Below are 288,358 nucleotides of genomic sequence, written 5' to 3'. Positions count from 1 at the left end.
TGTGAGCCTTGGGTGCCAACTTCCCTATTAACAAGTTTGGTTGACGTCAGTAAAGGCACACGGTCGTAAAACTCCTGCACAAACAGATCCGCATAGGTGGAACATTTTTCATGTAAATATGTATATATTAGTTTCAGTTGTTCTTAGCATTTGGCAGGGAGGATCGTAATCTTTTGTGGTGAGAACCAGTGTGTCTGGCCTGCCAACGGGGTGCTAAGGATTTCATTGGAAAAGTTATCAGTTACATACGTTAATGTAATTTCATTTTACATACCTGTAAATCAAAAATCACAATATCAATGCGGGGTGTTGTCGTAGTGTGTAGTTGTCCAGTCAGATGACTACAGTTCAACACAATATCAATGCTGTGTTGTGTCGTAGTGTGTAGTTGTCCAATCAGACGACTACAGTTCAACACAATATCAATGCTGTGTTATGTCGTAGTGTGTAGTTGTCCAGTCAGATGACTACAGTTCAACACAATATCAATGCTGTGTTGTGTCGTAGTGTGTAGTTGTCCAGTCAGATGACTACAGTTCAACACAATATCAATGCTGTGTTATGTCGTAGTGTGTAGTTGTCCAATCAGACGACTACAGTTCAACACAATATTAATGCGGGGTGTTGTCGTAGTGTGTAGTTGTCCAGTCAGACGGCTACAGTTCAACACAATATTAATGCTGTGTTGTGTCGTAGTGTGTAGTTGTCCAATCAGACGACTACAGTTCAACACAATATCAATGCTGTGTTATGTCGTAGTGTGTAGTTGTCCAGTCAGATGACTACAGTTCAACACAATATCAATGCTGTGTTGTGTCGTAGTGTGTAGTTGTCCAGTCAGATGACTACAGTTCAACACAATATCAATGCTGTGTTATGTCGTAGTGTGTAGTTGTCTAATCAGACGACTACAGTTCAACACAATATTAATGCGGGGTGTTGTCGTAGTGTGTAGTTGCACAGTCAGACGACTACAGTTCAACACAATATCAATTCTGTGTTGTGTCATAGTGTGTAGTTGTCCAGTCAGACGACTACAGTTCAACACAATATTAATGCGGGGTGTTGTCGTAGTGTGTAGTTGTCCAGTCAGACGACTACAGTTCAACACAATATTAATGCTGTGTTGTGTCGTAGTGTGTAGTTGTCCAGTCAGATGACTGCAGTTCAACACAATATCAATGCTGTGTTATGTCGTAGTGTGTAGTTGTCTAGTCAGACGACTACAGTTCAACACAATATCAATGCTGTGCTATGTCGAAGTGTGTAGTTGTCCAGTTAGATGACTACAGTTCAACACAATATCAATGCTGTGTTGTGTCGTAGTGTGTAGTTGTCCAGTCAGACGACTACAGTTCAACACAATATTAATGCGGGGTGTTGTCGTAGTGTGTAGTTGTCCAGTCAGACGACTACAGTTCAACACAATATTAATGCTGTGTTGTGTCGTAGTGTGTAGTTGTCCAGTCAGACGACTACAGTTCAACACAATATCAATGCTGTGCTGTGTCGTAGTGTGTAGTTGTCCAATCAGACGACTACAGTTCAACACAATATCAATGCGGAGTGTTGTCGTAGTGTGTAGTTGTCCAATCAGACGACTACAGTTCAACACAATATCAATGCTGTGTTGTGTCGTAATGTGTAGTTGTACAGTCAGACGACTACAGTTCAACACAATATCAATGCTGTGTTGTGTCGTAGTGTGTAGTTGTCCAATCAGACGACTACAGTTCAACACAATATCAATGCGGGGTGTTGTCGTAGTGTGTAGTTGTACAGTCAGACGACTACAGTTCAACACAATATCAATGCTGTGTTGTGTCATAGTGTGTAGTTGTCCAGTCAGACGACTACAGTTCAACACAATAATAATGCGGGGTGTTGTCGTAGTGCGTAGTTGTCCAGTCAGACGACTACAGTTCAACACAATATCAATGCTGTGTTGTGTCGTAGTGTGTAGTTGTCCAATCAGACGACTACAGTTCATTACAATATCAATGCGGGGTGTTGTCGTAGTGTGTAGTTGTCCAATCAGACGACTACAGTTCAACACAATATCAATGCTGTGTTGTGTCATAGTGTGTAGTTGTACAGTCAGACGACTACAGTTCAACACAATATCAATGCTGTGTTGTGTCGTAGTGTGTAGTTGTCCAGTCAGACGACTACAGTTCAACACAATATCAATGCGGTGTTGTGTCGTAGTGTGTAGTTGTCCAGTCAGATGACTACAGTTCAACACAATATCAATGCTGTGTTGTGTCGTAGTGTGTAGTTGTCCAGTCAGACTACAGTTCAACACAATATCAATGCTGTGTTGTGTCGTAGTGTGTAGTTGTCCAGTCAGACGACTACAGTTCAACACAATATCTATGCGGTGTTATGTCGTAGTGTGTAGTTGTCCAGTCAGACGACTACAGTTCAACACAATATCAATGCGGTGTTATGTCGTAGTGTGTAGTTGTCCAGTCAGACGACTACAGTTCAACACAATATCAATTCGGGGTGTTGTCGTAGTGTGTAGTTGTCCAATCAGACGACTACAGTTCAACACAATATCAATGCTGTGTTGTGTCGTAGTGTGTAGTTGTACAGTCAGACGACTACAGTTCAACACAATATCAATGCTGTGTTGTGTCGTAGTGTGTAGTTGTCCAATCAGACGACTACAGTTCAACACAATATCAATGCGGGGTGTTGTCGTAGTGTGTAGTTGTCCAGTCAGACGATTACAGTTCAACACAATATCAATGCGGGGTGTTGTCGTAGTGTGTAGTTGTCCAATCAGACGACTACAGTTCAACACAATATCAATGCTGTGTTGTGTCGTAGTGTGTAGTTGCACAGTCAGACGACTACAGTTCAACACAATATCAATTCTGTGTCGTGTCGTAGTGCGTAGTTGTCCAGTCAGACGACTACAGTTCAACACAATATCAATGCGGGGTGTTGTCGTAGTGTGTAGTTGTCAAAATCAGACGACTACAGTTCAACACAATATCAATGCTGTGTTGTGTCGTAGTGTGTAGTTGTACAGTCAGACGACAACAGTTCAACACAATATCAATGCTGTGTTGTGTCGTAGTGTGTAGTTGTCCAGTCAGACGACTACAGTTCAACACAATATCAATGATGTGTTGTGTCGTAGTGTGTAGTTGTCCAGTCAGACGACTACAGTTCAACACAATATCAATGCTGTGTTGTGTCATAGTGTGTAGTTGTACAGTCAGACGACTACAGTTCAACACAATATCAATGCTGTGTTGTGTCGTAGTGTGTAGTTGTCCAGTCAGACGACTACAGTTCAACACAATATCAATGCGGTGTTGTGTCGTAGTGTGTAGTTGTCCAGTCAGATGACTACAGTTCAACACAATATCAATGCTGTGTTGTGTCGTAGTGTGTAGTTGTCCAGTCAGACTACAGTTCAACACAATATCAATGCTGTGTTGTGTCGTAGTGTGTAGTTGTCCAGTCAGACGACTACAGTTCAACACAATATCTATGCGGTGTTATGTCGTAGTGTGTAGTTGTCCAGTCAGACGACTACAGTTCAACACAATATCAATGCGGTGTTATGTCGTAGTGTGTAGTTGTCCAGTCAGACGACTACAGTTCAACACAATATCAATTCGGGGTGTTGTCGTAGTGTGTAGTTGTCCAATCAGACGACTACAGTTCAACACAATATCAATGCTGTGTTGTGTCGTAGTGTGTAGTTGTACAGTCAGACGACTACAGTTCAACACAATATCAATGCTGTGTTGTGTCGTAGTGTGTAGTTGTCCAATCAGACGACTACAGTTCAACACAATATCAATGCGGGGTGTTGTCGTAGTGTGTAGTTGTCCAGTCAGACGATTACAGTTCAACACAATATCAATGCGGGGTGTTGTCGTAGTGTGTAGTTGTCCAATCAGACGACTACAGTTCAACACAATATCAATGCTGTGTTGTGTCGTAGTGTGTAGTTGCACAGTCAGACGACTACAGTTCAACACAATATCAATTCTGTGTCGTGTCGTAGTGCGTAGTTGTCCAGTCAGACGACTACAGTTCAACACAATATCAATGCGGGGTGTTGTCGTAGTGTGTAGTTGTCAAAATCAGACGACTACAGTTCAACACAATATCAATGCTGTGTTGTGTCGTAGTGTGTAGTTGTACAGTCAGACGACAACAGTTCAACACAATATCAATGCTGTGTTGTGTCGTAGTGTGTAGTTGTCCAGTCAGACGACTACAGTTCAACACAATATCAATGATGTGTTGTGTCGTAGTGTGTAGTTGTCCAGTCAGACGACTACAGTTCAACACAATATCAATGCGGTGTTGTGTCGTAGTGCGTAGCTGTCCAGTCAGACGACTACAGTTCAACACAATATCAATGCTGTGTTGTGTCGTAGTGTGTAGTTGTTCAGTCAGACGACTACAGTTCAACACAATATCAATGCTGTGTTGTGTCGTAGTGTGTAGTTGTCCAGTCAGACGACTACAGTTCAACACAATATCAATGCTGTGTTGTGTCGTAGTGCGTAGTTGCCTAGTCAGACGTCTACAGTTCAACGCAATATCAATGCTGTGTTGTGTCGTAGTGGGTAGTTGTCCAGTCAGACGACTACAGTTCAACACAATATCAATGCGGTGTTGTGTCGTAGTGCGTAGCTGTTCAATCAGACGACTACAGTTCAACACAATATTAATGCTGTGTTGTGTCGTAGTGTGTAGTTGTCCAGTCAGACGACTACAGTTCAACACAATATCAATGCGGGGTGTTGTCGTAGTGTGTAGTTGTCCAGTCAGACGACTACAGTTCGACACAATATCAATGCGGGGTGTTGTCGTAGTGTGTAGTTGTCCAATCAGACGACTACAGTTCAACACAATATCAATGCTGTGTTGTGTCGTAGTGTGTAGTTGTCCAATCAGACGACTACAGTTCAACACAATATCAATGCTGTGTTGTGTCGTAGTGTGTAGTTGTCCAGTCAGACGAGTACAGTTCAACACAATATCAATGCGGTGTTGTGTCCATAATAACATTTATTGACGTCACAAAATCTCTTTTTCAAAAGAGGGTTCAACACATATTGTGTGTAATAATAACAATATTTAAATCACTTTGTAGATGATGAGCAGTGTTGGTAGCATGACAGATGCCACTTGTGACAATCCAGAAAAACTAACTTTGAACTGTCCAGACAATGCAGTAGATGGTGATTCTGACAGGGTAACAAACAACGATCAGCTGAAATTTATATAGTGTGTGCAATACAGGTTGGAATTACATCAAACAAAGAAAGCAGAAAATAGCGAAACTCTGCATGTGTGTATGGTTAACAGAAAGTGTAAATATACCGTTGTTAATTTATCCTATTACAACGAGTTTGAAGAATTGATATGATATTGTAATTATCTTACATGTGAATCAATTATAACCGTTGTATTAATAGGACGATATTGTATGTTATGAATATTAAATTTGTTATTTCAAACACACATTTAAGATATCTCATAATCAACTATACAAATTCATTAAAGGGGTGTAGTAATTGTCCTTTGTCTCGAGCAAATAAATCTATTACGCGAGTTTATAAACCCCATTAATGCAGGGTCATGAATTTGTTATCCTGTTTATCCCCTGTATGCTTTTCGCATCTACTAAAGGCTGAAAACCTAACGCAGTGATGGTAGTTTTTGATAGCGTTCTGGCTTATTTGCATAAAGGATCGCTGTTGGTTCACCTTATTGCGACAAAATTTACGATTTGTGAAATTCATTTATAAAGTCTTCTTTCACGGTCCAATCACATTGTCAGGATTATTACACTGCGTTACTACATTGAACTGCCATGATATAAAGGAATACAAGTCATTAGTATAAAAATAAATAAATAAACACACACATATATTAACCGATATATCCTGCACAGACACAGGTACCTATACAAAGTATAATAGAAAATAGACAAACTATAACTGTGACAGCACATTGGGAAATCAATGGGAAATTACCATACAGTATATGTGTTATAATAGAAGTTATGTGTCTGAATAGGTGTAGGTGACCTATAGAGGTACAAGAGTACAGTGATTCAACATGGAATTGTAGTCAGAGTTCCGAGTACAGTGATTTAACATAGAATTGTAGTCAGAGGTCCGAGTACAGTGATTCAACATAGAATTGTAGTCAGAGGTCCGAGTACAGTGATTCAACATGGAATTGTAGTCAGAGGTCCGAGTACAGTGATTTAACATAGAATTGTAGTCAGAGGTCCGAGTACAGTGATTCAACATGGAATTGTAGTCAGAGGTCCAAGTACAGTGATTCAACACAGAATTGTAGTCAGAGGTCCGAGTACAGTGATTCAACATAGAATTGTAGTCAGAGGTCCGAGTTCAGTGATTCAACATAGAATTGTAGTCAGAGGTCCAAGTACAGTGATTCAACATAGAATTGTAGTCAGAGGTCCAAGTACAGTGATTCAACATAGAATTGTAGTCAGAGGTCCGAGTACAGTGATTCAACATGGAATTGTAGTCAGAGGTCCGAGTTCAGTGATTCAACATAGAATTGTAGTCAGAGGTCCAAGTACAGTGATTCAACATAGAATTGTAGTCAGAGGTCCAAGTACAGTGATTCAACATGGAATTGTAGTCAGAGGTCCGAGTACAGTGATTCAACATAGAATTGTAGTCAGAGGTCCGAGTTCAGTGATTCAACATAGAATTGTAGTCAGAGGTCCGAGTACAGTGATTCAACATGGAATTGTAGTCAGAGGTCCAAGTACAGTGATTCAACATAGAATTGTAGTCAGAGGTCCGAGTACAGTGATTCAACATAGAATTGTAGTCAGAGGTCCGAGTACAGTGATTCAACATGGAATTGTAGTCAGAGGTCCGAGTACAGTGATTTAACATAGAATTGTAGTCAGAGGTCCGAGTACAGTGATTCAACATGGAATTGTAGTCAGAGGTCCGAGTACAGTGATTCAACATGGAATTGTAGTCAGAGGTCCGAGTTCAGTGATTCAACATAGAATTGTAGTCAGAGGTCCAAGTACAGTGATTCAACATAGAATTGTAGTCAGAGGTCCAAGTACAGTGATTCAACATGGAATTGTAGTCAGAGGTCCGAGTACAGTGATTCAACATAGAATTGTAGTCAGAGGTCCAAGTACAGTGATTCAACATAGAATTGTAGTCAGAGGTCCGAGTACAGTGATTCAACATAGAATTGTAGTCAGAGGTCCAAGTACAGTGACTCAACATAGAATTGTAGTCAGAGGTCCAAGTACAGTGATTCAACATAGAATTGTAGTCAAAGGTCCAAGTACAGTGATTCAACATAGAATTGTAGTCAGAGGTCCGAGTACAGTGATTCAACATAGAATTGTAGTCAGAGGTCCGAGTACAGTGATTCAACATAGAATTGTAGTCAGAGGTCCGAGTACAGTGATTCAACATAGAATTGTAGTCAGAGGTCCGAGTACAGTGATTCAACATAGAATTGTAGTCAGAGGTCCAAGTACAGTGATTTAACATAGAATTGTAGTCAGAGGTCCAAGTACAGTGACTCAACACTAAATTGAAATTAGAGGTCCGAGTACAGTGACTCGACACTGAATTGTAGTCAGAGGTCCGAGTACAGTGACTCAACACTGAATTGTAGTCAGAGGCCCGAGTACAGTGACTCAACATAGAATTGTAGTCAGAGGTCCAAGTACAGTGATTCAACATGGAATTGTAGTCAGAGGTCCGAGTACAGTGATTCAACATGGAATTGTAGTCAGAGGTCCGAGTACAGTGACTCAACACTGAATTGTAGTCAGAGGTCCGAGTACAGTGATTCAACATAGAATTGTAGTCAGAGGTCCAAGTACAGTGATTCAACATGGAATTGTAGTCAGAGGTCCGAGTACAGTGACTCAACATGGAATTGTAGTCATAGGTCCGAGTACAGTGATTCAACATGGAATTGTAGTCAGAGGTCCGAGTACAGTGATTCAACATGGAATTGTATTCAGATGTCCGAGTACAGTGATTCAACATGGAATTGTAGTCAGAGGTCCGAGTACAGTGATTCAACATAGAATTGTAGTCAGAGGTCCGAGTACAGTGATTCAACATGGAATTGTAGTCAGAGGTCTGAGTACAGTGATTTAACATAGAATTGTAGTCAGAGGTCCGAGTACAGTGACTCAACATGGAATTGTAGTCAGAGGTCCGAGTACAGTGATTCAACATGGAATTGTAGTCAGAGGTCCGAGTACAGTGATTCAACATGGAATTGTATTCAGATGTCCGAGTACAGTGATTCAACATGGAATTGTAGTCAGAGGTCCGAGTACAGTGATTCAACATAGAATTTTAGTCAGAGGTCCGAGTACAGTGATTCAACATAGAATTGTAGTCAGAGGTCCGAGTAAAGTGATTCCACATAGAATTGTAGTCAGAGGTCCAAGTACAGTGATTCAACATGGAATTGTAGTCAGAGGTCCGAGTAAAGTGATTCAACATAGAATTGTAGTCAGAAGTCCAAGTACAGTGATTCAACATGGAATTGTAGTCAGAGGTCCGAGTACAGTGATTCAACATGGAATTGTAGTCAGAGGTCCGAGTACAGTGATTCAACATGGAATTGTAGTCAGAGGTCCAAGTACAGTGATTCAACATGGAATTGTAGTCAGAGGTCCGAGTACAGTGATTCAACATGGAATTGTAGTCAGAGGTCCGAGTACAGTGATTCAACATGGAATTGTAGTCAGAGGTCCGAGTACAGTGATTCAACATGGAATTGTAGTCAGAGGTCCGAGTACAGTGATTCAACATGGAATTGTAGTCAGAGGTCCGAGTACAGTGATTCAACATGGAATTGTAGTCAGAGGTCAGAGTACAGTGATTCAACATAGAATTGTAGTCAGAGGTCCAAGTACAGTGATTCAACACTGAATTGTAGTCAGAGGTCCGAGTTCAGTGACTCAACACTGAATTGAAATTAGACATACGAGTACAGTAACTCAACACTGAATTGTAGTCAGAGGTCCGAGTTCAGTGATTCAACATAGAATTGTAGTCAGAGGTCCGAGTTCAGTGACTCGACACTGAATTGAAATTAGACATACGAGTACAGTAACTCAACATAGAATTGTAGTCAGAGGTCCAAGTACAGTGATTCAACATAGAATTGTAGTCAGAGGTCCGAGTACAGTGATCCAACATAGAATTGTAGTCAGAGGTCCGAGTACAGTGATTAAACATAGAATTGTAGTCAGAGGTCCAAGTACAGTGATCCAACATAGAATTGTAGTCAGAGGTCCGAGTACAGTGATTCAACATACATGTAGAATTGTAGTCAGAGGTCCAAGTACAGTGATTATATAGATCCGAGTTCAGTGATTCAACATGGAATTGTAGTCAGAGGTCCTAGTACAGTGATTCAACATGGAATTGTAGTCAGAGGTCAGAGTACAGTGACTCAACACTGAATTGAAATTAGAGATCCGAGTACAGTGACTCAACACTGAATTGAAATTAGACATACGAGTACAGTAACTCAACACTGAATTGTAGTCAGAGGTCCGAGTTCAGTGATTCAACATAGAATTGTAGTCAGAGGTCCGAGTTCAGTGACTCGACACTGAATTGAAATTAGACATACGAGTACAGTAACTCAACATAGAATTGTAGTCAGAGGTCCAAGTACAGTGATTCAACATAGAATTGTAGTCAGAGGTCCGAGTACAGTGATCCAACATAGAATTGTAGTCAGAGGTCCGAGTACAGTGATTAAACATAGAATTGTAGTCAGAGGTCCAAGTACAGTGATCCAACATAGAATTGTAGTCAGAGGTCCGAGTACAGTGATTCAACATACATGTAGAATTGTAGTCAGAGGTCCAAGTACAGTGATTATATAGATCCGAGTTCAGTGATTCAACATGGAATTGTAGTCAGAGGTCCTAGTACAGTGATTCAACATGGAATTGTAGTCAGAGGTCAGAGTACAGTGACTCAACACTGAATTGAAATTAGAGATCCGAGTACAGTGACTCAACACTGAATTGAAATTAGAGGTCCGAGTACAGTGACTCAACACTGAATTGAAATTAGAGGTCCGAGTTCAGTGACTCAACACTGAATTGAAATTAGAGATCCGAGTACAGTGACTCAACACTGAATTGAAATTAGAGGTCCGAGTACAGTGACTCGACACTGAATTGTAGTCAGAGGTCCGAGTTCAGTAACTCAACACTGAATTGTAGTCAGAGGTCCGAGTTCAGTGACTCAACACTGAATTGAAATTAGAGATCCGAGTACAGTGACTCAACACTGAATTGAAATTAGAGGTCCGAGTACAGTGACTCGACACCGAATTGTAGTCAGAGGTCCGAGTTCAGTGACTCGACAATGAATTGAAATTAGAGGTCCGAGTTCAGTGACTCAACACTGAATTGAAATTAGAGATCCGAGTACAGTGACTCAACACTGAATTGAAATTAGAGGTCCGAGTACAGTGACTCGACACTGAATTGTAGTCAGAGGTCCGAGTTCAGTAACTCAACACTGAATTGTAGTCAGAGGTCCGAGTTCAGTGACTCGACACTGAATTGAAATTGCAATGTTATATCTCATTTGAGGAATTGAGATTAAATGTTTTATAGTTTGGTATATGTCAATGCGTGGTATCATGATGATGATGATGTATTTTATAAAAAATAATTAAGAATATGTTTACAATTGCTTTGTGATATTTGTATTTAAAACAAATGTATATTTACTATGTATGTAATTCATTTGAATATATTATGGTGATAGCCACTACCAGTATTTACTACTTCATTGTGATTTATATCCCCGGCTTCCATTCAACCTTCCTGAAAACACTAAATAGCTATAAATAATGACATCTAGCAAATGCATACATAAATGATTTGTGTTTAATCCGTTGTTATTTAGATCGTTATTTTATTGCTTATGTAACTAGTTGCGAACGAGGATGAACAAGACGAGATAAATTGATGACGTACTCGAACAGCATTATCACGTGACACTGACACTCGCAAATACTGTATTTTGCGGTAAGATGATGTATACTTTATATGTATTTACTAATAATTATATATTAACATTCATGACATGTAAATATGGTTGCGTTTAGTTGAATAAATCATGTGTTAAATCAGTGCTCATATTGTATAAGGAAGATGTGTAGAGTGGTAAATAGTAAAATATACAGTGACCTGGCAGTAATGGGTCTCCAATAATTATATTAGAGGTTACCAAGTTTTAATTAGATATTTTTGGATGTTTGCAAAGTATCGAAGGACTCGCCGGCGGTAATTAGTGCATGTAGCGTCAGGGCAAAACTCGTACTAGTGACTCGGCAATTATATTAGACCTTTGAACTCTATAATTATTCCAGTTTATGAGTTGACGTGTTGGTGCAACGTTAATTTATTTTGAACCATATGAACATAATTTCTCATGGGTCACAAAAATGAAGAAAATTAGTAAAATTGGATGAATGTTTATTTTTAAGTTGAATTGCGATAAAAGCTGCTGTTTAAATGGCAAATGTTTTATTTGAATGTTTCTAGTTATTTCAAAATATGAATGCATAAACTCGTTACTTGTTCGTTAAAATTGACATTTAGTAAACAAAATGCATAACTTTCTAATCTAAAAGGGAAAATAATGTGCAATATGCAGGTCATTAGCCTTTTAACGATGGCTGATTAAATGATATAAGGGTTTTAAATCTTTTTTATTTTTATTGTTTCAGCGCTATGTAGTAGTCTGTTACAACAAACAATGTCTAAATATCCATATGACATCATACATAATATTTTATAAAATAATAACCAGTTTGTTTATGAATAAATTGAGTGCATTATACAAATTATCCGTTACGTCTCCCAATTGTATGTTCAGCTGTTTAGGGAGTTTATATATGGTTCCCTCATACTCCACATGTAACTGTTGTTTTTGAGAGCAGTTTATGTCCATCATAGTTGCGGCACACACAAGTAAGCGGTATGACTAATATTGTATCCGTTGTCAATTTTAGCTGTTTTAAAGAAAAATGTGCCAACTATCAATTCACCTATCGATTGTTTTATTGATAATACGAATTTTGGTAATTTGGGGAACACAACCTGTTTCTTAGTTTTCATTATAAAAACAAATCTCACCCACCTATTCTCACATTGTTTCCACATTGTTGAAACTCATTGGAAATTGCTTTAATTTCGCATGTGAATTGACATATTCACTTTTCTGTCTGGTCGGAGTATTCAAGTATTTTAATCACGCATCTGTCACAGTGATTACGTATACGTCGTCTTGTAGGAGCTATTCAAGTATTTTATTCACGTTTCTGTGACAGTGAGTACGTTGTCTGCGGGTAGGAGCTATTCGAGTTGTTTTAATAGCTTAGTCACGAAATATGTACGTGCGAGCTTTGCGATATTAATTCAATTGAAATCGAGTTCTGTATTTCCAATATTACATTTTCACCAAACCGAATGTAAATACATTTCTTGAATTACTCCAAACTAAAAATGATGTATTTGTACAACGTTTAGTTGTGTTTGTATTCAGTGGAGGAAACACTGACATATTATAAATAATTTAAAATATTTGTATTTACTGTTTTAGGCTAAAATAGATCCTACAGACTAAAAAGGACACAAACAAGTTATTTATGTTAAAATGAAACATTTGGATATACATATATGCTTCGCTGTCATGATAGAAACAATAGATCGTTAAAAGCGATAACATGTATATCTCAGATCATATACTGTAAATTTTTAGCTCGAATTAATTTTCGCTGGAAAGATTTTGTGAGTGTTTTGTTTGAAATTTATTTTCACTGATTTTTGATAAGTTGAAAGTAAAATATAAGAAAAAAGGTATATTCACTGGATTTTATTTTCACTGAATTCATCCCTTCAGCGAAAATAGCGAAAATAAATTTCAAGTTAAATTAAATAATTTATAGTACATAAAATAGAAACGTTACAAATAAAGATAACTTCTCGTTCTCATGAATACAAACATATCTTCTCAATGAAAAATAAAGAAGAGCGCCCTCGTGCGTCACATTGTCGGTACGTTTGAAATAGCTTTGAGCTTATCTTATATAACCTGTAGAGAGATTGGTCAGCTTCTTAATCCTGAGGGGTGGAGGATAAGAAGAGATCACCTTGTTTTTGACTTCGCTACTAAAAACAAAAACATAACAAACATCAGTGTAATTGTTATATCTACCTTTGAAACAAGATGAATAGAAAAATTTGAAGAAAGTGAAAATTACAAAATTATTCATTTGAAACGGCATCAGTGTTTCAGTATTTAGTCTTATTTTCGCCAAAATTGTCTACGTCATGTCATATATCTGAAGGAAATTTGGCTTTCTGAGAATCCTTTCTTTAAATATATAACCAGTCAGTTTAATTGCCGTAGAATTAAGGTTGCAGAATAATTTGTGGAAGAGATTTACTCTCCATTTACGGTCACTTAACTTGAATTTCTATTGTGCAGATTAGGCTTTTTATTAAAAATAACTCATTAGTAATTAGATATTTTTTATTATCAACATTATTTTAATATTATCCAGATTTAGCACTTTGGTTAGTGTAATTAGCATACAAATACGCAGTACTGAGGTGTATTAATTAATATATAATTAGGCCAACAAATTAATTACATGTAGTAGCGCATCGAATTCAAATTTTGACTGTCGAAAATACTACCTCATGGTACACATAGTAAATCCTCTCTCTCAATTTTTCAATATTTACAACAATATAACCTTGTCAGTGACAATATATCATGTTTTCAGTTCATGTCACCAGCCGAGTTTGTTGGATCTGATGGAAAACGTATTACACAGAAAACAGTGCAACAACCACAGTAACTGGCAAAAGTGACATTTTGTGGGCTTTGCCTTGTTTTGGCTGGTGCCGCATATTTTTTTGACCTAATTTTTTTGCTTTGGCTGGTGACCCCATATTTTTTTGACTTCCTCATTTTTTTCTTTACTTTGGCTGACGACCCCATATTTTGTTCTTGCCTTGTTTTGGCTGGTGCCGAATATTTTTTTGACTTCCTCATTTTTTTTGCTTTGGCTGGTGACCCCATATTTTCTTGACTTCCTCATTTTTTTCTTTATATTGGCTGATGACCCCATATTTTGTTGGACTTCCATAGTTCCTTGCTTTGACTTGTGTTTATCTAACACTACAATTGACAGTGAGTCATTGTAATGATGTTCGGTGACTAACTACGACAGTATCTGTGTATAATATCAAATAACATAATAAAGGGAACGAAACAACAGCTGGTAACGATTAAACACATTATTCCACCATAGAATGATGGCAGTTTTGTCATAAAATGTCAATAAAATGTCAATGAAAATACATTTATATAATACTTCCAAAATTTCCTTATTTTTTTTGCCCTCAATATTTCACGAAAATATTCCTGAAATCTACAACCTTGCAAAAAATATGGCCTGCACGTGGAAAATCGGCAGTGTTGATAACTTCGCGGCAGTGTCGAACACCGTCTCCCCTCACTCGACTATTCAATGATTATTTTAATTTCCTGTGTCAAGTGCTTATGATATGCCGTGTTTGCTTTTGGGCCTTTGCACACAGGAGCCAAAAATAAATCTTTTACCAAAATAAACACTCAATTTGACTGAATTTTTGTATACAATGTATTTTACAACTTATATAAAAATAAAACCAGACGTTTCGGCTATTGTACTTATCATTAATTAATCTGGCCTCCCCTCGGTATCGAGCAAGACGCGGCGACGACAACCGCCCCTAGTTAAACTGTGCATGTAAACAATACAGCGAGCGATTGACACAATACAACGCATGTTATTATTTCCCATAACAATATGTTTTTATTCCGGTGGCCGGCATACATCCTCTCACTAGAGGCGGTGTAAACCGGTGTCTATTGATGGATCGATTAGAGCCTCTAACTACGACTGACTCTAATTAGATTGCTTAGGGGTACATATTTAGAAATTCGGGGTTTCAAATAGAATAATGAATCCTGCCATGGGAAAAATGGAACAAATTATGGCAAAAAATAAATATAAATCAGCCTGACCCTCTAAGCTGATTATTACAAGCTCCAATACTATTGTATTGTAATTCATCGGCAGGGGGCGCTGTTTAGAAGACAGGTGTACTTTAGGGTTCATACCACTAATTGAAACTCTATAGACGACAATGTTAACCTATGACGAGATTGCTATATGAAAATAATGAACAAAGTTGAAAACATGGCTCAAAAATGGTAAATCAACATACCAGTAAACAACCTACTGGATTGCACCTAGAGAAATCACTGGAAAACACCAGGATTAGAACATCCAAATACACACAGAATAAACCCACAGGTACACAGCCACTAGTAGTAAACAAACGACAAGTTGGTTTCACCTTTGACCCAGGTAATCACGCCCTTCAAACAGGGAGCACCTGAAAAAAAATATTTAAAAAAAATGTCATTGGTTCTTGCAAGGCATTTAAATTACGAGCAGCAATTGGTTGATTAGTGGCATGAGACTTTTAGGAAGGTCCAGTATAAATGATGATAAAACTGTCTTTTGAAGGGCGGTAGTTGTCGCGTCGCGCATGTGTGACATTTTTGTTGATAAACATTGATCTTCCCACAATCCAGTGCGCTTTTCTAATGAAATCACGAGTACGAGTTTTGCCCCGATCGCTACTTGCACTAATTACCGCCGGCGAGTCCTTCGATACTTTGCAAACACCAAGAAAATACCTAATTAAAACTTAGGAACCTCTCAAAATCACCGGCTTTGTTTATATAAGCCCATATCTCGCGCATGCGCGGCGCGACGACTACCGCCCTTTAATGTAATGTTCGGTTTTTGGATCAGTTACTATCGAATGACACATAACTGCATATGAATATACACACCAACAATATGCTGTTTTTAAAAATCTCAATAGTAATAGGGGGAATCATTGGAAAAAGGAAATATATAGGAAATATATTAAATATGATGATTTGGAAATCACATCTATGCATTAAAAGTCTCTGTAGTTCTGGGGCAGATTTTTTTTCTTCGATGAATCTTCTGTATTCTTTCACCAAGCAGATTTTCTTTGTTATTTTCTTTCCAACATTAATATGTTTTTATTCCGGTGGCCGACGTACATCCTCTCACTAGAGGCGGTGTAAACCGGTGTCTATCGATGGATCGATTATAGCCTCTAGCTACGTGACGACTGACTCTAATTAGATTGCTTAGGGGTACATTATTAGAAATTCGGAGTTTTAAATAGAATAACCCTGCCAACGGAAAAAATGGAACAAATTATGGCAAAAAATGAAAATAAATCAGCCTCAAGCTGATTATTACAAGCACCAATACTATTGTATTGTAGGAACCTGTTGACAGGTGCTTTTCATAATTTGTCGGTAGAGGGCGCTGTGTATTTAACGGACGTATTGTATAAATGGTTATAAAACCTTTCTTCTCATTTTCATTTCAGGAGGAATCATTACAAAATGACGGAAATATATCAAATATGATAATTTGGAAATCACATCGATGCATTCAAACACTCTGTAGTTCTGGGGAGATTTTGCTTTGATTGGTTGTCTGTATTTCTTTCACCAGGCAGATTTTCTTTGTTATTTTATCTCAGTGTAATATGTTTTATTCTGATGGTTGGCGTCCATCATCGTAGGTGGTGGTGGTGTACATCGGTGTCTATTGATTCATTAGAGATTCTAGCAAAAGAGTGGAACAAATCTTGGTGGAAAAATTAATACTAAATCACGTCTATCTCTGAGGTATTATGCGTTATCATTATGTGTATATGTGACTGCAGTTACAAACGCCATAATTCAACACCAATTTAATTAGCGATCTTAATATTGTGGGAAAAGTTGTTTTTTGTTGTATGCTGCCCAAAAAATCTCATTTTCTTTTATTTGAACACAATTCGTGTAAATGAAGGGTTGTACTCGTCGCACGTCCCCATATCAAACGCAACTCATAGACGGAATGCGACGAATGTGGAGCATTAAGACGCATGTGAGTGAATAGGGCCAGTCTTAGTGCACTTCAATTGCCATTGTCTCCAACGGCAAGAAAACATCTTAAAATTGTCTGAATTGTGGTCGTTGACAGAAGTAATCTTATTAGAGAATTCTTCAGTTCAATTCATAGCAAAACTCGGAGGGGGGGCTACTTGCATAGAGTGCAATACGGGTATGTGCCGCCCGACTGGGGTGTTATTTCACGTTATTTTGTTTAGAAGTGGGTGGTTTGGTTTAGAAGTGTGTAGCATTTACTCACTTTTTCACAGGTCCTTATATTCAAAGCCAAATACCGGAAAAGGCTGAATAAAATGCATCACCCGGATGCCCCGCTCACTGGTTGCTAAAGTTGTGAGCTGGGCGTTTTTTTGTTTTTTTTGTTTTGTATTTTGCTGAAAACACTTGTATTTAGAAGTGGCCAGTTGGTAAATAGAAAAAAAAATGTTTAGAAGTGAGTAGGTTTACGAGAGGTGGGCTGCACACCCTTACCCACTTAATGTGGAAGTAGCCCCCCCCCCCCCGTATGCTCTTAATTGATGCCGAAGTAAGTAATTATATATATATAAATTCCGTTCAGACATCACATTGCCTTACACGTGCGATAATAAAATGCAAAATTGTCGAGACTTGTTATAGCGCCACCAATAGTTAAAGCAAACAAGATGGCGGCCCGTTTGATATTGCAATGTGATTGGAGCGATGCCCTCAAGTAGGATATGATTGTTGTTTTTATTTAGCGTTTACACGTGTTGAGTGATTTCTTGTTATTGAAATAATATTCTAATGTCTGGTCGTTACATTTTATAGGGAGGCAGAGGGTCGTGCCTGGATCTCTTGCAGTAAAATCGGTGAGTTCTGTCGTGAACCGGCCCCTGGGGGACCGGCACTCCGACACAATTGCAACTGTCAACAACAGTACATTTATATATTTCTTTCATTGTATTCACATTGTTCGTTTTTTTTGTTGTTTTTTTGTTTCACAGTTGAATTTGACTTAAAAACGTGAAAAGCAGAGCTATTTTACACATAGAGCCTATAAGTAAAGTGACCAAAATTTTAAAAATTAAAAAGAGTGATTTGTGTAATTTTTAGAACTGAATGGTAAACAGCATCATCAACAGATGTTGAAAGTTTAAAAGGTGAAGTCGATTCAACTTTAATATCATAAAAGTTGACCCTGCTGAATACTCTTTATAAATGTCAGTCCACCATTCCAAGGCTTGCCTGTTCTTGTATTCTCTAAGACAAGCCTACGTCACAAACTGGTCAAAATCCCCTAAACATTGTCAGCAACCAATCACAGACTAGCTTAAACAATAGCTTTCCCTGACGATAATACTTAGCAACGTTATTTCCCCCACGCTAACTTGAAAAATCTTTTGTTTTTGTCTCGTTTCCGTTTCCGGTCTGTCTTAGAGAATCATATTAAATGAAAGTTGCGATCCGGTCCTAGCAAAAAAGTTGTTCGATACAGGATTAAATTTGGGTGCCCATGTGAACCTTAATACACCGTAACTGTAGTGTGAAACCTATATTATAGTTAATGGTGTAATTAGCTACTGGTTTTATAAATGTGGTACACCAAGCACAGTCATTTTGGTAGTCTTGCTTATTTTGAACTCTAGAATTAACTTGTCTTATAAGATTACTGTATTTACTTTATTAGAAGTACATTCATTCACGTAAATAGTAGAGGTACATTTGTATGTGTCTGGTCAAAATAGATCATATTTTAATAATCCAGTTTACGAAAAAATAGAATTCTTGATTAATACCGTAAAGATAAAGACTTTTTTTTGGTTAACAAGTTAATAAAGTTTTTACATAGTTGAGTGATCATAAAACAATATGTAAGAAAATGGCATATGTAGTTTATAACATATTCCTTATATAAGCAATTGTTGGCAGCTATTGGAGATGCACTTTTAACAGAGTGAATACCTTGTATGTACATTGTGTTTTTTTTGTATAACAAAAAAATTTGTCACCATGTAACAAAACGCTTATTATATATGGGACTACGTTTCAGTGAGTCAGGGATTTAATTACATGTATGTTGACACTGTCGGCAGCAGCTGATCAATGACTGACTACCTTAAGGTACTTGTCATTAATTAAATCTTATAACCAAATTTTCTTGGCTTTATTTTATAGTATTGCTCACAAAATCCTGTTAAAAAATGGTGATTTTTGAGCTATTTGTTTTGGCTATGCATTTTGTTTGGGTACATATGACGAAAGAATCACATGTAGTTAAGCTTGGTACTCATTATTGGTCCAACTTAAGATGGATTCTTATGAAAAATAATTCCTATAAAAAATTGTGTTAAATTTGTTTATTATGTTGAATGCCTGTTTTAAAGGCCTGAGTCAGTCATCCTGGTGGATATTCTTTGATATTGGTGGTACACGTGCATTACCTATTTGTCTGATTGATTTTGTTTGCAAAATCCCCACACGTATACAATTTATATTTGTAATTATGGCATAGAATCACTGCTGTAATATTTACAGTCAAATCTATCCAATTTAAGGCTATGTAGTAACCTAAAACAAATTGACAAGGATTTGGGGAAGCTGTTACTAACAGCTTCATGTAGACTTGAATTAATCTCCATTTTTGGTGGTCATTATAAACCATACATTGGTATTTGGAAGGAAAGTCCACAATTGAAAAGTTGTATTTACATTCTGAAAATATGTTGATCTGAAACTTGCACTACACGTACCTAACAAAGCCCAGCTAAATATTGCACATCTCATGACACATCTCACTTTTTACATTTTACTAACTGTTTTGAAAAAACAAAAGCATGCTGATGTCATTTGCATCCAGAAACACAGAGTGATGATGTCACTTACATCCAGACACACAGAATGATGATGTCACTTTCATCCAGACACACAGAATAATGATGTTATTTTCATCCAGACGCACAGAATTATGTCACTTGCATCCAGACACACAGAATGATGACATCACTTTGTACTGAGACACAGCATGATGACATCACTTTGTACTGAAACACAGAATGATGACATCACTTTGTACTGAAACACAGAATGATGACATCACTTTCTACTGAAACACAGAATGATGACATCACTTTGTACTGAGACACAGACTGATGACATCACTTTGTACTGAGACACAGAATGATGATATCACTTGCACACAGACACAGAATGATGACATCACTTTGTACTGAGGCACAGAATGATGACATCACTTTGTACTGAGACACAGAATGATGATATCACTTGCACACAGATACAGAATGATGACATCACTTTGTACTGAGACACAGAATGATGACATCACTTTGTATTGAGACACAGAATGGCAAATGTTGTGCCTCTGTTTATATTTTTAGGATATACAAATAATTGAGCATATGTTGCTTAGGAGATAAATAACATATTAATTTTTTTACTAGTAACACAATACCACTCTGCTTTTTTAGATTGTCCCACAGTTCATGGTGAATTGAAATCACATGGGTTGAACAGTAATGGTATTCCACATGTAGTACCCACAGAAGGATTTACAGTTGACAAGATTACAAAGGTACTTCATTTATTTACCCATGGCAATCATTGCCTATCACACCATAAACAAGGTATTTCTGTACCGCTAAATCACATGACTCAACTAAAGTTTCAGGTTTTACCAAAATCACAGAAGTGATGAAAGAATCAATGGTTGTATATTGGGTATGCTATTTGAACTATTCAATCATCTACAACTTGTCTCCGTTTCCATGCCGATCACTTCATATGTACTCATGCGTGTTTTGTGAGCAGATCAATATGGCCAGCTGACAGCCATTCTGTTTTATGAAAAAACCTGTACATGTATGTTGTGCAGAATCTAAAAGACATGTACCGATGCAGCAGATTTGATTGAAGTGTGTTTCACATGAAAAGGTGCAGCAAAAAGAGTTAAATTTCAACAAAATAAGAAAAAACTTTAGTTAAAACAAAAAAGAAAAAACAATTTAGTGACTGCCATTTTGCATTTATAACTTAACATTATAGCAACACCTTTGAAGATGTCTATATAATTTGGTGATGTTATATATTTTATGTGACATTTTTAAGAGATTTTATATAAGTATTGAACTTTTATTTATTGAATTCTTAGCAGTGATATTTGCAAATCAAATGTAAATATTTTATTGTTTACAGAGGTCAATAACAGTTTCCTATCCAGATGCTAATATCACTACTAAGTTTGTGATGCCGTTAACAGCATTTTCTGCAATCCACAAAAAAAGTGTAAGTCCTAAATTACTTGTCACATATCCCCACAATACATGTCTATCTCCAAGGGTAGATTGTTGATAGCGTATGATATCTGGCCTGGATTTATATAAACTATTTATTGGTATTCACTCCCATTCTGATATCGGAGTTAAGCATACATTGTTTTCTGTATTGAAATATTTGTATTAATTAGATTGATGTAGCCACTGGCTTGTTGAATGATTAATAAGTAATATATTTGTGTCGCATACGACTCATTTACCACTTGCGTGTCACTGAGAATGTTCTAGAACCGTACTGTGTCTGGGTGGAATATTCTAGATTTTTTTTTAGAAACTGGTTGAATAGGTAATAGAACACTGTAGGAGGCAATAGAAGGTAATGGAACATTCTAGAAATTTATAGTAAATTCCAGACTCATTATGTATGCTGATGTAATGGTCTATTTATAGACAGTGTGGGTATATATAGGGGAGTTGTTCAGCACTGAGTTCAGATCGGAGATCTCTTTGAATTGTATTGGAGTTTAAGTATCTAGTTATTGGAGTAGTGGAGTTTTACCGCGTTATTGTACTTGATGTTTGCAGAGTATAATAATACCAGTACCAGTTGAAACCTCATCTGTTGGCTCCGTGTTTGTATTTTATCATCGCCGCCAGGGAAGTCTTTTTGTTACTGTTGCCATTTTGGTATTTGAACCATCACACCTGTACTATACCAATTACGGTAATATTACGTTGCGTGTGACAATTTGAGATCGGGATGGTCCAATCCTAATTCGTGTGCATGTTGCTTAGAAAATATTTCCAGTACATTGTATGGTATGAACCATCAAAACTTTTTATTCGGTACAAAATTGCAAATATTTCTTCTTTTGTAAATGTTATGTATTTGAAAAAAAACAATTGATATACCGTATTTATCCGTGTAAGAGCCCAGGGTTCTGAACATGGAAAATTGAGAAAAAATAGGGGTGGGTGTATGCCTGGACATCCCCTGCAAGAAAAAAAATACCCCCGGGGCGTATGCCCAGATATGACCTCAATTTCTTTATTGTATAAATTTGAATACTTTTTTTTCAGTAGATGAGTTCATGATTTTTATACTACTGTTTTAGCTCTCACTTGGCCAACAAATCCGATCATAAGAAACAATAATCTGAAAAACAAACAAAAATAATTGTTGTTTAAATATGAAATAACACTTTATTTTTCTTCTTTCTTTGCAAAAACAGTGAATGACGGGCTAGTTGGCCTGTTTTTTTTGTTTCGAAGACAAATAAATTCTTCACATCTATTCATTCACAATAGAGACATATAACCTACCAATCACAATAGAGACATATAACCTACCAATCACAATAGAGACATATAACCTACCAATCAAACACTATTGCAGTGCTGTCAGGCAACCTGATACCTCATATTTTGGTGAATTATTTAGACTGCTTGGCAGTACTGTCACTGCTTCCCATCAGCTGCTTTATTATCTAAATCTTTGTTCACACTGGTCTCTCTCCTCTTCAGATTACCAGTATGGATATCTCATCTGGAGGAGCACTTGGTGTGTCAGCTGCAATGGATGGACAGCTCCTTATATGGCAGACAAGTGATGGATCTATAAGGGTATGTACATGCATGTAATGTCAAAGGTCATTCTAACCTTGCTGACAAAACATGTTAACTCACACATAGACCAACAAAATGCGTTCTAGGTTTTATCTCTACATCCCATGATATAAATGCATTTAATAGCAGGCCATCATCCTGTAACAACAGACGAAATATAAAATAAAAAGGCTCTCGGCAGTGCAAAGCACTGGAGCGAGACCGACCTTGGGTGGTCAGGGGTGATAGTAGACGGCCAGTTTGGGCTTCTAGCAGGCCATATGGCTGGCAGCCGGCTCTTAACGAAACCCCTGTAAATGTGTAGCCAAAAAATTGTTCATTTTGTTTGCATATGCATTAAGCAAGTATAAAACATTTTTGAAAAAATACTACTGTTAAAGGCACAACATTGGTACATGGACCATTATTGTATAGCGTTGTTGTCGGTTATTTTAAGAATTATAAACAATGATAATTATTTTAACTTTCATTAGAAGTGTTATTAGCCATCTTGCTACAGCAGATTTCTTTTGAAAGAAAACATTTTACACCACAATTTCAACATATTTCAAATTTTCATAAATACAACTATAGATCACCATGCTTCAGTCTCTCATAAATAACAAGAATTGGTGAAATCACAGAAGAAACTATGTGATCCTCACTTGAAGCTAATCTTTAAGCATTCAAATGGATTACCTAAAATGCTCATTATATAGAGCAGTTGTGTGTTTCATACATGGGACGTGGAAACAAGTTAAATATGACCTGTACATTATATAGAGCAGTTGTGTGTTTCATACATGGGACGTGGAAACAAGTTAAATATGACCTGTACATTATATAGAGCAGTTGTGTGTTTCATACATGGGACGTGGAAACAAGTTAAATATGACCTGTACATTATATAGAGCAGTTGTGTGTTTCATACATGGGACGTGGAAACAAGTTAAATATGACCTGTACAATTAAAAAAGAAAGATAATGAAACAATGTCAGGAAATATATAATTCAAAAATAAAAAAGAGGATACTGACATATTTTTGAAGAAGAAAAGGTTTACATACTTAGTAATTTGTTGTATGGTAATACATGGTGGATGAAATGTGTTTGCATGTTGAATTGAAAAGAGATTGGAACCTTTTAGTTTCTGTAGAGATTACGTGAATTAATAAAGGGCAATATAAACATAATTGTTAATTTTTTAACAATGAACTTTCCAAATTGGATTAGGGTGAAATGGAAAATTACTTGTGTACATAACTTTGTGTTGATCAAACTCAATATTTGTTTCCTAAATTTATGCATTTTTGTTTTCTAGAAATGAACAATAACAACTGTGTCCTATAATGAATTTGACATCTGTTTTATTCTCTGATTTTGATGAGAAAGTAGCCCATTTTTGCCATAGAGGGCGTACTTTTAACTAAAGTATGAATACAAAAGGTTGTTGATGCACTGTAATTTTTGCTGACATATACAAAAACATGAATTTTTGATGTAATTAATCATTTACATGAATGTGTGCATTTTCAGAGAGATCTGAAGGGTCACCTTGGTGACGTCAACTGTTGTCGATTTTTCCCATCTGGTGTGGTCGTACTCAGTGGTGGATCTGATATGATGTTAAAAATCTGGTCAGCTGAAGACGGCAAATGTCCAGTTACGCTGAAAGGACATAAAGGAGGTACCAATGATTAACTCTGTTTTATCACTTCAAACTTCAATCACGAGATGTACATCATTTTCTCAAAAAGATTCCTATCACTTGTCATTATGCACCATACATGTTTTACAATATGCCCACTAGAGGGCACTACACAGCCAAATACTACTTGTGATTATTATATGTATTCACAATACAAAGACATGGACTAGACTAATGTGAAATACAGTATGATACCTTGACTCATTTTGTTTCACATTATTTTTTATCAGGTTCAATAAATTATGGTGTTTACAATGATTTCTTAATCTTTTAAATAATCTTAAAATTTTAAAAAGAACTGATCATTTAAAAGATAAAGATGAAAAATACTTTATTCCAATCATTTAGAAAAAAATTACATTTCTAATTTAGTTATATCAAAAATAATATAATAAAATAATCAGAATTCTATGTCACAAGGTGTATTTTTAACCTTATTTTGCCACTAGGGGGCGCTATACATTGAAACTACTACTCTACTGCTCCTTGTGATCAAATGTATCGGAGGAATAAGCTTATCTAGTGTGAACTACTGGGTTTATGTTTTTCCAAAATCACAGGGCAGCATAGATAATACTATAAAGGATGCATTATATATTGTTTTATTAGCACTACATCGAAAAACCCAAATGATGGGAAAAAATGCTAATTATTAAAACAAATAATTGATCCATAATATAGGCCATATCACATTGTGTGACTTTTATGATATCCCGACCCTTTTTTCAAAATGTTCAATCAAGAATGTAGGCAGCTGAATTATATACTTTGACATACAGTATGTTAGGACACAAGTAGCCTATGACCACATTTGTGGAAAACCTTGAAGCCTGCAATACACACTTGCAAGATGTTTACGGCAATAACACATTGACACATTTTAGTCATTATCTCCAATGGCTGTCAATATATTAATATTGTAAATGAACAAATGACAGATGTTGGCATCTCTTTTCTTGCCAATATTCTACCACAATTACTGTGCTGTGACAAATGGTTGTGAAAAAACACCCTGCCTGCACCCACATCTGCTTTTCTATAATATAGGTATTACAGACACTGCTATGGTGGACAGAGGGAGGAATGTTGTATCCTGCAGTCGTGATGGTACCGCTAAATTATGGGACTGTGGTCAGTCTAAATGTCTTGCTACCATAGAGTGTGGATGTATAGTAAATAGCTGTGATTTAGGTGAAGCCAATAATGCAGTCAGTCTTGGCACAGTACAGGGTATCGCAAGTAAGTTTAAACCATTGGTACAGCTAAGTTGTAGGACTGTGGTCAGTCTAAATGTCTTGCTACTATAGAGTGTGGATCTATAGTAAATGGCTGTGATTTAGGTGAAGCCAATAATGCAGTCAGTTTTGGCACAGTACAGGGTATCACAAGTAAGTTTAAACCATTGGTACAGCTAAGTTGTAGGACTGTGGTCAGTCTAAATGTCTTGCTACCATAGAGTGTGGATGTATAGTAAATAGCTGTGATTTAGGTGAAGCCAATAATGCAGTCAGTTTTGGCACAGTACAGGGTATCGCAAGTAAGTTTAAACCATTGGTACAGCTAAGTTGTAGGACTGTGGTCAGTCTAAATGTCTTGCTACCATAGAGTGTGGATGTATAGTAAATAGCTGTGATTTGGGTGAAGCCAATAATGCAGTCAGTCTTGGCACAGTACAGGGTATCACAAGTAAGTTTAAACCATTGGTACAGCTAACCTGTGGGACTGTGGTCAGTCTAAATGTCTTGCTACCATAGAGTGTGGACGTACACTGATTCACTGAGTGTCTTGGGTAACTTATATTGTTAAACCATTATAATTTTGTATATTATACTGTTTGCTTTTAGATGAAAGAGAAGTCGGCACAGAAGGTAAATTATTATTATTAGCACGAGAGGATGGTATTCTTCAAGGCGTTGGGTTACAATCTAGACAAAGTGTGAGTACATTGAAGCATAATTTTTCTCTAAGTCGGGACAGTTGTTCCTATATTAAGAGTTTGGGTATTCACAAGATATGTTTAAGTCTTCATGCATAGTGCTAACAATTGTTGAGCTTTTCCGGAGATAACTTTGTTTTGCATATCTTAGGGCATCGCAGAATGCCTAAAGAATTTTCTGATCAATAATTTGATGATTACTGTATTAAAAAATCTAAATTATATGTGAAGCAATTCCCATCAAGATCGGTCTAAGATACACACCAGATTTGCAATTTATAGGATGATTCTTTTACCCATCTTGTTGTTGTACGTGTCCTAGTGAAATTCAAACATTCTGTTCTTTCTTAACATGTACACAAGTCAGAATTTCAACAATCAACACATGATGGTTCTGAAAACAAAATTAATGTTGAGTTACTCTAACTTTAAAGGGCTACAAAACATTGATGATACATTTTTAGTCCCCGTTCGGACGCAGTCCGAAAACGGGGACTTATGTTTTGACCTCCGTGTGTCCGCGTGTGCGTGTGTGTGTGCGTGCGTGCGTGTGTCTGTGCGTGCGTCCGGACCTGTATATTAGAAATGCCTGGACCAATCACAATCAAATTTCACACATACATCATACATGATATTATACATATGCACGTCAATTTGTTTCACAATCTGATTCAAGATGGCCGAATGGCGGCCATTTTTGTGCTAAAATCATCAAAATCAAGCATTTCTCAGCTGTTTGCAGATGGATTTTGTTCAGACTTGGTATATACATTAGACATTATAGGACCTTGATGCACATCATTTTGTTTTACGATCTGATTCAAGATGGCCGAATGGCGGCCATTTTTGTTCTAAAAAATCCTAAAAATCAACAATTTCTCGGCTGTTTACAGATGGATTTTGTTGAAACTTATATATATACATTAGACATTATGGGACCTTGATGCAAATAATTTGGTTTTCAGATAAGATTCAAAATGGCCGACTGTATTAATAAATGTGGTTCTCGTGCCATATCTCTGACTTGCTTTCACTGATTATGTTCAAATTTTAAATATTCGCTATACATCATGTTTACAGTTATATATATATACATGTATTCAAAATGGCTGATTTTGAATGCTGTTCCAGAGCAATTTCTCTCAATATGGACAAGTACTTGTCAGATACAAATGTCAATCATTTTAATGTTAAAAAAATCATATTTCTGACATGGTTATATTCCAGCTATATTACTATAAACAAAACTATATATCTTAAATTTGATAACTAACGGGGACTGTGCCATGCATGGCTTGTAATTTTTATTATCTGCTAATTTTAGTTAAAATATTTAGACTGGCCCAGTCTTTGCATTTTTATTGTTTATGATGTTCTGTTTTTGGTTCAAGTGATCTATTTTATGACGCATTCATTGCTAGTAATTATTCATTATGTGCAGTCACGTTATGAAACCCAGGAGTGGAATGCTTACAAAACAGGAAAGTAAGTGTGAGGGGTTAGTAAGTCATGTTTTTCAGAACTCATTGTTCAGAGACAACCTAAAATCTTAATATGCAATGATATGTTTGGAGGCCTGCTTTTCAAAAAATGTTCAATGCATCTAACCTAAGAAGTATGAAATATTTCATGTTCTAAATTTGCTTGGACACAATTGCAACAGATGTCATTTACAATTTAGAAGAAAATGGTCTATAATGCAGAGGTTCATCACACACAATCCTATGGGCAGTGTTTCACAATGAGATTGGATTTATTAAGAAGACCATACTTGAATAATCTGCTGATTTGGCAATGATTTAGCAACTGTGTTTGCAAACAACTTCTGGATACAAATATATTGTGAATTATACAATTGTTGCAGAAGGCTGGGAAAGTCACCAATCAGCTGCTGACTTTTTAAAAAGTTTTTTTATTAAAAAATTGAATGATAGTTAGGTGTCACTCTGAATAACAGTATCTGAATATAATAACCAAATCAATGTATTACATTTATTTTCCAATTTTTGTGGAAAAAATATAAAACTTGCTGAACTTAATTCTAAATATATGCTTCTGTGGAGTGGTTGTAGATTGTCAAGAAATTTCATTTGCAGGGCATAGAAAATTTGAGCAAAAATCATAGTTTTCCTTCTGTCAGGTGAAATTTTATAAGTCTACAAAAACAAAACATCAATAAACTAAACATGTCAAAACAAGCACAGACAAAAAATTAATGGAATATGTGTAATAGACTTGGTGAAAACAAACTAAGACTATTGACCTTGTTTGATTTCCAAACAAATTTTGATGAATTTTGAAACATTGAAGCAAACTTGCAGCTTTTTACTGGAAAGTTATTTCTTGAATTCTGAATTTGATGATTTGTTAATGATATTGTGGATGTGAGAGGCAGCTATTTGCTGTGATCCTGGTATTTATTGCATTTCATGAGAAAGTTCTGTCATTCAAGGGTGTTATTTTGTGTTGTCACTCAGGTAAAATTTGGAAAGGCCAATCTGAAATCTCATATTTTTAAGCTTCATAGGCTTTCGTGCAGAAATAGTTCAAAATTAATGTAAATATTTATTCATAAATGTGAACAAGAATAATATTAATAATTTTCCAATTACATTTATTTATTATGTTTTACAGTGCATTTCTTATACAATAATAGAGTTTCATAGCATCTCAAGTTTATGTATTTTATAAGAAATATATAACACTAGGAGATGTATTGGGTGCAGAATAAAGAAAACTGATAGTAAATATTCCGTAGTGCACTCATGTAACGAAGAATGGCACTTACTATATCATTAATATACAACTAATTTTGACTAAACTCACTTCTGACATTTACTTTTTAAGTATATGCATTGCTAATATACATTCTACAAAAATTAAATATAGTATACCATGCATATGTGCTATTCTATTTATTGTCTTTTGATTATCTTAAGAATTATTGTTTTTATCCTCATTTTCTGGTTACTTTAGATATTTGAAATACCGGGTACAGACTCATTTAACTGTTGTTGTATGTTGTCAACAAGTCAGGTGATTGGTGGAACACAAGATGGTCGTATTTACATCATTGACATTCGGAATACAAGGTATTTAATAATCTGTGTTTATTTATAAGATGCATTAGTCAAAATGAAATCTATTTTTTAAGAAATGGTATAATTAAGTCCTGAAACTTCTTCCATATTGTAATATAAATTTTATTTTCCAAAAATAAGTTTTATGAACAAAGTGTGTGTGACAAATTTCCTTGTGCTGAAGTAAGGGAGTTTTAATTCTCCTCATTTGTTGGTAAATTCATTTTTATTTTTCTCAGATTTCTACAATGAATTAATTCAAATAAAATAATATATTTGTACAACTCTGTCATAATAGATATTTTCTAGATTTAACTTGATTTATTACACTGCCTTAGTCTATTGTTAACACAGGTCATTACTATTTACTGGTACTCAAGTACCTGTGTATAATTTGTGCTGCCAAGAACATGCAGATACCACACTGCATGTTTTCCTGTTTTCCGGAATATTTGTACAAGTTGCCCCCAATAATGTTGGCTAAGTAAACTGAGTGTTTTATTGGCTTCTGTACCAGTCTGTGCAGTGCATCGTACAATAAGATACAAACTAATAAAACCCATGCAGACGTGAAAAACTCAAGGCCAGCTAGAAATATGACAAGTGTCTTTTTCTTGTCACGTTTTCATTTAGTTTATCCAATCCAGGGGGGGCATATGTATACATAATGTTCCATCACACGATATTAAACACGTACGCAACGCCTCGAAGTGAACATCTCGTATCTGATCCTCTTTTTCAATAAATAAATTGAATGATTCCGTACTGAAAATGCTATTGCTAGTTTTTTGGTCAGTTATGTTCCTTGTCCAGACAACGCATACATGTTGTTCATGATTCAGAAAACCTAACTTATTCTGTTTTGACAGAGCTTACTAATTCACAGTATATTTTAGAAGAGACTAGATGAGGTGGAAAGATGATTCAACAGTGGTCATAGAACAGCTTAGCACTGGTGGTGTAAGAGTTGTTGGCTAGGGTAGGGGCGTGAGATTTTTTCTGCAAAGTCCTTGTAAACAAAAAGTAATTTGTAGTTCATATTCAATAGAGTACATTATGACATTGACTTCTGCTGTATGAGGTTGACCAGCAAAAAAGTTTTTTTTTAAATGCATTAAATTTTATCAAATAACTCCTTTTTCCTGTCAAACATGTGAGTCTCACACGTACCTAGCCAGGTAAAATCAGACAAATTGCATTGAAGATGTTGCTGCAAAAGATTGCAAAAGTTCATATTGGATTTTTGACATTTGTTGTTATTACAACAAGTTTCAACAGTGTTTTGGGGATACAGGACTATTTTTATTAATTGATACAATACTACAACATGAAAGATACATGAAGACAGTTTCATTGAAGACCTCTGCCTTTTTTTATAAAACAGCTGAAACATTGCACTTAATGGGGTTATTATTAATCAAATAGGAGCAAGTACTATCCATGCCACAAGTCCTTGACCTGAATATTAAGTCTGAGGGCAAGGTCTCTGCTTTTTGATTGATGAAGTATTTCTTGCCAATTTCTACCATTTCTCTAGTCTGCCACTGCTGGCGCTTTTCAGAAAATAACCATTTTGGAGCAGATGTTTGTCTTGAATGTATAACTTAAATTAAACATTGATGATTGGAAAACTATATGTTTTAAAATATCTTTTATGCTCACTCAAACATAAACATTCTAAAACTTAGCATGTATCTTCTAGTATTGTCTTTATTTTGCTTTTCAATAAAATTTAATTATTAATTATCTAAATTATGGCTTTTTAAGGTAGCGAGAAGGGTTTTGTGACGTTTTCGAATAAATCATTCTCTGTCTGTTGTCTTGTTCAGAAGAGTAATTTAGCTTATATATTTCAAAAGACTAAGTATAGAGGTACAAGTTCGCACAAACTGGACAGTCATTGTTTACATAATTATCACGTGACATCAAAAATGGCGAATCTTGTAAAAATGACTAAGTCCTCAATTGCAAGAGCACACTGCGGAATTTCCTGGTGAAATTTACGTCATGCATTGTCCGTAATCAAGTTCATTGAAATGTGTCTCCGATAATCAAAAGACCTATTATTCCGATTTCTATGCAGGTTTGTTTTTTTGTTCTCAAATTATTTCATACTTGGCACCTTTAACAGACTATTATTCTGTGACAAAGCATTTTCTTTAAAAACCCAGACATATTTCGCACCATCATTATCTTTTGAACGATAACTGCGAGTTTGAATGTCCTAGTTCGAACGCACTTGATTTGGCCGCGGTCCCAATGAGTCGTACTCAATCGAAACTTCAATTCGAGAAAAACGCGAAAACAGTCTAGGTTAATAAAACACTGTAGATTTGCTGCATTATTATAAATATTCACTAAAAATGGCCAAACATATTAACCACTGATATCATAGAGCTCATAAAGAGTGTCAGATAATGAATAATTTCAAGCTCGAGCGTGAAAAATGAAGAAAACTGCTGGCATTTGAGTCCCCACTCCAGGAACGTTCGGGTTTCCATTGTTATGCAAACGAACAACAAGGGATAATCCTCTGACAAACATTACTGTCCCACTGTACACGCTGACAGTTTACAAACAAGCTAATCCTTCAAGTGTCTCTGATAAGTGATCTAATAAAACGGTTTTCATGGTGAAACAAAATGGCCGATGTTTGAAAAACAAAAATTGCTGTGTCAGAGTGCGACACTGAGTGGCAGATTTTTCTTTGCCTCATCTGTCAACGCTTTCTTTCTTTTCTTCGCCATTGCGTTAGAAAACATGGTATTAGTAAAATAGAATATTGACTTGGAAAATAAAACGATTTAAAAGAAAGTTGCGCAAATTTACAGTACTCATTTCGCACTACCTCCCTGCCACTCCCGCTTTCCAATCACCTTTTTTAGCTCCGCTGTCGACTTTGTCGAGCGGAGCTTATCATATGAGTGATTGTCCGTCGTCTATCGTCCGGTGTCCGGCGTCCGTCGTCCGTGTCAATGTTTTACTTTTTCGACTTCTTCTTGAAAACTACAAGCCTGAATGCTTTGATACTTGGTGTATATGTACATTGGGTAGACCTCTCTCAGATTTGTTCATTTCATGATCATATCTTCAATTCTCTAATTTTGGTGAATATTTTTGTCATCTTTGGTAAAAAGTGATATTTTCGACTTCTCGTTAAAAACCTCAAGTCCAATTACTTTGATACTACATATATAGGTACTACATGTGGATCTCTCTCAGATTTGTTCATTTTGTAATGATATCTTTAGTTCTCTAATTTTGGTGAATATTTTTGTCATTTTTGGTAAAAAGTGATATTTTCAACTTCTTGTTAAAAACCACAAGTCCAATTGCTTTGATATTACATATATAGGTACTACATGTAGACCTCTTTCAGATATCGCAGTTTTTCGCCGATAAAAAATAACTAATGCAAAAACTCACGGCATTTTTGTAATAAAGACATTATTTTCTGTCAATTATCCGTCCAAAATATGAACATTTCTACTAATGCTTGTGTTTTTTCAACGTTTTTCGAAAAACCTGCGATTAGGCTGCGAAAGTAGAACATTCCGGAGGGGGTGAAGAGCATCGCCAGGCGATGGACGCGGGGTTCTTTGGCAACGACCGCAAACGTTTTCGTATCCAGCCATTGGTTGGCCACACAGAGGTCAAAATACGCGTTCTATTTTTATGCGTTAAGTTTGGCTCTTCCGTTTCACCACCTCCGGAATGTTCTACTTTCGCAACCGTGTGAATCTTGAGTTTCGAAATTGTTCATCGACAGGCCACCAAATATTTATGGCTATAACTAAATTTTTAAGCCCAATAAATTATTCATACATGTCAAGCTCTGTTCGATTTTTTCAGGGCATGTGGCCGTTTTTAGTCGAAAATATTTTTGTGGGAACAATTTTACGTATACGGTTTAGACCGAAGTCATTCAATGATCGTGACTTAATTTTAAAAATTGAACGTCAAATTTTACCAGACATGGACCGACAGGGATTCGGTATCGTTATTTTTGGAATTAATCATTAACATTTCCTCGTTTCTCTGCTCTGTCAAAATGAGTTACCTATGTTTTTTTCACGTATCTGTCTCATTAACATATTACAAGCACCCAAAACACGTAACAAGAGGTCCCAGTTCAGTTGCTTTCACGATACAAGTGTCATACAACTATTAGATTTGAAGTGCCGTTCAGAATTTAATAATAGTTAATACTAGTTAGTTGTATGTTCACACTTTACTATCAAAACCACCATTTCGACCACTCCTGCGCTAGTGATCAGTGTTTGGACAAGCGGTCAGTGTTTTCAATGAGCGAGCGAGCCCCCCCCCAAAAAAAACGCGATTAAAATGCGGTCGGTTTCCGGTAGGACAAGACCGCATGGTTGGAAATTAAGCGCTAAGCGGTCGATGTAAAAGCGGAAAGTTGGGCGAAATGGGTGCTGTATGACCATGTTTCTCCGACTAAGTCTGGACTGACAATAATGCTGACAATGAACGTTAGATAAACATGCATTGTTTGCGACTGGAAGCTTATCACCCGTTATATCAGAATCGTCAACAACAGAGTATACAGATAAGATGTTATCATTTAAACCCTTTCAAAGATAAACAATGTGCAAATATCCACGAAACGCCAGTTGTAGTCTTTTCTGCTAGCGTTTTAAAACACTGATTTGAGCGACGTTATCTCGCAATTTCGATCTTTTGTAAACCTGGGATGATGTATCAAGGTCTAAAGTGAACGTTTTATAAATTTTTGAAAAATCAAGAAAAAAGTGAAAATTTCCCTTCTTGCTACCTTAAACACATAAAAAAGTCATTAAATTCAGTGATGATATAGGAAAACAGATAAATATCATTTTAAATTGTATGCATTATATACTGTGCATGTAATATGAGAAGGGTGTCTCCATTAGTTGTTATTTCTTTGTTTGGTGCTGGTCATTATCAAACCTGATCTAAGCCTCCCATTTCCTCCACATCTGTTGAGCTATTCTGTCTGTTCTTTCAGTGTAGCAAGGACAAAAGGCATACATATATTATAAACATAACTGATATTTAACGTTTATATTCAGCTTCACTGTCGACTTTGTTGAGTGGAGCTTTTTATATGAGTGATTGTGATATCCTCAATTCTCTAATTTTGATGAATATTTTTGTCATTTTTAGTAAAAAGTAATATTTTGGGCTTCTTGTTGAAACCGCAAAGTCCAACTGCTTTGGTATTGTACATATAGGTACCACAGGCACCTTGATTTTCTAATTTAGATGAATATTTTTGTAATTATTTGTAAATAGTTATATTTTTGACTTCTTGTTAAAAACGACAAGTCTGATTGCTTTCAAATTGATATTATACATATAGGTACTACATGTGGACCTCACTCAGATTTGTTCATTTCACGATGATATCTTCAATTCTCTAAATTTTGATGAATATTTTTGTCATTTTTGGTAAAGTGATATTTTCGACTTCTTGTTAAAAACCTCAAGTCCAATTGCTTTGATATTACATATATAGGTACTACATGTGGACCTCCCTCAGATTTGTTCATCTTCTAATGATATCTTCAATTCTCTAATTGAAATGTACATTGTTAACAGCAGCGCTATCTCAGCTGAGAAGAAGCTTTTCTTACATGTTGTGGTCATTCAACAATGATCTACACATACACTGTACTAGTAAATAATTCCCATATTTTCACATTGCCACTCTTAAATGGCTACTAGTATGTAGCAAACAATAATTAGTAATTGAGACGTTTCAAAAAGACAGTTTAGGCAAGCATGGCCCTTCTTCTGTAGCATATGTAACTAGTATAACATATGGACATACATGACTACAAAATGGAGTCTTATTTGCTATCAGTGACAATGTATGACAGTTTTCTGCATGTACAATGTGACACGCACAACTCTTTGACACCAATGAAATATCATCTCTGGGTATTCAGGGTGCTACTGAGTATGGTATATTGAATGGGGGGACATTCCCAGGTGTTCATGGTGCCATCGAGTCTGTTGGGCTGGTGGGTTCATCTTGGGTATTCATGGCGCCATTGAGTCTGTATGGGGTGTTCATTCCCAGATATTCATGGTGCATTGAGTCTGTATGGGTGTTCATTCCCAGATATTCATGGTGCCATTGAGTCTGTATGGATGTTCATTCCCAGATATTCATGGTGCATTGAGTCTGTAGGGGTGTTCATTCTCAGATATTTATGGTGCCATTGAGTCTGTAGGGGTGTTCATTCCCAGATATTTATGGTGCCATTGAGTCTGTAGGGGTGTTCATTCCCAGATATTCATGGTGCATTGAGTCTGTAGGGGTGTTCATTCTCAGATATTTATGGTGCCATTGAGTCTGTAGGGGTGTTCATTCTCAGGTATTCATGGTGCCATTGAGTCTGTAGGGGTGTTCATTCCCAGATATTCATGGTGCCATTGAGTCTGTATGGATGTTCATTCCCAGATATTCATGGTGCATTGAGTCTGTAGGGGTGTTCATTCTCAGATATTTATGGTGCCATTGAGTCTGTAGGGGTGTTCATTCCCAGATATTTATGGTGCCATTGAGTCTGTAGGGGTGTTCATTCTCAGATATTCATGGTGCATTGAGTCTGTAGGGGTGTTCATTCCCAGATATTCATGGTGCATTGAGTCTGTAGGGGTGTTCATTCCCAGATATTCATGGTGCATTGAGTCTATATGGGTGTTCATTCTCAGATATTTATGGTGCCATTGAGTCTGTAGGGGTGTTCATTCCCAGATATTCATGGTGCATTGAGTCTGTAGGGGTGTTCATTTCCAGATATTTATGGTGCCATTGAGTCTGTAGGGGTGTTCATTCCCAGATATTCATGGTGCATTGAGTCTGTAGGGGTGTTCATTTCCAGATATTTATGGTGCCATTGAGTCTGTAGGGGTGTTCATTCCCAGATATTTATGGTGCCATTGAGTCTGTAGGGGTGTTCATTCTCGGATATTCATGGTGCCATTGAGTCTGTATGGGTGTTCATTCTCAGATATTTATGGTGCCATTGAGTCTGTAGGGGTGTTCATTCCCAGATATTCATGGTGCATTGAGTCTGTAGGGGTGTTCATTCTCAGATATTTATGGTGCATTAAGTCTTTATGGGTGTTCATTCTCAGATATTTATGGTGCATTGAGTCTGTAGGGGTATTCATTCCCAGATATTCATGGTGCCATTGAGTCTGTAGGGGTGTTCATTCCCGGATATTCATGGTGCATTGAGTCTTTATGGGTGTTCATTCTCAGATATTCATGGTGCATTGAGTCTGTAGGGGTGTTCATTCTCAGATATTAATGGTGCATTGAGTCTGTAGGGGTGTTCATTCCCGGATATTCATGGTGCATTGAGTCTTTATGGGTGTTCATTCTCAGATATTCATGGTGCATTGAGTCTGTAGGGGTGTTCATTCTCAGATATTCATGGTGCCATTGAGTCTGTAGGGGTGTTCATTCTCAGATATTCATGGTGCCATTGAGTCTGTAGGGGTGTTCATTCCCGGATATTCATGGTGCATTGAGTCTTTATGGGTGTTCATTCTCAGATATTCATGGTGCATTGAGTCTGTAGGGGTGTTCATTCTCAGATATTTATGGTGCATCGAGTCTGTAGGGGTGTTCATTCTCAGATATGTATGGTGCATTGAGTCTGTAGGGGTGTTCATTCTCAGATATTCATGGTGCCATTGAGTCTGTAGGGGTGTTCATTCTCAGATATTCATGGTGCCATTGAGTCTGTAGGGGTGTTCATTCCCGGATATTCATGGTGCATTGAGTCTTTATGGGTGTTCATTCTCAGATATTCATGGTGCATTGAGTCTGTAGGGGTGTTCATTCTCAGATATTCATGGTGCCATTGAGTCTGTAGGGGTGTTCATTCTCAGATATTTATGGTGCATCGAGTCTGTAGGGGTGTTCATTCTCAGATATGTATGGTGCATTGAGTCTGTTGGGGTGTTCATTCCCAGATATTCATGGTGCATTGAGTCTGTAGGGGTGTTCATTCTCAGATATTCATGGTGCCATTGAGTCTGTAGGGGTGTTCATTCTCAGATATTTATGGTGCCATTGAGTCTGTAGGGGTGTTCATTTCCAGATATTCATGGTGCCATTGAGTCTGTAGGGGTGTTCATTTCCAGATATTCATGGTGCCATTGAGTCTGTTGGGGTGTTCATTCCCAGATATTCATGGTGCATTGAGTCTGTAGGGGTGTTCATTTCCAGATATTCATGGTGCCATTGAGTCTGTTGGGGTGTTCATTCCCAGATATTCATGGTGCATTGAGTCTGTAGGGGTATTCATTCCCAGATATTCATGGTGCATTGAGTCTGTAGGGGGTATTCATTCCCAGATATTCATGGTGCCATTGAGTCTGTTGGGGTGTTCATTTCCAGATATTCATGGTGCCATTGAGTCTGTTGGGGTGTTCATTCCCAGATATTCATGGTGCCATTGAGTCTGTTGGGGTGTTCATTTCCAGATATTCATGGTGCCATTGAGTCTGTTGGGGTGTTCATTCCCAGATATTCATGGTACATTGAGTCTGTAGGGGTGTTCATTTCCAGATATTCATGGTGCCATTGAGTCTGTTGGGGTGTTCATTCCCAGATATTCATGGTGCATTGAGTCTGTAGGGGTATTCATTCCCAGATATTCATGGTGCCATTGAGTCTATATGGGTGTTCATTCTCAGATATTTATGGTGCCATTGAGTCTGTAGGGGTGTTCATTCCCAGATATTCATGGTGCATTGAGTCTGTAGGGGTGTTCATTTCCAGATATTTATGGTGCCATTGAGTCTGTAGGGGTGTTCATTCCCAGATATTCATGGTGCATTGAGTCTGTAGGGGTGTTCATTTCCAGATATTTATGGTGCCATTGAGTCTGTAGGGGTGTTCATTCCCAGATATTTATGGTGCCATTGAGTCTGTAGGGGTGTTCATTCTCGGATATTCATGGTGCCATTGAGTCTGTATGGGTGTTCATTCTCAGATATTTATGGTGCCATTGAGTCTGTAGGGGTGTTCATTCCCAGATATTCATGGTGCATTGAGTCTGTAGGGGTGTTCATTCTCAGATATTTATGGTGCATTAAGTCTTTATGGGTGTTCATTCTCAGATATTTATGGTGCATTGAGTCTGTAGGGGTATTCATTCCCAGATATTCATGGTGCATTGAGTCTGTAGGGGTGTTCATTTCCAGATATTTATGGTGCCATTGAGTCTGTAGGGGTGTTCATTCCCAGATATTTATGGTGCCATTGAGTCTGTAGGGGTGTTCATTCTCGGATATTCATGGTGCCATTGAGTCTGTATGGGTGTTCATTCTCAGATATTTATGGTGCCATTGAGTCTGTAGGGGTGTTCATTCCCAGATATTCATGGTGCATTGAGTCTGTAGGGGTGTTCATTCTCAGATATTTATGGTGCATTAAGTCTTTATGGGTGTTCATTCTCAGATATTTATGGTGCATTGAGTCTGTAGGGGTATTCATTCCCAGATATTCATGGTGCCATTGAGTCTGTAGGGGTGTTCATTCCCGGATATTCATGGTGCATTGAGTCTTTATGGGTGTTCATTCTCAGATATTCATGGTGCATTGAGTCTGTAGGGGTGTTCATTCTCAGATATTAATGGTGCATTGAGTCTGTAGGGGTGTTCATTCCCGGATATTCATGGTGCATTGAGTCTTTATGGGTGTTCATTCTCAGATATTCATGGTGCATTGAGTCTGTAGGGGTGTTCATTCTCAGATATTCATGGTGCCATTGAGTCTGTAGGGGTGTTCATTCTCAGATATTCATGGTGCCATTGAGTCTGTAGGGGTGTTCATTCCCGGATATTCATGGTGCATTGAGTCTTTATGGGTGTTCATTCTCAGATATTCATGGTGCATTGAGTCTGTAGGGGTGTTCATTCTCAGATATTTATGGTGCCATTGAGTCTGTAGGGGTGTTCATTCTCAGATATTTATGGTGCATCGAGTCTGTAGGGGTGTTCATTCTCAGATATGTATGGTGCATTGAGTCTGTAGGGGTGTTCATTCCCAGATATTCATGGTGCATTGAGTCTGTAGGGGTGTTCATTCTCAGATATTCATGGTGCCATTGAGTCTGTAGGGGTGTTCATTCTCAGATATTTATGGTGCCATTGAGTCTGTAGGGGTGTTCATTTCCAGATATTCATGGTGCCATTGAGTCTGTAGGGGTGTTCATTTCCAGATATTCATGGTGCCATTGAGTCTGTTGGGGTGTTCATTCCCAGATATTCATGGTGCATTGAGTCTGTAGGGGTGTTCATTTCCAGATATTCATGGTGCCATTGAGTCTGTTGGGGTGTTCATTCCCAGATATTCATGGTGCATTGAGTCTGTAGGGGTATTCATTCCCAGATATTCATGGTGCATTGAGTCTGTAGGGGGTATTCATTCCCAGATATTCATGGTGCCATTGAGTCTGTTGGGGTGTTCATTTCCAGATATTCATGGTGCCATTGAGTCTGTTGGGGTGTTCATTCCCAGATATTCATGGTGCCATTGAGTCTGTTGGGGTGTTCATTTCCAGATATTCATGGTGCCATTGAGTCTGTTGGGGTGTTCATTCCCAGATATTCATGGTACATTGAGTCTGTAGGGGTGTTCATTTCCAGATATTCATGGTGCCATTGAGTCTGTTGGGGTGTTCATTCCCAGATATTCATGGTGCATTGAGTCTGTAGGGGTATTCATTCCCAGATATTCATGGTGCCATTGAGTCTATATGGGTGTTCATTCTCAGATATTTATGGTGCCATTGAGTCTGTAGGGGTGTTCATTCCCAGATATTCATGGTGCATTGAGTCTGTAGGGGTGTTCATTTCCAGATATTTATGGTGCCATTGAGTCTGTAGGGGTGTTCATTCCCAGATATTCATGGTGCATTGAGTCTGTAGGGGTGTTCATTTCCAGATATTTATGGTGCCATTGAGTCTGTAGGGGTGTTCATTCCCAGATATTTATGGTGCCATTGAGTCTGTAGGGGTGTTCATTCTCGGATATTCATGGTGCCATTGAGTCTGTATGGGTGTTCATTCTCAGATATTTATGGTGCCATTGAGTCTGTAGGGGTGTTCATTCCCAGATATTCATGGTGCATTGAGTCTGTAGGGGTGTTCATTCTCAGATATTTATGGTGCATTAAGTCTTTATGGGTGTTCATTCTCAGATATTTATGGTGCATTGAGTCTGTAGGGGTATTCATTCCCAGATATTCATGGTGCCATTGAGTCTGTAGGGGTGTTCATTCCCGGATATTCATGGTGCATTGAGTCTTTATGGGTGTTCATTCTCAGATATTCATGGTGCATTGAGTCTGTAGGGGTGTTCATTCTCAGATATTAATGGTGCATTGAGTCTGTAGGGGTGTTCATTCCCGGATATTCATGGTGCATTGAGTCTTTATGGGTGTTCATTCTCAGATATTCATGGTGCATTGAGTCTGTAGGGGTGTTCATTCTCAGATATTCATGGTGCCATTGAGTCTGTAGGGGTGTTCATTCTCAGATATTTATGGTGCATCGAGTCTGTAGGGGTGTTCATTCTCAGATATGTATGGTGCATTGAGTCTGTAGGGGTGTTCATTCTTAGATATTCATGGTGCCATTGAGTCTGTAGGGGTGTTCATTCTCAGATATTCATGGTGCCATTGAGTCTGTAGGGGTGTTCATTCCCGGATATTCATGGTGCATTGAGTCTTTATGGGTGTTCATTCTCGGATATTCATGGTGCATTGAGTCTGTAGGGGTGTTCATTCTCAGATATTCATGGTGCCATTGAGTCTGTAGGGGTGTTCATTCTCAGATATTTATGGTGCATCGAGTCTGTAGGGGTGTTCATTCTCAGATATGTATGGTGCATTGAGTCTGTAGGGGTGTTCATTCCCAGATATTCATGGTGCATTGAGTCTGTAGGGGTGTTCATTCTCAGATATTCATGGTGCCATTGAGTCTGTAGGGGTGTTCATTCTCAGATATTTATGGTGCCATTGAGTCTGTAGGGGTGTTCATTTCCAGATATTCATGGTGCCATTGAGTCTGTAGGGGTGTTCATTTCCAGATATTCATGGTGCCATTGAGTCTGTTGGGGTGTTCATTCCCAGATATTCATGGTGCATTGAGTCTGTAGGGGTGTTCATTTCCAGATATTCATGGTGCCATTGAGTCTGTTGGGGTGTTCATTCCCAGATATTCATGGTGCATTGAGTCTGTAGGGGTATTCATTCCCAGATATTCATGGTGCATTGAGTCTGTAGGGGGTATTCATTCCCAGATATTCATGGTGCCATTGAGTCTGTTGGGGTGTTCATTTCCAGATATTCATGGTGCCATTGAGTCTGTTGGGGTGTTCATTCCCAGATATTCATGGTGCCATTGAGTCTGTTGGGGTGTTCATTTCCAGATATTCATGGTGCCATTGAGTCTGTTGGGGTGTTCATTCCCAGATATTCATGGTACATTGAGTCTGTAGGGGTGTTCATTTCCAGATATTCATGGTGCCATTGAGTCTGTTGGGGTGTTCATTCCCAGATATTCATGGTGCATTGAGTCTGTAGGGGTATTCATTCCCAGATATTCATGGTGCCATTGAGTCTGTAGGGGTGTTCATTCTCAGATATTTATGGTGCATTGAGTCTGTAGGGGTGTTCATTCCCAGATATTTATGGTGCCATTGAGTCTGTAGGGGTGTTCATTCCCAGATATTTATGGTGCATTGAGTCTGTAGGGGTGTTCATTCTCAGATATTTATGGTGCATTGAGTCTGTAGGGGTGTTCATTTCCAGATATTCATGGTGCCATTGAGTCTGTTGGGGTGTTCATTCCCAGATATTCATGGTGCCATTGAGTCTGTTGGGGTGTTCATTCCCAGATATTCATGGTGCATTGAGTCTGTAGGGGTATTCACTCCCAGATATTCATGGTGCCATTGAGTCTGTAGGGGTGTTCATTCTCAGATATTCATGGTGCATTGAGTCTGTAGGGGTGTTCATTCTCAGATATTCATGGTGCCATTGAGTCTGTAGGGGTGTTCATTCTCAGATATTTATGGTGCATTGAGTCTGTAGGGGTGTTCATTCCCAGATATTCATGGTGCATTGAGTCTGTAGGGGTGTTCATTCTCAGATATTTATGGTGCCATTGAGTCTGTAGGGGTGTTCATTTCCAGATATTTATGGTGCATTGAGTCTGTAGGGGTGTTCATTCTCAGATATTTATGGTGCATTGAGTCTGTAGGGGTGTTCATTCTCAGATATTTATGGTGCATTGAGTCTGTAGGGGTGTTCATTCCCAGATATTCATGGTGCATTGAGTCTGTATGGGTGTTCATTTCCAGATATTTATGGTGCATTGAGTCTTTATGGGTGTTCATTCCCAGATATTCATGGTGCATTGAGTCTGTAGGGGTGTTCATTCTCAGATATTTATGGTGCCATTGAGTCTGTAGGGGTGTTCATTTCCAGATATTTATGGTGCATTGAGTCTGTAGGGGTGTTCATTCTCAGATATTCATGGTGCATTGAGTCTGTAGGGGTGTTCATTTCCAGATATTCATGGTGCCATTGAGTCTGTAGGGGTGTTCATTCTCAGATATTTATGGTGCATTGAGTCTGTAGGGGTGTTCATTCTCAGATATTAATGGTGCATTGAGTCTGTAGGGGTGTTCATTCTCAGATATTTATGGTGCCATTGAGTCTGTAGGGGTGTTCATTCTCAGATATTTATGGTGCATTGAGTCTGTAGGGGTGTTCATTCCCAGATATTCATGGTGCATTGAGTCTGTAGGGGTGTTCATTCTCAGATATTTATGGTGCATTGAGTCTGTAGGGGTGTTCATTCTCAGATATTTATGGTGCCATTGAGTCTGTAGGGGTGTTCATCCCCAGTTATTAATGGTGCATTGAGTCTGTAGGGGTGTTCATTCTCAGATATTCACGGTGCCACTGAGTCTGTAGGTATGTTCATTCCCAGATTATCATGGTGCCATTGAGTCTGTAGGGGTGTTCATCCCCAGGTAGAATTTGAACTCCCATCAGGTGTTCATGGTGCCATCGAGTCTGTTGGGTTGGTGGATTCATTGCTTGGTATTTGTGGTGCTATTGAGTCTGTATGGGGTGTTCATTCCCAGACATTCCTGGTGCCATTGAGTCTGTTGGGGTGTTCATTCCCAGATATTCATGGTGCATTGAGTCTGTATTTTTTGTCATGAAAAGTAATGGTTAAACTAATATCTCTTAAAATCATGTAGCATATGATTTTATGTTCCGATTGAATAAGTTGTCATGTGATTGGTAGATGTATGTCATGGTTGCCATGGTTGCCAGTGTGGCACAGACAAGTCTATTTGTAATCTCATTTATTTGCCATGCCATATTGATACATATTTGTTTTAATTTTTACGATTTTTTTTACGATTAACAGTGTTCTGACGTTACGATGATAATCTGTATTGTTGCTCTCCCAATAAATCAAAAAATCGCTGTCTATAAATCATTGATATGCCCACATAACAGAAAATGAAAGCACTGTAAAATAGAAACTCGTTAATTATAGAACAAAACTGCGCATGTATACCAAATATTACAATGCTTCCCACATATATCTTTACCGAAATGTGTGTGTTGGGAGTGGTCTGTTGCATATAAATAGTGGAAACCATTCATATATATGTATGTCATTACAGCTCTGTCTGCAGTTTATATTATGTGATACATTGACCATAAACTGAATATTTTAAAGAAAAAAGGGTTTGGCATTATTAGTCCCCGCTTGGACACAGTCCGAAAACAGGGACTCATGGATTGATCTCTGATCTGTGTGAGTGCATACGTCCAAAATTAAATCTTGGACATGCCTGGACTGATTACAGTCAATTGTACATCACACATGATATTATACGTATGCACTACAATTTTTTTCACAACCTAATTCAAGATGGCCGTATGGCGGCCAATTTTGTGTTGAAAAATCATTAAAGTCTAGCATTTCTGGCATTCTGAAACCGGATTTTGGCTGTTTTCTGATGGATTTTGTTCAAACATGGTATATACATTGGACATTATAAGACCTTAATGCACAAAATGGCCGACTGGTGGCCATTTTGTTTTAATGAACGCGGTTCTAGTGCCATATCTCTGACATTCTTTGACTGATTATTTTTAAATTTCATATTTTCATTATACATTATGTCATAGTTATACAAATTTATTGGTTTGACAATCTGATTCAAAATGGCCGAAGAAATCATCAAAAATAGAGCATCACTGGCATTCCAGAACCGAATCTTGCTCATTTATGAATGGATTTCATACAAACTGGATACATACATCATGCATTATAGGTCATTGATGCACGTAAATTCTTCTGTTCTCCAATTTGGATTCAAAATGGCCAAGTGGTGGCCATTTTGTTTTAATTATTGTTGTTCCAGAGCAAATCTTGCAATATGGAGTACTCATTTGATACAAGATGACTGAATATTAATCATTTTAATGTTAAAAAATCATCACAATCAAGCATCAGCTTCTGAATTCATGTTTATGTTCAAACTATATTACTATAAACAAAACTATATATCTTAAATTTGATAACTAATGATTGTGCCATGGCTTGTAATTCAAATTCAGGTGTACCAGAATTTACTACAAGTCAAAACTATTGATTTGTCTATTCAAAATGTCACTAAGCAAAATATGAGATAAAAATGAGATCAGCAAGAATTCCATTCCTGGAAAATGCAACATTTTCAGTTATTGTAGTTTGAATTATCGATATACTCTGAGACTCCTAAATTGGGGACTGTGAGACTTGCATAAAGGTACCTGGACCTGATTGTACCATTGTTTCAAGTAAAGTAGGTTACTGGCTTGTCAAAGAAATGGTTACCACCTGTTGCATTGTATCAGGTGAAATTAAAACAGTTCGAATTCAAATTTTACACTACTGAGCATTTTACTGCACATATTTGCAATGCATTATGGGAAATAGCCTCCCATTCTATACACAGTAATGTAAAACTATTATCACGCTGGAAACTCACCAAATTACTTGTCATTTTTTAAAAATGTTTTCACAATATTAAGATTTATGTCAATAAAAAATATATTATTTTTTCAGTTCATTCATCAAAATTTTGAGGTACTAAGAAATAATCTCACACTAGAGATCAATGTAAAAACGCCAGTTTAGACTATTTTTTATGATATTTTGGATGCATGTATCTCAAACATTTATCTGGTGATTTGTCTGTCTTTATTTTCTGATGATATGAATCCATAAAAAAAACAGTTTGACAAACAAGACAATTTTCAATTCTGCTAGAACCTTCTTAAAGTGAATAAAAACCGAATAAACTGTCATTTGTTTTTTCAGTGAACCTTTGATGATAATACACCGATCTAAATCACCGGTTTTACAGATATCAAAACACCAGAATGGTTTCCTGGCAAGTACAAGTAAGTCTTGTATACTGTATTATGGAATGTGTCTGATCCTTATCTTCTGTCCTCTCTATGAAGGGCGTTTATATGCTAATCCAACCAGTCTTTTTTTAGTCCCTGTTCAGACGCAGTCCGAAAAGGGGGACTTATGGATTGCCTCTGTACATCCGTGTGTGCATTCGTGTGTTGGGACCTGTATCTTAGACATGCCTGTACCAATTACATTCAAACTTCACACGTACATCATATATAATATTATACATATGCACATCAATTTGTTTCACGATCTGATTCAAGATGGCCAAATGGTGGCCATTTTTGTGCTAAAAAATCATCAAAATCAAGCATTTATGGATGGATTTTGTTTAAACTTGATACATACGTTGGACATTTTGTCCCCACCAAAGCCATGGGATTGTCACAGAATTTTGTCCCCACCAATGCCATGTGATTGTCAGGGAATTTTGTCCCCACCAATGCCATGTGATTGTCAGGGAATTTTGTCCCCACCAATGCCATGTGATTGTCAGGGAATTTTGTCCCCACCAATGCCATGTGACTGTCAAGGAATTTTGTCCCCACCAATGCCATGTGACTGTCAGGGAATTTTGTCCCCACCAATGCCATGTGATTGTCAGGGAATTTTGTCCCCACCAATGCCATGTGATTGTCAGGGAATTTTGTCCCCACCAATGCCATGTGATTGTCAGGGAATTTTGTCCCCACCAATGCCATGGGACTGTCAGGGAATTTTGTCCCCACCAATGCCATGTGACTGTCAAGGAATTTTGTCCCCACCAATGCCATGTGATTGTCAAGGAATTTTGTCCCCACCAATGCCATGTGATTGTCAGGGAATTTTGTCCCCACCAATGCCATGTGACTGTCAGGGAATTTTGTCCCCACCAATGCCATGTGATTTTCAGGGAATTTTGTCTCCGCCAATGCCATAGGACTGTCAGGGAATTTTGTCCCCACCAATGCCATGTGACTGTCAAGGAATTTTGTCCCCACCAATGCCATGGGATTGTCAGGGAATTTTGTCCCCACCAATGCCATGTGATTGTCAGGGAATTTTGTCCCCACCAATGCCATGTGATTGTCAGGGAATTTTGTCCCCACCAATGCCATGTGATTGTCAGGGAATTTTGTCCCCACCAATGCCATGTGATTGTCAGGGAATTTTGTCCCCACCAATGCCATAGGATTGTCAGGGAATTTTGTCCCCACCAATGCCATGTGACTGTCAGGGAATTTTGTCCCCACCAATGCCATGTGACTGTCAGGGAATTTTGTCCCCACCAATGCCATGTGATTGTCAGGGAATTTTGTCCCCACCAATGCCATGTGATTGTCAGGGAATTTTGTCCCCACCAATGCCATGTGATTGTCAGGGAATTTTGTCCCCACCAATGCCATGTGATTGTCAGGGAATTTTGTCCCCACCAATGCCATGTGACTGTCAAGGAATTTTGTCCCCACCAATGCCATGTGACTGTCAGGGAATTTTGTCCCCACCAATGCCATGTGATTGTCAGGGAATTTTGTCCCCACCAATGCCATGTGATTTTCAGGGAATTTTGTCTCCGCCAATGCCATAGGATTGTCAGGGAATTTTGTCCCCACCAATGCCATGTGATTGTCAAGGAATTTTGTCCCCACCAATGCCATGTGACTGTCAAGGAATTTTGTCCCCACCAATGCCATGGGATTGTCAGGAAATTTTGTCCCCACCAGTGCCATGTGATTGTCAGGGAATTTTGTCCCCACCAATGCCATGTGATTGTCAGGGAATTTTGTCCCCACCAATGCCATGTGATTGTCAGGGAATTTTGTCCCCACCAATGCCATGTGATTGTCAGGGAATTTTGTCCCCACCAATGCCATGTGATTGTCAGGGAATTTTGTCCCCACCAATGCCATGTGATTGTCAGGGAATTTTGTCCCCACCAATGCCATGGGACTGTCAGGGGAATTTTGGCTCCACCATTGCTATAAAATTATCATATTTACAAAATTGTTAGAGACCATATTGTTGACAGTATACATCACCTATCAGTTGTTTTATCCAATAAGTACAGTGCATGTGAACTTAACATATCACATTGCATGGGTAGTGATAGTTCATTACTTTTTGTTATGGGTGTGATTTTGTTTTCAAAATACTGTTCCATAGTGTCATATCTAACATGCCTAGTTCAGTACATTCAAATTTCACACGTATTACATGGCATAAGATGTGTCATGAATTTGACTTGTTACAATGTACATCTAGAAATGATGTACCAGATGTAGGTTCAGTACCAAATAGGAAATATGTGACATTTCAAATAAAAATACATTCCTATTTCAATGTCATTTTCTAGTATATAGTTCAGTACCCACATTTTTAGTGGATTAATTTTATGTTATAGATGAAGGCATGTTGACTAAGTATTAACAGATTGTATTTGGCCTTGTGATATTTTTATATATCTCTTAATATGATTATTAACGTAGATTAACAGAATTTACGGTAATTGTGCTGCTATTTTATCCTGACTCACTGGTCAAGGCTACCAAGATGGCGGCATGTAAATCATAGCCTTCGATCAGTGCATTATACATTCTGTAATTTTTACTGTTACATTAATTTTCAATCTGACCTTGGTGAAATTATCGTTTGATAAAAATTATGAAAACAAATCTGTGATTAGTGATGCATGGTGATTTCATTGTCATCATTTCTGCTGTATTTCTGCAATCAGTTTGTCACCATGTCCTGTCTGCACCAAACTTCACAAATATATATATACCTTTTCATATTCAAGATGGTCGGATGGCAGCCTTTTTAGTGCTAAAAATTTATCAGAATCAAGTCTGTTTGCCACTTGAATAAAAATCAAAATACATGTACATTATACATCTTAAATATAGATTTTCATTTATTTCAAGTTCTGGTGCATAATATTTACCACACGTCCTGTAATTAATATTTACTGTATCATGGTACATACAGACAACATCATAACAAAAAAAAGTGTAAAACTAGAAACTACTACATACCCTACTTCCCGGAGCATAAGCCCCTCCCCGAGAATAAGCCCACCCTCTGTTTTTAGACATTTAACAGGTTGAGGGTATCCCCCAGTATAGGCCCAGGGTGTTTTTACTGGGCGTCAACAACATTTATTACAAATATGCATGTAAAAAGTGTATTTCATTGAATAATAATCGTGATTGGTACGTTAGTTTGGTTTCTGCTTTTACGAGAAAACTCGCATTAATTTCAGAGTGCATGACCGGCGAACGTATGGAACATGGTTCGGACCTTTTCTATTCTGTTATTTACTCAGGATGAACCCCGATGTTGCAATTCTGAAGCAATCTATATTTCTTTTGAGTAGTAGTTTTAGAAAAGCCAAAAATGTGATCGTCAAGTCGTGAAACCTGATCATTGAACATCATTTTACTTTTCTGAATAATCGTGTCCATTGAGACTATCGTGAATGGGATGTGAACGAGCAAACTATTCTTTGACATGACTTGTTGGCGACCGTGAAAAGTTTAAATACTTCCTCCACCCTCAGTTTACCTTTCGAAAATTGAGAATCAACAGCTTTAGGGGAAAAATCAACGTTTTTTGTCGAAATCAGATCGCATTTTAACATCACTTCCGCATTGTGTTGAAAAGATGACTTCGTCAATAATCGGAAACCTTTGTCTGTGCGACACAGCATTTTGATTGGTTAACGAAAGACGTGACCTGTTAGGTCAAAGGAAGTTGTTCAGGTCAAATCATGATGAAAAACACCATGGCATTGTATCAAGAGTTTGCGTATAATCGAAAACATTCCACAACGAAGATATTAATGATAAAGTTTTGCCTTCGACTGTTTTCCCACAGACCCTACCCATTTTCGCACTGTAAATTCAGACAGTATGTAAACTGTATTGTAATCAAATGTGTGTATTTTTATGAACATGTTTGTTGAAAAATGTAATTTGGATAATTTTTCGTGGTTGGGGAGATGGTTACAATTTTAAACCCCCCAAAAAATGTTCTTTTCTGAGGTGGTCCTCGAGTATAAGCCCACCCCCTAATTTTCCCGATTTTACATGTTCAGACCCCTGGGCTTATACTTGGGGAAGTACGGTACATGTAGATCTTTGGGGGCTAGTGGGCTAGACATATTCTTGTCACTACTGAGAGGCAGCTGACCACAATCTGTCACTGGATTTTACCCACAATGCCCTGGTGTTAAGCAGACATACTAAGCATTACACCAGACATCAGGTTGCAATTTGTTTTGCTACTGCAGATAATAAAGATATTTTGTCATTACCATTAATAAAGTTATGCATTAGATTTATGCCTGGATGTGTCCAATTATAAACATGCTCTCATTTATTTCCAAGAAATGGATTCTTTGTGACTATTTGTGTAAGCTGCTTTATTTTTCATGGAAAACTGAAATTTTGCAGCAATAAACAATCTGGGATCTTTAAAACAGCAAGTCAAAGTGACTGACTATTATGAAATGCTGAGATGTACATCAATATCCATTTGAGAGAAAAAGATTACAAAATGCTTATTGATAATTATTATACATCTGTCACTGTAACGCCATAAGTTACAGCGTGCCGTAATTTTACGTGGTATTTTCATCCTACCATATTAGGAAATGCGAATTCCCAATATGGAATGATTACGCGCGTAATAATAATAAAAACAAACATGGCTGCAACCAGAGTTTGACCGGACTCCACACAAAGAAGTTTGCTGATTCTGATCTAAACATTTTGGATTTCGACATTCCCATGATGTATCCTTGGAATGAAAAGATGTATAATAATAAGGTTATTACGAGAATACCTAGAAGTATGCACTCAGACAGTACGCCGTGCATCGCCCTTCGCTGCGCATCAGTCAATACTGGTGCATACTTTGAGGTATCCTTGTAATAACCTCATATTATAATAAACTTTTTTTAACTCATAGCCTTGTATGTACAGTTTGTATGGTGATTCATGGGTGGGATCGGTGTGCAAGTGCGCATTGGGGAGAAGAATCAAGATTCAATTTTGTTTAGCTGAGTGGATTTATTGAGATGTGAAAGAGGAAAATGGAGGTTGTGCGGCTGCATCTGTACATGGTTGTGGAATGGCTGCTGCATCTCATTTGTACATAATTGTGGGATGGCTGCTGCATCGCATCTGTACATGGTTGTGGAATGGCTGCTGCATCTCATCTGTACATAATTGTGGAATGGCTGCTGCATCTCATCTGTACATGGTTGTGGAATGGCTGCTGCATCTCATTTGTACATAATTGTGGGATGGCTGCTGCATCTCATCTGTACATAATTGTGGAATGGCTGCTGCATCTCATCTGTACATGGTTGTGGAATGACTGCTGCATCGCATCTGTACATGGTTGTGGGAAAGCTGCTGCACCTCATCTGTACATGGTTGTGGGAAAGCTGCTGCATCTCATCTGTACATGGTTGTGGAATGGCTGCTGCATCTCATCAGTACATGGTTGTGGAATGGCTGCTGCATCTCATTTGTACATAATTGTGGGATGGCTGCTGCATCTCATCTGTACATGGTTGTGGGATGACTGCTGCATCTCATCTGTACATAATTGTGGGATGGCTGCTGCATCTCATCTGTACATAATTGTGGAATGGCTGCTGCATCTCATCTGTACATGGTTGTGGGATGACTGCTGCATCTCATCTGTACATAATTGTGGGATGGCTGCTGCATCTCATCTGTACATAATTGTGGAATGACTGCTGCATCGCATCTGTGCATGGTTGTGGGAAAGCTGCTGCACCTCATCTGTACATGGTTGTGGGAAAGCTGCTGCATCTCATCTGTACATGGTTGTGTAATGGCTGCTGCATCTCATCTGTACATGGTTGTGGAATGGCTGCTGCATCTCATCTGTACATGGTTGTGGAATGGCTGCTGCATCTCATTTGTACATAATTGTGGGATGGCTGCTGCATCTCATCTGTACATAATTGTGGAATGGCTGCTGCATCTCATCTGTACATGGTTGTGGGATGACTGCTGCATCTCATCTGTACATAATTGTGGGATGGCTGCTGCATCTCATCTGTACATAATTGTGGGATGGCTGCTGCATCTCATCTGTACATAATTGTGGAATGACTGCTGCATCGCATCTGTACATGGTTGTGGGAAAGCTGCTGCACCTCATCTGTACATGGTTGTGGGAAAGCTGCTGCATCTCATCTGTACATAGTTGTGGGATGGCTGTTGCATCTCATCTGTACATGGTTGTGTAATGGCTGCTGCATCTCATCTGTACATGGTTGTGGGAAAGCTCCTGCATCTCATCTGTACATGGTTGTGGGATGGCTGCTGCATCTCATCTGTACATGGTTGTGGGATGGCTTTTCCATCTCATCTGTACATAATTGTGGAATGGCTGCTGCATCTCATCTGTACATGGTTGTGGGAAAGCTCCTGCATCTCATCTGTACATGGTTGTGGGATGGCTGCTGCATCTCATCTGTACATAATTGTGGAATGACTGCTGCATCGCATCTGTACATGGTTGTGGGAAAGCTGCTGCACCTCATCTGTACATGGTTGTGGGAAAGCTCCTGCATCTCATCTGTACATAGTTGTGGGATGGCTGCTGCATCTCATCTGTACATGGTTGTGTGAAAGCTGCTGCATCTCATCTGTACATGGTTGTGGGAAAGCTCCTGCATCTCATCTGTACATGGTTGTGTAATGGCTGCTGCATCTCATCTGTACATGGTTGTGGAATAGCTGATGCACCTCATCTGTACATGGTTGTGGGATGGCTTTTGCATCTCATTTGTACATGGTTGTGGGAAAGCTGCTGCATCTCATCTGTACATGGTTGTGGGAAAGCTCCTGCATCTCATCTGTACATGGTTGTGTAATGGCTGCTGCATCTCATCTGTACATGGTTGTGGAATAGCTGATGCACCTCATCTGTACATGGTTGTGGGATGGCTTTTGCATCTCATTTGTACATGGTTGTGGGATGGCTGCTGCATCTCATCAGTACATGGTTGTGGAATGGCTGCTGCATCTCATCTGTACATGGTTGTGGAATGGCTGCTGCATCTCATCTGTACATGGTTGTGGAATAGCTGATGCACCTCATCTGTACATGGTTGTGGGATGGCTTTTGCATCTCATTTGTACATGGTTGTGGGATGGCTGCTGCATCTCATCTGTACATAATTGTGGAATGGCTGCTGCATCTCATCTGTACATGGTTGTGGGATGGCTGCTGCATCTCATCTGTACATGGTTGTGTAATGGCTGCTGCATCTCATCTGTACATGGTTGTGGAATAGCTGATGCATCTCATCTGTACATGGTTGTGGGATGGCTGCTGCATCTCATCTGTACATGGTTGTGGGATGGCTTTTCCATCTCATCTGTACATAATTGTGGAAAGGCTGCTGCATCTCATCTGTACATGGTTGTGGGAAAGCTCCTGCATCTCATCTGTACATGGTTGTGGAATGGCTGCTGCATCTCATTTGTACATGGTTGTGGGATGACTGCTGCATCTCATCTGTACATAATTGTGGAATGGCTGCTGCATCTCATCTGTACATAATTGTGGAATGACTGCTGCATCGCATCTGTACATGGTTGTGGGAAAGCTGCTGCACCTCATCTGTACATGGTTGTGGGAAAGCTCCTGCATCTCATCTGTACATAGTTGTAGGATGGCTGCTGCATCTCATCTGTACATGGTTGTGTAATGGCTGCTGCATCTCATCTGTACATGGTTGTGGGAAAGCTCCTGCATCTCATCTGTACATGGTTGTGGGATGGCTGCTGCATCTCATCTGTACATGGTTGTGGGATGGCTTTTCCATCTCATCTGTACATAATTGTGGAATGGCTGCTGCATCTCATCTGTACATGGTTGTGGGAAAGCTCCTGCATCTCATCTGTACATGGTTGTGGGATGGCTGCTGCATCTCATCTGTACATAATTGTGGAATGACTGCTGCATCGCATCTGTACATGGTTGTGGGAAAGCTGCTGCACCTCATCTGTACATGGTTGTGGGAAAGCTCCTGCATCTCATCTGTACATAGTTGTGGGATGGCTGCTGCATCTCATCTGTACATGGTTGTGGGAAAGCTGCTGCATCTCATCTGTACATGGTTGTGGGAAAGCTCCTGCATCTCATCTGTACATGGTTGTGTAATGGCTGCTGCATCTCATCTGTACATGGTTGTGGAATAGCTGATGCACCTCATCTGTACATGGTTGTGGTATGGCGTTTGCATCTCATTTGTACATGGTTGTGGGAAAGCTGCTGCATCTCATCTGTACATGGTTGTGGGATGGCTGCTGCATCTCATCTGTACATGGTTGTGTAATGGCTGCTGCATCTCATCTGTACATGGTTGTGGAATAGCTGATGCACCTCATCTGTACATGGTTGTGGGATGGCTTTTGCATCTCATTTGTACATGGTTGTGGGATGGCTGCTGCATCTCATCTGTACATGGTTGTGGAATGGCTGCTGCATCTCATCTGTACATGGTTGTGGAATGGCTGCTGTATCTCATCTGTACATGGTTGTGGAATAGCTGATGCACCTCATCTGTACATGGTTGTGGGATGGCTTTTGCATCTCATTTGTACATGGTTGTGGGATGGCTGCTGCATCTCATCTGTACATGGTTGTGGGATGGCTGCTGCATCTCATTTGTACATGGTTGTGGAATGGCTGCTGCACCTCATCTGTACGTGGTTGTGGGATGGCTGCTGCATCTCATCTGTACATGGTTGTGGGATGGCTGCTGCATCTCATCTGTACATGGTTGTGGAATGGCTGCTGCACCTCATCTGTACATGGTTGTGTAATGGCTGCTGCATCTCATCTGTACATGGTTGTGGGATGGCTGCTGCATCTCATCTGTACATGGTTGTGGGATGGCTGCTGCATCTCATCTGTACATGGTTGTGTAATGGCTGCTGCATCTCATCTGTACATGGTTGTGGAATAGCTGATGCACCTCATCTGTACATGGTTGTGGGATGGCTTTTGCATCTTATTTGTACATGGTTGTGGGATGGCTGCTGCATCTCATCTGTACATGGTTGTGGAATGGCTGCTGCATCTCATCTGTACATGGTTGTGGAATGGCTGCTGCATCTCATCTGTACATGGTTGTGGAATGGCTGCTGTATCTCATCTGTACATGGTTGTGGAATAGCTGATGCACCTCATCTGTACATGGTTGTGGGATGGCTTTTGCATCTCATTTGTACATGGTTGTGGGATGGCTGCTGCATCTCATCTGTACATGGTTGTGGGATGGCTGCTGCATCTCATTTGTACATGGTTGTGGAATGGCTGCTGCACCTCATCTGTACATGGTTGTGGGATGGCTGCTGCATCTCATCTGTACATGGTTGTGGAATGGCTGCTGCACCTCATCTGTTTATGGTTGTGGAATGGCTGCTGCATCTCATCTGTACATAGTTGTGGAATGGCTGCTGCACCTCATCTGTATATGGTTGTGGAATGGCTGCTGCATCTCATCTGTACATGGTTGTGGAATGGCTGTTGTATCTCATCTGTACATGGTTGTGGAATGGCTGCTGCATCTCATCTGTACATGGTTGTGGGATGGCTGCTGCATCTCATCTGTACATGGTTGTGGGATGGCTGCTGCATCTCATCTGTACATAGTTGTGGAATTGCTGCATCTCATCTGTACATAGTTGTGGAATTGCTGCATCTCATCTGTACATGGTTGTGGGATGGCTTTTGCATCTCATCTGTACATAGTTGTGTAATGGCTGCTGCATCTCATCTGTACATGGTTGTGGGATGGCTGCTGCATCTCGTCTGTACATGGTTGTGGGATGGCTGCTGCATCTCATCTGTACATGGTTGGGCAATGAGTGCTGCATCTCATCTGTACATCGATATCATGAGATGGCTGCTGCATCTCATCTGTACATGGTTGTGGGATGGCTGCTGCATCTCATCTGTACATGGTTGTGGGATGGCTTTTGCATCTCATCTGTACATGGTTGTGGGATGGCTGCTGCATCTCATCTGTACATGGTTGGAGAATGAGTGCTGCATCTCATCTGTACGTGGTTGTGGGATGGCTGCTGCATCTCATCTGTACATGGTTGTGGAATGACTGCTGCATCTCATCTGTACATGGTTGGGGAATGAGTGCTGCATCTTATCTGTACATGGTTGTGGGATGGCTGCTGCATCTCATCTGTAAATGGTTGTGGAATGACTGCTGCATCTCATCTGTATGTGGTTGTCTGATGGCTGCTGTATCTCATCTGTACATGGTTAGGGAATAAGTGCTGCATCTCATCTGTACGTGGTTGTGGGATGGCTGCTGCATCTCATCTGTACATGGTTGTGGGATGGCTGCTGCATCTCATCTGTACATGGTTGGGGAATGAGTGCTGCATCTCATCTGTACATGGTTGTGGGATGGCTGCTGCATCTCATCTGTACATGGTTGTGGGATGGCTGCTGCATCTCATCTGTACATGGTTGTGGGATGGCTTTTGCATCTCATCTGTACATGGTTGTGGGATGGCTGCTGCATCTCATCTGTACATGGTTGGAGAATGAGTGCTGCATCTCATCTGTACGTGGTTGTGGGATGGCTGCTGCATCTCATCTGTACATGGTTGTGGAATGACTGCTGCATCTCATCTGTACATGGTTGGGGAATGAGTGCTGCATCTTATCTGTACATGGTTGTGGGATGGCTGCTGCATCTCATCTGTAAATGGTTGTGGAATGACTGCTGCATCTCATCTGTATGTGGTTGTCTGATGGCTGCTGTATCTCATCTGTACATGGTTAGGGAATAAGTGCTGCATCTCATCTGTACGTGGTTGTGGGATGGCTGCTGCATCTCATCTGTACATGGTTGTGGGATGGCTGCTGCATCTCATCTGTACATGGTTGGGGAATGAGTGCTGCATCTCATCTGTACATGGTTGTGGGATGGCTGCTGCATCTCATCTGTACATGGTTGTGGAATGACTGCTGCATCTCGTCTGCACATGGTTGTGGAATGGCTGCTGCATCTCATCTGTACATGGTTGTGGGATGGCTGCTGCATCTCATTTGTACATGGTTGTGGGATGGCTGCTGCATCTCATCTGTACATGGTTGTGGGATGGCTGCTGCATCTCATTTGTACATGGTTGTGGAATGGCTGCTGCACCTCATCTGTACGTGGTTGTGGGATGGCTGCTGCATCTCATCTGTACATGGTTGTGGGATGGCTGCTGCATCTCATCTGTACATGGTTGTGGAATGGCTGCTGCACCTCATCTGTACATGGTTGTGTAATGGCTGCTGCATCTCATCTGTACATGGTTGTGGGATGGCTGCTGCATCTCATCTGTACATGGTTGTGTAATGGCTGCTGCATCTCATCTGTACATGGTTGTGGAATAGCTGATGCACCTCATCTGTACATGGTTGTGGGATGGCTTTTGCATCTCATTTGTACATGGTTGTGGGATGGCTGCTGCATCTCATCTGTACATGGTTGTGGAATGGCTGCTGCATCTCATCTGTACATGGTTGTGGAATGGCTGCTGTATCTCATCTGTACATGGTTGTGGAATAGCTGATGCACCTCATCTGTACATGGTTGTGGGATGGCTTTTGCATCTCATTTGTACATGGTTGTGGGATGGCTGCTGCATCTCATCTGTACATGGTTGTGGGATGGCTGCTGCATCTCATTTGTACATGGTTGTGGAATGGCTGCTGCACCTCATCTGTACATGGTTGTGGGATGGCTGCTGCATCTCATCTGTACATGGTTGTGGAATGGCTGCTGCACCTCATCTGTTTATGGTTGTGGAATGGCTGCTGCATCTCATCTGTACATAGTTGTGGAATGGCTGCTGCACCTCATCTGTATATGGTTGTGGAATGGCTGCTGCATCTCATCTGTACATGGTTGTGGAATGGCTGCTGTATCTCATCTGTACATGGTTGTGGAATGGCTGCTGCATCTCATCTGTACATGGTTGTGGGATGGCTGCTGCATCTCATCTGTACATAGTTGTGGAATTGCTGCATCTCATCTGTACATGGTTGTGGGATGGCTTTTGCATCTCATCTGTACATAGTTGTGTAATGGCTGCTGCATCTCATCTGTACATGGTTGTGGGATGGCTGCTGCATCTCGTCTGTACATGGTTGTGGGATGGCTGCTGCATCTCATCTGTACATGGTTGGGCAATGAGTGCTGCATCTCATCTGTACATCGATATCATGAGATGGCTTTTGCATCTCATCTGTACATGGTTGTGGGATGGCTGCTGCATCTCATCTGTACATGGTTGTGGGATGGCTTTTGCATCTCATCTGTACATGGTTGTGGGATGGCTGCTGCATCTCATCTGTACATGGTTGGAGAATGAGTGCTGCATCTCATCTGTACGTGGTTGTGGGATGGCTGCTGCATCTCATCTGTACATGGTTGTGGAATGACTGCTGCATCTCATCTGTACATGGTTGGGGAATGAGTGCTGCATCTTATCTGTACATGGTTGTGGGATGGCTGCTGCATCTCATCTGTAAATGGTTGTGGAATGACTGCTGCATCTCATCTGTATGTGGTTGTCTGATGGCTGCTGTATCTCATCTGTACATGGTTAGGGAATAAGTGCTGCATCTCATCTGTACGTGGTTGTGGGATGGCTGCTGCATCTCATCTGTACATGGTTGTGGGATGGCTGCTGCATCTCATCTGTACATGGTTGGGGAATGAGTGCTGCATCTCATCTGTACATGGTTGTGGGATGGCTGCTGCATCTCATCTGTACATGGTTGTGGGATGGCTGCTGCATCTCATCTGTACATGGTTGTGGGATGGCTTTTGCATCTCATCTGTACATGGTTGTGGGATGGCTGCTGCATCTCATCTGTACATGGTTGGAGAATGAGTGCTGCATCTCATCTGTACGTGGTTGTGGGATGGCTGCTGCATCTCATCTGTACATGGTTGTGGAATGACTGCTGCATCTCATCTGTACATGGTTGGGGAATGAGTGCTGCATCTTATCTGTACATGGTTGTGGGATGGCTGCTGCATCTCATCTGTAAATGGTTGTGGAATGACTGCTGCATCTCATCTGTATGTGGTTGTCTGATGGCTGCTGTATCTCATCTGTACATGGTTAGGGAATAAGTGCTGCATCTCATCTGTACGTGGTTGTGGGATGGCTGCTGCATCTCATCTGTACATGGTTGTGGGATGGCTGCTGCATCTCATCTGTACATGGTTGGGGAATGAGTGCTGCATCTCATCTGTACATGGTTGTGGGATGGCTGCTGCATCTCATCTGTACATGGTTGTGGAATGACTGCTGCATCTCGTCTGCACATGGTTGTGGAATGGCTGCTGCATCTCATCTGTACATGGTTGTGGGATGGCTGCTGCATCTCATCTGTACATGGTTGTGGAATGACTGCTGCATCTCATCTGTACGTGGTTGTGGGATGGCTGCTGCATCTCATCTGTACATGGTTGGGGAATGAGTGCTGCATCTCATCTGTACATGGTTGTGGGATGGCTGCTGCATCTCATCTGTACATGGTTGGGGAGTGAGTGCTGCATCTCATCTGAACATGGTTGTGGGATGGCTGCTGCATCTCATCTGTACATGGTTGTGGGATGGCTGCTGCATCTCATCTGTACATGGTTGTGGGATGGCTGCTGCATCTCATCTGTACATGGTTGGGGAATGAGTGCTGCATCTCATCTGAACATGGTTGTGGGATGGCTCCTGCATCTCATCTGTACATGGTTGTGGGATGGCTGCTGCATCTCATCTGTACATGGTTGTGGAATGGCTGCTGCACCTCATCTGTTTATGGTTGTGGAATGGCTGCTGCATCTCATCTGTACATAGTTGTGGAATGGCTGCTGCATCTCATCTGTACATGGTTGTGGGATGGCTTCTGCATCTTATCTGTACATGGTTGTGGAATGACTGCTGCATCTCATCTGTACATGGTTGGGGAGTGAGTGCTGCATCTCATCTGAACATGGTTGTGGGATGGCTGCTGCATCTCATCTGTACATGGTTGGGGAATGAGTGCTGCATCTCATCTGTACATGGTTGTGGGATAGCTGCTGCATCTCATCTGTACATGGTTGTGGGATGGCTGCTGCATCTCATCTGTACATGGTTGCAGAATGAGTGCTGCATCTCATCTGTACATGGTTGTGGGATGGCTGCTGCATCTCGTCTGTACATGGTTGTGGGATGGCTACTGCATCTCATCTGTACATGGTTGGGGAATGAGTGCTGCATCTCATCTGTACATCGATATCGTTGTGAGATGGCTGCTGCATCTCATCTGTACATGGTTGACGGAAAGCTGCTGCCTTTTATCTGTACATGACTACTGCCTCTTATCTGTATATTATTGCCACTAAAATACATTATTTAAATGTTCAAGTATTATTTCATCATGTCAAAAGTTAGCTGAATTTCATACTTCTATATAATTTATAATGGCTGTTTCAGTAAATGAAAATTGAAAAATTATATCCTTTATGGAAGCTGCAAGTCAGGGTTAAATTTTGAGTGCTGTTGCGTTCTGGATCATTGTCATTTTCAATTGGTATGATGCTTGCTTTGATGTGAAATGTTTCTCTGCTGACAACAGAATTAGAGACAAAATATTGTAATGTCTGTCAAGCTAAATTTGCTGGTATATGCAGTAAAATACTTCTAAAATATTTTAACTGGAATTAATTGTAATACCGTTTCTTCAGCGAAGACATGAAAATAAAATATTTTACAGTTTATTCCTCTCCACTGACATCAACTACTATTACAAATAAACTATTTGTTTTGGCTTGTTTCAAGAATGAGTCTTTTACATGGAGTGCAATGAATTTATTACTCTTGGATAGAAAATTGTACTTCTCACTATGCACATTAATAAATGGATCACCTGTGGATTATTCTACATGATTAAGTTCATCACTCTATTGTTGGTTTCTTTCACCTTTCCTAGCATAAGGAAATCATCTGGGGTTTATTAGCATTGTTATTGGCAACTTGTATCTTATTTCTTATATCGTGGCATATTTCAATTGCAACTCAATTGGAGCACAAGTAATTAAATTTAAATTTCTTCACCAATTATTAAACAATTTAATTTCCTTTCTAAATTATATGTATGTATGTTATTGATATTATTATCGGTCTGGTTTGGGATGATAGGGAATTCTGGGATACCTGATTAGAAGGTCAGTTGAGGTCAAGGAATCCACCGCTAGGTTACAGTGACATCATTGACCTGTACTATTTAAAATCATTGCAAAGTCTGCCCCCTTTCAAGGTTGCTGGGTGATTCCATTTTACTTGAAGGGGTGTTCTCATCTTGAGATACAAAACCAAATTATCTCAGGATTACACTAGTTTTGTCTATTGATCAGTTGGATTGTTATTGATTCCTTTTTGTGAAATGGTTGCAGCCATTGACTTGCAGCATAATATATCAAATTTAAAATGAGTACATACTACACAATTGATGTTCGTCTTTACTCAATATAATGTTCTATGATCTGATTGGAGACTGAACTAAATTAAATTACCCACATATAACCATAGTAGCATAGACACGAATAAATTAACCATATTTGGTTATGATTTAAATATTGCATAAATTAACCATATTTGGTTCCTTACTCTGCACTGAACTAATGCTTACGTCATGACTATTACAAGCAATAAAATTACTTTCATGTAGATGTAGTAACATGAACTGATACATTTACCATATTTGGTTATGATTTGAATATACTTGAATAAATTTACCATATAAGGTTATGATTTGAATATTGAATAAATTAACCATATTTGGTTCCTTATTCTGCACTGAATTAATGCTTACGTCATGACTATTACAAGCAATAAAATTACTTTCATGTAGATGTAGTAACATGAACTGATACATTTACCATATTTGGTTATGATTTGAATATACTTGAATAAATTTACCATATTTGGTTCTAATTTGAATATACCTGAAAACGTTTGTCATAGTTGGCTGTCCTGTGTTGGTTTATTAATCTTTCTTTCCCTGTCTGTGAATAATTAACCTATATTTACATCTTTATGCTGATTAATACTGATTCTGAACAGATTGCCATCATCCTTTGCATTTAATCTGTTTATTGGAGTAGACAGGATTAAACTAATTTCACTTAATTGAAAGAGCTCTTCTCTCATAATAAAATCACTCTTCAACAATAAGCAAGCATACAAGATATCAGTCTATTATCTGGGGCTTTGTAATACATCACTAAAGTACAACTGATATTTCCGTATCTCTCAACTAGACAGGTACATCAAGGTATTGGATGATAATGATAAACTCATGTTATAAACTAATTATAACAAATACATTACACAAGATACCTCCAATGACGCAGAGAAAATTATGCGAGACAGTGAGGTAAACAAACTTGTTTCTATGGCCACAATGTCTTTGTGATTTCCCCACTATTTTTTCTTTAGAATTTTAAATTGCATTTACAGGGATAATATATCTAAAACACAAGTAATTTCTTCTCAGAGTATGTCAGCCATGTTCATATCAGCCATGTTCATTCTTGAATGAAAATAAAGGTAGTTGATTTTTGTCACATGTCACACCCATACTACCATTTTGAACACCACATGTCACACCCATACGACCATTTTGAACACCACATGTCACACCCATACAACCATTTTGAATACCACATGTCACACCCATACAACCATTTTGAAATCCACATGTCACACCCATACTTCCATTTTGAACACCACATGTCACACCCATACGACCATTTTGAACACCACATGTCACACCCATACAACCATTTTGAATACCACATGTCACACCCATACAACCATTTTGAATACCACATGTCACACCCATACAACCATTTTGAATACCACATGTCACACCCATACAACCATTTTGAATACCACATGTCACACCCATACTACCATTTTGAACACTGCATGTCACACCCATACTACCATTTTGAAATCCACATGTCACACCCATACTTCCATTTTGAACACCACATGTCACACCCATACGACCATTTTGAACACCACATGTCACACCCATACAACCATTTTGAATACCACATGTCATACCCATACTACCATTTTGAACACCACATGTCATAACCATACTACCATTTTGAAATCCACATGTCACACCCATTCTACCATTTTGAAATCCACATGTCACACCCATACTACCATTTTGAAATCCACATGTCACACCCATACTTCCATTTTGAACACCACATGTCACACCCATACTACCATTTTGAACACCACATGTCACACCCATACAACCATTTTGAACACCACATGTCACACCCATACTACCATTTTGAAATCCACATGTCACACCCATACTTCCATTTTGAACACCACATGTCACACCCATACTACCATTTTGAACACCACATGTCACACCCATACAACCATTTTGAACACCACATGTCACACCCATACTACCATTTTGAAATCCACATGTCACACCCATACTTCCATTTTGAACACCACATGTCACACCCATACAACCATTTTGAACACCACATGTCTCACCCATACTACCATTTTGAAATCCACATGTCACACCCATACTTCCATTTTGAACACCACATGTCACACCCATACTACCATTTTGAACACCACATGTCACACCCATACTACCATTTTGAACACCACATGTCACACCCATTAACTACCATTTTGAATACCACATGTCATACCCATACAACCATTTTGAACACTACATGTCACACCCATACTACCATTTTGAACACTACATGTCACACCCATACTACCATTTTGAATACCACATGTCACACCCATACTACCATTTTGAACACCACATGTCACACCCATACTACCATTTTGAACACCACATGTCACACCCATACTACCATTTTGAACACTGCATGTCACACCAATACTACCATTTTGAACACTGCATGTCACACCCATACTACCATTTTGAACTCCACATGTCACACCCATACTACCATTTTGAACTCCACATGTCACACCCATACTTCCATTTTGAACACTGCATGTCACACCAATACTACCATTTTGAACACTGCATGTCACACCCATACTACCATTTTGAAATCCACGTCACACCCATACTACCATTTTGAACACCACATGTCACACCCATACTACCATTTTGAACACCACATGTCGCACCCATACAACCATTTTGAATACCACATGTCACACCCATACAACCATTTTGAATACCACATGTCACACCCATACAACCATTTTGAATACCACATGTCACACCCATACAACCATTTTGAATACCACATGACACACCCATACTACCATTTTGAATACCACATGTCACACCCATACTACCATTTTGAAATCCACATGTCACACCCATACTACCATTTTGAACACCACATGTCACACCCATACTACCATTTTGAATACCACATGTCACACCCATACTACCATTTTGAACACCACATGTCACACCCATACTACCATTTTGAATACCACATGTCACACCAATACTACCATTTTGAACACTGCATGTCACACCCATACTACCATTTTGAAATCCACATGTCACACCCATACTTCCATTTTGAACACCACATGTCACACCCATACTACCATTTTGAACACCACATATCACACCCATACTACCATTTTGAAATCCACATGTCACACCCATACTACCATTTTGAAATCCACATGTCGCACCCATACTACCATTTTGAACACCACATGTCACACCCATACTACCATTTTGAACACCACACGTCACACCCATACTACCATTTTGAACACCACATGTCACACCCATACTACCATTTTGAACACCACATGTCATACCCATACTACCATTTTGAATACCACATGTCACACCCATACTACCATTTTGAACACCACATGTCACACCCATATACTACCATTTTGAACACTATGTGTCACATCCATACTACCATTTTGAACACCACATGTCACACCCTTAGTACCATTTTGAATACCACATGTCACACCCATACTACCATTTTGAAATCCACATGTCACACCCATACTTCCATTTTGAACACCACATGTCACACCCATACAACCATTTTGAATACCACATGTCACACCCATACTACCATTTTGAAATCCACATGTCACACCCATACTACCATTTTGAACACCACATGTCACACTCGTACTACCATTTTGAACACCACATGTCACACCCTTAGTACCATTTTGAATACCACATGTCACACCCATACTACCATTTTGAAATCCACATGTCACACCCATACTTCCATTTTGAACACCACATGTCACACCCATACTACCATTTTGAACACCACATGTCACACCCATACTACCATTTTGAACACCACATGTCACACCCATACTACCATTTTGAACACCACATGTCACACCCATACTACCATTTTGAACACCACATGTCATACCCATACAACCATTTTGAACACCACATGTCACACCCATTAACTACCATTTTGAACACCATGTGTCACATCCATACTACCATTTTGAACACCACATGTCACACCCATACTACCATTTTGAACACTGCATGTCACACCCATACTACCATTTTGAAATCCACATGTCACACCCATACTTCCATTTTGAACACCACATGTCACACCCATACTACCATTTTGAACACCACATGTCACACCCATACTACCATTTTGAACACTGCATGTCACACCCATACAACCATTTTGAATACCACATGTCATACCCATACAACCATTTTGAACACCACATGTCACACCCATACTACCATTTTCCACACCACATGTCACACCCATACAACCATTTTGAATACCACATGTCATACCCATACAACCATTTTGAACACCACATGTCACACCCATACTACCATTTTGAATACCACATGTCATACCCATACTACCATTTTGAAATCCACATGTCACACCCATACTTCCATTTTGAACACCACATGTCACACCCATACTACCATTTTGAACACCACATGTCACACCCATACTACCATTTTGAATACCACATGTCACACCCATACTACCATTTTGAACACCACATGTCACACCCATATACTACCATTTTGAACATCATGTGTCACATCCATACTACCATTTTGGACACCACATGTCATACCCATATTACCAATTCGAACAATACCCCATTCCAGACACTTGGCTCAAAAAGGAGACCCCATCTGAGGGGCACATACATTTTTGTACCTATAAATCTTTACAATGGAAGTTTGGAATTTGATTCATTGTTGTTTTTATTGTTATTTGTCCTTTACCATTTCTTGGGTATACAGTACATGTACATGTACCTTGGAATTACTATGATGTTGGTGCAAAGACAGGGCATAATGGTTTAGATACGTACCTGAATTTGTTTTTCATTTCAGTGACCGTTTAAACATGTCACCAACCATTTCCTAGGCATGATTTTATTTAAACTTGATATATAGTTCATACTTGATGCACATCAGTTTGTTTTCCGATTTGACTCAAAATGACTGGCGGCCATTCTGTTATTGTGTTCATACTTGATGCACATCAGTTTGTTTTCCGATTTGATTCAAAATGACTGGCGGCCATTCTGTTATTGTGTTCATACTTGATGCACATCAGTTTGTTTTCCGATTTGATTCAAAATGACTGGCGGCCATTCTGTTATTGTGTTTATACTTGATGCACATCAGTTTGTTTTCCGATTTGATTCAAAATGACTGGCGGCCATTCTGTTATTGTGTTCATACTTGATGCACATCAGTTTGTTTTCCGATTTGATTCAAAATGACTGGCGGCCATTCTGTTAATGTGTTCATGTGTCCCACCAATTTCTCAGCTCCACTTCCAAATTTTTTTATAGTTCCTATTGTGTCCTCAAATAATTTCAATTTAATTTATTTAATGGCATTAAAGATGAGTTTTGAAATGTCATTTTTTGATTGATAATGATCTCCTATTTCTACTTGATACCATATGTGCCTGATAAATGAGATGAATAAACACTGAGCCCTTCATTTATTGAGACCAAGACTAAGGGATAGACCAATTAATTGAGGGGAGGGGCTTTATGACCTTAATACACCGGGGGTGGTTTAACACACTGGACGTGGTAGTCTGATGAGCAGTGTGCAGCAATATGGGGGTCAATGACGATCAAGTCACAGAAATGGGCAACATGCATGTATTATGCTTTAAAGCATAAAAAAAAATTGGGTTATCTTGTAATTTGACTTGTATTATTTCACATTTCATGTGAGGAAACAATGTGTAGCTAATGTCACATGGGAATCATGGTGAAAATATTACCCTAAATATTGCCTCTTCTTTATTTTATGGTATACTCCTTAATTATTTATTGCTGCTATAGGTGTTAAATTCATATTTCCACAAAAAGTTGATTACCTTCATTAAAATATGACGAGTCTTGCTGCAAAGCTAACTGTTTATCTAGCATATAGGCAATCAATTGGAAATTATTTTCATTATTGTCATGTTAGTTAAAATGCTAGTCGTATTGTGTTTAATATAGGGCCCATGCGATGCAAGTAAATACTTTGTTTGCTGTATCCCAAAACTTAGCATGCTGCATGATGAATATGATGCTACTTAAAAATAAAATTAATGTCGTTTTTTTTTTTATTTTATTAATGACATTAAGAACGAAAAAAAAAAAATTAAAATATGGGAAAGAAATATCTCCAAATTGTTTTTGGAGGTAATTGACATACATTTACATATTGCTATACAGGATTGTTGTATTGACAACGTTTTTTATAGTGTTTCAATGGCAGAGTTTATTTTGATTGTGATTTACAAAAACTGCTGTTAAAATGTCATATATCATTTAACACATTAATTCTAAAAATAGGTTTACACTGAAAACATACTAAAAATAATTATTTAGAAATCTTCACATTCAAAATTTTAGAATAACTTATTTTGACACAAATATTGTCACTACTATATGCATACATTTTTTGTAATTTATAATATTTTTGTACCAGGCGACAGTACCCGACATTAAATGTCACTGTTTCTCCTGACTTTTTTATGTACAAACTGCAAATACTGAATACTCCATTCAATTATTGTGACATACATTTACAGATTCTCATAAAATTTGAATCTGTTCTTCAAAGTGCATAATTTATATAATAATGAGTTTTCATAAAGAATCGATATTCAACGAAAACAAGTGTTCATTGATTAAAATGGAAGAATCTCTTGATACCTGAGAATCAAACATTGATGATTTTTTTTCTGCCCTAGCCAGAATGAGAGTTCTAGTACCAGTATTCAATAAACACCATTTTTCTGTTCAGCATTCAATTTGTTATCAACATTGTGTATTGTCAAATATTTGGTACCTTTGAGCATTAGGTGTCAACAAGTTTTCAATAAGTAATAATCATTATTATACATCTGTCGCCGTAACGGCTTAAGTTACAGTGTGCCGTAATTTTGCAGTATTATACGGGAGATTTTCATCCTACCATATTAGGAAATTTGAGTTCCAAATATAGATTGTGTGTGAGCGTCCTCTAAGAATAAAAACAATCATGGCTGCCCCCGGGGTTTGACCAGACTCCGCTGCACTGTCTTTGAGGTATCCTCGTAATAACCTCATAGTATTCATAAATGGAAGTGTACTGTAAGTGCCAACACAATTTAGAGAAATATGTATTGATGTCGTATGTTTACACAGTTTTGTTGGCACAGTAAAAGTATTTCATATTTCAGCCACTGAGTCAGTGAAATGTACTGAAATGAGCAGTCATTGGTCAGTGGGATATACTGATTCAGAAATATAAGCAGTCATTCAGTCAGTGGGATGTACTTAAATGAGTAGTCATTGATCAGTCAGTCAGTGGGATGTACTGAAAAGAGCAGTCATTGGTTAGTCAGTCAGTGGGACATATTGAAATAAGCAGTCATTGGTCAGTCAGTCAGTGGGATGTACTGAAATGAGCAGTCATTGCTCAGTCAGTCAGTGGGATATATTGAAATGAGCAGTCATTGGTCAGTCAGTCAGTGGGATATATTGAAATGAGCAGTCATTGGTCAGTCAGTCAGTCAGTCAGTGGGATATATTGAAATGAGCAGTCATTGGTCAGTCAGTCAGTGGGATATATTGAAATGAGCAGTCGTTGGTTAGCCAGTCACTGGGATGTACTGAAATGAGCAGTCATTGGTCAGTCAGTCAGTCAGTCAGTCAGTCAGTCGGATGTACTGTAATTGAGATCTACATAAATGAATCATTGGGCAGTAAGGGAGTGAATCAGTCATTGAGATCTACATAAATGATTCATTGGACAGTAAATGAGTGAATCAGTCATTGTGATCCACATTAATCAATCATTGTACAGTAAATGAGTGATTAAATCAATCATTGTACAGTAAATGAGTGAATAAATCAATCATCGTACAGTAAGTGAGTGAATCAGTCATTCATTGAGATCTACATAAATCAATCATTGGACAGTAAGTGAGTGAGTCATTCATTGAGATCTACATAAATCAATCATTGGACAGTAAATGAGTGAATCAGTCATTGAGATCTACATAAATCAATCATTGGACAGTAAGTGAGTGAATCAGTCATTGAGATCTACATAAATCAATCATTGGACAGTAAGTGAGTGAGTCAGTCATTGAGATCTACATAAATCAATCATTGGACAGTAAATGAGTGAATCAGTCAGTGAGATCTACATAAATCAATCATTGGACAGTGAGTGAGTCAGTCAGTCATTAAGATCTACATAAATCAGTCATTGAACAGTAAGTGAGTGAATCAGTCATTGTGATCCACATAAATCAATCATTGGACAGTAAATGAGTGAATCAGTCATTGCAATCTACATAAATCAATCATTGGACAGTAAGTGAGTGAGTCAGTCATTGAGATCTACATAAATCAATCATTGGACAGTAAGTGAGTGAGTCAGTCATTGAGATTAGCTATCAACAATCAGCCAGTGAGATGAACTGGAATGAACAACCATTGCTCAGTAAGTTGGTCAGTCAATGTAATGTACTAAACTGAGCAATCAATGGTCAGTCAATGAGTGTACTGAAATGAGCGATCATTGAATACCCAGTCAATGAAATGAACAATAATTGTCCATCGGTATATCAGAAATTTGCCAGTATGTCAATGAGATACATGTGTAATGAGATGAAAAATCATTGGTCTGTCTGTCAATGTGATTTACTGATATAAACAATTGTTGGCCAGTCATTCAATGAAAGTACTGAAATTAGTACTTATTGATGGGTCAGTCAATAAAATGCACTGAAATGAGTGCTTATTGATGAGTCAGTCAATGAAATATGTAATTAGTGCTTATTGATGAGTCATTCAATGAAAGTACTGAAATTAGTACTTATTGATGAGTCAGTCAATAAAATGCACTGAAATGAGTGCTTATTGATGAATCAGTCAATGAAATATAATGAAATTAGTGCTTATTGACGAGTAAGTCAATGAAATGTACTGAAAATTGCAATCATTGGTCAGTCAGTCAATGCGATGTACTGAAATGAGCAATCATTGTCAGGTTTGTCAATGAGATGTAATTGTCTCATAGGAAGTGTTTGTTCTATTGTCCTTCCTAGGACTGCATACTTGAAGGAATTTCCTGTGGCTCATTCTATATATCAGAATTAGGCCAAGTGGATTTTTCACTCTATTTCACTTGTTGTATCTTCAAATTAACCATTATTGAATTACAATTGAGTGAATTTGTCTGCTACATATTAGTTCTATCTAATAAATCATATTGTATAAATAGACTCATTAATCACTGCTTAATCCTCCAGGGTAATGTATCTACCTACTTTTAATGAAATTTGAGTTCTTCAAAAAAAAAACTCTGAACAAAGTTTCATCCAATAAATTTGGTGGAAAGACGTTACTAGGTAACCCTACTGGTGTATATTTGTTTGGGATTACTTACCCCCTCAAGTGACTGTATACAGTTTCTGTTAATTTGTGTCCTTATGCGGGATATGATGTCATAGGTAATGCATTGAAAGTAGGGCAGCCAGTGAGGTGAATAGTCGCATGAGGACACTGCCTACTAGCCGACATCATAATGTGGGCCAAGGCCATTATAAGGCGGATATTAGACACAAATTATTTTGTTTTTGCTGCATTTTTAAGAATCCACCTTCATAAATTACTTGATATGTTCTAAAATGATACCCGGTAAGTGGAGCAAGTCGTATGGGTCACTATGTTTAACTGTATTATCAAACGAGTTCCCAGACCTAGCCTGTCAAGGCCAGCCAGTTTTATTCAGCGACAGAGTACGTTGGATATTTTGTCTGTATGCTGACTGTCGCGCCTACCGCAATTAATCGGTACATATGGAGAATTCCTAATGATTTATCCTGTTTGGTTATTTTTAACCTCATTGCCTAGATATCAGGTGCTGACAGACACCATCTGTTGGAAAATAACTAAACTGTTATCCAGAATTATAGAAATTGACAACAGTGATTATTGTTTTAAATATGTGAATTTTATTAAATGTACAGAAAATGATAAGAGGTTGCGTCTGTACCTAGGTGGTATAAGGCAGGAAATTGATACTGCATTTTACAACTGTTACTAACATCATGTCACATTGGGGAACATTTCCCCTGCTGTTTTTTATCAGAACTTTGAAACAATGATATATATATATAAATGGGTAAAACACAGCACTGAGTAGCAAAATGGTGAATGATCATTCTTTGCTATGAGTAAGTCCCAGTCATGCGATATTGAAAATATAAAATATTAGACTTTACACAGCATTACTCATTTTGCAGTCTGCGCATGCCACTGTTCAAGGATTGTTTGGTTACGATTGTTTTCTGTCTGCGTATCTGCTGGTCATTTACACGCCCAGTTTAGACAGAATTGATGTATGAGTTGACGATGTCGGTTAGAGTTACCTGCCTTGAATAGAATATTATCGTATGAGGTCCATAATTTAAGACTTGTGCCAGGGTAACCTGACCTGTATACAGCAATTGACCTTGGACAGTGTAATGTTTCAACTGACTGTGTAGCTCTCTAGGGATACACAATGAAACCACTGCGCAAGGACGAATTTGAAGAGATTGAAACCTAGAAACTAAATGATCTACTTTAAATTTACAAAAAAAAGGTATGCATGTCTTAAACAAAATATTAATCTTATATACAGGTTATGTTTTTCACTATAATTTATTAATATAGCAGTCATAATTCTTTTTTTAAATCTCTATTGTCTACTTGTCAACTAATTTTCTGAAGTTGTTATCATAATGATTAAAATTATAATATTTATAGAAATTGTTTGTGACATTATCAATGGTTACAATATTAGCAGTGAAAGGTCAGTCACATATCCAATACAATGTATTGATGAACTGCAGTCATTCTGTGGTTCAACAGTCACTTTATCCATAAATTAATATCAATAAACTGCAGTCATTCTGTGGTTCAACAGTCACTTTATCCATAAATTAATATCTATAAACTGCAGTCATTCTGTGGTTCAACAGTCACTTTATCCATAAATTAATATCTATAAACTGCAGTCATTCTGTGGTTCAACAGTCACTTTATCCATAAATTAATATCTATAAACTGCAGTCATTCTGTGGTTCAACAGTCACTTTATCCATAAATTAATATCTATAAACTGCAGTCATTCTGTGGTTCAACAGTCACTTTATCCATAAATTAATATCTATAAACTGCAGTCATTCTGTGGTTCAACAGTCACTTTATCCATAAATTAATATCTATAAACTGCAGTCATTCTGTGGTTCAACAGTCACTTTATCCATAAATTAATATCTATAAACTGCAGTCATTCTGTGGTTCAACAGTCACTTTATCCATAAATTAATATCTATAAACTGCAGTCATTCTGTGGTTCAACAGTCACTTTATCCATAAATTAATATCAATAAACTGCAGTCGTTCTGTGATTCAACAGTCACTTTATCCATAAATTAATATCAATAAACTGCAGTCATTCTGTGGTTCAACAGTCACTTTATCCATAAATTAATATCTATAAACTGCAGTCATTCTGTGGTTTCAACAGTCACTTTATCCATAAATTAATATCTATAAACTGCAGTCATTCTGTGGTTCAACAGTCACTTTATCCATAAATTAATATCTATAAACTGCAGTCATTCTGTGGTTCAACAGTCACTTTATCCATAAATTAATATCTATAAACTGCAGTCATTCTGTGGTTCAACAGTCACTTTATCCATAAATTAATATCTATAAACTGCAGTCATTCTGTGGTTCAACAATCACTTTATCCATAAATTAATATCAATAAACTGCAGTCATTCTGTAGTTCAACTGTCACTTTATCCATAAATTAATATCTATAAACTGCAGTCATTCTGTGGTTCAACAGTCACTTTATCCATAAATTAATATCTATAAACTGCAGTCATTCTGTGGTTCAACAGTCACTTTATCCATAAATTAATATCTATAAACTGCAGTCATTCTGTGGTTCAACAGTCACTTTATCCATAAATTGATATCTATAAACTGCAGTCATTCTGTGGTTCAACAGTCACTTTATCCATAAATTAATATCAATAAACTGCAGTCATTCTGTAGTTCAACTGTCACTTTATCCATAAATTAATATCAATAAACTGCAGTCATTCTGTAGTTCAACTGTCACTTTATCCATAAATTAATATCTATAAACTGCAGTCATTCTGTGGTTCAACAGTCACTTTATCCATAAATTAATATCAATAAACTGCAGTCATTCTGTGGTTCAACAGTCACTTTATCCATAAATTAATATCTATAAACTGCAGTCATTCTGTGGTTCAACAGTCACTTTATCCATAAATTAATATCTATAAACTGCAGTCATTCTGTGGTTCAACAGTCACTTTATCCATAAATTAATATCCAATAAACTGCAGTCATTCTGTGGTTCAACAGTCACTTTATCCATAAATTAATATCAATAAACTGCAGTCATTCTGTGGTTCAACAGTCACTTTATCTATAAATTAATATCTATAAACTGCAGTCATTCTGTGGTTCAACAGTCACTTTATCCATAAATTAATATCAATAAACTGCAGTCATTCTGTGGTTCAACAGTCACTTTATCCATAAATTAATATCTATAAACTGCAGTCATTCTGTGGTTCAACTGCCACTTTATCCATAAATTAATATCAATAAACTGCAGTCATTCTGTAGTTCAACTGTCACTTTATCCATAAATTAATATCTATAAACTGCAGTCATTCTGTGGTTCAACTGTCACTTTATCAATGAATTAATATCAATAAACTGCAGTCATTCTGTGGTTCAACAGTCACTTTATCCATAAATTAATATCAATAAACTGCAGTCATTCTGTGGTTCAACAGTCACTTTATCCATAAATTAATATCTATAAACTGCAGTCATTCTGTGGTTCAACAGTCACTTTATCCATAAATTAATATCCAATAAACTGCAGTCATTCTGTGGTTCAACAGTCACTTTATCCATAAATTAATATCCAATAAACTGCAGTCATTCTGTGGTTCAACAGTCACTTTATCCATAAATTAATATCAATAAACTGCAGTCATTCTGTGGTTCAACAGTCACTTTATCCATAAATTAATATCAATAAACTGCAGTCATTCTGTAGTTGAACTGTCACTTTATCCATAAATTAATATCTATAAACTGCAGTCATTCTGTGGTTCAACAGTCACTTTATCCATAAATTAATATCTATAAACTGCAGTCATTCTGTGGTTCAACAGTCACTTTATCCATAAATTAATATCTATAAACTGCAGTCATTCTGTGGTTCAACAGTCACTTTATCCATAAATTAATATCAATAAACTGCAGTCATTCTGTAGTTCAACTGTCACTTTATCCATAAATTAACATCAATAAACTGCAGTCATTCTGTAGTTCAACTGTCACTTTATCCATAAATTAATATCTATAAACTGCAGTCATTCTGTGGTTCAACAGTCACTTTATCCATAAATTAATATCTATAAACTGCAGTCATTCTGTGGTTCAACAGTCACTTTATCCATAAATTAATATCAATAAACTGCAGTCATTCTGTGGTTCAACAGTCACTTTATCCATAAATTAATATCAATAAACTGCAGTCATTCTGTGGTTCAACAGTCACTTTATCCATAAATTAATATCTATAAACTGCAGTCATTCTGTGGTTCAACAGTCACTTTATCCATAAATTAATATCTATAAACTGCAGTCATTCTGTGGTTCAACAGTCACTTTATCCATAAATTAATATCAATAAACTGCAGTCATTCTGTAGTTCAACTGTCACTTTATCCATAAATTAATATCTATAAACTGCAGTCATTCTGTGGTTCAACAGTCACTTTATCCATAAATTAATATCTATAAACTGCAGTCATTCTGTGGTTCAACAGTCACTTTATCCATAAATTAATATCAATAAACTGCAGTCATTCTGTGGTTCAACAGTCACTTTATCCATAAATTAATATCTATAAACAGCAGTCGTTCTGTGGTTCAACTGTCACTTTATCCATAAATTAATATCTATAAACTGCAGTCATTCTGTTGTTCAACAGTCACTTTATCCATAAATTAATATCTATAAACTGCAGTCATTCTGTGGTTCAACAGTCACTTTATCCATAAATTAATATCAATAAACTGCAGTCATTCTGTGGATCAACAGTCACTTTATCAATGAATTAATATCTATAAACTGCAGTCATTCTGTGGTTCAACAGTCACTTTATCCATAAATTAATATCTATAAACTGCAGTCATTCTGTGGATCAACTGTCACTTTATCCATAAATTAATATCTATAAACTGCAGTCATTCTGTGGATCAACTGTCACTTTATCCATAAATTAATATCTATAAACTGCAGTCGTTCTGTGATTCAACAGTCACTTTATCCATAAATTAATATCAATAAACTGCAGTCATTATGTTGTTCAACTGTCACTTTATCCATAAATTAATATCAATAAACTGCAGTCGTTCTGTGGTTCAACAGTCACTTTATCCATAAATTAATATCAATAAACTGCAGTCATTCTGTAGTTCAACTGTCACTTTATCCATAAATTAATATCAATAAACTGCAGTCGTTCTGTGATTCAATAGTCACTTTATCCATAAATTAATATCTATAAACTGCAGTCATTCTGTAGTTCAACAGTCACTTTATCCATAAATTAATATCAATAAACTGCAGTCATTCTGTGGTTCAACAGTCACTTTATCCATGAATTAATATCAATAAACTGCAGTCGTTCTGTGGTTCAACAGTCACTTTATCCATAAATTAATATCTATAAACTGCAGTCATTCTGTGGATCAACTGTCACTTTATCCATAAATTAATATCTATAAACTGCAGTCATTCTGTGGATCAACTGTCACTTTATCCATAAATTAATATCTATAAACTGCAGTCGTTCTGTGATTCAACAGTCACTTTATCCATAAATTAATATCAATAAACTGCAGTCATTATGTTGTTCAACTGTCACTTTATCCATAAATTAATATCAATAAACTGCAGTCGTTCTGTGGTTCAACAGTCACTTTATCCATAAATTAATATCAATAAACTGCAGTCATTCTGTAGTTCAACTGTCACTTTATCCATAAATTAATATCAATAAACTGCAGTCGTTCTGTGATTCAATAGTCACTTTATCCATAAATTAATATCTATAAACTGCAGTCATTCTGTAGTTCAACAGTCACTTTATCCATAAATTAATATCAATAAACTGCAGTCATTCTGTGGTTCAACAGTCACTTTATCCATGAATTAATATCTATAAACTGCAGTCGTTCTGTGATTCAACAGTCACTTTATCCATAAATTAATATCTATAAACTGCAGTCATTCTGTAGTTCAACAGTCACTTTATCCATAAATTAATATCAATAAACTGCAGTCATTCTGTGGTTCAACAGTCACTTTATCCATGAATTAATATCTATAAACTGCAGTCATTCTGTGGTTCAACAGTCACTTTATCCATAAATTAATATCTATAAACTGCAGTCATTCTGTGGTTCAGCAAGTCACTTTATCTATAAATTAATATCTATAAACTGCAGTCATTCTGTGGTTCAACAGTCACTTTATCCATGAATTAATATCTATAAACTGCAGTCATTCTGTGGTTCAACAGTCACTTTATCCATAAATTAATATCTATAAACTGCAGTCGTTCTGTGGTTCAACTGTCACTTTATCCATAAATTAATATCTATAAACTGCAGTCATTCTATTGTTCAACAGTCACTTTATCCATAAATTAATATCTATAAACTGCAGTCATTCTGTGGTTCAACAGTCACTTTATCCATAAATTAATATCTATAAACTGCAGTCATTTTGTGGTTCAACAGTCACTTTATCCATAAATTAATATCAATAAACTGCAGTCATTCTGTGGTTCAACAGTCACTTTATCCATAAATTAATATCAATAAACTGCAGTCATTTTGTGGTTCAACAGTCACTTTATCCATAAATTAATATTGATAAACTCATACTTTGTATCCCTGTCTCAAGTCCCACATGGATAGGTAGTTGTCTCATACTTTGTATCCCTGTCTCAAGTCCCAGATGGATAGGTAATTGTCTCATACTTTGTATCCCTGTCTCAAGTCCCACACAGATAGGTAATTATCTCATACTTTGTATCCCTGTCTCAAGTCCCACATGGATAGGTAATTGTCTCATACTTTGTATCCCTGTCTCAAGTCCCACCTGGATAGGTAGTTGTCTCATACTTTGTATCCTTGTCTCAAGTCCCACATGGATAGGTAATTATCTCATACTTTGTATCCCTGTCTCAATTAAGTCCCACACAGATAGGTAATTATCTCATACTTTGTATCCCTGTCTCAAGTCCCACACAGATAGGTAATTATCTCATACTTTGTATCCTTGTCTCAAGTCCCACATGGATAGGTAATTATCTCATACTTTGTATCCCTGTCTCAAGTCACACCTGGATAGGTAATTATCTCATACTTTGTATCCCTGTCTCAAGTCCCACACAGATAGGTAATTATCTCATACTTTGTGTCCTTGTCTGAAGTCCCACATGGATAGGTAATTGTCTCATACTTTGTACCCCTGTCTCAATTAAGTCCCACACAGATAGGTAATTATCTCATACTTTGTATCCCTGTCTCAATTAAGTCCCACGTGGATAGGTAATTGTCTCATAATTTGTATCCCTGTCTCAATTAAGTCCCACACAGATAGGTAATTATCTCATACTTTGTATCCTTGTCTGAAGTCCCACATGGATAGGTAATTGTCTCATACTTTGTATCCCTGTCTCAATTAAGTCCCACACAGATAGGTAATTGTCACACACTTTGTATCCCTGTCTCAATTAAGTTCTACATAGATAGGTAATTATCTCATATTTTGTATCCCTGTCTCAAGTCCCACATGGATAGGTAATTGTCTCATACTTTGTATCCCTGTCTCAAGTCCCACATGGATAGGTAATTGACTCATACTTTGAATCCCTGTCTCAAGTCCCACATGGATAGGTAATTATCTCATACTTTGTATCCCTGTCTCCAGTCCTACATAGATAGGTAATTGTCGCACACTTTGTATCCCTGTCTCAAGTCCCACATGGATAGGTAATTATCTCATACTTTGTATCCTTGTCTCAAGTCCCACATGGATAGGTAATTATCTCATACTTTGTATCCCTGTCTCAAGTCACACCTGGATAAGTGATTGTCTCATACTTTGTTTCCCTGTCTCAAGTCCTACATAGATAGGTAATTATCTCATACTTTGTATCCCTGTCTCAAGTCCTACATAAATAGATAATTGTCTCATACTTTGTATCCCTGTCTCAATTAAGTCCCACATGGATAGGTAATTGTCTCATACTTTGTATCCCTGTCTCAATTAAGTCCCACACGGATAGGTAATTATCTCATACTTTGTATCCCTGTCTCAAGTCCCACACAGATAGGTAATTGTCTCATACTTTGTATCCCTGTCTCAATTAAGTCCCACATGGATAGGTAATTGTCTCATACTTTGTATCCCTGTCTCCAGTCCTACATAGATAGGTAATTATCTCATACTTTGTATCCCTGTCTCAAGTCCCACATGGATAGGTAATTGTCTCATACTTTGTATCCCTGTCTCCAGTCCTACATAGATAGGTAATTGTCTCATACTTTGTATCCCTGTCTCAATTAAGTCCCACATGGATAGGTAATTGTCTTATACTTTGTATCCCTGTCTCAATTAAGTCCCACACGGATAGGTAATTATCTCATACTTTGTATCCCTGTCTCAAGTCCCACACAGATAGGTAATTGTCTCATACTTTGTATCCCTGTCTCAATTAAGTCCCACATGGATAGGTAATTGTCTCATACTTTGTATCCCTGTCTCCAGTCCCACATGGATAGGTAATTGTCTCATACTTTGTATCCCTGTCTCAATTAAGTCCCACATGGATAGGTAATTGTCTCATACTTTGTATCCCTGTCTCAATTAAGTCCCACACGGATAGGTAATTATCTCATACTTTGTATCCCTGTCTCAAGTCCCACACAGATAGGTAATTATCTCATACTTTGTATCCCTGTCTCAATTAAGTCCTACATAGATAGGTAATTATCTCATATTTTGTATCCCTGTCTCAATTAAGTCCCACACAGATAGGTAATTATCTCATACTTTGTATCCCTGTCTCAAGTCCCACATGGATAGGTAATTGTCTCATACTTTGTATCCCTGTCTCCAGTCCTACATAGATAGGTAATTGTCTCACACTTTGTATCCCTGTCTCAATTAAGTCCCACATGGATAGGTAATTATCTCATACTTTGTATCCCTGTCTCAATTAAGTCCCACATGGATAGGTAATTATCTCATACTTTGTATCCCTGTCTCAATTAAGTCCCACATGGATAGGTAATTGTCTCATACTTTGTATCCCTGTCTCAAGTCCTACTTAGATAGGTAATTGTCTCATACTTTGAATCCCTGTCTCAAGTCCCACATGGATAGGTAGTTGTCTCATACTTTGTATCCCTGTCTCAACTCCCACATGGATAGATAATTATCTCATATTTTGTATCCCTGTCTCAAGTCCCACATGGATAGGTAATTGTCTCATACTTTGTATCCCTGTCTCAAGTCCCACATGGATAGGTAATTGACTCATACTTTGAATCCCTGTCTCAAGTCCCACATGGATAGGTAATTATCTCATACTTTGTATCCCTGTCTCAAGTCCCACATGGATAGGTAATTGTCTCATACTTTGTATCCCTGTCTCAAGTCCCACATGGATAGGTAAATGTCTCATACTTTGTATCCCTGTCTCAATTAAGTCCCACACGGATAGGTAATCCAATCATATTGAATTCTCATTTCCCAACTCAAATATTGGCCAAATGTAATGTGTACAGAACACAGAAAACAAATCTATGGTCTATGGTGTCTTAATTTCCTGTCCATTCAGTGCTTGAACTTGACAAAGCACACATCAACATTACAGTGATGGAAATTATTTAGGTACAGCTGCTTTGTGATGTCACTTAGCAGAGAATTCTGGTGGTAGATAAACAAAAATGATAATACATTCCCACCAGTGATATGACACACAATCTACTCAGTAAAATGACCATTTTTAGCCTCTTCATCACCACTGTATTATATATTATTATTTTGACAAATGTAGTAATGAAAATAAATTCATATCATTACTAAGTAACGAGAAAATGTCAATTCCTTTAGCGCAATATTTAAAAAAACTGTTTTAATACAAGACAGCAGCACCTAAATAAACTAAGCCTTACTGGCTTAGTTCCATGTATACAAATTTATCTTTCTTTTTTTTTAATGCTTTTTTGTTCCCTTACTTTTTATGTAGTTATTTTTCTTTTACTAATATTTGATTTGTAACCCTTTTCATCCCCTCCGGGAGATGTTGTGTGTTAATAAATAAATAAATAAATGTCTTTCAGAAAGTAGTTCCTTATATTTCACTAATAATAGTATCAAAATCTTAATACAGTTATGTTATTCTAGAGATACAGGTGCAAGTAACATTATTAAATATTATTAGAGATTGTACCATTTATCGATGGTTGACATTTTTGTGATGTGAACAAACTATAAGCCTTGATGTATCAACAGCAGGTGATTGAGTTACTTTCTGCAGGATACTGAGATGCTGACACTGCCCCTTGGGCAGCACATCAAATTGGTACAAACGGAATGTTAATAAAATATTAACACTTCCTTCTGTGATTAAAAATAGAAACATGCGTGGTCATCTTCCCACCCACACATACCTCATTGTCACGCAAATCACAGGAAAGGGTCTTTGTTTCTAAAGCTGGTAACATAAACAGAAACTATGACCCTTGATAGCATGAGTTCTTTATGTCATTGTAACTGATATATCCTGCCACAGGATATCCAGATTCCAGGGCCAATTCTGAGAACTTTCTATGTACAGTACAAAGGATCAAACATGTTTAAATACCTCACCCCAGTTTAGATTTGTACAAGTGTCTGCTTGCCCACATACCATAGCATAGTCAAGTTAATGGTCAGATCAAGTAGTTCTGTAATCACATATTACAGAATAAAATGCGTATGGAACCACTTTCATTTCTGTTCAGTGATAATTAATGTATAAACTTTAGGAAGTAGAGAAAGTGATTTTTTTTTTAATGTTTAATTCATTCTGTTTATTTTTTGTATTTTAAGGCAAAAATTACTCTTAATATAGGTCTGATTCCAAAAAAATTGTCGGTTTCCATGAAGAATGTACCCCAAAGCACTTTAAAAATACATCATCTCTATGTGGTCAAACTTTTATCAGTATTGAATGAAATTCTATTTTTAGTTTGACTGTTAATTTGGGTTCTGTCTGTTTCAACTGGAATCATTTCTGAAACAATCTGTGATATTCACCCCTTTCCAACTTGATTCATAGACATGGATGATGCTTACAAATTTACCTCCATGTTTTTGTGTGTGTATCTACCCTTATCTTTGACAAGCCCAGACTGATCATGTCAAACTTTATAATTATATGTTTTATACATCATGTCGTATATATGCGCAATGATTTTGCTGATCCAATTCAAGATGGCCGAATGGCGGATAATTATTTTAAAATTAAAGATTCATCACAATCACATATTTCTTGAACTGAAGCGTGATTGAGTATTGACAGATTTCATTTAGATTTGATGCACATCATTTTGTTTTCAAATCAGAATAAAAATGAGTGTCTTATGGCATGTTTTGACCATTCGTCATCATACTTTATATAGTTTCTTAAATTTGATAACTCATGTCAGTCAGCGATATCTTAATATATTTTGCGATTATAGACAGGTGGTGTCTGTATTATCATAACAAATATAGTCTTGATATTTCACTCCAAAAACAAATCACATCTATTTGTTTTTTTCTTTTCTGCATTAAGGCACAGAAAAAATGTTTCAGGACATATCTGTTAAATACATAACTGCTTTATGTATTGACAATTATAAACTAAAAAATGTACATCTGCATAAATTTGGAAAAAGAAATTTGCACGCTGGGTTGCATGGTGCAATGTCATCATGGAAACGACTTAACGATGGCTTGTTTGGCAGACAAGATACAAGACTCATGTGCGACTCTTAGAAAATACACTGACTAAACAAGCTCATTTTGCCTGGTCAAGTATTCTTTGGATTATTGACATCACTTGAAACCCAACAATCGATACTTTTTTTTTGTGAGGGTGCCTGACCTAATTCTAAAGAAGCAATATAGTTTGTCATGTCTCTTCTGTTCTTAAGGTTTTCTCTGTGGTCATTGCAGTAGTACTTCAAATAGGATACTTGTGGTTTTACACAACAGCTGATAAGATACTTTATTTACCTCATATATATATAGAGCTATCAATCAAACACAATATATATATATATATGTACTATACTATATTTACAGTATTATTGACCAACCACTCCATGCTGAGTATTGAGCATTATATATTTACATATTCAAAACTATTGACCAATCACTCCATGCTAAGTATGGGGCATTATATATTTACACAATAAAAACTATTGACCAATCACCCCATGCTTAGTATAGGGCATTATTTACATATTGAAAACTATTGACCTATCACTCCATGGTGAATGTAGGGCATTATTTATATTCAAAACTATTAACCAACTACTCCATGCTAAGTATAGGTCATTATTAACATATTGAAAACTATTGACCAATCACTCTATGCTGTGTATAGGCATTGTTCACATAATGGAAACTATTGACCTATCACTCCATGGTGAGTGTAGGGCATTATTTACATATTCAGAACTAATGACCAATCACTACTTGCTAAATATAGGGCATTATTTACCTAATGGAAACTATTGACCAATCACTCCATGCTGTGTATAGGACATTATTTATATTCAAAACTATTAACAAATCACTCCATGCTAAGTATAGGGCATTATTTACCTAATTGGAACTATTGACCAATCACTCCATGCTAAGTATAGGGCATTATTTACCTAATTGGAACTATTGACCAATCACTCCATGATTAGGGATATGGGGGGAAATGAAAACAAATTTTGTGCTTAACATACATATATTTGAATTATTAATAAATATGAAAAAATCTAGATATGTAATATTGTACATGGTTCCTACTGATTCTTGAAATGACTTATTTTTATTTTTACATTTTTAAAGCTTTGAAAAAATTTGTTTTGTTTGCAGAGGTCTTAAAATGTCCCTAAAATGAAAAGAATTTCAAAATTGCTCAATAGTGACATACTATCTGCCGACTTCATCATAGAGCTTGACTTTTCTGTCTTTTCAAATGTAGGTCTTAAATTTCCGAAAATATGGTCTTGAAAAGTCTTTAAAAAAGTCTTAAGTTTCATATGCTGAAATCCGGTCTTGTTTTGAACTCTAAGGTAAAATGGCTTCTGTTCAATATCCTGAAATGTGAGTAAACTTGTGCTGCATAACTATAAAATTATTTGGTATGGCCTAGTTTCCGATCGTGACCTCTTTTCTCATGTCTGACCTTGCTCACTTGAACTCACCCACATTTGCTGTGAACTGATCAGTGTAATGTATTATTGCTTCCCAAAGGGCTAGAGATATTTGACAAGAAACAAAGTATTTATAAAGTAGAAAATTCGACCTAATTGTTTGTTTCAATCTAAAAAGCAAGATCAAATTGGTATTACGTAGATTTGGGAGGCTTATACATAATAATTTATTAGAATCATAACACAAAACTGTTTAGAAATAGTACAACTCAACAATTACATTTAGAAATATACTTTTATATTTATTTCATTGGAATGGTCAAAAATTTATACAATGCACAAAAACACATGGCTAAGCCAAAATACAACACCTAATTTTTTAGTCCCCGTTCGGACGAAGTCTGAAAACGGGGACTTATAATTCGGTCTCCGTCCGTCCGTGTGTCTGTGCGTCTGTGCGTCCGTGCGTCCGTCCGGAGTCATATCTCAGAATCCCTTGGACCGATTCCGTTCATTCTTTGCATGTGCCTAGTACTTTATGTGGGACATATGCACATGCAGTGGTTTAGCGATCTGATTCAAAATGGCCGACTGGCAGCCATCTTGTTTTTTGAAAATGTTGTATTTTGGACATGCTTTGTCAGTTTTCATTCAAACTTGGTACATAGATTATACATGTTAGGATACATGTCCATGATGATTTATTTCACAATTGGATCAAAGATGGCCGACTGGCAGCCATCTTGTTTTTTGAAAATGTAATATTTTGGACATGCTTTGTCAGTTTTCATTCAAATTTAGTACATAGATCATACATGTTAGGATACATGTCCCCGACCGTCCGTGAGTTCCTGAGTCTGTCCATCCGTCCGACCGTCCGTGTGTCCGTCTGTTCGTGCGTCAGTCTGTCCGTCATATTTTAGAATCCTGTGGACCGATTCTGTTCATTCTTTGCATGTGCCTAGTACCTTATGTGGGACATATGCACATGCAGTAGTTTAGCGATTCGATTCAAAATGGCCGACTGGCAGCCATCTTGTTTTTTGAAAATGTTGTATTTTGGACATGCTTTGTCAGTTTTCATTCAAACTTGGTACATAGATTATACATGTTAGGATACATGTCCATGATGATTTATTTCACAATTGGATCAAAGATGGCCGACTGGCAGCCATCTTGTTTTTTGAAAATGTAATATTTTGGACATGCTTTGTCAGTTTTCATTCAAATTTAGTACATAGATCATACATGTTAGGATACATGTCCCCGACCGTCCGTGAGTTCCTGAGTCTGTCCATCCGTCCGACCGTCCGTGTGTCCGTCTGTTCGTGCGTCAGTCTGTCCGTCATATTTTAGAATCCTGTGGACCGATTCTGTTCATTCTTTGCATGTGCCTAGTACCTTATGTGGGACATATGCACATGCAGTAGTTTAGCGATTCGATTCAAAATGGCCGACTGGCAGCCATCTTGTTTTTTGAAAATGTTGTATTTTGGACATGCTTTGTCAGTTGTCATTCAAACTTGGTACATAGATTATACATGTTAGGATACATGTCCATGACGATTTATTTCACAATTGGATCAAAGATGGTCGACTGGCAGGCATCTTGTTTTTGTTCTTTTATGCTGTATCTTGGACGTGCTCTGTCAGTTTTCATTCAAATTTGGCACATACATGTACTTTATACATGTTAGGATGCATGTCCTTGACAATTTGTTTCAAAATCTGGTCAAGGATGGCCGATTGACAGCCATCTGACTTTTTGGCCTTACTACTATATTTCCACAATTTATGTACCATTTTCATTCGTATTTGGCACATCATACATATCAGTGTGTTTCATAATCAGATCAAAGATGGCCGAATAACGGCTGTTTTGATTTTAGCCATATTACTATGACACGAAACACGTGTTTTGATGTAAATAAACAATCTGTTGTATACGCCACTTGGAACTCAAGTTTCAAGGACACACTTGCGACAACCCCGCCGCTTTAATATGACGAGCACAAAGAGAACTTAACGGGGACTGTGTCATTTTCAATGACTTGTTATATGATATTTCTTTGTTAGTTTTGGACCAAATGGACTCAACAGGTCTTTAATGCTCAATTTATTGAGAAATTGTAAAAAAAGATTAAATAAGCAATAAATAAACTGAATTATGATGTAAATCAACAACCAATTACCCTATAATTCTTTTTTTGTACTTCTGCAAAATTATGAAAAAGTGGGCTTCATCACCATTTTCACTCGTATTACATTATTATTAAGTATTCTACTATAATATTATCACAGTAAAGCATGTGGTGCTTCCATTCTTGCTGTGTATGCCCCAATGAGTCTGAATAGTTGACTGCAATGTTAACCACCTGTATATGTACACAGTACAAAACACTAGTTGAAACAACTCAAAAGAGCTGCTGAGCCCCTAAAATTACTTTATCTTTTTTTTGCCAAAAATTTGTAAAAAAAAAAAAAGCTAATGAACACTATCAGTTTTCATTTTATTAATATATTGTTTGCATTACCTGTACATGTATTTCCAGTTTGCTTCCATGTGGGGCAATTTAATTATGACTGCTTACTCAGCAGTAACAACCAAAGTACATCAAGACCACCAAACATGCATTCGTTTTGAGATACTGGCAATCTATCAGGATGGGATGATAAAAATGGTCTGCTCTGTACATGCATTCGTTTTGAGATACTGGCAATCTATCAGGATGGGATGATAAAAACGGTCTGCTCTGTACATGCATTCGTTTTGAGATACTGGCAATCTATCAGGATGGGATGATAAAAACGGTCTGCTCTGTACATGCATTCGTTTTGAGATACTGGCAACCTATCAGGATGGGATGATAAAAACGGTCTGCTCTGTACATGCATTCGTTTTGAGATACTGGCAACCTATCAGGATGGGATGATAAAAACGGTCTGCTCTGTACATGCATTCGTTTTGAGATACTGGCAACCTATCAGGATGGGATGATAAAAACGGTCTGCTCTGTACATGCATTCGTTTTGAGATACTGGCAATCTATCAGGATGAGATGATAAAAACGGTCTGCTCTGTACATGCATTCGTTTTGAGATACTGGCAACCTATCAGGATGGGATGATAAAAACGGTCTGCTCTGTACATGCATTCGTTTTGAGATACTGGCAATCTATCAGGATGGGATGATAAAAACGATCTGCTCTGTACATGCATTCGTTTTGAGATACTGGCAACCTATCAGGATGGGATGATAAAAACGGTCTGCTCTGTACATGCATTCGTTTTGAGATACTGGCAACCTATCAGGATGGGATGATAAAAACTGTCTGCTCTGTACATGCATTCGTTTTGAGATACTGGCAACCTATCAGGATGAGATGATAAAAACGGTCTGCTCTGTACATGCATTCGTTTTGAGATACTGGCAACCTATCAGGATGGGATGATAAAAACGGTCTGCTCTGTACATGCATTCGTTTTGAGATACTGGCAACCTATCAGGATGGGATGATAAAAACTGTCTGCTCTGTACATGTCACAGATTCTAGACATTCTCATCCCAAAGTGCAGCAAAGTTTCTGTGATAATTTTCGTAAAAGTAAATAAAAAAAGAATGCATGAAACAGTATCTAGATGAGGAAGGTATAGCAATCCCAAGGCACTGTTTGTGCATTCCTACCACTAATAGAAGAGAATAGCAGTTTCAAGGCACTGTTGGTGCATTCCTACCACTAAGAGAGGGGCTTAACAATCTCAAGGCACTGTTGGTGCAATCCTTCCATGAAGAGAGGGGCATAGCAATCCCAAGGCACTGTTGGTGCATCCCTACCACTAAGAGAAGGGCTTAGCAATCCCAGGGCACTGTTGGCACATTCCTATCACTAGGAGAGGGGCTTAGTAATCTCAAGGCACTGTTGGTGCATTCCTTCTATGAAGAGAGGGGCATAGCAATCCCTAGGCACTGTTGGTGCATCCCTACCACTAAGAGTGGGGCATAGCAATCCCAAGGCACTGTTGGTGCATCCCTACCACTAAGAGGGGGGCTTAGCAATCCCAAGGCACTGTTGGTGCATCCCTACCACTAAGAGAGCGGCTTAACAATATCAAGGCACTGTTGGTGCATTCCTTCCATGAAGAGAGGGGCATAGCAATCCCAAGGCACTGTTGGTGCATCACTACCACTAAGAGAGGGTCTTAACAATCCCAAGGCACTGTTGGTGCATCTCTATCACTAAGAGAGGGGCATAGCAATCCCAAGGCACTGTTGGTGCATCCCTACCACTAAGAGAAGGGCATAGCAATCCCAAGGCACTGTTGGTGCATCCCTACCACTAAGAGAGCGGCTTAACAATATCAAGGCACTGTTGGTGCATTCCTTCCATGAAGAGAGGGGCATAGCAATCCCAAGGCACTGTTGGTGCATCACTACCACTAAGAGAGGGTCTTAACAATCCCAAGGCACTGTTGGTGCATCTCTATCACTAAGAGAGGGGCATAGCAATCCCAAGGCACTGTTGGTGCATCCCTACCACTAAGAGAAGGGCATAGCAATCCCAAGGCACTGTTGGTGCATCCCTACCACTAAGAGAGCGGCTTAACAATATCAAGGCACTGTTGGTGCATTCCTTCCATGAAGAGAGGGGCATAGCAATCCCAAGGCACTGTTGGTGCATCCCTACCACTAAGAGAGGGTCTTAACAATCCCAAGGCACTGTTGGTGCATTCCTTCCATGAAGAGAGGGGCATAGCAATCCCAAGGCACTGATGGTGCATCTCTACCACTAAGAGAGGGTCTTAACAATCCCAAGGCACTGTTGGTGCATTCCTTCCATGAAGAGAGGGGCATAGCAATCCCAAGGCACTGTTGGTGCATCCCTACCACTAAGAGAGGGGCTTAACAATCTCAAGGCACTGTTGGTGCATTCCTTCCATGAAGAGAGGGGCATAGCAATCCCAAGGCACTGATGGTGCATCCCTACCACTAAGAGAGGGGCATAGCAGTTCAAAGGAACTGTTGGTGCATCCCTACCACTAAGAGAGGGGCTTAACAATCCCAAGGCACTGTTGGTGCATTCCTACCACTAAGAGAGAGGCTTAACAATCTCAAGGCACTGTTGGTGCATTCCTTCCATGAAGAGAGGGGCATAGCAATCCCAAGGCACTGATGGTGCATCCCTACCACTAAGAGAGGGGCATAGCAGTTCAAAGGAACTGTTGGTGCATCCCTACTACTAAGAGAGGGGCTTAACAATCTCAAGGCACTGTTGGTGCATTCCTTCCATGAAGAGAGGGGCATAGCAATCCCAAGGCACTGTTGGTGCATCCCTACCACTAAGAGAGGGGCATAGCAGTTCAAAGGCACTGTTGGTGCATCCCTACCACTAAGAGAGAGGCTTAGCAATTTCAAGGCACTGTTGGTGCATTCCTTCCATGAAGAGAGGGGCATAGCAATCCCAAGGCATTGTTGGTGCATCCCTATCACTATAAGAGGGGTATAGCAATCCCAAGGCACTGTTTGTACATCCCTATCACTAAGAGAGGGGCTTAGCAATCTCAAGGCACTGTTGGTGCATTCCCACCATGAAGAAAGAGATAAAGTCATTCCTAGGCACTGTTGGTGCATCCCTACCACTATAAGAGGGGTATAGCAATCCCAGGGCACTGTTGGCACATCCCTATCACTAAGAGAGGGGCTTAGCAATCTCAAGGCACTGTTGGTGCATTCCCACCATGAAGAAAGAGATAAAGTCGTTCCTAGGCACTGTTGGTGCATCCCTACCACTATAAGAGGGGTATAGCAATCCCAGGGCACTGTTGGCACATCCCTATCACTAAGAGAGGGGCTTAGCAATCTCAAGGCACTATTGGTGCATCCCTACCACTATAAGAGGGGCAATCCCAAGGCACTGATGGTGCATCCCTACCACTATAAGAGGGGTATAGCAATCCCAAGGCACTGTTTGTACATCCCTATCACTAAGAGAAGGGCATAGCAATCTCAGGGCACTGTTGGCACATCCCTATCACTAAGAGAGAGGCTTAGCAATCTCAAGGCACTGTTGGTGCATTCCCACCATGAAGAAAGAGATAAAGTCGTTCCTAGGCACTGTTGGTGCATCCCTACCACTATAAGAGGGGTATAGCAATCCCAGGGCACTGTTGGCACATCCCTATCACTAAGAGAGGGGCTTAGCAATCTCAAGGCACTATTGGTGCATCCCTACCACTATAAGAGGGGCAATCCCAAGGCACTGATGGTGCATCCCTACCACTATAAGAGGGGTATAGCAATCCCAAGGCACTGTTTGTACATCCCTATCACTAAGAGAAGGGCATAGCAATCTCAAGGCACTGTTGGTGCATTCCCATCATGAAGAAAGAGATAAAGTCGTTCCTAGGCACTGTTGGTGCATCCCTACCACTATAAGAGGGGTATAGCAATCCCAGGGCACTGTTGGTGCATCCCTACCACTAAGAGAGTGGTATAGCAGTTCAAAGGCACTGTTGGTGCATCCCTACCACTATAAGAGGGGCAATTTCAAGGCATTGTTGGTGCATCCCTACCACTAAGAGAGGGGTATAGCATTTCAAAGGCACTGTTGGTGCATCCCTACCACTATAAGAGGGGCAATTTCAAGGCATTGTTGGTGCATCCCTACCACTAAGAGAGGGGCATAGCAATCCCAAAGCACTGATGGTGCATCCTTACCACTAAGAGAGGGGTATAGCAATCCCAAGTCACTGTTGGTGCATCCTTGCCACTAAGAGAGGGGCATAGCAGTTCAAAGGAACTGTTGGTGCATCCCTACCACTAAGAGAGGGGTATAGCATTTCAAAAGCACTGTTGGTGCATCCCTACCACTATAAGAGGAGCAATTTCAAGGCATTGTTGGTGCATCCCTACCACTAAGAGAGGGGTATAGCATTTCAAAGGCACTGTTGGTGCATCCCTACCACTATAAGAGGGGCAATTTCAAGGCATTGTTGGTGCATCCCTACCACTAAGAGAGGGGCATAGCAATCCCAAAGCACTGATGGTGCATCCTTGCCACTAAGAGAGGGGTATAGCAATCCCAAGTCACTGTTGGTGCATCCTTGCCACTAAGAGAGGGGCATAGCAGTTCAAAGGAACTGTTGGTGCATCCCTACCACTAAGAGAGGGGCATAGCAGTTCAAATGCACTGTTTGTGCAACCCTACCACTAAGAGAGGGGTATAACAATCCCAAGGCACTGTCAAAAGATTGACTGGCAGCCATGTTGGTGTTATTTTCTTGTGTTCTTACATCTTACATGAATTACTGATGCACATGAATTGGTTTTGTGATTTGATCCAAACTGGTTTATGTGTGGATTATACAACTTTGTACAATATGACAAATATCTTGTTACAAGAAGGCATCACTTTGACTGGAAAAAACTTGGAGGAATACTCTTGCAACAGTTGATTATGTACAGTAGACCTATGTACATCTGTCATTGTTCATAATTGACACAGTCACTAAAAAAACTAAACAGAGACTATTTCATTGACAATGACTTCAATCAAAATATAATAGTTGGCAGTTTTGGCCAGGAAAGATGCCTGAATATACATATATAAACTTGTTGGAGACATTGTGCTAATATCTTTTTTACTCTATGTTGGAACTAAGCAGAATGTTTGAAATTTAACCCTGTATTCAGATCAATATGACAATCTAACTGTTTTCAAATCATGACAAGGGTTACATTATGTTTTAGTTGTGCCAATGCTGATACTGATATTCCTGGACATCCACCCATCCATCACCCAGTTAGTCATATCCCTGGACATCCATCCATCCATCATCTAGTTAGGCATATCCCTAGACATCCATCTTCCAGTTAGTCATGTTCCTAGACATCCATCTTCCAGTTAGTCATGTTCCTAGACATCCATCCATCCATCATCCAGTTAGGCATATTCCTAGACATCCATCCATTCAACACCCAGTTAGGCATATTCCTAGACATCCATCTATCCATCTTCCAGTTAGTCATGTTCCTAGACATCCATCCATCCATCCATCATCCAGTTAGGCATATTCCTAGACATCCATCCATTCAACACCCAGTTAGGCATATTCCTAGACATCCATCTATCCATCTTCCAGTTAGTCATATTCTTAGACATCCATCCATTTAACACCCAGTTAGGCATATTTCTGGACATCCATCCAGTGGTATACTGTTCAAACAGACTATTTGTTTCTGATCTGATCTAATTATGGTGCTTCTGGTCGGTCCCTGGATATGGAGGGCATCACTGAACAGGTTGTTGCTGGTCACTCGACAGGGTGTTACTGGTTGCTGGGTAGTTATACTGGTTGGTATAACAGTTTATTATTTCATGTTTGCTTGGTTATTGGACATAATGCTATCGGTCAGTGGACAAAGGAGTCCTTTGTCACTAGACAGGTCTTCTCTGGTCTCTAGACTGGACAAGGGCTACCAGTGCCTTGTACTGATTTGGTTGTTAAGGAACTGGTCACTGTTACTTTTCAGCAGTAACTGATATTGGACTGGTATTGGACAGGTATTACTCATATTGGACAGGTATTACTTGTATTGCACAGGGTGTTACTGGTATTATAGGATTAGACATGGTGTTACTGGTATTGCAAAGAGTTTTACTGGTATTCAACAGGTGTTATTAGGATTGGACAGGATGTTTCTGGTATTTGACAGGTGTTATTAGGATTGGACAGGGTGTTTCTCGTATTGGACAGGTGTTTTTAGGATTGGACAGGGTGTTTCTGGTATTGGACAGGTGTTAATAGGATTGGACCGGGTGTTTCTGGTATTGGCCATAATGTTATTAGGATTGGACAGTGTGTTTCTGGTATTGGACAGGTGTTATTGGGATTGGGCAGGGTGTTTCTGGTATTGGCCATAATGTTGTTAGGATTGAACAGGGTGTTTCTGGTATTGGCCATAATGTTATTAGGATTGGACAGGGTGTTTCTGGTATTGGACAGGTGTTATTGGGATTGGGCAGGGTGTTTCTGGTATTGGACAGGTGTTATTAGGATTTGACAGGGTGTTTCTGGTATTGGACAGGTGTTAATAGGATTGGACCGGGTGTTTCTGGTATTGGACAGGTGTTATTAGGACTGGACAGGGTGTTTCTGGTATTGGACAGGTGTTATTAGGATTGGACAGGGTGTTTCTGGTATTGGACAGGTGTTATTAGGATTTGACGGGGTGTTTCTGGTATTGGACAGGTGTTATTAGGACTGGACAGGGTGTTTCTGGTATTGGACAGGTGTTTTTAGGATTGGACGGGGTGTTTCTGGTATTGGACAGGTGTTATTAGGATTGGACAGGGTGTTTCTGGTATTGGACAGGTGTTATTGGGATTGGGCAGGGTGTTTCTGGTATTAGACAGCTGTTGTTAGGATTGGACAGGGTGTTTCTGGTATTGGACAGGTGTTATTGGGATTGGGCAGGGTGTTTCTGGTATTGGACAGGTGTTGTCAGGATTTGACGGGGTGTTTCTGGTATTGGATAGGTGTTATTAGCACTGGACAGGGTGTTTCTGGTATTGGACAGGTGTTATTGGGATTGGACAGGGTGTTTCTGGTATTGGACAGGTGTTATTAGGATTGGACAGGGTGTTTCTGGTATTGGACAGGTGTTTCTGGTATTGGCCATGGTGTTACTGGTATTGCACAGGGTGGTCTTGGACAGACTTTACCAGGATTGAACAGGGTGTAACTGGTATTGCACAGAGTGTAACTGTCAATAGTTCAGTGTATTGTCTAGATTTGTGCATACTTTACAGTGTACTCACTATAACCCCATATAATATCACACATAATATGTTTACATCAACCTCCACTACACCTGTCAATAGTTCAGTGTATTGTCTAGATTTGTGCATACTTTACAGTGTACTCACTATAACCCCATATAATACCACACACCACATGTTTACATCAACCTCCACCCTCCACCACACCTGTCAATAGTTCAGTGTATTGTCTAGATTTGTGCATACTTTACAGTGTACTCACTATAACCCCATATAATATCACACATAACATGTTTACATCAACCTCCACCACACCTGTCAATAGTTCAGTGCATTGTCTAGCTTTTTGCATACTTTACAGTGTACTCACTATAACCCCATATAATATCACACATAACATGTTTACATCAACCTTCACCACACCTGTCAATAGTTCAGTGTTTTGTCTTTTTGCATACTTTACAGTGTATTTACTATAATCCCATATAATACCACACATCACATGTTTACATCAACCTCCACCACACCTGTCAATAGTTCAGTGTATTGTCTAGCTTTTTGCATACTTTACAGTGTACTCACTATAACCCCATATAATATCACACACCACATGTTTACATCAACCTCCACCCTCCACCACACCTGTCAATAGTTCAGTGTATTGTCTAGCTTTTTGCATACTTTACAGTGTATTCACTATAATCCCATATAATACCACACATCACTTGTTTACATCAACCTCCACCACACCTGTCAATAGTTCAGTGTATTGTCTAGCTTTTTGCATACTTTACAGTGTATTCACTATAATCCCATATAATACCACACATCACATGTTTAGATCAACCTCCACCACACCTGTCAATAGTTCAGTGTATTGTCTAGCTTTTTGCATACTTTACAGTGTACTCACTATAACCCCATATAATACCACACATCACATGTTTACATCAACCTCCACCACACCTGTCAATAGTTCAGTGTATTGTCTAGCTTTTTGCATACTTTACAGTATGCTCACTATAACCCTATATAATACCACACATCACATGTTTACATCAACCTCCACCACACCTGTCAATAGTTCAATGTATTGTCTAGCTTTTTGCATACTTTACAGTGTACTCACTATAACCCCATATAATACCACACATCACATGTTTACATCAACCTCCACCACACCTGTCAATAGTTCAATGTATTGTCTAGCTTTTTGCATACTTTACAGTATGCTCACTATAACCCCATATAATACCACACATCACATGTTTACATCAACCTCCACCACACCTGTCAATAGTTCAGTGTATTGTCTTTTTGCATACTTTACAGTGTACTCACTATAACCCCATATAATACCACACATCACATGTTTAGATCAACCTCCACCACACCTGTCAATAGTTCAGTGTATTGTCTAGCTTTTTGCATACTTTACAGTGTACTCACTATAACCCCATATAATACCACACATCACATGTTTACATCAACCTCCACCACACCTGTCAATAGTTCAGTGTATTGTCTAGCTTTTTGCATACTTTACAGTATGCTCACTATAACCCTATATAATACCACACATCACATGTTTACATCAACCTCCACCACACCTGTCAATAGTTCAGTGTATTGTCTAGCTTTTTGCATACTTTACAGTGTACTCACTATAACCCCATATAATACCACACATCACATGTTTAGATCAACCTCCACCACACCTGTCAATAGTTCAGTGTATTGTCTTTTTGCATACTTTACAGTGTACTCACTATAATCCCATATAATACCACGCATCACATGTTTACATCAACCTCCACCACACCTGTCAATAGTTCAGTGTATTGTCTAGCTTTTTGCATACTTTACAGTGTACTCACTATAACCCTATAAAATACCACACATCACATGTTTACATCAACCTCCACCACACCTGTCAATAGTTCAGTGTATTGTCTAGCTTTTTACATACTTTACAGTGTACTCACTATAACCCTATAAAATACCACACATCACATGTTTACATCAACCTCCACCACACCTGTCAATAGTTCAGTGTATTGTCTAGCTTTTTGCATACTTTACAGTGTACTCACTATAACCCCATATAATACCACACATCACATGTTTACATCAACCTCCACCACACCTGTCAATAGTTCAGTGTATTGTCTAGCTTTTTGCATACTTTACAGTGTACTCACTATAACCCCATATAATACCACACATCACATGTTTACATCAACCTCCACCCTCCACCACACCTGTCAATAGTTCAGTGTATTGTCTAGCTTTTTGCATACTTTACAGTATGCTCACTATAATCCCATATAATACCACACATCACATGTTTACATCAACCTCCACCACACCTGTCAATAGTTCAATGTATTGTCTAGCTTTTTGCATACTTTACAGTGTACTCACTATAACCCTATAAAATACCACACATCACATGTTTACATCAACCTCCACCACACCTGTCAATAGTTCAGTGTATTGTCTTTTTACATACTTTACAGTGTACTCACTATAACCCCATATAATACCACACATCACATGTTTAGATCAACCTCCACCACACCTGTCAATAGTTCAGTGTATTGTCTTTTTACATACTTTACAGTGTACTCACTATAACCCTATATAATACCACGCATCACATGTTTACATCAACCTCCACCACACCTGTCAATAGTTCAGTGTATTGTCTAGCTTTTTGCATACTTTACAGTGTACTCACTATAACCCTATAAAATACCACACATCACATGTTTACATCAACCTCCACCACACCTGTCAATAGTTCAGTGTATTGTCTAGCTTTTTACATACTTTACAGTGTACTCACTATAACCCTATAAAATACCACACATCACATGTTTACATCAACCTCCACCACACCTGTCAATAGTTCAGTGTATTGTCTAGCTTTTTGCATACTTTACAGTGTACTCACTATAACCCCATATAATACCACACATCACATGTTTACATCAACCTCCACCACACCTGTCAATAGTTCAGTGTATTGTCTAGCTTTTTGCATACTTTACAGTGTACTCACTATAACCCTATAAAATACCACACATCACATGTTTACATCAACCTCCACCACACCTGTCAATAGTTCAGTGTATTGTCTAGCTTTTTACATACTTTACAGTGTACTCACTATAATCCCATATAATACCACACATCACATGTTTACATCAACCTCCACCACACCTGTCAATAGTTCAGTGTATTGTCTAGCTTTTTACATACTTTACAGTATGCTCACTATAACCCCATATAATACCACACATCACATGTTTACATCAACCTCCACCACACCTGTCAATAGTTCAGTGTATTGTCTAGCTTTTTACATACTTTACAGTGTACTCACTATAATCCCATATAATACCACACATCACATGTTTACATCAACCTCCACCACACCTGTCAATAGTTCAGTGTATTGTCACAGTCCCTCTATCACCGGTCTCGAAACGCCTATTGTCTTAGGGGGGATTAGCAATAAACATCCAGTGAGTGCGTGTAGCGGTTGTTGGCGTCGCATAGTCACGTGACAGTATAGCGTCGCTTTCCATTTTGGACAACGTATGATCGAGGGCTCCGTATTTTATTCCTTGCTCTTAGCTGTAAAATTTCATATATTTAACAACTTTTTGTTATTACCGAAGCGAAATACCATTAGTTAACAGGTGAGTTATTATCCATTCTTTCATTTCGAATATTTCGTAGTTTTTTCGATCTTGAAAATTTGACCTCGATTTTCTGACCTCCATTTTGTCAAAAAGTTCATCGCTCAAAACATGTCGGTAGTTTTTCGGTTCCCTTTTCTCGCTTGATATGCTAGCAAAATCTTCAACTCGCATCGTTTTGGCGGGTGGAAGTGTATTTGCTTCGAGTGGGAGTGTTTATATCGTATTATTTTTTGTCGAATTCTTGAAAACTGTGTGATCTTGGTTATTCACATACGACCAAACATCCTGAGAATAGTCGATTGTTGCGATAATGGGTCGTGTTTTTTAAATCAGATATTCTTACGTTATGATCACTAAATTCACTATTTTATGTGCTGTTGAAGGTGCCATTCACGGTAAAAGATGTTCTGTGCTGCCAACATTTTTTTTGTGTCCCGAAAAATAGATTTTCTGTGTGTGTTTTTCGAAACTCGTGGTTCAACTCGACGCCATTTTAGATACCGAACTGTGCGTAAATACATCAACGAGAGTTTCTCGTTTCGGTTCCTTTTTTGAGAATAATACAAATCCGGTGTAGATAATAATACCCAATACTGGTTGTTATGAAGATTAACAAATGAGTTGTGGGGTTAAGGTATATTTGGGTATCTGCTGTTTCGTTATATTCGGTGAAATATCTTTGTTTACATTTTTATTTTATTTTTATATTGTCAGACGAGAACGTGCAGCTGTTGAAGCCATACAAGCTCTTGACAACCATGCCTCGTAAGAAGAACAGTTTTCGGAGGCCCAAGAGTTACTACAAGCAATTTGAAAAAAAAGTCCAGTGAATGTGATGACTTTTCACAATCGCATGTTACCATTGCTAATGATGCTACAATGCAACATGTAAGAATTAAATGTGGAAGTTATTATATTCTCAAAGTGCTGGAAATGCTATGTGTCTTAGTAAACAAACGGTTGATGAATTGAAAATGACTGGTGAGTTGAGTCGCACTTATTTTTATTTTATGTGAAATTGTTATTCACTGTAAAGTTTTCCAGAAATTGGTAATATGCTAGTAATTTAAAATTTATCTTACGAGTTATTTTTGTTTTGTTTTTCCCAGTGCATTCTTTTGTAGAAGTATCTAAATACCTACTAAACCATGGAGTGGATTTTATATTGAGTGAGAGGTTCCGTCAAGACCCACTACAAGCCCACTTCAGTAAGCATCGGCACAGAGGAGGAGGAGCAAATAACCACCCAACAGTTATGGCTTTTGGGTATCAAGAGAATGTCATCAGACTTCAAAAATCTTATCACATGCAGTGCATCACAGGCAATACAGGGAGACACAAGAGAAGGCCCTTACAGCATATAGTAGATGATACTCCTCCTCTTCTCTTTCCAAACAGAAGTGTTAGTATTTCTGTTTTTGAAAACAATGTAAAATAGTAAAAAAACAAGATATACTAATATATTGCTGTTTTTTGTATTTATTGTTAGATGTAAATAAGTTATAAATAAATAAATAAATACAAATTTTAATTAATTTTGCTTTTGTGCTTTCATTGCCATTTTCTTTAAGTTGTAGGGAATGTAATCAGCAAAATATCTGAGTGCCTGCTCTTCCTCAATACTTAGTTCACTTGTGCTTGCTGCTTCAACTGTTTCAGACTGGTAGTCCATGGTGTCCCTTCGGGTTCTTGCCAACACTGCAAAGTTAAAAATGCATGTTCTGAACAGTTCATCTATATCTGTGTCACTGGGCCGAAAATCCATAAATACATTAATTATGTCATCTGTGGTTTTTCTGTCTACCCACATATTAAAAAAAGCATGCCAAACCATCTTGTGGTGTAAGGCCTTTGCAACAACAATTTGTTATACACTGCTGGGTCTGGTAAAACCTGAAACGGAAAAACTTAATTATTGCACATGGTAATTGCATTTTTTAAATTACTATATTTTTATTTTAGGATATTACAATGCTCTTCCTTCATGGATACTAGATGGCTAGTAATAATTCATATTCAGTACATTTGAGTTGAAAAAAATATTTATTAAGCTTATCTAAAAAAAATAATCAGGCCCACAAAAAATTCTTTGAGCCTATCTTAAAAAAAATTATAACGTGGCTCTATGGAGATTAAACCTGTAATAAAAAAATGTCTACCTGATCTGCTGTGTTCTTCACTGGACCTTCTTTTCACAGATTGTATATTGCCAGTTTGCTAGTGTTCAGGAACTGAAAACAATGTAATATAACCATGAAGTATACAGATTACCATAGATAGAAACTAAAACTTATAAATAAATATATTCATAATAAATCATTCATATTTTCATATTCGTCAAGACATCGTGAGGATTTTCGGTCAACAATACTCATTCACACTTTCACAAGAGGCGACAAGTTGGTAGTGATGTCGACTTCATGTTATCGTGTCTGCCCAGTTTGATTCATACACGGCGAGTCTGCCGACCCAAATAAAAAGCAATAGGCTCTTTTTCGTATAATTATTGTACTCAAATTTATTGCCTCCTCCTTGCCCAAGATATTGTCACAGGAGCGCCGTGAAACGGAAGTACATGCAATCTCAGACAACTAATAATCGTTGGAGATGCAACCAGCTGCCTGATGCAACTGTGCTAAAAATATGAAAAAAAATTCGAACAACATTTAGACCAAACATTTACTAATTCCCCTCGATCATACAGCAATAGTAACGGACATACCTTTGACGTTTGTATCATGAACATTTTTCATGTGCCCCTTGAAGCCACTTAAACTTTTGTACTGCTTGTCGCAAGTCGGGCAGACGTAGACGAAATTTCTCCGTTTAGCAGATTCGCGTACATGTACTTTCATATCGTCTGGAACATCGGCAGCATTAGAGGGGAAAAAGTCTTCCTGTCCCATCACAAAATCCCATTCGATATCTTCGTCCTCGAAGCCAACAAAATCATTTCCGTACTTCCACGACATGCTGCTCAAAAATCGACTTCCAATGTTTTGATTCTGGTTCTGAAAACTTCTGCGCAACCGCACAATTTTTTTTCGCAAAGCATGTCGGGTAAATCATTAATGGTAATGATATGCGGGTCAACTTGAAGATGACCCCTGACAAGTTGCGTCAACTGCGGATTACGTATAGGTGTCAATGGTTTATTTACCCGCTACGCGCAATAGGACAATAGGACAGCGGCCGTTTCGAGACCGGTGATAGAGGGACTGTGGTATTGTCTAGCTTTTTGCATACTTTACAGTGTACTCACTATAATCCCATATAATACCACACATCACATGTTTACATCAACCTCCACCACACCTGTCAATAGTTCAGTGTATTGTCTTTTTGCATACTTTACAGTGTACTCACTATAACCCCATATAATACCACACATCACATGTTTACATCAACCTCCACCACACCTGTCAATAGTTCAATGTATTGTCTAGCTTTTTGCATACTTTACAGTGTACTCACTATAACCCCATATAATACCACACATCACATGTTTACATCAACCTCCACCACACCTGTCAATAGTTCAGTGTATTGTCTTTTTGCATACTTTACAGTGTACTCACTATAACCCCATATAATATCACACATCACATGTTTACATCAACCTCCACCACACCTGTCAATAGTTCAATGTATTGTCTAGCTTTTTGCATACTTTACAGTGTACTCACTATAACCCCATATAATACCACACATCACATGTTTACATCAACCTCCACTACACCTGTCAATAGTTCAGTGTATTGTCTTTTTGCATACTTTACAGTGTACTCACTATAATCCCATATAATACCACACATCACATGTTTACATCAACCTCCACCACACCTGTCAATAGTTCAGTGTATTGTCTTTTTGCATACTTTACAGTGAACTCACTATAACCCCATATAATACCACACATCACATGTTTACATCAACCTCCACCACACCTGTCAATTATTCCTGACTGCACAAAATAAAATTCCAAATTTTGATAAAGAAAATAGTCAGAATAAATTCATTTTGATTATGGCAAACCATACTCTAGCACCAGCCTTAGCTGTCTTCTTAAAAAACAGCTATGGAACAAAACAGCAACAACTATCAGTGTATTAGGCCACATTTTGTGTTCATTCTATATTCTGTATTCACCATTGGCTGCAAATTGTATTTTTTTGTTTTTGACTTGTTTTATTTTATTTTTTTTAGAAAAGTTTTTATTTTTTGTTTTATTTTTTAGATTGTATTTTTTTTTTTAATTTCTTTCTGTAAGACCCTTTTTATCCTTTCCTAAGGATTTTATGCGTCTAATAAAAAAATAAATAAATTAATAAATAAAATAAATAGTTCAGTGTATTGTCTTTTTGTATACTTTACAGTGTACTCACTATAACCCTATATAATATCACACATCACATGTTTACATCAACCTCCACCACACCTGTCAATAGTTCAGTGTATTGTCTAGCTTTTTGCATACTTTACAGTGTATTCACTATAACCCCATATAATACCACACATGACATGTATACATCAACCTCCACCACACCTGTCAATAGTTCAGTGTATTGTCTAGCTTTTTGCATACTTTACAGTGTACTCACTATAACCCCATATAATACCACACATCACATGTTTACATCAACCTCCACCACACCTGTCAATAGTTCAGTGTATTGTCTAGCTTTTTGCATACTTTACAGTGTACTCACTATAACCCCATATAATACCACACATCACATGTTTACATCAACCTCCACCACACCTGTCAATAGTTCAGTGTATTGTCCAAATTTTTGCATACTTTACAGTGTATTTACTATAATCCCATATAATACCACACATCACATGTTTACATCAACCTCTACCACACCTGTCAATAGTTCAGTGTATTGTCCAAATTTTTGCATACTTTACAGTGTACTCACTATAACCCTATATAATACCACACATCACATGTTTACATCAACCTCTACCACACCTGTCAATAGTTCAGTGTATTGTCTAGATTTTTGCATACTTTACAGTGTACTCACTATAACCCTATAAAATACCACACATCACATGTTTACATCAACCTCTACCACACCTGTCAATAGTTCAGTGTATTGTCTAGATTTTTGCATACTTTACAGTGTACTCACTATAACCCTATATAATACCACACATCACATGTTTACATCAACCTCCACCACACCTGTCAATAGTTCAGTGTAATTTCTCTACCAGTAATTCAGCATCTGGTGTGGATTAAAGTTCACAGAAACCATGATATATTCTGCAATCACTCGTTAGTTGAACATAAAATCTCTGTAATTGATTGAAATGATATATGATTAATTGCTGTCAGTTTCTAGTATTTTTCAGTATATATGTAAAGTTATTAGCATAACTAGCAGGTCTATGTTGATGTCAGTGGAATGCTATTATTTGCTATTATTTGCATAAACAGAAAACGCTCCATTCTGTGCAGATCATGTGACATTGAATATACTATGCAAATGTCTTTATTTGTATACATTATTACTAATTTACATAATTACTTATTGTAAAATATATTAGCTAGAATTAATTTTTGCTGTAAAGACTTTTAGGTGTTTTCTATAGAATTGATTTTCACTGATTTCAGATGAGTTGAATGTAAATTATAGGAAAAAACGTATATTTGCCAAATTTTATTTTTACTGAATCATTCCTTCAGCGAAATTAGCAAAAAATATATATAGTATGTTACAGTAATTCACAAATCAAAACATGTTACTACTATATGCATATGACGAAAAATGGGATGTGCATGGAGGTATAAAATAAACATATGACAAGAACAGTTGGTCACATGTTTAAGAGTTGTAAAAATATATTTAATAATAAGATTCTGTTTCATGTGTTACCCAGAAACAACATCAGTAGGAGCCATGGCAACCACAGAAGTGTCACTCATTACATAATCAACATTGGTTATTACAATGAAGCTAGCAATAAAAATAAACAGACCATGCTTTGTGGTGGCATGATCCACTTATGGTAGTTGTCATGGTTACCATCAAAACTTTCATCATGTATCAAAATTTCATTCAGGGACATAACCAAAAAAATCACATGTAGTTATAATGATGGGTAATAATAGTCCTCCTGAATTATTAGAAATTTCTGACGAATACTTCTGGTATTTATATTTTATGAAATAATTCATTAACATAAGTTCTTATGGAAACAATTTAAAATGACCATTTTTTGAATTTTTCACACAGTTTTTCACTAAAAAACCACAAAAGTTGATTACTAACTGGTTGTCTGAATCACAATTATGTGACACTTTTGAAACAAATGAATGTGATAATTTTTTTTTTTTATTTATTAGGTCTAATACAATGAATGACCTTAAGCCTGTTTTAGCTGTATGCCCGGATAAGATATTCAATTATGAAAACAAATGAATTTATGAAATTGTACTTCTTTAAATGTTACTTCTAACAATAAATTGCAATTGCAGGCAAATCACTTATAGTTTCAATAACAGTACAAGTATCGTTTTTCTCACAAAATATGAAAGACTTTGTCGGGTCTATTCAGTTTCTAGTAAGCTACAAGGCCAGCTCTGAAAACGTTGTTAGTTGTCATAGCAATGTCCCTGACCTATTTACCTGTTCAAAAAAGGACAGATTACCTGTGTGAACGCCTGAAACACAGTTTGACCTTCTGGGTTCAGCAGTAATGTTAGCACTTAGAAAGTAGTGTTAACTGTGTTTTCTGTAAAGCCTCACACAATAACATGAATCATACGGTTGCACAGAACAGAAAAGAATCATACTTGATAACAGAACATCCTTAACATTATAAAATGGATAATGGTTAACAATCCTTGCAGTAGAAGGTCATAAAAGTGTTAATGCTGTTGTCCTAGCTCAGCATCCTTGATCAATCATAACAAGATTGGCAATGATCTTGAACTTGTCTGATTATTCTTAAGATTATGGTAGTAGCCCTGACATGATGAAGTACACATGCTCTAAATGAAGTGTTATTGAATGTGTTATCTATAAATCAGAATGAGTTCCGCTCTTGATATTCCACTTTCTCAAACTCACTTAGAGTGCAAATATATGATGTCTTGTGTTGTGGAATCGATACCTGACCTGTGACTGACTGGATAAATAACTAACTAGTGTTATCCTTAATTCCTTGCAACCATTGCTACTTTCATTCTTTTAATCAATATTAATATAATATCAAGTCCGGCAAATAACATTGAAATTAAAAAGATGAAAACATTAATTACAACTGTAAGGATTAAAAAAGTGAAATGGATTGTGCTCATGTGATGTTAAACACCATTTTTATTCTATCATCATTTTTCTATATTTCTGGTACATTTTTCTATAATTCTGGGACATTTTTCTATATTTCTGGTACATTTTTCTATATTTCTGATACATTTTTCTATATTTCTGGTACATTTTTCTATATTTCTGGTACATTTTTCTATATTTCTGGTACATTTTTCCATTAACTTGGTCTTAACCTTTTCCCCACCAGACTTTCTTGCACAAATTTTTCTTCAATATTTTTGGAAATGAACTAAGACAAAATTTTAGTCAATTTATGGTTTTGACTAAAATAAATTGGTTATTTTTGTCCCAATCTTCTGAAGGAAAGTGCAGGCTACAAAGATGACTATTTTGTGAATTTGTGATGAAAAGAGGGAAGTGGTGGTGTGAGGTTTAAGGTGGGTGACCAGTTACGAACTTATTGTGGATAACCAGTTATGAACTTATTGTGAGTGACCAGTTATGAACTTATTGTGAGTGACCAGTTATGAACTTATTGTGGGTGACCAGTTATGAACTTATTGTGGGTAACCAGTTATGAACTTATTGTGGGTAACCAGTTATGAACTTATTGTGAGTGACCAGTTATGAACTTATTGTGGGTGACCAGTTATGAACTTATTGTGGGTAACCAGTTATGAACTTATTGTGGGTGACCAGTTATGAACTTATTGTGGGTGACCAGTTATGAACTTATTGTGGGTGACCAGTTATGAACTTATTGTGGGTGACCATTTATGAACTTATTGTGAGTAACCAGTTATGAACTTATTGTGGGTAACCAGTTATGAACTTATTGTTGGTAACCAGTTATGAACTTTTTGTGGGTAACCAGTTATGAACTTATTGTGGGTAACCAGTTATGAACTTATTGTGGGTGACCAGTTATGAACTTATTGTGAGTAACCAGTTATGAACTTATTGTGGGTAACCAGTTTTGAACTTATTGTGGGTAACCAGTTATGAACTTATTGTGGGTGGCCAGTTATGAACTTATTGTGAGTGACCAGTTATGAACTTATTGTGGGTGACCAGTTATGAACTTATTGTGGGTGACCAGTTATGAACTTATTGTGGGTGACCAGTTATGAACTTATTGTGGGTGACCAGTTATGAACTTATTGTGGGTGACCAGTTATGAACTTATTGTGGGTGACCAGTTATGAACTTATTGTGGGTGACCAGTTATAAACTTATTGTGAGTGACCAGTTATGAACTTATTGTGGGTGACCAGTTATGAACTTATTGTGGGTGACCAGTTATAAACTTATTGTGAGTGACCAGTTATGAACTTATTGTGGGTGACCAGTTATGAACTTATTGTGGGTGACCAGTTATGAACTTATTGTGGGTGACCAGTTATGAACTTATTGTGGGTGACCAGTTATGAACTTATTGTGGGTAACCAGTTATGAACTTATTGTTGGTAACCAGTTATGAACTTTTTGTGGGTAACCAGTTATGAACTTATTGTGGGTAACCAGTTATGAACTTATTGTGGGTGACCAGTTATGAACTTATTGTGAGTAACCAGTTATGAACTTATTGTGGGTAACCAGTTTTGAACTTATTGTGGGTAACCAGTTATGAACTTATTGTGGGTGGCCAGTTATGAACTTATTGTGAGTGACCAGTTATGAACTTATTGTGGGTGACCAGTTATGAACTTATTGTGAGTGACCAGTTATGAACTCATTGTGAGTGACCAGTTATGAACTTATTGTGAGTGACCAGTTATGAACTTATTGTGGGTGACCAGTTATGAACTTATTGTGGGTAACCAGTTATGAACTTATTGTGAGTGACCAGTTATGAACTTATTGTGAGTGACCAGTTATGAACTTATTGTGAGTGACCAGTTATGAACTTATTGTGAGTGACCAGTTATGAACTTATTGTGGGTGACCAGTTATGAACTTATTGTGGGTGACCAGTTATGAACTTATTGTGGGTGACCAGTTATGAACTTATTGTGGGTGACCAGTTATGAACTTATTGTGGGTGACCAGTTATGAACTTATTGTGGGTGACCAGTTATGAACTTATTGTGGGTGACCAGTTATGAACTTATTGTGGGTGACCAGTTATAAACTTATTGTGAGTGACCAGTTATGAACTTATTGTGGGTGACCAGTTATGAACTTATTGTGGGTGACCAGTTATGAACTTATTGTGGGTGACCAGTTATAAACTTATTGTGAGTGACCAGTTATGAACTTATTGTGGGTGACCAGTTATGAACTTATTGTGGGTGACCAGTTATGAACTTATTGTGGGTGACCAGTTATGAACTTATTGTGGGTGACCAGTTATGAACTTATTGTGGGTGACCAGTTATGAACTTATTGTGGGTGACCAGTTATGAACTTATTGTGGGTGACCAGTTATGAACTTATTGTGGGTGACCAGTTATGAACTTATTGTTGGTGACCAGTTATGAACTTATTGTTGGTGACCAGTTATGAACTTATTGTTGGTGACCAGTTATGAACTTATTGTGGGTAACCAGTTATGAACTTATTGTGGGTGACCAGTTATGAACTTATTGTGGGTGACCAGTTATGAACTTGGTAGGGGTGGGTCAGTCATGAATATGGTAGGAGTAGGCCAGTTATGATCTTGGTAGGGGTGGGCCGTTTATAAACTTGGTAGCAGTGCAAGTAACTAATTTGTGGGTTTGCACAGGTATTGCTTCATTGGAGGGTGTTATATTTTCACTGTGATTACTAGTAAACCTTGCTTATTTTTCTACCTTCATGCTTAATGACTGTATGTTAGTCCATATAATGGGATCGTTATTGTTACTGTTATTTTTGTAACTGAGCAGCCTAGGCATCTAGTATCACTTTAACATACCTACATGTCTAATTTTAGATGTTTTCACTGCCTTGGTACTCATGGTACCTTGATTCTGAATGCACGAAGGTCTTCTTACACTGGTGTGCCAACAATAAAATAAGATGTAGTGTGTATGGGTGTGTGTGTTGTATTTCATGTTTTACTGTACCGAGCACCAGTTTACTCCAAGGTCTCATAAAGCTACTAAATTAGTAACTGTTGAACTCCCACCTGTAATTTTATTGATGTAAGTCTCAATTGAGCATCATTGTTTATTGTTGCATAATTTTCAAGGACAAAATTTCAAGAATGTCAAGGTGTTAAAATTTTTCCGCATTTCATTATTTATTGGTTCTACAAATAGCATAATATGAATTCAATCAATAATATCTAGATAGGTATTTTTTCTGTCTTATTCAGTACAATATGTTGTGTATTTGGAAAACTTATATTTTGTTTTCTGTTTAACGAAAAATTATTTTTAATACTGAAATGTAAATTGTCATAATTCAATAAGATTTGAGCAAGTAACAAAATTGTTATGATTTTCACAGTCATTAATTTTTTCTGATGAGAGGTCAAGGGCCAAATTCTACTGTAGGGCCACTCAGTTTGTCAGATTTAGCTGGTTATATTAATTGATCGTTCTGGCTATTGAGTAATTACTAAATTATGTGTATATACAAATGAATACCTGTAAACTGTTTATGAACCCCATTGTCCACCCAACATCCATTCTTCTATAACGTTTTAATTTGTGTTCCAAATATTTTGTTGTGTCATGCTATTAGTTACAGCTGCATATAATTTCTCCAATTTTCTTATCATAGAAATTTTAATGAAAATTTTTTTCTGGAAGTTTATTAGGTTAAAAGTTATACGTCATCCCATTCATTTGGTTGAAAGCTGATGTGTCATGTGTCACCTTGTTCAACCACATTGGACCCTAAACATGAATACTCTGCCCAACTATAAACCAAAAGTCGTGTGGTGGAATGTCTTCTTGACTCATTCAAGCACAGTGGCCCCTGAACATGAATACTCTGCCCAGCTATATACCAAAAGTGTCTTTTCCTGGTTCATTCAACCACTTTGGACCTGGAACATGAATACACTGCTTAAGTGTACACCAAATATTCATGTAAAACAGTGTCTCCCAGTGGTTCATTTAACCATGGTGGACCCTTAAACATAAATACTCATTCTATAAAAATAAGTATATACACTTTTTCTGTAAATTGTATGCTATTGACTTATGTCATGGCACATTGCTATATGACATCTGAAATAACTATATTGCAAAAAATTCATATATGCCATAATATTAGTTCAACATGACTAGTTCCATTGAATTTTGTACCAATCAGTAATCACTAATGTCTGCTGACTTCAAAGTAACATTGGTGAAATCCTCTATCACATACAGAAGTAGATGATATGATGGAATAACAATATATCACTATTACATTATCATACTGTAAAATACAATATGGATTAGACATATGACAGTCTATCTGGCGACACCTAACAATATGGATTAGACATATTATAGTCCATCTGGCAACACCCAACTATATGGATTAGACATATGACAGTCTATCTGGCGACACCCAATAATATGGATTAGACATATGATAGTCTGGTGACACCCAACTATATGGATTAGACATATGATAGTCCATCTGGCAACACCCAACTATATGGATTAGACATATGGTAGTCTGTCTGGTGACACCCAATAATATGGATTAGACATATGATAGTCTATCTGGTGACACCCAACTATATGGATTAGACATATGATAGTCTGGTGACACCCAACTATATGGATTAGACATATGGTAGTCCATCTGGCAACACCCAACTATATGGATTAGACATATGATAGTCTGTCTGGCGACACCCAATAATATGGATTAGACATATGATAGTCCATCTGGCAACACCCAACTCTATGGATTAGACATATGACAGTCTATCTGGCGACACCCAATAATATGGATTAGACATATGATAGTCTGGTGACACCCAACAATATGGATTAGACATATGATAGTCCATCTGGCAACACCCAACTATATGGATTAGACATATGATAGTCTATCTGGTGACACACAACAATATGGATTAGACATATGATAGTCTATCGGGTAACACCCAACTATATGGATTAGACATATTATAGTCCATCTGGCAACACCCAACTATATGGATTAGACATATGGTAGTCTGTCTGGCGACACCCAATAATATGGATTAGACATATGATAGTCTATCTGGTGACACCCAACTATATGGATTAGACATATGATAGTCCATCTGGCAACACCCAACTATATGGATTAGACATATGATAGTCTATCTGGTGACACACAACAATATGGATTAGACATATGACAGTCTATCTGGCGACACCCAATAATATTGATTAGACATATGATAGTCTATCGGGTGACACCCAACTATATGGATTAGACATATGATAGTCTATCTGGTGACACCCAATAATATGGATTGCATATGATAGTCTATCTGGTAACACCCAACTATATGGATTAGACATATGATAGTCTATCTGGCGACACCCAATAATATGGATTAGACATATGATAGTCTATCTGGTGACACACAATATGGATTAGACATATGATAGTCCATCTGGCAACATCCAACTATATGGATTAGACATATGATAGTCTATCTGGTGACACACAGCAATATGGATTAGACATATGATAGTCTATCTGGTGACACACAGCAATATGGATTAGACATATGATAGTCTATCTGGTGACATCCAACACTATGGATTAGACATATGATAGTCTGTCTGGTGACACCCAACAATATGGATTAGACATATGATAGTCCATCTGGTGACACGCAGCAATATGGATTAGACATATTATAGTCTATCTGGCGACACCCAACAATATGGATTAGACATATGATAGTATATCTGGTGACACCCAACAATATGGATTAGACATATGATAGTCTGTCTGGTAACACCCAACTATATGGATTAGACATATGATAGTTTGTCTGGTGACACACAACTATATGGATTAGACATATGATAGTCTATCTGGTGACACCCAACAATATGGATTAGACATATGATAGTTTGTCTGGTGACACCCAACTATATGGATTAGACATATGATAGTTTGTCTGGTGACACCCAACTATATCGATTAGACATATGATAGTCTATCGGGTGACATCCAACTATATGGATTAGACATATGATAGTCTATCTGGCAACACCCAACTATAATATGGATTAGACATATGATAGTCTATCTGGTGACACACAATATGGATTAGACATATGATAGTCCATCTGGCAACACCCAACTATATGGATCAGACATATGATAGTCTATCTGGCGACACCCAATAATATAGATTAGACATATGATAGTCTGGTGACACACAGCAATATGGATTAGACATATGATAGTCTGTCTGGTGACACACAGCAATATGGATTAGACATATGATAGTCTATCTGGTGACACACAGCAATATGGATTAGACATATGATAGTCTATCTGGTGACACACAGCAATATGGATTAGACATATGATAGTCTGTCTGGTGACACCCAACAATATTGATTAGACATATGATAGTCTGTCTGGTGACACACAGCAATATAGATTAGACATATGATAGTCCATCTGGTGACACGCAGCAATATGGATTAGACATATGATATTCTATCTGGTGACACCCAATAATATGGATTAGACATATGATAGTCTATCTGGCGACACCCAACTATATGGATTAGACATATGATAGTCTGGTGACACCCAACTATATGGATTAGACATATGGTCGTCCATCTGGCAACACCCAACTATATGGATTAGACATATGATAGTCTGTCTGGCGACACCCAATAATATGGATTAGACATATGATAGTCCATCTGGCAACACCCAACTCTATGGATTAGACGTATGACAGTCTATCTGGCGACACCCAATAATATGGATTAGACATATGATAGTCTGGTGACACCCAACAATATGGATTAGACATATGATAGTCCATCTGGCAACACCCAACTATATGGATTAGACATATGATAGTCTATCTGGTGACACACAACAATATGGATTAGACATATGACAGTCTATCTGGCGACACCCAATAATATGGATTAGACATATGATAGTCTATCGGGTGACACCCAACTATACGGATTAGACATATTATATTCCATCTGGCAACACCCAATATATTGATTATACATATGGTAGTCTGTCTGGCGACACCCAATAATATGGATTAGACATATGATAGTCTATCTGGTGACACCCAACTATATGGATTAGACATATGATAGTCCATCTGGCAACACCCAACTATATGGATTAGACATATGATAGTCTATCTGGTGACACACAACAATATGGATTAGACATATGACAGTCTATCTGGCGACACCCAATAATATTGATTAGACATATGATAGTCTATCGGGTGACACCCAACTATATGGATTAGACATATGATAGTCTATCTGGTGACACCCAATAATATGGATTGCATATGGTAGTCTATCTGGTAACACCCAACTATATGGATTAGACATATGATAGTCTATCTGGCGACACCCAATAATATGGATTAGACATATGATAGTCTATCTGGTGACACACAATATGGATTAGACATATGATAGTCCATCTGGCAACACCCAACTATATGGATTAGACATATGATAGTCTATCTGGTGACACACAGCAATATGGATTAGACATATGATAGTCTATCTGGTGACACACAGCAATATGGATTAGACATATGATAGTCTATCTGGTGACATCCAACACTATGGATTAGACATATGATAGTCTGTCTGGTGACACCCAACAATATGGATTAGACATATGATAGTCCATCTGGTGACACGCAGCAATATGGATTAGACATATTATAGTCTATCTGGTGACACCCAACAATATGGATTAGACATATGATAGTATATCTGGTGACACCCAACAATATGGATTAGACATATGATAGTCTGTCTGGTAACACCCAACTATATGGATTAGACATATGATAGTTTGTCTGGTGACACACAACTATATGGATTAGACATATGATAGTCTATCTGGTGACACCCAACAATATGGATTAGACATATGATAGTTTGTCTGGTGACACCCAACTATATGGATTAGACATATGATAGTTTGTCTGGTGACACCCAACTATATCGATTAGACATATGATAGTCTATCGGGTGACATCCAACTATATGGATTAGACATATGATAGTCTATCTGGCAACACCCAACTATAATATGGATTAGACATATGATAGTCTATCTGGTGACACACAATATGGATTAGACATATGATAGTCCATCTGGCAACACCCAACTATATGGATCAGACATATGATAGTCTATCTGGCGACACCCAATAATATAGATTAGACATATGATAGTCTGGTGACACACAGCAATATGGATTAGACATATGATAGTCTGTCTGGTGACACACAGCAATATGGATTAGACATATGATAGTCTATCTGGTGACACACAGCAATATGGATTAGACATATGATAGTCTATCTGGTGACACACAGCAATATGGATTAGACATATGATAGTCTGTCTGGTGACACCCAACAATATGGATTTGACATATGATAGTCTGTCTGGTGACACACAGCAATATAGATTAGACATATGATAGTCCATCTGGTGACACACAGCAATATGGATTAGACATATGATAGTCTATCTGGCGACACCCAATAATATAGATTAGACATATGATAGTCTGGTGACACACAGCAATATGGATTAGACATATGATAGTCTGTCTGGTGACACACAGCAATATGGATTAGACATATGATAGTCTATCTGGTGACACACAGCAATATGGATTAGACATATGATAGTCTATCTGGTGACACACAGCAATATGGATTAGACATATGATAGTCCATCTGGTGACACGCAGCAATATGGATTAGACATATTATAGTCTATCTGGTGACACACAGCAATATGGATTAGACAGATGATAGTCCATCTGGTGACACGCAGCAATATGGATTAGACATATTATAGTCTATCTGGTGACACACAGCAATATGGATTAGACATATGATAGTCTGTCTGGTGACACCCAACAATATGGATTAGACATATGATAGTCCATCTGGTGACACGCAGCAATATGGATTAGACATATTATAGTCTATCTGGTGACACCCAACAATATGGATTAGACATATGATAGTATATCTGGTGACACCCAACAATATGGATTAGACATATGATAGTCTGTCTGGTAACACCCAACTATATGGATTAGACATATGATAGTTTGTCTGGTGACACACAACTATATGGATTAGACATATGATAGTCTATCTGGCGACACCCAACAATATGGATTAGACATATGATAGTCTGTCTGGTAACACCCAACTATATGGATTAGACATATGATAGTTTGTCTGGTGACACCCAACTATATCGATTAGACATATGATAGTCTATCTCGTAACACCCAACTATATGGATTAGACATATGATAGTCTATCTGGCGACACCCAATAATATGGATTAGACATATGATAGTCTATCTGGTGACACACAATATGGATTAGACATATGATAGTCTATCTGGTGACACCCAACTATATGGATTAGACATATGATAGTCCATCTGGCAACACCCAACTATATGGATCAGACATATGATAGTCTATCTGGCGACACCCAATAATATAGATTAGACTTATGATAGTCTGGTGACACACAGCAATATGGATTAGACATATGATAGTCCATCTGGTGACACGCAGCAATATGGATTAGACATATTATAGTCTATCTGGTGACACCCAACAATATGGATTAGACATATGATAGTATATCTGGTGACACCCAACAATATGGATTAGACATATGATAGTCTGTCTGGTAACACCCAACTATATGGATTAGACATATGATAGTTTGTCTGGTGACACACAACTATATGGATTAGACATATGAGAGTCTATCTGGTGACACCCAACAATATGAATTAGACATATGATAGTCTGTCTGGTAACACCCAACTATATGGATTAGACATATGATAGTTTGTCTGGTGACACACAACTATATGGATTAGACATATGATAGTCTATCTGGTGACACCCAACAATATGGATTAGACATATGATAGTCTATCTGGTAACACCCAACTATATGGATTAGACATATGATAGTTTGTCTGGTGACACACAACTATATGGATTAGACATATGATAGTCTATCTAGTGACACCCAACAAAACTTGGCCCAGGTCAATAGTTCTGTAATATAATATAATAAGAATATAAACCCGACAGGGATAGCATATGTGGCTCCTATTGGCTATTCAATTCTGTGCATGGCATTATAATATGCATCTCTTATGTTTTTAGATGATGGGAGTTGTTACTACATGAATCAGGAGAGTAATTATGTTGAAGACTTTACTGGTTCTGATTGTGATCCCATATATGGATTTGGTGTCTATAACAATGTATTATATACAGCATGCAGAGATGCTTACATCAGGAAATATGCAATGTCATAGAATATCACAGAGGTATGTATAGTATGATTGGGTCATAGGATATCACAGAGGTATGTATAGTATGATTGGGTCATAGGATATCACAGAGGTATGTATAGTATGATTGGGTCATTGGATATCACAGAGGTATGTATAGTATGATTGGGTCATAGGATATCACAGAGGTATGTATAGTATGGTTGGGTCATTGGATATCACAGAGGTGTGTATAGTATGGTTGGGTCATTGGATATCACAGAGGTGTGTAGTATATGATTGGGTCATTGGATATCACAGAGGTATGTATAGTATGATTGGGTCATAGGATATCACAGAGGTATGTATAGTATGATTGGGTCATGGGATATCACCGAGGTATGTATAGTATGATTGGGTCATAGGATATCACAGAGGTATGTATAGTATGATTGGGTCATAGGATATCACAGAGGTATGTATAGTATGATTGGGTCATGAGATATCACAGAGGTATGCAGTGTATGGTTCAGTCATTGGATATCACAGAGGTATGACACAGGTGAATTAACTTGGTATGTAAGGGACGATGTTTGCTTTCTATCAAAAGTGCTGGGGAAGATGCTTCATGTTGAGTTAGTCTATGTAAAAAATAAAAAAGAGATTTGATTTTTGGGATTTTTATTTGAAGTCTTTTTTTAGGAGGTTGTATATTTTTGCAATATAAAAAATAGGTCATTATGAGGGACTGTATTTGTTTAAAATTCACCATATACAAGGTCGTCTATTATGTGTCCCATCAACTTGAGTATAGGAGACCCTTGTTGTGTGAAAGGGAAAATACCAGCTCTGAAGTAAAACGTTTCATTGAGGTTTGCCTTCAAGAGCACATCTGTCATTTGATGCAGAACAATCCCCCTCTGATTTCTAAGTGCTTAGACTAATTACAATAAATTACATGTCCCTCAGTCTCTAACCAGTGCAGCACAATATAATACCATTGATATCCTTAACATATAGAGATTGATGTTTTTTGTTGTGTCTGGTGCATTGTATCTATAGTGGGAGGTTTTAGCTTTTTGTCCTTGATAATGTACAGCCTAGCCTAGGTAATTACATAAACGTCCATTTTGGTTTTACCTAATTGTGCAATGACACATTATAGTGATTGGATGATGCAGAGTAGTCAGTGGCATGCATATAATTTGTGTAGTTGAAATGCAACAATTTCATTCAAATCATGAAAATTCATCCAAAATTTAACCCAATTGAATCATGACAATTTCATTCAAAAGATGACATTTTTACGATAATCATGAACATTTCACCCAACTCATGACAATTTCACCCATGTCTTGACAATTTTACCCATGTCTTGACAATTTCACCTATGTCTTAACAATTTCACTCAAGTGATGACAATTTCACCCAAATCATGTCAATTTCACCCATATCTTGACAATTTCACTCAAATCATGCCAATTTCACCCATGTCTTGACAATTTCATACAATGCATGACATTTTCACACAATGCATGACATTTTCACCCATGTCTTGACAATTTCACCCAAATCATGCCAATTTCACCCATGTCTTGACAATTTCACCCATGTTTTGACAATTTCACCCATGTTTTGACATTTTCACCCATGTTTTGACAATTTCACCCAAATCATGACAATTTCACCCATGTTTTGACAATTTCACCCATGTTTTGACAATTTCACCCATGTTTTGACATTTTCACCCATGTCTTGACAATTTCACCCAAATCATGACAATTTCACCCATGTTTTGACAATTTCACCCATGTTTTGACAATTTCACCCATGTTTTGACAATTTCACCCATGTTTTGACAATTGCACCCAAATCATGCCAATTTCACCCAAATCATGACAATTTCACCCATGTCTTGACAATTTCACCCAAATCATGCCAATTTCACCCATGTCTTGACAATTTCACCCAAATCATGACAATTTCACCCAAATCATGTCAATTTCACCCATATCTTGACAATTTCACTCAAATCATGTCAATTTCACCCAAATCATGCCAATTTCACCCATGTCTTGACAATTTCATACAATGCATGACATTTTCACACAATGCATGACATTTTCACCCATGTCTTGACAATTTCACCCAAATCATGACAATTTCACCCATGTTTTGACAATTTCACCCATGTTTTGACAATTTCACCCAAATCATGCCAATTTCACCCATGTCTTGACAATTTCATACAATGCATGACATTTTCACACAATGCATGACATTTTCACCCATGTCTTGACAATTTCACCCAAATCATGACAATTTCACCCATGTTTTGACAATTTCACCCATGTTTTGACAATTTCACCCATGTTTTGACAATTTCACCCATGTTTTGACAATTGCACCCAAATCATGCCAATTTCACCCAAATCATGACAATTTCACCCATGTCTTGACAATTTCACCCAAATCATGCCAATTTCACCCATGTCTTGACAATTTCACCCAAATCATGACAATTTCACCCAAATCATGTCAATTTCACCCATATCTTGACAATTTCACTCAAATCATGTCAATTTCACCCAAATCATGCCAATTTCACCCATGTCTTGACAATTTCATACAATGCATGACATTTTCACACAATGCATGACATTTTCACCCATGTCTTGACAATTTTACCCATGTTTTGACAATTTCACCCAAATCATGACAATTTCACCCATGTTTTGACAATTTCACCCATGTTTTGACAATTTCACCCAAATCATGACAATTTCACCCAAATCATGACAATTTCACCCATGTTTTGACAATTTCACCCATGTTTTGACAATTGCACCCAAATCATGCCAATTTCACCCAAATCATGACAATTTCACCCATGACTTGACAATTTCACCCAAATCATGCCAATTTCACCCATGTCTTGACAATTTCACCCAAATCATGACAATTTCACCCAAATCATGCCAATTTTACCCATGTTTTGACAATTGCACCCAAATCATGCCAATTTCACCCATGTTTTGACAATTTCACCCAAATCATGACAATTTCACTCATGTCTTGACAATTTCACCCATGTTTTGACAATTGCACCCAAATCATGCTAATTTCACCTAAATCATGCCAATTTCACCCAAATCATGACAATTTCACCCATGTCTTGACAATTTCACCTAAATCATGCCAATTTCACCCATGTCTTGACAATTTCACCCAAATCATGCCAATTTCACCCATGTTTTGACAATTGCACCCAAATCATGCCAATTTCACCCAAATCATGACAATTTCACCTAAATCATGCCAATTTCACCCATGTCTTGACAATTTCACCTAAATCATGCCAATTTCACCCATGTATTGACAATTTCACCCATGTTTTAACAATTGCACCCAAATCATGCCAATTTCACTCATGTCTTGACAATTTCACACAAAGCATGACAATTTCACCCATGTCTTGACAATTAGAAATAGTATTTTATTACGACATTTAACAGCTGAATTTAAAGCCACTATAATAACATTTTTATAATAGACTTATGAAATCGCTTAATTAAATTAAATAACTAAAATTCAGAATGCATGCTACAAAGATAATATTTTGTGTTTTTTAAGCAACAAGTTTCTTTTTTATAGTTGAAATTCTATTTTCCTGATGTGTTTTTTTATTCTGTATATTTAAAGCATAATGTGTTGATTTTTTTGAGATGCTGTTGTCTGCTTTTTTTTTTATTTATTGATATATTACAATATTGTAGAGTGTCAAAAAAATTGAATAAATTATTGCTTATCTTATAAAAGATAAATTTTATGGCTGATGTGTATCAGAGATAAGCTAACTTTCTATTCTGCTTTGATATAGATGCTGTCCTTGACATGTGCAGTGTGCTAAATTTGGCTGACCTTACTGAATGCTAGCAGTCACCTTGACATCAAAGTGCAAGCCTGTCCAACTGTGTGTGTAGACCTGGATTGTGCACAGAACAGCAGCCAGCCTGATTAAACTGCATTAACAATCCTCAAAATATTTTTCAGAGAGTCTAACAGAGAGTGCATTTTGTGTTGATTCTTTATGGTGTACAGATTATATTTGCAATAATGTGGAAATGCAACCTATCATATTAACTTTATTATTTTATTCAGTTTTTGAAAAGAACATTATATCATGTTTTGTAAATTCTGAAATTCTGTTTTTGCAAGAATTTTCAGTCTGAACTAAAAAAAATTGCTTATGACAGTGCATAAGCTGTTGTACAGTTATCACTAACAGTCACGTTTCTAGTTTGTCCTCCATGCAAGGGTCAATTATTTAATTCATTTGTGTTCTGGGTCAAGTTCAAGGTCATGGACATGGAACCTGAATTAAATATGACAAATATAAATTTCCTATATGAGATATGCAAATACTTGAAACAAGTCTGTGTAGACGTCTGAAAATTCGGATGTACCAGCATATAAAGGTATAATAGCCTCAGTTTAGACCTTGAGTTACAATGTAGATTTTAAACCTTGAGTTTAGGTCAATTCTTCCAGCTGTCAATACCATATTGTGTACATTTTTCAATGTATTACAAAACAACTGTATTGGATTAATTAAATAAATAAGTTGCCAAATGTTTCATTGATCTTTTTATTACACATTTCAAGGACTTTCATTAATTGAATTTGATGCTATCATCCCCATCTGTTGCAAATCATTAGCATTAAACAGTTTACTGTTTATAGAAGGAGTATGAAGATGTACCTATCTTGCAGGATGTATATTAAGTCATTAGTGACCAAATGAGACATTCATTATGCCATTAGTGACCAAATGAGACATGCATTATGTCATTAGTGACCAAATGAGACCTGCATTCTGCCATTAGTGACCAAATGAGACATGTATTATGTCATTAGTAACCAAATTAGACATGCATTATGCCATTAGTGACCAAATGAGACTTGTATTAAGTCATTAGTGACCAAATGAGACATGCATTATGTCATTAGTGATCAAATGAGACATGTATTAAGTCATTAGTGACCAAATGAGACATGTATTAAGTCATTAGTGACCAAATGAGACATGCATTATGCCATTAGTAACCAAATGAGACATGTATTAAGTCATTAGTGACCAAATTAGACATGCATTATGCCATTAGTGACCAAATGAGACTTGTATTAAGTCATTAGTGACCAAATGAGACATGCATTATGTCATTAGTGATCAAATGAGACATGTATTAAGTCATTAGTGACCAAATGAGACATGTATTAAGTCATTAGTGACCAAATGAGACATGCATTATGCCATTAGTAACCAAATGAGACCTGTATTAAGTCATTAGTGACCAAATGAGACATGCATTATGTCATTAGTGATCAAATGAGACATGTATTAAGTCATTAGTGACCAAATGAGACATGCATTATGCCATTAGTAACCAAATGAGACATGTATTAAGTCATTAGTGACCAAATGAGACATGCATTATGTCATTAGTGATCAAATGAGACATGTATTGGGTCATTAGTGACCAAATGAGACATGTATTATGTCATTAGTAACCAAATGAGACATGTATTAAGTCATTAGTGACCAAATGGGACATGCATTATGCCATTAGTGACCAAATGAGACGTGTATTATGTCATTAGTAACCAAATGAGACATGTATTATGTCATTAGTGATCAAATGAGACATGTATTATGCCATTAGTAACCAAATGAGACATGTATTATGTCATTAGTAACCAAATGAGACATGTATTAAGTCATTGGTGACCAAATAAGACATGTATTATGCCATTAGTGACCAAATGAGACATGTCTTAAGTCATTAGTAATCAAATGAGACATGTCTTAAGTCATTAGTAATCAAATGAGACATGTATTATGCCATTAGTAACCAAATGAAACATGTATTAAGTCATTGGTGACCAAATGAGACATCTCTTAAGTCATTAGTAATCAAATGAGACATGCATTATGTCATTAGTGATAAAATGAGACATGTATTATGTCATTAGTGACCAAATGAGACATGTATTAAGTCATTAGTAATCAAATGAAACATGTATTAAGTCATTAGTGACCAAATGAGACGTGTCTTAAGTCATTAGTAATCAAATGAGACATGTATTATGCCATTAGTAATCAAATGAGACATGTATTAAGTCATGAGAAATGACTTCGAAAGACACCCAATGAGGCATTTATTATGTCACTAATAACAAAATTAGACATACATTATGTCACCAGTAATTAAATGAGACGTAAATCATGTCATTAGTAATCAAATGAAATGTATATTATGTCAATAGTTTACAAAATGAGATATGGCTGGTTTAAAGTCACCCAATGAGACGTATCATATTATTTCACTCGAAATTGGTGTGCCCAATTTCTTCATTATAGGTATACACCCTGAGTGAACCTCTGGCAGATTTGTTTTGTCCGTGATGATAAGTTTAATATCCAAATTGTAGTGAATATTTTTGGTAAAAATGCTATTTTGAACTGTTTAATTTTACAGCTATATCAGCTGACAGATGCTTGTCAGTAACCAATGGCATATGGCATACTTGTATAAAGTAACCCAGTAGGGCGTGTTCATGACCACGGACTGACGTCACACTTCAACTTCGCCGTGGATGTCTCGGGGCGTTCATGTGCGATATAACCCGTGGGAGAAACACATATCACTAATTTATATTAATCTGTGGTAAGATTGTGCATTTAAATATGAGAATAATATCACTGATATTTGTTTCCATAGCTTAGAAAAGTTGTGATTTGAAAATTGTGTGATTTCAGTGAGAATATCAGCATTAACATGTTGTTTAGTTGTCACAAGTAACCCAATGAGATGTAATGAAAACTATTAACCAATTAAGAGACGACTTGTCATTTTTTAACCCAATGAGACGTATATGCTGTCACTTGTAACCCAATGAGGCATGGTTGGTCTGTTATTTAATGAGACGTAACTACTAACCAAGTCTAGTCTGAAAAACCAATTGAGACGCACGTTATTTCACTAGTGACTAAATGACCATTGAGACGTGATTGGTCGTAATACTGTAATATATGCCAAAGGTGAACTGACAGACATAGAGTTGAGTATAATTCGCACATTTTTTTAAATCCTGCTACTGTATGTTACATGTCGGATATGTAAATCAGTGATACAGGTTACTGGTGTTATATTGCAGCGCAATCAAATGATGCATTCTAACCTTAATATGTAAATGCATGGCGCAGTTTTTAGAAAGTTTGGTGAGCGGTTAATACTATCATACTGTGTCCTGCTACCCCTACCTACTTCCAGTATCGCGTGTTGTTTGGTAACGGTCTGTGTTTTGATGACACTTTGGTCAGACGCTGTTCGATGAGCAACCCCGAACATGTTGCAGCTGGTGCGATTTAAGTAATAGGCGGACTATACATCTATGACAGACCTTAACAGATTAACATGGTTAGTCGTTTTTTTATGTTATTATCAATGAGATTTTATCAGTCGTTGAAAAAATGAATAGTGACTAATTTTGAAGAAGATCATTAATTGTTGAGTATAAGTTTAATTATGTCTCGTTGTTTGCGTTCTTTCATATGCAATAAATAAAGCTATAAACTGCGATACAGACCAGAAATTATTTTCTGACAAATAGACAAATATAGTTTTATTAATTATGTATGTTATTTATTTTCTTCAATTTCTTTGAATGCAGGTCACGGATGTTGATAAATGTCCATTTCCCAGTACGTACGTACGTGCGTGTATTATATCTCGAATGCGTTCCTCAGGAATCTTGTAAACGTAGTAATTTATCTACAATATATCAAAAGTATTTATGTGGGGATTAATTAAGTAAGTGGTCAGACTACGAACTATGACATAACACGTGACGAATATACCTAAGACTTGATGGCGTACTCAGAAAAACACGTGACAAATATGCCCAAGACTTGATGACGTACTCCGACAAAACACGTGACTAATATGTCCAACACTTGATGACGTACTCAGACAAAACACGTGACAAATATGCCTAAGACTTGATGACGTACTCAGACAAAATACGTGACGAATATGCCCAAGACTTGATGACACACTCATACAAAACACGTGACGCAAGCAATCACGCATGATTGCGTTCGAGGACGCCAAATATATTCCGAAAATTCAAGTTGTATTTATGTGCGAAAAAGAAATACACGCAATGAAATCAGCCGTATAAATCACTGTTAGTATTTGTGTGTATAAATTGCATTTCAGATTTCACTTTGATATAGGCTGTTCAAGTGATATGACTTAAGTAATTTAACACTAATTAACGATAATATATACATCCAAAGAAACATTTAAACAGAAGATGATTGATTCATACCGTATAATACGGGGGTATGGACAACGTACTATCATGCAGTCAAGACCAGACATTCAAGTTGTCTACTTGTAACTTAGTTTGCCAAATAAGTTTTGTAATGCGGAACATTTGAATGATCGATGATGGCATACTACGAATTCAACACATAACGATTCACGCCTCAAAATTGGTCCAATATTTGTTTATGTACTTTTCTGTAATTATTGTAAAATTTTTACCAAATGAGCTTAATTTTCTATTATCTACAGAGTTTGATTATTTTGTATGTGTTCAAAATTATGACAATTATTGAACAGTTGACTTCAAATAGTTTATGTAATCCTGTGCTGCACACGAAGTTACAGCGTCCTCGTTAGAGGTTCATTGGTGATGTAATTATCATGTCGAGTTCCGAAACTTTTCTATGTGCAGACATAAACTTTAAAGTGAAGCACAATTTGCATACTGAGTTTGAGTAATACTTCATCGTTTATTTACCTCAGTCAGTACATAAAATAAAGTGGCATTATGTAAAAAGGCCAGTTTTTATTTTCATATTGCAATAAATTATGTTGTATTTTAATTATATATGCATTTTTTTTCTTAAAATACTTGATTTAGAACTAAATTATGTTCATTTCAAAATGAATAATATCAATTTAAAGTTTGTTGACCTCTGTTAGTTCGTCCATGAATTTCCATGGTTCATCCAAATATGCACTAGTAATAGAAAGGGAAGAATCAAGACCAATCGTTGATGGACACACGTTTAATGACACGTATACTGAAAGTCAAGGCCGCTTTTAATAAAAATACTAGTTACTGACAAGTTTAAAAGGATATAACTACCCAGTGAATACGGGAAACTGGAAACCGTGGTTCATCGACAGGAACACTGAACCTGTCAATTAACCATCTGTTTGAACATTACCAAGTTCGTGATCGTAACGCATATGAATATGTGGGCGGGTATTTATCAGTAATATTTAATGTGAAATATATGTGATATGCAACAATTGAATATAACCGTTTAAAATATCTGGATTTGAAAATAGTATTCATGATAAGGGCATTTCCTGTGTGTCGTCTTGGATGAGTTCATAGCTCCAATAGTTCTTGCCGCTTAATCGTTTAACCACAACCGGCGCGTGTCAGTCTGCGGTTTGGGAAATCGGCCCATAATGACAAGCAAGTATCCCGCTCCAACCACATGTTTGTTCAATGACAAACTGTGATCAAACGATGGTCAGACCCAGGCAATAGTTTCAAATTCATTTGTAATTCAGCCAAAGTCTCTTCAAATCATCGGAACAGTAATTACAAGAAATCCACGGGTACATGCGTTGCCATCTTGTAGCAGAGTATATGTATATACTCATATAGCTGTACAGTCAGAGACAACATAAAATATGTAGTCTTTTACGAAATAGAAATGTCAGCTGAAATTTCCAGTATACTTCCCGGTACTGCCCAACTATATTACTATTCATGTTATTTGCAAATACACGTTATTTACATGGCACTATTACATAATTATTATATTCGTTGTTTACTTCCGTTATCTAATTTTTAGATTGAAATAGGAATGCGTCCATCTCGTGTGAACAAAATAAAAACGTCAAGCTCAAAATAATCAACAGTTGGCGCAAGTGTTATTTTATTTAGTTATGTCTATGTGCGTCCTGTTGCCTCGTCTTTCTATGTCATTTAATTTTCCTCATGAGTGAATTCTAAATAATAATAATATTAATAACAATAAATAGTTAAATAAATAGGCCGGAAAATATTGTAACATGTATTTAAAGGCCATGTAGGGCACACTGCTCCATTTCTTGGTAGGTGAGTCACTTGAATTCGATGACCGATTTAAAACGGGCCGTGTAATAGTGTACGTGCGCAGTTGCTTGGATATTCAAAAACCTTCATTGAGCAAAACGTATCCAATTATATTTTATTCACTTTGCAGGGCCTGGTGGTAATTCTCCATAAATTTCCAGATCAACCAATCATCGAATAGGGAATAAAATCTGCATACATAACTAACCAATGACACTGTAATGCTAAATTTAGCTTGTACTCAGTGAACTTTTCACCTGCGAGGGAAGTATGTCGCTGTCATTACACTGGAAAATATCCATGTGATAGTTGACAGTGGCTAACAGAATATTTCACCTTATATCGACCGCTCTTTCATACGGTATAGTTACCGGTATTTTGGTTTATACAGTCGAGCTTGGAGGAGGACTCGGCACTTTGCCGCCTATTTTTATTTTCCCGGAGTCCAGTCTAAGGTAACTTAAAGAAGCCGGCATGTAAAACTGTACTTATGTATGGGGGTATGGGATAGTGATATTTTGTTACTTTATATATATTCGTAGTGGTGTCATAATCTCCTAATAGTGTCGAATTCAAGGTAACACATTGGTTAAGGACGTAATTTCCAACTTTGTAGTATGAAAAGTGATCCTAACTCCGATTTGATCGGCGGTTTTCACACGACTGTCTCGTTCTTGTGTTGTGTTGTTGGAATACTGATTGCGTGAATTCGTTCATACTACGTAAGTACGGTCATAAGATACGCCTTTATGCGTTGACCGTTATTCAACCTCAAGGTCGACGGTACTATGCGGCGTATACCGAGCATTGACCGAAAGAGAACTCACGGTGGCCTCTAAGATGTTCGTTTTTCGCGCACTTCATATTGGCAAAGAGTAGTAGTGCACCAAGTTGTCCATGTACTTATGAATGGACGAAATTGTTTACACGTCCATCAATTACATGGCATTCTTTAACGTCTAAGGAGAAACCGCAAATGGCGATGAATGGTATTTATAACTTTGTATCGGTGTTCCTTTAAACGTCGTAAATTGAACTGCCATTTTCTCGATTTCTTTTTAGAAAAGTGGCCGATACCGATGGATTGCAAGCGGTTACAGTGTCAAGGTTGTATTCCGAGCCGGCAAAACGAACGCAGTATACTTTATAATCTTCTGGCTGCTCCTCCATCCTCAGTAACTATGGAAACTGACGGTACCTTCATCCAAACAGCTGAAAATTCCTCGTCCCGAGTGTCTACCCACCATCATTACTGTCACCATTATCTTCAACATACGAAGGCTTTGCTGAAATATCCAGATATTGTCCAACAAGAGGCTGCTCAATTACTGTTAAAAACAATTGACTTTACAAAAAATCTACCGATTTACTGGGATCTGGACCACAACGATCGGGTCCAGTTGTACCTTCATGGGTGGGCTGAAATGCTCGTTCTAACCATGGCACAATATAAGTTTGATTTTGAAATAACCGAACAATCATATGAAAGTCATGAACAATCTACTCCACATGCAGCTCAGGACAGGGTCAAATTTGACACATCTCAACAAGGTATTCCAGTGTGGGGAGATGTCAAGAAAATCAACAATTTCTTACAGAGGTGTCATCACTTGCAGATAGATGATAAGGAATATGCGTATTTGAAATCAACCATTTTGTTCAATGCAGGTGAGTCTTTTTTTTTCTGTCTTAAAATACTTTTATTTTCAAAACTATTTTTGTAAAAGCTGTATCAGTAATATTGAATTATCAAATATCAGCTAGGACAGTCAAATGCCAGCTAAACCGGGATGGCAATAGTCCTAACCCTAAGTTCAGTAAATATGATTTTTTTTTATTTGAAACTGAGCTCATCCCTGGTTGATTTGTTGTGTGTGTGTTGTATTCTTGAATTTTTCCTGATAGTATTACCATGTATTTTCCATGATGTATGTTTATCGAGAGCACAGCCTCACCAAATGTATTTAATATATCACACTTTTTTTGATGTAAAAGAAAAATAAACAATGCTTTGTTCAGAAATATCCAAGTATTTTTCATGTTATTTTTGTGTTTATACGCAAATGGTCAGTTTGTATGCAGGTGTAGGCAACATGATTACAGTGCAGACATGCAAATTTCTAAACCATGCGCCATTTGTATGCTGTTTTTATTACCACATTATGTAATGTAATTAGCATAACAATGTATACACTTAAAGTTACCTAAGGACACTCACTGTCCTTATCTGTCACCTAGGGAGTCAAACCCATTTCTAGGCTCTTCCATAATCCCCCCTGTCTGCATTTACAATCATCATTATTTATACAATAATCTGTTGTAAGTGGAAATTTTTATATATTTGTTAACATTTTTACACCACTAACAGTTACAACGTACAGTTTGATTGAACTCGCTGATTCAATCTGTTGCGCTACAAAATACTTTGTTTGATTAAAACAAATATTTTACTCTATGTGTACCATCCTAAATTCAAAGTATGATTGTTTTTCTAAAATTATCTCAAATATATATGCAACTTTGAATGTGAGACATCTTGTCCTTCATTAGCCGCTGGTGCACTTTATCGATGAGTCATCATACTCTCCAGTATTGTCAGGGGTCAAAAGTCCTCGTCCATACTGTCTATATTCACTTTAAAACGCTACTTTTCAGACGTGTATTATTTTGTGGTCAGCAGTACATTATGCTAATTCACTTATTGCTTTTATGACAAATTGCAACTATATCATTGTTATTGTGGCTTGGGAATCAAAACAGAAAACACTCCCACCTAAGTTACTTAAAAATTACGATCAATTGTTTTACAATTATTAAAAATTTTATTTCAACATGCTGGCTCTTATTATATCTCCTGCCACCCGCCATACATCCCCCTCCCGCACCACCACCACCACCTGCCTGTAAATTAGTAATGTTGATTTCTTAGAAAAATTTAACAATAATATAAAAATTAATATAATATTTAGGGTTTTATTGATGTGTTAGTGAAAGTTTGAAAGGAAGTGCCCTGGATGTCAAGGCCTATGTATTAGCACGGATGTATGATTCACTGTATATGTATCTTGAATCGTGATGAGTGTAATGTTGATGTGATTCTACATTGCAAAAATTGATTCCCAAGTTATTCATATAAATTGTTATAAATGACTGTTATTGAACACATTTTAAATTATTTTTCATAATACAAATTAAGTTGGAATTTTTGAAATTGTTGTAAATCGTAAAATTCATAGAAATATTTATGGTCATTTCTTTTTTCCTAATTCAGTGACTGTGATGTGTTCATGTATTCAGTCACTGCATGCCCACATTTAAATTTTACACACGTGTAATATGTGGTCATAAGACCCCCATGTGTTGCAAGAAACCAATGTTATGTTGCATTGGGCCCATATAATGTTGCATGAAACCCATATTATGTTGCGTTGGGCCCATATAATGTTGCATGGAACCCATATAATGTTGCGTTGGGCCCATATAATGTTGCATGGAACCCATATAATGTTGCATGGAACCCATACAATGTTGCATGGAACCCATATAATGTTGCATGAAACCCATATTATGTTGCGTTGGGCCCATATAATGTTGCATGGAACCCATATAATGTTGCGTTGGGCCCATATAATGTTGCATGGAACCCATATAATGTTGCATGAAACCCACATAATGGTCCGTTGGGCCCATATAATGTTGCATGGAACCCATATAATGTTGCGTTGGGCCAATATAATGTTGCATGGAATCCATATAATGTTGCGTTGGGCCCATACAATGTTGCATGGAACCCATATAATGTTGCATGGAACCCATATAATGTTGCGTTGGGCCCATATAATGTTGCATGAAACCCATATTATGTTGCGTTGGGCCCACATAGTGTTGCATGGAACCCATATAATGTTGCGTTGGGCCCATATAATGTTGCATGGAACCCATATAATGTTGCGTTGGGCCCATATAATGTTGCATGAAACCCATATTATGTTGCGTTGGGCCCATATAATGTTGCATGGAACCCATATAATGTTGCGTTGGGCCCATATAAAGTTGCATGAAACCTGTATAATGTTGTGTTGGACCCATATAATGTTGTATGGAACCCATATTGTGTTGCGTTGGGCCCATATAATGTTGCATGGAACCCATATAATGTTGCATGAAACATAAATTAACACTACTAGCGCTTAAACTAATATATAAATTTTCCCATTTTCAATGACTCACAAATATACCTTTAAATTTTTAATTCTGGCATTTGTTGACATATTCGGTTGAGAATATGATAAGAATCTATCTATTATTTAGGAATCTCTACATAACTTTACTTTATGAACATTATTCATTTTGAAATGAACAAGTTCATGCAACAATTTGTAGAACAGAAAAAAGGAAATGATTCTAAAACTACATAAAATGGTAAACAACACATCAAGTGTGAAATGCATCCAGGAAGCTATATTGTCTAACATATATCCCTTGGTTGTTTGGAAATGTCATCTACATAACCCATTCCAGCAGTTAAAATTGCAAATTTGCACTAAACCTACCACTGTAGTTAGCAAAGCGGTTTAAAAATACAAAGTTTCTAGGCTAATAATAGAAGTTCAAAAATGCAAAATAATATGTGAATGGAGTCTGAGTGAACCCTATATACACAGAAATAATGTAGTAGATTCACTTCATGTCAGGGGTAGTGACTTAATTTTGTATGAAGCATTTTGTGATTGGATAATATTTATAAACAAGGTGTTTAACAGAATAATTATTTTTGTCATAACAATTAACACACTGTTGACACAACAATCCCAATCTCTTGATTTTTATAAAGAATTAAAAGTTATGCAATTCAAACTGAAATGAGAGGGATCTATTGGCTGATGGAATAACATCTGAATATTTTCAAAAGACTATTGACATTGTTGATTTTCTACTTGGATTAAATATTTTCAGATGAATTTATTGAATTTGTTGGTTACTACTACAGCCCTCTCTCAGATTTGTTCTTTTCGTGGTGATATCTTTAATTCTCTAATTTTGATGAATATTTTTGGTAAAAAGTGATATTTTCGACTTCTTGTTGAAAACCACAAGTCCAATTACTTTGATATTATATATATATATAGATACTACATGTGAACTTCTCTCAGATTTGTTCATTTTGTGATGATATCTTCAAATCTCTAATTTTGATGAATATTTTTGGTAAAAGTGATATTTTCAAATTCTTGTCCAATTGCTTTGATATTATACATATTTATCTTTTTCTAGTGATATCTTCAGTTCTTTAATTGAAATGTACTTTGCTAACAGCGGAGCTATCTCAGCTGAGAGGTTGCTTATTATGAAAGCGCCTCTGCCCTCTATCATTGATAGACTGATGCATCATGGGTTGCTGTAATCAGAATATTCATAAATTAGTCGACAGATTCTAAATATATTCTATATGTGAAGTAGTGAAGATTTCTCACAGTGTTTCAGAACAGTAGCGACTCACTGGGATTCTAATATACACAGGTTTTTGATTGAAAATAGTTTGTAACCAAATGTCTTTGTATTATAAGTTTCCATCACCATTTTTAGAGACAAAAAACAAATATTAATATCAGTTAAATTAGTTTCCTATCAAGATATTCATGATGACAAATGTATTCTTGATTATATTTATATATACTATATCCTAACCAAATCCTTCATGAAGTAGGGGTAACTACCAATACAAAAGTTATGCTTTGAACCCAGCTTAGTTGACTTTTTCAATAATTGAGAATTAACTTGCATCTAAAACATCAAAGTTCAGCCAGCTTTGTCTGTAATATGAATACTTTTATATTCCTTGACTCAAAGATCAGAAATGCCTGGCACTAATGTGTAGGAATTAACAATCTACATGGGCACAAACCAAAAGTTGTAACTAATATGCATATGAAACAACTATGGCGATGACATATGACAAAAACTGTGGCTGATCCCAAATCAAGTGTGGAGGTACAGAAATTAACACATGCTCGTTTAAGGTTAATTGTTCTGTCCTAACTTAAGGCTGATATGTTTGCTCTAGCATATTCCTATTTTTCTAGTCTCCCAACTTACGGGGCTTTCTATGCAGTTATGAAGTAAACGCTGCAGTCTCCAGCTATTTTCAATCAATGTTTAAAATTCCTCCCCTTTCACAAAACTCCACCCTTAATGTCAGTTGATGTTAAACTCCATCCTTTGTCAGTTGATGTTAAACTCCACCCTTTCACAAAACTCCACCCTTAATGTCAGTTGATGTTAAACTCCACCCTTTGTCAGTTGATGTGAAACTCCACCCTTTTGCAAAACTCCACCCTTAATGTCAGTTGATGTTAAACTCCACCCTTTGTCAGTTGATGTGAAACTCCACCCTTTTGCAAAACTACACCCTTAATGTCAGTTGATGTTAAACTCCACCCTTTCACAAAACTCCGCCCTTAATGTCAGTTGATGTTAAACTCCACCCTTTCACAAAACTCCACCCTTAATGTCAGTTGATGTTAAACTCCACCTTTTTGCAAAACTCCTCCCTTAATGTCAGTTGATGTGAAACTCCACCCTTTCACAAAACTCCACCCTTTCACAAAACTCCTCTCCTTTCACAAAACTCCACCCTTAATGTCAGTTGATGTTAAACTCCACCCTTAATGTCAGTTGATGTTAAACTCCACCCTTTCACAAAACTCCACCATTAATGTCAGTTGATGTTAAACTCCACTCCTTTCACAAAACTACACTCTTAATGTCAGTTGATGTTAAACTCCATCCTTTCACAAAACTCCACCCTTAATGTCAGTTGATGTTAAACTCCTCTCCTTTCACAAAACTCCACCCTTAATGTCAGTTGATGTTAAACTCCTCTCCTTTTCACAAAACCCCACCCTTAATGTCAGTTGATGTTAAACTCCACCCTTTCACAAAACTCCACCCTTAATGTCAGTTGATGTTAAACTCCTCTCCTTTCACAAAACTCCACCCTTAATGTCAGTTGATGTTAAACTCCACCCTTTCACAAAACTCCACCCTTAATGTCAGTTGATGTTAAACTCCTCTCCTTTCACAAAACTCCACCCTTAATGTCAGTTGATGTTAAACTCCATCCTTTGTCAGTTGATGTTAAACTCCACCCTTTCGCAAAACTCCACCCTTTCACACAACTCCTCCCTTAATGTCAGTTGATGTTAAACTCCACCCTTAATGTCAGTTGATGTTAAACTTCATCCTTTTGCAAAACTCCACCCTTAATGTCAATTGATGTTAACTCCATCCTTTGTCAGTTGATGTTAAACTCCACCCTTTCACAAAACTCCACCCTTAATGTCAGTTGATGTTAAACTCCACCCTTTGTCAGTTGATGTGAAACTCCACCCTTTTGCAAAACTCCACCCTTAATGTCAGTTGATGTTAAACTCCACCCTTTGTCAGTTGATGTGAAACTCCACCCTTTTGCAAAACTACACCCTTAATGTCAGTTGATGTTAAACTCCACCCTTTCACAAAACTCCGCCCTTAATGTCAGTTGATGTTAAACTCCACCCTTTCACAAAACTCCACCCTTAATGTCAGTTGATGTTAAACTCCATCCTTTGTCAGTTGATGTTAAACTCCACCCTTTCGCAAAACTACACCCTTTCACAAAACTCCTCCCTTAATGTCAGTTGATGTTAAACTCCACCCTTAATGTCAGTTGATGTTAAACTCCACCCTTTCACAAAACTCCTCCCTTAATGTCAGTTGATGTTAAACTCCACCCTTAATGTCAGTTGATGTTAAACTTCATCCTTTTGCAAAACTCCACCCTTAATGTCAATTGATGTTAACTCCATCCTTTGTCAGTTGATGTTAAACTCCACCCTTTCACAAAACTCCACCCTTAATGTCAGTTGATGTTAAACTCCACCCTTTGTCAGTTGATGTGAAACTCCACCCTTTTGCAAAACTCCACCCTTAATGTCAGTTGATGTTAAACTCCACCCTTTGTCAGTTGATGTGAAACTCCACCCTTTTGCAAAACTCCACCCTTAATGTCAGTTGATGTTAAACTCCACCCTTAATGTCAGTTGATGTTAAACTCCACCCTTTCACAAAACTCCTCCCTTAATGTCAGTTGATGTTAAACTCCACCCTTAATGTCAGTTGATGTTAAACTTCATCCTTTTGCAAAACTCCACCCTTAATGTCAATTGATGTTAACTCCATCCTTTGTCAGTTGATGTTAAACTCCACCCTTTCACAAAACTCCACCCTTAATGTCAGTTGATGTTAAACTCCACCCTTTGTCAGTTGATGTGAAACTCCACCCTTTTGCAAAACTCCACCCTTAATGTCAGTTGATGTTAAACTCCACCCTTTGTCAGTTGATGTGAAACTCCACCCTTTTGCAAAACTACACCCTTAATGTCAGTTGATGTTAAACTCCACCCTTTCACAAAACTCCGCCCTTAATGTCAGTTGATGTTAAACTCCACCCTTTCACAAAACTCCACCCTTAATGTCAGTTGATGTTAAACTCCATCCTTTGTCAGTTGATGTTAAACTCCACCCTTTCGCAAAACTACACCCTTTCACAAAACTCCTCCCTTAATGTCAGTTGATGTTAAACTCCACCCTTAATGTCAGTTGATGTTAAACTCCACCCTTTCACAAAACTCCTCCCTTAATGTCAGTTGATGTTAAACTCCACCCTTAATGTCAGTTGATGTTAAACTTCATCCTTTTGCAAAACTCCACCCTTAATGTCAATTGATGTTAACTCCATCCTTTGTCAGTTGATGTTAAACTCCACCCTTTCACAAAACTCCACCCTTAATGTCAGTTGATGTTAAACTCCACCCTTTGTCAGTTGATGTGAAACTCCACCCTTTTGCAAAACTCCACCCTTAATGTCAGTTGATGTTAAACTCCACCCTTTGTCAGTTGATGTGAAACTCCACCCTTTTGCAAAACTACACCCTTAATGTCAGTTGATGTTAAACTCCACCCTTTCACAAAACTCCGCCCTTAATGTCAGTTGATGTTAAACTCCACCCTTTCACAAAACTCCACCCTTAATGTCAGTTGATGTTAAACTCCACCCTTTTGCAAAACTCCTCCCTTAATGTCAGTTGATGTGAAACTCCACCCTTTCACAAAACTCCACCCTTTCACAAAACTCCTCTCCTTTCACAAAACTCCACCCTTAATGTCAGTTGATGTTAAACTCCACCCTTAATGTCAGTTGATGTTAAACTCCACCCTTTCACAAAACTCCACCATTAATGTCAGTTGATGTTAAACTCCACTCCTTTCACAAAACTACACTCTTAATGTCAGTTGATGTTAAACTCCATCCTTTCACAAAACTCCACCCTTAATGTCAGTTGATGTTAAACTCCTCTCCTTTCACAAAACTCCACCCTTAATGTCATTTGATGTTAAACTCCTCTCCTTTTCACAAAACCCCACCCTTAATGTCAGTTGATGTTAAACTCCACCCTTTCACAAAACTCCACCCTTAATGTCAGTTGATGTTAAACTCCTCTCCTTTCACAAAACTCCACCCTTAATGTCAGTTGATGTTAAACTCCACCCTTTCACAAAACTCCACCCTTAATGTCAGTTGATGTTAAACTCCTTTCCTTTCACAAAACTCCACCCTTAATGTCAGTTGATGTTAAACTCCATCCTTTGTCAGTTGATGTTAAACTCCACCCTTTCGCAAAACTCCACCCTTTCACAAAACTCCTCCCTTAATGTCAGTTGATGTTAAACTCCACCCTTAATGTCAGTTGATGTTAAACTCCACCCTTTCACAAAACTCCTCCCTTAATTTCAGTTGATGTTAAACTCCACCCTTAATGTCAGTTGATGTTAAACTTCATCCTTTTGCAAAACTCCACCCTTAATGTCAATTGATGTTAACTCCATCCTTTGTCAGTTGATGTTAAACTCCACCCTTTTGCAAAACTCCTCCCTTAATGTCAGTTGATGTGAAACTCCAACCTTTCACAAAACTCCACCCTTTCACAAAACTTCTCTCCTTTCACAAAACTCCACCCTTAATGTCAATTGATGTTAAACTCCACCCTTTCACAAAACTCCTCCCTTAATGTCAGTTGATGTTAAACTCCACCCTTTCACAAAACTCCACCCTTAATGTCAGTTGATGTTAAACTCCACCCTTTCACAAAACTACACCCTTAATGTCAGTTGATGTTAAACTCCACCCTTTCACAAAACTCCACCCTTAATGTCAGTTGATGTTAAACTCCTCTCCTTTCACAAAACTCCACCCTTAATGTCAGTTGATGTGAAACTCCACCCTTTCACAAAACTCCACCTTTTCACAAAACTCCACCCTTAATGTCAGTTGATGTGAAACTCCTCTCCTTTTCACAAAACCCCACCCTTAATGTCAGTTGATGTTAAACTCCACCCTTTCGCAAAACTCCACCCTTAATGTCAGTTGATGTTAAACTCCTCTCCTTTTCACAAAACCCCACCCTTAATGTCAGTTGATGTTAAACTCCACCCTATCGCAAAACTCCACCCTTAATGTCAGTTGATGTTAAACTCCACCCTTTCGCAAAACCCCACCCTTAATGTCAGTTGATGTTAAACTCCACCCTTTCGCAAAACTCCACCCTTAATGTCAGTTGATGTTAAACTCCTCTCCTTTTCACAAAACCCCACCCTTAATGTCAGTTGATGTTAAACTCCACCCTATCGCAAAACTCCACCCTTAATGTCAGTTGATGTTAAACTCCACCCTTTCGCAAAACTCCACCCTTTCACAAAACTCCACCCTTAATGTCAGTTGATGTTAAACTCCACCTTTTCACAAAACCCCACCCTTAATGTCAGTTGATGTTAAACCTCTTCCTTTTCACAAAGCTCTATGCTTTGGCAATTGATGTTAAACTCCACCCTTTTGCAAATATCACATCCTTTGTCCACTGAATGCTAAGAGATGAACTTTTCCACTCAGTTGAGTAGAAATGATGTTGCCTACGTCATTGGCATCACCTGGACGTGCTTCAATATCCTGGAGCTGAACGTGATTTTAGTCTAAACTTATTAAGTGCGGTGCCCTAAAAATAGGACAAGATACTAAAAACATGTTTAATACAGATTTTTCCTCACGTTTGTTATTGTTCCCATTCATATATAGTTTGTGTGCTCAAAAATAGTGTTTGAATGAAATATAAACAAACAAAAATGTCAACATTGTTTAATTGGGTTGATTTTAGAATAATAACTAAAATGATGTATAAAGAAATAAACAATTTAACTGTGCAAGAAAATTCAAATTCTTTACTTTGTCATTAATTCTACACGGAGTCTACAGTGCCAGACTATGTAGGCATTTTCTGTGATGCTTTCTTCCACTGACTCACCCGATTTCCAAAATATTTTTTCTTAAGAAAATCCTTCATGTGTCTAAGGTGATGACTGTTCTAAACAACCCTGAAATGGTTGCCTTAGCAACATCCTGTGACGTTGTTGATGATGTCATAACTCGTATGCCTTATTCGGTATGACTGACCTTTCTGAAAAGGTCAGTGATTAGATTCAATGATTGTCACTATGAGAGGTTCAATAATATTGCTAATATTTCATATTTTAGTTCAGTTCATTCAACACTCATTTAATTGAGAATTTCTGTCATTATTGTCAGTTTTCTCCCTCCTATAATCCTTTCCAGACACCTGCCTTGCCTGTATGTGTTTTCATAAACAAGAGTTGAATGGGACACTGTCCATCTCGGCTGTTAGTTCACAAGTTCAAGGCAAAGTCACCTAAGGATAATAATTATGAAAGCAGCTTGCCTCTACCAAAAAACAACTCCAAGGTGATTTCAACTGGTCAATCAATTTTTTTTTTTTTCATTTCAAGCTGTTCAAATGTTTATAATGTTATGTATTATTTTTTTGCTACAAAAGATACTTTAATATTTATTACCATAATATAACTGCAAATGTTTTTTAAGAAAAATAAAAAAATAAAATATTTTTAGTTATTCATGCATTCTTACTTCACACAAATTTTTTTCTTAACTGTTACTTAAATCATGAGGAGTTAGGAGGTGTGTTCTTTTTTTTTTATAACAACACTATTATAAAATTCTGTATGTTAGATGTTATAAATTCATGACACAGACATAGCCTTTCCTACCTCTAGAACATTGGTTTATTCCATGTCTGCAAGTAAATCAATCCAGACTACTAGTCTCAGTTACCTTCAGAAGGAAAGGTAAAAAAAATACCTGAGGACACTCTTTCAAGGTCACTCTTGTCAAAAGGTGAATATTTCAACTTTACATCTCAAGTTTAGACAGATATTGAATATCTGATGATAGTTCCCCATTGTCATTAGTGTGTTTTTTGTGTTTTTTTGCTTAATTTGTGTGTCTGTTATATAAACGAATAATTTCAAACTGACATCAAATTGATGGGTCGGGATAACCTCATTATGACCTTTAATAAACAATCTTTTGTACTCAATGCTGTGATACCTGAGCAGACTTAAAATTTAATTATTTTTTTTTTCTAACCCAAATTTATTAGGTTTGATGGTGTTCAGGTCTCTGATCTGGGCCATTTATGAGGCCAAGGTCATATAATGGATGGCAACCATATATCTAACATAACAACAAACAAACTCAGTTGGCATGTTTAAATACCACTGCAGCTAAAAAAAAAGTCTTTAAATGTGACTGGGGTTTCCCTTTATACCCCATTGTAAATGTGATATTATTATACCCCAATAGAGTAATTTTATTTCAGTTCCCAATTTTAGATTATATTGTATTGTACTTTTAGTTTTGGTTTATAATTGGTGCTCGGCAGTATTAAACCATCCGTCAAAATTGCCTTCCTGCCAGTCATGGGTTTGGTACTACCTACACTGCACACAAAGTTGAGCGGGTTCAAGGAAAAATGCATTAACATAACCTAACCCCGTGACTTGGTACGGTCAACCAGTGGGTGACTACGTCATGAACATTCACTATACAGAGTTGTGGGCCAACCCTTCATCGTTTTTGCTGTCAAATATTGCTTATAAAAATTATAAAAAATTATCTTAAAATTTGGAATATTTTTGGTAATTATAGTATATTAACTTGGTCAAGGAATATTTCCAATGTCAATTTCTTCATTCTGCATTCCATTCCGGTTACAGCAATGTTTTGAAGACCACTCTCAGTTTATTTCCCCTCATAAAAGCATTCTATGAAGTTTTCATTTGTCAGTTTGAAAATTTGTTATTAAAAATTGTTCATAGAGAGTTGGAAAATTTAATGCAGGCTTTGTTGTTCTAAATATTTCTATACGAGAAATTTGTGTATAACGGACCGCCCAATAGCCCCTCCTTCTTTCATAGATTGTGTGTATTAAGCGCAGCAGGTTTTTGTTCGCTGCTTTCACTGTCAATATTGAACACTTTCTCGCTTCAAGGTCGTACGGTCAGACAAAGGACATGACCTCAGGAAGTTCACTTTATAATGGTCATATTGGAATAACATACGATTTTGTATTTTTTTCAAGAAATACACTCAATTTTTTTAGCTTGCATACAAATTACAATGACAATCACCTTGTTGTTGTTTTTTATTTTAAAACAAAATAGTATTTTCACCTTACCTGTCTGTTTAATGGAATCTTCCAATTTTTCAAGGTCATTTCCAGTTCATTTCTGGGACAATTGTAAAGTAGTTATATTTATAAATATTTCAATTGATCTCTGCATGCATACAACAAACAGATGAGAAAAAATAACAAGCAATTAATTCATGAATAATATTAAGCTGATAGTGCATGCCTTTTAATCCATACTAAAACCAATTCTAAACCAATTTCATGAACTTATTCCATTTTTATAAAATTGTCAACAATTTGTTCTAGTTCACCCAAAACCTGCAAATTTTACCCAAAAAATGGAATATTTGACAAAACCAGGAAGCAGTTAATTGTTTTGTGTTTAATCATGGTATATTTTAATGTGTTGAATAAATTACTCCAAATTTTGCTTGTTCCTGAGATTTAATTTCTCTCCTTTATTTTGCTTGTTGTTCTTGCTGTTGTGTTTCTTGTTGTCATGGTTCTAAAATTTTACTTAAAACAGTATATTGGTTGTTGCTAATAATAAATCTGTGTATATGTACTAACAAATGGCAAGGCTTTAGAAATTATCATTACCCAAGGTCCATAGCGTTAGGAAAATCCTTTGAAAGTCTTTGGATTTGTTGAGGTCGGGAAAGTCTTTGATTTGTCCTAAAATTACAGGCAAGTACTAAAATCTTTGAAAAGTCTTTAAATTTCTTCATAGTTATTAATTCATTTTAGAAAGACCCGTTTTCTCCAGGGAACTACCTTATCCTCAGAAAAAGGAAAATGTGATTGAAAAATTTGGCATTATGCAGACTTGAATCATGTATTCAAGAATGAAGGAAACCAATTTCTTACAACCCCCTACTTTTCAAAGAGGTCACCTTAGAAATATTATTTATTAATATTTATTTAATTACCTCAACCTCCTTGTAAAAGAGGTATTGATACCGTATTAATAACACCAACAAAGTACACAGCTTAGCTGAGTGAATCTCTTGGGTTGTACAATATGATAATATAATATGAGTGTTGTGAAATTAAAAATTTGTGTAGTTCTACAGTTCCACCCCACCCCTACCCCCAAAAATAATGAGATTTGTGAATGAAAAAGTTTTAATAGGCTGTATTGTGAACCATAATTATTTAATTTGCACCGAACTAAAAAAATTTGCTATTTTCCTGTATATATAAACTCATCTCAGTATGGTAAAATTATTTGTCTAATCGCGGCTCAAGTCACAATCTCTCCTTTGTTCAGGAATTTAGAAAATTGTCTATTTATTATGTTGTTGAAATATAGCTTTTATGTCATGGTTATATGCACATGTTGTAACATTATTTAGGTAATTGGGTTATTTATTGGGTCAAGGAAAAATACTAAGTACTTTTGTGGTAAACAAATTTCAGGTAGCTGCCACTAGATTTGGTGTGGGATATCAAGGCCATACTCAATCAATAAAACCTTTGCTTGTTCTTATTTTGCTGGCAACTGAATGCAATATGCAAATTTTTCATTAAAGTTCCAGGGTTTGTTTAAATATGTTTAATTATTAACTTTGAGATTTAATTTTATTCAGGTGTTGCACGGCCCAAGTGATAGAACCAACAATAGGGGGAACCAGGACAAACCATTTTGTCCAGTGAGGAGGTGTCAACTAGCAACAAGTTTTAACATACATGCATACTGACCTGAACTTTATACAACAAACAGGGCTGCTTGTAAATTTATGAATATTTCCATTATAGAAGTCACCATTCTCATGAAGACTCACTTTATAGTTTTTATCTCAAATTATATAACCACCTTAGAAAAGTAAAAATTGATTGCCATGGAGAAATTCATGGTTAGTTTTCATATAGTGTCCAATGAAAATAGAGGACTTAACATAGCAGCTGCCAATAATGAGCGTTGTGAATATAATGGCTTTTTGTCAAAATACACAATGTTTTTTTCATTTTATGTATTTGAAGTTAACAATTAGACTTGATGTGAGTGCGTTTTAGTATAAAGTACTCAGATGGTACTGAGTTAATAACTTAGCTAAACTTTTTTTTATTTCTTGTTTGTCTCTAGAAAATGTCAAATCATAAATATTCATTAATTAATAGTTAGTTTAGTTGTTATGAAATATTGAAATTCAACTGTGAGGGGGAAAAAAAGTGTACTTTTCACTTGAAAGCTCTGTATAGATTTCCTACCTAATGGATTTGCTTTTTGAGCCGAGGTTTCTTGAATGACATTCATTTTTAGGCAAAGTGTCTGGAAGGATGATATACGATGTCAGTTTTTATTCTTCCCAACATTTTGTGAAAAAGATAAAAGGAAAGGGTAAAACTATGAGGATACTGGATACAATCATTTTGCTGGGATAATAAACCTCCTTTTGTGGCTTCTGTAAATATATCATGCCTAGTAAATGTGGATCATGTTTGAAAGGTTTCACTTCACTTTCTCCCATCATGCAATGCATATGAATATATTCATGAGTTGCATGGCATCACTTTTTTAAGCCAATCAGAACCTGTGTTATATTCAAGTACAGGATGTGGGTGGACATTTCATGTGCCAACAAATAATGAGAAATGAAAAAAAAAAAGCACAAAGCTAAAAAGATTTCTAAACAGAAAGTCATCGACTATAATCCATGGTACAAAACCTTCCCCTCATCCATGGTGCAGTCCCTCTCCCTCATCTTGCTATCCCCCCTCCACACATATACTAACATTAAACCTAATGTTACCAAGATTATAATACTCTAACTGTTGTATATTTGAGGTGAATAGTAAGTAGTCTTTGCTATATCATCAAATATTTATAATCAACAGTAATATAGTTTTGTTTAAATATACATTATAATTATATTCACAAAGGTAAGCTTATTGCTTTCAAGGCCAGTCAAATTGAGTCAACATTAAAATCAGCACTTCAGTATTAAACTGAAATAGCGCCCTCTGTGGTTCAAATGTCGGTATCTGCAAACGTGGCAGAGTCTTCCTTCAACAGCCAATTCAATATTTTTAATGATAAAAACTTATTTACTGTGATAAAAGTCATCAGGAAGATGATACAGTGTTCAGACTATTTATAGTATTTCCTGTTGATGAGGTCTCTTTAGATATAAATATACCCTGTGAGTTTCTTACTCGGTATATAAATCAATGAGGAGATATCACACATGGCCTGTTTTGTCACCACCAACATTTTCTGGTATAGACATTAAATTTATTGAGCTTAGACAGTGAGTTGGTATTCCAAATAGTCGCACTGTATCAATGTCAGATATGGTGAAAAGAGTACCGTGTCCTTGACCTTGATGAATGGCTGGTGGATGAGTAGTGCTGTTGTCTATCTGCAGGGAACATGTGGTTAAATTAAAAATACAATTCAAGGCTATGATATTGCTGGTGAAGGTCAGACAGAACTAAGGATATTAGCTTGTTCCCCAATTCCTATAATTTGGATATTGTTTTAGCTGTGTTCTTTAGAATTATTCCATTAAATTTAAATATAAATATTTTGACCTTCACGAAAACACTCACTGTTGGAAATTAGAAACTGAAAACTTAATTTTATTAATTCCAATTTTTTAAGTATTTTTTTTCATAAAGAATGGCTAAAATTACTTATTTATTTACCCATGATGTACCACTGTTTTTATTTTCGTACATTTTATTTATTTATTTTTTCAGTCAAAAAGAGAAAGAATTTTCAGCATTTGAGATGACATTGAAACTAAATATCCTAAAATTAGGAAGCACCATGAACTTTTAAAATTTCGCTGCTTGCACGATTTGATATTTTTGCAGTGTAGTTATCAGTTTAATATTAGACGTAATGCAATTACATTCACAGTTATGTAAAGAGACTTGTCACCTATCAAGCTAAACCATACATGTATGTATTTTATACATATATTTTAAGGTCTATGGCTAAACATGCAGAACTGTACAAAATGTAGTGGAATTAATGTGTGTATTTTATAATCTTCTTTCAAACCACAAAAAAGTTTTGGGTTATACTTTTATGATCAAATTTTGTATGAAATGTCTTAAATTTTGTTTCAAAAGTATCAGATAGTTTTTTTTAATGGCTGTTAAAAATATTCTCTCAACCTTCTGAGATTTATTGATTTGTGAAATGATATTATCTAAAAATTATTCTCAGGAGGCAGATCATACATGACCTTCAGAATTTGGGGGCGGGGTCACAAATATGGTTTGCTTTTGATGTTTTTGTACTTCGAATGGGTTATTTTTAGTGAATGTTTGTATGCATTTAGCGGTTCTTCTCATGCTCCAATTCAACACCCTCACCCCCACCCCTTGTTGATGAACTCAGTTGACAGCTACAACTTGCCACGATGCCATAATGATAAAAAAAGTAGCGATAGTCACTCTTCATTCACAAATATAAAATTTATTATGTGGAAAAATGAACTATAAAAGTCCATTAATATGTTTAATTTAATCATTCATTTTTTACTTTACTTGCCTCAAATTAATTCTAACTATAGGTTATCGAATATCCCATATTTCTCCTAAAATTGGAATAGAACAAAGAATCAAGTACTTAAGATTGAGAGTTGCAAAAAATTGATTTCTGTATTTTAACTTTGAAAGTAGTACAAAAATACTGTATCAAATCTTTCATTCAGTCATGTTTGCAATATAGACCACAGTGAGAATGAAAAGTGTTTGTGTTGAATATTGTACAGAAAAAACATGTAATTTTTATTGATATATACTTAGACATGACATCATGACTTCATCAGAAAATTTTACAAAATTACGGCAAAGAAATTAAACTTTATAGTCTTATCATAAAAATATGACAAAATATGATGAGCTAGTCTTTCCTGCTTTCCTAGCTTTATTACCCATAATACTTTCAAGGATACTGCTCAAAAGAGTTACAATTAGCATTGTTGCCGTGGCAACAACAATGACAGTTGACGTCAATAAGGAAGTGTTTACTTGAAGGCTAACATAATTGAATTAATGCTTTCATTAAAATTACCGTGGCAATTAGTCATTATGTTGTATTTGTTGGTGATTAGAGTGATTACGGATTTTATTCTGAGTTGTCAGTTACTAAACATGTGATGCATTGTTTTGTGTGACAAGGAATTGTCTCTTTAAAGTCTGCTGTTTGTATTGATTTCCTCTGTAATGTTATATTGGTTTGACATCAAAGAAATTCAAATTTTGATCTGGGTTTATTGTTGCTATGGTTACCAAAGTTTAAATCAAGACAAGATATGAATTGAGAGTTTGCCAAAGAAGGCAAGGTATCAATTCTAGCCAATGAGAATGGAGTATAAATTTGATATTAGCCAATGAGGATAGAGTATAAATTTGACATTAGCAGATGCATATACAGTATAGATTTGATATTAGCCAATGAGGATAGAGTATAGATTTGACATTAACCAATGAGGATAGAGTATAGATTTGAAATTAGCCAATGCATATACAGTATAGATTTGAAATTAGCCAATGCATATACAGTATAGATTTGATATTAGCCAGTGTGGATAGAGTATAGATTTGATATTAGCCAATGTAGATAGAGTATAGATTTGATATTAGCCAGTGTGGATAGAGTATAGATTTGATATTAGCCAATGTAGATAGAGTATAGATTTGACATTATCCAATGTAGATAGAGTATAGATTTAATATTAGCCAGTGTGGATAGAGTATAGATTTGATATTAGCCAATGTAGATAGAGTATAGATTTGACATTAGCCAATGTAGATAGAGTATAGATTTGATATTAGCCAGTTTGGATAGAGTATAGATTTTATATTAGCCAGTGTGGATAGAGTATAGATTTGATATTAGCCAATGTAGATAGAGTATAGATTTGACATTATCCAATGTAGATAGAGTATAGATTTGATATTAGCCAGTGTGGATAGAGTATAGATTTGATATTAGCCAGTGTGGATAGAGTATAGATTTGATATTAGCCAATGTAGATAGAGTATAAATTTGATATTAGCCAGTGTGGATAGAGTATAGATTTGATATTAGCCAATATAGATAGAGTATAGATTTGATATTAGCCAGTGTGGATAGAGTATAGATTTGATATTAGCCAGTGTGGATAGAGTATAGATTTGATATTAGCCAGTGTGGATAGAGTATAGATTTGATATTAGCCAATGTAGATAGAGTATAGATTTGACATTAGCCAATGTAGATAGAGTATAGATTTGATATTAGCCAATACATATACACTATAGATTTGATATTAGCCAGTGTGGATAGAGTATAGATTTGATATTAGCCAATGTAGATAGAGTATAAATTTGATATTAGCCAGTGTGGATAGAGTATAGATTTGATATTAGCCAATATAGATAGAGTATAGATTTGATATTAGCCAGTGTGGATAGAGTATAGATTTGATATTAGCCAGTGTGGATAGAGTATAGATTTGATATTAGCCATTTCATATACAGTATAGATTTGATATTAGCCAGTGTGGATAGAGTATAGATTTGATATTAGCCATTTCATATACAGTATAGATTTGACATTAGCCAATGTAGATGGAGTATAGATTTGATATTAGCCAATACATATACACTATAGATTTGATATTAGCCAGTGTGGATAGAGTATAGATTTGATATTAGCCAATGTAGATAGAGTATAGATTTGATATTAGCCAATAAGGATACAGTATAGATTTGACATTAGCCAATTCATAAACAGTATAGATTTGATATTAGCCAATGAGGATAGAGTATAGATTTGACATTAGCCAATAAAAAAAAAGCCAGCAATGAATATAACAAGAATTTGGTCATCCCAAAATGAAGGTGGATAAGATTTTCTCCCTATCATGATTTGGCAATTAAATAATTAATTAGAATAAAATAAAGAGAGTAGAAAAAATAAAAATATAAAATAGAATAGAATAGAATAGAATAGAACTAAATATTATATTCAATTGAAAGTGCTGATATACTAGATAATAATTAATATACGATTTCATGTTTTTATTAACTCTTCTGTATCAACACTTGTATCCCAATATAGATGTATGTAAAGGATTTAAAAAATTCAGATTACTATTTATTCTTTCTTGTCAGTTCAATTCAAAAAGTTAAAAAAAAACATACCACTGTTCAAAAACATGTTTACAATTGACTGGTTAAATTAGACTCTATTACTTCACAGGTGCCCTTCAGAAAACAACAGTCATCAGTACTGGTACAGTCTAAAAATAAAGACATAATTGTTATTAAATTAATTCTTCTATGTCTCATTGATATGTTAATTGTAGACTTCATTATAAATTCAGTATTTGTAAAAAAAAAAATTAACTATCAACCGTTCAGTCACCTTTGACCAGTTTGCCTCAGTCTGTGTGATTTGCATAAAATATTCACAAGGACATTCCATATAAAGCTGATCTATGGAGCCTCCCATTGTATGTGGATAGGTCAGTTCACCTACTCTGCATATTAAAGTAGGTTCACAAGGCCATTGGACTGGAGGTGACTTTACTATAACTACTGATGCCAGACAGTTTGTACTCACTCACTCAGTTGTTAGCTTACGTAAATTGTCATATAATAGATATAGATTTTGACAAAATATACCGAAGACTTCCTGTAACACATAGGAACACATAAGTGATCTTATTAGCTGTGTTGTGTACTACTATCTTCCTAGCTGTCACCACGGATTTGGATCAGTTCATTTTTATGAATGAAAGCTAGATGATACCAGGAACAACCACCGTCCGTGACTGATGTCAGCGACAAACTACCAAACCCCAAGCCTTCAACCAGTTGAGATTAAGACCAAATATTTGGACTATATGAGTACTAGTAGTGATACAAGCAGTATTGAGTCTACAGATAGGATGTCCACTGAAGTAATGTACAACCTTGACTCACCAGGAGATATACACTGTAACTGTCCCAGGATTGAGTCCAAAAAGACTATCCTCTATAAACTTCTGACAACGGGCTCTGTGTGTCCATCACCTTCATGTTATTTGAAAGAACATTTTAGATCGGCTGCGTCAATATCTAACAGCTCACATCATCATGAAAACAGCAAACTTAAGGTGCTCTTACAAGAAGTGCGGAATGAAGCATCGTAACTATCATCTTAGTACATAATAGCAGTGTTTACAAGGTTGGCAAAAAAAACACTTTTAATATTCATTTCTGAGAAAAGTTTTTTATAAAAAATATCCACCTAATTTTGTGTACTCCATTCGTATATTTCTAATTGTTTTACATTCTTCTCAATATGGAATTGTTGATATTTTCTTATTTATAATATAGTTTATAAAATTATCATTTCCCAAACTGTTATATTAATGGTGAATATTACAGAAATGTCTTTAATATTTCATTTATTAGTTATATATCTGTCGCACAATATACCCCCCTCGTTCCCCACCCCGCCCACTCACCAATGTGGAAAACAACAAACACAAAGATGTTGAGTAATGCAATATTTTTTAGGTGACAGAATATGGCTGTGAGCCAAGTCTTGTGAATAAAATAATGGCTAAGGAAGCTATGTAGCCATATGATAGACAGTCCAAGGCCGTTTGTAACATAATCTACTACTCTGTATTTTAACTTGATTTGCAGGATATTTTACTCCCTAATTATTTGAACTTTAAAACAAATGTAATATTAACTCTTAATAACTAGTAAATTTTCATGCTATAAGTTGAATGCTACCTGTTGAGAATTTTTTCTAAACTCATTCATGTTCATGCAAGTTTTATTTTCGTAGAATTAGAGAATGCTAATAAAATTTTTATTGTTTTTTTTGCTTTGAAATTTTAAAATATTATGGTTCAAGTTTTTTTTATTCACTTTAGTGTTTTTGAGAGTTTTATAGCTAAGTGTTTTTATATTAAAGCTGCCAGTAATGTTCAGTATGTGGCTTTCTTGATACATGTATCACGACACACCTTTTTTTGTGTGAACTTTTTGAAATAATTCATGGCCACTGAGGTTCATCACATGGTCATACAGTGTCATACACTCCAGTTATGTACTGCCCCTTCATCAGTTTTATTTTTTGGCTATGAGTAGATAAATCTAGTACTTTCATCTGAGTCACTGTCACTGTCAATGTCAAACAAATTGAATCTATTGTTAATTTTTCATTATTTTTTTTCCAGAATCCCCATCTTTGAACAACCCATACAGAGTGGAAGAATATCAAAGTGAAACGCAACTACGTCTCAATGAGTACGTCACAGCGATGTATCCCAATGACCCTCTGCGATTTGCAAGAATCTTGTTGTGTCTGCCAACCCTAAGGAACATCAAGGCTCAAGTTCTGATCGAACTGTTCTTTCGTCCGTTGATCGGCGAAGCCTGCATGGATGAGGTCCTGGAGACCATGTTACAGCAGTAGTGTGACCAGCCTTTCTGTACACTTTGTATAATTAACTTATTTATGGACGTCACAGCCATTAGTAGTCGATCAATTTTATCGAAACGAGACAAAAAAATGCAAATTCCATGTGAAAACAATACTGAAATGTATCTTTTAGCTACAGTGTATGTAAATACAATGCTATTGACAGCTGACAGGCAGCTACAAACTATTTCAGTTTTCTACTAAAACTGTAGTGTCTCAGAGTACATAATGCGTTTTGATTCAACCAATCAGAGATAGTGTTTTACAATGATGTTCTCCCCAGCAGCTGTTTAAGATAAAGTTATTTAGTGGGTTTATATGATGTGTATTTTGCGTAATTATCCCGACTGCTCATTCATTTACCACCAGATTTTTCGAGCATCATCGAAAGTTTGTTTTTCGTCTGTGAAGACATTTTAGCTCAATTCAAAATTGATGCAAAATGTGTAAAGATTTTTGCTCAAAAATTTGGCATTTTGTTGACTAAAATGGGTGAGCATATCTGCTGGATATTGAAAGCGGAATGATTGCCAGTTACTCTATCTTTAGTTTTTTAAGTTTTATTCAAACTTATTTGTAAAATAAAACAAATAAATAATATAGAAAGGGCAAAGCAGCCATTCCAGCTTTCATTTTGTTGTCAGTGACATTAGAAACCCTTTCAGAAGCAACACAATTTAAATAAATTATTGAAGAAAGAAACAACTCAAAAGGTCTCTATTTTATTGTTTATTTAATAAATTCTCACCAAGTGAGTATAATAAATGGACACAAAGCACCATGTCCCTTTCACCCGCACCTTGACTCTTTACATGCACTTGTTAATGTATATTGTAGATTCAGTTGTTTTCATCAATTCATTGGGGACCACCTATTATTTAGTAATATTTTTATTTTAAACGAAAAATTGTTTTTTTTTTTTAATTTGTCTCTGGGTGTTGTTGTTTTGATATTTTTGTTGACAATATGACAAAACTGTCATGGAAGACCTGTCTGAAATGAATGTTTTGTAGTCCTTCATTTTTGCTGATTAATTTTTCTTCTGAGTAACTGTAGGATAAGCTACATTGACCTGTGGTTCTGTGAACAATGTACTAAATAGACTTGAAATAATGTTGTACAATGATATTGGTAGTAAGACAGATTTGTACTGAACCATGGGTCATTGTCTTGCATGTGCTTGAATGCGGTGGTTTGGATGAATTATTATAGTTTTTTAATGTTTGAAGCTATCTCTATCTACTGAAATCATACTAAGTATTGCTGGTAAAATCATCGCCTGGCCATAACTGTTCCTAAAATATTGCAATCTTTTCAATATCCATGACAACCCAAAACAAGTTTTGTAGGTTGTCCCTGAAAACATCATTCCCAGTGGGGGTTCAGTGGATATAGATGGGCTGTTTTGTAAAGGAGTAAAATACAATTGTCCCTCCATCAGTTTAACAAGGCTAAGCCTATTTCCAATATTACTTGGAGGCCAGTAGACAGTTTCGCAGCCTTGACCGCATGTTGCCATAGTAATAATTTAGTTAACTAAAGAACCCATTTCTGTGAACTTGATTTGACCCAACACATGGACATTCTTGAGTGCCTAGCTGGTCTGTCAATCATATACAATGTCCTTGGTGGGTCCAAAAACTAGTATCCATTACTTTATTACTCTGTCTATTTAGCAGTGCAATAAATATCGTAACCTTGACCCAAGCATGTACACCCCCCCTCCACCTGCTACTCTTACTGATTTAAACCCTATCATCTCCATGGCGATGTTCTTTAATGTTCACTCTGCAGGTATTCAAGTATCTATTGCTTCTCAGGCCCACTTTCCCTGGTAATTTAAAAAAAAAACATAATGTATAGTTTCACTAACCAGATATTTTTGAGTTTACAATTCAAGAAATATTAAAATACTGTTGTTTTTTTTGTTATGTACTGTCCATTGCAGAGATGGGTGGATTTCAAGTCATTCATAAATCACAACAATCTGTGTGATCAGTGTTGATTTCAATTTAGAATGTTTTTATTTTGAAAATTAGCTGTACACTGGTGTTTATACATATCTGGTTTCTATTTCATTCTTTGCTTTGTTACATTCAACCCAGTGCCAACTTGGTATCTCGATCTGTGTTTATTTCAAATAAAAATGCAATATCAATACAGTAAACAGTGTTTTTTCGAGTTTTATTCAATTCCCTTTTTTTTCTGCGTGCTCCATATATCAAATTTTCACCGCCACGTTCATTTACGTTCATATATATATATATATATATATATATATATATAGTTAATTTAGGGCCTCTTAGTGTTACAAGGCCAGATTATAAGGCTAGATTTCGCAGTCACGCTAAAATGAAAACATAAATCAAAAATTAATATTTATTTTTTGAGAAAACAAAAAAATGACTTGCTAGATGATTGCAAGGCGCTTCTTAACCCCAATTTCTATCGCAAAACTCAAGAATTCCTAAGAAGAAGCTCCCTGGGGGATTTTTTGTTCAAGGGTACCATGGGAAATACGGCCCGGCCCGTAGATGTTTTGTTCATATAGTATGAGTGCGTTGTACGTGTTCATTGTTTGCCTTGATGTCTAGGTGATTGTTTTCAAAATGGAAATCACGACAAAACATTGCGTTCGATACTTTTTTGCTTTGTCTATACAAAAACTTATCAAGTACAGCTTATTTGGAATAAAAACATAACAGACTGTCACTGGATTAAATGAAGTCATTAGTGTCAAATTCATGTTTAAATCATGAATTCGATTAATGCGACTCACTCAACACTTTTTCGGCACGGCGTAAACACAACAGTTTAGACGGGTACTGATCAACGTGGTCACAATATGCTACACATGGCGTCGAAAGTAGTTTTCAAAATCTCCATGATAATTACGATATATTTATATCGTCGTGGACGGCTTTGCACGATTTATGATAAAGTAGGGCGTGGTTTATAAACATATGTCGAGGACACTGAGTATAATAATCGAAAATATTATTTAATGGAACAAAAAATTGCATTCGATTCATCGAAATCAGTTCACCCACACCAGATAGTTGTTTTGCACTTCAAAAAGAATACACAAATTTCACATATTTAGAATATTCGTTCGTGATCGATGTTCACTGCGATCAGCTGCCGCGACCCTGGCCTTCTATGCGGTCTGTAATCTCAGGCCGTTGAATACGTGATCAATACCTTCCACTACGATTAGTCGCATGTGGGCTTTCAGTAATTCTACGATGACATTGACCTCACTGAATTTCATGGTATCATAAAAAATTCTTTACGCAAGTAGTGAAGTGTTTTGTTTCGGCTTTCTTTCATGATATTAGAATTCTGTGTAAAGTCTGTCAATGCCGAGTCCTCGTGCCGTTAAACGTGTTGAGTTAGAAAATAATATATACCAAAGTCCCAGTTAATTTAATGTGAGTAATGTGCTTAAACAAAATAACAAAAAACTACCAATCCAATATTTTTGCTGTTTGATTTCCATCTCAGAAAATGGATAAGACCGTTTGATCATTGTCTATGACTCCCGTCTAAGAAATGTATTAAAATCGTCTGCACTGACGTCATCTTTGCACCCGAAGCGGTAAAAAGGATTTCATCTGAGGTCTATTTAATTCTCTGAAATTTTGCGGGATTTGGTCAAATACAAAATGCACCAAAATGGGAATTTTCCTTCAATGCAGACGCTTTGTTCATATATCATAGTTCTTATCTCTTATCTGGAAATCGTCCAATTAGATTCGTCGGTCTACTTGGTTAAGGGTGGATTTTAAAAGTAGTCAAAGTGTAACTTTACGATTCGTTGTCCTTGTGAACCCTGTGAAAAGACCCTAGATCATTTGATGCCTAAATGAAGTGAGAGTGAGGTCATCATATGCCCTTCTGTTCAAGGACAAGCTTACTGACCTGTCTAACTCTGTTGTTAATAAACCATCACAGAGCTAAATATATGTGCAGCATAAATCAGATTAATACGACAAATTTACTTGCAACAATATATATAGAAATACATACTAAAGAATAATTCAAAATAAATGTAGGTAACTTGTCTGATAACTCAGTCTGATGAGTAGTAGCCCAGCGTTTTACTGAATGTACGTGTGATTGATTGTGTGTGTGTTCAAAACACGTTTGTTATATCGTATGTATGGCAACCGTAGATAAAATATCAAATTCAGATCCACCTGAGGCTCTGTTGATGTATTTTCAGAATGCCATAGAGTCCATGCAGTTAAGAGAAATATATATGCGTCACTGACAAACGATTTCGTCAAATATCTGTATAAAGGTGACATTTTCCGTCAAGGTCGCCTTTGTGTTGCGACATGTTGATTGCCAATGTGATTTCAGCCAGATATAACAGAAACATCTTTATTTTTAGGGGAATTGAGTGAGTTGCACATTTTTGGGAACTTTTTTTCTTTAAGTATGCAAATATCAGTTGATGTTTTATTGTGCATTTTGAATTCAGGATTATTTCCTGATGAAGTTTCCCAGTCATGCGAAGAATTAGTTTTAGACTCCTTCCCACGTGATCTACAAACCTTGGTTAGGGCCACAAAAACAAATTCAGTTTCATTCTGTAGGTATACTATATAACTCGATCGAGGTCATTTTTATTTCATCCAACTAACCCCTGGTTAGGGTTATCTTTTATGTCACATTTGAAACACAATGACGATAGTAACTATTCTGATTTCATTTACGCGTGAATCTACGTCGGTCTCTATTGTACTTTAAAACGAGATACAGCCTACGTGCGTTACTTTCCATACTTTAATTTCGCTTGATATCTTGAAGACAATCTACCTCGGAAATAGTATCAACCTTGACACGACGTAGCGCAGACATTCTTTAATATTGAAAATAATCTCCATTCGTCGATCCGTGTTGTCTTCCGCGTTTATTTACCGTCACCACTGAAAACAAATTGACGTAATCCCGTATTTTTCTGTGACGTAAACAATGATACGCACGAATATCACCATTTATATTTCTGCAATAAAAATAAAAATAGTACTATTTTGTTAAAATGTGCGTCCTTCGAATATAAGTGAGCGCTCTTTACTTTTCATGGGATGATTTATATTTACAATTTACCTTGAAACAAAAATAGTAATATCTCCTGAAAATAGGAAATTTGAGACAATGCGACTATGCGACAGCCGCTCAGGTTGAATCTAATCCTGTGTTCAAATAATCTGATCTTGATTTCAGCTAAATTAATTATGTCCGTACATTCCCAGTGTGATCAAGCCAATAACAAGCCGCCCCGTAATACAGTTTGCATTCAGTTATGAATATTTTAATATAAGCCTAAAATCATACGCTGAAGATATTTTACAAAAATAGCGGGAAATCTTTTTAATTGGTACAATGATTTCGTCACTCACGAGGCTGATTGAAAGATCTTTGAAGTTCTTCAAAACAGCGTGGGAAGAAATGTCAAACCCATGCCACTCAGATTAATACTTATCGCATAAAGTGTCTCGCTATTTGAAGAATTCTTTTTTCCTTTTGGTTTAAGTATCTTGATACGTACGTCGTTGATGGAAACGAAAAACACTTTGTTTGGACATGCGCACAAACACCTACGATCGACACTAATTGTATCTTCAAAACCCTGGCTATTGCCTCATACCCAGATACTGAGACGAATAGTAGCAATAATAATAATAATAATAATTATTATTATTGATTGTAATATAAAAATATAATGCTATGAGCATCCAAATACAAAAAACAAGTCAACAACAACAACAACACAACGACCTTCGATACAATATTTTGTCAACTCGTGTCTGTCTGGATTGACCAGGATTTCTGTAGTGTAATGTAAACACATACCCCATGACCACTCCCTTACTGTGTCGCATAAACATCGGGTTCGCAATGATTTGATCTCAGGGACGTTATCAGTGTGTCTTCTTTTCATCTACTGATTGGGTACATGGCCCTGATGATTATTCACTTCATTGGCAACCTCGATCAGAATTAAGTATGCACGATTGACAAGGCCAACACGGAGACTTCAATGAGACGCGCGCATGGATACTCTGGGATGGGAGTGTCTTGCACACTTTCTGTCACGCGCTATTACGTATCCCACTCGGGTTTCTGGTTAATTATTAAATCATAAGTATAGTTTTTGTTATGTTATAAAAAATTAGATATAGTTAAAAAATATATATTCAGGGATAGAATTTAAACCAAATGGAAATTTTGATCCAGCAAAAGAAATTTCATGTAAGAAAGCGTCCCAAAGGATTTTATTATATATAACAATATTAGAACATCAATAAATATTAACATAACAATTTGGATCAACATTTTGACCATGTAATAAGACCATATTATATATGGAAATATGAGGTTTAGAGAAATATACATAATTATAGCAAGAATGGAAACAAACTACTACATGTAGTAGCATTTTTTTGTATTGTTCTTATTCAATTACAAAAGGCAAAATCAATGCAAGAAATAATTGGAGAAAACGAGATTGGTGATTATTTGAACTAGACAAAGAATAGCGTTTTACTGTGCTCTATTCAAAATAATCTTGTTATTGTGTTTTGTTTACACTGCCAATTCTATGCAAGATTTATGTAGCAGGAAACACCGCGGGAACCATTCCAATGACGTCATCTTCAATATACGAGTACACTTTCAATGAGACACTACCTTACTAATTAAAATAAAATAAAAGTTTACTAGAAGTAAACGTATATTTTCCATTAAATGAATGACAACGAGCAAATATAAATTGGAACTCGCAAACATGTTTCCATAGAAACAATGACTTTTTAGTATGGCTGCCATTTCGAATGAATATTCCGTCAAACACGACAGTTCAAAACTAATTCTGATATCCCCTATTAGATCTTCGAACAGTCACAGGGAATAAGAAATTGCTGTCAAAGGCCTGTTAACTATCCTCTTCCAGTTAATGTGCACCAATAAGGAAATTAATTAAAGAAAAGTATTGCGTGAAAATAAATAAATGTCACTCAGAGAAGAATAAATGACGCGTTACTCGTCAAATGAAAACAGTGGAATAATCTGCTACGATGACATTAGAAATAACATATACTGTCCACTCAACCACAACCTCAATCTGATTAAAATAAGATCCTAGTTTGGGCTTTTTTTTTTTTTTTTTTTTTTTGTTAAAATAATATCATTCATATTTTTTTCATATATTCTATTATTTTTTTTTTCAAAATTTATTTGCTGGTATTTTTTTTAAGTTTTGGTAATCGCGAAAGCCCACAAAGCCCTAATCCCTTGTGGGCTTTCGCGATTACCAAAACTTTAAAAAAATACAAGCAAATAAATTTTGAAAAAAAAAATAATAGAATATATGAAAAAAATATTAAGGATATTATTTTAACAAAAAAAAAAAAAAAAAAAAAAAAGCCCAAACTAGGATCTTATTTTAATCAGATTGCCACGAACCAACATGTACATCATTCTTCTACCATCAACCCGCATCAAATAAAGCTCCCTGCTCAGCCTTCCCTTCATTGTGTAAACGCCATTTCTAAATAAAAATGAAAATGATATTATACCGTTTCTATTCTTCGTCCATGAAACAAAGAGTCGCTTTCTCGTTAACTCATCCTTTATATACGTTGTACCGTCCGTTAAAAAACACACTTTCACAAATCATTAATATACTTGCCAACCGGCCTTCCTACAAACACTCCGCACCATACATGATGTATTGTGTTGTTTTGTTGAAGGGGCACTTTCAGTTAAGCCTAATCTCACAACAAATTTACTTTCTGGATTAAAATAACAATGGATAACAAAAGATAGATTAACTTTGTAAATAACATAAACAATAGTGCACCATGATTCTTTGGTACAATCCCCGGGCTTGAAAGGTTCCCCTTTAAGATGTATATATTTTAGACATTCTCAGTGTATGTTTTCAGGAAACAGAAGAGTGATATTTATATTTTCGCACTGTAGTTGTTCGTATGTTCTGCGTATCTGCGTATTGTCGATCAAGGAAAAACAAGAAGGATGCTATAACCGGTCGCTGAGTTTTCTCATTAAATCTAACTAACACTCGTGGCCCAGTAAGTCCCAACAAGTTGTTGCTGCTGTTTGTTTATATACTATATGTACTGCAACATCAACGAACTCCGCTGAGACCTGAACTCGAGTTCTTACCGAAGGCTGATGCGTGGTACTAGTGTCAATCTTCTCGCCGGCACCATCATTGAGAATGATTGGGATTCTTTAACGAGCATTAAATATAACCGGAATAGGGAGTCAGACGATTCTCACAAACGTACAATGGTTCGGGCAGATATACCGGTGAGAAAGTGGTCAGCTAAGGGTATCAACTCACAACCTCCCGAGGCGAGGTGAATATATTCTAACCGGTGTCTAACCACTGTACTTATACCACGACATGTTTCAAAACAAGGAAAAAGAATTAACAACTAGTATAAAGTAAAGACCCTTTTGATTTTAGTATGGATTGCCGAAGACAACAAATGTATCAGAATACAAGTGTCACATAGTTATTAAATATGCGTATGACACCAACTTTTCTGGTTTTTGCCCCGATGTGAAATATTCGTTTGAGACAAACTGCGTAAGGGGCGACGTCAAAAGATCGTAGTTTGCGCATGCGTATATTCCCCTTTATTACTACAACCAACTGCTATGCCATACGACTGCCCGGCTATCAATTTGTATTTAATGGTGAATAAGTCTGACACCATGATCAATATTTATCAATTAAGTTTCAGTGGGGGTGGGGCGGGGGGTGGGTAAAAAACTAAAGGAACTACGTTTTTCATCCGACATCGATCTTTTGACGTCGTCCCTAAATCGATACAGATACAGTTTTGGAACAACTTCTGCCGGGTGACATGTTAAAGCAGTATTTCATGAAAAATGAATAGTAATCACCAGAATGTCCTAATAATTCGTGACAACAATAAGTATCTAGCTTGTTATGATGTTTTTACTTTATGTGTTCAAACGAAAATTTGAGATACGATGAGAAACTATTTCTGATGGTTGAACCAATGGTGAATGGCCCCGAAATAACCATTATCATGGAAGTTTTACCAGTGTTGTGTGCGAAACGTTGTTTGGTAACCAGCACAGCATAAAATAAATACTGTAAACGTCATGGAAAGTCCGATTATTTGTTTTAATGCTAGCCAAATATATGCATTGTTTGATCGCAAATGGCTGTTCTTTATAATGTATACGTTTATAGGAAAAGTGTATTAAATTATAATCATGGTGTATATAATAATTGTAGTGTAAATACTTTTATTTCCATTTTGTATCACGTGCCTAAATTAATTGGACGAATTAGTACTGCATTTGTTATTGCGACTGTTTGTCTAACATCATTGCAACCGTGACAACGTACCTTTAAAACTTATAAACATTGTACAACGATGGTATCGAACACTGATACTAAAAATGTTGCAGAAATTGAACTTTTAATTGTCTTATTATTCACGCCTCTCCCCGGATATGGACTTGAAAATAGAAATACATGTTTTTCCAAATTGATTGTGTTTACATACATGTCCTTAGCTAATCGAACGTTTATATTCGAAGCAGCCTCGTCCGCGGCGTATTCTAGCTTAGGATTTTCCCCATTTAAAAAAAAAAAAGATTTCGCGGGGGAAGACGAGAAAACAAAAATATTTGCTTGATCACTGCATAATGTATAACAATTGGGGGAGAGTGTGAATAAAAAAAAACGTCAAGTAGCAAGAATTCGATCGGGCAATCCCGTATATGAACAAGGTGGCGAAAATGAAAGTCACGACCGCATTTCAGTGATTTCAAGGTCAGACGTACTATCTTGTCTTTTATTCATTCAACCACAGAGAGACTAAAGTGACGTGTATTCAAGGTGACACAATAAGAAAGGAGTGTATCGTAGTTTTGTTTGCGATATATTCAATTCGGGCGACGGGAATATTCCATCATTCATCCAATTAATAGTTATCCAGCTTCTCCTATAGCGATCACGTTTTCCGACGTCATCGGAGTTACATGAGTTATGATTTATGTAATATTTGTATTGAATTTTCTCTGGGGTTATGGTTGGATGTATTTTGTTTCTGAGGATTGTTTCAATGAAAGAAACGGAAAGCACAGATTAGAAGTATTAACGGAATCCATCTGAATCCGACTATACTTTGGTGGTATGCTTGTATCGACTGTGTATAAAAAAATACTGTTGTGTAAAAGTAAATATTGCTGAAACAGAATACTTGTAAAACATATGTCTCAATGCACCAGCTATTGTCGTTCATTTATTTTCTTCTCGCCTTGAAAAAGGGGGAATTTGTTTTGTTTTCTGCGAATCGTCATTCATTTCATTCGCCCGTGACTCGGCGTTTTGTGTTTACACGCAAGGTATTTTGCACAGTTTTGGGCCACATACAGCCGGCGTAAGAAACAGTCAGCAAAGCGTTAGCTGTCTCCTGGCTTTCGAAAATAAAAATAGATTATTTTAGTGTCACGGTATTTATTTTGCTTATGTTTTGTTACCGATGATCAACGGCCAACCTTGAACATGATTCGAAATTTTTTTTCGTAATATTGCAATAACCAGTCTTCCGTTACAATGAGTGTGCCATGAACAATGAAAAAACACATAATGTAGTACTCAGTTTTCTCTAAAATTGTAAAAGGTGTACCAATTCTCCCACTTGTTCCCAAATAATTTTATCCGGTACGTAATATTATAGAACGATTGTTGCTTGCTAATCAACAAAATAATATCAATGTAAAATATTTATTTTAAAACAATTTAAATATTGGTGCTACATTGCGTCATTAATCTTCTCACATAATACATACTGTAAGACATCAACGGACATAATCCCGGCTACATAATACATACTGTAAGACATCAACAGACATAATCCCGGCTACATAATACATACTGTAAGACATCAACGGACATAATCCCGGCTACATAATACATACTGTAAGACATCAACGGACATAATCCCGGCTAGATACCAACAAACAAATTTAAGGCAAGATACCAAAGGACAAAAAATCGGTAAGACACTGGCAGAAGAATTCAGATAAACTGACGGACACGACGTTGGTAAGGCATCTACGGACAAACACTCGGTAAGACACTGGCTGAAGAATTCAGATAAACTGACAGACACGACGTTGGCAAGGCATCTACGGACAAACACTCGGTAAGACACTGGCAGAAGAATTCAGATAAACTGACGGACACGACGTTGGTAAGGCATCTACGGACAAACACTCGGTAAGGCAGGGGCGGACAACCGGAATAAAACCAGCGGACAAAATTCCGGAAAATATTTACGACGGACAAATCAATAATAACTGATTAGTAAATAATGTAAATATATAACCGACTATAGATATTCATGAATATGACTATATGGAATCTATCTGGAATCAGTTCCTAGTAAAATGTTAACTTAACCGAGTTTTCGTCCACCGGAAAATCAAGTCACACCAAATAGCAATGTATTCAAAATCGACAAATCCAAACTTGGGGTCTGTTATACCATAAAGATGTATACAAACTTTGACATCCTGGAAACTGTACTAGTAGTATGTGATGAACAATATGTGCCAGTGTACTGATGTTAATTATAGATCAAAACTATGCACACCAAGGCCAACGAGAACGACTTTTATCCGGAGGGAAGGGGTCTTTATAAACTTTTTGCCAACATTTCAAAGCTATTCAATAACAGCGTTTAACCTCGGAATCCCTCAGGATGGCAGTTCCTTGCGTTCGGGCTTTCAACGTGTGACTTCTAAAGTTGTAGGTTTATAGAGATTCACTTGATACATACAAACTCGCTGCTTAGTCAGTCCTTATAGTACAGTCCTTATAGTACAGTCCTTATAGTACAGTCCTTATAGTACAGTCCTTGCATAAAAACAGACTGCAAATTTTAGTAGACTGATTTAATTCAACAATTTAGCTAACAAATATATGGAAATCTATATTTATTTTGTTTATGTGTCGCTTTGGTTGTTACTTTTTAACTTATTTTTATGGAGTAACTAACATTCTAAGTTTGATTTCTGATTAGACCTGACGTTTGTTTTTTCCAATTCAGCTTTCTGAAAATCAACAAAGTAACTATGTTGATGTCTGGGGATGTTGGTCGCTGACATAAGTCATTGAAATAAGCACATCAATACATTTCTATAATATTTTGGAGACAATACAACTTTAAGGGGAGTTCAAGAAGAAACAATACTGGAAAGTTATGTTCTTTAAAAGTTATGTTCTTGAAACTAGAATCAAGTTTTCATGAGGCAGAAGAAGAAAACTTGACAAGAACCGTGGAACTGCAATGTAGTTCAATGACAAGAACTGACCCAAATTCTCAAGGCAGTTGTAATCCGTGTATGCATAGTACCTGTGATAAAAGAACACAATGCAATAGACTATTGTGTAACTATGATGTGTAACCAGTCATGGAACGGTAAGTGTTTACACTCCCTTTGTTAATCTCTGTCTGTGCAATGTTTGGATAAGGGATTAGTCATTTACATATCAAAATGTTCTCTACTGAAACCAACAACTTTTTTGCCTCTGTGCTACGCATGTATTGAGGTCTCTTTCAGTGTTCTCATCTTTTAGGAAACAATTTCTGTTTTGTTTACGAACATTGCTGGCATACTCACAGTCCCTAAGGATCTGTGATATAATCCAAGGATTTGGATGATAATGTGAGTGCATGTAGTGTTGCTTGGGCATTTTTTTCAGGAAATAGTTTTTGTGACGTCACAAAATAAAGAAACTTACTAAAAAAAAAAAAAAAAAAAAAAAATTATGAAAAGCTTGATGTCTGATTTTTATGTTGCTATCCTAAGTAATATTGATTTTTTAGTTAACAATGAATTTCCTATTTTGAGATTCAAAAATTGTGTAGAATCTACCTGAACACCAGTATGTTGCCGCATCTGTTGTATTTTATTTAAAACATATAATTTATTTACCGAAACAACAAAAAATAGTACAGCTTGTCTCTACGCCAAAAACAATAATGACAATTTTTAGTAATAATTAGATGAATGTGATGATACACAGATTTTCTATCAAAGGATCGAACTACTATTCTTATTGCTGGGAGACCGTACGCAATAATTATGACATTTGTACACCCATTGACAAATCTGGTAAACAACTCTTAATCAATGCATTGGAATCCAGACACATGTTATCAGACTAACCTGAAACACTGTTTTTTTGTGTGTATTTATTTGATTTACTGTTTGTCGAAACTCGAAACCGTGTAATACCACATTTCATTATAACTGATGCAGCTTCTCATTCAAAAGTTGCAACAAATGACGATAAACGCATATCAAGTAAACTCGATTGCACTTGTTCGTTTTTTGTTTTCAAACTCATGGAAATCTATTTTATTATAGTATTATTGCCCTATATTTAAGATAATTTATGATAATATATGATTTGTCACCACAATTTTCAGTTTTGCTGATAAGTATTCATGACAACGTCCTCGCCATCATATGAAATTTTCAATTTGGTGATCATAGTGAAAATATACGTTTTTTGATAAGAATCAGAAGCGCAAGGTCCCGAGCTCTGTAATGTCAGATTTGAGCGATAAACATTGGTGTTACAATCGGTTCTGTAACTGTTTTCATCACAAAAGTTGAAAATGAGCTCGTTAATCTTGTCGTGATGGGCAACGTGACGTCATCAGTCAGTGTGTGGTAATGTTGACGTATACAATGTAGCTACCAACTTTACCTGTACAAACACAACCCATCCCTAATTCAGACGACATGTCAATAGATGAATCACGCCTTGTTGCTACACATGTCACATAGTACTTATAATCTACACCAATGGAACTCAAGCGCGTGGCGCTCTGGTTCCAGTATAATAGTATAGCCTATATGAGTGAAATGCGAGACTATGCGTCCTGACTCTGTCCATCGTGTAACCTCCATGGTGTAACCAATCAAGTCACCGACGTCGAATAGTTGTGAATTATCAGCACTGACGTCGTTGAACAAATTAAATGCATAAACTTATGTAGATTACCATTGATTATTCTTAAATAATTACATTCATCCGATCTAAATATTGTCGCCTGTTTTCAAGTTGCCACATTGGATTTATGGCGTGCAAGGTATAATTTAAAAATAAATGAAATGTTAAATCCCAACGAATAGATAATCAAATTAACCTAGACCGTGGTAATACCTGAAACAAATGCCGATCGGAACATTTTACCGCCACAATTGGTATGACTATACTAGGGAAGCATGCATGCTGATACCGCCACGAGACAGCCATGCGCAGATGTACCAGACAGAAATCATCAAAATACAAACAACCGCACCGCGACTGCCACCACCACCACCAACAACAAACACCACGAATACATGATATGAAGTAATACATGGCGGAATGCTGCAAACTCAGTCGCCGATTTGAAAAGTCCATAGTTTTACATCTCTGTCAAATACACTCACCCAACCTGATATAAAACTAATTAAAATTGGCTTTATTTAACCAAGCTTAAATATGGAATTAATACAGGTAAACTTCGCATGGGTCGCATTATTGCGACACACAGCAAAAATACAACAATAAATTACTACGCATCATATGCAATTTGACTATTTTAAGAAGAATTTCTTGACAGGGGGCGGTAATTTTCTCTCTCTATAGCAAATTTAATAACTTATTTTATACAACTAGTTCATAGATACATTAATTAATTTTACATTCAAAGACATTAAACTTGATATATTCCACGTGTTGTTAATTTTCGCGTCTGATGTAACCATTTTTTTCATGAAGCCTTTTCATTACGTCAACATTTTGGCAGAATTCCAGACGAGCAAAGTGAAAGGGGTGGTTTATATAGTGCGCATGCGTTCATCGGGAAAAACGCAAGTTCTTTTAATAATTTGTCCAAAGAAGGCATTGCAAGCGAATCGGGTTTCAAAGCATGATGGTCGGGATTTTACGTCACAGTGGTTAAATGCATTCATTAAAATCACGACAAGCTTTGACGCGTTTGTTTCCGGCGGCCTTTCCGGAATAGAAAAAAAAAACAGCATGACAGAGTGGAGTTTACAACAATGACGCGCGGTTACAGTGAATGTTTGAGAAATTACGACATAAATTATGAAACAATCATGCGAAAAAGTCACTCTAAGAATGCAAAATAAATGAATTCAAAATGTTGGAGAGAATATTTCGTTAATTTGCCAGTTGTCCAAATGACTTTGGGGATGGTTGTAGCGTGTGTACGTGACCACGGTACAACGTTGACGGCGCAGTCTTGATATTTCTAACAATTCGTTCAAAATATGCACCTGTGTCAAGGCCACTTTGTGAATAAGACACATGAACAACGGCACCTGTAGGTGGAGCTATTTACTGTTTTGGAACAATCCTGAGCCACAATATAATAGACTGGGTCTGGCTGTTAAAGAGGCAATGTGTACAACTTCTAGTGTTCTTAGATGAAGTTGCATGTCAAAAATTTGAGGTGACTCTGGATTATTCACTGTCCCATCGAAATAGTATTCATTTGATTAAAATAATAACCAATAGAAAGTCACGTGCAAGATGAATTATTGTTACGTACTAATAATTCAAATCGCATGCGCATATGTATTTTTCAGCTAACGAATATTTATTCACGTTCTTCTAAGACGGCGTTTATAGTTCATGGTATTCAGTCTATAGTAACATGAAATATGAAACAATATTACCAACTTGAATAAATGTACAACAATATAGCACCCCTTACATATCGCTTTTAGATGTTTCAAATAGTCTAATAGCTGACACCTACTTTAGCTTCAACACAACCTGAAACAACCCGTGAACTACAAATGCACAACTGGTTCATGAAGTTCACGGACAAATCCCGACCATTTTCTAGACTTTAAAATTGGGACTTCTATTATAGCAAATGGAAGATATGTAACAATGTTGGCAGGTTTCCATCAGCCCAAGTCTGGAATGATCGTGACATGGACCACAGCGCATTTCCATTCAGTCTGAGAGTTATATACGAACACACATGTGTCCTCATCTCTTTATTTCCGTTCTTATATTACAGCACACTAATGTTGTGAAATTGTACAATTAATAAACAATACGTTCAACACGTCACTGTCACGCAATGTGTTTGCATGTATAATTGCATGATGTTTACGCCTTGTGCAACCTTTTTACTACGGAAAGTAGACATCAGAAGCACTCACGCGACATCGTAATTTCCGGTTCTGTGTATTAAAAACTACATTTACTAAACGCGTTTGGAGCTAATAAAATATAGAGTTAACTCAGTAGAAATCTTTTAGAAAATCCTAATGATACTTCGAAGTTTACCAGACTTGTATAGGCTATCTTGAATTCGCTTAAAATCGTTCAAAATTACTAAGTACTACCAGGCTCATTATTATGTTGTAAAGGAAGTGCTAGTGGTATACATGTTGTGGACAATGATGCTTACTGACTAGATCAATGGCGACGATTACAGCCTGAGTCAACTACCTATTTCAGTGTGATATACGATTATAATGTTATATGTCTGACAATTATATTAAAATGATGATGCACAAATTGGGTTATGTTTGAATCTAGACTATGTGCCGTCTATGAACTTTGAAAAGTCTGCGAATAACACAAGAGTCATTCGGTCTGCAGTATTGTGGCTTGGCCTAACAAGCAAGTCACTCTGCTCATGTCCGTCCGATGGTAATGTTCTGATGTCATGGAGACGGCCAATCAGTGGTAGCACGGAATTTTCTGCCGACTACGTAGTTACATAGCGATTCACCAGGTCATTATTGAGTGTTCTCGGAATGGCTGAATTCCAGGCAAGCTTTAATCATAAATACAACAAATTTTGATTTTGCAGCACACACTGTCAGTATTATTCGTTCGACAAAAATGAAAACAACTGAACGCATGCGCAGTACATGTTATTGTAACGTATCAAAACAATCAACATACATGCGTTTTGAGAAGATTCTATCATTGCTTCATTGAACGAATACTTCGCTGTGTGTTGTATTTAAACACTTTTTAGGTCGTGATAAATCATAATCCACTGTGTTCATTTATAAATGTAGTTAGACACAGAAAGTCTGTCACTCGTCTGGCCACCCGCGGAACGTAAGTCCAGTGGTGGATAACACTTATTTAGCAAACATGCATCGCACCATGTAATGTCAGCACTTGTACTTGCAATTTTCAAATAAAAAAAGTCAGGAGACACAAACTATCCCCGATGGAATAAACAAAATGTTATTAATACAAACAAGTTGTGTTGATGGATATCCTACCCACCAATATTATTCATAAATGTATAATGAACCAGACACTGTATTTATGGTACTTTTACTCATTTCATTCAAACCACTGCAAATGTGGGTATCTGGTGTAGAACCGACACTATATTGTGCGTAACCATAGCAACGTTTATAGTCTACGATATATCATAAAGTATACTGTATACTCTTTCTACTAGAATTGCCCACGGCAATGATGCGCGGAGAGATGAAGGTTCAATCGATTCTGCCATCGATAAAGTCAATCTTTCTTTTTGCTGCTCTGTCTACTGCAACAATACATCCAATATGCATGGACAACAATCTGGATAAATATCCCATTCACTGAAAATGAATGAATGAATGAATATCAAATAACATACTCGTACAAGAATCATTTTGGTCAAATATGACTAGTTGAGAGCATGTTTAAACTATTTTTATTTCGATATCGCATATTTATAAATCATTAGAAAATAATTTGTCATGGAATAAAACTTTTGTTTGGACAGCAATTATAACATTACTCGTTCAATGAATCAGTACGAATTAACACTAATGCGCATGCGTCTCACATTTACCACTATGTAATGTATACTGTATAGTACAGTGGAAACGTGTGTTTTAACGATTGAATATGTATTTTACGATAAAAATTGGTATACGAATTGTATATTAAGGTGCAATATAAAACCAAACAACAACACTCTTGAGTTTCGATTTCGTAAGTTTATGAAAATATTTTTAGTCTGTATAACAATTTCCTTTTCGGGCCATTAGTTACAATTACGTCCATGATTTGTCTAATGGTGTACTGTGGCTCTATCACGTGTGTGTCGATGGTAATTTGGACGGAAAAGCTCACGAAGAAGTTCATTTCATTGACTTTTGTACTTTTCATCTCTTTATGATTTCCATCCAGTTGGTGATACTGATTTATCTAAGTAAATGGATCAAATTAACCTACGGAACTCCGAATCTACTCTAATATAATTGTGTATAACCAGCGTTGGGCGAGCAGTCGATCGAGAAGAACGAGCGATGCGATGATGACAGAACTTGCCACCGTACCACGTCACGATAGTCTAAGAATACATTTGGGCTAATGAGATTTCATTTACATTTTTGCATACAAATTTATCTCTGAAATGTTATTGTATTATTTTATTGACTAGATTCTTTGACATTTACAATATGGCTGTATACCAACATTGAATAACAGATACAAATATATGGTCACCAAACTACTTCACAAAAACCACTGGTCAGATATTTATTTATCTGAAATAAAAATTTAACATGAACCTATAAGAATGGTTTCAAAAATGTGCATTTTTGGACAGTTTATCTTCAATAAAATATTTCGAATTATAAAAAACCTGAAAGTTGGTATCTTATGTTTTAAACAATTATTGTGTAAAATCTCAGGGAACTGAAAATGCAAAGACTCCATTGATCTTATTGTGTGTTCTATGCCGATGTGATGGTGAAATGATATATTGAATTTTGTACTACCTAGCTAGATGTGAACGTCAGAATCTATAGGACATATTAGACTGATTCATGGACTAATCCCCCCAACCCACTCCGCCATGTTGAAAACTAGAGGCAGTAGAGGCAGCTCATATGAGTGTTCCGCAGAATAAAAAAAAAATCATCCCAAAGAGTCAACACATTTTTCGGAGGATGATGTCATTCTATTCAGAGAATGTAATGCATGTACAGGGAATCTACATGATTAGATCTTATATCGGTTCCTAATAAACTATGAATTGACAATACTCAGATGAGACTAAATACAGAAAATAGTGTAAATAATTAGTGAGATAAATTCATAGACATCTGCTTATCAACAGATTCAAACATTGTAAGTGAAAGACAATCTGTTTGATAATTTCACTTGCCATGCATATAATGGTCTAATCTTGTGATTTATATAATTGTTCGAATCCTAACGTTTCCCCAAAATTCAGTTCCTAAAGGTACATCCAATTTCTCACTTATCAGACGGTTAAGTATCACTTTCCATCATCTTACAAGAGAGTATAGAGGACGAGAGCAATAATACTGCGTTACATCTATTGCCAGTGAATTATTTGTGGGAATCTTCCTCAAATTAAAGGTATGCTACTCAGGTTATATATAAATTAACCAAGAAAAGCAAGAAAGACAAAACAAGTGAACTTGTATGATAAAACATGCTTTATACTAAAACGAGAAGATAGAGACATAGACTGATATGCATACAAATGAACTTAAGAAAAATATAAGACACCGATAAAAGAGAAAAGAAGGATATATGAAGAGAGAAAGCGAAAACGAGGCTCCAGCAAAATTAGGAATACAATTAATGATTTAAAGAAAGACAGTTTATTACCTACAAACACTGATACAAGTAACAATACAAATGTAGGTGAGTGGATAAAACACTTCTCTAATTTAAACACATAATGTAAGAATGAGTCGCCATTGAATGTAGAAATCAGGGACATGGGAAATATAGAAAGTAATGTACTAGTAAATAAAACAAAAAGTAAAGCAAAGGAGACATTGAAAAAGAAAAATCCGTCCTACCTCGTACCCCTAAAGGTTTTTAAACTATTCCCAGATAGTTGTGAAACTAGCTGAATGAATGAAATGAAATGAATCATGTCATTGAATGAATGGGTCTTAAAAACGGGCCAGCATTCACTCACTTTTTTCGTTACGGGCTAAGGTATTTGCCTTCAAGCTCATGCTGTGCGTGTACGTTGCTATAAGCTACTGGAAGGATAACAAGAATGGCTTATATGAATTGAGGATGAGTACCACTAAATAATGAACTGTTATTTTTATATAGAAGCCAGGAAGACACTCCTCAGTGTGAACCCAATTTTTAATTCACTTCTAGCGATGCCAAACTTGCATACATTTTGAGCAATGTATCAACATTAATATACCTTGCATATTGGTCATTACATAAACAAAAGTGGTGTTACTAATTTTCATGTACTATTATATATTTTACAATCTAAATAAACACTGACTAACAATGTCAAAACTTATTATTATCAAAGTATGTGTGAAAGGACTAATTTCACAATCAAAATACTAGTAGTATAGTCTAATGTTATATATTTTTTACTTAATACATTTCTATATTTTCAATTTTTCAACTTCATTGATGTACATAACCAAAAAAGAAATGTAATATTTTCTTTACGGTGTCACTATTCTATTCTATTATATTCTATTCTATTCTATTCATTTTTTTATTTAATATATTTGTTTATATATTTATTATATTGTATCATTGTTATCCTAATTTTGCATTCTATTTTCCCTGGAAATTAGAATAGCATTTGACTACGTTTGTATCCCACGGCTAGCCTGAACTCATGCCACTTTTTTAGAGGTGTCAGGCAGACCATGGGTAAACGAAAACGTGCAGTTGAGTAAAAAAAAAAAAAAGTGTCAACAAACAAGCTGATTTCTGACTGGTCTGACTATAGGGTCTATGGTCTGTTAGGTGTTGGGGTTGGGTACAATCTTTTGGAAAAAGTGCAAATACCTGTATACGAGTATACAGAAAAACAAAAGAACATAGCGTGTAATGGTTCGGTAATGTTCGGTTCTTCTCGGTAATTTCCGCCATTTCCAAGATGGCGCAACGCACAGGAACTAGACATGTCAACAGAAGCTCAAAATACGGAAAAGGAGCTCGAGCTAAGCAGCAACGAAAAAATTTCAGAAAGGAACGATGGGAAAACGATATGAAAGAATTGGAAACGCTTAAAAAGCGCTATGAGGATGTAAGTATTTTCTGTCCATCGGTTGAAATGAACCGCTATCGGCACTAAGACAGCTGATCAGGCAGTACACTGTACAACACGTGTTATGGTTTGTAGGCAGACCAAGACAAGACACAGTCAGTGGATAGTCAGCACATGTAGCAAGACACAACAAAATAATAATCACCCATAACTCTAATTCTAAGCTTGCCCTGCGTACAGTGCTGTGTGTACGGGGACGCGTTCGGTTGATAGATACCCATAGAGTCTTGGAGCGTACAGGAGTTGGTCCCCCACTGCACTGTACGCAAGGCTAATCCTAAGCACGCCCCCACACTTTAATTGTATATGCCCCTCTTCAAGACGAATATGGTTATCGCGAGGGGCATATACATTTGGGGGCTGGAGTATTAGAGTTAGAGTTCAGGGATTCAGCTCGATTTCTAGACGATTCGGCCCTGGTGAAAAAAGATGATCTGTTCCTGGCTTGGACGTTCCTGTTCCAAAACAGTTTGGTCGAACTGTAACATGGGACGATTTTTTTTATTATCAGTGGGACTGATATAATGCTACGTACCAGCAATTAGTGCACATGTGTAATGTTAACAGTAAGACCATTCAATGTACTGATTAATAGGCTCAGGTTCTTGTGCACAGGCGTCGGCGAGTGAATAAACAAACATCTGTTGCATTGTGTAAAACATGGTGTTAAATCGTGAAAAATATCCTGCAAAAGATAAAAATAAGTTGTGAATAAGATAGTCATGCGTTGGTTGTGCATTTAATATATTAACATTAGATATATACACATATTGAATATAATTTATACCAGGGCTGGATCGACCACCCTGTTTTGGAGCTGGATGTCCAAACCTCAGACTAGTAATACATTGTATTACTAGTCTGAGTCCAAACCAGGGTCGGATCGTCCTGACACCTGGAGCTCTCTGGTTCACGCTAGGTAAAAATAGTATTTAGTGGCACAACACTGACTTGCGGAAATACAGCAGTAAGTCTGTAAGGCCTCAAAAAAAAAAATGAAGAAAAAAAATGAAAGTTACATAAAATGAAAAAACAAAACAAAATAATGATAGAGTAATACATGTATGTACTAGAAGGAAATTGGTCTGGGCTGCTGTCTGGTGTAATATATAAATATTTTATCACGACATGGATACACAAGTGCCCTAACTGTATTCTGTATTATTTTCTAACCATTCCATTAATTTTTATCCCCCTAGATCGATTCTGCAAGTATTTCTAAGTTCACTGATTTTCCACTTAGTAAAAAAACCAGGGATGGTTTACTTGAAGCTGGCTATGACGTGCCAACTGAAATACAACGTGAAACGATTGGAGTTAGCTTAAAAGGACATGATGTGTTGGGAGCTGCTAAAACTGGATCGGGTAAAACGCTTGCCTTTCTTCTTCCTGTAAGTGAACATATCGTATTGTTTCCTTGTTTATGAAAAATTTTGTGTTTATTTATTGGTTGTAATTAAACATAAAGTTACTACTGTAGTAGCGTTCTCGCACAGCTCCTTAGTATGGGCTAAAACGTTAAATACCTTAGCCCGTGCTAAGAAAGCATGTGTGTACACTTGGCACTGGGTAAGAAATATGGATTAAATTATGTATGGATTAATTTAGGCCTGTTTTTAAGACCTGATCCAAATCCTTAGGAAGTGTGCATGAACGCTTAGTTTTTGCTAAAATATGCAAACATATGAGATTAATTAACTTAAATCTCAAACAATAGTTATCAGTGGTTTTAATTGGTCCTGTGTTAATACATTTATAACAACTAAACTCAGCGTTGTTATTGACCGTCATGTTTCATTAAAAAACTTGCAATGAATGGAACTCCAGAGCGAGGCTGACGTTGAGGGTATGCTTTTAAGGTGGCGTTATTGTTTACACATGTTAAAATCGTTTCTGTAAGTATGGGGTGCTAGTTGAGACTTGACATTTTTGGACGTCTGAAACTAAATCGGCTTATCTAGTCTCCAAACCGGCTTTTTGGCAAATATATGAACATGGTATTTGGCGTTCAAAAGGTAAAATAGTTTGTTCTAGTCAGGAATAGCTGTTGCCATGACAATCTTGCTTTCTATACATTATTACTCACCTCAGTTTGCTATAGTAGTTCGGTTGAGTAAGACAAAATCAAAATTTCTATAATTTATAATTTCTTTACTATTTGCCTTACAAGGTTGCCTTCACAAAGAGTGAATCTATCAAAAGAGATGGAATGCCATAGATGGATTAGATGTTATTTACAGTGTTCACAACTTTTTGTGTCTCTTTGCGTCAACGTAACTTTAGTCAACGTAGGAGAAAAACACATACACCATTACGCCCGTGTAAAGAGTCTTAAATATGATGGAGACAACACCTGTGACCATCCGGTGTTGGTGTAGTTGCTTTGGTGTCCTAAAATGAATTTCAGTTCCACAGTCAGTTGTATTTATTATAAGTTTATTTCCAAATAGACTGACTATGTGTGTCAAATTTGAACCTTTTCACCACCAGTTCCTTCTTTTCATCACAAGTTCACAAAATAGTCCCGTTTATAGTCTGTCCTTTTCTTAGAAAATTGGGACTAAAATAGTCACATTTTTGGAGTAAAATTTGAAAATTGACTCAAATTCTGTCAGTTGGCTTCAAAATTTGGGTTTGTTTCGAGAAATATTAAGGAATATACTAGTAATAAAAAAGTTCAGAAAAATTTGAGCGAGAAAGTCTTGTTGTGAAAAGGTTAAGGCAGTTCAGGTTGTTACATTGACCTGTTAAACTCAGGCAAAATATGCCCATCAGTTCCAACATGGAGGTGACAAGAGATTAGATACATGTTACTACAAGTTTATGTATATTAATATTATTAAGATTTTACATGGCCCAGATTTGTCAACTATTATTGCTTGTTTGAATAAGTACACAAAAGACAACAACATTGTGTGCCATTGTACACATTATCCAGTGGCTGCCATATTCACATCTGCCATATTCACATCTGCCATATTCACATCTGCCTATTCACATCTGCCATATTCACATCTGCCATATTCACATCTGCCATATTCACATCTGCCATATTCACATCTGCCATATTCACATCTGCCTATTCACATCTGCCATATTCACATCTGCCTATTCACATCTGCCATATTCACATCTGCCTATTCACATCTGCCATATTCTCATCTGCCATATTCACATCTGCCATATTCACATCTGCCATATTCACATCTGCCATATTCACATCTGCCATATTCACATCTGCCATATTCACATCTGCCATATTCACATCTGCCTATTCACATCTGCCATATTCACATCTGCCATATTCACATCTGCCTATTCACATCTGCCTATTCACATCTGCCATATTCACATCTGCCATATTCACATCTGCCATATTCACATCTGCCATATTCACATCTGCCATATTCACATCTGCCATATTCACATCTGCCTATTCACATCTGCCATATTCACATCTGCCATATTCACATCTGCCTATTCACATCTGCCATATTCACATCTGCCTATTCACATCTGCCATATTCACATCTGCCATATTCACATCTGCCTATTCACATCTGCCTATTCACATCTGCCATATTCACATCTGCCATATTCACATCTGCCATATTCACATCTGCCATATTCACATCTGCCATATTCACATCTGCCATATTCACATCTGCCATATTCACATCTGCCATATTCACATCTGCCATATTCACATTGCCATATATTCACATCTGCCATATTCACATTGCCATATATTCACATCTGCCATATTCACATCTGCCATATTCACTGCCATATTCACATCTGCCTATTCACATCTGCCATATTCACATCTGCCTATTCACATCTGCCTATTCACATCTGCCATATTCACATCTGCCTATTCACATCTGCCATATTCACACCTCTTATAAGAATTGCTGATGTGAATGCAAAATTATGAGATTCGTTTTAATTACTGGGCACAACTTTTTCTAGTGAATATCACCTATAATTAATATATAATTACCTTTTGTCTTACAAGGTTATAGAGTGTCTTTATCAAAATAGATGGACTGCCATAGATGGATTAGGTGCCCTTATTATATCACCTACAAGAGAATTGGCTTATCAGACATTTGAAGTACTTTGTAAAATTGGCAAACATCATGATTTCTCTGCTGGATTAATTATTGGAGGAAAGGTAAGTACAAACTTGTCATATTCATATTATGGGATATCTTTGCTTTGTGGTCGTTTTCTAGTTTCACTCTTGTAATTAAAATGTAAACATTCATATTTAAAAAATATGGGATGACACCCTATTTGCTTTGTGAATTAGGCAAAATAATAAAAAGGCTTCAGGTAACCCGACTTTGCCTAGATTTTTGAATAAAAATGTCAACCTGTACATGCAAGGTGTATTTTGAAAAATACTCTCAAATAATAGTATGGGCCAAGTGGCACTGTGGACTAATAAATTCAGAATAATTGATTTTCATAAAATAAAAAGGTATATTAAAAAAATATTTCTACCTACAATACTAGAAACACACTTGTCTATTATTTTTATTTGGCCTCAACCTGGGGCTAACACTCAACACTTATATTTCATATTTGTCTTAAAAGAGACAGTGTGATTACCAATGTTTATTGTCGAGCCAAACAAGAGCCTAGTTCATTCCAGTTCCTTCAGATCATAACGGAACGGGGCCCACAAAAACTTAGTATGAAACAACATGGCTGAAAATGATTTTTGTGTGAAGTTTGTCAGAGCGACAGAGAATATACTATATACTCTCCTTGAGAAACAGATATGCTCAAAGAAGACGACCAAGGATGCAGTAAATGATTATTGCCTAACGTCGTCGCCAAACATCTCTTATTTGGATGCTATCATTCGTTCTTCTACAGTTGTCCACACAGTATGTCAACATACGCATATTAGTCATTAGTGGGATAAGATAGTTTTGACCTGATCATTGAGGTTGTTGCTGAGACATGTCAGGGACCACTTTTCTTTTCCACGGTTTCTTGTTTAAATTTTTGCTCAAGACGACTCCAGTCAAGCATGTATACACAGCCATTTTAGCTGGCTGGAGCAGTAGGGCTCTGATAAAATACTGTTGTGTAAATGCAGTAATAGTTTCCAAGGATTTGTAATGAAATTGGCCCTGGAATGACTTGTTAGGATAAGTTTTAAATACAATATGCTCCATATCTAATATGTTATCAATAGTCACACTGTTGCAATTAGCAGCATCCATAAACATTGAATAATAATAATAATATCTTTATTAAAATCGTATCCCGAAGTGGGATCTTAGTTGAAAATACAATAAAGTAATACAAAAAGATAGCAAAAAAAAATACAAGACATTCACAGACAATTGAATAAAGAAATGAAGCGAAGCGGGAAAAAAAAATAAATTATTTGGTGGTTGGTTTGTTGTGGCATCTGGCATTTAGGATTATAACCTGCAGTCACTAATTCACCCCGACATGTTATTTCTGTCTAAATACATACTTCTATATACATAAAATAAAAGTGTCAAAAATGGAGAATTTTAATTGAAGTCAGCAAGTCTTCTCTGTAATATAATTGTGTACCAGTATAGTGCAGCACTATATTATTGGATGTGGTATTGTTGTATGATACAAATATATGGTACTAAGCCAACACCATTTTCTTTCAAATCCAGATCCTGTAAAAAACAGACAAAAAAAACTTTACAAATGTATAACAATAATAAAATACATAAAATCACTGCAACAATAATAATTCAGTTCTCTCAAATGTACATTTAAACAAATGGGTAGTTGTAAATTATGGAAAATACTCATATTAACGTAGCTAGTTCAGGTTATTTGAAAATTGCAATTAGATAAACAGTGGAGTTACACCATCAAAATACCGGGCGGTAAGTAAATTTTAAAAATTCAGTTATTTGGACATTCAGACATTGACACTTTGATTTAGCAAGTCATGGGATACTGTCACATGTGTTAACCTCCATGATATATCCAGCTTGCTACAAAATTAGTATAATGCTTTGGCAGTATTGCTACTCACAGAGTAGGGGTTAACTTCCCACAGCTGCTAGTTCTTAGTATTGTGATGACTTTGGCTTTTCCAAAATACATGTAATTGCAAATGCTATTCTTAATTTCCCTGGTCATCTTTCACTTTTCACCAATGCTTGCTGTCGTTCCATAACTATCAACTCTAATGAAATGTAATTGTCAATGTCCAATTTCACTCTATCATCAATAAGTTTAAAGTATTCTTTGTCAATAATGTGAGAAAATGTTTTGCACAATTCAGACATGTGGAAGTTTTGGAAGCAAACGAAACTAGTTTTAAGCCAGCAGGTTTACTAGTTTTCAATGGATAATAACATAATACATGTACCGGTACCTAAAAATAAGAGCCTATTGCATCCACTTAGCCCAAAATAATTGACTTCATTATATGTTTTTAAGAAGTGAATCATATATATACAGTAAATGTGTCTAAAATAACTGGTTGAGCTGCTGGTACCCGGCATACTGTAAAACATGTTGAAAAAGCTACATGCAATTTTAGCGAATTGTGGTAGAATGTTGATTTAGCGAATCTCTCTTGTCATTGTTGATTTCCTGTTTTCACAATAATTGTCTGTCGCGTGCCAAAACAAATGCGCAGTTATCATCTCCATAAAAACAAAGAAAAACTGTCAAGTGTAATTAGGAAGCGCCCAGATTTTTATGTTCCAAATTACTGTATACAAATCCCCAAGTCTTGGCCATTTTGAATTTATAATAAAGTCATTAGCGACATCTTGAATTAGTGAATCAGTTCTCTCGCTAAATTCGCTAAAAAGACATGCTTGTGAAAAAGACATGTTTTACAGTCATGTATATCCTGTTTAGTGCCGTACTACATGTTGTAACATTGTCTGAAATGTTTCATGTTCACAGTAATATTTGTTTTTGTGAGTCAGAAAAATGGCCTTCAATTTGCCTCCTGCAACAGCGGACATTTTGTTGCTCATAATTTGAAAAAAATTTGAATGAGAATTAATGGTACAATGAAAGACATAAAGCTGGGGGATGTTATAAAAGTTTCATAAATATAATTTTTGCAAAAATCAAAATCATTAATGACTTGTTGAATTCAAATTGACCAATCTAAAAACGATACAGCCTCATCACATGTGCTAGTAATGATTTAATGAGTTCAATATCATTCAATCAGTATCTTTTGAATAATTGGGAGCTTGCAATTGCTATGTGTAGGCAATATGGAGCTCTCGTGCCAATCATTATTTAATATTTGAATTTGAATGAAAGCTGATTGATATTTACAAATTGTTATAAATATGTTTATGAAATAAGGTAAAGCTGTATACCATAAATCATTTAATAACAATTTCAGAATGTTCTATTGAAATGTTCATTGCTATAAAATTTCATGATTTTTCAGAATATTTGTTTTCTTGTGAAATTAAACAATATTGTATCATTTGTTTAGAGTGTGTATTTTGAAGTATATCCGACGCTCACCCCAAGCTTGCCAATGTCAAACTACATAATTTTGTTTATTGTTTGTAACCAACAGCATTTGGTCTAAAAATTATCAAAGAAAATATAGAACTATTGCATTACTGTATGATTATTTTAAACAGCAGTCAGGATAGGATTCTAAATTGTCAGCTTTCCTCACACTTCTTAGATCTTATCTAGCAATTGATGTAGGTGTTAATTGATACATAATTTATTGATATCATTTCAATACCCATTCAGTGTGGATATTCCGGTAATAATCAGTACGCAGTGATAATTCAAGGATAGGTTCTAAGTGAATTCATAAACGAAGAAGGAAAAAAATATTAGCAAATATTTTCCATATATAAAATAATAATTATGTAAATTTAACAAATTCATCTTAGGATTTTAAATAAATTTTGGACAAAACTAAATTTGCTAATGGCAGAGAGCATAGAATAGTCAATCCACCAATCCAAATAGACACTTAACAAAAGGCATCTTCGTTCATTATATTTTAAAAATTACTAGAAATAAAGACTCAATTTAACAGTAATGTCACTCACAACTTTTAGGAGCATTGTTTTCCAGAATACTAATCAACACTACATTCTCACCAAGGACAGTTATTGTTTCTGTTTCCTCCTCATTAATAGTTTCCATGGTGACAATGAAAACCTGTTAATCGTGTCGCAAATGACCTTGCAATTGGGCTGTCATAATTTTTCCACATCTGTGTTCAGTTAGAGTTCATTGACATTTATTTTGCACCTGTATAAGGGGTGCATCAAGTATCTTATTGTACAACCATATTTCATGTCATCATCAGAGGTCTACATGTATATACTAGTACTGTAGAATCTGTATTCAAAGCTGTGACTTCTATTAGGATTATACAGTGTAACAGAGGGGATATGGCTAAACATATGAGAAATTGTGAATTTTAAATTTTAAATTGTAAAACAATGGTTGCAGCTTCTATTAAGGATAACAATCGTAATATAAATTTTACAGTCCTGGCAGAAATGTGGACATCTGAGAGTATGTGGATCCAAAATTTGATAAAAAATAATAAGACCAGTAAAAAAAAGAATGTACAAGTTATACAAATCTTCCGATTTGTGGGAAATCTTACAAATCCCTTCAACCCCCTCCCCATAGATTGGAAATGTACGTGAAGGTGTGTAGACAATTTAACATTAAAGAGGGAAGCAACAGGTGGTGATTCAGCACCAGTTACAAATTACTTGTTACCTGTGTGTCAGTTTTAATGTTCAACAGCCCCTAAACATGTATATTTTTATTGAATGTACATGTAATAAGACAGCCCAGGAAGTTGCGAGTACCTACTCGCAAATGCGCCTAAAAAATACGTCTATGCGAGTAAAAACTTTTAAATATCCGCATTTAGCTTGCAGTTTTCAGAAACTACTCGCATTTTGCGAGTGAAAATTGAAGCAACTGAAGCATGCCGTGCAGGCATCAGACTAGACGGATACCGTGCATTTTTGAATATTTTACGATGTACTCGGAAAGTCTAGTTTCAGGCACATGGCAAGTGTCATGTTGCAATTGAGAGCGTACAAGCCAAAATTAAAAAATAGTAACATTGTAAATATGTGATTGGCAGTTTTTGTTTCTAGTCAAAATACGGGCATACAGGTTTTTTTTAAATGAACGGCGGTTTACACTGTCGGCGACTCTTTGATTGTCAACAAAATAATTTTCATTGGCTAATGTGACTGCGTTTTTCAGTGTCAAGTCGCGTTGGAAACATCGATAATCAAAGTCACACTGTCGCATTCTCCGCTCGAACAAGACATGGGGAATAAGCAGATTACTAAATTCTTTCGGCTAACACCAGGACATCAGATCCTACATCCTCGCATCCAGCCACAAAACGGAAGATGGCATGGCACGAGTATGGGATCAAAATCTTGGAAGCCAAAACAAGATGGTAAAATTGTGCAATGGATCGAGCAATTCAAGTGGTTAGACGTTGACACAAGTGAATGCCGCCGACAACTTGAGGCTGGCAACATATATCGAGTATGGTGTAAATAGTGTCGATTGACACGAGAGATGTTGATGAAAGTTGGAGCACAAAATTAATTGGTTTTTGCGCAGATGGGGCAGCAGTATACCTGGGAAGAAACAGAAGTGTCTCTACATTGCTTCGTGAGGGTGTAGCTAACTATTTGGTGTCAATCCATTGCATGCCGCACCGCCTGGAACCTGGAATGTTCAAAAAAACGTTGCTATGGTGAGGAATGTACACGATGTCTTGATTATGTTACAGGGAACTTGGATCTCTTGCTATGGAATTAAGGGTGAATGTTTATACTCCAAAGTCAGTTACTAGTACAAGATAGGCGCCACACGTGGAACGAGCGTTACGTATTTTACAAGTCGATAAAAACAATCCAACTTCGGCAGGTCAGTACGCCGCTGTATTAGCCCACAGTGAACATCTTGCTTCAACAACACGGAACGCGGACATCAAAGGTCGGGCTACAAAAGTTGTACGTACATTGATCACCCTGAAATTCGCTGCATTTTGCCATTTTTAGTTCCGCTGTCGACTTTGTCGAGCGGAGCTTATCATATGAGTGATTGTCCGCCGTCGTCGTCGACCGTCGTCCGTGTCAATGTTTTACTTTTTCGACTTCTTCTTGAAAACTACAATGCTTTGATACTTAGTGTATATGTACCTTGGGTAGACCTCTCTCAGATTTGTTCATTTCATGTTGATATCTTCAATTCTCTAATTTTGGTGAATATTTTTGTTATTTTTGGTAAAAAGTGATATTTTTGACTTCTTGTTAAAAACCGCAAGTGCAATTGCTTTGATATTACATATATAGGTACTACATGTGGACCTCTCTCAGATTTGTTCATTTTGTAATGATATCTTTAATTCTCTAATTTTGGTGAATATTTTTGTCATTTTTGGTAAAAAGTGATATTTTCGACTTCTTGTTAAAAACCGCAAGTCCGATTGCTTTGATATTACATATATAGGTACTACATGTGGACCTCTCTCAGATTTGTTCATTTCGTGATGATATCTTCAATTCTCTAATTTTGGTGAATATTTTTGTAATTTTTGGTAAAAAGTGATATTTTCGACTTCTTGTTAAAAACCAATAGTTCAATTGCTTTGATATTACATATATAGATACTACATGCAGACCTTTCTCAGATTTGTTCATTTTGTGATGACATCTTCAATTCTCTAATTTTGATGAATATTTTTGTCATTTTTGGTAAAAAGTGATATTTTCGACTTCTTGTTGAAAACCAAAAGTTTAATTGCTTTGATATTACATATATAGATACTACATGCAGACCTTTCTCAGACTTGTTCATTTCGTGATGATATCTTCAATTCTCTAATTTTGGTGAATATTTTTGTTATTTTTGGTAGAAAGTGATATTTTCGACTTCTTGTTAAAAACTGTAAGTCCGATTGCTTTGATACTATACATATTGTTCATTTTCTAATGATGTCTTCAGTTCTTTAATTGAAATGTGCATTGCTAACAGCGGAGCTATCTCAGCCGATAGGCTGCTTGTTTGTTAGATTTATTTTCGGGGATTGCAACGTTGAGTCACACTCTACAAACAAATGACGTGATTCTCACTCAGGCAATACAAGCTGTTAAATCGTGTATCGCGACAGTTGAGTTAATGAAAATGCAGCCTGTTGAAAATGGTTTCCTGGAGAAGTTCAAGGAAATAATGAACACTGAACAAATTAATGAGTATGATGCCAGTACAGATGACGAATTGGAGCTTTCCAAGAAATCAAACTAAAAGGACACCCAACTCAAATAATGACACAGTTACAAGGTGACATAAACAACACATGTGATGAAACCGTACATGCTCTGAAAACACGATTTGACAACTTGTTGGATACAGCAAATGCAGAGGGGCCAGCTAAAGCTGTCTGCTGTTTGTCTGTGCTGTTCAATCATGATTCATGGCCTGATGATGTTACCAGGCTTATGGTATACGGGCAAGAAGAATTAGCCTCCCTTTTGCAATGGTTTGGTCCAACCTTGGAGAAAAGCGGGTGTGTTGCATCAAATGTACCTGCTTCTGGTGTTTAATCAGTTTCGTGATAAAACGGAGTCATCTCTATGGGCCCTGTGCTTAACAAAGATGCTGTATTGTGATAATTATAAGAATGTACTCCACCTGTGTCAGATATTGATCGTATTGCCCATTACCACAGCCCAGTGTGAACGTGGCTTTTCTGCACAAAGGCGTATCTAGAATGAACAGCGTAATAGACTGCATCCAGAAAGTGTGGGTGATCTAATACGTATCAGCCTGGAAGGGCTTAGCATGGCTGAATTTGATTCTTCAAGTTCTGTTCACATATGGATGCTTGAATCAGTGCGGGCCAGATGACCAAATGTGAAACTGATGTGGCCTGATAACATCGTACATGCAGTGTTCGACCAAGATAAATCAAGACTTTTTGTAACAGAACAGTATCTCTCATTACAGTATGTCAGTATTGTAGTTGTATACGCAAAGTTTAACATAACATATATTATTTGTTTTACGCACGGAACAATTTTGCTCCTAAAATTTTAGGTTTAGGAGCATTTTGCTCCTAATTTCTTAGTGCTTAGGAGCATTTTGCTTTTTGCCAAAAGGTTAACTTCCTAGGCAATTCATACAATTACCGGTACAATGTTTTAATCAGCGCTTTGCTGTAATAAGTATTATTGTCCATTTATGAGTTGTCAGGAGATCAATCTTCCAAAATTTCACACCCACTTAACATCAATGAATACAACAATGATGAACATCAGGTGGGACTTTAATATTCAAATTTAGAAATTAACTAGCCAAGTAGGATTAATGAGGATTTTTTTAATTAGCAGACCATTATAGATGACACAATGTTATATAATAGCATTATGCTATGAAAAATGCTGTTGGTATCCATGACGACCGTGTGTCCGTCCTGAGCCATTTCTTGGACACCTTTGACCGATCTTGTTCAAACTTTGCATACAGACAATGTATGACGACCTACATATGCACGTCAATTTTTGTTATGATTCGATTACATAAGGCTGACAGGCAGCCATTTTGTCCTTCAAATTTGCTAAATTCTGATATTCAAACATGTCCGGAACAGTTTCTCGGAGCTGAACTGGGTGATTTCAATCAAACTTTGTATGGTGATCATACATATTTGGTTATAGGTGCACGTCACTTTTCTTTTCGAGATTTGGTACAAGATGGCGACTGGTGGCCATTTTGTTTTTTTCCGTTTTCGTGCTGATTCCTCCATGAGATATGGGCTGATTCAGTTCAAAGTTTGTACATAGGCACTATACTTCAAGATAACACAACACCATGTTTTGTATTGAGATTTGATCAAATTTGTCGAAATGATGGCCATTTTTAGTCCCCGTTCGGACGCGTCTAAAAATCATCAAAATCAAGCATTTCCCGGCTGTTTACAGATGGATTTTGGTGGCCATTTTGAAAAACAAACATAAAATATCATTCTGTAACATGTCCGATTCTGTTCCTTGGAGATGAACAGGCCAAATAAACATTATTATTATTATTATATGACCTGATTCAGTTCAAAGTTGAATAGGGCATTTTCAATCAAACTTTGTATGATGACCTAACATTAGGTTATACGGTGCAAGCAATATTTCTTTTGGAGATACTTGAACAACAATATTCAACTGGCTGCGTTTTTCTTCCTTGCTATTTCCTCTGTAAGGTATAGTCCAATTCAGTTCAAAGTTCCCTCGTAGGTACTATACTGACAGTAACACAATCTATAATCTGTGTTAGTGTTAAAAATACATTGATCTTTCATTTCTCAATGTCACTTGTACAGAACATTTACATCGACTACAGCTAATACTAAATGGGGACTATGCATTATCAATGCTTGTTGATTTATAGTGCTTAGTTTTTTTGTTTTTTTTATTATCACGAGTTTTTCTAATTGTAGTTGTAAAATGTAACCATTTTAATTCCTTTTGATGAATTTTATGTGTTTCAATAAACTATTGTTTTTTGGTGTTAAAATATTATTTGAGTGTATAAATGGCGAAAGCCGGGTTACGAAAAAAAGAAAAGAAAAATGTGTCATTTGTAAGAGTTCTTTTGCTATTACCGGTAATATTAATGAGCATTTTCAATGACATCGCAAATTAGCGTAAATTACTTATCACATTGTTTGATGGGAGGAGCATACATATATTAAATTAACATTCCTTTCAAGATGGCCGTGATGATGGCCGTGATGATGGCCGTGATGATGGCCATGATGGTGGGCAAGCGATTGCTAGCATGCTGACAACTATTGTATCGTTGAATACTTGGGAATGCATTGCAGTGTATGTGGGTCAAATACAGAAAAAGTTTGTACTTCAGACAGTAAGACACAATTTGAAAAATTGGGGACTTTTCTCTACTTGTAGGCGCACTCTTAATTAATGCTTAATTAGTCACTGATTAACCATCATTATTCGTTAAACATGTCAATTTTTTTTTTATCTAAATTTAATGCACATGACCAAATCAATTTACAATAGAACTCATTGTTTTATTGGGAATTATGTTTAAAATCCATGCAATATGTTTTAGTCAGATGTGTTCATTCTGGAATTGTTCATTTCAGTATTTCTGATTTTCTATTTTTTGTAAACATTTATGTTAATTTTGGCTGTTTTTTTCTATAGTTCTTAATGCTACTAAATTTGCTGTTTCATCTCATTTATATTGTCAATGTCGAATCAATTCTCATATTTTCAACTTTTCTTTATAATTGCAAGCCTGATTTCTTGAAAATCTTGGATGAAATGTTTTGGGTTGCACACATTACTAAGTCAGGTTGGAAATTATCAAAGGTAATATCATATTTGATCTTTTAAAACTGTACAACAACCAAACATTGCCTTTACTGCACACTGGATTATTAAAATGCATCTTATTTTGACCCCAGCGAAAACTGTACAATGGCTTGATAGCTAAACACAAAGACAACAACTAACGTTGTGCCGTCAGATGTGGGTTTTCACTTTCTGTTGCAACCTTGGTGTTTTGGAATAGGTCATTAACCATTTGGTCATTGACTTCTTGTTCAAAAACATTATGAATATTCATAACCATGTGACCTTGTTTTCATGGCTAATTCTGCCAAGGCTACCAGTAATTATATGTAACATATGCTAATATATAATTAAATAGAATAGATTACAAAAAAAAAATCCCTCCTCCCACTTAGAGTACAAATGTACGTCTCCACCCTGCCTAAAGTAATGTATCTACATCTATGGTAAATACCACCGATATATACAATGCGTACATGTTTCTTTACTTTTGATCAAAAATGATATTTTTTTAAAAACTTTAAGGCCATGTTGATTATTAACATATTTTAAATTTAGTAATTCAGCTGTTACCTCCTTAATCTCTGAAGGCTTACTTTCTAAAGGTCAATTTTGTGCTTCTAACTTGATGTCCAAGGCAATGTACATGGACTTGCTAGGCTCAACCAATCACAAGCTAGCTCTCATAGGTAAATAAACAGAGGATCTTTTAAATTTCTACGGTGTTGCATTTTTGACATGCATTAAGCAGCACCTAATAACCTTGCCTGATGCTTATTCAGACCCATTCGGACCCACCTCTGTGTGGTGTGTATGTGCTCATTCAGATTACATTCAAACTTCACACATACATCATACATGATATTATACATATGAACATCAATTTGTTTCATGATCTGATTCAAGATGGCCGAATGGCGGTCAATTTTGTTCTGAAAAATGATCAAAATTGTCTTTTTTGGCATTCCTCAACCAGATCTTGGCTGTTTACAGTTGGATTTTGTTCAATCTTGGTACAGACATTATGGGACCTTGATGCACATCATTTTGTTTTCAAGAAGGGATTTAAAATGGCCGAAAGGTGGCAATTTGTTTTAATGAATGCGGGTCTAGTGAAATATCTGTGACATGCTTTGACTGATTATATTCAAATTTGATATATTCATTATATTTCATGTCATAGATATACAGATGTATTGTTTTGACGATTCAAAATATCCAAATGGCAGACAATTTTGTGCTGAAAAATCATCGAAATCAAGCATTTCTGGCATTCCAGAACTGGATCTGGATGTTTACAGAGGGATTTTGTTCAAACTTGGTACATACATTGAACATTATGGTGTCATTTTTGTTCATATTGTATTTAAAATGACTGACTGGTGGCAATTTTTTTTAATGAATGCAATTCTAGAGCGATATCTCTCAATATGGACAAGTACTTGTTTGACGATCAGATGACTTTTAATATTAAAAAAATTTGTGCTACTGTTTTGAAGTATCTGTCACGAAATTAGTTGCAGGATGCTGATAACAATTTTATGTACATATATATACAATGCTGTAAACAATCTGTACATGAATTCTGTGTTCTCCAAGCCAGAGAACATCTTGTTGAGATGAATTGGAGCATGTCCGGTGTGCAATAGGCTCAAGCCACTCTACCAGTATGCACAAGGTCTGTAGTACATGTAAAATTTGCGAAAAACTTCATCATAGGTTCAGTAAATTGGATTAATTGATAAACGATTTAAACTCATGTTATATTTCATCACATAGTGTTTATTTAATAAATAAATAATACTGAATTGTTGGGGTTCTCTGCCTTCTTGTGAAAGTTGTTTATTCTAGTATTTGTTCTAAACTTGAAAATGCATCGGTAATTTATCTGTTGTAGTAAAGATATCAAATTTTAAATAACTGACTAAATGGCGTAGTCCAAAGTTGATAATGTAAACAAAAATGTTTTCAGTGATATCAATACTTGTTATTAGTCAACATTCGTGCAAGGACTGAGAACAGAGACTTGTGGTTCAGTCTCTGCATGTCTTTTGACTTTTTCTTGAAAACTACTACATGTAGCTCAATGGCTTTGATTCTTGGTGTTGGTACCTTCGGTGGACCTCTGTTAGATTCATTAGTTTTGTGACGATATCATCAATTCTTCATATTGGGCGTATATTTTTGGTAAAAAATGTTATTTTCAACTTCTTAAAAACCAGCAGCTCGATTGTTATGATACTTGCTACATGTATGTACAAGTAGGTATCTTGGGTGGAACTCTGCCAGATTTGTTCATTCATGACGATATCATTAATTCTATATTTTAAACCAATATTTGTTGTAAAATATTTATATTTTTGACTTCCTCTTGAAAAGTAATTGTCCTATTGCTTTGATACTTGACCTCAATAAATCTTTGGTGGACCCACATCAGATGTGATAATTTCATGACGATAGTACTAATTTTCTATTTCTACAAATGGTTTTGTAATTTTTGGCACAATTTATTTCAATAAAATTAGGTTGGCATGTTCTTAACAGCCAGAACCAAAGTACATTTTTGTTGTTAACTGGGTTTTGTCTTATAGGTGCATTATTTGTGTGTATTTTATTCATATTTGATTGATGCACATCGTGGTAAACGGGTGGTTATTTCTTGCATGTCCAGAATAGGTGGCAGGGGTATTTAAGGCCAGACTTGTTTCTTGAACCCGCCGAATGAATAGGAGCCGAAGATGAAATAAAAATATAATTTTATTTCAGCGCAATTTCTCGCGCCTGCCGACTTATCTTTATCTTCATTTTTTTACCGCCCACCGCCTAACAAATCCAAGTTGCATTTTCGTGGGAGTATCATGATCAAAGTACCAAAGTCCCGCGCAGATGAGAAACAAGGTTATACATGGAATAACATTTTATTTCATTTCTTCTCTCCGATCAATGATCTCATTTACAATTCTTTGAGAATCACACAAATCTAATGGAAAAAAAGAATTAATTTTTTTTTTTTTCGTCCTCCTAAAATAAATTGCCTTATAAAAACTCGCGAAACAAGGAATAAAAAAAGTCTGGCCTAACCAATGAGATATCTATGGGAGATTTTTTAGTTACCGTATTTATCCGGGTATAAGCCCAGGGTCTTGAACATGGAAAATTGCCAAAAAGAAGGGGTGGGCGTTTGCCAGGAGATCCCCGGCAAAAAAACTCACGAAAATTTACAACACGCAGATCAAACTGCGGCAGGAAATAGAACGGTAAATGAAAACATGCAACGAAAATAAATGAACAATATGCAACACTAGAAGTAAAACAAAATTAATGTATTGCTTATAATGTGACAAATAAACCAGAAATAATAAAAATCAACAGTGAGGAATCATTTGAATTAGGATTTTCCCACCGACAAACGCGCCCAATACGCGTGAACTCAAAATGAATTAAAATGTCAGGGGTTAAACTGCGCAAAATGATTTCCGGTCTCGGCAAATTACGAATCAATTGTCATACAAGATCAATAATAATTTACAAATTTACACAGTAAAAATTATAAAAATTCATAGCTGTTTTAAATAACTTCTCAGATCTTTATTTGTACGTTCATTGCCATCTTCGTCAAACTCAAAAGCCACAAAGTCCAAGTCAGCATCACTGTAGCTGTCGAACAAAATCCCTACAACTTATTGTTGAAGTTCATCGATATCATCCCACACAATTTGGACTTAGCACTTTTAATCCACAGATTTCAAAGTCTGTCAGCTTAGCACTTTTCATTCATGTCTAATCATAATAAAGAGACAAGAAAAATGGGGTCGCTCTGCTGCAATGGCACACAATGCTTTTGTTTACAGTCCAGCAATCATTTTTGGTCTTTATGCATCTGTTTTACTGATTGGCTAAGAATGACATCACTACTAGTATTTCATCACAAAGGTCAAATCGTGACATTGCTTTCTTATCAGACTCAACGCTTATCAATCACGGTGAAAGTTATCATTCAGATAGTTCCGGCGGTTGGAATGTCTCACTATATGGATATCGAGGTGGACTTGAAATAGGAAGTTTTTTTTTTATCCAACGACGGAAGAATAGTTTTCATGACAGAAATGCAATAGCGGTGATGAAAGATGGTGAAAAATTTGGCAGTCTTCGGCGTGACATTGCAAAATTGCTGGCCCTAGTTATGGATTCGCAAGCTGCTACAAAACGTGATTTCAACCACTCTCTCAGGTACGGGTTGCTACAATATTACAACATTGGTTTCATTGTCGACGATGCTAAAGCCGAACGAGTGCGACACTTGCTTAGCAGCTCTCCTTATACGATTTGCTTGAATCGTTTCTAAAGAAGCACAAACCAAACGGCCGGCCCTTTTTAGGGCCACGACATATTTCAAAAAGAGAACTACCGTTTCTGCTTTAAAATATATATTTTTATAGACTTGCTGACTGTTATGATTCTGAAAAAAATTAGCGGTGAACACACTGCCCTGAAGACAGAAAGCTGTCACAGCTATTTTGCGTCCACCCCTTGTTTTACGCAATTAACAATTTTTATAAGTATCGCGACAGACTTCAAGAAAGTCAACTGTTAATACAACAACAGTCAAGGAATTTGTGTAGAAAAAGACCCCCTGGGCGTGTGTTCGGGTATGACCTCAACTTCTTTATTGTGTCAAAAGTGGGGGGTGGGCGTTTGCCCAGGCATGGGCTCTTACCCGGATAAGTACGGTAAACTGATAATTCTATGTTTTTCAATTTTTTAGTGCATTGTATATACACCTCTACCAATATCTAAAAAAACGTCTGATTGAATTGCCATTATCTTGCTGCTTTTCAAACTTTTCTTTGATTTATTTGTACGTTGACCATATTTGAGAAACCGTAATAAAATTGTGGCAGCTTTTGAAAGTGATTTTATAACTTTAAACATGATTTATGACACTGCAAATGCAGTTCTTATATGAAAGAAAAAAATTAAACACTGTTATAACAAAGAAAAATATATAGAAAGATAAACAATCTTTAGTTATGAAGAGCATGTTTATTGGTATTGTAACATTTTTCTATATATTTCATGTATATTGTTAGAAAAATTGTTTGAGGCACAATGATAGGCTTATGTCAGCATAAGCTTTTTGTGCTTGGTCGTGTATAAATTGATTTTGTCAGACATCGGACATTATTGGACCTTGATGAATGTCATTTTGTTTCTCAGATAAGATTCAAAATAGCTTTCAGTAAAAAGACTATAAATTTTTGAAATTTCTATTTTACTTTTCTGTTGTTAGGATCTTCAAGAAGAAGCTGACAAGATACATCGAACAAATATAATAATATGTACACCAGGACGATTGCTACAACATATGGATGAAACAAGTTACTTTGACTGCTGTAATTTACTCATGCTAGGTATACTTCAATAAGACAAGTGCCACAGCTCCCAGAATGCAATAGCTTAGAATCTTTGTGGTATTCCACTCACTATATGTCATTGCACTAATGCCTAGTTGTGTACACCTAGTGGTTCAGTGCATTCACTCACTATATGTCATTGCACTAATGCCTAGTTGTGTACACCTAGTGGTTCAGTGCATTCACTCACTATATGTCATTCCACTAATGCCTAGTTGTGTACACCTAGTGGTTCAGTGCATTCACTCACTATATGTCATTGCACTAATGCCTAGTTGTGTACACCTAGTGGTTCAGTGCATTCACTCACTATATGTCATTGCACTAATGCCTAGTTGTGTACACCTAGTGGTTCAGTGCATTCACTCACTATATGTCATTGCACTAATGCCTAGTTGTGTACACCTAGTGGTTCAGTGCATTCACTCACTATATGTCATTGCACTAATGCCTAGTTGTGTACACCTAGTGGTTCAGTGCATTCACTCACTATATGTCATTGCACTAATGCCTAGTTGTGTACACCGAGTGGTTCAGTGCATTCACTCACTATATGTCATTGCACTAATGCCTAGTTGTGTACACCTAGTGGTTCAGTGCATTCACTCACTATATGTCATTCCACTAATGCCTAGTTGTGTACACCTTGTGGTTCAGTGCATTCACTCACTATATGTTATTCCACTAATGCCTAGTTGTGTACACCTAGTGGTTCAGTGCATTTCACTATATGTCATTGCACTAATGTCTAGTTGTGTACACCTAGTGGTTCAGTGCATTCACTCACTATATGTCATTGCACTAATGCCTAGTTGTGTACACCTAGTGGTTCAGTGCATTCACTCACTATATGTCATTGCACTAATGCCTAGTTGTGTACACCTAGTGGTTCAGTGCATTCACTCACTATATGTCATTGCACTAATGCCTAGTTGTGTACACCTAGTGGTTCAGTGCATTCACTCACTATATGTCATTGCACTAATGCCTAGTTGTGTACACCTAGTGGTTCAGTGCATTCACTCACTATATGTCATTCCGCTAATGCCTAGTTGTGTACACCTAGTGGTTCAGTGCATTCACTCACTATATGTCATTCCACTAATGCCTAGTTGTGTACACCTAGTGGTTCAGTGCATTCACTCACTATATGTCATTCCACTAATGCCTAGTTGTGTACACCTAGTGGTTCAGTGCATTCACTCACTATATGTCATTCCACTAATGCCTAGTTGTGTACACCTAGTGGTTCAGTGCATTCACTCACTATATGTCATTGCACTAATGCCTAGTTGTGTACACCTAGTGGTTCAGTGCATTCACTCACTATATGTCATTGCACTAATGCCTAGTTGTGTACACCTAGTGGTTCAGTGCATTCACTCACTATATGTCATTCCACTAATGCCTAGTTGTGTACACCTAGTGGTTCAGTGCATTCACTCACTATATGTCATTGCACTAATGCCTAGTTGTGTACACCTAGTGGTTCAGTGCATTCACTCACTATATGTTATTCCACTAATGCCTAGTTGTGTACACCTAGTGGTTCAGTGCATTCACTCACTATATGTTATTCCACTAATGCCTAGTTGTGTACACCTAGTGGTTCAGTGCATTCACTCACTATATGTTATTCCACTAATGCCTAGTTGTGTACACCTAGTGGTTCAGTGCATTCACTCACTATATGTCATTGCACTAATGCCTAGTTGTGTACACCTAGTGGTTCAGTGCATTCACTCACTATATGTCATTCCACTAATGCCTAGTTGTGTAAACCTAGTGGTTCAGTGCATTCACTCACTATATGTCATTCCACTAATTCCTAGTTGTGTACACCTAGTGATTCAGTGCATTCACTCACTATATGTCATTCCACTAATGCCTAGTTGTGTACACCTAGTGGTTCAGTGCATTCACTCACTATATGTCATTCCACTAATGCCTAGTTGTGTACACCTAGTGGTTCAGTGCATTCACTCACTATATGTCATTCCACTAATGCCTAGTTGTGTACACCTAGTGGTTCAGTGCATTCACTCACTATATGTCATTCCACTAATGCCTAGTTGTGTACACCCAGTGGTTCAGTGCATTCACTCACTATATGTCATTGCACTAATGCCTAGTTGTGTACACCTAGTGGTTCAGTGCATTCACTCACTATATGTCATTGCACTAATGCCTAGTTGTGTACACCCAGTGGTTCAGTGCATTCACTCACTATATGTCATTGCACTAATGCCTAGTTGTGTACACCGAGTGGTTCAGTGCATTCACTCACTATATGTCATTGCACTAATGCCTAGTTGTGTACACCTAGTGGTTCAGTGCATTCACTCACTATATGTCATTCCACTAATGCCTAGTTGTGTACACCTAGTGGTTCAGTGCATTCACTCACTAAATGTCATTCCACTAATGCCTAGTTGTGTACACCTAGTGGTTCAGTGCATTCACTCACTATATGTCATTCCACTAATGCCTAGTTGTGTACACCCAGTGGTTCAGTGCATTCACTCACTATATGTCATTGCACTAATGCCTAGTTGTGTACACCTAGTGGTTCAGTGCATTCACTCACTATATGTCATTGCACTAATGCCTAGTTGTGTACACCCAGTGGTTCAGTGCATTCACTCACTATATGTCATTCCACTAATGCCTAGTTGTGTACACCTAGTGGTTCAGTGCATTCACTCACTATATGTCATTCCACTAATGTCTAGTTGTGTACACCTAGTGGTTCAGTGCATTCACTCACTATATGTCATTGCACTAATGCCTAGTTGTGTACACCTAGTGGTTCAGTGCATTCACTCACTATATGTCATTGCACTAATGTCTAGTTGTGTACACCTAGTGGTTCAGTGCATTCACTCACTATATGTCATTCCGCTAATGCCTAGTTGTGTACACCTAGTGGTTCAGTGCATTCACTCACTATATGTCATTGCACTAATGTCTAGTTGTGTACACCTAGTGGTTCAGTGCATTCACTCACTATATGTCATTCCACTACTGCCTAGTTGTGTACACCTAGTGGTTCAGTGCATTCACTCACTATATGTCATTCCACTAATGTCTAGTTGTGTACACCTAGTGGTTCAGTGCATTCACTCACTATATGTCATTGCACTAATGCCTAGTTGTGTACACCTAGTGGTTCAGTGCATTCACTCACTATATGTTATTCCACTAATGCCTAGTTGTGTACACCTAGTGGTTCAGTGCATTCACTCACTATATGTTATTCCACTAATGCCTAGATGTGTACACCTAGTGGTTCAGTGCATTCACTCACTATATGTCATTGCACTAATGCCTAGTTGTGTACACCTAGTGGTTCAGTGCATTCACTCACTATATGTCATTGCACTAATGCCTAGTTGTGTACACCTAGTGGTTCAGTGCATTCACTCACTATATGTCATTGCACTAATGCCTAGTTGTGTACACCTAGTGGTTCAGTGCATTCACTCACTATATGTCATTGCACTAATGCCTAGTTGTGTACACCTAGTGGTTCAGTGCATTTCACTATATGTCATTGCACTAATGCCTAGATGTGTACACCTAGTGGTTCAGTGCATTCACTCACTATATGTTATTCCACTAATGCCTAGTTGTGTACACCTAGTGGTTCAGTGCATTCACTCACTATATGTCATTCCACTAATGCCTAGTTGTGTACACCTAGTGGTTCAGTGCATTCACTCACTATATGTCATTCCACTAATGCCTAGTTGTGTACACCTAGTGGTTCAGTGCATTCACTCACTATATGTCATTGCACTAATGCCTAGTTGTGTACACCTAGTGGTTCAGTGCATTCACTCACTATATGTCATTGCACTAATGCCTAGTTGTGTACACCTTGTGGTTCAGTGCATTCACTCACTATATGTCATTGCACTAATACCTAGTTGTGTACACCTAGTGGTTCAGTGCATTCACTCACTATATGTCATTCCACTAATGCCTAGTTGTGTACACCTAGTGGTTCAGTGCATTCACTCACTATATGTCATTGCACTAATGCCTAGTTGTGTACACCTAGTGGTTCAGTGCATTCACTCACTATATGTCATTGCACTAATGCCTAGTTGTGTACACCTAGTGGTTCAGTGCATTCACTCACTATATGTCATTGCACTAATGCCTAGTTGTGTACACCTAGTGGTTCAGTGCATTCACTCACTATATGTCATTGCACTAATGCCTAGTTGTGTACACCTAGTGGTTCAGTGCATTTCACTATATGTCATTGCACTAATGCCTAGATGTGTACACCTAGTGGTTCAGTGCATTCACTCACTATATGTCATTGCACTAATGCCTAGTTGTGTACACCTAGTGGTTCAGTGCATTCACTCACTATATGTCATTGCGCTAATGCCTAGTTGTGTACACCTAGTGGTTCAGTGCATTCACTCACTATATGTTATTCCACTAATGCCTAGTTGTGTACACCTAGTGGTTCAGTGCATTCACTCACTATATGTTATTCCACTAATGCCTAGTTGTGTACACCTAGTGGTTCAGTGCATTCACTCACTATATGTCATTCCACTAATGCCTAGTTGTGTACACCTAGTGGTTCAGTGCATTCACTCACTATATGTCATTGCACTAATGCCTAGTTGTGTACACCTAGTGGTTCAGTGCATTCACTCACTATATGTCATTCCACTAATGCCTAGTTGTGTACACCTAGTGGTTCAGTGCATTCACTCACTAAATGTCATTCCACTAATGCCTAGTTGTGTACACCTAGTGGTTCAGTGCATTCACTCACTATATGTCATTGCACTAATGCCTAGTTGTGTACACCTAGTGGTTCAGTGAATTCACTCACTATTTGTCTTTGCACTAATGCCTAGTTGTGTACACCTAGTGGTTCAGTGCATTCACTCACTATATGTCATTGCACTAATGCCTAGTTGTGTACACCTAGTGGTTCAGTGCATTCACTCACTATATGTCATTCCACTAATGCCTAGTTGTGTACACCTAGTGGTTCAGTGCATTCACTCACTATATGTTATTCCACTAATGCCTAGTTGTGTACACCTAGTGGTTCAGTGCATTCACTCACTATATGTCATTCCACTAATGCCTAGTTGTGTACACCTAGTGGTTCAGTGCATTCACTCACTATATGTTATTCCACTAATGCCTAGTTGTGTACACCTAGTGGTTCAGTGCATTCACTCACTATATGTCATTCCACTAATGCCTAGTTGTGTACACCTAGTGGTTCAGTGCATTCACTCACTATATGTCATTCCACTAATGCCTAGTTGTGTACACCTAGTGGTTCAGTGCATTCACTCACTATATGTCATTGCACTAATGCCTAGTTGTGTACACCTAGTGGTTCAGTGCATTCACTCACTATATGTCATTCCACTAATGCCTAGTTGTGTACACCTAGTGGTTCAGTGCATTCACTCACTATATGTCATTGCACTAATGCCTAGTTGTGTACACCTAGTGGTTCAGTGCATTCACTCACTATATGTCATTGCACTAATGCCTAGTTGTGTACACCTAGTGGTTCAGTGAATTCACTCACTATATGTCATTGCACTAATGCCTAGTTGTGTACACCTAGTGGTTCAGTGTATTCACTCACTATATGTCATTGCACTAATGCCTAGTTGTGTACACCTAGTGGTTCAGTGTATTCACTCACTATATGTCATTGCACTAATGCCTAGTTGTGTACACCTAGTGGTTCAGTGCATTCACTCACTATATGTCATTGCACTAATGCCTAGTTGTGTACACCTAGTGGTTCAGTGCATTCACTCACTATATGTCATTGCACTAATGCCTAGTTGTGTACACCTAGTGGTTCAGTGCATTCACTCACTATATGTCATTGCACTAATGCCTAGTTGTGTACACCTAGTGGTTCAGTGCATTCACTCACTATATGTCATTGCACTAATGCCTAGTTGTGTACACCTTGTGGTTCAGTGCATTCACTCACTATATGTCATTGCACTAATGCCTAGTTGTGTGCACCTAGTGGTTCAGTGCATTCACTCACTATATGTCATTCCACTAATGCCTAGTTGTGTACACCTAGTGGTTCAGTGCATTCACTCACTATATGTCATTGCACTAATGCCTAGTTGTGTACACCGAGTGGTTCAGTGCATTCACTCACTATATGTCATTGCACTAATGCCTAGTTGTGTACACCTAGTGGTTCAGTGCATTCACTCACTATATGTCATTGCACTAATGCCTAGTTGTGTACACCGAGTGGTTCAGTGCATTCACTCACTATATGTCATTGCACTAATGCCTAGTTGTGTACACCTTGTGGTTCAGTGCATTCACTCACTATATGTCATTGCACTAATGCCTAGTTGTGTGCACCTAGTGGTTCAGTGCATTCACTCACTAAATGTCATTGCACTAATGCCTAGTTGTGTACACCGAGTGGTTCAGTGCATTCACTCACTATATGTCATTCCACTAATGCCTAGTTGTGTACACCTAGTGGTTCAGTGCATTCACTCACTATATGTCATTGCACTAATGCCTAGTTGTGTACACCGAGTGGTTCAGTGCATTCACTCACTATATGTCATTGCACTAATGCCTAGTTGTGTACACCTAGTGGTTCAGTGCATTCACTCACTATATGTCATTGCACTAATGCCTAGTTGTGTACACCGAGTGGTTCAGTGCATTCACTCACTATATGTCATTCCGCTAATGCCTAGTTGTGTACACCTTGTGGTTCAGTGCATTCACTCACTATATGTCATTGCACTAATGCCTAGTTGTGTACACCTAGTGGTTCAGTGCATTCACTCACTATATGTCATTGCACTAATGCCTAGTTGTGTACACCTAGTGGTTCAGTGCATTCACTCACTATATGTCATTCCACTAATGCCTAGTTGTGTACACCTAGTGGTTCAGTGCATTCACTCACTATATGTCATTCCACTAATGCCTAGTTGTGTACACCTAGTGGTTCAGTGCATTCACTCACTATATGTCATTCCACTAATGCCTAGTTGTGTACACCTAGTGGTTCAGTGCATTCACTCACTATATGTCATTCCGCTAATGCCTAGTTGTGTACACCTTGTGGTTCAGTGCATTCACTCACTATATGTCATTGCACTAATGCCTAGTTGTGTACACCTAGTGGTTCAGTGCATTCACTCACTATATGTCATTCCACTAATGCCTAGTTGTGTACACCTAGTGGTTCAGTGCATTCACTCACTATATGTCATTCCACTAATGCCTAGTTGTGTACACCTAGTGGTTCAGTGCATTCACTCACTATATGTCATTCCACTAATGCCTAGTTGTGTACACCTAGTGGTTCAGTGCATTCACTCACTATATGTCATTCCACTAATGCCTAGTTGTGTACACCTAGTGGTTCAGTGCATTCACTCACTATATGTCATTGCACTAATGCCTAGTTGTGTACACCGAGTGGTTCAGTGCATTCACTCACTATATGTCATTCCGCTAATGCCTAGTTGTGTACACCTTGTGGTTCAGTGCATTCACTCACTATATGTCATTGCACTAATGCCTAGTTGTGTACACCTAGTGGTTCAGTGCATTCACTCACTATATGTCATTGCACTAATGCCTAGTTGTGTACACCTAGTGGTTCAGTGCATTCACTCACTATATGTCATTCCACTAATGCCTAGTTGTGTACACCTAGTGGTTCAGTGCATTCACTCACTATATGTCATTGCACTAATGCCTAGTTGTGTACACCTAGTGGTTCAGTGCATTCACTCACTATATGTCATTCCACTAATGCCTAGTTGTGTACACCTAGTGGTTCAGTGCATTCACTCACTATATGTCATTCCGCTAATGCCTAGTTGTGTACACCTTGTGGTTCAGTGCATTCACTCACTATATGTCATTGCACTAATGCCTAGTTGTGTACACCTAGTGGTTCAGTGCATTCACTCACTATATGTCATTCCACTAATGCCTAGTTGTGTACACCTAGTGGTTCAGTGCATTCACTCACTATATGTCATTCCACTAATGCCTAGTTGTGTACACCTAGTGGTTCAGTGCATTCACTCACTATATGTCATTCCACTAATGCCTAGTTGTGTACACCTAGTGGTTCAGTGCATTCACTCACTATATGTCATTCCACTAATGCCTAGTTGTGTACACCTAGTGGTTCAGTGCATTCACTCACTATATGTCATTCCACTAATGCCTAGTTGTGTACACCTAGTGGTTCAGTGCATTCACTCACTATATGTCATTCCACTAATGCCTAGTTGTGTACACCTAGTGGTTCAGTGCATTCACTCACTATATGTCATTCCACTAATGCCTAGTTGTGTACACCTAGTGGTTCAGTGCATTCACTCACTATATGTCATTCCACTAATGCCTAGTTGTGTACACCTAGTGGTTCAGTGCATTCACTCACTATATGTTATTCCACTAATGCCTAGTTGTGTACACCTAGTGGTTCAGTGCATTCACTCACTATATGTCATTGCACTAATGCCTAGTTGTGTACACCTAGTGGTTCAGTGCATTCACTCACTATATGTCATTGCACTAATGCCTAGTTGTGTACACCTAGTGGTTCAGTGCATTCACTCACTATATGTCATTGCACTAATGCCTAGTTGTGTACACCTAGTGGTTCAGTGCATTCACTCACTATATGTCATTGCACTAATGCCTAGTTGTGTACACCTAGTGGTTCAGTGCATTCACTCACTATATGTCATTGCACTAATGCCTAGTTGTGTACACCTAGTGGTTCAGTGCATTCACTCACTATATGTCATTGCACTAATGCCTAGTTGTGTACACCTAGTGGTTCAATGCATTCACTCACTATATGTCATTGCACTAATGCCTAGTTGTGTATACCTAGTGGTTCAGTGCATTCACTCACTATATGTCATTGCACTAATGCCTAGTTGTGTACACCTAGTGGTTCAGTGCATTCACTCACTATATGTCATTGCACTAATGCCTAGTTGTGTACACCTAGTGGTTCAGTGCATTCACTCACTATATGTCATTGCACTAATGCCTAGTTGTGTACACCTAGTGGTTCAGTGCATTCACTCACTATATGTCATTGCACTAATGCCTAGTTGTGTACACCTAGTGGTTCAGTGCATTCACTCACTATATGTCATTGCACTAATGCCTAGTTGTGTATACCTAGTGGTTCAGTGCATTCACTCACTATATGTCATTGCACTAATGCCTAGTTGTGTACACCTAGTGGTTCAGTGCATTCACTCACTATATGTCATTCCGCTAATGCCTAGTTGTGTACACCTAGTGGTTCAGTGCATTCACTCACTATATGTCATTCCACTACTGCCTAGTTGTGTACACCTAGTGGTTCAGTGCATTCACTCACTATATGTCATTGCACTAATGCCTAGTTGTGTACACCTAGTGGTTCAGTGCATTCACTCACTATATGTCATTGCACTAATGACTAGTTGTGTACACCTAGTGGTTCAGTGCATTCACTCACTATATGTCATTGCACTAATGCCTAGTTGTGTACACCTAGTGGTTCAGTGCATTCACTCACTATATGTCATTCCACTAATGCCTAGATGTGTACACCTAGTGGTTCAGTGCATTCACTCACTATATGTCATTGCACTAATGCCTAGTTGTGTACACCTAGTGGTTCAGTGCATTCACTCACTATATGTCATTGCACTAATGCCTAGTTGTGTACACCTAGTGGTTCAGTGCATTCACTCACTATATGTCATTGCACTAATGCCTAGTTGTGTACACCTAGTGGTTCAGTGCATTCACTCACTATATGTCATTGCACTAATGCCTAGTTGTGTACACCTAGTGGTTCAGTGCATTCACTCACTATATGTCATTGCACTAATGCCTAGTTGTGTACACCTAGTGGTTCAGTGCATTCACTCACTATATGTCATTGCACTAATGCCTAGTTGTGTACACCTAGTGGTTCAGTGCATTCACTCACTATATGTCATTGCACTAATGCCTAGTTGTGTACACCTAGTGGTTCAGTGCATTCACTCACTATATGTCATTCCACTAATGCCTAGTTGTGTACACCTAGTGGTTCAGTGCATTCACTCACTATATGTCATTGCACTAATGCCTAGTTGTGTACACCTAGTGGTTCAGTGCATTCACTCACTATATGTCATTGCACTAATGCCTAGTTGTGTACACCTAGTGGTTCAGTGCATTCACTCACTATATGTCATTGCACTAATGCCTAGTTGTGTACACCTAGTGGTTCAGTGCATTCACTCACTATATGTCATTGCACTAATGCCTAGTTGTGTACACCTAGTGGTTCAGTGCATTCACTCACTATATGTCATTGCACTAATGCCTAGTTGTGTACACCTAGTGGTTCAGTGCATTCACTCACTATATGTCATTGCACTAATGCCTAGTTGTGTACACCTAGTGGTTCAGTGCATTCACTCACTATATGTCATTGCACTAATGCCTAGTTGTGTACACCTAGTGGTTCAGTGCATTCACTCACTATATGTCATTGCACTAATGCCTAGTTGTGTACACCTAGTGGTTCAGTGCATTCACTCACTATATGTCATTGCACTAATGCCTAGTTGTGTACACCTAGTGGTTCAGTGCATTCACTCACTATATGTCATTCCACTAATGCCTAGATGTGTACACCTAGTGGTTCAGTGCATTCACTCACTATATGTCATTGCACTAATGCCTAGTTGTGTACACCTAGTGGTTCAGTGCATTCACTCACTATATGTCATTCCACTAATGCCTAGTTGTGTACACCTAGTGGTTCAGTGCATTCACTCACTATATGTCATTCCACTAATGCCTAGTTGTGTACACCTAGTGGTTCAGTGCATTCACTCACTAAATGTCATTCCACTAATGCCTAGTTGTGTACACCTAGTGGTTCAGTGCATTCACTCACTATATGTCATTGCACTAATGCCTAGTTGTGTACACCTAGTGGTTCAGTGCATTCACTCACTATATGTCATTCCACTAATGCCTAGTTGTGTACACCTAGTGGTTCAGTGCATTCACTCACTATATGTCATTCCACTAATGCCTAGTTGTGTACACCTAGTGGTTCAGTGCATTCACTCACTATATGTCATTGCACTAATGCCTAGTTGTGTACACCTAGTGGTTCAGTGCATTCACTCACTATATGTCATTGCACTAATGCCTAGTTGTGTACACCTAGTGGTTCAGTGCATTCACTCACTATATGTCATTGCACTAATGCCTAGTTGTGTACACCTAGTGGTTCAGTGCATTCACTCACTATATGTCATTGCACTAATGCCTAGTTGTGTACACCTTGTGGTTCAGTGCATTCACTCACTATATGTCATTGCACTAATGCCTAGTTGTGTACACCTAGTGGTTCAGTGCATTCACTCACTATATGTCATTGCACTAATGCCTAGTTGTGTACACCTAGTGGTTCAGTGCATTCACTCACTATATGTCATTGCACTAATGTCTAGTTGTGTACACCTAGTGGTTCAGTGCATTCACTCACTATATGTCATTGCACTAATGCCTAGTTGTGTACACCTAGTGGTTCAGTGCATTCACTCACTATATGTCATTGCACTAATGCCTAGTTGTGTACACCTAGTGGTTCAGTGCATTCACTCACTATATGTCATTGCACTAATGTCTAGTTGTGTACACCTAGTGGTTCAGTGCATTCACTCACTATATGTCATTGCACTAATGTCTAGTTGTGTACACCTAGTGGTTCAGTGCATTCACTCACTATATGTCATTCCACTAATGCCTAGTTGTGTACACCTAGTGGTTCAGTGCATTCACTCACTATATGTTATTCCACTAATGCCTAGTTGTGTACACCTAGTGGTTCAGTGCATTCACTCACTATATGTCATTCCACTAATGCCTAGTTGTGTACACCTAGTGGTTCAGTGCATTCACTCACTATATGTCATTGCACTAATGCCTAGTTGTGTACACCTAGTGGTTCAGTGCATTCACTCACTATATGTCATTGCACTAATGCCTAGTTGTGTACACCTAGTGGTTCAGTGCATTCACTCACTATATGTCATTCCACTAATGCCTAGTTGTGTACACCTAGTGGTTCAGTGCATTCACTCACTATATGTCATTCCACTAATGCCTAGTTGTGTACACCTAGTGGTTCAGTGCATTCACTCACTATATGTCATTGCACTAATGCCTAGTTGTGTACACCCAGTGGTTCAGTGCATTCACTCACTATATGTCATTCCACTAATGCCTAGTTGTGTACACCTAGTGGTTCAGTGCATTCACTCACTATATGTCATTGCACTAATGTCTAGTTGTGTACACCTAGTGGTTCAGTGCATTCACTCACTATATGTCATTGCACTAATGCCTAGTTGTGTACACCTAGTGGTTCAGTGCATTCACTCACTATATGTCATTGCACTAATGTCTAGTTGTGTACACCTAGTGGTTCAGTGCATTCACTCACTATATGTCATTCCCCTAATGCCTAGTTGTGTACACCTAGTGGTTCAGTGCATTCACTCACTATATGTCATTGCACTAATGTCTAGTTGTGTACACCTAGTGGTTCAGTGCATTCACTCACTATATGTCATTCCACTAATGCCTAGTTGTGTACACCTAGTGGTTCAGTGCATTCACTCACTATATGTCATTGCACTAATGCCTAGTTGTGTACACCTAGTGGTTCAGTGCATTCACTCACTATATGTCATTGCACTAATGCCTAGTTGTGTACACCTAGTGGTTCAGTGCATTCACTCACTATATGTCATTGCACTAATGCCTAGTTGTGTACACCTAGTGGTTCAGTGCATTCACTCACTATATGTCATTGCACTAATGTCTAGTTGTGTACACCTAGTGGTTCAGTGCATTCACTCACTATATGTCATTGCACTAATGCCTAGTTGTGTACACCTAGTGGTTCAGTGCATTCACTCACTATATGTCATTGCACTAATGCCTAGTTGTGTACACCTAGTGGTTCAGTGCATTCACTCACTAAATGTCATTCCACTAATGCCTAGTTGTGTACACCTAGTGGTTCAGTGAATTCACTCACTATATGTCATTGCACTAATGCCTAGTTGTGTACACCTAGTGGTTCAGTGCATTCACTCACTATATGTCATTCCACTAATGCCTAGTTGTGTACACCTAGTGGTTCAGTGCATTCACTCACTATATGTCATTCCACTAATGCCTAGTTGTGTACACCTAGTGGTTCAGTGCATTCACTCACTATATGTCATTGCACTAATGCCTAGTTGTGTACACCTAGTGGTTCAGTGCATTCACTCACTATATGTCATTCCACTAATGTCTAGTTGTGTACACCTAGTGGTTCAGTGCATTCACTCACTATATGTCATTCCACTAATGCCTAGTTGTGTACACCTAGTGGTTCAGTGCATTCTCTCACTATATGTTATTCCACTAATGCCTAGTTGTGTACACCTAGTGGTTCAGTGCATTCACTCACTATATGTCATTCCACTAATGTCTAGTTGTGTACACCTAGTGGTTCAGTGCATTCACTCACTATATGTCATTCCACTAATGCCTAGTTGTGTACACCTAGTGGTTCAGTGCATTCACTCACTATATGTCATTCCACTAATGCCTAGTTGTGTACACCTAGTGGTTCAGTGCATTCACTCACTATATGTTATTCCACTAATGCCTAGTTGTGTACACCTAGTGGTTCAGTGCATTCACTCACTATATGTCATTCCACTAATGCCTAGTTGTGTACACCTAGTGATTCAGTGCATTCACTCACTAAATGTCATTCCACTAATGCCTAGTTGTGTACACCTAGTGGTTCAGTGCATTCACTCACTATATGTCATTGCACTAATGCCTAGTTGTGTACACCTAGTGGTTCAGTGCATTCACTCACTATATGTCATTCCACTAATGCCTAGTTGTGTACACCTAGTGGTTCAGTGAATTCACTCACTATATGTCATTGCACTAATGCCTAGTTGTGTACACCTAGTGGTTCAGTGCATTCACTCACTATATGTCATTCCACTAATCCCTAGTTGTGTACACCTAGTGGTTCAGTGCATTCACTCACTATATGTCATTGCACTAATGCCTAGTTGTGTACACCTAGTGGTTCAGTGCATTCACTCACTATATGTCATTCCACTAATGCCTAGTTGTGTACACCTAGTGGTTCAGTGCATTCACTCACTATATGTCATTGCACTAATGCCTAGTTGTGTACACCTAGTGGTTCAGTGCATTCACTCACTATATGTCATTCCACTAATGCCTAGTTGTGTACACCTAGTGGTTCAGTGCATTCACTCACTATATGTCATTGCACTAATGTCTAGTTGTGTACACCTAGTGGTTCAGTGCATTCACTCACTATATGTCATTCCACTAATGCCTAGTTGTGTACACCTAGTGGTTCAGTGCATTCACTCACTATATGTCATTCCACTAATGCCTAGTTGTGTACACCTAGTGGTTCAGTGCATTCACTCACTATATGTTATTGCACTAATGCCTAGTTGTGTACACCTAGTGGTTCAGTGCATTCACTCACTATATGTCATTCCACTAATGCCTAGTTGTGTACACCTAGTGGTTCAGTGCATTCACTCACTATATGTCATTGCACTAATGCCTAGTTGTGTACACCTAGTGGTTCAGTGCATTCACTCACTATATGTCATTGCACTAATGCCTAGTTGTGTACACCTAGTGGTTCAGTGCATTCACTCACTATATGTCATTCCACTAATGCCTAGTTGTGTACACCTAGTGGTTCAGTGCATTCACTCACTATATGTCATTGCACTAATGCCTAGTTGTGTACACCTAGTGGTTCAGTGCATTCACTCACTATATGTCATTGCACTAATGCCTAGTTGTGTACACCTAGTGGTTCAGTGCATTCACTCACTATATGTCATTGCACTAATGCCTAGTTGTGTACACCTAGTGGTTCAGTGCATTCACTCACTATATGTCATTGCACTAATGCCTAGTTGTGTACACCTAGTGGTTCAGTGCATTCACTCACTATATGTCATTCCGCTAATGCCTAGTTGTGTACACCTAGTGGTTCAGTGCATTCACTCACTATATGTCATTGCACTAATGCCTAGTTGTGTACACCGAGTGGTTCAGTGCATTCACTCACTATATGTCATTGCACTAATGCCTAGTTGTGTACACCTAGTGGTTCAGTGCATTCACTCACTATATGTCATTCCACTAATCCCTAGTTGTGTACACCTAGTGGTTCAGTGCATTCACTCACTATATGTCATTGCACTAATGCCTAGTTGTGTACACCTAGTGGTTCAGTGCATTCACTCACTATATGTCATTGCACTAATGCCTAGTTGTGTACACCTAGTGGTTCAGTGCATTCACTCACTATATGTCATTGCACTAATGCCTAGTTGTGTACACCTAGTGGTTCAGTGCATTCACTCACTATATGTCATTGCACTAATGCCTAGTTGTGTACACCTAGTGGTTCAGTGCATTCACTCACTATATGTCATTGCACTAATGCCTAGTTGTGTACACCTAGTGGTTCAGTGCATTCACTCACTATATGTCATTCCACTAATGCCTAGTTGTGTACACCTAGTGGTTCAGTGCATTCACTCACTATATGTCATTGCACTAATGCCTAGTTGTGTACACCTAGTGGTTCAGTGCATTCACTCACTATATGTCATTGCACTAATGCCTAGTTGTGTACACCTAGTGGTTCAGTGCATTCACTCACTATATGTCATTGCACTAATGCCTAGTTGTGTACACCTAGTGGTTCAGTGCATTCACTCACTATATGTCATTGCACTAATGCCTAGTTGTGTACACCTAGTGGTTCAGTGCATTCACTCACTATATGTCATTGCACTAATGCCTAGTTGTGTACACCTAGTGGTTCAGTGCATTCACTCACTATATGTCATTGCACTAATGCCTAGTTGTGTACACCTAGTGGTTCAGTGCATTCACTCACTGTATGTCATTGCACTAATGCCTAGTTGTGTACACCTAGTGGTTCAGTGCATTCACTCACTATATGTCATTGCACTAATGCCTAGTTGTGTACACCTAGTGGTTCAGTGCATTCACTCACTGTATGTCATTGCACTAATGCCTAGTTGTGTACACCTAGTGGTTCAGTGCATTCACTCACTGTATGTCATTGCACTAATGCCTAGTTGTGTACACCTAGTGGTTCAGTGCATTCACTCACTATATGTCATTGCACTAATGCCTAGTTGTGTACACCTAGTGGTTCAGTGCATTCACTCACTATATGTCATTCCACTAATGCCTAGTTGTGTACACCTAGTGGTTCAGTGCATTCACTCACTATATGTCATTCCACTAATGCCTAGTTGTGTACACCTAGTGGTTCAGTGCATTCACTCACTATATGTCATTCCACTAATGCCTAGTTGTGTACACCTAGTGGTTCAGTGCATTTGCACCTTTTACATAAATTTTTGTTATTTTAGTTCTAGATGAAGCCGATCGAATTCTTGATTTAGGATTTGAGAAAACTATGAATGCAATCATAGAGAATTTGCCACCAGAAAGACAGACTCTGCTGTTTTCAGCAACGCAAACAAAGTAAGCATGATACTATTTTAACTCTTTTACCACCTGACTTTGCCATCTAAATTATTCTGCACTTTCTTTCTTATGTTTTTCAATATTACTGGAAGTGAATTTTGGATCCAAGTGACAAAATTTGTGTCAGTTTTTACTCTTTCTAATCTTCTGAAGGAAAGTGCAGACTACAAAAAGGACTGTTTTGTGACGATAAGAGGGAAGTGGTTGTGAAAAGTTTAACATTGACATTGGTTAGAGTATAGTTTAAAGTACATGTAGTCGCACCATGTCCTTTTTGATATGCATTTCATGTGATGTGTCTACAAACTGGTTGTATTACATGAAACGCTTCATGCAGACCTGTAATTTCATGCAACGTCTGGATCTCGCCCTTGCATGCTCAGATTTCTTTCAACTTACTTGCTACATACATTAAACAATAATGGGATCTTGATGCACATCCATTTGTTTTTCAGATTCAAAATAGTGGTCAGTTTTTACTACAAAGACAGTTTCAGAGCCATATCTCTCACTAGCCTTGACTGAATGTGTTCAAACTGCACATATGAATCTATTGTAAAAGTAGTATATAAATTAATAAACACTGCTCGGACTGATAAATGTGATATATAGTAAATAATATTTGGTAATCGTAGTCCTAAATAACTATTAAAAATAGCTAGACTTTTCGAGCAATGGCTCTTTATCGATGGCATAGAAGAAAATGTTTAAACGCACAGGTAGAACATAGGAACGTAAGAACACGAAAGAACTATGAATAGAATCACAAAAAATTCCACAATAGAACATATTACGCGTCTAGGTAGTAAGCTCAACAAATGAACTGTTTGTTAATTCCATATCTTCTATATATCACATATGAATCTATGAATCTTTTTCTCACACATATGCGCATGTATGATTCAATATAGAATGGCTGAACGGCATGCAATAAAAAGTATTTCTGTCTTTCAGGAACCAGACCAGATCATTCAAAATTCTGATTCATAATTGCTGACCGGTTTCAGTTTTGTTTACTATTGTATGAACTATGTCATACCAATAACTTAATAATTTTGTTTGATATTCCATTTTGATGACCAAATTTAATTTTCATTTATCATTAACTAACAGTATTTGTTTGGTGAAAAATTCTAATACGCATGTGCATTGTCTCTAAGCACACAATCATATTATAACTTGCAACTTTAAAAGTTAGATGACTGTATGTTTATGTAACTGCTAATATTTATGTACATTCTTTTATTATCTTGCGTCAAATATATTTTTTGAATTATTAGTTTTTGTTATCACCTCATGTATAATTGACTTTTTCATGACTTTTAATTCACATTTTGGCAATTAGAAAGCTACCTGATTTCCAATCACTGTGTATTACTTCAGTATTGCAATATTGAGTTCATTGTGAGTAATAACAGAACATAAAGAGTGAGAACCATTGTATTGTTCGCCATGCTCTGTGAAATTAATGTGCGTTTTCAAAAAAACAACAACTTTAGTTCCAATAACGAAGTCCGAAAACAGGAACTTATAATTTGGTGTCCGTTCGTCTGGAGTCATTTTTCAGAATCCTTTGGCTCGATTCCGTTCATTCATGTGCGTAGTACTTTATGTGGGACATATGCACATGCAGTGGTTTAGCGATTCGATTCAAAATGGCCGACTGGCAGCCATCTTGTTTTTTTAAAATGTTGCATTTTGGACATGCTTTGTCAGTTTTCATTCAAACTTGGTACATAGATTATACATGGGAGGATACATGTCCTCCGACCGCCAGACCGTCTGCGCGTGCGTCCATTCATCCGTGTGTCCCTCTGGAGTCATATTTCACAATTCTTTTGCCCGATTCTTTTCATTCTTTGCATGTGCCTAGTACTTTATGTGGGACATATGTACATGCAGTGGTTTAGCAATTCGATACAAAATGGCCGACTGGCAGCCATCTTGTTTTTTGAAAATGTATTTTGGACATGCTTATACGGGGACTGTGTCATTTTCAATGACTTGTTATGGTATAAAACCTTCATTTTACATTCATATTTTAATAAACATCTTTATTTTCAAGATTAAGATTATCATGAACACAAAAAAAATAAATTTAGATCAAATTTATTATAAAAAAGATAAGAGATAATATGCTTTGTATGAAACAAAACTTAGAAATTCAGTATGACGTTATTATTTCTTAATGTTGTAGATCAGTGCGTGATTTAGCCAGGTTAAGTCTTAAAGATCCTAAGTATATATCTGTACATCAGCACCATGAATATAGTACACCGGCACAGTTAGAACAGGTGAGTATACTAAATACAGTACACTAGCACAGTTAGAACAGGTGAGTATACTAAATACAGTACACTAGCACAGTTAGAACAGGTAAGTATACTAAATACAGTACACTAGCACAGATAGAACAGGTGAGTATACTAAATACAGTACACTAGCACAGTTAGAACAGGTGTGTATACTAAATACAGTACACTAGCACGGTTAGAACAGGTGTGTATACTAAATACAGTACACTAGCACGGTTAGAACAGGTGTGTATACTAAATACAGTACACTAGCACAGTTAGAACAGGTGAGTACACTAGCACAGTTAGAACAGGTGAGTATACGAAATACAGTACACAGGCACAGTTAGAACAGGTGAGTATACTAAATACAGTACACTAGCACAGTTAGAACAGGTGAGTATACTAAATACAGTACACTTGCACAGTTAGAACAGGTGAGTATACTAAATACAGTACACTAGCACAGTTAGAACAGATGAGTATACTAAATACAGTACACTAGCACAGTTAGAACAGGTGAGTATACTAAATACAGTACACTAGCACAGTTAGAACAGGTGAGTATACTAAATACAGTACACTAGCACAGTTAGAACAGGTAAGTATACTAAATACAGTACACTAGCACAGATAGAACAGGTGAGTATACTAAATACAGTACACTAGCATAGTTAGAACAGGTGAGTATATTAAATACAGTACACTAGCACAGTTAGAACAGGTGAGTATACTAAATACAGTACACTAGCACAGTTAGAACAGGTGAGTACACTAGCACAGTTAGGACAGGTGAGTTTACTAAATACAGTACACCGGCACAGTTAGAACAGGTGAGTATACTAAATACAGTACACTAGCACAGTTAGAACAGATGAGTATACTAAATACAGTACACTAGCACAGTTAGAACAGGTAAGTATACTAAATACAGTACACTAGCAGATAGAACAGGTGAGTATACTAAATACAGTACACTAGCATAGTTAGAACAGGTGAGTATATTAAATACAGTACACTAGCACAGTTAGAACAGGTGTGTATACTAAATACAGTACACTAGCACGGTTAGAACAGGTATGTATACTAAATACAGTACACTAGCACAGTTAGAACAGGTGAGTACACTAGCACAGTTAGAACAGGTGAGTATACGAAATACAGTACACCGGCACAGTTAGAACAGGTGAGTATACTAAATACAGTACACTAGCACAGTTAGAACAGGTGAGTATACTAAATACAGTACACTAGCACAGTTAGAACAGGTGAGTATACTAAATACAGTACACTAGCACAGTTAGAACAGGTGAGTATACTAAATACTGTACACTAGCACAGTTAGAACAGGTGAGTATACTAAATACAGTACACTAGCACAGTTAGAACAGGTGTGTATATTAAATACAGTACACTAGCACGGTTAGAACAGGTGAATATACTAAATACAGTACACTAGCACAGTTAGAACAGGTGAGTATACTAAATACAGTACACTAGCACAGTTAGAACAGGTAAGTATACTAAATACAGTACACTAGCACAGATAGAACAGGTGAGTATATTAAATACAGTACACTAGCACAGTCAGAACAGGTGAGTATAGTAAATACAGTACACTAGCACAGATAGAACAGGTGAGTATACTAAATACAGTACACTAGCATAGTTAGAACAGGTGAGTATATTAAATACAGTACACTAGCACAGTTAGAACAGGTGATTATATGAATATATACCTAATACATATATTATATTGTATACTAATATTCACCTATATTGTATAAACAATATGCAAATGTGAAAATATGTTTTGTTTTCTGTATATTATAGATTTCTGCCATTTTGTTTTTTGTTTCAGAGCTATGTAGTTTGTGAACTCCATCAGAAGCTGAACATGTTATATTCTTTTATACGGAACCATCTAAAAAAGAAAACCTTGGTATTTATGGCAAGTTGCAAACAGGTAAGTAACTACAGCGCCCTCAAACAGGTGTACATAGAAAATCTTGGTGTTTATGGCAAGTTGCAAACAGGTGAGTAACTACAGCGCCCTCTAACAGGTGTACATAGAAAATCTTGGTGTTTATGGCAAGTTGCAAACAGGTGAGTAACTACAGCGCCCTCAAACAGGTGTACATAGAAAATCTTGGTGTTTATGGCAAGTTGCAAACAGGTAGCTACAGCGCCCTCAAACAGGTGTACATAGAAAATCTTGGTGTTTATGGCAAGTTGCAAACAGGTGAGTAACTACAGTGCTCTCAAACATGTGTACATAGAAAATCTTGGTGTTTATGGCAAGTTGCAAACAGGTAGCTACAGCGCCCTCAAACAGGTGTACATAGAAAATCTTGGTGTTTATGGCAAGTTGCAAACAGGTGAGTAACTACAGCGCCCTCAAACAGGTGTACATAGAAAATCTTGGTGTTTATGGCAAGTTGCAAACAGGTAGCTACAGCGCCCTCAAACAGGTGTACATAGAAAATCTTGGTGTTTATCCTCAGGGGCGGACATCCGGGCATTTTCATCGCCTGGCAACCCACGGCGGTGAAAACAAAGGCCCAAAACTCACAGAAAACGGTACTTTGGGATGACTGTTGAGACTCTGAACAGTGTAACAAGATTAGCCCTACGTGTGTAACATATATAAATTTGGTTGTTCGGGATTCTTCAAAGTTGAGTTTGTGTTATTTTCTCGAATTTTCACCGGCTCGACCGGCGTTCCACAGAAGTGCGCACAGAGCCCATAGAAATGCATGTACAGTGGTGCGCATCGTAGCAACGTGGAACGTCTTGTGACGTAGCTCCGTCCCCGAGGATGGCAAGTTGCAAACAGGCAAGTAACTATAGCGCCCTCAAACAGGTGTGCATATAAAATCTTGGTAGTTATAGCAAGGATGTTGAAAACAAACTGGTATACTTAAAAAATCTTGGTGCTTATGGGAAGTTGCAAACAGGTAAGTAACTACAGCGCCCTCAAACAGGTGTAATTAGAAAATCTTGGTAGTTATAGCAAGGATGTTGAAAACAAATCGGTGTACTTAGCAAGTTGCAGTACACAGGTATCTACAGTACCTGCAATATTTGATAGATTGACATACTGACATTGTTATTTTGAGTGGTATTCTTAAATGACAACAAGGTGATTATTGTCTCTTTTATTTTAAAGGTAAAGTATGTATATGAAGCAATATGTCGTCTACGTCCTGGTATAACAGTGATGGCATTGTATGGAAAACTAAACCAGTTACGAAGGGTCGCCGTCTATAATGAATTTTGTAAAAAGGAAAATGCGGTTTTAATAGCTACAGACATTGCTGCAAGAGGACTAGGTGTGTTGAACATTCACTATTAGTGTCAAATATAAATAATTGCTATTCTAAAATGACATTACATGCATACACTCCTGTGCTTGTGGGCGTATTTCCAAAACATAGAATAATTTAGCTTTAGTCCTGTGTAGAGGGAACATTTTTTACATTGTGCATATGCAAAGAGCATATGACCTTGAAGTATACTTGGGTGACCTGATAGATGAATCAAGTCAGACATCTTGAGTTAATCAGAGTAGTAAATCAAAATTACATGCATCAACCTCCAGTAATGGTTATTTTTTTCTATCAAAGTTTGAAGAAAATCAACGACTGGACATTTTACATCTTCGCTAGCCAAGGTCTAAGTTTATTCGGCCAAGCCTCTAAACAGACTTGGCAGAACAACCATCAAATATGCATATTCTAACAGCGCCCCCAGTAGTCAGTTGCGGCTAATCATTGTCCAATCAGTTTGCGTGTTACAAATCCCTCTTTGGCGTTTCATTTTAAACAAAATGGTGGCGCCCATGAATTGTGATATTTGTGATGATAAAATTGCGAAAGTTTTCGGTGTTGGTGCCCTCAAGCCTCATCAGGTACAGGCAATCAACGCAGTTTTGTGTGGGAAGGATGTCTTCATAGCGACAAAAACAGGAAGTGGAATTTTGTTTTATAATTTGGTAGGTCCAAGCTGATTGGGCGCCTTGTTTCGAGACGTGCCCAATCAGATCTCACTGCTTAAGATACGCAGTTAGCCTATGCGATCCCGCACGGTATCGTGTAGAGGCCTATTGGTCGAAGACATGGGACCGTGCAATTCGGACAATGGACATTTTAGTGCATGTTTTCAACAAAAAGTGGCCTCCAGTCGGTCATCTTTGAACCAATCGTGAAATAACCACACATGCATATGTATCAGACTAGGTGTTAAGTATGTACAAGGTATCTGAGAATAAACCATAATTCTTGTTTCAGTCTTTGTCTCTTGAAGTCTTAGCAATATCCTACATTGATACAACAAGCCTTCTTTAGTTCAAGTCTAGTGCCCTCTAGTGATCAACATTGATGTTGGTACATCATTCTGTTCTCTTTTCACAAACTGTGTTTTCTTGTCAAAACATGTAAGGAACCTCAGAAATTAAACTATTCTATGAGTACTGTAAAAGGGTTAATTATTCACTGGGTTTTAATTTAGCTTATTTTGCTGACTGGAAAATGCGCTAAATTAAAACCCAATGAATATGTAAAATTTAACATAGCACACATTATCTAAATGATAAAACCGTGAATTTAAAACCCACTGAATATTCCTGAAATGGTAAATCAGTGAAATTTAACGGCTGATCTGCACTGGCTCGGAAGATGAATTCTGATTGGCTAAAAAAACAAAAAAACTTGTGGCGTTGAATGCACGTTCATTGTCAGTATTGTTATGCAAATTCAAACTAGCTAATCATTTACAACCTTCCGAGCCAGTGCAGATTAGCCCAAATTTAAACCCAGTGAAAATTAGTTGTTTTACAGTAATATTAATAACATTGTTATTTGTTTAGATTTTCCTGCTGTGCATTGGGTCTTACAGTTAGACTGTCCAGAGGATGCCAGTACTTACATACACAGAGCGGGTAGAACAGCTAGATACCAAGATGATGGGGAATCATTGCTAGTTTTACTCCCATCAGAAGAAAAAAACATGTTACACCAATTGGTAGAGAGGAAAATACCCATACAGAAAATAAGGTAGGATTTTGAATCTTCTTATCCTGATTGCATTACAGAAATTTGGGTTCCCCCAAAGTTGCATTTGTGAATGAACTTTGACCAGTAGATTTGGCCTCCCCAAATCAATGTTATATGGGTGCACTCAACCCAGGTGGGATATTATGGCCTACTTTTTCTAAGTGTTCAACTCCAGGTGGGATATTAGGGTCTACCCTTTTTTAGTGTTCAACCCAGATGGGATATTATGGCCTACCCTTTTTTAGTGTTCAACTCCAGGTGGGATATTATGGCCTACATTTTTTAGTGTTCAACTCCAGGTGGGATATTATGGCCTACCCTTTTTTAGTGTTCAACTCCAGGTGGGATATTATGGCCTACCCTTTTTTAGTGTTCAACTCCAGGTGGGATATTAGGGTCTACCCTTTTTTAGTGTTCAACCCAGATGGGATATTATGGCCTACCCTTTTTAGTGTTCAACTCAAGGTGGGATATTATGGCCTACCCTTTTTAGTGTTCAACTCCAGGTGGGATATTAGGGTCTACCCTTTTTAGTGTTCAACTCCAGGTGGGATATTAGGGTCTACCCATTTTTAGTGTTCAACCCAGATGGGATATTATGGCCTACCCTTTTTAGTGTTCAACTCCAGGTGGGATATTAGGGTCTACCCTTTTTAGTGTTCAACTCCAGGTGGGATATTAGGGTCTACCCATTTTTAGTGTTCAACCCAGATGGGATATTATGGCCTACCCTTTTTAGTGTTCAACTCCAGGTGGGATATTAGGGTCTACCCTTTTTTAGTGTTCAACCCAGATGGGATATTATGGCCTACCCTTTTTTAGTGTTCAACTCCAGGTGGGATATTATGGCCTACCCTTTTTTAGTGTTCAACTCCAGGTGGGATATTATGGCCTACCCTTTTTTAGTGTTCAACTCCAGGTGGGATATTAGGGTCTACCCTTTTTAGTGTTCAACTCCAGGTGGGATATTAGGGTCTACCCATTTTTAGTGTTCAACCCAGATGGGATATTATGGCCTACCCTTTTTAGTGTTCAACTCCAGGTGGGATATTAGGGTCTACCCTTTTTTAGTGTTCAACCCAGATGGGATATTATGGCCTACCCTTTTTAGTGTTCAACTCCAGGTGTGATATTAGAGTTTACCCCTTTTCAGTGTTCAACTCCAGGTGGGATTTTAGGGTCTACCCTTTTTAGTGTTCAACTCTAGGAGGGATATTAGAGTTTACCCCTTTTCAGTGTTCAACTCCAGGTGGGATATTAGAGTTTACCCCTTTTTAGTGTTCAACTCCAGGTGGGATGTTAGAGTTTACCCCTTTTCAGTGTTCAACTCCAGGTTGGATTTTAGGGTCTACCATTTTTTTACTCTTCAACCCCACGTGGGATTTTGGAGTCTACCCTTTTTTGCTCTTCAAACCGAGGCAAGATTTTTGTGGTTCACCTTTTGGTGGGTTTTTAAGGTCTAGCCATTTTTAGTGTTCAACCTCAGGTTGCTTTTCAGGGTCTAGTCATTTTTTGTATTTACATACATGTTTATTTTAGAGTTAGACTTTTGTTATCAACATTTGTTATCAGAGGAATGTGCGTTTTCTCATTGTAGGATAAATCCAGATAAATTGATCCAGATACAAAACAAACTGCAGGCAATATGTGCTAAAAACTATGAAATGAAACAATCTGCCCAGAGATGTTTTATTTCTTACTTGAGATCTATTTATTTAATGAAGAATAAAGATGTCTTTGATATCAATAAATTAACAACTGATGAGTATGCAACGTAAGTACTTATATGAATAATGAGGATTAGAATTTATTTTATATTATATACTGTAAACTACGTTATTTTAGCTGGAATTATTTTTGCTGAAAAGACATTTTGGGTGTTTTGTATGGAATTTATTTACACTGATTTTTGACATATTGAATGTAAAATTTAGAAAAAAAGGTATATTCACTGGATTTTATTTTCATTGAAAATAGCTGAAATTAATTCCAAGTGAAAATAAAGTATTTTACATTATTTCTTGTACTAGCCCATATATTTATGGCAACATCTCAAAAAGACTGCCCTTGGCTTTACATTTTAAATTTATTTACAATTTCAAGAAACATGTGTCTAGCATTGTGATTGTGTAAGATGCAATTAAATTAAGGTATTCCTTGCGTTAACCAAAAACTGTTGCAAGGCATTTATTCCTGTTATTCTATTCTAATTATAAACTTGAAATTAATGAACTGTTAGGTATGTTGCTGTGCCTCTAAACTAATGTAGATGTAATATCCCTACGTATGTTAATGTAACATATATTCATTCCAATAGGTCCCTGGGTCTTGTTATTTCACCAAGAATCAGATTTTTGCAAAGAGCTGAAAAATTGAGAGAAAAGCAGATGGCAGAAAAAATATCATCCACAAAAACTGAAACAAAAATCACACCACAAACAAGCAGTGGTGGATCAGAGGAGGATGAAAGTGAAAATGAAGACAGTAATAGTAACCATGGTGATAAAAATAAACTAATAGCTGATAAAGATATTAAGATTTCTCTTGATGATAGTGATGATGATATTCTTACGGTGAAAACTAAGAATGTGTTTGAAGAAGATTCCCAGTCTAGCGAAGAAGACACTGAAGAAGATACTGTAGAAGTCAGAGAGGTTAGTTGTTGTCAATTTCATCGCTGTAAACCCACCAAAATTATCATTAGTTCATCTCGTTCTAAAGTATTTATTCTATAGCAGTATTTTTGAAATGGTTATTTCTAGCCAATAGTTTTGTACATTTTCAGTCAAATATTTAATTTGCCTTGATAAACATGTGTGAGTGATTTGAGATATACGCTACTTATGCCGTCTATAATCTTTTGAACGTATTGGTCAATCATTCATAATATGTCCACTAGTCAAATTTAATGAATTTTTCATAATTTCTAATGTTTTTTTATTTTCGATACAGGAAACAGTTACTGTGTCAGTGAAACCAGAAGAAGAAAATGAAAAGAAAGATTTAAAAGTTCCGGTGAAGACAAATCCTAAAAAGAAATTATCAAAAGCAGCATTGGCCAAGAAACTAGCTAGGAAGAAATATAAAGTGAACCAAAAGATCATATTTGATGAGGAGGGAGAGGTAAATCAATTCATTCTTGTGAATAAAATGTTATAACAGTATTCAACAAATGGTGCTTGTATCACATTACATGACTAAGTATATGATACAAATAATAAATCATGTAAGGTGATGATCTTAGCTGTCACTGCCGAGCACTTGAACATTTTGCCACTACAGGTGAGAATCTTGCAATCAATGGCAGAATGATATTGGTCATGTTTGATTCCTAGCAAACATAGGTACCATTCAATAGATCTTATCCCCCCCCCCCCCCAATAAAACACTGTGGATATGTACACCATTAGGTCAGTGACAATTAAGATGACTGGAACCCAAAACAAAAAAAGCCCAATAATGTGCAGTAAGTTATTTAGAAACTAAGATAGTAGCTAGCAGTGGTACGGGTCATGTGTTGATGTTAGGTCAGCTGATTAGGATAGCAACTAGCAGTGATATGGGTGATGTGCTGATGTTAGGTCAGCTGATTATGATAGCAACTAGCAGTGATATGGGTGATGTGCTGATGTTAGGTCAGCTGATTAGGATAGCAACTAGCAGTGGTATGGGTGATGTGCTGATGTTAGGTCAGCTGATTAGGATAGCAACTAGCAGTGGTATGGGTGATGTGCTGATGTTAGGTCAGCTGATTAGGATAGCAACTAGCAGTGATATGGGTGATGTGCTGATGTTAGGTCAGCTGATTAGGATAGCAACTAGCAGTGGTATGGGTGATGTGCTGATGTTAGGTCAGCTGATTAGGATAGCAACTAGCAGTGATATGGGTGATGTGCTGATGTTAGGTCAGCTGATTAGGATAGCAACTAGCAGTGATATGGGTGATGTGCTGATGTTAGGTCAGCTGATTAGGATAGCAACTAGCAGTGGTATGGGTGATGTGCTGATGTTAGGTCAGCTGATTAGGATAGCAACTAGCAGTGATATGGGTGATGTGCTGATGTTAGGTCAGCTGATAAGGATAGCAACTAGCAGTGGTATGGGTGATGTGCTGATGTTAGGTCAGCTGATTAGGATAGCAACTAGCAGTGGTATGGGTGATGTGCTGATGTCAGGTCAGCTGATTAGGATAGCAACTAGCAGTGGTATGGGTGATGTGCTGATGTTAGGTCAGCTGATTAGGATAGCAACTAGCAGTGATATGGGTGATGTGCTGATGTTAGGTCAGCTGATTAGGATAGCAACTAGCAGTGGTATGGGTGATGTGCTGATGTCAGGTCAGCTGATTAGGATAGCAACTAGCAGTGATATGGGTGATGTGCTGATGTTAGGTCAGCTGATTAGGACACAAACTAGCAGTGATACGGGTGATGTGCTGATGTTAGGTCAGCTGATTAGGATAGCAACTAGCAGTGATACGGGTGATGTGCTGATGTTAGGTCAGCTGATTAGGATAGCAACTAGCAGTGGTATGGGTGATGTGCTGATGTTAGGTCAGCTGATTAGGATAGCAACTGCAGTGGTATGGGTGATGTGCTGATGTTAGGTCAGCTGATTAGGATAGCAACTAGCAGTGGTATGGGTGATGTGCTGATGTTAGGTCAGCTGATTATGATAGCAACTAGCAGTGGTATGGGTGATGTGCTGATGTTAGGTCAGCTGATTAGGATAGCAACTAGCAGTGGTATGGGTGATGTGCTGATGTTAGGTCAGCTGATTAGGATAGCAACTAGCAGTGGTACGGGTGATGTGCTGATGTTAGGTCAGCTGATTAGGATAGCAACTAGCAGTGGTATGGGTGATGTGCTGATGTTAGGTCAGCTGATTAGGATAGCAACTAGCAGTGGTACGGGTGATGTGCTGATGTTAGGTCAGCTGATTATGATAGCAACTAGCAGTGGTATGGGTGATGTGCTGATGTTAGGTCAGCTGATTAGGATAGCAACTAGCAGTGGTATGGGTGATGTGCTGATGTTAGGTCAGCTGATTAGGATAGCAACTAGCAGTGATATGGGTGATGTGCTGATGTTAGGTCAGCTGATTAGGATAGCAACTAGCAGTGGTATGGGTGATGTGCTGATGTTAGGTCAGCTGATTAGGATAGCAACTAGCAGTGATATGGGTGATGTGCTGATGTTAGGTCAGCTGATTAGGATAGCAACTAGCAGTGATATGGGTGATGTGCTGATGTTAGGTCAGCTGATTAGGATAGCAACTAGCAGTGGTATGGGTGATGTGCTGATGTTAGGTCAGCTGATTAGGATAGCAACTAGCAGTGATATGGGTGATGTGCTGATGTTAGGTCAGCTGATAAGGATAGCAACTAGCAGTGGTATGGGTGATGTGCTGATGTTAGGTCAGCTGATTAGGATAGCAACTAGCAGTGGTATGGGTGATGTGCTGATGTCAGGTCAGCTGATTAGGATAGCAACTAGCAGTGGTATGGGTGATGTGCTGATGTTAGGTCAGCTGATTAGGATAGCAACTAGCAGTGATATGGGTGATGTGCTGATGTTAGGTCAGCTGATTAGGATAGCAACTAGCAGTGGTATGGGTGATGTGCTGATGTCAGGTCAGCTGATTAGGATAGCAACTAGCAGTGATATGGGTGATGTGCTGATGTTAGGTCAGCTGATTAGGACACAAACTAGCAGTGATACGGGTGATGTGCTGATGTTAGGTCAGCTGATTAGGATAGCAACTAGCAGTGATACGGGTGATGTGCTGATGTTAGGTCAGCTGATTAGGATAGCAACTAGCAGTGGTATGGGTGATGTGCTGATGTTAGGTCAGCTGATTAGGATAGCAACTGCAGTGGTATGGGTGATGTGCTGATGTTAGGTCAGCTGATTAGGATAGCAACTAGCAGTGGTATGGGTGATGTGCTGATGTTAGGTCAGCTGATTATGATAGCAACTAGCAGTGGTATGGGTGATGTGCTGATGTTAGGTCAGCTGATTAGGATAGCAACTAGCAGTGGTATGGGTGATGTGCTGATGTTAGGTCAGCTGATTAGGATAGCAACTAGCAGTGGTACGGGTGATGTGCTGATGTTAGGTCAGCTGATTAGGATAGCAACTAGCAGTGGTATGGGTGATGTGCTGATGTTAGGTCAGCTGATTAGGATAGCAACTAGCAGTGGTACGGGTGATGTGCTGATGTTAGGTCAGCTGATTATGATAGCAACTAGCAGTGGTATGGGTGATGTGCTGATGTTAGGTCAGCTGATTAGGATAGCAACTAGCAGTGGTATGGGTGATGTGCTGATGTTAGGTCAGCTGATTAGGATAGCAACTAGCAGTGATATGGGTGATGTGCTGATTAGGTTCACAAGATTTGATGGCGAATTCTTGAATACTCATTTATTTCCTGCTATATGTTATTGTTTGTTAGGTTGCTCAGCAGTTTCCTCCAGTGCAGAAAACCTTTATCCAGATGGATGAAGATGATGACAAAGGTGGTATAAACATTGACAAAACAGTAGTGTTGATGCGAGAAGAAGATAAACATGATAAACAAGTATTTAGACAACGAGTTAAAGACAAACACAGAGTAAGAGAAATAACTGTTTACTGGTCAAATTAATAATAGCCTTGCAGAGCAAAGAAAAAATGAAGAAACAAGAAAATAAAATAAAAACAAATTTGCTACTCTTTCTGTAATTTACTTGACAAAAGGCTTGTTTATACAAAATGTCTAATTTTCTTGTTTCTTTTCTCTGCTTCAGACTATAGTGAGAGTTCAAAATAAAATTCACTTTCATATCAATTAAAAGTGGATTCTACTTAATAATAAAAACTTGCATGTGTGTTTTACTTTAAAGGCTGAAAAACTGAAGAAAAAAGCTGGAAGAAAAAGGCGGAAACGAGGGGATGAGAGTGAGGTTTGTATTCTTCATCAAAGTCTTACCAACAATAGTGATGAATGAATAACAAGTACCGTTAAAATCCTATTATAAACCGCATACCTAATAGTAACCGCATCCCCCATTTCGGCTTCAGTGTTAAAGAGTTCTCAACAAAAATTGAAAACATGAAAAGTACCTATTGCTAACCGCACCCCCAATTCAACAAGACCGTGACTGATTTTGTTTCAACCAGCTGGTACATTGTTCCTAATCCTATTCATTTGTTTCGACAACGTGCCTAAAAATATTCACACCTCTTTATTGTTCAGTAGTGTTAGGATGTCAAACACGCAGTAAAACTGCTTTTGTTCTTGCGACAACTTTTGTCAATACTCCTTATGATTACGTTCGTGTGTCGCAAGTTTTCGACAATAAGCTGTTATAACTGAAAAACTGTTAAATGTCAGAATATACTTTCCGTTACAAAGAAAATTAAAAAAATAAATGCATATTACACTAAATAGACTGAGTATTTTTTTTTCATGTGAACAGTTTTTTTGTGACGTGACGTGACGCTTATCACTCTTCCCTGACATCTAACATGGAGTTACGCATATATTCAAAAGATTGTATGGTGTATTGTTTGTTTTGTGCAAGTGATGTGGGAAAAAATGACTACGCCCTTTTAGTGATTGCAATATGTACGTAATAGAAACCAGTTTTGGTAATTTTTTGACATTCATTATTTAGGAGGAAGATATTGGTGTACAATTATCTATAAATCCAGAAGATGAATGTAATATTGATTTATTGCCAGATCCTGATCAATATTTCAATAAAAGTGAAAAACATAGCCATGCTGAGAAAGAATTTAGGTAAGTGGATATAAATGTACAAAGGCTACTGGTGCATATTTTATCACATGTAGCAGTGACAATATACAAATGTACAATATACATTGACAATGGGCTCTGAGGGTCTCTAAAACTGTATGTCCACCGCTGTTGGGGTGTCAATTTTTAGGTCCTGTTCGGACAAAGTTTGAAAACGGGGACTATTTTGTACAAATACGTAACAAAATCAAAAGCCCATGACTCTCAGATTATTTATTGGTTAACCAATAAATATAACTGTCTGTATGTTCGAGGCTATATCTCAGACACCCATTGATCGATTTCATTCAAACTTTACATGAAGACGATACATAATGTCTAACATACATGTATGCACTTTATAATCTTTATAATCGGAGCAAAAATGGCAGACTGGCGGCCATTTGGGATGTAAAATTTGCTATTTCTGATACCTAAACGTGTCTGCAGCAGTTTCTCGAAGATGACTGGGCCGATTTGGATCAAAGTTGGTATGGTGATCATACATATTGATTTGAACAAATATGGCCTACTGGCGGCCATATTGTTTTTCATGGTACCCATGCTACTTTATCTTCAATGCAATGAATGTTTCTGTTTAAATTTTGTACAAAGATAGTATACCAAGGGATACATTATTTTTGTGATTCGATTCAATATGGCCGGCCAAGGCCCAATTTTCATGTAAAAGTGCTAAATCATAATTTTTACATGTCCGGAGCTGTTTCTTAGAGATGACTAGGCCAATTTGGATCAAAGTTTGTATGATGATTATACATATTGGGTTATAGTTGCATGTCATATTTTTTCTGTTATTCAAACTAATATGGCTGACTGGTGGTCATTTTGTTTTTCATGATACCCATGCTTACTTTCCCATGAATGCAATGAACATTTCTGTTTAAATTTTGTACAAAGACAGTATACCAATAGATACATCAACATAAACATTATTTTTGTAATTTGATTCAATATGACTGCCCAATGTTCAATTCTCGTGTAAAAGCACTAAATCATAATTTTTTTACAAATCCATCTCCTATTAATGACTTCATCAGCATCAAATTGATATGTCAGATCACAAAATTTTGGACAGGGACTGTGTTATTAACAATGACTTGTTATTATTATACTGAATAAATCTGAAAACAGAAATTGTGGCACTCAATCATGGCAAACTTAAGTTCACGCTTGTAGATCTGAATGCATGTCTGAAAGAGTTCAAGAGCAGTGATTGAATTTGATTAAGTTTTATCATGGACTCGTTTTGATAAACGTAACTTCAACAGCTTCAGCCTGACAAAGAATTGATTTTTGCAACAACATTCAGCGCCATCCTGTGCGCAGCTGTATGCTACATTGCGTTTCAGTTCGCATTACATGTAGAACACTGAAACGAGCTGCACATGGAGCTGCATACTGCTTGAGTATAGGTTTATGTGAACACCATTCTCTTTCAACAAATACACTGTAATATGTCAATATACTGTCAAAACACACAACAAAATCAAACAAAAGCCCACGACTCTCAGATTATTTAGGTTGACGAACTACACAATCGCAGATCGAATGTATCAAAGCACGTAGCTGAGCGTGCTGGTGAACGCACAACAAGCTTGACTAAAAATCATGCGAAATCACTACAAAATCCTAGTTTTTCTCTCCAATAAGATAGTGGTATAGTGAACGTAAACCTGGCAAACCAATCAGTTCACCAATATTGCCGCGTATCGTTCTCCCCTGACAAGTTATCGGCGTAAATCAGGTAACCTGAAGAGGAAGGTACCCGGATGGAGGTTAACATACAATTATGCCAAGAGGTTAACATACAAAAATGTTAACCTCTAATACGGTAATCTGATTGGCTGTCATGGTCATGAGGTATAATAATATTTTGTGTCAAAATCTGTCTAAAATTATTCATTTTTGTATTAGTCAACAGTATGTGGATATTTATAATTCATTGTCAATCTGTTTTTTGAGAAAAAATTTAAAATAATATGCATACAATTGCAATTTAGCAGCAGTTTTCGTAGATCACAATTGAAAACCCACTAAAAATATTGTAATTTTGTAAATACTTTTTGACATGAACAAGTATGTTAGACCACTGTATATAATTTTTCACCCCTTGTCACCAACCAGATTTTGAGATGTATCCTTGGTATGCATAGGAAACAATGGTAAAATGTCTGAACACATACAGAACATCATGCTATGTTCACTCCATTTTCTACATGGATTTTTATCTAAATTAAGTACGATGAACCCATATTTTCACTTTATTTCCTTTATCCTTCTGACATGAAATTGACATTATTTTTACTATTGAGTAGCATTCTACCTTAAAACGTGTTTTTTGGTATGCTGTATAAATTTTCGCTAGTTTCGCTGTAGGAATAATTCAGTGAAAATAAAATCCAGCGAATATACCTTTTTTCCTATATTTTACATTCAACTCGTCAAAAATCAGTGAAAATAAATTCCATACAAAACCCCCTAAAAATAAAGTACTTTATAGTACAAGGTCCCAAAAAGTGAACGATGAAAAATGAAGATTCACACTATCTTTTATCTGATTAAGGTAGCGAGACTATTATTTGTGTTGAAAATTACGATTTTCAAATTTATTTATTAATTGATGAAATGCACCATAAACTTTCATATGATAAAGTCAATATAACATAGAATGTCATGTAAGTTGGTTAAAATGTAGATTTTCTGAAGGGAAGCAAGGCAGCCTCAATAGTGTTTTCCAAAATCAACAACACAGGTTTAATCTGTGTGCCTATAAGTTTCAAAGATAAACTCAAGACAAAGCAATGTTAGGATGTGTTATCAGTAGCTATCTGACACACAATGAGTGTTTCCAAACATTTGAGTGGTTTGTCTCTGCCCCTGTTTGTTTCACAGATTAGTCATTTGCATATGAATGTGTCAGACACAAGGTCACACAGCCACTGAAAAAAATCATTGATTTTGGTGTTTTCATATGCCGAATTTATCCAATTATAGCTATCCCATTCCTTTATTTTTTGGGTTTCCAATAGCCTTACACATTTGGATGTCCCTACACATGGTAAAACAGACCTTGATGGGAAAACAAATTGATTGTGCCGATAAACAAGCTTGAAAATCTTTGCTGTTACTTCATGGACGTTTTCTAGGAGTTTATGTTTTTCAAAATACAAGGTCTTTAACAAAAAATAACGTATACTTATTGTCGTCGGATTAACACCAAATTTTCACAGCTTTAAGGTGACAATGAGAGGAACTTGAATGTGTCCAGACAAACTATTTCATCGATTATTTACCAACGAGTTGTGGTTTGAGTTGGGGGCAATGCGACTAAAACAGTAATTGAAATTCAGGACACTATTTTTTAAAACGCGTTGCTTGAATAAAACTAACCAGACACATTCAATTTACCAGACTATTGAACAACTAGGAAAAGTGAAAAAAATACTTCTTATCGCCAGCATAAATGCGTAATTTTTTTTTTTACAGAAAAAGTAATTTTTCACCTTTGATTGACTAACGCGTCGTAGAATGCAGATACGGGCATGCAAAATACACTTGTGAAAAGCTTGAAGTCTGGCGATTCTAAAAATATATACTTTCCCGGGTCTATTTGTAGTCATTTAGTCACAATTAGAAGATGAAAACAAGTATGCAAATAATAGTCCCGCTACCTTAAAACAATTTGTGTGTGTGCAGTATTCTGGTCTGATTATGTCAATCCTGTAATGTTGTTTTACATTACACATGTACATATCTGAATTGACTGAGCTACATCTATTGTTCAAACTTGATACATGTACATACATTGAACATCATGGAACCACAATGTTATTCAGATCAGATTTAAAATTGCCAAAATTTTGTATTAATGAATACCTGACTTTACCTACATTATATGTCATGTTACATAGTCAAATCTGTGTATGGTGACTACTCAAAAAATCTTCAGTAAAACTGTCTTTTTAAACAGGTGGTCTTTATATGGAGGTTGGGGTATGTATGGTTACCTCAAAAACTTATCTGGGGGTGAGTTGTGTGGGTATGCAGAAGCCACAACACTGGTGTCTGCATGTTGATTTGTAGCATACTGTCTATAACTTAAGAAAACAAATTTGACAGATATATCCAATATTGATACTTTCCTGCAGCGTGTCAAGTTAGTATCATATATCTAATTTCCTTCACTATTTATAACTATCATTGCAGTTTTTCAAATACGAAGAAAAAGAGAAAGAAGCAAGCTGATGTCAAAAAGAAAATGTTGATTGATGACATGGGATTAAAAGAAGAGGAAGAATTAGCATTGCATTTACTGATGAAAGATTCATGATAAATGGAGTACTTTTTGGTTGGTAATTCTTAGCGATGTGAAGGATTCATGATAAATGGAGTACTTTTTGGTTGGAATTTCTTAGCGATGTGAAGTGAGAATTACACTTAGTACTTCTCTCTTAACTATGACAATTTGGAACTTTACATTCATGCATATTATTAATTGAGATTGACTGATCTCCAGTAAAAATCCACATTTTTGTATGAAATATTAATAAATATTAAATCATATTCTCAAAAATGTTGCAGTATCTTTTTATCGCGAGTCTAAACCACTAATATCATGGTTACCTTGAATTTGAGGTGAACACTTCTCATACCAATATTGGTGCCATTGTTAGAGGGTAATTTGTGTTGTCTCAGCACAGACCTTTGTAATATGACGCTTTACTAGCCAATTTTGGCTAAAATAGTGCTGTCGCCTTTATACACTACTTTTTGCAACTTAAGTTGTTTTCTAATCACATAATTCAATCTTTGGAACAGAAGGATCTAACATAATAAAATTTGAGTTTCGACTAGCTTGAAATAGAACGTCTCCAAATGCAAAAAAAAAAATCATGTGTAGAGCGCGCTCCACTCAAGGAACTATCTGTGTGAACTGATTGCACAATTTTTGGTCCAGGTCATTTCTACAATGTATCATTTAGTAAAGAAATAATTTATATCAGTTTTATATTTATACAAACTCTCCGCGTCAGATCGGTGTTGAGAGGACGCTGAGCTGCAGCGTAAACTGGTTATGATACTTTCCTGTTATTAAAAGGGAAAAAGTGTGGTTTCAGGATCTTGATGCATTTAATATTCTGATAGAATGAAGTCTTGACACGCATGCTTAGAACAATTAGGCTTAAAGCAGACACATGCATTTGTTTTATGATTCAAAATGGATCAAGCCATTTTAATCACATTTTGTTCAAACTTGTATACATGGTCATAATGGAGACCAATCAACTTCAGGCATGTCCATTTTGTATTAATAAATGCCGTTCCAGGGCTACATCTCGACATACCTCAAATCTATCATAAAAACAATTTACAAGAATGAGTAACATTGTAGACATTTTATTTTAAACCAAACCCAAATGAACCAACTATTTACAAGTAAATAATACATTGAGTACAGCATCAAAAATCAAACCCACAGTATAATGTATGGACTGCTTTAAGGCAAAATTTTATTGGACGTTATATTCATTTCTCAGCAAGTAATTTGACTATGTAACATGGGTAATCAAAATGTATGCATTGAGACACCCACACTACAGCCATGAGGTGTGTACATGAGTAACACTCATGGTAGTGGTAGATTAAATTAATAGGCATTAAATACTCAAATGTAGACAGCAAAAATTGATTTTGTCTTTTAATGCAATGTAGTTAAATGTCAAAACTCCTATCTTTCAGAGAGAAATGTGACGTTTACTTCATTAAAATTGGACCATTGTGTGTATGTGGAAATACCCCCAAAATAGTTACATGTTTTTTGTGTCCACCATGACAATACGACCTATTTTCTATTTCCACATAGGATCTCACAGTGAACACAAAATGGTCTATTGTTTTTTGTGGCCACCATGACAATACGACCTTTTTTCTATTTCCACATATGATCTCACAGTGAACACAAAATGGTCTATTGATACCATTCCATGAAATATATTAGTTTTGATTAAGATCAAATCCAAGAACTCTGGCAAGGTTGATAGATTGACTTTCTTAAAAGACTGGATTGACAACTTTTTGCGAAGTGGATTGAATCTGTTTTTTAAATTGAGTACCACATGAATCAAATCAAATAAGTTACTTCTACACTTGTTTCAGCATATGCATATATAGTTGTGAAATCAGTAATAGGCACCTCATGGAGGTCACATTAGAATACATCGTCTTAAAGTAAGTGGACAAGGGTTGTGGAATGATGAGTACACGAGTCAATGAGCTAAAACATTGTGTATGGATGAGCATTGTCTGAACAGAGGTTGCTCCAACACAAAATACAACCATTTGTTGAGTCAATTGAACACGATAAATTCATCAATCAGAAAACACCTGTTAGTTGAAAGTAGTAATTGGGGGCATATCATCTAAAACACTGATAAAATACATTGGTATGCAGAAAATTAAACATAATATACACTTAAGATTAGTAATTATATTTACATCATGTACATACCACAATCTTACAATATATTATCTTGTTTGTATACTGGTTGATATTCAGTGACAAACCATGGCCTAACATAAAATGCTAGTGTACCTACAACATTGCAATTCAAACTGAATATCTGACTGATAGGCCAAGCATGAAATTGACATGCATATCATACTGAATACATGATTTTTGCTTATTGTATGCTGATTAGTAGCATACCAGTGCAACAGGATAACCATCAACAGTTCGGAATTCCATCCTTTGTGGAAGCATTTATAAATAAAAAAAATTGTAAAAGATGCAGCTAACAGTTTTAATGACTTTGCATCCATGCCTTAATTGCAAGAGACTACACTCTTTTAGTCAAGGTGCTTACACTGCGTACAATTACATCGGTGGTGAAAGAAGGTCCTAGTTACATAATAACACAGAATTAGTTTTCTCAGCATTGTTTTATACAGCAAATGACAGACTAACTAAAGTTGGTTATTTATTCCTGACTGTGAGACATCTTGGTAACGAAAAACTGAACTGTAAAATGTGTACACACACAGCATTCAAAAGAACTGTAAATGTCTGTGTTTATATCCTAAGTTTTGAATGCACAGAATAAAGTAAATTGGCCACTTGTATTTCACCCAAACGTTTCACTGTAACATCAGTCTGCAGACAAAAAAAATGCATGGACCTGAGTTTAGCTTGGTCTGCACTGTACTGCATTCTCAGCATTTTCATCATCTGAGCCTTCTGATATTCCTATACGATATCCCATATTCATTAACATCACTTCTAAGGGATCTGCATTCATTCTTTTCTGATTGGCTGTGGCTGCTGAGTCTGCTTCCGCCACACTCCTGTCTTCAATGGGACCATCCTGTAGAGTTGATACACAACATGTGAGTATTGTAAGAACATATATTATGGGATGGAAAAGCCCTTAAAGCTGTAGAATTTGAATTATGAAGTAGAGCAGTATTTACAAGATATCTGGATAAGAAAGTGTTAGCAAAACAGTCAAATATTTAAAAGCATTTATGTAGGTTCAAAGACCAAATTTATATTTTCAGCAGCTTAGGTCATTAAAAAGTCCCATGCAGCCTACTTAATCAAAATTTTATAAGAAGCAAGTTGTCCCATTTTTTATTTCCTCAATTTATTCATCTGTAGTCATCATTGCCACTGCATCCAAGTGAACATGGAACCAGGGGTTTTTCTAAAAAAAAACTGCAAGAGTGAGCACTGCAATTCAGCGGCACCACCAAGTGGGGCGAGATAGAGTTCTCCCTACCAGGGTGTGGAGATTGATAATTTTAAGTTAAAATGGAGCATTCTATGGCTTCCTTAGGGCCAAAATTACTATCAGACATGTCACAGTTGAAGACTGTGGCCACATGTGATCCCTGGTCAATCAGAATTATTGTTGCCAGAGGATCTGCTCCCCAGAGTAAGGGGGCACATGTCCATGGCATGAAGGAGCTGCACCCCTGTTCGCTTGTTTAAAAAAATCCCTGATGGAAATCCTAGGTTTGGTTGTGTTTGGTTAGCATGTTCAAAAGTAGGATTCAAAATTTTAGTTATTCCAATTCATTTTACTACACATTTTAAAGACTTCAACTAAGTTTGATGAATAATACTGCTTTAAAGTGGGTGCCAAAGTGTAAATCAATATCTCCCCTTTGGAACATTGTTAGTGGTGTCTGCAATGACTTTGCTATCTCTTGAGGGAAATTTGCTTGTTCAACTTTCAAATTAAATTGTACTCTTATAATCAAATAATAATTTATTCATAGGATTTAAATTAATAAATTCAATTTGAAAATGGTTTCATTCAAACACTATTTTTGAATCTAAGTGGTTTTCACTACACTATAGTTACACCTTGTCACCAGTTGTAATCTTGTAATGTTTACATACAGATATCAACAAGACAACATAAAACAAGCCATGCATGGCACAGTCCCCTTTAGTTATCAAATTTAAGATATATAATTTTGTTTATAGTAATACGGTTTGAACATAAACATGTCAGATTTTGATCTAGAAGCTGATGCTTGATTATGATGATCTCAAACATTAACCAGACTTACTCATCAAATTTTTTTCTTATATTTTTTGATATTTCTGGAAATTTTGACTATTTTTGTCCAGTGTTCTCCCCAGATTTGCCCCAAATTTTGACAGATGTGGAACAGATGACAATGAACAATCAAGACTAACTCCCCTACTCAATATTATATTCAATGGCAGCTTAGAAAGAACTCGTGTGCTGAAGGTATTGGAGACCTGAAGTACAAATAAGGAATACTGCATTTACTAAAATTTAATGATAGGCAAGTTATGTGTGCAGCACCAATATATTGGTTAATTTATGCAAATTAGGTAATTAGTAAGCACAATATTTAATTGGCTGATAAAGTTAAAAAATGGCTAATTAATATGCACATATTTCAACCAAAAACTAATCAGATCTGTGCATTATCCCAGAGCATCTATGTACCAATTTTCGATAAAATATGACACACACACGTAGATACTCAGACCCAAAAAATCGCAAAAGTCCCATTGTGTTCTTCAAACATGGGAGTCAAAAAGTGTAATAGTTTTGGCTGCATGGATTGATTTAGCCATTTTTCATACCTCTGGTCTTGGACTCCATAACCTGACAACAGGATCAATTCCACTTGTTGCTAACAAACAGGAACTTGGATGTGGTTGTAAACAATTGACGATAGACTCATCACCTCTCAGTACACGTACTAGATTAGTTGTAGATTTCTCCCACACAAAGAATGAGCCGTCATCAGAACCAGCTACTATGTATTGACCATTACTGGAAGCACACAAATAAATATTGAAAAAGATAATAAATATACATCAAATTTTAATGTCACAATAGTTTTCTTCATGTACTGTGCAGTAAGTTTGATTGAAGAAAATTCTCTATATTACCTCTATTTGAAAATGGCTGGCAAGCTGCAATGACTCTCTCTTGAACACAGTAATACAAGTGATTTGCGGAAGTATGATATTAAAACATTTGGTATGAATTGTGACAGTTTCAAGACGGCGTAGTTTTAAATTCTATTTTTATTTATACACTGTTCAAGACCAGACACACTTATTAATTTAAAACCATTTTGGAAGTGTTAATTGGAATAATAACCAAGTCATTTTATACACATTACCCTTCAATGAGTGTTCAAATACAGTACTTGTATTTTCGTGGATTAAAGAATGAACCTAAATTAGTATTCTGGTATTCCATGGTAGTGAAGACATTGATATATTCATTACATTGGGATATCCCCCCTTTTTTTTTAGCTCTGCTGTCGACTTTGTCAAGCGGAGCTTATCATATGAGTGATTGTCCATCGCCGCCCATGTCAACTTTTTACTTTTTCGACTTCTTCTTGAAAACTACAAGCCTGGATGCTTTGATACTTGGTGTATACCTCTCTTAGATTGGTTCATTTCGTGATGATATATTGATTCTCTAATTTTAATGAATATTTTTGTCATTTTTGGTAAAAAGTAATATTTAAGTCTGATTGTTTTGATATTATACATATAGTACTACAGGTAGACCTTTCTCAGATTTGTTCATTTTGAGATGATAACTTTGATGAATATTTTTCGTAATTTTTGGTAAAAAGTAATATTTTCAAATTCTTGTTGAAAACAGCAAGTCTGATTACTTTGATACTATACATGTTGTTAATTTTCTAATGATAACTTCAGTTCTTTAATTGAAATATGCATTGCTAACAGTGGCACTATCTCAGCCGACAGGCTGCTTGTTTATTATTGTTGTTTTGGTAATCCTAAATATGTAATGCATGTTAGTTGATTTTAATCAAAATGAAACACCATATCATTGTTTTCTGTAACACACATGGATAGGCTATCATAATGCATAGCAATGATGAGCAAAGTTACTATAAATAGTTCCTACCTGCCAAAGAAATTAGCTTCTTTGATATCTGTAGTAGTGTTACAATGACCACAGAATCTCTGACTATAATCACAACTATCAGTACGTAATATATTCTCATGTTCTGACAAGCTTTCTCGTTGGCGTCGACGACTACCATTAGTACTATCAGTCTTCTTATCACCTTCACTTTCTAGATATTAATGAAGGAATTTGATATAGTCATTCTTTGTGGAAAATAACAGAATAATACTATCCATGTCAGGAATGGATCAGCCTGGGTCAATTACCCACTCATTACAATGGTCTGAATTCCACCCACAGTCAGTGGTTGACTAATTTACCAAACAAGAGATGACAATTGTACCATCTTTTCTGGTTTCCATATATATTAAGCCCCTGCCTGGTTAGACTCAAATCCCATTTTTTCACTGCCGAAGTACTGTAACTCCACTTCCCTGCCGAGACCCGCTCATTATATCCGAGTTAGACCTGATTCTGTCTGTCATAGCAAAGATAATATGGATTCAGTGGCTGGTGACCCAGGTACTCAATTCCAGTTTCTCACATTAGAGATACTGTAACACTTACCTGTAGCAGTCTTTGAATAGAGAGTAGCACATATATCTCTATCAAGCTGTTCAAATGTATGATTCTTAGCATAGTCAGGAAATTTGTCTTTGAATTCTCTGAGACAATCTAAGGCTTCTTTTGCCCAAGTTAATTCAAATAAGCATTTTGCTAATCTGAAGTGAGCTTTACAGTGTGACGGATCAATAGATAATGCAGTATGACAATCTCTTAATGCAGCATATAAATCACCGTCCCTAACAGAATAGACATAGATATAGTCAGTAACTTTTGTTTTCCTCCCCACCTTAACACAGTATATATAAATTACCATTCCCAATAGAATCAACATTTAAACACTTGATGTACAACGCATTCTGCAAACTTTAATTTCATCTTTTTTTTGAAGGAAATTGGATTTAAAAACAAGCATTGGCCAATATCTAGGTAATTTAGACAGGTGATTTTTAGCATGATATAACATCAGGAATTATATTGACATTGAAAATAGGCAAAAAGAGAGCTTTTCAAAATTCAACATTTTTTGAGATTAAATTTTATATTCCAAGCATTGATTGTACACAAGACTCATGGTGAGAAAATATCCATCGATGAAAGTGATGAATTAGATGTTATTTATATCTATGCAGTACTTGGCAACATTTGTCAAATAATATCATTATCAGAATTCATTTTTGCATTTCACAATTAAAGTACTCACCATTTTCGTTTCATGAAAGCAGCTGCTCTGTTGGCCAGTAGAACAGCACTATATGGAACTAAACTCAATGCCTGGTTATACAAAGTAATTGCATATGTCCATTGTTGTCTGGCAAACACATCATTTGCCTTAATCTTTAATAATTCCACTCTTGCTGGTAAATTACTAGCTTTCCCACATAAACTTAATCTGCAGAAAACATTACAAGGTTAACATAATATGGCTACCATGTCCGCAGTGACTGACAGTTGGGCAAACATGATTGGAATTAAAAATAAACTTCAATGTAAACTTAGCAATTGCAGTCATTCCCATAGATTTCTAGTAGTAAAAAAAATAGAGTCTGTCCAACTACAATGTTAGAAGTCTTTATTGAAGTATGGGAGCACTCCAAGTGGTTAATATAGTGGGTAATAAGAAATACATGTAGTAGCTCATTGGTTATTGGTTAGGATTGGGCCACAGACTAGATTAGTTCGGATGAACTACCTCTGTGGTCCACACCAAGAAATTATTATTATTATTATTATTATTATTATAAGATTACTAGAATTGTTATTATTATTGGTGAAATAAATCATAAATCAAATCAAAACCAGAACTTGATCTCCAAGATTTTATTTCTACCGACGTTAGCAGTTTAGATTTCTAGACTTGTTTATTTTAAGACTTATGTGGAATACTTCGAGAATTTTTTGAAATTGCCTGTGTTCAAAGATGAATCTTTGTGAATCTCTGCAAGTTAAAAACTTTGGAATTAATGAAATTTGAACCAGAGGTTTTGTTAATAGGCAGTTGCTGGCTAAATACCTGTCTATTTCAATAGAACAGTCAGACTAGCGACCTGTATAGAAAATTGTCACATTTTTTTTATTTTTTTTCCTATTTTTTAAATCTAATTGAGCTTGGCAAAACCCCTGTTTGAACAAACATTCAATAAGGAAACCAACATGATTACCAACATTCTGGCATTAATGAAATTATTTAAAATTACATAATCCCTGCAATTCTGATAAATTTAGTCAATAGCCTATTTAACATAATTAAAAAACTTTAACAATGAGAGATTTAAAGCAACTCTACAGACAAATTTTTAAATACAGAAACAGAACTTCTATAAAATGAAACATTTGCCATTGAAGCTCATTATAACCATCCATCAAGGTTTACAAATAATAATAATTATAATAAGATTTATTGTTCATTGTAACATTTTACCATAACAACGCATAATTTCTCATGAATGTACTCACCTTGTTGCATCTTCACTAAATTTGATACCATTAGTATGTGATATGTGTTTTGTTGTACCATTGATGGAGGTACCATTTGCAGATAAAGCTTCAGCAACGTCTAAAACAAGGAAAATTACTAAGTTCATTACTGGTACTCTATTCAGAGTACCAGTATGTGACTACATCAATACATGCGATATTCACTCTATTCAGAGTACCAGTATGTGACTACATCAATACATGCGATATTCACTCTATTCAGAGTACCAGTATGTGACTACATCAATACATGCGATATTCACTCTATTCAGAGTACCAGTATGTGACTACATCAATACATGCGATATTCACTCTATTCAGAGTACCAGTATGTGACTACATCAATACATGCGATATTCACTCTATTCAGAGTACCAGTATGTGACTACATCAATACATGCGATATTCACTCTATTCAGAGTACCAGTATGTGACTACATCAATACATGCGATATTCACTCTATTCAGAGTACCAGTATGTGACTACATCAATACATGAGATATTCACTCTATTCAGAGTACCAGTATGTGACTACATCAATACATGCGATATTCACTCTATTCAGAGTACCAGTATGTGACTACATCAATACATGCGATATTCACTCTATTCAGAGTACCAGTATGTGACTACATCAATACATGCGATATTCACTCTATTCAGAGTACCAGTATGTGACTACATCAATACATGAGATATTCACTCTATTCAGAGTACCAGTATGTGACTACATCAATACATGCGATATTCACTCTATTCAGAGTACCAGTATGTGACTACATCAATACATGCGATATTCACTCTATTCAGAGTACCAGTATGTGACTACATCAATACATGCGATATTCACTCTATTCAGAGTACCAGTATGTGACTACATCAATACATGCGATATTCACTCTATTCAGAGTACCAGTATGTGACTACATCAATACATGCGATATTCACTCTATTCAGAGTACCAGTATGTGACTACATCAATACATGCGATATTCACTCTATTCAGAGTACCAGTATGTGACTACATCAATACATGCGATATTCACTCTATTCAGAGTACCAGTATGTGACTACATCAATACATGCGATATTCACTCTATTCAGAGTACCAGTATGTGACTACATCAATACATGCGATATTCACTCTATTCAGAGTACCAGTATGTGACTACATCAATACATGCGATATTCACTCTATTCAGAGTACCAGTATGTGACTACATCAATACATGCGATATTCACTCTATTCAGAGTACCAGTATGTGACTACATCAATACATGAGATATTCACTCTATTCAGAGTACCAGTATGTGACTACATCAATACATGCGATATTCACTCTATTCAGAGTACCAGTATGTGACTACATCAATACATGCGATATTCACTCTATTCAGAGTACCAGTATGTGACTACATCAATACATGCGATATTCACTCTATTCAGAGTACCAGTATGTGACTACATCAATACATGAGATATTCACTCTATTCAGAGTACCAGTATGTGACTACATCAATACATGCGATATTCACTCTATTCAGAGTACCAGTATGTGACTACATCAATACATGCGATATTCACTCTATTCAGAGTACCAGTATGTGACTACATCAATACATGCGATATTCACTCTATTCAGAGTACCAGTATGTGACTACATCAATACATGCGATATTCACTCTATTCAGAGTACCAGTATGTGACTACATCAATACATGCGATATTCACTCTATTCAGAGTACCAGTATGTGACTACATCAATACATGCGATATTCACTCTATTCAGAGTACCAGTATGTGACTACATCAATACATGCGATATTCACTCTATTCAGAGTACCAGTATGTGACTACATCAATACATGCGATATTCACTCTATTCAGAGTACCAGTATGTGACTACATCAATACATGCGATATTCACTCTATTCAGAGTACCAGTATGTGACTACATCAATACATGCGATATTCACTCTATTCAGAGTACCAGTATGTGACTACATCAATACATGCGATATTCACTCTATTCAGAGTACCAGTATGTGACTACATCAATACATGCGATATTCACTCTATTCAGAGTACCAGTATGTGACTACATCAATACATGCGATATTCACTCTATTCAGAGTACCAGTATGTGACTACATCAATACATGCGATATTCACTCTATTCAGAGTACCAGTATGTGACTACATCAATACATGCGATATTCACTCTATTCAGAGTACCAGTATGTGACTACATCAATACATGCGATATTCACTCTATTCAGAGTACCAGTATGTGACTACATCAATACATGCGATATTCACTCTATTCAGAGTACCAGTATGTGACTACATCAATACATGCGATATTCACTCTATTCAGAGTACCAGTATGTGACTACATCAATACATGCGATATTCACTCTATTCAGAGTACCAGTATGTGACTACATCAATACATGCGATATTCACTCTATTCAGAGTACCAGTATGTGACTACATCAATACATGCGATATTCACTCTATTCAGAGTACCAGTATGTGACTACATCAATACATGCGATATTCACTCTATTCAGAGTACCAGTATGTGACTACATCAATACATGCGATATTCACTCTATTCAGAGTACCAGTATGTGACTACATCAATACATGCGATATTCACTCTATTCAGAGTACCAGTATGTGACTACATCAATACATGTGATATTCACCTAAAGAGTAATCACCATGCTCTATTAGACAAAAACAAATGTGGCTACATGTTTTTCAAAAACAGAGTACTTAAGAAGAATTTTTTTTTATTTTCTATATATTTTTTCTCAGTAATAAGGACTGTTTGGCAGATATGAGTGTAATAAATCATGTTTAAAGCTGTTTGCATTATTATAAACTGATATATGATGCTGTATGAACAAAGAGCAATATCAGTAACTGATATCATATTTATCTCAAGGATGGTGATGTTTGGAATGGGTCATATTGTTTTGCAGACCACCTGAGCCACTTTATTCTCAACATTGTTTTGTATAATCAACTGTTTTCACTTCTATTTCCAGCGTCAACACAGACTGGCTTCTATGCTTTTTACCATAAAAACTATTAATTTTACTCATTCGTGCATCTGATTTAACTTAAAAAATGTCAATCTTTTTTGTTCACAACATAAATGAAACTACAGACATGTGGCGAGGTAAAAAGTGCCTTAAAGCAATGTATATGGATCAAAACATTTCCTCAGTCAACAGGAATAGAATTAGAAAGCATAGCTCTAAAAGATGAATGACTTCAGCGCCATGGTGAAAAGTTGAAAAGATGCCAAGAATAACCCAAGGCACTACCGGTAATTCACGTCTTTGATTGGGTAGCGCTTGACCTTGTTTCACTTCAAGTCACATAGATTCACAAAACTTTCAGATATGTAATTTTGAATTTTTGGTCAAGTCTAAATTAAACAAACTCGCATTATATCCTATTTTTTGGGGAAGAAGAGTACCTTGTTTCTTACAATATTCTTACCTTTAACTACACCATTTGTACTCAAAGATGGCAATTTATAATCATCTAATCGATATTTTTTGCATTCTTTCCTTTTTGTCACATCAAAAAGGTAGATTTGCTCACCACCAAGATTGACCAATAGTTCGGTACCGTCTGGTCCAAATGTAACAAAAGTAGAAACTAATGTACGAAATCTTTGATGATAATCATTTTGCTTGATTGGTAAATGACCTAAAAGACAATAAATAAATGAGTAAAAGATGAGTATATAATTATATGAGGCTATTACAAGATTACTAGTACTGTAAAATCTGTAATAGAAGCCGCAGCTTCTATTAAAATGGTACACTGCAACAAAAGGGATGCAGCATCTATTAGAGCATATACACATTTGAGAAATGATGAATTTTTGGTTCTCAATTATTATTATGGGTGCGACTTCTATTGGGGATGCGGCTTCTAATACAAATGTTATGGTACATGTAGGTATGAATTTACCAACATGTAGCGGAGATTGATGTTATCCTGTTCTGTCTTGGTGCATAAATGAAAGGACCCCATGGTCTTCACCTGACATTTGTAGGGAATGCAAATTATTTTATAGAGTGATGAGGTATATCCTGTGGACGAACTTTCACGAAAATAGATATACCACATTCTGTTATTATTATGTTCCTGGACTTTATGAAAATCAGCAAGAAAGTTGTAATCAAGCACTTACAATCTTCATATAAGTGTGTTCACGGGCTGTGCACTACTTTGATTTCTGCTCAATGATTGGGTAACCCAAAGTTATCTAATTATATGCAAGTATATTGTTACATGCACCAGCTGATGAAAATACTGGTCAGCCAGCACGTCACAAACTTACAGATTCACACAAAAAAAATTAGTTGCAGTTTCCAATGTATAATAATATTCATCATAAAGAATTTTCAAAGCACATAAAGTATCTTGTTACTACACCAAATGGAAAAGAACATATTTTTTTTTGCTAATTTGCATATCAAGAGTGGAATACCAAAGTCAAAGGGTAAAAATTACGTAATTTTTAATTTTACTGGAAAACTGTTTGGTGTGTGATTTAGTGAGATAATGTGTGGGGCAGGATGAATGACTACTACCACACTGAAGTGACTGTAAAACTATTGCTATTCTGATGTCCAAATTGTTTGTATATAAATACAATATAGTTAAGTGAACAAATTAAATTTTGTTTTCAACTGGATTTGCTGGAGCCCTGAATTCATAAAACATGTATTATGTTTTAGAGTTTTCAAATATGCCAATAAACTCACAAATTGTTGTTTCTATAATTTACAAGCATCCACTGTGATGCTATTTGTTAGATGTGCATTTTATTGATGTACATGCAGATGTGGATCTTCATCTTAAAAATTCTTGAGTATATTTACATTGGATGTTGTGCTTAGGTAAACAAAATGTGAAATCATTCAAAAGAGACAAATCTATGGGCAGCGAATATTTCAATTGTCGATGACATGAAACATTAATTAATACTGATACTTACCAGCTACATAATATTGTACACAACCTTTGGGAAGTTTCCCATCTGGGTCTGGATCAGGTGCTGGAGTATGCCAAGATGCACCAAGTCTTTCTTCACTAGAGAACCGAACAGAGTGGGGACTCAACATGCGAGTATCATATAAACGAACATATGGGTCATTAGCACCAACTGAAATAAAAGATCAGTTCATGGTCCAATTATTTAAACAATTATCGGAAATATTATTAAATATTATCGATTGTTATACATCTGACATCAAAACAATAGATTTATTCATCACATTTGAACACTTTGTTTACATCACATTTGAACACTTTGTTTACATCACATTTGAACACTTTGTTTACATCACATTTGAACACTTTATTTACATCACATTTGAACACTTTGTTTACATCATATTTGAACACTTTGTTTACTTCAGATGCATGCACAGAAATGCTATCAGTGCATGATGGAAATAAAAATCCTGTCACTGAATGCATATGTTGCTACAACCTGACATGTTTCATTGTTGCCATTTTGGGCTGTTTTTCTTATTAAATTACAAGCAGAGAAAAGATGTATAATAATAATAAGGTTATGACAAGCATACTGCAAAGTATGCATTCAGGCAGTATGAATAACGCATTGACATGACCAGTACGTGACGGTTAATATAATCACTGCATAGATTGCAGTATTCTCGTTATAACCTCATATTACATTGTTATTGGCAGTTATTAGCATAGTAAATGAATTATGATATGCATGTCTATTGTGCTTTATTCTCAATGAATAATTTTTTGAAAAATATGCAATATGCATAACCTAATAGTCATGTGATCATCATATTATAGTAGCAACTCAAATTGCAGTTACTACTAATACAGTAATTCCTACTAATACAGTAAATATGGCATTTAAAAAAATACAGCCACAATGTAAAAAACTACATGTAATCTTTGAGCTGCAAGTAGAATGGCCATGCTAGTAAATTCAGTTCTTTTTTATTTTATCCGACTAAATATTGGTATAACTACAGTCTATGCTTAACTTTTCATTATGTAGAAGTATAAGAAAGGCCATCCTCAATTCCAACCAAATCTAATGAAAAAGACAGAAGCTAAACATATGGTAGACTAGGTATGAAGCTACAGGAGCAATGAGGAAAATGTGTCTCAGTCTGTTTTTTGTATATTGCTGCTGTGATTTCTATGAATCATTAAGTGAAGATTGAGAAGTTACTTTACAGTGATACTATACTCTATTATCAAAGACAAAATGGTTATGGTTTAGCTGTCAATCACAGATGCAGAATAATTTCTGGATGATGAATTACAAGCTTGTTCAGTAGTATTGATAAGATAAATATAGAATACAATATATATGAAAGGTGTGTGTGTATTGAACATACCTGCTAATAATTCTGGTCTCAGTGGATTGACTGACAGACACTTGGCTTCAGCTTGATTACCAATATATGTGTTTAGATTAATTAAAACATTACCGCAATGATCGTTACAAGTATGAGGAGATCGTAAATCAAATTGCCTGAAAAATAAACATATATACATATATGCAATTATTGTCAAAATATATAAATTATGCATATAATTATGCATAATATTTTCTTTTAGAAACCCAGTACTCTTTGGGGTATGATTTGTCACAATAAATTATTGACTCAGATACGTGACATATTTGCAAAATCACTTATATTGCAAAGTGCCTAAAAAAGAACTATTTTTTATACATCTTAAAAACTAGCCTGACATGTAGGCATTAGTGCCCTTGCTGGCTGAACGGCATCAGACCTCACCAATGCCTGACAGAATAGTGTATGTCTCTTCGGCAAGATACTGCGAATTTCATACCTTTCTTGCAATGAGTTACAATGAATATTTATTTTTGTGGTCATGGTAACACCGTCAATCAAAGCCATGTTTGCATTGTCGGTAAAAATCATAGACTGATTTCAACAAGATGATAAACATAGGATGAAAATAAACTCTGCCATGAATGGTTACTCTTTGATGGCTGTCACTATCCAACGTTCTTGGAAATTGATTGGTACCAACAAAAAATCGTTGGCGAAGTGAAAAACTACATCGTTCTGTCAGGCGTGTGTTGGGTTTAGAGCATCGGGGAGGGCGCAACTCATGCAACCTTGCGGGCTAAAAATACCGTAGAGAGGGAAAGATTTAATTTTAATTTGATGTTGCACAGATAGAATCAGTAGGTTTTAAATTCATCAATTTGTGAAAGAAACAATACATTAATAGATTGTTAACTTTCCATATTCACTGGGTTTAATGTAGCGCATGTAGCTATCAGCAAAATAAAAACCAGTAAATAATTAAGCCCTATACAGTAAATCAATTTATTGACACAGACAGATACATGTAGAACTACAACTAAAATACTATCAGCCACTTTTGAAATGAATCTTTAAAACAAATAAAATCTATACATGCATGTAAGCCAGGATAAATATGTAAGACGTAAACCTTACAGCGACATCAAAGGCTTTGATGCACAAAAAGTTTGTTTCACTGGCTCTATGTTATTCCTATATGACATTGCAATTTTATCAAATTTAGCCCTGAAACTGGGAGCTCAACTTTGGAATTCTAAATATGACCATCAATCTGCCCACATTGAATCAAATCAATCTGCCATATTGGATCAAATCAATCAGCAATATCGGAACAAATCAATCTGCCATATTGGATTAAATCAATCAGTCTCATTTGAACAAATCAATCAGTTCCATTGGAACAAATCAATCAGCCATATTGAATCAAATCCAATTTTGAGGTTTGCATTGCCAATAGTAAACTAACCTGATAGTACCATCTTCAGCAGCACTCCAGAACATATAAGGCATATGAGGTGCAACAGCTAGTCTTTTTACCCTACCAGCATGACAGCTGAATGCCTGGGTTGTCTCACGGACATTAACATCATGTACACGCACTTTGCAATCAGCAGCACCTGTTGCTATGATACGATCATTTGTATCAGGTAAAAACTGTGAGAGAAAAGTAAGATCAAAGAAAGCTTAGAAAGAACTCCCATGTGCTGAGAGTATTGGAGACACATTAAATATAATTCGAAATTACTTAGCTGAAAACTAATTATGCAAATCAGAAAATTAATATGACCAGATTTGAGTGTAAAACTAATGAGTTCTGCGCAATGTAACAGAAAATCTATGTCTCCAAGTTTAATTGAAATGTGATTAGAACCAAAAAATTATGAATTATTATGCTTATTAGGGAATTAATATGAACAGATTTTTACCCAAAACTAATTAGGTTTGTACATTGTCCTAGAGCATCTTTATACTAAGTTTCATTGAAATGGAATAATTAGTACCGTGAAAACTCCAAAATTTCGACCCCTCTAAAAATTCGGCCGCCTATTTATTTGCCGGTTTCTGTGTTTTATTTACCTACAAATTTTCGACTCCACTAAAAATTGCCGACTCATTCTTATTCGAAAATTGCGACCAGTTTTAGTTTTCCCCCAAACGAAAAAAAAAACGATGTGAGCGTTCAAACGGGACCTTCCTCGAAGGCATGAATCCGGGTTTCTGATTGACTGAGAGATTTTTATTTTATTGGTAACGAAAATATATTCTAAATAAACGAAGTTTCAAATAAAAACGAACACAAAAATCTCGGCATGCTGCGTTTCTGAATTGTTGATTATTACTGTACTCAGTAGTGATTATAATAATGTACACAAAATAAATTTGTTGAATGGTTATGAAATACAAATAAAAGTCAACTTAGTTTCATCGTAAGCGAATGATTCCGGTCTCGTATAAACGTTTGATGCTGTAGGATATCCGCCATGTTCTCTTAGGTCAAATAGGTCAAATCGCTAATTAACCAATCAAAAAGCTGGATGATGCCAACGTGTTCAAATTACCATAGCTTATTTAAATATGTTAATGTATTGAACGCAATGCGGAAGAAATTGGTGTTGTAGTACGATATTTTGGCTTGGATTTTGATGCGAAAACGGCATGATTTTTTTTAAATAAAAAAATTAGTTGTTTTTAAAAAATAAACTGGTCATCTGAAGAATAATTTAACATTGTTCACAGTGATAACAGCTCATTCTCGAAAGGAAGCTTACCCGCTCACGCTAGTCACAGGGGCTTGTCGACTGAGCGCGAAAGCCCCTTCGTTCTCGCCAAGGGGCTTTCGCGCTCAGTCGACAAGCCCCTGTGACGCTAGTCACGATAAAAATCATACACGTGTACTCTTGAATAGACAAACGTCAATGACTACGGTAAAACTTAGACTCTATTTTAGCCGGCAGGATTGATTGAAATGTCCGAAAAATGACGCCAAAATACACCTTAAAAGTCCCATTTTATTTTCTTAAATCCCATTTTATTTTTTAATCCAAGGGCGAATTTACGGCAGAATTTGGTCCCTCAAATAAGGGACACGTGAGCTTTGATTCTAACCGGATACATTGCACTGGGTCAGGGAGATAGTTTGCTAAACTTCCATGCATCTTTTGTCCAATGGGTACCTGTACTTCGAACATTCGCAAGTTTTTCTAGGTAGTGCGAGACAGCTTTGTCTTTTGACCTATTAGTTTTGTGCTGACCTCTTCTCCGCGTCTTGATGTTTTGTTTTGCTTGTCATAATACTCACTGATTGATGACTTTGTTTAGATTTTGAGTTACAACTCGGCCACGACCTTTGCTTTTACCGTGAAACATGAGGAAGTTTACGTCAATTGACGGACATTGCATTTTTTAAAAACTAATGAAGCACACTGTCTATCATCCCCATTTTTTCATTTGCTGATTTCTATTCTGAAAAATTCGACCGTCCGAAAATGCACCTTAATTTTGACTCTAAAAACACGTCACATATCGAACACAAATTATTTAAAACCGGTCGAAATTTTGGAGTTTTTACGGTACTTTAGATATCAGTGTGAAAGCTTAAAATTGGTTAATTATGCAAATTAGGTAATTAATATGAACTGATATTACCTTAAAAACTATCAGGTCTGTGCAGTGTCGTATGACATCTATGTACCAAGTTTCATTGAAATGTGATGATTAGTACTTGAGATATCAGTGGAAAAACCGAAAATTGACTAATCATTATGCAAATTAGGTAATTAGTATCCACGGATTATTACCAAAAACTAATCAAATCTGCGCATATGTTCAGAGCATCTATGTACCAAGTTTCATCAAAATCCAATGAGTGGTTCTTTAGATATCAGTGGAACAGTCATAGAACAGCTAAAAATTAGCTAATTATCATGCAAATTAGGTAATTAACGAGCATGGATTTTTACCAAAACCTAATCAAATCTGCGCATTGGCCCAGAGCATCTATGCACCAAGTTTCATCAAAAACCGATGTATGGTTCTTGAGATAGCAGTGGAACAGTCGGACACACATACACACACACACACATACACACATACACACATACACACACATACACACACACACATACAGACACACTAACTGCAAAGACTCCCATTTTGTGCTTCGCACATGGGAGTCAAAAACTGAAATGTCCACAAAAATGCAAAAGCTACATACAGTATGAACTTTTTATAAACCAAACAATCATAGTTTGACTGACAACTTACCTTGACAGAAAATATGTTGCCATGGTGACCAGTACGTATAGTACACAACTGTCTGTGTTTCATTGGTTCCCATATTATAGCATTTAAATCATCAGAACCACTCGCTAATAAACTGAAATAATACAAAATATATCTGGTCAGCAACAATAGTGCGATTTTGCTTGATTTTGATGCATTTTTACATTCAGATATTTCATTGGATTGGATTGGATTGGATTGGATGTGCATGGGGCGTTCCATATTGTCCAAGGTTTGTACCAATTTTGAGCAAATTCATCCATACACTACCAAGATCCAGTTTCATTCAGTATTGCAGAAACACTTGATTTTGATGAATTTTTAACGACTGAATGGCCACCATTCAGCCATCTTCAAATACATGTGCAACACATGTATGTATGTAATCTAAAGTCTGAACATGATTGGGCAGGGAATGTCCGAGATACAGCTCTAGAACCAAATTTGTTAAAGTGCCTGTGCAATGCCCACCCATACGCTTCCCATTTTAGATCTGTGCCCCACTGAAGTGGGCAATTATTGATTTTTTTGCTGAAAATGATTACTCGTATCCAAGTAAATTTGAGATATTTCCCGTGCTGTAGCCACGCCCACCTATCCTGAAACGGTCGACTGTTTCCGGATTTCCGAAAGTGCGCCACCAAATGCAAAAATATGAGAGGAAGCCATATCCCTGGGCCGTACTTTTATATCACTGTGTCATTCAACGTACAACTGTACTTTTAAACGATATACATTTTTTAATCGGCGTTTCTTTTGTCTATTTTATTTTATTTTTGAGAGAGCGAATTTTTTTGTTGTTTTCACAACAAACTTTTATGATGGTTAAACGTTGTGTTGTGGGCGGTTGCAGTAATGCGTATAGTCATAGTGTAAGTATTTCCACGTTTCCAATCAATCCGAAGGTGCGAAATCGGTGGACGAAAGCCGTGAAAATAACGAGAAAAGGTTGGGGTGGACTTCCTCGTAACAGCATCATATGCAGTGTCCACTTCACCTCAGATTCTTTTTTTTTTTTTTTTTTTTTTGAAAAACTGTCCTTGTCCATGACAAAACAACTAGGTTTTAACGAGAAACGCCGACAATACAAAACGTTTTCAAAAAAATAGATTCCGGACCAGCCCGTGATCACTGAGACGGATTTCAGAAGAAAGAGAGACGTCGAGTATGTGTTTTAAATGATTTGATTTTTTTGCGATCCTGATTATCGCTTTATAGAGACCACCCGTGTTGTGTAAAAAGGTAGCAGTAATTTTGATAATGACACGAAAACGAAGCGTCGGACAAACAGGAAATTACGCAGCCCTCAGGCTGTTTTCATTTTCGCAGGCTAAAAGTGTCTGAATTGTTCGGTTATTGGTGTTGAATGTCGAATTCACACCTTTGTTGCCTTTACTTGCAGCTTGATCGGCGTAATAATTTACGGAATAAAAATCCGGGCTCTCAATAATTTTTGTTATCCAATTAAACGCCGCCATTCACGCACTTGTCCCCCTCATGACCCGACGCGTTCACCCATTACAACGCGGCAGTCATTTATTCAGTAACTGTGTTTTGTCGTTTTTTTAAAATTATTTCTCTATTTTATAAATCAATAGTGTCTAGTAACCTGATAAATAACAAGACGATTCATCTGTCAAATTCGATTTTGTCCAATGCCGGAGTCCAGCGACAGTGAACAAACGTGCTCCGGTGACGGTGACTAGCGACACCAGACCGGACATATTTCGCATCTGACTCAACCCAATGCAACAAACTTGATACTATGTGTTCATTATGGTCCATTCTTCCTCGACGAACAAGTACATAAGTGGCAATTTAGTCAAAGACGAGAAAACAGCACAAGAAATTTGCCTTATTTACACGTATCGGCAATGCAAGCTGCCCAGCGACTTCCCCTTCTGACGTCACAAGGGGAATTTCTGTATGCAAATGAGGAGCTAATGAGGAGCCTCGTTTTAAAATACACAAAAATAAAGTTTCCGTAGACTGAGATAAAAACACATTTTTTTCACTTAAAAAAATTATTTACGCTTAGAAACATAAAAATTAATAATATTTATGTATCAATGGATAATTTTAGGTGTGAAAATAGCAGCCATTTCACAGGCACTTTTAAACGAAATGGTCGCCAGGCAGCATCAATGTTCCAGGATGTCTGATGTTTGCAGGATTGTAAAACCAATAGACATGCATGTGTATCTTAAGATTCATGATGATGTATTAAGTTTGAATGTAATCGGTAATTTTTGTAGATTTTCTCTTGCTTGGGGTATACTTATGTTGTGAGTAATTACATCGAATTTCATATTTCGTGGAAATCATCACTGGTACAATCTCTGATTAGGTCATCAAATATGTAGTATGATACATTTTGTACATACATCATGAGATGTCAAGTTAAGGTCATGTGCTTTGTTTAAAAAAATTACTTGATAATATTGTTTTGCATGAAAAGTTAAAAAGAGCACAGCGAATTAATATAAGATACAAATAGTTTTCACCATGTGTAGATCAAACTGTGAGAAAGCTGGTCTGTCTTGACATCAAACATGGTCATGAAAAAAATTTATCAAATGTGGAGAAAAAATGCTTTGGTTCGATGATTATCGAAAACATTGCCTAAGTGAAGTTTCAAATACAAACGGTAGTTGTTGAGTGTTTTGTTAAGCCATGTATCGTATTTGCTCTATTAGAAGCACAATGTAAACCTACAGTTGCAGATGTGTTTGCTGGATCAATAAAAAATACGACTTATTTTGGGTGTAGCACACTCATGCCATGGCCATGCGTTTCCTTACCCTGGGTAGCAGATCCTCTGGCAACCATAAAATTCTGATTGACTAAGGATCACATGTGCCCACAAGTCTTCAACTGTGACCTATCTGATAGTAATTTTGGCTTCAAGAAAGCCATAGAATGCTCCATTTTAACTTACAATTATCAAAAACTCCATACCCTGTGTAACGAACACAGTTCTAAATTTATTTTAAGCTAACTCTCGCGCAGTTTTGCGTGATCTTGTACGAACGTGACTTTAGCAAGATTTCGCTGAGACTTCAGTGAGATTCGTTATGGCGGTTTGTTTATAAATAATGTATGCAGCGCGTGATCGAAACTACACGTATTAGTATCTTTTACCATGTTTTTACGTACTCGGGAACTGAGGTTAGTAGAACTAGTGTATTGTCTATTATTCTGAGCCATTGTTACCGGTACTTGTTTCACAGTGTAATTTGTAGTCATATGATCGTTCTATAAGTCATCGATCGGTAGACTGTATTGTATGACGCATTTGTCAAAAGCACACATATTTCCTTTTCGTATTTCCGGTTATAGTTAGGTTGTATACATGCACTTATGTAGTAGGCAGCTATTGTGATTTTGTAGATCTATGCACAGCATTGTGTTAGACATTTGTAGTATTAATCTGACATTGTGTACTTGCTATTACCAGCGTATGTACCCAGTATGTGTACAGTATTGTCTTGCTATTGGTAATATTTAGCCATATGATTTCCTTACATCCACTGTGCTTATTTTGACATTAGTCAGTATTTTGTGGTTACTGTTTAGTACTGTAGTATAGTTGATGTGGTGTCATAGACGTCTATAGTTATTTTAGTCACCATATTATATACACTGGTATTACCAGTATTGTATCGCGATAGACTGATTTTGTATACTTTGATACGTTTTGTTATCCGATGTAATTTCGATTTTCCTATATTGTATTTCATTGTATTGTTATATTTCTTGTTGCAGTTTTACGTTGAAATTGCATGGTTAAATAAATGGTATAAGCAGTCAGTCAGAACTGCGTTCTTAACACCCTGGTAGGGAGTACCCAATTTCCCCTACTTGGTGGCGCCGCTGAATTGCAGTGCTCCCTCATGCAATTTTTGTTTGTTTGACACCTGACAAATTATCCCTGTCATTTATGAAAGCATATGTACTATATACAGTAATAACATTGTTACACAACATCAGTAAATACCTATACTACTGTAAAATAGCTGGAATTACAGCAAGTCTCAGAAGTATTGGGGCAGCCAATTTGCAAACTTGCTAGCGAATTGGCTAACTGCATGGGTTTTGACTAAACAGTTGGCTTTCGAATCTCGCTGGCGCCGACTCGTGGTCGCGTCCACTCTGGGTGAATCTATATAACAGAAGGGGACAGTCGTCATACTTTAGTTGGATGGCGATTTCGCTTTCAAATATACCAGGGAAAGTGTTCTATTTTCTTCGTGATGTTTCTATACAAGGGATTATCCACGCAAAAACGATGAATGAAGTAGAATTTTATTAGCGGTTGGTTTAATGTTACCCCAACGAATCGTTTGGATGTGAACATTTATTTTCTCCCTGATTTATAGGAAACTTTCTCAACTTGTCTCTTTATTTTAATCAGTGTTCAAGATGGCTACCCCCATATAGTAAATATCGGTGGATTAATCGCATTTATCATATTATCACTTGTACGCCAGCTTACTGTGGCCATTCTCAGGGGAGATGACCAGGGAAACTACTTTCACATTACCATGCCTCGCAAAGCAAATCATTCGGGGGAATCCAGACATGTACCAGGCTACGTAAAAGCATATTATGTTCCCTAATGAAAAATAGAGTCGGTGCCAGCGAGATTCGGGAGCCAACTGTTTAGTCAAAACCCAAACATTTAGCCAATTCGCTAGTGAGTTTGCAAATTGGCTGCCCCAATACTTCTGAGACTTGCTGTAATTCTCACTGAAAAGACTTTTTAGGTCAGTTTTTGGCGAGTTGAATGTAAGATATGGAAAAAAGGTATATTCGCTGGATTTTATTTTCACTGAATCATTCCTTCAGTGAAAATAGCGGAAATTAATTCCAAGCAAATTTTACAGTATTCTAATGATAAAATCAAGAAGAAAAATATAAAAATCTAGGTCACTCCTTATAAATACATAATGTATACATCAAACAGAAAAACAAATATTTTCCCTTTCATGGTAATTACAATCTACAAACTATTCTCAGTTGAAAGACATAAGATAACACCACAAATTAGTACTTACTCTCCTTTCTGATTCCACTCTAGACAGTTAACACAACCATTATGTCCCTAGAAAATATAAAGGTTAAAAGAAGACATTGATATGAGACTGGGGTAAATGTGTAAGCGGTAGTTAATTTGAATAAACTAACATATCGATAATCTGTCTTTAGTACCTAATTAAAATTTTACTGATTTTCACAGACTGTCACAATTAAAAGCATTTTTACAAGAATTCAAACAAAGCATCAAATGTATCAGAAATTCATGTACATGAAATATCAATTGAAATTAAATTGTAATGGCTAATAATGGATACAAGGCACATAACAAAGGAATGGCTATGTTAAAAATATACAGTAAACAATTACAAATATAGATCCTAACAAGTCATTGTCAATGACACGTCCCCGTTCCGTTCATATTTGAGTGACATATACATTCAAAGCAGATCATGACCGAAATGCACCTGCATATGTACAACACATTGTGCTAAATCTGAACAAAATCCATCCATGCATGACTGAGATCCGGTTCTGGAATTGTGAAAATATGTGATTTTGATGCATTTTCGGCCTTAAAATGGCCATCATTTCGCTATTGTTAAGCAGATCATGAAACAAAGGCACATATCTATTTGTGACATGATGTACCATGTGTGTGTGAAGTTTGAACTTGATCAATCCAGACATGTCTTGGATACGGATCCAGAACTGAATTCTTTAACAAAATGGCCGCCAGTCAGCCATTTCGAACTTGATCCGAAAAAAAAAAGACGTGCATCAAGGTCCTATTATGTTTAATGTATGTACCAAATTTGAACAAAATCCATCCATGCATAACTGAGATACGGGTCCGGAATGGTGAAAATGTGCGATTTCAATGCATTTTCGGCCTTAAAGCGGCCCCCATTTGGCTATCGTTAATGAGATCATGAAACAAATGCACATACATATTTGTGACATGATGTACCTTGTGTGTGTGAAGTTTGAACTTGATCAATCCAGACATGTCTCGGATACGGATCCAGAACTGAATTTATTAAAACAAAATGGCCGCCAGTCGGCTATTTCAAACTTGATCCGAAAAAAAAAATGACGTGCATCAAGGGCCTATTATGTTTAATGTATGTACCAAATTTGAATGAAATCCGTCCATGCATAACTGAGATCCGGGTCCGGAATGGTGAAAATGTGCGATTTCAATGCATTTTCGGCCTTAAAGCGGTCGCCATTTGGCTATCGTTAATGAGATCATGAAACAAATGCACATACATATTTGTGACATGATGTACCTTGTGTGTGTGAAGTTTGAACTCGATCAATCCAAGCATGTCTTGGATACGGATCCAGAACTGAATTCTTTAAAACAAAATGGCCGCCAGTCGGCCATTTCGAACCCGATCCAAAAAATAAAAATGACGTGCATCAAGGTCCTATTATGTTTAATGTATGTACCAAATTTAAACAAAATCCGTCCATGCATAACTGAGATCCGGGTCCGGAATGGTGAAAATGTGCGATTTTGATGCATTTTCGGCCTTAAAATGGCCGCTATTCGGCTATCGTTAATCGGATCATGAAAAAAATGCATGTGCATATGTCCCATATAATGTGTGATGTATGAGTGAAGTTTGAACTTAATCGGTCCATGCATGTTCGAGATACAGGTGATCACGGACGCACGGACGCACGGACGCACACAGGGCAAAACATAAGTCCCCGTTTTCGGACTGCGTCCGAACGGGGACTAAAAATGTTGCAGATACATAATCTCACTGGATAATAATTTTACAAAAAAGTCACATACAAATGTACATGTACAAAGGTACATTAAATCCAACTAAAATGACAAGTACATGTATCTCATTGCCTGATATAGATATGCTGTTAGAGATGCACATTTTACAAGTAAACTATACAAAAAGACAGTCCTGTGTATAGAGTGAATTAAAGACATGAATTTGATGTAGGAGATATTTACAACACAATTGAGAAGGTAAACCTGTTAGGTGAGCATAAATCTGCAAAAAGTGGAAGTAATGAACAGAAGTACTGTTGATAATAATATATTTTACTGCAAATTACAAAAATAATCACCAAAATTAGAGAATGGAAAATATCATCATAAAACAGTCCACCAATATTATTGTAGTTACCATATTTGATACTGGATTACATTTTCCTAAAAATCCCTCTTCTCTTTTATGAATTTATATAGTACATCATACATGTACTCATTTACACACACGAACAGTAATAATATTGACTAATAAAATCCAGAGAAATGGTCAAAAAATTAGCATATTTGGCGGGAGATAATATCAAAGGGTAAATGTGTTCATAAGCATGTACATGTATGTTGGAAGTCATATCTAATTGGGCATGATAGCAAAGTTATCAACCAATCAGATTCCATGGTTTATTAGATGTTTCCAGCTGTACATTCACCATTCTTGAGTTAAAAGTTTCAACATGAAGATACAAAGTTTAATTATGTCTGTCACATCATATTTGATTTTTACCAATTAAGATCACTGCGGTTACATGTAGCACATAAATAAATTTGTGGTTAACTTGGGTTGTCATGTTGGTGGGATGTGTGGGTTCTGAATTTATCTGTACCAAGTGGATTAGTGCATGTTTATTTTAGTAACTATTGTTAGTGTGGTACAAATTGAATCACAACGGCCACAGAATCTGAGCCAAATTTTGATTCACTATATGCAAATAACGTGTCTTTGTTGATACCGCACCAAAAATGTTCATGTACCGTTATCCCTAGCATGTGCAAACACAACACCAAAATCAAAATATACAATTATATTTCTAGTTAGAAGGACCAATATCATTGGCTGATCATTTCTATATATTTCAACTGTGGTGGTGCAACTAACATGTTACTTTCTTATAAGAGTACTACCGGTATTAGGTAATATGTGGAGGAAGTATAGGTAGATGTACACCTATAAATGTTGTCCCTTCAGGTCACTGAACAATACATGTACTGGTAAATAGATTTCCTTACCTCCAATTCTGTTTCTAGATTCAATCTTGGTAGAATATATTTATTGACATGGAGTGAACGTTGAAAACGACAACAGTGACGACTCTGGAATAACAAAAATACCAATTTTTATATATTCAAACCCAAACTATTATAAAATCAAAATATTTACGTTGTAAAGGTTAGTGGAGTTTATTTTTGTGTTAAAACAAACTAATCAATATAGTACACACAAACTTGTCTTGTCTCAGAACATAGACGCAGATCGACACTCACAATTCAGTGTTGTGGCCAAGTGTTCCACTTCCGACTCATTGTGATCGTGGTGTCAACGAGTCCATGACACATAATTTGGTCACGAAAACTAAGTCTGCCATGTGCTCAAATTTTCTACCTCCATGGTCTGATCAATTAAATTATCATAATAATCGCTTTACATACTGTTGACGTTCTTCTCCAAATTTCTTTGGATTTGTTTACTTTCGTCCCTGTTTTATAGTCGACTGCAAGACGTTAGTGTTGAAGAGCGAGAATTTCAACGATATTAAATTTGTAGACGATCGTAAATGGAATGCGTGTATTATTGAAGTGTAACTTGTACTGAATGCAAGAGACTGTTTATACTTGCTGTGATTAAATAGTTTTCAAAACAATGACATGTGCTTTTGTTTTTAATTAACAAAAATTCATTTTTTTCCTACTGAGTGTTTGCTCCTTGCTCCAATGGTGACCTATGGAATGGATTTTTAACTATTTCGAGATAACTTTTGAGTTCAATTTTCTCTTTAATGCATCTGTAAGTGCGTAGTTTGTTTCTATGATTGCCTCCTTTTTTATCATTGAATAGAAATTTATCACAGTGACTTTGAAATTCCTGTTTTATATTATCCTTGACTGTGGAAATAACTTTGTTATTGGTTTCAGTAGTGTGGCTTTTACAGATGTCATCCTTGTTCACTAGGTTTAAAGTTTGTTTGATGCGTGACATCCAGTTTGGTGTGCCAGTTTTGTCTAGTTCAATACCTAGTCTATATGCCTCATTTAGAAGAGTGTATTCTGGCCTCTGTGATATTTTTATCCAATATTTTACCATCTGAATTGTACTAGTAACAATGAGAGGGTAGCGACCCAACTCCATAAAGCATGCTATGTTAGATGATTTGCAATTTACTTTTAATAGAAATTTGCAAAATTTAATGTGTTCTTATAAATCCTAACACAACCATGGCAGGAATGTTCAGATCACTATCTTAATTAATAAACGACGTATACTCACCTCAATTTCTCGTTTTTTAAGGCGCAGAAGAAAATTGTCATCCATTTTGTTTAAATATCAAGACACAAACGATGGAATAAATTCAACGCAGAATTCATATCGCATTCTAGTACCAGCTGATCGAAAAGATGGCTCCCATTTGACAATTCAAGTCCATCCAAATGCCACAAAATGTTAACATGATTGTCACCAAAATTATTATTTCTAATAACTCAATGTATGTAACAATCAGACACAGCTTTCTGTGTTCAAATAAATGAACCAAATATAACAAACTTCAGAACTCGACAAAACCAGATGACCTCAATGTTTACGCTGACCGACCAAATTGCTCTTCTGCGCAGGTTGTGTTTGCGACTTGCCGCAAAACAGTATTATCGTTGACGCGAAAAGTTTCATATTCATATCACTATTGTAGAAAGTGTTCAAATTCATATCATATTAATATAATCTAACGTAATTAAAAACATTTTAAGCGTGACAAACAGTAAACAAACTCCCTAGAATTATTTAAAACATTAAAGCCATCTACAGGTCACTGTGAGAAAATACGTAACGAACAAACAAACACAACAGATGCCGGGAAAAACGCACGTGTAACAATCGGTAGTTGAGTCGGAATATTGAAGCTAGGTATTCTCGTCTTACTTAATGATGACACCCGCTTTTGATTGGGAGTGGGTGGAATGATATCGCATATTGGCTGGATATTACAAATGAAAAGAGTTCTTTTAGTAGCCCTCCGCAAACTCTAACGCTAACCTTATCCTCACCCTCCAGCACTCCCCAATTTACATGTTCCTTGTCTTTAAAACTAGGTCAAACTCTTCAGGTCTTGAAGATAACAAAATGGGATGGAAAATTACAGGGGTAATGGAATTTGTGGAGTCTGCATACTGGGCACAGAAGACATTCACCATTTTCTGTATCTTTGTAGATCATCTAATCATATAAGAAATGAGTTTTATTTATCCCTAAAGTACCAATAAATAACAGACTTTGTCAATTTTGTAATAACTGCATTGAAGATGAGATCCATTTCCTTTTAGATTGTCAAAAATATGAACAGCAGAGATCTCAACTGTTACATAAAATTAAAGTCCCTGCTGACAATAACATTTCTTGTTTCACATATTTACTTTCACATCCAGATAAATTTATTTATTTGTGAATTTTAAGTACATTCATTCAAGTTATTTTCAAAATATTGTCTTGTTAACAAAAATTCTTTATTGTTGCAAACACCCTATGTAACCTACTCTTTTACACAGGAACAATAAAGTTCATTCATATCTAACACTCAGACTAGTACATGTAATACAATTATTACAATTGTGTTGATACACTATGGAACATAAATGAGAATGTGGGAAATACCCCATCAGCTTTAATTAGGAAATATGTACCATTTTTAGAAACAATCTTAAAAGAATTTACTATGAACAAATTTGGTTACCAACTCTATCCAAAACGGAAAATAAAACTATGTATTTACAAAAAATACAAATCAGATTATGAATTTGAACCATATCTGAATAAAATTAATAATTTAAATCAGAGTAAGTGTAACCAAATTTAGAATTTCAGCACATAAATTACCAAAAATTACCCTCAGAGCAAAGATTTTGCACACTGTGTTCTGATCAGTGTGTTGGTGATGAAATGCATGCTCTTTTTGACTGTAAACTGGATGAAATTGTAAAGGCACGTAGCTACTTTTGGAATACTCTATGATAATATTTTAAAATTACCAAAAGAAGATATATTTGTGCATATTATGGGAACAAAAGACAGTTTCATTGCCAATAGTCTAGGAAAGTTTATCAACATAATTTTACAATGTAATACCTTATAGTTAGTGTTATCCGTTTTAACATTTTATTTTTTATATCTGTATTTCGTTTTATTATGTTTTTTGTGTATGATTATTGACCATGAATAATGTATTTCCAATTCATTAATTTGAGTCAAATAAAATATACTATACTATACTATGTAACTGATTTATGCTAATATAGAAAAGAAATGATGAATGTAATTTAAAGATATATATTACTGTTTTCATGCTAGCCAATAGGGATTTCAGGTGAAAATTAAATATGTACCCTCTACATACTATACTACTATATTTAGGTAGATCTCTGAGCAGTAAAAAGTACTTTACTTGATGTAAATCAGAGTTGGCGTTCCCAAGATACAGACTTTTGAAATCTTCAATCATGACCATTAAGACAACTACCGGTATTTCTATTCTTACCGGTATCTATTGATGAATAGGAGAGACAGTGGCACCAATTAGCACTAACTAGGTAACAAAAAATTGACAAAACCTTTTGTATCTCAGCCGATTTTAGACCAAATTTTCAGTGGTTACAGCCACAGTGAAGATGTTGACAAAATTATGTTTGGAGTAGATTAATATTTTGCCATGAAAATATATTTATATTAATAACAAATAAAATATTTATCAAGCTGAATGAACATTTTTTCATTTGCAAGAAACATTAACAATTATATATGATGGTATTTATATTATATTAATACCTAGTTACCACTTTGAATGTTAAAAGAAACTTTGCTGTTACCATGGCAAGTCAAAAATGCAATTTTCAATAAATTTATATATATGGACCCAGAATTTAGAATAAAGACATAGACAGAACTTTAAACAAGACTATAGTCATGTATGAATTTAGCGACCAATGATATTTTAGGGGCTAATTATCAGCTGTTGCCATGGAAACAACTCAAAATTTCATAAAATTTGCATATATTCCAATTCCCCCTAATATGGTTTTGTATTATTGGTATATAGTAATAAAGAATTTCAGAAAATATTAAAATTATGCATCACATTTTATTTACAAAAAGTACGTACCAGATAATCTGCATCTGGAACAACAGGACAACATCATTTTTTTATATGCATGAAAATAAACAAACTAAGTGTTATTAAATGTGTATTTATTTATTATCCATCTATTTATATACATGTATTCTCAGTTACAAGATCTCTTTTTTTTAAAGTCCAATAATAATGGAAATTAACAAGAAGTTTCATCGTCTTCCTCATATTTTATGGTGAATTCACTCCGATATTTTATACTGAGAAAATCTCTAAGTGAAAAAGAAAAAAAAAATATATAATATACAAAATCATTCACATTGAAATGTATAATTATTTGTTAAAAATGATAATATTGAAATAATGTAATTTGAACAGACATCACAATAATATCAACAAGTACTATTAAGCTGTAATAATAATGAATTACAATAAACTTTAAGGTTGAATAAACTCATACATCTGCAACGCGTGCCGTAATTTTGCGGTATTGTACTATGTTCATCATACCATATACCGATAAGGAAATGCAAATTCCAAATATGGAATGATTACGTGTGTAAGTGTCCTAATAATAAAAACAAACATGGCTGACATTGGAGTTTGACCGGACTCCACACAAAGAAGTTTGTTGATTCTGTTCTAAACTTTTTGGATTTTGGCATTCACACTGCATGATGTATTCTGGAAAAGATGTATAATAATAAGATTATTACGAGAATACCTCAAAGTATGCACTCTGACAGTACGCTGTGCATCGACCTCCGCTGTGCGTTGGTAACTACTACAGCTGTACTCTCTTCGTGCATACTTTGAGGTATTCTCATAATAATCTCATATTATTATTATGTAATTAGTCCCCGTTTAAACGAAGTCCGAAAATGTGGACTTATAATTCGATCCCCGTCCGTCCGGAGTCGTATCTCAGAATCCCTTGGACCGATTCTGTTCATACTTTGCATGTGTCTAGTACTTTATGTGGGACATATGCACATGCAGTGGTTTAGCAATTCGATCCAAAATGGCCGACTGGCAGCCATCTTGTTTTTTGAAAATGTTGTATTTTGAACATGCTTTATCAGTTGTCATTCAAACTTGGTATATAGATCATACATGTTAGGATACATGTCCATGACGATTTATTTTGCAATTGGATCAAAGATGGTCGACTGGCAGGCATTTTGTTTTTTTTATGCGGTATCTTGGACGTGCTTCATCAGTTTTCATTCAAATTTGGCACATACATGTACTTTATACATGTTAGGATGCATGTCCATGACAATTTGTTTCAAAATCTGGTCAAGGATGGCCGATTGACAACCATCTGACTTTTTGGCCTTACTACTATATTTCCACAATTTATGTACCATTTTCATTCGTATTTGGCACATACATCATACATAACAGTGTTTTTCATAATCAGATCAAAGATCTGTTTTCATTTTTGGCCATATTACTACTACACGGAACACGTTTTTTGATGTAAATAAACAATCTGTTGTATACGCCACTTGGAACTCAAGTTTCAAGGACAGGCTCACGACAACTCCTCCGCTTTAATATGACAAGCACAAAGAGAACTTAATTTAATGGGGACTGTGTAATTTTCAATGACTTGTTGTATATGCACATCCTAAGGACACCTATAGTTAAATGTATCTCACAGTTCCTTGTTAAGGGACTGTAGTTATCTAGAGGGGTGAATACAATTAAATTGGAGGGCTTGGTGAGAATCAGAGTTAGGATTAGGGTGTGGAGATACAAAAAGAATTCTTTCTATACAAGTATTAGTGGAACAATGTTTTTTTCCCCTTGTTTACAGCGAAGAAAATATGATTTTGATTCTTTCAGACACAGTTCACAGAATTAGATTGGAGGCAGGGGCAAGGAGGCTTGACCAAGAGGTTAATAACTTTATTATACTAATATGCCATCAGAGGGCGCAGTATAGTAAAAACAGATCATAAAAAATACAGCAGCTAAATAAACTAAACTATGATAAGATAAAAATATAATTGAGATGTTGAAAGCTTAATTGGAAAAAAAAGTTATGTTAATTACAAGATTCTCCCACTGTGAAACTTGTAGAAAAGTATAGCAATAAAAGCATGCAATAACTGGCTCTAGGTGGCGCTATATCAACAAATGTATGCTATCGGGAATGCAGGTTTCATCATTGACTGCATAGAATTAGTAGTGAATTACCACAAGGGATTACAAGCAACATAACATCAATGTAAATCTTGTCTTGTCAGTTACTTGTCTTTCTATCGAGTTAATGGTTTCACACTGTATTATGGAACAACTGAAACTTATCAGAACACGAAGAACAATACTTGGAATTTAATTTGCTTTTGTCTAGTTTTGCTAAAGGTGTGAATGTGCAAAAATAAAATATTTTCCTCTCGAAAACAGGTAATTGACAATTTTGAATTTTTTTTGTAAAGAAGAAAAGTTAATTCTATTGCCATCAGAATATGATAGAGAAACATACTGGGTACATGTACATTACTGACATATATCCCCCCTCCTTACATTTTAAGTTGAGACAAATTTTTTGACCCACAATTTAAATTTTAATTCAGTCATGCATTTTAGCAAAATTTATGACATTTATTTGAGCTACGAATTGGGTCCAGTTTTCAACTGGCAGTGACATGCACGAATATAAGATAGGTGTGCCAGTTACTATTTTAACAAGCATTAAAACCACTCTACACACTTTATAATAACCCAAATTATAAAGTTGGCAACCTTGTACAAGCAATATTTCATGCAGACCTCGTAATATGTTCTTGAAGGATCCTGTCCTACTCATTGGAATAAATTTGCATAATTTTCATTTATAGCAGCCATGATTTTATTCATATCGTCATGAAATACCAAATGTATGAATTATTTTCTATATGCTGAAGAGGTATTACATGTTTTCAAAATATATTTGAATACGACTGATTGCATGCAACCATCATCTACTGATACTGAGTGCTTTGACTCTGAGACCGTGACAAGACATTGTATGGTGTTTACAAATAGAAATAAATCAAGGGATTCAAACAAAAATTGTTACAATCAAAGTATTAAAAACTTCATGAATGTGTGTGTCATCTTTGCAAGCTTATCTTCCCTGTATCATTCCATATTTTAGTTTACGTTTTACATACATGAAGCTTATTATTCAGCATATCGCATTGAGTGAATTGAATATGTATCATGGTGCCTCACCAATCGCCAGCCAGTGTTCAATAAGTCAAAATTTATTCTTGACATTTAAAATCAAAGAAAGCTTAGAAAGAACTCCAGTGTGCTGGAGTATTGGAAACGCATTAATTCAAAATTACTTGTACTTGAGATATTGATGGTAAAGCTGGAAACTACATTGTAATTATGCAACAGATTTGAGTGTAAAACTAATAAGGTCTGCACAATGTAACAGACCATATGTTTACCAAGTTTCCTTGAAATAGAATAATTAGTACTTCAGATATTGGTGTGAAAGCCTAAAATTGGTTAATTATGCAAATTAGATAATTAAAATACAGATTTTAACCCAAAGATAATCAGATCTGTCTATTCTAGAGCATCTATGTACCAAGTTTCATTGAAATGTGATAAGTACTTTAGATATCAATGGAAAAGCTGAAAATTAACTAATCATGCAAAATATGTGATTAATACACACAAATACCCAAAAACAATTGATCTCTGCATAGTCCTTGAGTATGTACCAAGTTTCATTGAAATGTAATGATTACTACTTGAAATATCAAAAGCTGAAAAATCAATTATACAAATTAGGTAATATGTACTTATATTACCCTACAATTATCAGGTCTGTGCAGTGTCCTATGACATCCATGTACGAGGTCTCATTAAAATGTGATGATTAGTACTCGAGATATCAGTGAAAAAGCCGAAAATTGATTAATCATTATGCAAATTAGGTAATTAATACGCATGAATTTTTACTCCAAACTAATCAATTCTGCGCACAAGTTCAGAGCATATATGTACCAAATTTCATCAAAATCCAATGAGTGGTTCTTTAGATATCAGTGGAACAGTCATGGAACACCTAAAAATTAGGCAATTATTATGTATGAATTTTTACCAAAACCTAATCAAATCTAGGCATTGACCCAGAGCATCTATGCACCAAGTTTCATCAAAAACCGATGTATGGTTCTTGAGATATCAGTAGAAAAGACGGACATGCATATACATAAACTAACTGCCAAGACTTCCATTGTGCTTCCCACACGGGAGTCAAAAATACATCTGTTTTCATTAAACACAAATTCAGTCAAGACTTGTGAATACCAAAATTCCCAAATATTTATCTTTCCCAATTTGACTAAAAGCAACAGACCATAATTCACTAGTGGCAAAGTTTCAAGACTAAATCTGTGATTACGACAAATAGGCCAAAGGCCACAATGGAAAAAATATTGAAGTTGCAAATTTCTAATTGCCAAATTTGTCTTATTCATTAGAACACAAAACCAAACTCAATCACAAGACTTAATCATGCAGCGATAAATATTTAATCTACCAACCGTAAATCTTTTGGTGTATGTCAACCCAAAAGTGTAACGAGAACAGGTCATGAATGCAGGCATCAATATGGTGCAAGTAAATGTGTTCTTTATTTGCCTCCAGCATGTACCAGTATGACACATTTGTACCTGAACAAACAGAACCACTGGTACAAGGTAAAATGAAATAACCATACAAAAACAATTCATTTATGTTATATGAATTGAACAGAAAAAATAATACAATTTTGTTGGTGTATATTTTAATATCATATTTAATATAAGTACAATGATTTGAATTTTTTGGAAGCATACGAATAAGTGTTATTCACACTGCTACTCTGAATAATATAACAAACTGATGTGCACCAGTAACAAAAAATGTTCAATATATCTTGTATGTACGTTGACAATTGAATATATCGTATGAAATGAAACAAATCAGAGGCAGGTCCAAGTTTATAATAACTATTGAACTTTAGTAAAAGAGGAATGAAAAGTTTAAAAAATTACAATTATAAAATAACTTTAGAGATGGCCAAAAATGATCTCTTGGTGGTGGAGTTGTTGGTAATGACCAGGAATTAAATTTGAGTTTACTATAAAATTGGAGAAATACAAATTTCTCATTTTCCAAAATATATCAAAGGAGTAAATATTTCATTGATAACAAAAGTATGATACAATTTGGATACAACATTGATACTCATTTTTCAATACAAAGAGAAAATATAAAGAGAATTGGTTTTAAAAAACACTAATCCATCTACATGTGTATGTACATAATATACAATCAGTGTACATGTTTGTATGTACATCTTCATAAAAACAAATTTTGAACAAAAAATAAATCCTGTCTGAAAAAATGAAATTCGTAAATAATGTCAATCTGAAGCAGATAAAGGTGAAGTGAAAAAAATTATTTGCATAGTATTCCTGCTTTTCAAATTTTAATGAATTAAATAGCTCCACTGAATAACGGTTTTCATGGATTAAATAGCTCCACTGAATAACGGTTTTCATGGAGTGGGAAATTTTTACCAATAATGCAATGAAGAATAAAAATGAAATCCATAATAAAGTATTATCATAGTGTTATTAAAAAAATGTAAATTTAAATGTCAATCCAAAGCAGAGCAGACAAAATTATAAAAAAATCTGAATAGCGGTTTTCATAAAGTAGGAAATTGATTTTTTTACAAATAATTTAATAAATTAATTTTCTATAGCTATGTCTTTAAAATGTGAAATACATCTGATCCATAGTTTTATAAAACTACAAGAACAAAAAATTCCCAGACAAACCAAAGTATACATGTAGCTGAAGGATCTACCAGAGTTGTATTAGTAAATGATTCATGACTTGGCATGTTTGTGGTATAATCAATTACATTGGATATGAACTCTTGTACAAATCTATTTGTGATCATGAGACCTTAGTAACAATGCCAACCTAATAAAGATGCTATAATTGGTAAAAGTTAATGCTTCTTTAACCTCTTATGGCTGAATAGGTCCTTTCTTCTTTTGTAAGACTTCCCACATCTTTCACAGGTGAACCTTTCTACATTGTCGTGAACATATTTAATATGATGTGTTAATGTATCTTTTGTTTTGAACTTTTTTGGACATTTATCACATTGAAAAGTTGACATCTCTGGAGAGTGATGTGTCCGCATATGTCTACTTAAGTTTTTTTTGTGTTTGAATTCCTTCTGACATTCCCCGCATTTGCCTCCCACAGAATCACTGTGACGTTTAACATGAGCCTCAAGCATCAATTTAGAAGAAAACATTTTACCACATTGCTCACATTCGTGCGGTTTGACAATTTTTTCTTGTTTTGAAGTGCCAGGATGTTGACTTAAACTAATTCTTGTTTGACAACTCTGTTCCACTTGAAAGTTGGATGGGGTAGCCGAGGATCCCACATCAATCTGCATCAACTGTGCCACTTGTGAATGATCAATAGTTGCAGCAGGCTCCTGTAGATACAGATGGGATACGCAAGATTATTAAGTGTAACAAATGTGAAAATGTATATTTTTAGAAAGCTTATTTTTCAAATAATATGAAATCAATATTCCAACATAAAAATGGAACCGTGTAATCACGTGGTCATTGTGCAAACAAGGTGTTATTTTGCCAGATTTCATTAACAGCTATCAGAGAATATCAATGACAAAAATTACAGTCGTGGAGCAGCTGGGAGACGAGATCAACTCTCAAGACTAACCCAAATACCGATGTTTTCTTATGCGGGAAAAAAACAAACAAACCTAAAACACACTGTATCTCAGATTTACACAAAATGTATTACCCTCTTAAACCATCGCTACAATTGTTTTTTCTCTCGTTGAATGCATGCTTTATATATCCTTATAAGAGAATGTTAAAAAAAAAGTAAATTTGATATTTTCTAAGAAAAAACCTCTACTACATCATTAAAATAAATTTTCCGAAGCTATAATCAGTGCCTGTAAGCACTTAATTTTAACAATTATGATTATTATTACATAAGAGTAAAACATGAAATTCATCACAAATAGCCTGTTCATTATATAAGAGAACAATACCTTTGCTCTGGGGGTATGTTATTATATCCATGTTTTCAATTGGTAATGAGAGAGAAGAAATGCGAAACTTTGTGAAGCATTTTTGATTGGTTCCAATAAAACCAATAAATCTGTATATCTATGACATGATGTCCGGCATAATGAATATATAAAATTTGAACATAAACAGTCAAAGCATGACAGAGATATCGCACTAGAACTGCATTCATTAAAATTAAAAACAAAATGGCTGCCAGTCAGCCATTTTGATTTATCAGCACGAAAATGGTTGCCATCTTGAATCCGATCATGAAATAATTTGATGTTCATATGTATAATATTAAGTATGATGTATGTGTGAAGTTTGATGAGTGTAATTGGTCCAGGCATGTCTAAGATATAGCTCTAAATGCAAACAAGCACACACACCGTGTCAGAACAGGGACTAAAAAACACACCGCGCACCATATGCAAATTACCTGTTAAAATTACATACTATATTTGAAAATGTCTGATAAAAAAGTAACACTGAATATCAATTTAGTAAATTTTGTTATATTTTATTATGTCACTTGTCGTAAGCATGTAGCTTCTCTGAAAGCGATGTCTGTGCAAATCACAGATGATCGCAAACCAACATTCACATGTTTTACAAAACAATTTTTACGAAGTAAGTTTCTGTGATGTGAAAGTCACCATTACCATGTGCGTGTAAGTTCTTCATATCAGGAGGAATTCCAAACTATGCAAGGTATATGCTGTGTTTATTAAGATGCACCACCAACTATGTACCTATACTATGTACCTAATGTACTTTCACTCCCTTTTCATATATATCATATTTCTATTTACTGAAAAAAAAAATAGTATTTCTGAGGATGCTTACTGGGCTCTGTGCAACCAAAATGTGATTTCAATGTCTACAACCTATTTGTGATTCATATATAATGCATTCCTAAAAAAAAATTTGTTAGATATGAAATGTTCTGTCAACTGCACAAATAAGCGACTAGATCACGTCCTGTTCACCTAGTTGTGTCATTTTTGCCACTGCATATTGAAACGTACAATAAAGATTTTAGTTTTCAGATTTCACAGCAAGATCTTCTGCATTCAGTACCTTCATTGATCAGTTTCTGAATCAGTTGGAAAATTTAACAATAAATAATTATGTAAAACATTTTCAACAAACTTTTCCAAAACCAGGTAATAACCACCTGTGTGTGGGATATGCCATCGTACAATACAGTATTCTGATTGGTTAAAGGTAATTATTGACTTATAAGGTCAATGGACTTTAGTTTTAGGTCAATGTGGCAGATCAGATTATATGGAATATTGTTAGTATAGTGCCTTGATAAACACAGCACTATAACATATGGGGCTACATAAGGTATTGACCTACCTTATTTTTAGTAGAATCCAGTTCCATGCTGAGTTCACATAAAGTGTCTGGTGGTTCATCTGAAAGTACTGCACGAACAGGTTGAACATAATTTTGAAGTAATTCCTCATTGTCAGAAACATCAGTGACATCCTCCACTGGTGGGGATGGTGGTGCATTTTGCGACAGATCTTGAGTAAATGTTGTATTATCGTTGATGTTTAATCTTGGATTGCCAACTGTGGAATTTAGTTGGTTGTGAAATCCTGGATTGCCAACTGTGGAATTTGATTGGATGTGTATTCTTGGTTTGCCAACTGTGGAATTTGATTGGATGTGAAATCCTGGATTGCCAGCTGTGGAATTTGATTGCATGTGAAATCCTGGATTGCCAGCTGTGGAATTTGATTGGATGTGAAATCCTGGATTGCCAACTGTGGAATTTGATTGGATGTGAAAGCTTGGATTGCCAACTGTGGAATTTGATTGGCTGTGAAAGCTTGGATTGCCAACTGTGGAATTTGATTGGCTGTGAATTCTTGGATTGCTAACTGTAGAATTTGGATACGAGTCAAGTCCTGGATTTTCAAGCGAGATAAAATTAATATTGGTAGTCCTGTTCTGATGCAATACTGAGGTTTGGAACATTGCTGGAACATGTAGTTGAGTTGTCGAGGGTGAATATGGATTAAACATCATAGATTGCTGTTCATCATTAGTGTTTCTGAAATTAAACATTCCCAGATGATATTCCTGATTAATTGATCTACTCATGATTTCAGGAATGGGCTGAATTCTTTCAGTAAATGTAGGTGCCGGAATTGATATACTGTTTTGCATTGTGTCTGTTACAGTTGATGTGTTGATCGTTGATACATCACTGTGTGTGTGTAATGTCATGTGCATCGTTTCATTTTTTTCAGCATTGACTGGTGAATTTGGATCCATATATGGTGCATACGAAGTACTCCCACCAGCTCTGTCAATTAATGGTACAGAAGTCTCTCCATTGCCTGCCATATCTGCTAGTAGATGCAAACCTGATGAGATAGTAGTATCAGAAAATTACAACCTTGTAGATACAAAGTTTTGAAAGTAGATGCAAAGTCACTACACAAAGTAGATAACTGATGTCATTACTGTTACGCTGTATTCAACAATTATAAGTATCTTCTTACCAGGTGTTTCTATCATTGTGTCATATTCATCTGAAGTCATGACTGATGTCCCTGTATAGAAAATAGTAGTAACGTTCAGAATGTGGTAATGATTTGAAACCTATATACTTCCAATGCAGAGATAGAAATTTATCAAAACTTGTCATCATCTGATAGTCAGATCACATAATGCATGACAAATATTGACCACAAATTATATCAAGTTTAAAAGTAACAACTGAAGCAAGTCTAAGATTTGTCTCAAGTTTAACGGATATCCATTAATGCCATATTGTTTAAAAACACATGGTTTTGTGACCTTACATAGATTGAGAGTGTCTGTAAAACATGTTGCTGGCCAATCAGAGTTGGCATATCGAATGGCAGGATGATGAATTGCTCAACAGAGCACACTTCATTATACATTTAATGAACAGGATCTGCCAAAGTAGTGGGGAAAAAGTTGAATAAATGGCGAAAGTAATTCATTCATGGCTGTAATGTGTGAATGCAATCAATCGGTGCACTGGCACATTGTTGATGTATTTATATGCATGCTGGGAGATTAATCTACTTTATCTGAGCTTGCACTGACAAATTGAGGGTATAAAGGAATTTAGATTAAGTATAGTTTTATGTCATGTTTTATCTGTTAACAGGACATCATTTGTAGCTGCATGTGGTACAACTTCCATCGGTACAGGATTCAGTATACCTATTAAAAACAATGAATTCAATTTTAAATAATTATTAGTGGTTCAAACTTAATTTGCCATTTTGTTTTGATAGAAATGCAAGTCATAATGGTTTAATTTGCATATACAAATTTTTATACTATGTTGTGACTTGTTTCACACTGACATAGCAGCAGACCACAGAGATCATAGGTCTGATCTGCTGGTGTTACTTTGCAATTACACTACCTTGATCAGTAGAGGTTTGAATTAGCGGTACAGGAGGCACTGTGGAGTAGTTCCTGCTTCCATCTTCAGTTTCAGAAGAGGCATCATCCTCAATATCAGAGCCAAATTCATCTTCAGTTTCAGAAGAGGCATCATCCTCAATATCAGAGCCAAATTCATCTTCACTTTCAGAAGAGGCATCATCCTCAATATCAGAGCCAAATTCATCTTCACTTTCAGAAGAGGCATCATCCTCAATATCAAAGTAGAATTCATCTTCACTTTCAGAGTTGTAAGCATCATCCTGAAATGAGGAATACTAATTATACTTTGTATAAAATTTATGACATGTATGCCTCCCCTGGTGACATTTAATAAGTTTATAACAATGTTTATATCTTGTATAGTATAGAAAAAAAATCAATGTCTATAGGAATGTATGAAACTCTTAAAATCTCACACAAAAATTATAAAAGGTGTGAGTGATTTTGTACACAACTTTCATAACCAATAATGAAAATTTGTGTGTTCATTTATTTTGTTTGAAAATCTAGGATTTAAATATGCCTATGCTTAAATTGAACAGAATAATTATTATGAAGACTTGTATTTTCACTATATAAGTACAATAATTTGTTTTGGGGGGAGGGGTATACAAGTAAGGCGACTCAGAATAGTAAAATAAATTACGTACATTTGTAACCCAACATGTTCATCCTTGTCCGTGTTTTGATGAAAATGATTGTCAGTTGGTTAAATGTCATTGAAACTCAAAAGGTGATGCAACTAATTATGTTTTGTGTTTGTGCCAAATTTAAACAAAGTCTGTAAAAGGTAGAAAACAAATGGTCACTAGTCAGCCATTTGGAATCAGATTGCCAAACTGAGATGCATCAGTAACCCAGTGTGTGTGATGCTCCCACTAAGTTTGAATATAATCAGTCGAGGGATAGCTGCGAGAAACTGATGACATGTTTGATGATTTGTTTCATTTGACGAAATCAAAATAGCCACCAGATCTTTATGTGCATCAGTAACCCACCATGAGTGATGTCATAATCGAGTTTGAATAAAATTCATCTAGACAGAACGAAAAACCAATCAACATGCACATGTCTCCCATTATGCCATTGAGTAACATAATGGACACATGGATGTAAAAACAGACAATGAACCCAAAACACAAGTCCCTGTTTTGGCTTAGAAATAAAAATAAATTTTCCAAAGCAATTGACAATAAAGATATCTTTATTGCCTAGTAGGAACTTATTTGTCAAGAGTTGAGAACTTGCAAATGATGTTTCACAAAAGTCTATAGAAAACCAGAAAACATTTTGCTCACAATTTCCAAAAATTAATTCTGACTCAGTTTACCTGTTTAGGCAATGGTTTGCCGAGTAACAAACATGCAATATCTGTGTGATTATTTCCTGCAGCCAAGTGCAAAGCAGTTCTTTTATTCTGAAATGAAGGAATACAATTGAAAATTGTTTTATTCTCAACTTATACAAATCAATACAGAATTCAAAATAACCGAAAAACATAATGTTTTAATTATACAAATATAGCACATCTGCAGAAAGAGGTCGCATACAGTCCAAACTTTTGTATACTTTTCAGACAATTTGTTCATCAGTCTGATTGTAACACAAATGTACATGTAGAGAATTTGTTTGACAAGATCAGAATTGTGCCATAAATTATTCTACCATAGACAGTGTTCTCTTTAGTCTTATCTGGCTCATTGAAATTAAGAGAAATGAACAAGACTCCTCACAATGAATGTTGGCCAGATATATGTAAATGGCAAATATGAACAAATATTAAACAAGTTACAAAAATAAAAGTTTGCATTTATTTGTGAATGTACCGGTATAAAAAACAATTTACCTCATTTTCTGTTAATTTGTTGATTGTTCTGTGTTTGAGCAGAGTCTTGACAACTTTAGTACTACCATTCTCACTGGCTATATGCAATGCTGTATTACCATCCTGATAACAAAAAAGAGGTGTTATGTAATACACACCACTAAGCTGTAACTATGATATCCTGGTACAGATACAAAAGCTGAACACATTAGCTTTTTTATTAGACATTCATCTCAAATTGAAGCACTTTAAGTGGTGTACACTCTGGTGCAATATTCCATCAATGAATGAATGTGTGAGCAGCCAAAACTATAATCATATTCCATTGCATATTCCATATTTTTAATTATTTGTATGGCAACAGACCAAAATATGTACACCCCAAGGTAGACCATGTGATTGAAGCACACCTCTACTAGAAATAAACAAACAAATTGCATTTAGTGTATACTTGACCATTACAATATGACTTGAATTGAATTGACCAATCACTGTTCACTGTCAATATTTTAAGTATGCTACTAAAATGAGCAAACACAGTACATTTATTTTGAAAACTAAAATTAATTTAATTATATTCCTCACCTTATTGATAGAGTCCACACTTGCTCCTTTTCTCAGCAGTAGTTTTACTGTGTTTGAAGATTTCCATCCTTTACTGAGACAGGCTTGATGTAGTGGTGTGTTGCCATGCTTCAGTGTAAACAAAAAAACATACAGTTTAATTTAATACATACATATAAATCCCAAATTAGTAGGAAATCAAATAGATTTAATAGCCAGTCTTGACTAGTCTTTTACTTTCTAAAAAGAAATTGGATGTTAAAGACCCACATCAGTTGAACATATCCAGCGTACTAGTCTTATATTTACATGTAGACATTAGCCTTGTATGCGTGATCCCTCCTAACAAAGGTATAACATTACTTGTCTTTTTATATCATTCACCTGGGGTAACGTCTGGTAGGTCGAACCATTAGTGTACAGTGTTCTCAGTTTGTCTACTAGTATTTTTTGGCCAACTAAGCTCTGATCTTGACAGACTTTTGTAATTAAAAACAAAACAATAGAATTTACCCGGCTGTAAAAAGTCATACAGAAGTGTTTGAATGTCTTACTTATTTGGAATATGTGCGTCGTATTTATGTCTTATTCAAACATTTGTTAGTATGAGAAGCGATATCAGCGTGTGATCAAAACAGAAATTCACTCACTGAACGCAAACTTTTGCACAACGTGAAATTTCAAGCCGTTATCTGGTTAAATTATGACTACAAGCATGGAAAAGATGTAAAAGAATACAGTTATCACGAAAAAACCACAAAATATGCAATTAGGAAGTACAGGTTGCATCAAACTTTGTCATGTGTTGGTCGATACAATCACCATACTGCCTTTGTGCAAACTTTCTGTTATTCTCGTAATAACCTCATGTAGTAACCACATGAATTTCTACCTTATTAGTACAGTTGATATCTACTGTCATATTCAGTAGCATATTTACAACATTGGGGGATTCCTATCCTCTGCTCAGGCAAGCAAGATGCAGTGGTGTATCACCACCCTGAAATAAAAATATTTCTTTATCACATATACATGTAGAATTTGAATGTTTTCCAACAAATTGCGGCGGCGGTGGGTTTCTCCATGAATCATAATTGAAAAACAAACTAATTTATGAGCGGTTGGTGCTGAAATGTGCAAATTAGGAAAACTATGAATGATGATTTTCTTACCTCATTAACAGATCTTATATTTGCCTTCCTTTGCAGCAATAAATTAACTGTCTGAATGCTCTTGGAACCACTACTCAGACATGCTTCATGGAGTGGTGTATTTTTGTTCTATGAACAGAATTGGAAAGTAAGTACATCATAGCAATATTAACATCACCTGCTCCCCTCCCCCCATTTATTTCATCAGTGGAGGCTTTCAAATACATGTATTAAATGGCTGACCTTACATAATTGCACTGTGTTCATTTCTGGTCAGGAGAACAAATGTTAAGAATAAGAATGCACACTTATTTTGTGTGTTATCAAATCAATGTTTTCAATGTACAATAACATTTAATCCAGTGTATCAACAACAAGCCATGCATGGCACAGTCCCAGTTAGTTGTCAATTTTAAGATACATGTACATGTGCAGCCAAAATATAGTTGAGGATGAGCAACATATTGTAATGAAATGTCCAGCTTACAGTCACTATAGGGACAAATTATTCCTGACTGCACAAAATAAAGTTCCAAATTTTGATAAAGAAAATAGTCAGAATAAATTCATTTTGATTATGCCAAACCATACTCTAGCACCAGCCTTAGCAGTCTTCTTAAAAAACAGCTATGGAACAAAACAGCAACAACTATCAGTGTATTAGGCTACATTTTGTGTTCATTCTGTATTCTGTATTCACCATTGGGTGCAAATTGTCTTTATTGTTTTTGATTTGTTTTATTTTTTTTAGAAAAGTTTTTATTTTTTGTTTTCTTTTTTAGATTGTAGTTTTTTTTTTAATTTCTTTCTGTAAGACCTTTTTTATCCTTTCCTAAGGATTTTATGCGTCTAATAAAAAAATATGTATATAGTTTGATTATAAACATGTCATAGACATGGAACATTAAAATGACTGACATTCAAACATCTTGTATCTGATCGTCAAGTACTTGTCCATATTGAGAGATGTTACTCTGGAACAGCATTACTCGGTAATTAAAAAATGGCCACCGGTTGGCCATTTTGAATCAAATAGTCAAACTAATACATCTGTATATCTATGACATGATGTATAATGAATATATAAAATCTGAACATAATCAGTCAAAGCATGTCAGAGATATGGCTCTAGAGACGCATTCATTAAAACAAAATGGCCACCAGGCATGCTACCATTACAACTAGACTGAGTGACATCGTACAAGATTGGAGACACATTATTAGACTCTGCCTTTGGTTGGTCTGTCTGTTTCCGCTAATTAGAGTTATACCACTCGACAACATACATGATGCAATGCTACCTAATACAGTCATGTGAGTGATTGTGTAACCCTAACCCAATGAATAAAACTATGAGAATGCATTCAGTACTACAATAATGATAGAGCAAAGTCAAAGATACTGTGACACATACGGTAACATACCTGATTGACACATTCTATATCTGCTCCTTTTTCCAGTAAAATCTTTATTATCTCTGTACATCCAATTCCACTACTTTTACATGCCAGATGTAGTGGAGTGTTTTCAATCTAGAGAGGTAAATAAACTGCTAAAATCATGTTTACAAAATAAATTTCCAAGTCAAAGCAATGTAGTAATACACATGTATTGCCAAAAATATCTTGTTCTTAGGTTCTAACATTGCTTTCTCATCCAATAGTACTATTACAATCTTTGGACACTTCCATTCACTGCTGATACAAGCTTGATGTAGAGCTGTGTTTCCATGCTGGTAATGAAAGTAGTAGATATATTGTATAGAGATTGAAAGGTAAACTTATTCATTGGAAAACCTCCTGCCCAACTTTCAATTGAAAACTCTCTCCCCCTAACCTTAGAAGCACAGAATACTACATGTATTCCCTAGACATACACCACCCCCAAATGCTAATACATTGAGCCTACTGGTCTGAGAGGACAAGAGACAGAAAACAAACAGTTACACGATAAACAGTCAAATTCAATGTTATTACTTGCAAGTTCACTTTGAGGTCATCCAGACATAAAATGGATGGTGGTAGTATATGCTGATTTCATAACTGAAACTGATTTATTCCAAATCTGGACTAGCCTGACATGTAGGTATGATCGAGTGGCGCCATCGCCAGCCGAAAAGCATCAGACGGCGCCATCGCCAGCCGAAAAGCATCAGACCTCACTAACGCCTGACAGAATAGTGTATGTCTCGTCAGCAAAATCAATACTGCAAATTCGTAAAGTTCATGCCTTCTTGCAATGAGTTTCAATGAATACTCATATTGGTGGTCATGGTAACACCGTCAATTGCCAAAGGTACTTGATAAGAAAATACAACTTAAAACTTTAGAGCGAATTAGATAACGGAAGTAAACAACTCATGTTTACAGATATGGACGACATGCGACTGCAGCGAAAAGAGACACTGCGCTTAAAAACATGCCGTTTTTGCAGTCCACATGCAGCAAAACTATCGCTGTGAAAACAACATTGGAACTCTTGACCTCTCAGACATGTGCGTTTGTGATGTACACCTTGCCTAACCAAGAAATCAACGTGCAATTTTTCCCCAGTATATCCGCTCTTGTCGCCACAGTGTTTCAACAAGATGATAAACATTGGGTGGAAATAAACTCTGCCATGAATGGTTACTCTTTGATGGCTGTCACAATCTGACGTTCCTCCATTTTGATTGGTACAGATAAAAAATTGTTGGGGGAAGTGAAAAAACTGACATTCTGTTAGGCGTGTGGTGGGTTTGGAGCACCACAGAGGGCGTAACTCACACGACCTTGTCAGGATAATCTGGACCTTTTGCGTTAGTTCCAGATTTTGAGAAATCTGTAGTAACTATTTCTGAAATGCGGAAAAATGTGGTTGATAAACTGTTCTGCTGCATTATAAATACATTGTTAATACATAGTATATGTAGTATGATACCTTATTTACTATGTCTTTATTTGCACGTCTTGCCAACAGCAACTGTACAGTCTCTGGACAATTTTCTCCTTTGCCCAAACTAGCTTGATGTAATGGTGTATTTTCATCCTAAGGTAATCAAAACATATCACAAATTAAGCAGCCACACATTTACATTTCTGTTTCTGTCCAGAGATGCAGTGTTTGTGACTTCTGTGAAATTTTTGTCACCAAGATTGCCATAAAATCTTCCAATTGTGATAAATTCCTAGCATTAGAAATTAAACAGTTTATGAATTCTTACATTGTTGGTACATTCTATAGGTGCCCCAGTATTAAGTAGTAAGGCCACTGTTTCTGGACTGCCTCCCTGTGATGCTACATGGAGTGGTGTATCTTTTACCTGTAAAGAGTAAATAAATACAATTACTATACTTAAACTGTGTCAAACATTCCTGAGTTTTGGAGGTAGTGCAGAACGTCATTGATCTATGCATGGAGGTAAATTAGAGCAAACAAGGTTAAAACTCTGCTAGACTAGCTAAATGGGATAGATCATGAATTTGGAGTGTGATTATTTGGTCCTCATGGTTATTTCATATATCAGGTACTTATATAGAATAGAATAGTCTAGAATAGAATAGAATAGAATAGAATAGAATAGAATAGAATAGAATAGAATAGAATAGAATAGAAATAGAATAGAAATAGAATAGAATAGAATAGAATTCTTTATTAATACCGTAAAGATAATGTGACATTTCTTTTTTGGTTAACGAGTTAATAAAGTTTTTACATAGTTGAGCGGACATAAAACTATCCGTGAATAGTAAGACAATTTACAATATGTAAGAATATGGCATATGTTGTTTATTTATGCCGGTAATGTATTTCTTATGTTGTAACACTGTTCGATGTACTTTATGGTTTCTTTGATTAGTGAAGTGTTCTTATTACTCATTATTTGTATGAATTTAGTATTGTTTGTCATATCTTGGAATCCATATATACAGGATTTGGCTGTTGAATATAGAATGTCTCTGTTGTGTGCATATAAGGTGCATTCTGTTGTGAAATGTTCATCTTCAATTTTGAGACAGCTTTAACAAATTCTGCTTTGTAGCGGTATTTTAGGTTTTTGATGGCGACCAGTTTCGATTTTCAGTTTGTGGCAACTCATTCTAAATCTTGCAAGTGTCCCTATTGCTTTTCTGTCATTGTGTTTTTGTAAATAGGTTTCCTGTTGGATGTTATTTTTGAATAATTTAAAAGTCTTTAGTTTTGAATCAGTACTGTTCATGTTAGACATCCATGTAATTTTATAGTGTTTCTTACATAATTCTTGAAAGTGCTCTTTTGTTGTTTGTATGTCAACAGGTTTGTTGTATGTTTTTTTCAAATCATGTAGTTTTGATAACCAACTGTTTTTCAACACTGTATTCTCCATCTCTTTACGTGCATAATATGCTATGTTGTTTTCATCAATGGACTTTAGGTGTTTATAGTATCTGAGAGCTTTGTATTGAATGTTACATAACAGTGGTAGTCGCCCTGTAACATTGTATATTTGTATCGAGTCGGCTCTGTATTGAGATGACAATTTTTTTTTTTTCCACCATTTTGCTATTGTATTTTCTAGATTCTTAGAACGCAGCATTTACAGTTCAGTCAAAGTTCGAAGTTGCGTTGGGACTTGCGTTGATACAGCGCAACAATGTCAGCGCTGGTGGTCTCATCAGTGCACAACTTAGCCAAAATAAAAAGTATGATCATTTGAACACTGCTATTACTAGACTCATGGTGATACATTTGGCACGAAGCTATTCAAAAAATAGTTTTTTTGCTGTTGTCTACAGTGGGCCAGGATTTTTTTCAGATTGTACCACTTAACTAGAGTGAGGGTGTGACTTGCCTGCAAAGTTTGAGCAAAATCGGTCAAGCCAAAACAAAATCACACACACAAAAGTGATTTTAAAGGCAATCCTAGCGGGGCAGATCGCCAATACACTGTGAATCATAGACACTCTGTTATAATATTAACTTTTTTCTCGCCATTATTTCAGTTTAAAAATCACATAATTAACGTCATGAATTCCTACCTTATTAGTTGACATTATATTTGCACCTTTGTCCAGTAGTACTTTTACTGTGTTTGTAAACCCTTTCAATGCAGCACAATGCAATGGAGTATCCTCAAACTAAATTTGTACAATTAAAAATTTAAACAATATATAATATTAATTTTATAAATAGGATTTTTAAGGGATTATACAATGAATTGCATGTTGAATTGCATACATCAAGTACTTTTTATTTCATACCAATGTGAATTTAGATTATGATTAAGGAAACAACAGGGTGAAACATTGTTCTGTAATTCGGACATTCTCTGAAAGTTACTATGTATCATCTGAAGGCTTAGATATACCAGTATAGATGAATACAGTAGTGCATGAACCGTACAAATGTTTGTCTAAGGGATTTTCTCCATTTACTATTCATGCACTACAGATGAATTTTCATCATGTTTTACACCTTTTGCTACCTTAACAGTTTCAATTTCTATCATTATTTTTGACAGATAAGAAGAGCTGGCCACAATGGTGATGATATAAATAACTTACAAACATATAGACTTACTCTATTAGCGGCTTCTATTGTAGCATGATTTTCCAAGAGTACCCTTACTGAATTTGTACATCCATTCACAGCAGCTTCATGTAGTGGTGAGTTCAATTTCTGGCAAGTAAAATAAAAATATTGTAATCAAGATAATAAATTAGTTAGATTCAAAATAGCAATGTGTAAAGATTTTTTTATTATGCAGGAACAATAAAGTTGAACAAGACATGAAATGTCACAGTCCGGCCCCGTTATTTGATTATAAAGTACAGGTAGTACAAGGAACATCTGCAAACAGGTGAATAAATATGTACTTTTTGTGGGTACAACTCATCATAAAGTGATTTCCCATAATCTAGTTTTGTACTGACAACTAAAAACTTCCACTGACCCATGTTCAGAATCTCAGAGTACACAAGTGCAACCAAACTATTTGTCATACATGTATACTTGCTCAAGAAACTGCATTCATAAATCTGAGTGAACCTTGTTGTACATGACTTCTTTGTTAATCAGGTCTTGGTATATTATGAGAACCTGTGTTTGTTTCAACATCACCACTGGGCATCAGAATCATTCTCATGTTGTCAAATACAATTTGTTAACACAGTAAGGTTTATTATTTAAAATGTATTCATTGTACATAGAACAACATCTGTTAATTTAAACAATTGTAAAAGCTATGTTTTCAGAGCAAGTACATGTAATAATTAAGAAAGCCAGTAGTGATAAAGGTTGGTCTGCTCATTCCCTTCAATGGAGAAGTAACAATAATTGTTCGATGTCTTTTTAGTGCAGTGATATTATTGCATTTCAATCATTATTAATGGGTATACCGTATTTATCCGGCTAAGAGCCCAAGCCCGGACAAACGCCCACCCCCCACTTTTGATAAAATAAAGGAGTTGAGGTCATATCCTAGCAAACACCCAGGGGTGTTTTTTCTACACCTGTAATAAAATAACCTAATTTTGTCCGTTGTATTAACAGTTTACTTCCTTGCAGTTTGTTTTGATTCTGATAACAAAATTTGAAAAATAAATGTAAATTGCATAAAACGAAGAGTGAACGCGAAAAACGATGCGTGAACGCGAAATAGCTGTGACATAAATAGAGCAGCGCGTTCACCACTGTTTACGTAGTTAGCGTCGCCGACAATGAAATCAATGTTGCCATATTGTAGCAACCCGTAACTGGGAGAGTGGTTTAAAGCACGTTGTTTTGGCTTTATAAAATATTTGCGAATCCATAACTGGGACCAATTTTGCAATGTCATGCCGAAGACTGCCAACTTTGTTACCATCTTTCACCACTGCTATTGCATTTCATGGAAATTATTCTTCTGTCATTGGAAAACAAATCTTACTATTTCAAGCCCGCCGCGATATCCATACAACTTGCTGAATGGTAACTTTCACCACGATTGATGAACGAACGCCTAGTCTGATAAAAAAGCAATGTTGAATTTACCTCCATGACGAAACACTAGTAGTGATGTCATTCTTAGCCAATCAGTAAAGCAGATGCTTAAAGGGGAACCGCTCAATCCCTTGGATTGCACCAAAGAATCATGGGACACTATTGTTTATGTTGTTTACAATGTTAATCTATCTTTTGTTATCCATTGTTATTTTAATCCAGAAAGTAAATTTGTTGTAAAATTAATCTTAACTGGAAGGTGCCCCTTTAAAGGTCAAAGATGATTGCCAGACATCGTGCGAGCCGTTTGCCGCGACTCCATTTTTCTTGTCTCTTTATTCTGATTAGATGTGAATTAAAAGTGCCAAGCTACCAGACAGCGAAATGCGTGGATTAAATGTGATAAGTCCAAATTGTGTGGGATGACATCGACAAACTTCAAGACGAAGCTATAGGGACTTGGAATTTCAGGGTTTTGACTTTTACGAAGATAGCAATGAAGGTACAAATAGAGATCTTAGAAGGTTTTGTTTTTTTCTAACTATGAACTTTCGTAATTTTACTGCGTAAATTATTATTGATCTTGTATGGCTGTTGATCTGGTAATTGTCGAAACCGGAAATAATTCATGCATATGGGGCGGCGTGTTTGCGGACGGGGATATTCTTATTTTTATTATTTCTGGTTTTAATATTTGTCACATTCTAAGCAATAAATTATTTCTTGTTACACTTCTAATGCTGCATATTGTTCATTTATTTTTGTTGCATGTTTTTATTTGCAGTTTTCTCCCTGTCGCAGTTCGATCTGCGTGTTGCCAATTTTCCTGCGATTTTTCGTTTTTTTTTGCCGGGGATATCTGGACAAACACCCACCCCTTCTTTTTGACGATTTTCCATGTTCAAGACCCTGGGCTTATACCCGGATAAATACGGTAAAATACTGTAAACCATTTAATTTTCACTTCTAGATATATTCAGGATTTTATGAAATTTTTGTACAACATTTCAATAAAGTCCCTGACACTCCATGTTGTAGGAACCCAGAAAAAATTGCCTTGCAAAATTGAAGCAGTTCACAGCACCACTGTAAAAAAAAAAAAAAAGTTTAAAATGAGTATTGTCCAAGATATACACATGTGGGTTCATAAGACATATGTACCAATCTGAGTGGTTCTAGAGATTAGTATGACAAGATTTTACTCAATAACAGCCCTATGTATAACGCTGTGTTGATCAGGTGAACTAATTGACAATGGCCCTACAGGTATCGCTATGCAATCACAGTAGTTTTGTATTCTTGCATTTCGACCATGGAAAAATATTTGTTTTTGAGAGTGGCCGAGTTATTAGAAGAAAAACAGAAACTTTTTTTTAGTATAAATTCTAGTAACTGAAATACAGGATTGAAAAAGAACAAGACAATACGCAAGATTGATAAACCTTCAGCGAGCACTCCTGAAATTTCAGATCATTGGTACCATATTTTTTATTGCTCAATCACTTGACCCTGTATGGCACAAGATTGCAAGCTTCTATCATAAAATTGGGTTATTTATTTGATGCAACGAAACATGCATTCACAGCAGACAGAAAATCGTTTGAGATGTTACTGGATTTTTGTATTCAGTTTTCCATTTCAACCACCATCATCACTTAGTAAGCTGAGATCGCGCATTGGGATACTGACTGTGCATAAATGCACAGTGTAGTGCCACCAGAAGACTGAAGAATATTTTGCACCATTACGCCATTTCAAATATTATATTAATTCACAGACAACAAAATAAAGATTTTCAACAACATACAAGTTTTCCCACAATTGATGATTGTATGGCAATTACATGGCTTCACCAGTTTTACTTTGGAAGAAGTTGGAAACATAACAGAAAAGGGGCTTCATGGCTACATCTTGTTTTTTTTTTGAATTTTAATCAAGCATGATTTTTTAATTTTTTTTTTTACAAATGTCTATTTTAGAAACAAAAACAATAAATGTGTAGGTAGGCATTTTAACAATTGCACAATTAATATTGGATGAAATCATCATTACCGAAATAAATCATTCTGTTCAAACAATTAAAAATAAGATCACATTTAATTTATTCAGTTTTCATAATGAAATACATAATAACATGTACTTATAAATTTGAATAAGGTTCAACGGCTTTTTCATTTAGTGCCAGTTTATACACCATAAAACTTCTGGTTTAGGTGTCACACTCAGAAGAGTGAAAGGCCTTTGGTTCATAGGCACTGCGAAATGTTGGAATTGAATCCCCCCCAAAAAATCACATAATGTAATATGCATTATTTTTTTATAATTTTGTTGATAACGAAAGTAAAGTATGTTCTAAAAGTAGTTTCTAATAAATACAAACATGAATACATTGCTTAGTGGTTAGTACCGGTAGCAAATGATCACGGTAGCACAATCTGGTCATTCTATCTTTCGCAAGGAATAACTTACTTGTTTTCGGAGTATTGCAATTGTTGATTATTATACAGTAATGATTATAATAACGCACAAACAATTAATTCGTTGAATTTTTTATGAATTGGAAGTAATATTCAACTTAGTTTCATCGTATACGAATTATTTCGGTCGAATGTAAATGCTCGATACCATACAATATCTGCCATGTTTCCATTTACACGTGGCTCATTTAAATATGTTAATGACAGTTCAATGACCTCGTGGTGAACGCAACGCGGTACTGTAGAGATTCACCGATGTTGTAGCAAGATCTTTATGCTAATTTGACTGGGAAAACTGCATGATTTTTTTTTTAATCCAAAAATTATTTGTTTTCAAAAAATAAACTGAGCATTCAAAGAATAATTTAACATTGTTCACAGAAATAACAGCTCATTGTCGAAACAAAGCTTACCCATTCAGGCTATTCACAATAAACATCATACTCTTGGATAGGTGTCAATGACTACGGTAAATGAAATATCCAAAATATTAAAAAACAAGCAGCCTATCGGCTGAGATAGCTCCGCTGTTAGCAATGCACATTTCAATTAAAAAACTGAGGACATCATAAGAAAATGAACAATATGAATAGTATCAAAGCAATCGGACTTACAGTTTTTAACAAGAAGTTGAAAATATCACTTTTTACCAAAAATGACACAAATATTCACCAAAATTGGAGAATTGAAGATATCATCACAAAATGAACAAATCTGAGAGAGGTCCACATGTAGTACCTATATATGTAATATCAAAGCAATTGAACTATTGGTTTTTAACAAGAAGTCGAAAATATCACTTTTTACCAAAAATTACAAAAATATTCACCAAAATTAGAGAATTGAAGATATCATCACAAAATGAACAAATCTGAGAGAGGTCCACATGCAGTACCTATATATGTAATATCAAAGCAATCGAACTTGCGGTTTTTAACAAGAAGTCGAAAATATCACTTTTTACCAAAAATGACAAAAATATTCACCAAAATTAGAGAATTAAAGATATCATTACAAAATGAACAAATCTGAGAGAGGTCCACATGTAGTACCTATATATGTAATATCAAAGCAATTGCACTTGCGGTTTTTAACAAGAAGTCGAAAATATCACTTTTTACCAAAAATGACAAAAATATTCACCAAAATTAGAAAATTGATACCCCAGACCATTCGTCCCGGTGTTATCGCTATCGCCACACGAGACTCCAGCTTGTCTCCTATACAATTTTCCTTCCGCCCACTTAATTTTAATATTCATATGACCTTTGCACTGACATCGATAGCCAATCGCATTCGACCGCGGACGTCACTCTAAATAAACAACTGAATAAATTAATATACCATATTTGGAAGATAGCGGGTAAATTCAACGTTGTTGGTGTGTTCCTTCGGTTCCGAAGTCGCACGAAACGAGTTCACGTTCCGTTATCTTTCGCAAGTAAAACAGGTCGATATGTATTAAACATGGCATTTGTTTTCTTGTTTTAACCCCCTTATTACGCAAGCTTCCGTCGAAGTGGTGTTTTTTTCGACGATTTGTGGCATGTTGCAAAACGAACGAAACATTGCGGCATTCTTAGCGGTGGATAAGGGATCGACTATGTCGTCACATTTATGTCTCGTTTGAAAGAGAATAAACAACCGCTCAGAAAAATATGTTGCTAATATTTAAGTGCGGTGCCTTGAAATCGCCTGCCCGACGTCCAAATTTCAAAAGGATGTTCGATTTGCAATGACGACCGTTCATATGTACTAGGCGACGTTACTAATTACTACTAGGGTCGGTGTTTGCATTAAGAATTATAGAACAAAAGATCAGCAAAGCGGTGCTTTTGTCGGCGATTTTGTCAAAGGGAATATTGATAAAATTTTGCAAAACAGAATCGCGAGTTGGGTGAAAAATTGCGCCGGCGGCATTCTCAGCGATGGCGACACCCGAGAAACACCGTGTCACGGTGCATTCGTGCATCAGTACACCGAAGAAATACATACATATTGTTGCGGACGACTATTGTAGACTGTGTTCGTGTAGTCTTCGAGTTTGTGGACAGTTAAAGTCGTGTGTGAATTTATTCAAGCCAGGAAAAGCAGGAGGGATAACTTATGGAAATCGTCTTTCCAATTTGATCCAGTGCGACGTTGTGAAAGGAGCGACTCTGTCGTCTCATCTATGTCTAGTTTGTAAGAGAAAGATTGATAGCGCAGAAAAATCCGCCAATAATGTAAAACAGTGGCGTGAAATTGTCAGTCATTCTAATATCTCCCAACCTGTGAACGAAAGGGTTAAGCGTGCTGCCTTGAAATCGCCTGCCCGACCACGTTCAAGTTCAAAACGACGTTCCATAACTTTCTCACATTCAATTTGCAATGATGACCGCAGTTCAAATGTACTTAGCGACGTGACGGACATTAACAACCATGATGTTGAAAAGGAGTTTGATGAAAATATGCCATCTCCAATTGACGATTCCGAAACACTCAAATCATCAACAAAGGTAAGACATTTTACATTTTTCGCTTTTGAAAAAATTACAATTGCTTGTACTACTGTGATATATTTATATTGCCGATCCCATACCATCCGACTCTGTGTTACAATATATGGGGTGAAATTCTCACGATATTTGTTTCATGACGATCCGATTATATGCCCCTATACAACAATAAATGCATTGTCCGTTGAACCATTCTTTATAAAAATGTCCTTCATACAGTTAAAATAATATGAATAGAAATGTTTAGTATAACTGCTTAACCCAAACCATTCTGTCACCCTCTGGGGGTAATATTTTAAGTTAATGTTATTGTGTTTGGCAGAGACTTTAACAAAAATAAAAACATTCAGAAAGCTGAATAAGTCTTTAGTTACACAAAATAATTATTTATTTGCAATTATAATTTGTTTTCATTCATTCAAATCATCTTTTTTACTACAGGTCACCATTACTTATCCCAGTCGAAAACTCAATATTGAATGTGATGGGATTAACGCAGCCATAATTCGACATGTTGCTATGAAAGAATATAGTAGTGCAGTCACTGCAATGTTTAATAGTGGTGATATGAAATCTATAATTCCAATGGTGGTGCAAAACAGGGTTGGAAAAGAGATGAAGTCCTACTGCAAGGATGGTAATCGGCCAATACTAAAGAAAATATCGCCAAGTCATCTGACTGAGCTACGTAATAAAGATTTTGTTGCTGAACTTGAGAAGTCTGTCCCTCTACTGCACGCGTCACTGACAGGCGCGTGTAGCAAGAAACGTGCAGTTACCAATGCCGTTGCTACTGCTGGGGCAGTAGTGTGTCAGCACCACTCCCAAAATATGTCGGCTCAAGCCTATAAATTAGGAACTATACTTCAGTATGGAGGCGCGCAAAAGAAAGTGTTTGACATCATGAACAAACTTTGCTTGACACCTTCACATCAAATGATGATCAAAAAACCAACAGAAATGGGAGAAACCTTTGATGCCTCAGTTCTACAGTGGAAAACAACACTGGAAACAAAGTACAAAGCTATTGACATTTCCACTGAAGATATGGATATAGGACATCCTACAATCTATTCGCACTCATTTACCTCTCACGCCGTGCCTCAATTTGAGCATGAGAATGACAGTGCCGAGTTACGAAGTCATTCTACCCATAGTGCTGGTAGTACCCATATTGCAGAGTTAGCAGGTAATCCTATCCGTAATGCTGTGCCTGCATTTGAGGATCGTCATCCTACCCATATTGCTGAGTTAGGGAGTCATCCTACTGATAATGATCCTCTCATTGGTGATGTGCAACAATATGTAGACAGGCCATACCAAATCATCGGTGATAATGTTGACTTCTACCAAGTCATCAAGCATCAGTCTGCTGACAGCGGCCCCAACAGATCTATACACTGGTTTCACATATATGCGGTCAAGGATAGGGTATTGTCACAGTTACCAAATGAGGGCTCGCAGATTAAATTAAAAGATTTACAATTGTCAGCACTTCTCCCCAATCATTTAATACAAGCCGAATTAAGAAGAGATATGGCGACCCTTGCAGCTAGGATGATTGTCAAGTTCATTCCACAACTACAAAGCTTTCATGATGTTGTTGTCCATCATATACCACACCCCTACACAGAGCTTACATCTGAAAAATCGGAGCAGGTAAGATATTTTTGAAATATTTTACTGCATTAACTGATATAATAACAGCGATACACTGAAGAGCTACCCATTTGAATTTTTTTGAGGGGGGGGGGGGACTAGCAATATTTGTCCTAATGTTTTTTTTTCACATGTATATCATCACTCTCCAATCCCCCACCTAGGTAATCCCTAACAAAAAAAATAATACTATACTATACAAATATATATATACTATACTAATTCATATACCATTTTTCTTGTACAGATACCACTAGGTCTAATTTTCAAAAATGAAAACACCACTGCCGATATGACTGATATTATGGAGGAAGTCCAACAGAAATACACGCCTATTCTTAGTGATAAATTGTATCCCGTGCTTTTTGGAGGAGACCAACTTACCGAAGAGAGAGGACGACACGTGCAATGGTCATTTGCTGAAGGGGACACTATGACAGATAGACTAGAGGGCTTGGATCTAAAACATGAGGACTGGCATGCAAAGGTCAATTTGTATCAGGTATATAGTTTACTGTGTTCACAACAGCTCTGGGGTACAATCATTGTCAGTTACATGTTTCCGTCCAATTTAGGTCAAGTCATCATAAAGTGTCCTGAATTTTAGGATACTGTATTGCTCTATTAGAAGCGCATCTCTAATAGAAATGCATATAAATATAAACCCCAAATCACATTTGTTGTATTCAGAATCATTTGAATATTACTTATTTTGGCCACACTCGTTACAGCCACTGCAGAAACTCCATCCGCTTTGCTTTGTAGCTTATTCAACTTGATTCCATTCACACCCGCTACTTTGTAAACATACTGATTGAACACAATGAAATCCTTGTCACCCGAACATCAAAAGTAAATGGTAAAACATCAGAACCCGAACTGAAGTCGAGTAGACGCAGTGACAAGTGATTTTCAGGTGACAAGGTTTTTTTTTTTTTAATCAGTATGTTTACAAAGTTGAATTAGCTAGAAAGCAAAGCGGATGGAGTTTCTGCAGTGACTGTAATAATTTACTTAAGCACATGCGCTACTAATAGAGCAAATACGGTACAACAAATATTAGATTTGTAAAATCAATCAATGTTATTACACAGTAAAAGTTGATAAACTTTATAAATTTACCAGTGTTTTGCCAAATACTAAATACATGCATGTTCATTTCAGATACTCCACAAGAAATTTTATTCGATGGGATCTGCTGGGGAGCAGGGCACAATGTTATACAATATGAATAAAACACGAAACCTAACAGCTAAGAAAGGTCCAAAAGCAGCATTTAATGCTTACAAAGAGTTCTCTGACAAAGGAACCCAGGCTCATCTACTGGCTGCCGCAATGGAATTCTTTGGGCTGGAAACACTTGATGGTAAGGTTAGTAATTTACAAGTCATAATATATACTACATGTAGTGTATGTGTGGGACCCCCCCCCCCCAAAAAAAAAAAAAAATCTTAACATTTACATAATAACACATGATGGCACCACTGCTTTGAATATCATCAGTGTACATGCTATTTTGCCAACTTGCTGCTGCTAAAGTAATTCTGGAAAACTTAAACGGTATTACTTGTTGCCATTCTGGTCTGTTTACTGTCACTGACAAATGTTGTTTAGTTCAGGTGGCATGCATGCAGTGTGCCGCTTTAAAGCCATCGCAAAATACCAAATCAAAGTGACCAACAATTTGCGTTGTAACCAATCATGATGCATGTAATAACAGCGAGATGCAACCACCAACTGAAGTCCTTTCTGCAAAACAAAAAAAATCAAAACATTACAAATTATTCCAGAGTAAATAATCTCATAATATGAAATTCTGTATTCGTCCATTCAGGTGAAATAACCAAAAATGGTCCTCAAGATGATATTCTGGGTGGGGACAAGAATGTGCGAAGAGAATGGTTACATAGAGTTTCAGCTGAATTAGTTGACAAATATGTTATGTTAGTTGAACATGAAATTGCTGAAGAAGTCTCCCAAGCTGGTCAACCACAATTTCATAACTGCCCAATTTGTGCAAAACAATACAGATACAGAGGAGCACTCATCAACCATGAAATTAAGGTACACGGTGTTAACCACACTGCTATTGAAGAAAGCAGACCAACTGCAGCTCCAGAGGAAGATGGGGTATACAACTATGCTTGTTCAAGACTGGGTTTTGGAATGTTGCTTCACAACATCAATGATGCAATTCGTGAAGGTGATGGTGAACGACTACTACGTTGCTACCATATAGCCCTATTAATTTATCATTCATCTGGCCACACTAAATATGCCTACACAACTTTATTATTACTAGTGAAAATTAAGGCAATATTAAGCCAGCGAAGAGCACACGCACTTACCTGGAATAGATTTGTAAACAGTCGTGGTGGCAAGGGACACAATATCTCTATGGACTTGAGACTTGAACAGCTGAACCATCTTTTGAAGACATTTCTCAAGTCGCTTGGTAGAAATCTGAATGAGCAAAGTGCCCAGAGGATAGCACGCTCCCTGGGTGTGTTAGAAAAACAGGCTGCTAACACTGCAAGGGAGTGTGGAGTGCATTTTAAAGCTCCAAGACACAAGCAGGCCAACATGGATAGAGATGTTACTCTTTTGGTCAGTGAACTGCACAGTAAGAGAGTATTCACTCTTCAAAATGGTCGTACACATAACACTTTTCCTGCAATCAAGCGCAACATCTTGAGTTCTCTCAATTACCTTGAACTCAAGAAATGGATGCAAGACAAACTACGTTTGTGGGCTGCTATTTATGAACGGTAAAACAATGAGTACTGTATTTGCTCTATTAGAAGCACATCTCCAAAATTAAGGAGGCATGGTAGAAAGCAATGTTCCCTTTAATTTTTTTAAATCTCAAAAATACTGAGAAAATTTGCACGTTTTCCCCTTGAAATATATGTTTTCTGCATACAAAATGCATGGAAAGTTTCTCAAATAACAGAATTTCACTGAGAAACTACAATTTAATCCGAGAAAATTGAGCGGAAATAAGGCTTAGAGGGAACACTGGTAGAAAGAACAAAATCCTAATTGATGGAAAAAATTTGTTATACCCATTTTGTTCATTTTTTGGTCATTTACAGATCATACTGGGTTCCAGATGTAGAAAAA

At 36.5% G+C, this 288,358-nt stretch overlaps 6 protein-coding genes, 3 long non-coding RNA genes and 1 pseudogene across 10 annotated transcripts; 5 read left to right on the top strand and 5 right to left on the bottom strand.

Annotated features, from left to right (window-relative positions):
- Nucleotides 1-17,764: 17,764 nt before the first annotated feature.
- LOC102800605 (proteasomal ATPase-associated factor 1-like) lies at nt 17,765-120,310 on the top strand. The gene is made up of 12 exons (XM_085505629.1): nt 17,765-17,820; nt 17,919-17,959; nt 20,576-20,679; nt 21,300-21,389; nt 22,904-23,002; nt 24,521-24,671; nt 25,740-25,931; nt 26,537-26,628; nt 29,605-29,720; nt 46,140-46,222; nt 115,565-115,731; nt 119,555-120,310. Exons 1-11 carry the CDS (start codon nt 17,774-17,776, stop codon nt 115,717-115,719), a joined length of 1,170 nt encoding a protein of 389 aa, XP_085361755.1. The 5' UTR covers nt 17,765-17,773; the 3' UTR covers nt 115,720-115,731; nt 119,555-120,310.
- On the top strand, nt 97,785-99,397 carry LOC102806398 (uncharacterized). The gene is made up of 3 exons (XM_085505630.1): nt 97,785-97,935; nt 98,653-98,919; nt 99,048-99,397. The coding sequence occupies exons 2-3, from the start codon at nt 98,838-98,840 to the stop codon at nt 99,374-99,376; spliced, it is 411 nt and encodes a 136-aa protein (XP_085361756.1). The 5' UTR covers nt 97,785-97,935; nt 98,653-98,837; the 3' UTR covers nt 99,377-99,397.
- On the bottom strand, nt 99,402-101,145 carry LOC146735874 (uncharacterized). The gene is made up of 3 exons (XR_014930993.1): nt 100,661-101,145; nt 100,098-100,169; nt 99,402-99,636 (listed from the first exon to the last, which is right to left on the bottom strand). It is a non-coding gene; the product is annotated as an uncharacterized LOC146735874 (long non-coding RNA).
- A 5,838-nt stretch (nt 120,311-126,148) lies between the features above and the next one.
- On the top strand, nt 126,149-151,075 carry LOC144360052 (nuclear receptor subfamily 0 group B member 2-like). 2 transcript variants are annotated; one of them, XM_085505626.1, is made up of 3 exons: nt 126,149-126,338; nt 126,946-127,551; nt 148,664-151,075. In XM_085505626.1, exons 2-3 carry the CDS (start codon nt 126,963-126,965, stop codon nt 148,900-148,902), a joined length of 828 nt encoding a protein of 275 aa, XP_085361752.1. In that variant the 5' UTR covers nt 126,149-126,338; nt 126,946-126,962; the 3' UTR covers nt 148,903-151,075. The 2 variants fall into 2 exon arrangements, with proteins under 2 accessions (XP_085361752.1, XP_085361754.1); XM_085505628.1 differs by lacking the exon at nt 148,664-151,075 and adding an exon at nt 137,588-137,887.
- A 2,437-nt stretch (nt 151,076-153,512) lies between these two features.
- On the bottom strand, nt 153,513-154,836 carry LOC144346060 (uncharacterized). The gene is made up of 2 exons (XR_013419461.2): nt 154,771-154,836; nt 153,513-153,919 (listed from the first exon to the last, which is right to left on the bottom strand). It is a non-coding gene; the product is annotated as an uncharacterized LOC144346060 (long non-coding RNA).
- Nucleotides 154,837-169,862: 15,026 nt separating this feature from the next.
- Nucleotides 169,863-226,301, top strand: LOC102809725 (putative ATP-dependent RNA helicase DDX10). Its single transcript, XM_085505625.1, has 16 exons — nt 169,863-170,057; nt 171,278-171,469; nt 174,097-174,255; nt 189,753-189,873; nt 206,463-206,577; nt 208,778-208,874; nt 210,736-210,840; nt 212,044-212,206; nt 213,742-213,928; nt 215,526-215,702; nt 216,246-216,582; nt 216,881-217,051; nt 220,382-220,540; nt 220,812-220,871; nt 221,586-221,710; nt 225,935-226,301. Exons 1-16 carry the CDS (start codon nt 169,908-169,910, stop codon nt 226,056-226,058), a joined length of 2,442 nt encoding a protein of 813 aa, XP_085361751.1. The 5' UTR covers nt 169,863-169,907; the 3' UTR covers nt 226,059-226,301.
- An 808-nt stretch (nt 226,302-227,109) lies between these two features.
- LOC102807252 (WD and tetratricopeptide repeats protein 1-like) lies at nt 227,110-255,025 on the bottom strand. The gene is made up of 14 exons (XM_085505624.1): nt 254,701-255,025; nt 253,446-253,529; nt 250,441-250,487; nt 245,366-245,477; nt 242,568-242,755; nt 241,139-241,275; nt 239,743-239,910; nt 238,230-238,442; nt 234,691-234,790; nt 233,438-233,626; nt 232,738-232,973; nt 232,168-232,339; nt 230,853-231,045; nt 227,110-229,089 (listed from the first exon to the last, which is right to left on the bottom strand). Exons 1-14 carry the CDS (start codon nt 254,743-254,745, stop codon nt 228,910-228,912), a joined length of 2,064 nt encoding a protein of 687 aa, XP_085361750.1. The 5' UTR covers nt 254,746-255,025; the 3' UTR covers nt 227,110-228,909.
- Nucleotides 255,026-255,260: 235 nt separating this feature from the next.
- Nucleotides 255,261-255,550, top strand: LOC144348407 (uncharacterized). Its single transcript, XR_013419837.1, has 2 exons — nt 255,261-255,333; nt 255,519-255,550. It is a non-coding gene; the product is annotated as an uncharacterized LOC144348407 (long non-coding RNA).
- Nucleotides 255,551-260,618: 5,068 nt separating this feature from the next.
- On the bottom strand, nt 260,619-260,716 carry LOC146735873 (U6 spliceosomal RNA; annotated as a pseudogene).
- A 1,610-nt stretch (nt 260,717-262,326) lies between these two features.
- On the bottom strand, nt 262,327-271,445 carry LOC144348403 (uncharacterized). The gene is made up of 8 exons (XM_085505574.1): nt 271,404-271,445; nt 270,533-270,640; nt 269,969-270,070; nt 269,453-269,539; nt 268,100-268,382; nt 267,198-267,248; nt 266,041-267,059; nt 262,327-264,065 (listed from the first exon to the last, which is right to left on the bottom strand). Exons 1-8 carry the CDS (start codon nt 271,443-271,445, stop codon nt 263,562-263,564), a joined length of 2,196 nt encoding a protein of 731 aa, XP_085361700.1. The 3' UTR covers nt 262,327-263,561.
- Nucleotides 271,446-288,358: the final 16,913 nt, after the last annotated feature.

Source organism: Saccoglossus kowalevskii, chromosome 11 (genome assembly GCF_978046115.1).
Source record: "Saccoglossus kowalevskii chromosome 11, keSacKowa6.1, whole genome shotgun sequence".
Taxonomy (NCBI): domain Eukaryota; kingdom Metazoa; phylum Hemichordata; class Enteropneusta; family Harrimaniidae; genus Saccoglossus; species Saccoglossus kowalevskii.
Note: the sequence above shows the minus strand (reverse complement) of the source record. Positions and strands in the feature narration are given on the sequence as shown.

Excerpts from the sequence above, each read along its gene's own strand:
- LOC144348403 (XM_085505574.1), bottom strand. The coding sequence starts at position 271,445 with ATGCTACTGAATATGACAGTAGATATCAACTGTACTAATAAG. Across the intron at positions 270,641-271,403 it reads ATATCAACTGTACTAATAAG|CATGGCAACACACCACTACA; the intron begins GTAGAAATTCAT and ends TTTACACTGAAG. Across the intron at positions 264,066-266,040 it reads TGGATTCTACTAAAAATAAG|GAGCCTGCTGCAACTATTGA; the intron begins GTAGGTCAATAC and ends CTGTATCTACAG.
- LOC102809725 (XM_085505625.1), top strand. The coding sequence starts at position 169,908 with ATGGCGCAACGCACAGGAACTAGACATGTCAACAGAAGCTCAAAATAC. Across the intron at positions 213,929-215,525 it reads ATACCCATACAGAAAATAAG|GATAAATCCAGATAAATTGA; the intron begins GTAGGATTTTGA and ends TTCTCATTGTAG. Across the intron at positions 215,703-216,245 it reads ACAACTGATGAGTATGCAAC|GTCCCTGGGTCTTGTTATTT; the intron begins GTAAGTACTTAT and ends TCATTCCAATAG.
- LOC102807252 (XM_085505624.1), bottom strand. The coding sequence starts at position 254,745 with ATGGATGACAATTTTCTTCTGCGCCTTAAAAAACGAGAAATTGAG. Across the intron at positions 250,488-253,445 it reads ATCTAGAAACAGAATTGGAG|GGACATAATGGTTGTGTTAA; the intron begins GTAAGGAAATCT and ends TATATTTTCTAG. Across the intron at positions 239,911-241,138 it reads GAGACCAGAATTATTAGCAG|TTGGTGCTAATGACCCATAT; the intron begins GTATGTTCAATA and ends CTTTTATTTCAG.
- LOC102806398 (XM_085505630.1), top strand. The coding sequence starts at position 98,838 with ATGTGGAAGTTATTATATTCTCAAAGTGCTGGAAATGCTATGTGTCTT. Across the intron at positions 98,920-99,047 it reads TGATGAATTGAAAATGACTG|TGCATTCTTTTGTAGAAGTA; the intron begins GTGAGTTGAGTC and ends TGTTTTTCCCAG.
- LOC144360052 (XM_085505626.1), top strand. The coding sequence starts at position 126,963 with ATGGATTGCAAGCGGTTACAGTGTCAAGGTTGTATTCCGAGCCGGCAA. Across the intron at positions 127,552-148,663 it reads AACCATTTTGTTCAATGCAG|AATCCCCATCTTTGAACAAC; the intron begins GTGAGTCTTTTT and ends TTTTTTTTCCAG.
- LOC102800605 (XM_085505629.1), top strand. The coding sequence starts at position 17,774 with ATGGCGGCCCGTTTGATATTGCAATGTGATTGGAGCGATGCCCTCAA. Across the intron at positions 26,629-29,604 it reads GGTTACAATCTAGACAAAGT|ATATTTGAAATACCGGGTAC; the intron begins GTGAGTACATTG and ends TGGTTACTTTAG. Across the intron at positions 46,223-115,564 it reads TGGTTTCCTGGCAAGTACAA|ATGATGGGAGTTGTTACTAC; the intron begins GTAAGTCTTGTA and ends TTATGTTTTTAG.